This window comes from Vulpes lagopus, chromosome 2, assembly GCF_018345385.1.
Source record: "Vulpes lagopus strain Blue_001 chromosome 2, ASM1834538v1, whole genome shotgun sequence".
Lineage (NCBI taxonomy): Eukaryota > Metazoa > Chordata > Mammalia > Carnivora > Canidae > Vulpes > Vulpes lagopus.
In genome coordinates this window covers 92,268,082-92,471,700 of record NC_054825.1, presented here as the reverse complement: position 1 = coordinate 92,471,700, position 203,619 = coordinate 92,268,082, and the positions used below count along the sequence as shown (strand labels likewise).

Here is a 203,619-nt window from a genome sequence, read left to right as displayed (position 1 = left end):
CACACCCTTAACCATTACAATATAACCCATCTCAAAAAGCCAACACATATGGTGAGCTAACATGTGTTTGAGCCTGTTCTGAATGTTTTATATATATTAACTCATTTAATATGTGTTGAATACAGTCTCTAGAACAATGCATTCATTAAAATGGTGTATATATACAAAACCCTGGCTCGTCTTAACATAGAAAAACATTTCCTATAATTAAAATCACCCATAACTGGAATATTATAGTAATGATAATTAATTGAAACCATACTTCTAGAATATTATTAGTATGTTCTAATAAATGGCATCCATTTCAAAATGATTAAACAGAATTTTAATAAATTCGTTTTAATTAAGTTGATTTTAATTCCCGATTTAGTCTAGGCTTTGAACATTTTTGTATTTTCCGTGTGAAATGAATTTGCCTTTTGAAACCATGTTTACCATCTTAGCACCATTTATATCATATTCAGCAGTGGTTCTCCATCAGTATTGCTCAAGGACCCCCAGACCAGGAAACCAATGTACACAAAAGTGGAGTAAACTTGCTTAAATATAGCCAAGCTAACTAGACACTAAAGCAGTAACTCTAGAAATTATAAATTATATGCTTGACAATATTAATAGAGCTTATGGAGCTAGTTAATTTATAAAAAGGGAAAGAGCATCAAGATGGATGTAGCAGGATGTTCAATAGAGAATAATAAAGCAATTAAAATTCCACTAGTAAGGGATTAGTTGAAAAAAAATTTATACCGTGGTCTATTGCGAAGTTGTTCTAAGGAAGAGGCAGTTTGACACACACACACACAGTCCCTTAGCCAGAAAAAGAAAGCAGACCATAGAACACCGTGAAAATGGCATTATTTTGTTAGTAATTATAAATAGAAAAACATTTTACAAAGAAATATCCTAGTGCAAGCACTGGAAAATACCAGTCAACTATGCACCAAAATGCCCATAGCAATTTTCCATGAGGAGTAGAGACAATAGGAGCTTTAGATGTCCATTATGTACAATTGTAAACAATGGAAAAATATACAGCTATTTACATTGTTTTATATATTTTATTGTTTATATGTTTTTAGTGAGGATTTAAAAAATTTTACATTTGGTATCTAAAAAAAGTAAAGATACTTAAAAACCAAAATGTGTGCACCTGGCTGGCTTAGTCTATAGAGCATGAGTCTCTTGATCTCTGGATTGTGAGTTCGAACCAGCCATGTGGAGTGTAGAGATTAAAATAAAATCTTAAAAGACACCAAAAATAAAAACAAAGATGGGACAGATTAGATACTAATATCAGTTCAATACATATGGTTAAAGGATAATTTTTAAATGATAAATCTATGACTCCCATATATATGCACAAACTGAGCACATATAAAGATTTTATTTAAAACATCATTAACGAGGGTTACATAGCATGTTACTATTAGCTCAGAGGACCATCTAAAGAAGAGAAACATTTACAGAGAAGGAATATTGAGAAGAATGTGCAAATGGAGACAAAACTGGCTCCTTTCCCAGTGACCCAGGGAAGACAGTTGAACCTTTACTAGACAGAAATGTATGTGTCTGGAGACAAGAATTATTCGACATTACTGTCAGCTTTCTACACCTTACAAAGTTGTAAAATAGCTCAAAGGCAAGGAAAGGTGCATGGTCCTCATAAATCCAGAATTAGAAGGGTGTACTTGTCTGAAAATGAATCATTTTCCAATGAAACACAAATTTCCCCCTCTAATATTAAACAACAGCAGTAGTATGCTTGGTACACTAACCAAAATCAGACGGTGGTTTGTTCCACTTTCATGGTGTAACCTGAGGCAAATGGACTTCCACTTACCAGAATGTAAACTGGGAATGATAATATTATGAATGCTGACCTTTTAGGAATTATTGTTGGATTCAATAGACAATATGTTTTAAATGCTGGGACCTGTGCCTGGCCTGTGTTTGTGCTCAGGGAAGGTTAGCTGTTGTCCACTTCCCAGGTAAGTGTAAGTATTGACCTAATTTCTTTGTTGCCTCAGGTTGGCCATCTCCTGAAACTAGGGCTCCCAGCACCTGGGGTTTGTCAGAGAATATGTGCTTTGGTTCAGATCAGCTTCACATCATGGAATCTGTTAGCTTGCATTTTGACCCAATTTGTCAGCTTCTTCAATCTTAATCCTTCTGCTTTCCCTCAAATCCTGGTACCCTTTAGGTCCTTTATGTTACATACTTAGATTATTTTACTAGCTTCTGCTCCCTGGTAATTGTACATTCTTTAAAGTTCCTTTTAGCAGCACAAACTCTTCATATTGCCGGGCCTTTTGTTTACTAACTCCTGTTCTTTGAGTCAAAAGTACATACATTTCATTGGTGAATACGCTTTGGAAATGTTAATCCAAATTATTTTTTTACTGTGCCTTTCTAGTTAAAACATGAATTTTGAGTTTTCTTTGGTATGTTTCAGTCATGCTCATTCTAGCTTTGGGCTATTAAAAGCTCACAAGTCATTATTAGTCTCCTTTCTTTTGAGTGACAATGACACTATTGAAACCGTTGACAACTTTGGTAATTAGATCGTGATGAATTTAACTCTATGCTTTCAGTTACATGAGAAATGAGACTAACACCATTATATTTTTTTAAGGTTTTATTTATTTGAAAGAGAGAAAGAGAGAGCATATGGGGTAGAGAGGGTCAGAGGGAGAGGGAGAATCTCAAGCAGACTGCCACCCCCACCTCGACCCCGAGTGTGGAGCCTTTGGCAGGGCTAAATCTTACAACCCTGAGATTGTGACCCTGAGATCATGACCTGAGATGAAATCAAGAGTCAGATGCTGAACTGACTGAACCACCCAGGCACCCCAAATTATCACTATTACTACTGAGTGATTATCCCTGCCATTCCATCAATGAAGTCATACTGGAAACGTGGGTGAGACATGGACCTCTAATTCCTCCATTACTGTGTTCCCTATGCTTGTGGTATGAGCATCTCATTGTGCTGAGTATAAGTCTTATGCTTAAAGGTTAAGTTTTCTTTTCTTTTGTTTTGTTTTTTAACACCGCATAGCACTTAAATGTAAACTAACTTCTTCATCCATGGCTGAATTAAAGAACCAGCCACATATTTCACTGTTGAAGTAAAAGTAGGTATTTGAGGCAATATATTTTCAAACATAATTTTTGCTTTACAACTTAAACCTCTAAATGAAGCACTACTCCATTTTACTTAACATTGCTCCAGTAAAACCTAGTTAAATTAAAAAATATATACATCTTTCAAAGCACTCAGATGATGTGCAAGTGAAATGATTTTACAGTCTTAAAGACAAAGTAAAGAAAAAATAGTTTATTAAATTTTCATTGTAGTAATTAATTTAGTCATAATCTACATTATCTGTTGGGAGGTTTATTCATTTCCACAGCTTGTTACCTGTGCTAATGATCCTCAACTTCCTCTGTGTAGGCCAGACCTTTTACCTGACCTTTAGACTCATATATCCAACTGAATACTATACATCTGTCTACATGTGGATGTCCCAACAAGCAGGCAACTCAAACCGAATTTCAAAATTAAATGCCTCACGTCTCCATACCTCTTACCTTCTCCTTCCTGGGATCCCTGCCTCCCACCCCCCCAATCCTAAAACCTCACCTTCCTTCTTTCTATTTCAGTACATGGCATTGCCAACACCCACCAAGTTGCCTAAGTGAAAAGCAAAGATATAGTCTTTACTTTTCCATAGCCCTCATTTCCCATATGCAACAATCACTTTTGCCCTTCAGCTGCCCCTTGAATTTGTTGTTTCTTCATTCCCATAGTTAAATACCTTGGTTGAGGTCACCATTATCTTCTAAAGAGATTATGGTAAAAGTGATGGTCTTCACACTTTGAATACTGCCTCTTCCAATCCAGTCTTGACATTGTGGCCAACGTAATTAGGGCAAATCTGAGGATGTTCCCCCTGCACATAAAATACTCTTAAGGATAAATTACAACTCCTGTAGAAAGTTTACAAGGACCTTCAACTTTAGCCATTGTTAAGTTCCCTAGTCTTCCATCCCTTTATCTTCTACTATCAGCTCAGTTTTCAGACTTAATTGGACCATCCTCAGCACAGAGCTCTGGCCTTAGGGACAAACAGGACCAGATATATGTATGGGATAAGTACAGAATCTAATTGGGTATTATTTAAATGAGTTGCGTCTAGTCAAAGTCAAAGAATGAAAAAAAATGCAAAATTTCAATAAGCCAGTGCTCGTTGAAGAGAGCTAACTGCAACTCAGGACTTCCTTCTACCTATCAGACAGAGAACTGTTTAGGATGTAGCTCAAATCTGTTTGAATAAGACAATCCTCTCTGAAGACTGGATTTGGAAACTCCTAAAGTTATGGGAGTGAAAAGTGGTTCTAGACATGTCTCTGTGGTTCAAGTAGATTTTTCTCAGAAGTAAGAAGCCCATACGATGCCTTTCTCAGTCATGGATTTGTGGCCATTAAGCAAATGGTGAATCATCAATCCAGTAATTTCAGTTTATCTATGGTTTTAAAATCTGCTTTTCTCTGTGTCTAAATGTTTTTACAAGCTTGGCAAGGCTTAGAATTAAAGTTGGAAATTAGATGAAAGGCAAAAATATTTTTATGTTACATATAGGTTTTGTGACTATTGGGACAATCTATATATAATTGGTATTAAATTATTTATAATTTTTGGGATGCCAGGGTGGCTTAGTGGTTAAGCATCTGCCTTAGGCTCAGGGCATGATCCTGGAGTCCTGGGATTGAGTCCCACAGTTGGGCTCCCTGCATGGAGCCTGCTTCTCCCTCTGCCTATGTCTCTGCCTTTCTCTCTCTGTGTCTTTCATGAATAAATAAATAAAATCTTTAATTTTTAAAAATCGGAATATTGTAGAATCTGATCAATTAGCCACGCAATTCCGACTGAAACTATATAACTAATTTTAGACTTGTAAAACTGAAAAGCATAAGACTATTTTTACATCTATAAATAATATTGAAATGTTTAAGAAAAATTTACTACATTTATAATGTATTCACCTTAAAAGTGTTGTTAAAGTGCCTGTTATAGTGACATTTGGGCCTTTGAGGTTCTAATAAAAGGAATCAAATCTGTTGAATTTATTTATGATGTTGAACACTTGAGAGAAACTATAATATAATAGCTGGAGAAGATATTGGAACCATTCCTAAAAGGATGTTAATTCACATAGGAGAATTCTAGCTGGAGGGAACGGCATAAACAAAGCTATAACATTGGGAGAGTGTGTAAAGTATATGGAGAACAAGGAGTTTCATTCGATTTAGCCTAAATGAGGAATAAAAGGAGAGTAATCTGGAACTTTGGTCTGTGGTGAAGCTGCAGAAGATCTTGAGGGTGAGATTGAAGCACATTTAAGGTATTTATTCAGTAGGGGACTCACTAGAAAGTTCTAAGAAGGGATAATATGAGGGTTATCTTTTAGGAAGAATAATGTGGTAGCAGGATTAAGAACAAATCCACTGGGGGAAGACTCAGAGAGGCAATGACCAAGATTTCAGAGGTAATCAAGGGACTGAATGTAAAGGGGTAACAAACTTAAATTGGCCATAGAAAAGATGACTTACAACTTAAGGCTGCTGAGTACGCCTACATGATAATTAGTGACAAATTTTTCCCAATGTCGAGTGCTTCCTATTCTAGGCTGTTGGACCTTGGCCAATTGAAGTCAAAAGTCCATCCAGAAACAAATCCTTGGGTCAAAAAGCATTGAAGTGCTAGTTCTGTCTGCCTTAGGGTGTTTATCTAACTATAAAGTTAGTATCTATAGCTTTTCTCCCCTAAAAACGTTAGAAATAGTACCCGTTTTTGGCAAAAGAGCAAAAAAACCCTTACACAAACTTTAGGTTCTTAGCTTTCTCTAGAGTTTCATGTGTTCTACTATCAGCGACCACCTGTTAGAGAGCAAAGAGTTCAAAACTCATCAACTGAGCAAGGACTTGGTTTGTGTGTGGACAGCAGCATGGTAACAACCACTCCATACAGATGCCTGAGTTGAGGTCTAGCAATGAATTCAATCACAATAGTCTTATGTAAATGGATGCCATCAAAGTGTTATGTAAAATGGGAAAAAAAATTTGTCTGTTTCTTACCTCTACTCGGTTTTAGAAATTAATGTTTCAATGCAGAACCTAGTTTAGTGTGAGCAAAAATGGAAAGCAGTTGTTGAACTATGACACTTACCTTGGGGATGTACAGCTAATTTTTAATAGCATACTGAGGTCAATTTTTCAAATCTACTTTTAAAATTTGTGGTTCCAATCCTCTCTATTATATGTCTTTTATCTAAGATAATGGTACACAAATTGCTTTTCATACCTTTCTCTCATACCTTTGCCCTTGTCTCAGAGTTGAGGGAGGCTAATAAGTTACAATTTGTAACTGCTGTTGAAAAAATGAAAAGTATATTCCAATTTCTTTTCTGGCCAAAATATGCTCCCCACCTCTCTTTGCTTATGATACATTAAATATTAAGAATAATGAGGAACTTTATTATTTTCTGTATTATAAATTCTAAAGGGACTAGCTTTTATTTTTACACAGTATAATGTCAATAAAAACATCAACATCAAATATCCTCAGATATTAAAAAAGCAGGTTTTTAAAATATACTGTAAATTGCTGTTTAAAGCAGTAATTCTTAGATATTTTAAATAAAAATTACAAATCACAAAGCCTTACATACAAAAAATTTTAAATTAGGGTGCAATTGAAATCATAGACAATTAGAAAATCTGTCTTATTTTTGCTTTACAGGGGAGGACTCAGAGAGCTTTTAATTTAAAAATACCAAGCACTGTCTCAATACAATAGAATTGGAAGAAACTAAAGTTGGGGATTTCCCAATAATTTTATTGAGGTAACTTTTCCCAATTTTATACATATATGCATTTATATATACTTAAGAAAGCTAAACAATATTCTAAGGCACTTGGAATTGTGCACAGCAAAGTATCCTATAATATACAACTAAATAGAGCATAATTTTGCTTTTTAAATAACACAAACACCAGTAAGGAATAAAAAAAGATAATACATAGTCTGTCTTTCAGGTTACAATAGTGGAATACATATACATATCTGTGTATACTTGTAGGTATTTATACCCACATACTATAATACAGTACAGATCAATAATAACAAAAAAAGAGAAACTGTCATGTTAATCAGTGTACAGTTCCAGTTATTTACACCCACAGATATTGTACCTGTGTAATATGTAGAATTAGATCACTTACTGGAAATCAGGAATCATTCAGTCAGTCTGATAATGATCACAGCTTACCATTCTTAACCATTTTAACCAAAGTGAAATAACAAAAGAATACATATAGTTCCTTAAAAATCACTGTTACATAGAAAAAAATGACAAGGTTGAGTTTTTGCTAGGTACTAAATCTCGTGAAATTGGTGCAGAATGTTTTGAACACATTGGCACATTTCTAAGCCACAGAAGAAATATTAAAAAAATAAAAATAAAAATAAAAATTCGTGCCTATATTTTAAGTAATGAAAGTGGTTTGACCCTAGGTTTATTCAGATTTTTTTTTTTTTCAAATGCTAGTTAGCACTGCAAAGGTGACATCTTTTTGTGGAATCTCTCTAAGCAATGTAATGATACAAACTGTTACAAAAGCATCCAGTAAGGGAAAAGTCCCCTAAATTGGCAAGTGGCACAAATATTATTGGCATTTTTAGTATACCATGAAATTGACCTGAGGGTGGAGTGGCATTTGCTTCATTTACTCCCTTTAATTTATTCTTAAAAAGAAAAAAAAATACTGGTATTTAACAAGGTAAGAATTCTTAAGCACCATCTAAAAGTTCACAATATAACTTCCTTTATCAACTCCAAGTTGCTCTGTCTCGAAAAACAGATCTAGAAATTTTAGTATTTTGAAAAATTATAGTGGCTAAACTCTTCCATTCTATGAGCCACAATTCATCCAAATCATTTCAATACATAATTGTCATTCAATTTTGGTGATAAAAAGCAACAGAGAATAAGTATGCATATGTACAGTTAGCATAGTTCAATCATGTTTCAAGTAGGAAAAAAATCATCTTGTTATGACCATCATTGAAGTATGAACAATATGCATGCAATCCAGTTATCCATGCTTCCTTCAGTGTTCACAAATTTTAGCAAAGTTGAACTGTGTGACTAGAGTTATACAGGAAGAATTCAAGCATTTGCATGTGGGTTAAATGTTTCTTTAATAGGATAAATAGGTGATTGCTTTGTAATTTAAGGGATGTACCTTACAAGTTGAAATCTAACAGTGATTTTCATGGACCACTGGTTTTGTTTATGTGGATTGTTAGTTGTATTTGGGGTTAAGCCATGCAATAATCCTCATGACACTGACAAAGATTGTGACAAACCAGTGTAGTTCTTAGGTAAAACTGTGAGGTCAAAATAGGAAAAAGAAAGTTTGCTTCATTTGAAATTTCTCCTGTAAGTACATACAGGGACTAGCCAAGTGACTACGCCCATTGAAACTGCCAAGGCTGCCCAGCAACGTCCTCTCTGAAGACCTGGCAAATTAAAGCTTCACTGAAGCAGAAGGCTTGAAAAATAAAGGGGGGAAGAAACTATTCAGGGCACAGAGTAATGCAAGGCAGTAGTGACCATGTTTTAAAATAGGTACTTTACCCTGTGTGTTCTCAAATTGCAGTAGACAGTAGAACTCAAGGGAGGTGGTACTGCCTTAGAAGGGCCTTTGAACATGAAGGAGTGGTTCTGACTTTTGGGTTTTACAGTGACTGGGCATGCTACTGGCATTTAGTCAGCAGGGGCTTAAGATATAAAACATCTTGCAATGCATGGAACATTTCTGTAAACAAAGAATTGCCCAGCTCCAAATGCCAATGGCACTCCCACTGAGAAACACTGATCAACAGTGATCAACTGCTCATAGGTACAGTATGTGTCAGCAATGTGACAAGTTAAATGATATTCTTCGTGTAGGAAATCCTAGCATGGTTAAAAATGACTCCTGCCTATAAGGTTGGCTTTCAGTGAGAATAGCTGCCACAGTATTCTCTTTATTTTATTTTTGCCAGAAATCTTACAGGGATTTCTTAATTTGGAATGACCTTGTGAACTATGCTTCCACTGTTTTCTAGATAATGTTAATGGTTGTTCCCATTTTCTATAGAGCTTAAGCTTAATTATTACCAAAAAGTAAAGGGAAAGTGAAAATGAGAATTGTTTTGGGAGTATTTCTACCTTTCTCCCCACCACCCTTTGGTCACCGTCAAATTATAGTAGTTCCTTGTGCTCCTCTTTGAGACTTGGGTTTGAACTACTTAAAGATGAGCTTTCTCTCAGAAAGATGATCTTATTAATTTGATGATAACTTTTGCCCTTGTATTCCCCTGTAGGACATATTTCAGTTCCAGAAGTTCATTCTGCTCTGCCAAGCAAAACAATGTGATACATTCTGCCAATAAGAAGACAGTAAATACTCAATAGTGGAATATAACCTATTTCAAGAGGTCAAGGGACAACTCTGTAAATAAATTACATCTTAGTGGTTCCTTACTGCTCACATCATACTCTAACGATGTGAAAAAATTAGTTCTTGTCTCAAATTATATACTCGCACTAGTAAGGGTAGGGTTAATAACATGACTGGAATTTGGGAATGTTTCAGTTACTGTACTGATAAAATGACATAAATGTACATATTTTCCACCTCACCTATTTTGAGGAAGATTTCTGTGTTTAATGTGCTGCTAGGACCTTTTAAAAAATAGTAAACTGAAGAAATTTTTGAGCAATGTGGCACGGAATTATTGCAGGATGTAACCTAAATTATGGGTTTTAAGAAATCATCTCTCATTTTCAATATCTGATGATTTTTGAAGGGTATATTCAATTCCTTTACTGTCTTAAACAGATTTTCACTTACATTTCAAAACTTTCTAACTATATAGTTACTAACATTAGAGAAAGATAAGTGACTACAGTCAATATATTAATAAAGGACATGAAAATGGAACCAGAAAGTCTGTTTTCCTGGGGAAATCAGAGAGACAGATTAGTTTGCTTTTTCCTCCATTTAAAACAGTTATTCAAATACAACAAATGGTTCTCTGAATATAATAGATTTAGCTTAAATAATTTAAGGAATTAACATAAAGGCTAATTATACCAAATATAAAAAATGCAAGACATTTCACATACACAGGGAATTATCAGGCAGGGCTGCCTTAAATTAATGCTGATCACCAGAGGACTAATTTTGTCAGACCACAAAGATGCTGATAAAGCCCACGGCATCTTCTTACTAATGTCAATGTTCTTTTGCTTCATTTTAAAAAAGACAGAAATGGCCACTTTGTGTTTTACAGTCTGTCTGGTTCCTTCCTGCCTGGGATCTTCCAGGATATGGTTTGTTTTCTTCCCTAATCATATCTTGGGGACTCAGGAAAATTCACTCACTGCCTCTATGTCAGCCTAATGTCTCACTTTGTAAAAGGGGAAAGCCTGGTTTGTGTTGCAACAGCCCAATTCACACACATTTATTTTTTTCAAAGAACTGTAGCTTATTGGTTGGATAACAGAAATGCTGGCATTGAGCAGAGGGTGGTCCACATCTTTGTATTCTTTTAGGGTTGCCAAGCAAGAGATCTCTGGATGGGATGCTGGGTGAATATGCAGTGTTTCTGCCTTTAAAATGAGTTACTAACACCAAGCCTTATTCTGAAAAATACAGTTTAGCTCATCATCCTTCGATTCTTTCCATAGATTTTATTTAAAGAATCATTCTAATGTTATAACTGTTGGTTACAATCCCAAAATATTAGATTAGCAGAGGTAATGTTTTTGACTTTTTAATTTTGCTCTAACTTTTAAACTTTTCTCTAAATGTGTCAGTTGGTATGAAGAAAAGTGTGGGTAGTTCATAAGTCTGACATATCATACAAGCAAAACAATATATTGAGAGACTGGAATCTTTGTACTGGTTATGTCTCATTGTAGGGAAGAAGAAACTGCATCATAGGCACCATGAATGGGAAAATATTGTTCCTTTTATCAACGAAGTAGAGACTTTCTATGACTTGTATCTTGAGTGCTAAAAAAGTGTTAATGTCTTATGTTTACCATTTTATAGTTGTCTTGTGATTAGAAATTATGACAACACTTAAAGATTTTAAGTATAGAAAATTAAAATAACATTAAATTTCTTGGAATTTTTCCCAAGACACAAAAATGATAATATAATAACATTACAAGGAAAAGGATGACTTCGGCAAAAAATTAGAACAAAGTTAATGTCCATGGTTGGATTGAAACACTATGAAAGGAACAAAACCTTTCAGCCAGAGAAAGTAACTTGGGCAGAATATTTTTCTCAAGAACAAAAATACATCTTATACTAGTAATGAAGTGACACAAGAGCAGAATATGGGTTTATTATGCATGTAGCTGAGTGCAGCAAGAGGTGTAACAATGCTGCTTACTTAGATTTAAAATGGCCCTGGCTTTCTCTAACAGGCCAATTGGGGCTAAAACTTTTTAATTTTAAGCAAAATCATCCAATTTCAAGTGGTTCTACAAAATATAAATGAATGAAAGGATCCAAATTTATCTACCAGATTAAATGTTTGCTCTTTTGGTTGAAATCACAAATTACAGTCTTCCATATCATGAACCAGAAGCATTTCAGAAAATTCTAGCCCAAGCTCCGAGAATAAAATAAAGTCTACTAGGTCTTGTCTTGTTATTATGTCTCATGTGTTTTTAATAAAAGGAGCACAAAACAATCATGAAAGAACAATTGAATGCAAGGTAGTATTTACATCTGATCATATGTACTTGGAAGCAGAAGCCATGCTGTGCCTGCGACTCCACAGAAAATAGCAAGATGGCAATTGAGGGTTTCTTAATGTAAACAATACTGACTGTAGGCTCACAGGGAAGCCTTCCATGACTTTAATCTCACTGATTCTTTTGCATTGCAAGTCAATGCTATATTTATGGATGCAATCTGCAGACTCTTAAAATACAAAATGAGGTTCTCCTCATTTGCAATTTAGCAGAGATTTTCTGTGTTTTTGTAAGCCTTCGGGTGAGTATTTTGATGCATTTACTTAATTTTTTGATAGCAGCAATCCAACTTAATGCAGCCCTGAAAATAAGTAGTCCTTTCCACGCCCACTCGGAACTAACTGTCGGCAGAACACCTGCATTTGCTTAAGTTTTAACTTTGGACTCGGATTTTTTTTTTTTAAAGGTGTTGTGATTGTCAATATATTATCTTCCTTAGATCAGGTATGGTTGCTTCGACTTTGACGATAATCAAGCTAGGGAAAGACCACAGATTTATTTCTAAAGCTTCCTACAGATTTATAGGATCACATTCATCTGACTTTATTCCCAGTCCTGTTATCCTTGTAGAAGTTTGGTACATTAGATAAGGAGTATTAAAAAAAAAAGTGTGTACAGGTAGGCTACTTAAAACATGCAACAAAATTTGGGCAGGCATGCTTGTTAAGAGTCAATAAAAAGTCTCTTGCATTTAAGAAAAAGATGCATGAAAACACGCAGACTTATTTCTGGCAATTGGATTCACTGGCACAACATAAAATAATGGTACTATACTGCACCAACATAACGGTGAAACAAGAATATTCTTCTAGGATCAGGTCTTTAAGGAATCCACATTAGGTGATTAGATCCCCAAATCCCTTAATAAGTTCTCAGCTACCAAAAGGCTACTTCAAAAATATTTATGCTTCCATTTTCTCTTTTCTTCATTAACATAATGAAATATTTCTCTTTTTTTTTCTGATTTTCAATCCCCACCCCTTTTTAGTGCCCAGAAATTCCAGGCCCCATTTCTCTTTAACCTGTACTCTACAATTTGGCTTTCTGGTAATAGGGAGCCAGTGATTGTCTTCTGCTCATCTTCTTTGATTAAAACTCCTGATTTACCCCTCCATACACATTCAGGACAGCAGAGTCACTGTACCCCTCCCTTTGCTTCTTGGCCCCATCTGAGCCATGCAGGTGGGGAGCACTTTCCATACACTTCCTTCACCAGTTAACAGGAAACACACACATTCTAATCCCAGTGCAATATCAGGTTTTCAGGAAGAGAGGCATCCCCAATGGATGATCAGTCTGTGTTTCCAAAGAGTCTCACACTTCGTTAGGGACGGTGAAACCTGACACAAGAAACAGAAATTCTGTTAGAGAAGCACAGTGGCAATTAGTAAACCAAACAACGTAATGTTTATAAATAAAGGCAGCTCTAGACATCCCCCAACTGAACTACTGTTATAAATTACTGTCACAACAGAATACTGTGACAAAGGTTAGGCTGGAAAGCAGAGACAGTCCCTATACAAAATGTTCTGGTTATATTATCCAGGATACAGAGCAACCAATACACAAAACGTCACTAATCTTGAGGGTCATGTCTGACCTGTACTGAGCAGAATGGGATGTTTTCATAAAGGATTTGGTTACACCTGGTTTGTAGTTTTAAATATTTTATTTATTTATTCATGAGAGACAGAAAGAGAGAGAGGCAGAGACATAGGCAGAGGAAGAAGCAGGCTCCTTGTGGGAAGCCTAACATGGGACTCGATCCCAGAACCCCAAGAATCATGACCTTCGCCGAAGGCAGATGCTCAACCACCAAGCCACCCAGGTGCCCCTGGTTTGTAGTTTTCAAGGAAACCATCAACAAATAGTCCTTATTGGTTTAGCTTCAGCCTCTCACTGCTTCCCAATAAAGACTCCAAATCTACCTTTTTTGCCTGGATTTCCAAATGCCTGCCAAGCATATTCAAGCATATTCATCAAAATGTTCCACTAAGCATGTCCACAACTATACAAATTATCTTTTCTTGTAAATATGCCTTTGCACTTTCTATCTTGTTAAACAATCTATCTTCTAAAAGACTTTTAGTCTAGGACTCTCAGATTTGCAACTCTGTTCTCTCCTTCACCCTCCAGATCCCACTAGACACTAAGTCTTGCCTTGATTACCTATCTTCGGTTCCATTAAAGTTTTCCCATCTTTTGCTAGTGCTATTTGAACAGCATGCTAACTAGCTAGCTGGTTTCACACCCCTCCATGGGAGTTATTGAACATTCCTGTGTTTTTGGAGCTTTGTGCTTTGTGTACAAGCTATGTTTTGTAATATTGCAATCCCCTCCCTTCATTTCCCATCTATGTTTTCATATTCAAGATCAAGGCTAAAAGTCATCTCCATAAAGCCTTATGTGATCTACTTCTTCAGCCTATTTCTGTGATTCCACATCTACGCAACTCTTTAGTATTTCATTTGTCTTGTATAATCTAATGTTCATTTGGCCTAATAAACCAGTCTAATTCATTTCCCTGTCCCAGGCTCAGAGATTTGTAGATCAAATCTATGCCCCACATTGTCACTAGCAGTGTCATCATAAGCACTCATCTGATCATTCCAGTTTTTTTTTTTTAAGATTTTATTTATTTATTTGAGAGAGAGAGAGAGTCAGAACACACACACAAGGGGAGCAGCAGAGGGAGAGGGAGAAGCAGGCTCCACACTGAGCAGGGAGCTCAATGTGGGGATCAATCCCAGAACCCTGGGATCATGATCTGAGCCAAGGGCAGATATTTAACCAACTGAGCCACCCAGGCACTCCTCAGTTGTTGTAATATCATTGTATTATTCTCCTTTCCCTATGAAGTAAAATTTATATTTCTTAGAGTAGTGATAAGGCCTTTCAGAATGTGGCCCAAACCATGTTTCTCTGCATTACTACTCCCAAAATACCCTCAGTTCCAATCATTTACCCCCAAATGCTATCCACTTTTGTGCTCTGTCTTTATCTTATCTTTCTTCCATCTCCACCTCCTTCAATCTCACTCTGAGTTCTCCAAACTCCCCTTCCTCTGTTCCGATAAGACTTGGTTTATCACAGTTATTTATCACAGTATATGACCTTTGTAGGTATGTCTACTCAGATAGGCACTGAGGAAAAACCTGCTTTTAATCAGTTTCATATACTCACAAAATACAGTATCTGGCACATTGGACAACTTAAAAAATTCTGCCATGTGGAATCAAAGCATTAAAAAACGAAAAATTAAAGATATAAGAACAGCTGAAGAGTTAAAAAATGAAAAATTAAAGATATAAGAACAGCTGAAGCATATGGGCTATAATTTGATCATTGGATAAGCAGCATGATAGATGCATGGGGCTTGTTATACTACTTTTACATGTTTGACTTTCCAAAACTCAAAATAAAAATAAGACATACCAACCTTACCAAAACTTGAAAATATGTTGTGACCAAAAGTAGGGATGTATCCGGATGTATCTCCTTTGGGTTCAACTTCTAAGGTTTAGCCCTAACCACAACCTTGGGAGGTAGGTAAATTTCCATAATCTTACATGTGCTAAATGGAGACAATGTTCCTGTTACAGTCACTTGGGTATTGTCCTCTGACTATGTAAAATCCTTACTCAACTCAGGGCCTTTGTACTAGCTCTTTCCTCTAAATGGGCTGGCCCCCTCTCGGAGGTGGAATGTTTTTCTCTCCTCCAACAGCACTGATAGCTTCCTCTTGTCATTTAAATCACAGAATAGGTTGTATTTCCCTAAGAGACCCATTTCCTCGCCACCCTAACTATATCCACCCTTGTCCCTTCCATTGCATCCAGTTATATTTTCTTGATAGTATTTAGCACAATTTGAAATTATGTCATGTTTATTTATTTGTTCACTTGCTAATGGTTTGTCTCCCTCACTAGAACATAACCATGTGAGAGTGAGGACTTTATCTGACACGTTCTAAATTCCCAGGGTCCAGAACAGAGTCTGACTCACTCTATGTGCTCAATCAATACTTGCTGAATGCATAAACAACGGAATACATACATACTAGGGCACTTAGAAAGTTATTTCATAACTTTCTATGAGTAATTCTTGTAACTGAAGAGTCTAATCATGAGACACCTCCACCATATTAACTACAATAGAATTTATACTAATCTGTGATACCCCCATGATAGGATAGTCCATCAGGCTTTCTAGAAAGAGCCAACCATAATCTGAAGAAATATATATAAATTCTATAAAGATATTTTAAAATAGTAATTTAAACCTCTTAAATCAATCTTTTTATATAAAATATGAGAGGCAGATAATGACAGCTGAAATTACTAATGTTTACTACGTGCCCAGCACAAGTATTACCTTATTACCTAGTTTATCCTCAAAACAATCCTATGTATGTATTCGTGTAACCCTCTGTACAGATGCAGAAACAGACACAGGGATGCTAAGTCATGTGCCCAAGGCACAGAGCTAGTAAGGGGAGGTGCCAGGCTCCAGACTCTATTCCTAACCTATACCAGACTATGAGACCAAAACATGTCTTCAATTATACTTTCATTCAAAGAGTTTTCTTGGTGCCCTCTTGGTAGAATGCAAAGGAAAAGGTAATCAGTTAGATTTCTAAATCCGTAGTTAGTTTTGATGAATTTTGACCATAGAAAAGTCCTGTTCCACATCCTAGGCTACACTTCTCTTTTTTTATAAAGATTTTATTTATTTATTTTAGAGAGAGCTAGAGAGAGACATGAACAGGGAGAGGGGCAGAGGGAGAGGAAGAGAGAGAATCCCAAGCAGACTTTGCACTGAGGGGGCCTTGAGATCATGACCTGAACTGAAATCAAGAGTCTGATGCTTAACCTACTGAGCCACCCATGTGACCCCTGGGCTATACTTTGATAGCTATAGTTCTCTCAAAAACATCTGCCTTTTGCCACAAAAGGAACTAGATGAGAATGGGCTCACACAAACTTTTTGCAATTACTAGAAAAGGCAAGTCCAGTGATGTCCTTGCAGTTGAAATGAGCACTATCCTTTCTCTCCGTTCGAGGACACACAAGCACTATCCACACCATGTAAAGGAAGCAGGAGCCTTGGGGGCCCTGACAATACAGGCACATATACTGCACCTGCAGGGTCCTCACACTATGAGCTATCAAGGTCCCTCTTTGTTAGGTTCAGCTTTTCTAGGAATTAAATACTAACTCATCTAATTTAGCAATTATTTTAGCCCTCTCCTATTTTGCTGGGCTTTGTACACCAAACACTCCACAATGCCCTGATCTTCATCTGGTTCTGCATTCAAAGGACAAGCATGGGGAAACATGACATGACAGGTTTGATCTTCCCACCTAATGTTCTAATGTCTGTGGGATGAAGAAGGTAAATTACTGAGTTGAGATCAAAGTGAGTAGTCAGTGGACCAGAAGAGGTTTAAAACGTTCTAAAGCTCAGCATTTTCCTGGAAAGCGTCCTGCTTTTAATTTCCCAAAATTAGCAGGAGGACATGATAAAGTTTTTTGTTTTTCCCGCAGGCACTATTTGCCCACGGATCCCATTAGAGAACAAATTCCACATGTGGATTGCTGGAAGGTCATAGGTCATCGGCATAGCTCCTAGGGCCCTGTTAGAGAGGGTGATCAACCGATAGTGTGAATGCAACAATATGCTGACAAAGCTAGGGTCAGAAATGTACCCTCTTTTCATATGGACTGTCAGATCTGGTTTTAAAAAAACAAAAACCAAAAACCAAACAAAAAAAAGAACCCACAAAACAAACCTCATATATTTTCTTACTATCATATCAGAAAAGGATGTTTATATTCTGTTTAAATCAGGCATCTTTTCTTCAAATTCAGCTCCAAATTTTATGGTTAGAGGTACTGAAAATGTAAATTGTTCTTACATTTGTTACTACTCAATGGTATGTACTCATTTTGAAATATGAGAAGTTCAGCTTTACCTCCTAAGAAGTTTGCCTATCTGACAGAATGACAGTTTGGCTTTAGGCTTCCAGTTGAAGCCCTAAGGATACTGAAGCTTTTGTCCACTCTTTTTCAGAACTCTCCGGAGGCTTAAATTTGAAGTTACCTATATTTTCTTATTATTAAAACTGGAATACATATCTCTTATTTTTCATACTGTTAAGAGGAAGTGAATGGGGAAGGAGAACTATTTTTAAGTCATAGAATTCAGGTAAAGATCATGCTTTTCCATAAAGATGAGTCCTCCACAAATTAATATATAAATACTTACCTTCTTGAAAATCATTCAGGTAATAGAAAATAGAAAATTACTCACAAATGTAAAATGTTACTTTCCTATACTTTAGACCTGTTTGATAGATACAGAAATCCTGAATAATTCATTTCTCCTTTATTTAAAAGGGTTTCATTGTCAAGGCAAATACATGTTAAACAAACAAGCAGGTTCTCTTAAATCACAGCTCCTAAATCTACCTGAGGAGTCAGACCATATGCTGGACGGGCTTTTATGATTCCAAACACTCAGCTATATGCTTTCAACTCTGGTGGTTAAAGCAGCATTTTGCAACTTTTTAAAGTTTCTGTCTGGATACATGCAGCACCCATGGAAGAGAACATCACTACAGAAAAAGCTTCATCATTCCCCTGTGAAGCACCCCTTATTTTGATTGAAGTCCCACACATAACTGCTCCTACGTCACATTTTGATAAGCATATCTATTAGCTGAAAAGCAGTTTAGCTGTAAATCTATGTGAGAGTCATCACTCAAGATGGTATAGAACAAGATAATTACTTTAAATATACATGCCCACACCCACACACCTATTTCAACATAGTCACATTAAAAGAGTTGGAAAAGTAAAGAAAAAAGCCCCCCCAAACTATAACTCCATTTAATAAGAAACTATTAAGAGCTTATGGATGTTATTTCCTATTTTTTCTATGCATCTGAATTTTATTTATTTTTATTTATTTATTTTAAAGATCATATTTATTTATTCATGAGACACAGAGAGAGAGAGAGAGAGAGGCAGAGACACAGGCAGAGGGAGAAGCAGGCTCCATGCAGGGAGCCTGATGTGGGACTCGATCCTCGGGACCCCAGGATCATGCCCTGAGCCAAAGGCAGGCGCTAAACTGCTGACCCACCCAGGGATCCCTGTATCTGAATTTTAAATAAAACATACCATTGCTATTTACAGCTTTACCAGTATCCTGATTTTTCCCCTTAACAATATGCCAGTGATCTCTGGAGACCCACTTTGATTCTAAGAGTGTCAATTCAATGATTCTTTGCTTAACATAACAAATAAATAATTTATAAGCTAAAAGAATTATAAACATGAAAGTCCTACACTTCACACTCTAAAAAATACTCTTACTTAAGAATTCAAGTTTGCTTTTATAAAAGTGGTATTCTCTCTTGATTATAAATCTAGTCCATGTGGACACTTAAAAAAAATTCTGGAAAACAGAGAATATCCTAAAGATTACAACTATGCATAATCTTACCACTTAGTTATAACCATTTTAAAATTTAGTTTTTAAGTAAAATTTGACCTTTCATACAATTTATCTTTATAGTTTAGTGAATTATTTTAAATTGTAAAAATGTCATTTACTATGGAAAGGAAAGTGGCATTACTTTGCTATGGTGATCTCCTTCTAGAATGCAATAATCCTATTAAATAATACATTGCCTGTCAAATGGCCTTTTGAGTTTTGAACAGTGGGCTGGGTGACCCAGGCAGCTATTGGTGGCAGAAAACACTGGATGTGGCCAGATGAGCAGGGAGTGTTCTAAGAAGCCAAGGTTAGAACTTGGTACCTCTCAGGCCACAGGATAAAGTCTCATGGGAACCACTAGGCCTCACCCTTGTTTCATGGCCCCAGAATGCATTACAATGCCAGAGAGCCATCTAAAAAATACTAGGAGAAACTAGGGGAATTAGATGAAAGGGTGGATCACTCTAATTCTTCACTGCTGCAGATCAAAGATGTCAGTTAATTTTAGTGCTAGCACATTATTAAAAAAAAGCTACTATGATGGAATCTTCATTTACAGAAAGAGAACTTAGGGAATGGATCCTTTATTTTTCTTTTAAATATTTGTTTTTGATAGTAAACGCTCGTATTCCAAAAATTCATAGTGAAAAACCTCCTTCTCCTGCCTTCCCCTATTTACCAATTCTCCTCCCCAGAGGCAACCAATGTTATCAGCTTTTTGTGAGTCTCTCCAAAACTCTTTGATTCTTCCAGTGCTGACTTAGATACAACACTGTGTGAAAGATTATCTCTGGATAAAGAGATGCCTCGGCAGAGAGACCAGGGCTGCCTCAACCACTTTATTAACCACTCTAAATCTGCAGATAGTTAATAGATTTAGGTTTTGAATGGCAGGCTTACTTGATATAAGGAGATAATGTCTGGCACTAATAAGAAGAGCTAATAAGTAAGCTGCTCTGTATCTAGATTGCATTTAAAGGGATAGGTAATGATCCACAGCCTGTATATTCCTTCCAAGGGTAGCTGGTGCTAAGAGCAGCACTATCTTCTACATAAGCAATTTTCTAAATGTAAAAACATCATATTTTGGTATTATTTTGATTAGACTCAGTAGTGTTTACCAAACCATCTTCCTCTTAAAAGAAATACTGAAAACAATTTGAAAATTGTAAGCATGATTTTTTAAGTCTTAGAGCCAAAGATTTCTCTGCTGGAATGCAACTCTAATGATGTAATACAAATTAGTGGAAAAAAAGCAGCAGATGTTGGCTTTGTTGCCAGGTTTTAAGGAGTACTTAAGCAAGGCATATTTATCTTAGGGATATGAATATTTAATTTTTCCTTATCTGTATAGACATTTTAAAGAGTGCTAATCAATATATTTTTTGGAAAACTTTTAAATCTTACCCTTGTTACAAAAAAAAAAGCCTATAATTTTCTCTTGAAATTCAGCTCATCCCTATTTACATCTATTAATATTTACTTAAACAATAAAGATATCGATAGACTTTTGTACTATACAAGTACTCTAAATTTCTGTAGATGAGTAAATACAGAAAAATAGCCAATGGAATTGTGAAGGTGAAAGAATACCCTACCAGATATATAAACGGACTACAAATCTACTCTAATTAAACAGTGTGACATAGTGTATAGATACGCAACAGATCACTAGAGCATAATAAAGAATCCAGGAACTGATTCATGTGTATATGAGAAGAAGAATTTCACATCAAGGGAGAAATAAATGGGGCAATGGATTACTGATCTATTTATTTATTTTTGTTTCAAGTTTTTATTTAAATTCTAGTTAACATATAGTGTGTTGTTGGTCTCAGGAGTAGAATTTAGTGATTCATCACTTGCATACAACACCCGGTGCTCATCACAACACATGCCCTTCTTAATGACATCACCCATTTAGGTCATCACCCTACCACCTCCCTCAACTCTCCATTTGTTCTCCATAATTAAGACTTTCTTATGGTTTGCCTCCATCTTTTTTTTTCTACCTTCCCCTATGTTCATCCATTTTGTTTCTTAAATTCCATGTAAGAGTGAAATCATATAGCATTTGTCTTTCTTTGACTTGTTTCACTCAGCATAATACATTCTAGCTCCATCTACATGGTTACAATGTCAAGATTTCATTCTTTTTGATGACTGAATAATATTCCATCATATATATACATGCTACACCTTCTTTATCCATCCATCCTGATTACTGAGTCAGAACAAAGTAAAGTTAGTTTACTCTCTTGAATCACACAAATAAATGCCCAATGGATGAAAAGTCCAAGTGTAAAAAAAAAAGCATATGTAAAAATTGAAGATAATAGACTTATACTCTATAATCTTCACAAGACATAAGAAGTAAAAGTACAATGAAGACACAAGACAATGAAGTAGAAGTAACAATATAGACACATTTGAATGTGCAAAAATTTAAACAAAAGACCTAGGAAAAAAGTTAAAACATGAACAACAAATTGAGGAAAAGTATGGTGACATATATAATAAAGAATCAATATTCACAATATCTAAGGAGTTTTTACTAATCCACATGAAAAAGATAACCCAAAAGAAAGCTCACCAAAGTAAATAAAAAATAAAAAATAAATGGTCGATAAAGATATATAAAAATACCCAACCTTATAGAAATAAACAAAATAAAATATTGCTGTTTATTCTTTAGACTATATACCCCTTGCCACCACCACCACCATTGTCCTATCCCACCAGTGCTGATGAGGGTGATACACTAGGACTGCTCATAAACTGCAGGTCACATAGCAGCATCTTTCAAAATGTAAAAAATACATATCCAGTGACTTAGCAAATCCACCCATGGTACTAGTACAAAAATATTGGCAATGTATGCACAAAGATATACTTACAAAGAAAGTCAAGTCACTGTTTTACTAATGAAACACTGAAAATTCCATAACATCTACCACTAGAATAATTATTTGATAACTAATGGTATATTATTTATAAAATGCCATAAAGTCATTCAAATGAATAAGATATACTAACATGGACAGCTTTTTTAGATGCTCCGAGGATGTACATAAAGGCATGTGTACATATACGCAGATCATACATATTCAGCTACATGTTTATAAATGCAGAAAAATGTCTAGAAGGATCTAAAACAAACTTTTACCAGTGATTAGCTATGAGAACAGAAGTGAAGTTGAGGAAGAAGGGAGTGAAGAGTGTTTTCATTTTTATTTGAAGGATTTTTATACTGTTTGAAGCTTTATTAGAATATATCGTTCGTGCCCATAACAAATATAGATGCAATGATGACCTTTATTCTCCTTGTAACCTTTTTTTACCTGTTCATAGCATACAATAGAAGAGAAAGAACCTCTTTCAGTGTAAATGTATATTTTTTCATAAAACTGAGAACTTCCAGAGAAATGCATTTTAAAAATTTTATTATTTTCTATTTTAGTTTATTCTTCATATAATTATATCAAATGAAAATGAGGTAATAAGATACTATGATTTCTAGGAAAACTATGCAGAAGTCAAACTATCCTGAATGACATAGAGTATGTTGAGTGCAGTCACTATATCTCAGGGGTCAGGACTCAAAAGCACAAACACGTGCGCATGCTATTTTTTCAGTTACCGGGAGGTCCCAGCCAACTCGATGTCACCATAAATATTCAGCCACCTTATTATGATCAACTTTACTGGAGTAGTATGACCACAGGAGTCAAATATCAGTATGAACTTTCACTGACCCCACACAAGTGGAAGGGAGAAAAGGCAGAGACAATAGGTCTGGCTTGATATGGGTATGTCACTGGTCTAAGAGTTGATTGGGATAGGATGCAGCCCTCAAATAGAGAAAAATCCTATAAATTCAGATGGCTAACAGCCCTGGATGCATTTATAAAAAAACATGATATAGGAGGAACAAAAACAAATAGAACTCCCCTAAAAGAAAGGGGAGTTTCTTCTGCATACCAGACATTATCATAGGAGTAATAGCATTGGAGCAAGGAGGCCCCTACCAACTTTAGGGAAGGGGTTTGCTATTAAATTATGAAGCTATACCATTATTATTATTTTTTTTAATGGGACATGCTCTCAGCATGGAATACCACTACCAACAGGAATCACTGTGGATAGAGTGGCACTATAATGTACGCCTGTCTTGCACAGGCTGTTTTGAGCCTAGGGAATCAGTATTTGCTTTCCAAAAAGACCTACTGTGATCTTCTTCAAGTAATCATCTGTCCTGTTATGTATTCTAACAATTCAATTCTTAAAGATTTAATTGACATGCAAATTTTTTTGGAATATACATGTTACAGGAAAGCAAAGCACATACACGTTAGAGAGAAATAAACAGAACACCTGTGAAGGCGGGCTGGGAACGGGGGGGACCGGTGCGGGCGGTCAGACTGTATGATTACTCAGGTCCCTTCTGGTTTTCGCAGAGGAATAAACTGAAACCAAAGGGTACTGGGAGAAGAAAGGGTAGGATGATTGTAATCTTCTGCAGCAGCAGTAAAAATTAGATTCCTAGTCTAATTTAGGTCTTTTGAAAACGGAGTTTCTATCTACTCTAAGTTATGTCTACTGTGAGCCCCAAACAGACACACAGGTGCCCATAGTGGCTCTCTCATCTTTTCTGGGCATAAAACTTCAACTGAGTCTCTTTAAGAACAGAATAAATGATTCTAAGGCTTGTCTCCTGGCCCAGAAAATAAGACTAAGAAAGAAACCAGCACATAGCCCTTTGGAATGATTCAGACTTCTGTGAAAGAAAAAAAGAAGACTTAATTTTAGAAATGTTCATTAGATGGTGTTATGTTCATCTGTATTTAAAAAAAAGTTAACTGTGGTAAAACAGACAGAACATAAAATATGCTGAACTGCATTTTGCTCACCTACCTTGTAAACTGTCGACTCTCTTCGTGAACTTCCATTTCTGTGCTTTTAAATTCATTTAGTTCTTTCCTTATTGCTGCCTAAATAGGAAAAAAAAATAGATAAACAGAACTGTTACTAAGGTCACATAAATCCCCAGCATATACGCATTAACAAAGCAGACATTCTTTTAAGAAGTGTCTTGTAAAAAAAGATCCTCATTTCTACTAGGTAAAGGTAAGACAATATCCTGCTATAGCCAAACTAAAACCAGGGCAGATTTCCTTCAAGTGTCATTGACAAGGAGGAGATGAAGAAGGCCTTTGCTAAACTCATCCTGGGGTCTGGTCTGAGTCACATATATCCCCCACCTTCAATGGCCACAAGGATAGAAAATCATAAGATTTTCTGAGAAACAATGTCATTTTCCTATGAAACTTCTGCATTTCATACCACTCACAGCCACTTGGCTTTGACTAGCTGCCATAGACCTACTGAAAAAGCAGCTGCTATTTATTCTTGCATATTGAAAGTTCAATCAGAATGAAAAATTTCAGCACAACACTTAAAGACACTCAAAGAAAATGTATAATTGGATGTGATTACTATCACCACTTAACAGACACATAACCCATGTCATGTAGATGTCAGGATTTGAAGAGATGCTTACATCCTTCAAGCTGAAAAGCTGAGGGAATCATCAAAATGTTAACATCAGTTATCTATTAATAATAGTGCCCGGATCATGGATGGTTTTTGGTTTCTACTTTGTATTTTTCTTTATTTCCTGATTTCTCTACAAATAATTTATCTGTCATGTAAAGAAAAAATATTAATAAAAACATCCCCATAACCTAACCTCTATGAGAAACAGACTCTGCAGTCCAAACAGAGAATACTACAAACCACAGAGAATGACTTCACTGAGATATATGAAAATCTAGTTTGTGGTTGGAAAACAACGAATTTTAGAAAAAGGGAAAAGACAGAGGGAAGCCCTGAGCCTCTGAGGCCCCTCTCTGGCCTCCTCCCATCACTGACTGTCACTCTGCAATATACAAGTTTTCCCCAACATGCTTGTTAGTGTTCTATTTAAATCCTGCAGTCACAGATCGTCTCATCTCCTTACATGTATTCCTCAGCCACTGCAGTTTCTATGAGGAACCTGTGGCTGGGAACTAGGGCAATAATTCTTGCTACTGAGTTCTGAAAGAGACAAAGCAAGCAGAGAGATACTTGTGGGCCTGAGTCCCTTGTGGTTAAGACCATCCATTTTGTCTCACAAGGGAGATCAACAGTGAGGATACTTTGTCATACTCATTGTAAATACTGATACCTAATCTAGGAGCTGAAACAAGGAACGCACCCTATACTAATGCCAGTTAACATCTATCAGAAAGCCTTACTTGAAAAGAAGTTATTTTAATATGGGTAGTGGCAGAGAATTCTATTTCCATGTTCACTTTAAATTTCTCCTCTGAATTTAAGATTTCAATAGAGGAAGTAGAAAGTACTCTTGGTGTCAGAAGTCATGTGTTGTTGTCCTATCTATGCATTCAATAGTAATGTGACCCTCTGTGAATTATTTTGCTCCAAAACCTGCTTTCCCCTCTGAAAACAGGGATGAGAATTCCTCACAGTATTATAAGGTTTAATTAAGAGCATATATGAAAGAGCTTTCCTTGTACATTGTAAGTATTTAATAGAATGTTGTTACTATGAAACCTCTGAAAGATAATTAAATTTTATTGTGTTTTTTAAAAAAGTTTTTATTTATTTGACACAAAGTGCACACGAGAGAGAAAGAGAGATAGAGAGAGAGAGAGCAAGCACAAGAAGAGGGAGCAGCAGAGGGAGAGTGAGAAAACGAGCAGGGAGGCCAATGCAGGGCTCGATCCCGGGCCTCTGGGATGATGACCTGAGCCGAAGGCAGATGCTTAGCTGACTGAGCCACTCAGGTGCCCCAAGATGAATTAAATTTTAGTTTAAGATTGTGATGAACAATTCTTTCATTGCTATTTAAAGAGTCTACTATGTGCAAGAAGATAATGTCACTAAAAGAGATTCAAAGACAAATAAGGCAAAGTCCTTATTCTCAGTAGTAGGTTGGCTACCAATCTAAGAGTCTGGCAAAAGTCAATGAAAGCATTTGTTTAGAATCAATTGAGATATAGAATCTACAAAAAAGAGTACCCTATAGTTTACTTTTAATTGTAAATTGTGTACTACACATCCCTTACATTAGTAACATCTACAATTCATTTATGACTGTATACATAAGTATTTTTCTTGAGAAAGTCAGTTCAAGAATTTTGGACATATCTCACATGCTCATCTGCAATGTGACTATAATTCTATCATCAAGAAGTGGAGTCTAACTCTCCAGCCTTGAATCTGGATGAATTTTCCCACCGTTTTAAACAACAGAACACAGTAGAGGTGAGGGTGTGCCAGTCTGGGATTTAGGCCTTAAGTAGCCTGCATCTTTTGTTTCCTCTTCTTGGAAGTTAGCTGCTGTGTAAAAAATGTGACTACTCTCAGGAAACCACATTGTGAGAAAGCCAAGGTACAGAAAGAGGCCTGGGAGGATGAGATGCCATGGGGTTGGAGAGAGAGGCCAAGGAGCAAGAGGCACAGATGTGAGAATGAAGGAGCCATCTCAGAAGTGTCGAGCAAAAGAAGATGGTTGAGTCACTAAGGAGTTGATAACCTGAACACCATATCATCTTACAAATAATAAAATCAGGCTTTGAGAGACTGACTGACTTGCTAGAAATCAAATGGGCGCTAAGGGACAAAGATGGGGCTCATACATAGGCCTTCATACTTCAAGTCCCACAGTCTTTCCATTGAAATGAGCTTCAGGACCTAAGTCATCCAGATAATTGCCTCAGATCTCCATGCTGTGTATGCTGGTTTGTAATTAGGAATAATGAGTCAGTTTTAGGCAATGAATGCAATGTGAAATTATAGGGACTGGTAGTTTGAAAATACACATCAGCAAGATGTGACTATACGCAATTAAAGAAATGCAATACTCGTTTAAAAAATTCACTTCAGAACTACCACAATTTTATTCCAAGAGTTGCTTCCTCTTACTATTTAAAGAGCAGGTTTCCTGACAGGGTTATGAGAGGAAAGGAGTAATTAAAGACCCTTTATGTTCAGAAAATATAGATACTATAACCTTAATTCCCTTCTATGCAAATAAGACTAGAGTGCATAAGGACTCTTCCCATAAATGTAAATGGGACTGATTCTGTAGAAAGATACAGGATAGAAAGAGCTAGGCTGCTTTAGTGAGAATGGAGCCTGAACAGTGCTGAACTGGGCCAACACTGTAAGTCACTGAGCAAAAACCAGGTTTTTTTTTTTTTTTTAAGAGTTACTTACTTATTTTAGAGAGAGAGTCAGAGCCTGTATGCAAGAGTGGGGGAGGGGCAGAGGGTGATGGAGAATCTCAAGCAGACTCCCTCCTGGATGTGGAGCCCAACGCAGGGCTTCATCTCATGGCCCTGAGATCATAACCTGAGCCAAAAAGAGTTGCATGCTTAAGTGACTGAGCCACCTAGGCACCCTAGGAACCAGGTATTTCTAAGATTGAAACAAAACAACACCCCTGAGACCAAATACACTGTATTTTTTGATACCATGAGAATTACAGAGAGGAAAAAGGAAAGAAAAATGACTGAAACTAAGTTTAAAATTGACTAGTGATAACTAGTGTTAGAAGGTCTCTTTAATCTCTTCCAGTCTGCTCAAGGGCCACCTGGCCAGAAGCAACAGGTGATTTGTTGAAAAATGGACCCTGCTGCCTTCTCAAATAACATGAGTTAACTTGTGAGACCAGGATTAACTAGAGATCCCATCATTTGATATTTTTTTTGCTTCTTTCTTTGATAAAAATCTGATATGGAACAAGGTGGCAATTTCTTGACTACTTATCAAGCTCAATGCCATGTGTAGGTAAGTGTACTCTTCTTTGCTGCAGGACAACCAGGAACAGGCCAAGAATATTTCTGCATAGAATTAAAATCTCAGTCTTTCCTGTGACCTGTTTAGACAGTGCATTCCTGGAAGGGTACTATGTTCATCTTTATGTACTCAGTATCTAAGACAGTTATTAATATATTATAAGGTTTTAATAAATAATTACTGAATAACTTCTTGGACAAACCCATCTATCAACTGAATTTTCAATTTTCTTTCACTAGATAATTTTAGACTAGATTGTAAACTGAGCCTTCAGTGCACAGTGAAAACGTCACCAATGGGGAACAAAGCTTAGGTTATCAAGCCTACCCTGAATGTAACACTGGTAAGCACTATTACTTATCGATGAGCTGGAACTTTATGGATATACTACCTGATTCCCAAGATGGATGTAAGTGGCTCTACTAGCGAGGAAACCAAAGTCAAATGACTTGGCAAAAATCAAACATCTTCCAAGTGGCCAAATCAGAAATCAAACCCTTAAGTGCCCAGCTCCAAAACCTGCCCTCCCATCTCTACCATGGATGGAGCTCCCATAACCTACCCAGGAAGGTGGCCTTCTCTGGCTCTGCCTGTCCTGTCATCTTAGGGGTCATTTATCTACTTGAGCACAGATACTGATAGACACTATCTCTTACTGTATGTGTGTATGTTTCTAGTGTTCTACTCAAATACAAGAATTCTAAAATTAAAAATGGTATCTTAAAAGGTGAATTAAGCTCAATCAAATTTACAATTAATAAGGGAGGGGACAAAAAAATTCACAATTAATAAGGCATTTCTCCCACCACTTCTCTTTCCCAATTTGAGCAATTTAATAAGACTAGCATATATATGAGATTCTCTACAGTGTTTTCATAGAAAGGGCATTGATTGTTTATTGACTGCTTCTTGATCCCTTCTCTTTATACTTGAACTTCAAAGATTTTTTAATAATGCAAAGTAATACCTTAGTGGGGCTAAGACATAGTACTATTGTTTATTGACTGCTTCTTGATCCCTTCTCTTTATACTTGAACTTCAAAGATTTTTTAATAATGCAAAGTAATACCTTAGTGGGGCTAAGACATAGTACTAAGAGAGAGAAGGGATAGATCCTTTGGGAGGCAGGAAGTTGAGTGTTTATTTTGGGAGCAGAGGTAGAAATACTGCGTTCCAACAGTTTTTTTTTCCCCTCTAAATGGGATATACAGTTCAAAAGTAATAAAAAGTAAAACATGAAAGATAAGTTATAGATTTTTATACCTAATTGGTATAAAATATATTACTTACAGAATAAAATATATACTCATCGAATAAAATACACTATCTTTAACCTGATCATTATGCTTTAGGAAGTGTTTTACAGTAAAAAGCAACAGAAATCCAGCAATACTTGTTATAATAATGATGATTAGCATGTATTATTTTCATTCTAAAATAAAAAAATACATTAAGACCATTAATAGTTTTAGTATCTCTGGGCAATAACTAACATTTTATTATATTCCTAACATCTAGAGAAAACAAATAACTTTATTTTTTTTCAGTGTTAGGTAGAAAATAATATGCCTTGATGTACATTATAATTGTTATTTCTTTTTATATTTTTGAATATTCCAATTTTTGCCAACAAACATGAATCACTTATGTATGCATAATGTAATTACATTACTGACATTTTAAATTGTTGCATTTTTTCTACCTATCTTTAAAAAGACATTTTTTATCTAAAAGAATTACTCTCATTTTTAACACTGTTTTAGTCTAAAAGAAATGATTCTAAATATTTTTTATTCTAAAAGAAATTATTATTTTTGTTGAGAAAAAATATTTACAATATAAATCCAGTTAAAAAATGCTGCCCTTTAGATTTTCACAGTGTAAGGAGAAATAGGAGCGACAATGTCACAGGGTAAAAAATCGGCCTCATATGTGAGGAGGGAGGGGTTCTCTGACTGTGCTCTGGGGCTCAAGGTTTGCTCTGCAGGGGAGATGCCAGTCATGTGTCTTTAAAGTACTCGTGAACAGACGCTCGGCCTGCAATAGAAAAACTGACCAAATACATCTTCCCGTGCAGCTTAGAAGTCCAGCACAAAAATCTATTTTTGTTTCAGCACAAAGTTAAAAAGAAAAATCGTCTCCATTATAACTAGAGACGAATGAGTTTAACCTTTCAATAACAGATATGAATTAGAAACTATTTCTAGGATATGGAAAATTTAATCATTGAGACTCTCACTGCTTGCATACTTTACACCTGCTGTGATCTTTACTCATTTTCCTGGTCACCCCCTACTTGTCTTTGTGAAGTTAAGCATTTGAATATCAAGCTAGCTGGGAATGGTGGATGTGGCAATTATATTTATAAAAGATGGCGGTGTCACACCTCCAGCTCACACGTTCATCTGCAATATGACCTTGCCAAAATCCCCCATTGAGAGGCAGAGCTAATTCCCCTTGCCCTGAAGCAAGGCTGATCTTATTATGGCCTACTTGTAACTAACAGAATGTGGTAGAGTAAGGCTGGGTGTCTTCTAAAGTGGGGTCAGATAAGGCCATATAGCTTTCACCTTGATCTTCTAGGACACTTGCTCTGGGGAAAGCCAGCTACCATTTAAGAAGTCTGACCACTCTGAGGCCACAATGCTGAAAGGCCAAATGTAGGTGCTTTGGTGGACAGCCTCAACCGAGCCCAGCTTCTGAGCCATCCTCTCTGACACCAGACATGTAAAGAAGCATCTGGAACCCTCCAGAGCAACCAGAGTAACACCGAGTGACCAGAGCCAACCTCACGAAAAGCAGAAGAATTGCCCAGCTGAGTCCTGACTAAATCTCTAACCCACAAAAATGTATAAGATTGAATAAAATAGTTGTCGTTCTCAGCCACTGAGTTTTGAGAAGTTCACTGTACAGAAATGGTGACTGGAACAAGAACAAGGTCAATAAGGAATCACTAAATGAGAGGTGAGTAACCAAAAGCCCACAGCTAGGGGAGGAGAATGGAAGAAAACTTGTATAATGGTCTACACCATTTCTTTTTTTTTTTTTTTAAGATTTTTTTTTTTTAAGTTTATTTTTAAAGATAATCTCTACAACCAACATGGGGCTTGAGCTCATGACCCTGAGATCAGGAGTTGCCTCAAGGCAGTTCCAACTGAGCCAGCCAGGCTCCCCTACACTATTCCTTACAAAACAAACACATCAGGTGCCTTGACTAGCCCTTCTATTGAAAAACAACTAAAATGCTAAATATAACATTTTAAAATTATTCTAAATGTACTGATTAGCCAGTAAGAAAGCAAAAAATACTTTGAGGGAAAAGAATAAATGAAGACGAAGCCCAGAGAAATGAAGTAAGCAGAGTACTGAAATTCGTTTTGACCTTGAGGACATTTGCTATGTTAAATGTGGTGACTGCAGGAGGTCATTTTCATAGGTTGGTGAGATACTGAAGACCAGGGATGAAACCTGCCCTAGATAGAAAGTCTAATAAATGATCCTTTTGTTGTAGAGAGGGGCCCTTATAGCATAGCCTCAGTGAAGGGTGCCTAGAATGTCTGATCCCCAGAGGACAGTACACAAAATATCATACTGGTGCTTATCAGGTAAGGCAGAATGAAATCAATCCTGAGAATATAAATCTGTAAGTTGCCCTCACATGGATTTATAGCCTGAATTCATAGCACTAAGGTGGTCTAAAATAACTCACCTTTATATTAAAATAATATTTGATAAAACAGTTTTTATTACAGAAAGCATTTCTTGAACAGAGTCTCATAATAAAGGCTTCATCAGGAGAATGTAATTATTCTACACTTAGATACATCTATTGACACAACCACAGAATATAGGAAGCAAAATGGAATTTTAGAGAGAAGGAAAGATCCATATATGTAGTAGTGAGAGAGGTAACATATCCCTCTCTTGGGACACCTGGGTGGCTCAGTTAGTTAAGTGTCTGCCTTCAGCTCAGGTCATGGTCCCAGGGTCCTGAGATGGAGCCCCAGGTCGGGCTCCCTGCTCGGCAAGGAGCCTGCTTCTCCCTCTCCCTCTGACGCTCCCCCCCTGCTTGTGTGTTCTTTCTCTCTCTCTTTCACACTCTCTCTCAAATAAATAAATAAAATCTTAAAAAAAAAAACAACCAAAAACCAACACTCCCCCCACCCCATATTGGTTTCTTGGTATGGGACCAAGTGGACAAAAAATAAGATAAGATTAAATAAATAAAATAAAATAAAATAAAATAAAATAAAATTAAATTAAATTAAAAAAAGGAAGGGTAAAAAACTCTGAATGAGACTCACAAGCTTAAGTTTCAGACATTTTTAAAACACCATATCCCAGAACTATAGAACATATGCTGTTTTTAAGAATATACATAACTTTTATCATTACTGACCACATACTTTTAAAATCCCAATATTTAAAGTCATACCAGAGTCCATGTAAATCAGGATCTTTAGGGGTGGGACCCAGACCCAGGCATTATCATTTTTTAAAAAAAAATTTAATTAAATTAATTTATTTTTAAAGATTTTATTTATTTATTCATGAGAGACACAGAGAGAGAGGCAGAGACATAGGCAGAGGGAGAAGTGGGCAACCTGCGGGAAGCCCGATGTGGGAACTGGATCCCAAGACCCCAGGATCACACCCCACCCAGAACTGAAGGCAGATGCTCAATCACTGAGCCACCCAGGTCCCCACAGGCATCACCATTCTCAAAGGGCTCCCACCCGGCCCCATGATAGTAATATACAGCTAAGGTTGGAAAAAAAACTGACATCAGAATCAATTATAGCCTTCAGTGGTTGTATCAGAAAAAAAGAAAGGAAGAAGGTTAATGATTTATTTCTTTTTAAAGATTTTATTTATTCATTTGAGAGAGCAAGTGAGCACGAGTGGGGGGCATGAGCTGGGGGGGAAGGGCAGAGGGAGAGGGAGAAGCTGACTTCCTGCTGAGGGGGGAGCCTGACACGGAACTCCATCCCAGGATCCTGAACCCTAGTCAGATGCTCAACTGCCTGAGCCACCCAGGTGCTCCAGAAGGTTAATGGTTTAGAGAGCCCACCTTAAGTTAGAAAAGAATGGCCAAATAAAGCCAAGAAAATTAGGCAAAAGAAGATTAGAGAGCAAATAGCAACCAGAAAACATATTAGAGATGATCCACAGAGTTCAAGGCATATCTTATATTTTCTAAAAACATGAATTCTAGGTAAATTAACAACTTAAATGTGAAAAGCAAAACTATAAATGTTTCAGAAAACAGTATAGCAGAACACCTTAGTGGTTTTGGTATGGAAGAATTTTTTAAAAGAAACAAAATCACAAGCCATAAAGAAAAGGTAGATAAATGCACTGCATTAAATTTAATAAATCTCTTTGTGTCAAAAGATAATCATAAAGAGGATGAAATGTCATAAACTGGGATATATATATATATATATGTATTTGCAATATATATAACTGGAATATATAAAGAGCTATGAATCAACAAGAAATTGACAATGCAAAAGAAAATAGACAAAAGACAAGCACAGAAGTGGAACCTGAATGCCCAAGAGGTATGAAAATATGCTCAATCTCATTAATAAATAATTAGAGCCAAAGTATAAGTACAATGAGATGTTATTTCATAACCACTAGGTTGTCAAGTAAAAAAACAATAAAAACAAACAAAACAAAAAGACTGACCATCATATATTGGCAAGAATATGGGACTATGAGAACTTTTAACCTTCGCTGTGTAAGGGTAAACCAGAGCCATCATTTTGGAAAGCTGTTGACACTGCCTAATTTAGCTGAACATCCCTACATTCTAGGACCCAGCAATTCCATCACAAGGAATATATGCTAGAAAAAGTCTTGGGTCGGTGAACTTGAAGATGATACAGCAATCTTCCTAGAATATAGCCTATACATTTAAAATCTGGAAACCAACTAAATAATTAACAATTGAATAGACAATTACTTTGTGACTTATACATTTAAAGAAGTATTATACTCCAGTGAAAAAGAATAACTATCGCCTATGCATCAACTCAGATTTTTTTGTTGGTTGAATGATGCAACACTCAGAAGTATGGGTGGCTGTACTCTTTCAATCACTTAGACTCCAGAACTGGCAAAATTAAGAAACACATATGAATTGTTTAGGGGCATACATAAGGTGGTTAAACTCCTAAAAAGAAAGGGAATGATTAACACAAAAGTTGTGGTGGTTATTCCTTATGGAAGAGAGGGAAAAGCAATTGAGGGTGTGTGTGTGTGTCTTTTTTTTTTTTAAAGGATTTTATTTATTTATTCATGAGAGACACTGAGGGAGGCAGAGACACAGGCAGAGAGAGAAACAGGCTCCATGCGGGAAGCCTGATGTGAGACTTGATCCCAGGACTCCAGGATCACACCCTGAGCTGAAGGCAGACGCTTAACCACTGAGCCACCCAGGCATCCCAGGCTGTCTTCTTTTTATCATTTAAATGGTACATTTGTTTCATACATTCTCTGTCATGTGATATAATTCACAACTAAAAATTAAAATGCCAGAAGAATGTTTAAGACCTGAGATAGGGTTAGGGTTGAGAAAGAAATGTTATCCATTTTTTAAAAGATTTTATTTATTTGCGAGAGAGAGAGAGAGAGAAAGGGAGAGAGAGAGAGAACACAAGCAGGGGGAGCGAGAAGGAGAACTAGGCCTCCTACCAAGTGGGGACCCCCATGTGGGGCTCAATTCCAGGCTGGGATCATGACCTGAGCTGAAGGCAGACACTTAACCAACTGAGCCACCCAGGCGCCAGAGAAAGAGATGTCATCCATTGTTAACATTAAAGACTGCATCTAACCTAAAGCCTCCTATTTCTTTGTGGGCATCAGACACCACATGAGGACATAAGTGAAGTCTATTGCTGCTGAATAGTGAGGAGAAAGTGCAAGAAGGAAGGCAGATAAAGCAGTGGAAACCACTCAGAATTAAGTGGGAGCACAAAAGGGAAGAGCAGAGGGCTGCTGGTTGAGGGCTGTGATCAGGATAAAAGATACTCAGTGGTGTTACCTGTGCTTCACATCTGTCCGAGCGGGCTCCCAAGGGATACATGTTTTTCACACCCCATGGCAACTTGTTGGACACCTGGACGTGAGGGGTGGGCAGCAGGCAAACAGTAGCTCCCTCTGTCCACACCGTGCTTCACAAGATACCTTCAAGGGTCACCTCAAGGCTGGGAGGGCTTGCCCCCCAATTCCCCCACCTTCCCCCTCAAGCTCCCTCATGCTCCATGAACTCTGTCACTCACTGCACTTGTGTCCATGAGTATACCCTCTGAGTAGAACACAAGGCTCTCAAGGCCAGGCACTCTTCTTGGTCACCTAGGAAACAGCATGGGGCTGGACTTTACATAGGGAGCTAGAGGGGTGAGGGCAACAAACCACACTAAGTAGTTTACACAATTCCTGGTAACTCATAAACTTGACATTTCCTTCAGGAAACGAGGTACCGACTGGCGGTGAGCTTGACACATGGCCTGAGTATCGATATTCTTCATCCCTCGGAGGCTGCCCTCAACCTGAGTGATTTTACCTGCCTTGCAGAAGTCTCCTGCATCAGGACACATTCCTCAGTCTGTGCTCTCCCTCCCAGCCTCTAGGGTCTCTTCCTCACTTTTCTACATACACATGTTTTCCTGCTGCTCCATTGATTATGCCCTACTGTATCACTTACCAACCTTTCTAATATATAGTCAACTGTTCCCTTTCTTTTAGTTCCTTCTTTGTGGGATAAAAGATGGCTCGGTACTTCTTTTATATATAGAAGCTTACAGCCTCCATAATCATGACCCCTCAGGTGACTTCCTCCTCCTATCACTTGTCCATCACAGCCAAGACTGTTGAGGTTGTATTTTATACTTCTTGTCTCCACTAGTCAAACTTCCAGCCACCAGACTACTAAAATCCCTCCTTTTGCCATGTGACTTAACCACTTGTGACCTGACCTTCTTCTCTTTCATAGGCTGTTGGGCTACGTCTTATTCTCCTTTCCCACCTCACAGACATTTCTCTTCCATGTTCTACCACCTTTTGTCAACGTTGGGTCCCTTGGGTGCTGTTCCCAGCCTCCTTCCCTCTATTCTCATTCCAAACATCCTTCCTTTGTGATTTTTTTCCTCTCTGGTTTTCATTTATTCTTATGAGGAAATGATTTTTTCTTTTTTTTTTAATAATTTTTCCATTTGAGAGATAGGGAGATGGGGAGAGAGAGAGAGCAAGAGAGCAGAGGGAGGGGCAGAGGGAGAGGGAGAGAGAATCTCAAGTAAACTCCCTACTGAGCATAGAGCCAGACACAAGGCTCGATCTCACAACCCCAAGATTACAACCTGAGCCAAAATCAAGAGTCAGTTCTTTTTTTTTTTTTCCAAATCTTATTTTTTTTATTGGAGTTCAATTTGCCAACATATAGCATAACACCCAGTGCTCATCCCATCAAGTGCGCACCCCCCCAGTGCCCGTCACCCAGTCACCCCCACCCCCCACCCATCTCCCTTTCCACCACCCCTTGTTTGTTTCCCAGAGTTAGGAGTCTCTCATGTTCTGTCTCCCTCTCTGCTATTTCCCACAAGAGTCAGATCTTAACTGACTGAGCCATCCAGGCACCCCTGAAACAAATGATTTCTGATCTATATCTCCAATATGTGCTTTACAGTGTGAAACCTCCTACTAAAAAGCACAGCATATAATTAAATAGCTAGCTCTAGCATTAAGAATGGATGTGGCATGAAGTTGAGCTGAGCTGAGCTGTTGCAACAAAGACTGCATGGATAGCCCACAAAGCCTAAGATATTTTCTCTGATCGTTTATAGAAAAAGTGTGCTGGCCTTGATATAGATCAATATCTTTTTCACTGTTAACATATCCCCTTATTTTATCTTATCATTTAAATTTTTTTTTTTTTATTTTAAACAGGCTCCAGGCCCAACATGGGGCTTGAACTCATAACCCTGTGATCAAGAGTCACATGCTCTACCAACTCAGTGAGCCAGGCACTCTTTTACGTATCTGTTTAAAATGATAACTTGTATAAATTACATTTTCTAAGGGTAAGGATAAACTATGGCTGTGGGATTAGCCTACCTTCCATCCAGGTAAGAATGCAGACAGGTTACATGTAACTAAGAACTGATTTTTCTGAGACTTAGCTGAAAGAACCTCATTGATATTACTAAATATATCATGTAAGTAGCTTAAGTAACCAAAGGCAGAAGATTGTTAAGCTCTCTGGTTATATCTAGCCTCCTAGGATGCCTGTGTGTGTTGGAGGAGGGGGTAGTGGATACTGAAGCTTCAAGAAGACATTATAATCATAAACAAATAAGGGATGCCTGAGTGGCTCAGTGGTTGAGATCTGCCTTTGGCTCAGGTTGGGATCCCGGGGTCCCAAGATCAAGTCCCACATCGGGCTCCCTGAGGGGAGCCTGCTTCTCCCCCTGCCTGTCTCCTATCTCTCTCTCTCTCTCTCTCTCTCTCTGTGTGTGTGTGTGTGTATGTGTGTGTGTGTCTCATGAATAAATTAATTAAAAAATCTTAAAAAAAAAACAATAAATAAAATCATGGCTAAAACCACGAGGGTCCTTGCCTTGTCTGCAGGTGTTAACCTGGCCCAGGGCTTATCTGCTCGGCGATCGTAGTCGGGAGAATCCGTGACTTCCACATACTCATTAAACCGCAGGATCCTTCGAGCCTGTAGCTCTGCCACTGTGGGTCTCAGGCTTAGCTGCAGGGGGACAGGGAGAAAAGGACAAGTTCAGGAAACCATTGACAGCCTCACGGTGGCAAGGTTTCTATAGAAAACTTCAAAGTTATGGTTAAATAAGGTCACTTGCAGATATCCAAAAGGAAAAAAAGAAGTCAGTAGCATCTTGGGAGTTTCTAATGAGAACCAGAAAGCAGCGTGCCCTAATTCTGAGACTATAAAAATCATCATTGTTAGATAGGTCACAGGCTTTGGCAGCCATCTGCGTTATGCTGTTTCCCCCCACTTGCCTGGCATTGTCATAAAGGCACCTGTCATCCCTGACACAAGCAGCATGAAGCAACACAGACACAATAGCAATCCAGATATAGGATGGCTAGTTTGGAGACTGAATTGTCCAGACAAAAGCACTGTTAACTTCTAGAAATGAGAGATCCATTCCTATTGTATTAAACCTCTTTTCAGAAATGCATGAAGTTATGACCAAGAAACGGTCCAGTGAAGGGTGTGCCTAAACCCTCCTTCTTCTGTGAGAGACTAGGGACCAATGCTCAGGTTTGACATTACCCTAGCTGCAAAAGCTGTTCTGCAGAAATTCACAGGGGCATGGAGGAGTTCATTCAGTGGGCCACAATGGCTTAAAATAGGCTGAGACGATTAAGACACTGCTAATAACTTGGATTCCTCTTATGGTCTTTGTCAAATTCAAATTTATAGTTATATTTAATCCACTCGGCCCTGTGTATTTGCTCTCCTTTGCCAAGCCCGAGATTAAGAAACATGGTTCTGAGAGACTAAAGAGTCCTGGCCCCTGGCTGACAGGCATCATCTACTCTCTGCTCCTGAGGTTCATGCTTTTGTGGCCTCTCTCATTTTGGGGATATCACAGGTTCAGGTCTCTGCTTTACCCATGGGGTCCATTTCCTTTTCTATCCATCTATGCCCTGTACATATAGCCGGATCATCCACTGTCTAACTAGTCCTCTTTGGAGCGGTTCCTCATTTGCACAAATTCAATTTTTTTTTAAAAGAAGCACTATGACACACAAAAACGATGTTTTTGTGGTATATATATATATATATCTCCTCTTCCCTGAGCCTCAGTCTCCTCTTGAGTAAAATCGGAAGCTGAACTAGGTCAATACTCTAACATTCAAGTCTGTCAAGGACTCTTACAAGGCCTGGGTCTACACATTGAGTTCACTTGAGCTGGGGTATGGCAACTATGGCTCCTTCTAACTTCATAGAGCCCTGGAAGGCAATGGGCTAAGGGAAGAACGATCTAAGTGATTCTCTTCTGCTTTTAGTTGTTGTCCAATCTCTATTGCTAGCTTCTTACTGCCTCTCTGGGGCAGGTGGGGCTAAGGAGGTAGAGAAACCATTGCCTCTGGGGAGTGCCCAAAAGGCAAGTGACCAAAGACCATATGGGTCAAAAATTCTTCACCCAGTCTTGCCCTTTAGGATTGCACTACTAGTGCTATGGAACATCCCGCATCTATGACAGAGAGCTCTGTAGAGTGGAGGCAAGTGGGAATCAGGGATCAGGGATCAGGGAAGGCTCTGTTGCCTCCTGGAGGGGCCCAACTGGATGGAGAAAATATTATTACGTATGGCAGGGTTGAGCCTGGAACATTGAGGAGGGGCTATTGCTTATCTGTAGCTAGTAACTTAATAGCCACCGAATGTTAGGGGAACCCTCTCTAGCAATTACTTTACAAAATCTTTTTCAGCTTGATCCTAACTTGACAGTTAGGATCTTTGAAAAAAAAAAAAAAAGAGGTTGATGAATGAAGGATCTTTTTCTCTAAAAATCAAAACCCAAAACTCTCAAAACACAGTCTCCAACTTCTCCATGGGAATGGAGAGTTTCTTCTACCTGCCTTAGAATGCTTTTGCTGTGGACTCCCCCAGCCAGCCCAGATAAATGTGGGTCAGGTCACACACTTCACTATAGATGTCATATTTTACTCATCCTGGCTCATCCAGGTGTGAAGATAGATCTGAAGAATTACTGAATAAAGACTTATCATTAAATATAATGAAATGTAAACTCTTATAGTGCTTAATTTTCACAAAGACTATTGTTATTTCAACACAGAAAATAGTGATGGACCTGGTATCAGATTTATATTTTGACGAATGTGTGGAAATGATGGTCTGAGTCTTGGAGGTAAGCCACTTGTCAATGTGGATATAGCACTGCAGCAGGCAGGTTGGGTGATCAAGTTCACTTAAAAATTACCCAGCTCACATGGAATAGTGGCAGATCTTCAATTTCATATTTATTTAATATTTCTAAGACTGCACAGAAAATGTGAGCATTTCTGCAAACTATATATTGAAATGTCAGTAATGGTTATCTCTGAAGAAAAGCCATTTGTGTGATTTTCTTTTCTGCTCCTTTCTGCATTTAAAAAATTTTTCACGTAGATTTTATGTTATTTTCGTAAGTAGTAAATATAATTTAAGATTTCCGATTGTTAACTTTTCAAAATTAGCATAGCATGCAATTGTAAATATAAACATAATTCATATCATATGCATTACATTGATTTTCATGTCTATGACTGGTTAGTAGACTAATAGGAATAATTATTCCTCAATGTCAGATTTAAAGGTAGAGAGCTGATTTGAACTTAAAAAGGTAGAGATCTCAAAACACACATGCTCATTAACAGTTTCATTACCTTTCTGCTGAGTCTGCGCTTAAGTTCCATTTTTGCTTCTTGTTCTTCTTCTTCATTCTTTTCTGTTTATTAATGGGGGTGAGAGAGGAAAGGTATGAAGACGTAGTTACTATAAATGATTTTACAATCAGAAAAGCATATCGGGCCACAATCATTTGACTTAGACAGTGATCAAACACTCCAACATCTTTAAAAAGTGGTCAAAAGATTTTACAGAAAGATTGAGCATTAATTTATTACTTTTTCTCCTTTATAGGATTGGTTTCTTTACAAATTGTAAACTTTTTAGTGTCCTGACTTCATACACTATTCTGAAAAAAACTTACAGGACTGCCTACACTCTGATGAAAACCTTTCATTGCTGAACATCTTTAGGGCTTATAAGCGCAATTTATCAGAATTCAGATAAAAATTTACTTCTGAATCTAGCCTTCACATGAAAATCTGAGACATATCAAAAGAGCAAATTAGAACCATCTGATGCATGTCTGAGTTGATTTCCATTCAAATCCAACCAAAATACTTGATTTGTCTGCTTTGGTTTCCACAGAAGCAAAATGCAGTCATTTCTTTGGACTCTGCTTTCAAACCAGAATGTTCTGAATGGGGTTATTATGGTGTATGGTTGTTGGAGATGATTTATTTTCTTGTGACTTTGACTTTCCAAAGTCTTCTGTTTCTCTAGTACTTCACCAAATGGTACAGTTTAATGAATGCTGTCCAATGGATGGGATTAAGAGAAAAATTACCAGAAATGTTAAAGAAATGAACACCCCTTCAGGCTTTAATGGTTGCTTATTTCATGAACGTCTCTCTATTGCTTCCAGGAGCTCATTATCTGTTCAATAAGTCCGCAAAGATTTTACTTCTCGGACACCAATGCTTACAAAAGGTTACCTTTTAGAAGATGTTGTTTTGAAGTCTATTGAAGGAACATCACATGATACAAAGGCTCAACCGAAAGGTTGAAAAAAGGAAAGTCTCTTCTATGAAAAGATAAATTTATTTTTAAAATTCAAATAGACTTCTTAGCACTAAGGTTGTTTTCATCACAAATGAAGTATCAATATTCAATATTTGTACCAACTGTATTTGTTAGCTGAACATGCTAAATTCTCTATTACTTTTACTTATCTGGATAAGGAAAAGTTTCAACACTCTTCCAAGACATTAATTTTAATTCATAAGAAAGAGGATGATCTGTCTGGCTATTTAGACAAAGAGTAAGCATAAACTGAAATCACCCTGCAAGATAAGAAACAACCAGTTAGTACGTTTCAGTAAGTGCCTGCGTGTCAAACAAATTTTGTTATGATTCAGGTTTATTCCTATGAAAACATAGTAAGTTTTTCTAATTGCTTCACAAAATATATATCCTTTGGTATTCTTAAAATACATCCTTAGGGTCAAATATTTACTTTATATGACTTGGATAAGGCATGTAGGTTATAAATTATACATAAGAGATGAGAGCCAAACTTGTGGTTCAAGTGATTCAAACTAAGGCTTTACAAGGTCAGCCTATGATGATATTACTAATAAAAAGGAAAATATAATCCTCAAAGCATTTTAGTCAATTCCTCCTATCATATCAAATATGACTCAAAGCCAACAAATACTTTAATTTTTTAAAAATATTTTATTTTTTCTTTTCTTTTTTTTTTAAGATTTTATTTATTCATGAGACAGAGAGAGAGAGAGAGAGAGAGAGAGAGAGGTAGAGACACAGGCAGAGGGAGAAGCAGGCTCCACGCAGGAAGCCTGATGTGGGACTTGATACCTGGTCTCCAGGATCATGCCCTGGGCTGAAGGCAGATGCTAAACTGCTGAACCACCCAGGGATTCCCCTATTTATTTTTTCATGAGGGACACAGGGAGAGAGAGGCAGAGACACAGGCAGAGGATAAAGCAGGCTCCCTGAAGGGAAGCCTGATGCAGGACTCGATTCCAGGACCCTGGGATCACGACCTGAGCCAAAGGTAGATGCTCAACCACTCGGCCACCCAGGTGCCCTGATAATTTCATCTTATTAAGTACCATGTACACCTAGGTGACAGCACATTACCTCTTCAAAAAAAGCAAGGCCAACTGCAATTGAGGAAGTAAAATAAACAGGATTTTACAACTTGGGAATTCTTTTTTAACATCAGAAGCTGACTTATGTATTTCCATATTTGAAATTGTGCTTTTAAAGAAGTTCAAAAAGGTGAGAAGTGGAGAGAAGTCAACATGGCTTGTTATTCTGCATTTCTTTAAATACTTGTAGAATCTCTTACAAAGAATCCAGGTTAAATCTTAACTTAGTTTAAAAAATTCACTGAATTTTTTTTTTTAATGTTTCCTTTGTTCGTTTGCTTAGTAGAGGGCCAATTATAAAGCAGGACATAAACCTTTCTGGTCCCTTTAAACAGACTGGAGGGATATTCATGTAGGAAGTGACATGGCTCATTGGAAAATCTTGCCTTCCTGTAACTCAAGAGAGCCGGACTTGGCGGGGAGGGGTATTTTAAAACAGCCACAGGAAGTGTTTGCCATAAACACACAAACAATACATGTGGTTTAACAGCCCTGGGCACTACAGGAAACCCCCAGGTTAGCAAGTGTTGCCCAGAACATTTTACAGATGAGCTAAAAGGAGAAGAAAGAAAAGCACCAAAACATCAGCACCTGGAATATTATATCTTGAGTCATCGATTTGGAAAACTAGGTTAAAAAAGTCAAATATTTTTTGTGGATTTGTTTCTCTTTTTGCTGATTTACATATTTTTCTCTAACGGTGTTTTTAACAAAAGAAAATGCATTTATAAACCTACTTTGAAATGCATCAAAAAATAACATGGCTCAATGGAAAGACAGATATATGATAAAGCAAGGTGTAATAAAATGTTAAAAAAAATAGGGGCACTTGACGGGATGAGCACTGGGTGTTATTCTGTATGTTGGCAAATTGAACACCAATAAAAAATAAATTTATAAAAAAATATGTGATACGATGTTAATGGTAGAATATAAACAGTACACCTATGGTTTTTACTGTAAAATGCTTTCAACTTTTCTCTATATTAAAAAAAATTCAAAAAAAATTCTGTGCTGTGAGGAAAAATACAGACAGCACTCAATGGCTTGATACGTCTTTTTCTCTATAGAATATATAGCTGGAGGGGCATCTGGGTGGCTCATTGGTTGAGTGTCTGCCTTTGGATCAGTTGTGACCCTGGGGTCCTAGAATTGAGTCCTGCACCGGGCTCCCCTACAGGGAGTCTGCTTCTCTCTCTGCCTATGTCTGCTTCTCTCTGTGACTCTCATGAATAAACAAAATCTTAAAAAAAAAAAAAGAATATAGAGCTGGAATTACAGTCACAGCTAAATAGATCTGTAACTTCTATCCTTATCCTATAAGAGGTGTTCCACGAACATCTCTTTACTTCATAGGCAAACGCTGACCTTTCAAGCACCAAAACTTACTTTCTACTTTTAACAATATCAAGGAATTGGTTCTAAAATGTACAACTAAATGTAACTATATGTTCTTTTAAGAAGCCTAGGTTCCGTAAAATAGGAAAGTGATGGATTAAGGTGTATACTGGGAATGAAATACTAAGAAATAAAATGTGTGCTGTGGTCTCCAATGAAAGTGATCGGCAGTGACTGCCACCTGACTCATGTTTATTAAACTAATGGTAAGCTTGGATTTGACAACTCCTGAATGAGTTTGTGCTGTGAATGAGTTCCCTGGACTGTCAAGAAAAGATGACCTCGTTAAAATAAGTGTCCTTAAAAAAAACCACACCATGTCACACACAGACTTTCCTTTAAATAGTCAGTCATAATTGCTTTTGAACAAAAGCTGGAGATGAAATAAACACAAAAATGAGCAATTGGTGTGGAAGAACCCAGAGGCAAAAAGGGGCTGAATAAAGTATTGTAATCTATGCTGTACAGTTCCCTGGGACTGCTCAGTAGAATGCTCTGGATGACCTCCACCAGTTCTCTTTTCTGCTTCCCTTGGCCATACAATATTATGTCAGGAGATCATAAGCCAGTTATCAACCTCTCCAGACTGGAAATGGGTCTTTTGTTTCCAGAATAAGCATGGTTAGATAAACTAAGAAGGAAGTAAGAAAAAAGCTGGAGTCAAATCTGAAGTTGACTTTGGCGTTTCCCTCTTCCCTGTACCTCCAGGAAAATGGGGTATAGAAGCCAAGACAGCACTTAAGATCAATGTGTGATATATTTCTACATCTATGAAACAGTTCCTCAAATAACTAAACACCAGTGTGGCTTGGCACTAGTTGTCTCACCGAAGAAGGAAAGAATTACCCAGAATTTGCTCTTCCTTATTTTCTAGGTATTGCATCAGGCATCCAACAAGACACAATCTTTATGTTTTGGGTGCTTACGGTCTGCACTTGAGTTTACCTAAAATTTAATTCAATAAATATTTTCCAGAAATCTATTATAAAAAACCATGAGCTTAAAAAAAATGAGCTTTTCTTGGTTTTGTGTTGTCAAAATTTGATATTGCTTTCATCTGTTCTCAGAAAGCTAAAACACAATATTCTTTTCTTTTCTCATCATGAGTTTTTCCATCTCCATACTAGCTCTTTTACACACTGATGGTCACTTGAGTCCTTCTTTGGGTTCTCTTCCAGTTTTTGGTCACAAACAGCCAGAACAAAACATTCCAAGGAAAGAATCCCATAGACTGGCAGTTTCCCTCACTGTTCAGTCCTCAGTGTTGGGCTTAGTAAGAGCAACTATAGTATAAAGATGCCATTAAAATCTTTCATTCCTTTGGGAAAGAAAACGACTCAGATTGAAGAATGGGGAAGATCCAGACAAGCCAACTTGACTCTAAAACACTGATTGAGAAAGATTTCCCACATGCCACTGGCTCATTACTATTGTAGTACTATCCGGGGTTCTGTCCATCCCTGCTCTTTGATATTTGACGCAATTAAAAAAGCTCCTTTGAAACTGTGTAAATAATCTTTAAAACTGAAGCTAGGCTCAATTTAAAAATATCCATTACTTAACTCACTGTGGTTGGTAACCACATTGATACACTATATAATGTCAAACTGCTTCTATTAGTTTTATAGCTTTAACATACGAACTCCAATGAAGTTCTACTGGACTAGTGAGTAAGAAGTGAAGTCAAAGAAAACAGGGGAAAATAGAATAGGAAAATAAAGTAGGAAAATGAATGGAGAACTCCTTAAGGGTTGAGAAATTATAAATAACTCAAGAGGGAAACAGTTATCATAACAAAGGAAAACGAAAAGGACTAAAAAATTTCTTTTACCATAATTCTGTTTTAAATTGAGTCATTTGTTAAACCTGGCAACAAACTGTATTATTAATAATAATATAGGAATGTTTGATTTATTTCCTGGTGGATTCTTTGGCCTTTTCTTTGACATTTATTTGCAAGCAGACTAGAGCATTTTCTTCGATTTAATATTTGGGTAAAAGAATACAAGAATATATTTCATCTCTCTTAAAAACAACTGTCACAATCATGACTCTGGTCTGGGGGATATCACGCTCAAAGCCATGAAACAAAATACGAACTTCAAGAAATTGTTTTTTAAATTATATAAAAAAGTGATCTAACTGGGCCATTTCAATCATTTGTGAGTAATAAGTATATTAAGGTCTCCTACAGATAAATGGATTGCCCTACTGATAAATGGATTGTTCTAAAGGGAGCTTGTTAATGGTTACATGAGGAATGACTGTAAAATATAAGATACTCACGTTTTAGGATATTTCTTTGCTCTAATTCTTCAGTTGTGGGCCTCTGGCTAAGTCTCCTACAATGACAAAAAGGATATACTGCAGGTTACAAACAAGGCCTCCTTGGTGGGAGATGCAAAATAAAATACTAAAGACACAAACCTTTATTTTTTTCTCTCGCTTTGAGAAACACAAATCCATTTTAAACCTACAAAATAGATTACCATCCTTTCTGTTTGGAGACTAAAGATTGTGGCTGAGACTGCTACCTATTCCCCATTATCCATTCTTCCTTCTTCCTTTTAGATATAGAACTTCCTGAGATAGAGTTGTGGCATCCTCTACCCCCAAACCACAGACTTCTGCCTCCCTAGCAGCAAATTGTGGCCATGTGACTGAGTTCTTATAATGGGATGTGAACAGAGTGGTATTTATAACTTTTACCTTTACCCTTAAAATGACTGGGTGTCTATTCCCTTTTCTCTTTCCCTCTTCCACAGGCTAGAACTTAAACCTGGTCATGTGAGTCAGCTTGGATCATGCAGATGAGAAGATCCATGGAGCAATAGGACAGAATCTGGGTGCCCAGATGACTGCATGGGCAGTGCTCCCCACCTACCTTGGACAGCCCACTACCTCTGGACCATTATGTGAAAGGGAAATAAGCATGTGAAAGTGTCTCCCATTGACCACTGCACTTTTTGGTCTTTGTTAGAATAGCTTAGTCTATCCTCTAATTAATACACAGAACATTAAAATCTAAAAAAGTTTTCTACTTAAGAGTTGATATTAACTCAAAAGATGCTCAATGTACACTGCACAGAGTCTCAAGTGAAATACTGCTTTTGTGACCTCAAATGAATTTATAATACACGTAGAGTTATCTTGAGATATATGGGCCCTTTCCATTTGCCTTCAAGAAAAACCAGGCTCATTTATGATTAGTGGCTAACTATCTGTACACAAAAGCTGAACGACCTAACAACCCTATATAACTTTGATCTTGATCTGGTTTATATTGTTAATTTGTTGTAAAATTGCTTTTGGATGTAGGATGAGTTGGTGCAAAGTAAACTAATATATATGAAGATAATAGAAGATACTATCAATTCTAAATGTTACGGCTGTGGCAGAAAGGATGTGAGGAACCGAAATCCAGAAATCCAAGAAATCCTTGATGAAGCATCCAGAAAACCACTGCTCTATGCTTAGTTCATGGTGTCAACTTGTCCCAATGTCCATCAGCAGTCCCGTTTTCAAGCATTTGGTTTGTTTTGTCACTGCTAAAAATAGCCTTGAAATAAACATCTTTGTAAAGTATAGGGGTTTTGCTTCCCTTTTGGATTGTTTCCTTTTTGTATCATCTCTCAAATGGAATCACCATGTAAAGCAAAAATTGCTTTATGATTCCTTTTTTTCTTCAGAATTATTGAACAAAGGTGCCAATATTGGGTTTAATTTTTAAAAATGTTTTACATTTTTACATATACAAGTGATATATAATTATTTAAATTAATAATAAAAATATATAGTTGTATTAACTGCTTGCTATGATCTAGGCACTTGGGTGACTTCAGTGTAGCATCTCATTTACCCACCACAAGCCACTGCTTGGCTCCATCTGTCAAATAGATAAGAGCCTCCAAACACCTGCATGCCAACCCTGCAGGTCTGACACAGTCACAGAAGTCTTCCACTTCCAAGACAGGAGAGGTATTTCTTCTACCTCCAAATCCTGCCCTGGGATCCCAGACTGCTCCTTTCTCCCAACTGACGCACTCTATTGTTTACACAGAGTGAGAGAAGTCAACAGAATAGCAAATACTATAAATATGCTTAAGTTGTTCATCAAACATTGGCACTCACTTCAATCACAACTGCCAGTTGAATGGACTTCCAAAGTCACTGGTGGCCAAAGTAGAAACCCTACAATGGCTGGAGGCAGAATGTGAAATCAGAAAATCATTTATCTGAAGTTAAAAGGGGGAAGTTGTGATGGAGGGGCTGTAGTTCCTGACTTGGATGGAGCTAGCCATTGAAGCTAACTAGTATTTCCATAGTCTCAAGGCCCACAGGACAGGACCTCATGGTAATCACAGGAATGCCAGTGAGTCCATGGATTAGGCCAGGAGCTGGGCAAACTATGGCCTATAGGCCAAATCTGGCCTTCTGCCTATTTTGGTGAATAAAGTTTTATTGGAACACAACCACATCCATTTGTCTATGTATTGTTCATGGCTGCTTTCACACTATACCACCACAGTTGAGTAGCTGCGACAGAGACCTCCTGGCCAGCAAAACCTGACATATTTCCTAACTGGTCCTTAATAGAAAAAGTTTTTTGACACTTGGCTAAGGCTTTGGTGACCCCCAAACCATTGACTGGCTGGACCAAAGGGCAAGTTCTTTGAGTGGTTCACCATCCAGGACCAACTTTAGAAAACCACATAGGCTAGTTGTGCCTTTACCCAAGTAATTCACAATGATCTCAGCTGGGTAGGAAACCACAGGTGGGAGACAATTATAATTTGGTCCGTGTGTAGTAAAATTTCAGCCATTACCTGACGAGCTTGGTTCCAATTTGCTGTCGGATTTCCTGCCTTTCCTCTTCAGATGTGCGCTGCAGTATGTTTTTGTCCTCTAGTTCCTTCTTTGATGGTCTGTTGCCAAGTTTGATAGCAAGAGTATCCCTTCGTCGTATTTTACTTGCCAAAGCACCTGAGGATTGGAAAAGGCAGAAATGCAGAGAAAGAGGCTTTAAGCAAGCAGCATTCGGGTTATATGTGACATGGGCTTTAAACAAAGTCCAGACAAAATTCTTTATCCACATGCAAGAGTGGAATTTTAATTAACCTCAGGGGAGAATAAAAAAAGTTTTGAATTGGATGTAGTTCATTTTGAAAAACTGAAGAACTATTTTTAAAAATGTTCTGAAAAATGTTTGGGTGCCATGAAAGAACTTGCAAATATCACCTCATCATTTGAAAAGTGATATTTGAAGGTTAGTTTGCTGAGACGGCAGATCATGGAAACTACTGATTGTGAAAGTCTTAAAAATGTAGCTCCTTTATTTATTTATACCATTCAGTTAATTCATGTCTTCGCCTTTCCTCTACTCAGAAATCACGCTGGAAAAAATTTATCTATGTTAGCAATGTTTTAATCCTTAATTACCCAAGTATCCCTTAATTACCAAGAATCCTCAACAGAGGATAGTTAATACCAGGTAGATGATAACAATTTCCTTGTTGTTGTTCAGTACAAACTAAAGGAATTTGACAAATTGATGTTTCATCATTAATAACATTTCACAATGAATAAATTCAATTCCATAGTGAATTCCTCCTAAGTCATGATGCTTAGAAGTTAAAACAAACAAACAAACAAACAATACAAAACTTTCCGGTTCCCTAAGTTATATATAAATAGTTGGCATAATCCACTGTACTATATCATTCCTTCCAAAAAGGTATCCTATTTCACCTATTGCAGAAGAATGATTGTTTATGATTCTTCAAAGATATTTGTCACTCTTGACTCATTCTTATCTCTCTTCGCTTTAAAGCCTAGTATAAAAGTAAGCATAAGTTTCAAACACCTTTAATAAGTAACCCAATGAATCCGTGTTTATGCTCTTTATTCAAGAAAGATTTCAAGGTGGAAAGGCCATCTCTGACCAATCTGAAAACACCTCTGTCATTAGAAAGCTTTGATTCCTTGTACAAATACAAATGTGCGTATCTTCCTCAGAGACAAAGGCCTGACCCCCTGGGCCCTGTAGAACCATCTTCTGGAAAGGCCTGTCATCAAAACCTAAACCTTAGAACATGCACATTTCTGATCTAAGAAAAGAATATGAGAAAGAAAACATCAGATGTCTGATTGCCGATGGCTTCTGTAATTTACAAAATGCACCTGCTTCTGTCCACCATCCATTTTCCTCCCCACCTCTTGAAAAAAAGTCTTACTTTCTCCACTGCCATCCTCATCCTCATCCTCTTCATCATCGTCATCATCAGTGTACAGGACAGGCCCATCAGAGTCTGAGTCATTGGCCTGGTACTCCCTTTGGCCTTCGTCCTCCAGGGCACTGAAGGATCCTGAAGATTCTCCCATAAGCTGAGGAGGCAGGAGCTGAGATGCTACCTTCCCCGGCTCATCTTTGGTTGTCAGACTGTTAAAGGCACAATAACACAGGGGTGGTGTGAAGTTCAGAGAGACAGCAAACATGACGAGAAGGAGCTCTAGTTCCATGAGCATCTTTCAAGTTGGTGAAAGGAGAAAGCAGACATAGGCAGCTAAGGACAGTGAAATGGAAAAGTAGTACTGTATGACAGTAGTACTGTATGACTTTATTCTCAAGGTTTTAGATTCTTCACCTATAAAATAGAAAGGAGGGATCCCTGGGTGGCGCAGTGGTTTAGCGCCTGCCTTTGGCCCAGGGCGTGATCTTGGAGACCCGGGATCGAATCCCACGTTGGGCTCCCGGTGCATGGAGCCTGCTTCTCCCTCTGCCTGTGTCTCTGCCTCTCTCTCTCTCTGTGTGACTATCATAAATAAACAAAAATAAAAAAAAAATCATGTATCCTCTCTGAGTTTCAGTTTCTCCATTTGTAAAACTGCCTCTCACAGGAATATATTAGTAATGTAAAATGGAAAAGGTGGAAGTTAAATGCACTCTATACAAGAAAGGTGATGTGTACAGATGCAATAATTTTCTACTAATTAGTTTGCTTAGAGTCTCTGGTTTAAAGTCACTATAAATATATTAAGCCTGCCAGTTTTCACAGACTAGAATAAGAAAAAATGCTTTACATTGAAAACATATCATATCAAAAACAATGTGAGCTTCATTTTAAGATTCAGAAAATCCCCAAATTGCCTTCTGATATAAATAGAAGAATCCAAATTTGGATGTCACGCTTCTGAAAGACCGTTTTGTGCAAAACATGTGCTTGCTGTTTTCATTAACTTAAAAAAAAACAACAACAGTTCTTTGAGTAATAAAAACAGGTAAACTTTGTCAGAATCTGAGGTGTTGAAAATTGTGCTTTGTGGTTATTAGCCTAAGGACTCTAAAATATTCTCTATTTTTCACTTATTAGAAAAATCCAACAGCCAAAATTCTTGTTTTCAAAGGGGAAACTATGCACAGCATATTTTATTTATTTTTATTGAGTAAAGTATGCACACATAAAACTTGCCTTTTTAACCATTTTAAAGTACACAGTCGAGTGGTAGCTAGGACATTTACACTATTATACAGGCAATACCACCATCCACCTCCAGAACCTTCTCATCTTCCCAAACTGAAACCGTCCCATTAAGTAATAACGGGACCCCTAGTCTTAAACCCTAGTCCCTGGAAACCACCATTTTACTTTCTGTAAAGAATTTTGATATTTTAGGTGCCTTTTTTTTTAAGATTTATTTATTTATTTATGAGAGAGAGAGAGAGAGAGAGAGAGAGAGAGAGAGGCAGAAACACAGGCAGAGGGAGAAGCAGACTTCATGCCGGGAGCCCGATGTGGGACTCGATCCTGGGACTCTAGGATTGCACCCTGGGCCAAAGGCAGGGGCCAAACCGCTGAGCCACCCAGGGATCCCCTAGGTGCTTTTTATAAGCGAAATTATGCAACAGCTGTCCTTTTGTGCCTGACTTACTTAGCAGGTCTTTCAGGTTCATCCATGCTTTAGCATATGCCAGAATTTCTTTTAAGACTTAATAATATTCCATTGCATAGATATGCAACGTTTTGTTTATCAATTCATCAGTCGATGAACATATGGGGTGCTTCTACCTTTTTTTTTTTAAGATTTTATTTCTTTATTCATGAGAGACACACAGAGAGAGGCAGAGACATAAGCAGAGGGAGAAGCAGGTTCCCTGCAGGGAGCCTGATGTGGGACTTGATCCCAGGACCCCAGGATCATGACCCAGGCCGAAGGCAGATGCTTAACCAGTGACCCACCAGATGCTTCTACTTTTTGGTTGTTACGATAACGCTGCTAAGGGCACTGGTGTACACATTATCTATTCAAGTACCTACTCTTAATATTTTTGGCTACATACACAGAAGTATAATTGCTCGATCACATGGTAATTCTAGGTTAAATTTTTTTGACGAATCATCATACTGTTTCCACAGTGTGAAATCTCATTTTAAATATGAGAAAACTGTTCCACAGTCTGGATTTCTATTTGATTGCCACTGGAGGCCATCCTTGTTTGAATAGCCTGCCATTGTGGGTGACCACAGCACATTTAGTAGACGTGTCAATTAATAACACATTCTGAAGAGCAGAACAAAAGATACTTCAGGGCTAAGCCCTAGTGTTCGTTTCTATCATTGCTCGCTAATTTATTATGACATCTATCATTATTTTAATGTCATCATTTATATTTCATAATGAGTTCTGCATACATTTACAACTTACATCTGTTCTACAGAATAAGGGGACAGATAAGCTATAGTTCATGAAACCTGAGAAGGCCATGAGTGCATTGCTCAAAACAAAGTATCAAGTCCAATCTAAAATCCAGACTTACGACTCTTAATCTGCCTATTAAATGTTATATTTTATTTTATACTTGATATTGTAAGTTACAGTCATATTGTATTATGTAGGTTATAATTAACTAAATATTAAATTATTATACTCCCAATTTGTGTTAATCAACTCATGACTTGCCTCTAATTTTCCCCCTAAGTATCTTGGACACACTGAACAAAACAATGAACTCACTAAGTTTCATGGAAATGGACTAAACACAGTCAAGTCCCCCTTGGATACAGGCTCCAGATAGGCTGCTTAGTATCTGCCTTAAATTGTCCCAGACCTAGATGATACTAATGAAGCTGACAATAAATAGAAATCTACTGCATGGTTACTACCCTGCAATATGTGAATAGAGGAAGATATTTTTACATAGCTACTTATCTTCTTTAAAGTTTTGATATTTGTATTCCAAACAGAAGCCTCCTCATGAGATGACAGGATTTTCACACATTCGTTCACTAAACATAACTGAGGGAAAGTTCTAAGTAAAGCAAGTGACTAAGAGCTAGAAATTCTAACTAAAATATCTATTTAAAAACGGAAGAAAGAAAAAAAAAAGAAGGATTTGGGGGAAAAAAATTGAGAGACTACTTATTCCAAGGCTCATTAACTCAAGAGCAAACAAACCACTCCTGCAGAATGAACTGTAATTTAAATTTTTAACTTTGAAGAACAGACAGGAAGAATATCTCAATGTCCTCTTCTAGGAAAGGATTATAGTTATCCAGAGTGACAGGAAAATCTCTATATAAATACCTTGATGTCTAATGATGTCCTAAACTTGCTCTCTGATCATAGTTCCAGTGGAAATAGTGACCAGCAGCTCTTCTGTCTGACGTCCTCTCCATACTTGGGCTGAAGACTGACATTAAACCCCCCTCCTTGTGCAGAACAGTGCTTAGCATGATACAGTGCCTTCAATAAATGTCTGAGGAAGTGGACTGGACAGTCAAGTCACCTTGGGATATGGGGTCTCTCACTGCCTAAGACTATCTAAAGAATCACCTTGTTCTACCTTGTTCTTTAATATACTGACTGACTAATAAACCCATATATTCATTCTATTCAGACCTGTCTTAAAAATTTGTACTTCCTGAACATGCTGGACATTATTTTGGTAAAAACCAATTTTAAATATAATGTCTTTCTGACTTTTGCATTCTTGGTGCTGAGTACACTGCTTAGCACATAGATGGCAAGCAGGAAATATATGCTAAAAGATTGATTTTTGAGTTCTAAAGGCTGGAGTTCATTGCAATGCTGGAAAACACACATTATAATTAAATGAAGACCTCTGCTATGTGGTGGAAGAGTTAAGGACATTATAGCCATTCCTTTCAATGTCTTCTCCCATATTGTTTATTAATGTGTCAAACAAGATAATTTGTAATTTAACACTTGTTTATCTTTCCTTCAAACCATGGTGCTCAAAAGGATAAAAACAAAAACAAAAAACAAGAAACAAATACAAAAGAAATTGCAGAAGTAGAAGTAACTGCTTTGGAAATGTATACAATTTCTAAGAGCATGGAATTTGACATGCAGCTCTGAGTATGAATCCTGACTTTGCAACTTATTAAGTGGGGAATCTAGGGCAGACTATATTACCTCTCTCAGTGCCAGTTTTCTCATCTATTAAACACAGATATTTCAGGAAAGACTAATATGAATTAATGATAACTGACAGTTTCTTGACATTAAATAACTATCCAATAAATGAAGGTGATTATTATCAGCAACTGAATAATTAACAATGATAGTCTCTTGATCCAAATCAGCTTAATTAAGGTACTAATTTTCTTAAGTCTAGAATGACAAAGTTTTCTTTGAAAGAGAAAATATTAAAAGATCACAAGAGTGAATTTTGGTTTTATTCTTAGAAATAGGAGAGGAGAGGTTGGATTTAAGAGCTCTAAGACTTCCCTAGAGAGAATTGGTTATGATGTCTACTATACTCTGACAGCCCTCCCTTCTTCATACCCGTGTGACAGGAAGGCTAATGCGGGTTTTTTTTTGTTTTGTTTTGTTTTTGCCTTTATATATAGGACTTTGTAAGGGATTAAATGCAGGGCATGAAGAAGAATGAGAACCCTTGGGATGAATCCCAGGTTGCTGACTTTTGCTGACTTGGGCAACTGGATGATGTCATGTCTGTGGCATACCAGATTCTGTACTGTTGCTGGGGACATAGGGGCAAGCAGATATGTTGCTTAGCTCTGTCCCATGGGTAGGAAAAAAGGGTTACCAGAGTAGAGCAGATGCAACAACTGATTCTGTCTGGATGAGTGCTGAAATGCGCCAGAGAGGTTGGGATGGGAATTGAGGAAGCAAGAAAGGAGGCCCCTCTGAGGCTAGAGGAAAAAGAGATGGAATCTGAGAGAGTTCTTTCCTAATGGTCTTTATTTTCTTCAAGATAGAGAAGGTTAAATGGCTTGTTGTAATGAAGGTAGGCAGGAATGGGTGAGCAATCTGGACACAGATTACTCACTTTAAGTGAATAATCTCACTTACTTACTTACTTTAAGTAGTAAAGACTTAAAATAACCACTGTAAAGAAAGGAAAGGGAAGTGTCCGGGGAAAGAAAAGGGACTGCTGAACAGTAATGAAGCAGCCTCTACATCTACTTGAAAGCCACAGATCTGAAGTGGTACCTGTCAGAAAGATTGATGTCATCTTCCCTAGTAGCCTATGACATTCCTGGGGCAGGGCTATGAAAAACCAAAGGGTGGATGATATGTGTGTTTACCTTACAGTCACTAGATGAAATTGCAAAAGAAAACCGAGTAGATTCCTTCATTTCCAATAGAGTGGTTTAGTGATTTTTGGTATTCAGCTTTATAGGTGATATGGATGGAATATGGGGTTTATGCCCCAACTCACCATTTTGCATTTTCTCGGCTCACACTTAAGCCAGTGCCTGAGAGGACAGTGGTTCTGTTGGTTGGCTCTTCGGTCCAGAGAAGCTGACTGGGGTCTAAGGCAGGGACAGGCAAGTCAGCTCCATTGCTGACCAGGACAACAGGAGAGTCTGAGGCAACAGTGCTCTGCTCCTCATGAGGCAGAGGAGGGGAGGGGGGGCGAGGGGGTGGGGCCACAGGAGGTGGAGGGACTGCAGACTTAGATTTGCCTGTGGTCTGCTCATCGGTCCCAGAGACAGTCTGCTCAGATTTGAGACTTTCCACCCTTGTCTCAGAAGATTCTCCTTTCAGGTCAGGCGTGCCAGAGGTGGTTGCATCTGAGGATGATCGAGAGGTTGGCTGCTTGCCGGTTTTTTTCTTGCCCTTTGTGATTCCTACTGTCCCTGTTTTGCTAGAGAGTGTCTCCTTCGAAGCTCTAGGACGAGATGAGGTGGAGGAAGTAGATGGTGAAGCTGATGATTTGGACCCAGTTGCTTTTTTTGAATGAGAGGAACCAGCTAAAATAGAGAGATTTTGCATTAAAAGTCAAAGAAGCCTTATAAATAAACAAATGAGATGCAATGGTCAACAACGATGTTCCCTTTAAAATGGTAACATTTGTCAAATAAAAGGAAATAGGATAATAATGATAATGGTTTTATTTCCTGCCCCCTCCCTACTCCCAATCTAAGAGGGAGCCAATGATGCTGAAGGTAGAAGCATAAGGGACAAGAGTCCTCTCCTAAGGAGACTAAGGAGTCCCTCTAGCTTTTTTAGCTGAGCCAGCCAAAGGGAAATCCTCAGCTCCTTGTCTTATCGGTCCACTGAATGAGTCCCTACATGCTCCAAAGAAGGGACATCACAGTGCATAAAGGACAGACAGACAGCAGCTGTCTGGGTAGAGCATAAGGTTGGGCTCATCACAAATTATGCATGTGCTATGACGTCTTTTTGGGAATGGAGTGGCCCACATTCAGAAAGCCTAGGATATATCCCTCTGGCTCCTTTCTGGACCAAAAGCAAATGTACTCAACTCCAAACCAGTTATCCCCATGGTTCTAGAGAGAGAAGTTGGCCATGCCAGCTCACACCTCCATCTGCTCCGGTGATAGGGTACAGTGAAAACACATGGCCACATAGGAAAGACAAGTCATTTTCAAAATATCAAAAGGCAACTGGGTGATGGGTAGTAAGGAGGGCACCTGAAGTTATTTATGAGCACTGCGTATTATAAGCAACTGATGAATCACTAAATTACCTCTGAATCACTAAATTACCTCTGAAACTAAGAATACACTATATGTTAATTAAATGGAATTTAAAAAATCTCTCAAGCCTCACAAAATATCAAAGGGCAGAAATTTTTTTTTTTTTTTTTTACAAAAAATGTCTAAATGGGTAGCATTGGAATAATTTGAAGGGAAACAGTGTCATTCTCAGATCTTGTGACAAATACCCTTGCAAAGCCAATCTTTTTTTTTTTTAAGATTTTATTTTTTTATTCATGAGAGACAGAGAGAGAGAGAGAGAGAGAGAGAGGGGTAGAGACACAGGCAGAGGGAGAAGTAGGCTCCATGCAAGGAGCCTGACGTGGGACTCGATCCTGGGTCTCCAGGATCACAGCCTGGGCTGCAGGCGGCGCTAAAGCACTGCCCCACCAGGGCTGCCCAAAGCCAATCTTTCTTACCACTTATGTTCCTAGAAGGTCTTCATCAGAGGATGGTTGTGGCCACTAGAAGGTATTTGCCTACTTTTGGAATGGTGGAAGGGGAGGAGGGCGGGGAGTGGGGGTGAATGGGTGACAGGCACTGAGGGGGGCACTTGACGGGATGAGCACTGGGTGTCATTCTGTATGTTGGCAAATTGAACACCAATAAAAAATAAATTTATTATTTAAAAAAAAGGATTGCCTTCAATCAAACCATCTTAAAAAAAAAAAAAAACTTAACTCTCCTTTTCTTTATATTATTTTGGGAAACACATTTAAACTCCTACCAGAATAGTCTTTTGTCTCATGACCTGTATGATCTATAAATTTCTCCTAATTGCCTCTTCTGTTGTAATGTTATATGTTTCTTTTTCATGAGGGGTTAAACTATTTTCCACAGAACTATTAGAAAATATCTTGTTAGTATTGTGGAGCCAATCCATGACAGATATTACAGTAACTTACCTTTATTGAAGTCAGTTGGGGGAGGGTCAAGGGATGAAAAACAAAGGAATAGACAATGAGATATAAGACTTCACAACTCTGATATACTAAAAAAGATTGAGTCTCACTTGGTGAAAAGATCCAGACTTAAAAGATATCTTTATAGCTTGGGTCTTTATTATTTTAGGTACACACAACTAGAATTCACACTACCCCCTGCTCATACTACTACTTTAAAATTAACAATCTTCACTTGCTAATAGGTAATAAGACAAAGGTATTAAGCATACTTCTCCAATCTAAATTCATCCTAAATTTATTTTTCACAATGACAATCTAAGGATTTGAAGTCTAAACATGTTCAATTATCTTTGCAGGTAAATTGAACAGAATCCCTTTCACATACCAATATATTCCAATGTGTATTTTATATATATATATATTTTTTAAAGAATATTCTTTCTTTCCTAACAGCTTTCCTAAAGTTAACTTTAGCTTGATTTAAGGAAAAAGACAATTTTTTCAATGTTGGGGTGCAATGTCAAGTCATAGTATCTTCTAAAATGACAAGACTTCGCTGAAATTAACCATGTTCCTTAAGCTACCTTGAATTAAGGCCGTAATTAAAAAAGTAAAACCACCTCTCCTCAGTTAAATACTTCTATCGTTAACACAATGTGTAACAATGAGAAAGGAAAAAAAAAAAACAATATAGGAGATTTGACCTTACTTCACTCACAAAGCAGCTGAATGTGATAAGCCAATATCTGGTTATCTGGAGGTCTATACTAACAGGAATTGAAGAATCTTGATAGCTCTTACAAGAATTGAAAAATCTGACTAAAAATCAAGAGTTGCATCTGAAAGAACTTTTCTAGAAGGACATGATTCAAATAAAACAAAGTTACCATGTAGAATCTAAATGGTTACAAATGGAATATCAGTTGGATTTTGAAGGAGTATTATCAATATTTGATAAAAGGATTCTTGCACAACAGTCTTGTTGGTATAGTTCAATGAAACTCCTTTTTCTCTGGGACTGACTGGGAAGAGCAACACTGTTATTCATACTTTGGGCCAGTGGAGCCTCTCAATACAATGGACAATAGCATGACTGTGTTATTCTCCTAGGAACATCACGAGTCCATAAACAAACCTTCAAGTAAAATATCTGGATATAACTAAAAATCTCTGATGAAAGCTGTCCCCTGCCCTGGCATTAATCACCAGCTTTCTTCTGAGAGAAATGAGAGAGCCCAAGCCAAGTCAACAGTGTGCCACTACCGTAAGGGGCAGGAGGAAGTGAGAAAGTTTGTATAATTCCCAAGCATGGGGAGTTGCGGCTTTTCTTTAAGAAGTGGGTCACCACCTGCCTCACTTCAAGCACTGCTCCTCAGGTTTGCTAGGCAGTCTGGGAAACACAGCAATGCCAAGAAGAATGGATGCATGGCAGTTGGTGCCTGAGGAAATGGCCTGGAGGCACTTTGCTCAGGCACTAACGAAGCACAACATTCTGAGACATTTCATTTCAGAGCTTATTAGTAGACAACCAGACACTCAAGGTCAAGAGCCAAAGAGAGGAGCACAGTAGAGAAACATCTATTGGTATTTGGAGGGCTGCTCTACTGTCCAGGAGGCCATTCTCTGAGCAGTATGAGTATAAATGATGGAGGGGAAAAAGATTAATATGAAGGCATAGCCTGGTAGCCAATCTGTAAGAAAGTTACCGATTTTGAGGAAAATAAGGTTTGCTACAACACAGCAGAATGTTCATGCATGTTTTAATAGAAAAATCCATTCAGCATATATACTTTGATCACTGTCCCTTTTTACAGCTGGATGACATGGTAGGTGTCTTATGCCACTTGACTAGAAGACTGGGAGCTCTATTTTGCATTAAATATATCTGATTTGAAAGGAAAGCTGGACAGACATTACATGGTGTTTGTAAGTGGCTCAAACCACACCTGTTGATGTGTAATAGTGACTTGTAACTACCCTAGTAGGATGCTATTCCTCATAATACATGGAAATCTCAGGATGGGGGTGGACAGTGAACACTGAGCATGTGACATGACTTTCAACTTGGATGAAACAACTGTGATTCCAGTAGAGAGGGGTGGAGTGGAGCTGGACCGAGTGATATGAACCCTCTGTCCATTTGTCAGTAGAGAAACGACTATGTATGCTGAAAGATTTAAGATACTAAGATCTGGCAAAAATGTCAAAGATGTAAGTATCATATTCTTATATGCAACTTAAGATATCTTGAAGGAAAAACCAAGCCAAAAAGCCAGTCATAAACTCAAATAGGCAGAAGGCCAGGTGATGTGCAAATAATGTGATATCAGATCACTGCTATTCATCAGGCACACTACACCTTGAATCCTTCTATTGGTTCCTACACAGATAGTAGATACTTGGGATGAAAAAGGTCTAATCACCCAAAAACTAATGAGATCAACTAATCAATTGGTTGACTTTCCTTTGGTAGAGACAATAACAAAGGAATCTCCTGGGTATTCTCTAGGTCAAAGCAAAATCCACTGGTGTTACATTCTAAGACACCAGATACCAAAAAGGCCACCATTCCTAGAAAAAGTAATGAGCCCCACCCCAGAGCCAAATACCCTAGACTCCAGCCCACAGGGGGCATACTCACCAGCCTCTCGGGTCGTGTTTCGGCTTGTTGGCTTGGGTGGAGGGATGGGGGCCTGCTTACCAGGAGCCTTGGTAATTTTTTTAATAGGAGGCACTTCGTCAGCCTTGGGGCTTGCCCCAGCAGCAGCCCCTTTTGGAGGCACAGGTGTTTTTTTGGGCTTAGGTTTGGGTTTAGGCTTAGGAAGAGCTGGAGGAGATGGAACAGGAGCTGCCGGTGTTTCAGAGTGGTTTTCAGTGTTCTCTACAAATGAGAAAGTGAACAGAAGCAGACTGATACAGACACACACCATATAAATAGAAGGAGCAAGACATATGGCGACAGTGATACAAACACATGGCTGCTGGGCCTTTGGGAACCAGTGGGGTTGTTTACACCAGGGACAGAACAGTCAGGGGTAAAGAGGATCAAAGGTGCAAAGGCTGAAAGCCAAACTGGGGTGCACTGTCTGGGTACATTAATCATTCCCGTGATAAAACAGGGTTGCATAAGTTACTCTGATGAAGTTATGTTCAGGATGAGTGTTGATGTCCATGGTCAGGGGCCAACACTGGCCATGAACTGGTGGCTGCTGAATGAGGATATGGGTGTGAGTGCTAAACTTAAACTGAACAGAACTGGGCAGCCCGGGTGGCTCAGCGGTTTAGCGCTGCTTTCAGCCCAGGGCCTGATCCTGGAGACCTGGGATTGAGTCCCAGGTCAGGCTCCCTGCATGGAGCCTGCTTCTCCCTCTGCCTGTGTCTCTGCCTCTCTCTCTCTGTGCCTCTCATGAATAAATAAATAAAATCTTAAAAAATAAAAAAAACTGAACAGAACTGAAGGGCACCGAGAGTGGCAGATCAGTGCACTGCACATAATGCCATGAAAACTGACAGCAAGGCAGTGCCTAGATTACTTGACCTTCATGTCCTCTGTGCAGGGCCTTTCTCTCAGGAGAACTCAAGCCCCACCAACCAGAAAGTGATTTGAGCTTTGTCTCAAATTATGGTCAAAAATCAATCATTTTCTACGCTAAAGAAGGCTCTGTAGCATTTTTTCTAGGAAGCATAATGCACTGATGAATAAACTATTTTTTTTTAACTATTAAAATTTTCTTAAGCTCTCGCAGCGCACAAAGGCAGCTTCCTGCTTTCCAGTAACTTCCTCTGTCCTTTTCAAATAGTGTCACAACTACAGGTACAGAGGATGCAGAATCCCCCAAAATATCAAATTTGTTTTTGTTGTAAACACAAGTAACAACGTTGGAAAGACAAGGGTTGAAATTCATTAAAAAGAAAAAAAAAAAAAAAGTCGTACCTAAGGACAGAAGCCTCTCACAAGATTTTGCCTAACTGGAGGAGAAACAGTCTGAGTCTCTCATTATGGAAAGTGAAGGCTCTGAATGTTTATTCATGTACTCGCATCTGTATTGTTTCTAATGGTGGCTGATCAAAATTAAAATAAATTAAAACACAGTTCTGGTCCAAAGAGCTAAGCAGTATTTCTTGAAAAATGAAGCACAATAAAACAAACAAACAAAAAAACCCATAAGACAGTGTTAAGACAAGACTAATAAGTAAACCTTTACTGAATATATCCTTCCATTATCGAATGACCAGAAAGGTTTTAATATCAAAATGCATTGCATTTTATTATTATTTCTTTTGTTTAATTTCTCATTCTAGTGAATGTAAAGTGAGACTGTCATTTTTTTCACTACTTTCCCTCAGTCCATGTAGATAACTACCATAAGAATGATTCAAGTTATAATAGGTAATCAATAAAGCTTTTCTTTTATCTTCCCTCAGCCATGAAACCTACCATAGTCCCCTCCTGCCCCTGAACTTACTGGTATTTATGGTCTGAGCTACTTGTTCAATATTTTCCAGAGGCTACTTTGTATGTGTGCCTTTCTACTCATATAGTGTGTCTTTTTAACTAAGTAGTGACTCTCCTAACCTAACTGGTCTGAACCAGAAGGCCACTTAGTCACCAACGTCAGTTAGAGTTGAGAACAATACAAGTTGATGCCACACATAAATCACTTCATTTTAACATAAAATATATAAATCTATGTTGACTTGCCATGTCTTTTGACATAGGGCATGGGCCTACCCTTTAAATACCTTTTGATTTGACTCTGTAAGATTAGACAGTTGCATAATGCACAGAGATCAAGCCTGATGATACTCTCCATAGTGAGAGCCCATCAGATTCATCTGCAGCACTGGCGATCTCAATTCTCTTTCATGCTACAAACCTTCGCAGGTTTTAGCCTGTCCTCTCAGGCCTATCACTGAGATCTTTCTTTTTTCTAAGGTTTCAAACTCTAAAACTGCACCCCAAAGAATACAGTTTCTGGGTTTGGGAGGGAGGAGATGTTCACTCTATGACAGTTGGGAGTGACAATCCCAACCAGGTTAAAAGTGAACATGCTGCATGCAAGCTCTTGGCATTTGTGGACAAGCACCATCCATACCTCTGTCCTCTATGAACTCTACCAATGCTGTGTGCATGTTTGCTATATAGCCAGTATTTATGTATACTCTGTGGAGAACACTAAGGGGTGTGTGTGTCCCTGTATGCAAACAGTATGCTCTTCTGACTAAACTATGAATTCCGTTTGTCTAAAATGTCATAACCCATTAAACAAAATGCTTTAAACATGAGGTTTATTCAATGAATATGACTGGCTGATAGTTATTACCACCACGTTAGTAGAAAAAAACTCTTTGCTTGTATCTGAGAGGTAATTAATGAAGTCATTATATTTTTTATTATTACCATATGACCTGATGACATGACATAAACTAACGGTGTATGAGTATTATCTTTTCCAGAGGTGGTTAAGGAAGGGGTGCCTATTCGCTCTGGGTTGATACAGATACTATGTTCTAAAACAATGTGTCTGGAGGATAGCTATTTATTGTACTATGGCTCCTTCCATCATATGGAATGTTCAGGTCAACACTCAGGAACAAACCTGAGAATAGCACATGACCCTCCCTTTGCCAAGAAAGCACCTCTGCCCCAATTCCTTTCCTTCACCTGACTACCTCCTTGTCTCCTTCAGATCTCAGTTTGGAAATATCTGCTTCTAAGAACCAAATTTGATCCCCATTGCAAGCTCCCCTGGCTGCATGTACTCAGGCATTCCAGAGTACTTTGTATCTTGTATGGCGATTGCCAGTTTGCATGTTGGTCTCCTATAGCCTAGGATCTGCTCAAAGCCAAAGACTATTTTTGACTTGCCACTCCTTTCCTGGCCCCAGCAAAGCCTTACCATGTTAGATCTTCATTATTATTTGTGGAACAAATGTAAGTAAGTCACTTTTACTTCCTTGAAAGCTCTCTATAATACCTCAATAGATCTGATACCAAATAATTCTCAGATTTCTTATATTTAATACCAATATATGTATAACAAATTGAAGATCAGTTTTTCTTGTATATTTAAAGGCACTTACTGAGAAAGAATAATGGGAGACTAAAAGCCCTGAAGGTTTTAAGGGAAAAGTCTCCAGTGTTAGGTATAGGAAGTCCAAGATCACTGTACCAACTCTGGATTCCAATGCCGTCTGGAGCCCCAGAAAAACCTAAGGGTCCTTGGTGGAACCTACACACAATGCAGTGTATAGGGCATTTGTCACTTGTTTTGTTTTCATTGACACTGATGTGGCAATTATTAAAGTACTGATATATTATCTTAAAAAGGTATACAAGCATTTGGGAGTTTAAAGGCATGTAATATGGTTTTGCAAATATGATCAACTAATAGATGAAATAGCATTCTTGGATAAATTGGCTTAATGTGAAAGGAAAGGGATCATTTCACCCCCCACAAAGGAAATTAAGAACACCTAAAGGATGAATTAAGAATATGGAATTGTGGATTTGCATGCTAGTGAGACCATGAAAGGACCAGAAGTAAAAGTGAATCTTGGGTTGTTTTTTGGAATTAAACACTGTCTTTCCAGAGAAATCAATGGTTATCTTTGTTTATGAGGCACTTTTTACTTAACAAAATACAATGTAATGTGAATTATGAGTGACATTCTTTTTATTCTCAGGAAATGGCTTTCCATACCAAATGCCTTCCCTCACTCTCAGTGTGGCTCTGGCAGGCACGCCATCCACACAGTGAGGGGGAGGCCTTGTTGCCTTACTGGTGGTGTGACAGCATGTCCAGCATTCCATCTCTTTCTGTACAGACCAGCCAAGCAAGATGCTATCTTAGATCTCGTTTGACCAAAAAGAACTGAACGTACTAATTCTAAGTAAATTAAACAAAAACACTTCTCATGTATCCATGGACCTATGACTATGAGGTCTGCCATCTTTTTAGAACACCAAGACCTGCTGGTTTAATTAATATAAAACTATCAACAACTTTTTATTAAGTTGATAAGGAAACATTTCCTTTGAAGTTTGGCCAGTCCACTGACTGACATCCCACATAGACCAGGTAAGCACCAATGATGGTTCTATTACATAATGAAGGGTGTGATTCTTGAATGTGAAAAAGCCATACCAGGGACAAACCACAGATGGCTTTGAAATTTAACAGTTTGGTGAGACAGGACAGTTGGACTTAAAAAAAAATCGCTACTTGCATGAATACTTTCAAATTAATACCACTGAAATTTGTTTAGGCCTATTTTCTCTTTATGTTCCAGGAATATGATCATTAAAAACATTAGTTAACTTCTTGTAATCAGTATTTGTAAATTTAACCAGAGTCTTTCAATAGAACAGGACTAAGTAAAGCCCCATGAATACTATTCTTAATACTGAATAAATAAAGCAAAATAATAACAGATTGTTCATAGAGGCTTCCAAAGTTTTTACAGGCTAATTTATATGCAAATAAAAAGCTATGGACTTCAAGAGAAGATGATTTTAAGTTACAACGTCTGTCAAATGCTCTTTCGTTTTCTTTGTCTTTAGAGGATTTGGATCAAGAACAGAGGAAGAGAATGCTTTCAGCAGTTTCTAAGAATTCTCAAAATGCCTACAGGACCTAAGCTAGGTCTGAGAAATTTTTGCCATCCAACTCAGAAGGAGACATTATAGAACAGGAAATAGTCTGTTTCCTGAGGATTCATTTCTATGCTGCATGGAATCATTTAGAATCTCCCAACAAATCCGTACATTGTAGGAGTTTCAGTTCAGGTTTCATTAAGTACAAGGCCTGCACATGATAGCAGTCGCAGGGAGAGGTAATCAATCAGGCAGTGATGAGGAACTTGTGAAATGTTTTGAGGGATCCTTGATAGACACAGATTTTGCTGGTGCCCTAATTGACTATAGTATATTCACTCTAGAAACCAAGGTCTTTAAAGAAGCCTTCAGGAATGGTATAATTGCCCCTGGCATATTGTGAAATTTCCAGTTGCACAGACAAATCATGAAGCTGAGACTGTGGTCAATATAGCAACCAAAGTCCCCAGCATCTCTGTGAACTACAGTCTTGGGTCTTTCTCAAAAATGTCTAGAACCTGGACTAGAACCTATAATATTGAATGTATGGATGCCATCAACCAAGCTCCCACTTTTGGAGGGACAATGCTGGGCTGAAAGGGTCATCTTGGTTTTGACATTCTTCCATTCCTCCATATTGACATGCTCACACAGGTCAGTTTTAACTGGGAGAAAGAAATATTCAGACTGATGGCATTTTTTTCTAAAAATAAGACTAAATACTGAAGGAAAACTCCCGAAAAAAGGATAATATTCCCAGATATCTCTAATGATTGAAGAGGCTATCCCTTCTGATTAATAATGTTAACTAATGCTTTTAAATAAAAAATTAAATTATGTGCTTACAAAATGGATGCATGTGGCTGAGAAAACCATCCTATTTCTCTTCACTCGTTGAAATTTCTCTCTTCTTTGTGTTTGCAAACCTGTTCTCTAACTGGTCTTAAGAGTCACTACTTGGACACTAAGACCTGATTCTCAACGTTGAGCTGTATTGAAGTAAAAGAAGATGGAGTTTCTCTTGATTTTACCTTTCTTATCTTCTGCCTTTTCTTCCAGAGGTGGTGCTTTTTCAGCTACAGAGCCATTACCTTCTTCAGATTTTACTACATTTTCCTCTCGGGTAGATTCCTCTCCGATGGGTATCATGTGCCCGTTTGAATTTTCAAAGTTAACTGTTACATCTCCATCTAAAATGGGGAAAGAAACACCTAGATGTCTAATTTGATGGCTTTCTTAAAACCCAGTTTTCCAGTTACTAGGACTGTAGGGTTTGGGTTCATGTTTCACACCCTGGGAACCAAATACATCCTGCATAGTTTCACCATGTTTTACTAAATAATTCATTCAAATGAAAGAGCTAGAAAATCCTTAGTCTTGGGGGAAAGTAGCAATGGAGGGGATGTCCACATGCCCTTTCAGGACAGTAGAAGTTATTATCCTAATTTTACAATATCCCGGGGCAACAGAGCCCTTCTCTTCTTGTGCTGAGGCTTTGTTGAAATCAGTACTTAGGAGTTTCTTTGTCATTCACAAACTGAATGGTAATAGGAGAAATCTGAAAAATGGAATAAACATTTTAACAAGCACTGAAAACAAAAAGTGAATATAAATACACAAATAACACGAAATGTAATTACACATAAAAATGATTAGAGGCGAATATGAAAATACACAACCACCGCTCTCAGATGATTGCATCTGTGATATGTTAACTTTACATAGGAATAAAATTGCCACTCTGTATTCAGGGAAAGATGGTAGCGAGGCTAATTTTATTTTCATTTTCTTATTTGGTGGAGATATTAAAATGTACTCAGGTAATTGTTACAAATAACTGACCAAAAGCCTTTAGTGTGGATTAATGATAATTTGAAAACACTAGGGAAAGAAAATGTGGAAAAAAGTAATTATAGAGGAACTTTTAAAAAATCACAACTGAAAATAAAATTTTTAATATGTTATCTAAACCAGAAATACCTAATATTAATTAATCCCTGAACTTTCATAATTTCTAGAAGTTTCTAATGTGAATGACATTTTGCATAAACTCTTAATTCAGTGATGCTTGAAAAGATGAACCCTAGATCATATTTAGAACATTTTAAGAGGCTTTGCTACCACTAGTAAAAAAAAAAAAAAAAGTTTTGACTTTGCAAACTTGAAGAAATGCATGATTAGAGTTATTTTTATGCAGTCTTTGATTAATCTTACTTTGGCAATGATTATAAAAACAGAGATCATCTCTCAAATTTTCATTAAGTATAATTGAACTGGTTTGGCTCAACAATAAAATCCATTGGCCTTCTTCATAAAAATAGGCATGACATTTTAATAATAAAAATACATATCATGGAATTATGTCATGCTCAAAATGAAAAAGCAATCGTTACTGAACCACATAACTTCCAAGTACCTACAATCTGATTCCTGTATAAAAAAGTAAAATAGATGATAATTGAAGGCAATGCCATTGTAAATAAATCTTAACTATTTCAATAAAATTAGGGTAATACTTTTCAAGGAGTATAGGTCAAGCCAAAGGGAAACTAAAAGATTCTTAATTCTTATTATTAGATTCCAAGGAATTCACTATTAAAAACAAGGGAGAGGAGACACAATGTAACATTAACATCCAGATATTAGACACAGGAAAACTAAAAACTAATGTAAGAATGGAAAATCCCAAATAAAACAGAAAACCATCTCTTTATACAAAACTCTTAATTTTTAGGTAACTCAAATATAAATTTATCTTTGATTACTTTGGCTTTAGTATTTCAACAAAAATATGTTAAAGTCATGTTAATGAAAACTTAATTACATTTTAACTCTTATTATGCTAAAATTCTTTATTATTAGGTTAAATAACTGATTTTAAAATCTAGAACAAAAAAAGCCAGAGAGAAAATTACATTGTCATGGTGCAACAAGAAATTGGATTTTCACATAATATTCAGAGTCAACAATGTGGAAAGATACTTACTTTGAGGTCTGAAAATAAAGCTAGCACGTATGAAAACAATGGTAGAGAAAGGAGACCTAGATGTGATAAATATAAATTCAAGAATAAAGCAGAGAACTGAAGTTATTAGTAATTGATTTGTGTGTGTACACTGAAAAAGTTTTCTAGTTTTGTGCACTATTGTAGAGTGAAAACAAGTTGAATCTTTGATATAGTGTATGTAAGTCATTAGAATGCACGCAAACATGCCAGCAAAGGAGAGCTGAGAAAGATGCCGTGGTTATAAGTGATAGGAGCACTTGTGTGCAAAGGAAAAAGCCAACTCAGGAAAGGTTGTAAACTTCAAGTGAATGAGAGAGAAAGCACCCACAGACATCAGTGGTGAGACAAGTAGCAGGAGAGTGTTTGGGGGCCTTCCCTCTCTTTGGTCAAACAAGTGTCTCTGGGATATAGTTAACAGAGAAACAGAGATGAGTAGAAAGTTATTTGTGACCAAACAGTGAGCAATTCACTCATCAGAAGGTTAAAAAGTACACCACGGGGGGAGAGAGAAAGGAGGCTGCACAGCAGGAAGCAATATCTCCATGCTCTCATGCTAAAGCTTAGAGAAAGGATGGAAGGAAAGAGCCAGAAAATAAGGAATGAACTTGGACTAGACCTAGGAATTCTCAGGAGAGAAGACCAATTGTTGAACTTTGAGATGGAAGTTAGATGTTAGTGTAAAAAAGATCATCTAAAAAGGAATAATAATAATAGCTGGGAGTGAGGGTATGGGGTGGTATGGCATGAGGTCAAACCCAGGGTAGCTGGAGGGATTCAAAGAGTCTATCCAGCTCCCCGATTAAAGGGCATAATTGACAATAACTGTTAAGAGCTCATGCAAGGTCAAGAAGATCAAGGAAAAAAATGACTCTTCACTGGCAGAAGACAGGAGGTTGTCACCAAGCACAGCAGCTTCCAGTCTCTGGCTAGGGCTGAAAGCAGACCGAAATTTTCAACATAATTGTTTTTGGAAAAACGACAGAAAACTATTTTCTCCAGTCCTTGGCTGAAAAGGGGAAAGACTCTATTTACAATCGGCATCACCAGGAACTTTCAAGGATTAGGTCATTTTTTTTTTGTTTCGTATAGGGACCATAAAAAAGGCAGAAAGTAAAATTCAGCAATTTATGACTTCCCAAGCATTAAACCTATTACATTATGTTTAGGTGAAAAATTGTTTTGTTCTTTGATGTTTTAAAACTTTTAATATTCAGTCTGCAGAAGTGACAAAAAGGTCAACTAGTGTCAGATTTCTGGGAAATAAGTATAGGAAATTGTAACCCATCAAGTGCATAGTTTAACAGATGAGGCAGTACAAAAGCCAATCAATACTACTATTTCTTTAATTTGACCAATGTCACTCGTTTTTAGAAAAAGTCAACTCTTTTCTAGGTATAATTTTTAATCAGAACAAAGGGAGTCTTTATATCTGTCTTTCATACTCATTAACAGTTTCAATCATTTTCCCATTTTTTCTTTAAAAAATTTCCAAATAAATGACACCAAACAATCACATTAGCCCACCCCAGAAAGGTAATCGCTCAGTGGATCTGTAATTTCTCTCCTACCCCTGGAGAAATTAGAGGGGAGACAAATTTGGAGACTGCAAGCCCACTTTCAACAAACAAAAAATTAGGGATGTGTTTTTTATTTTTAGAAGTCTCAGATAGGAAATAAATAGCTTCGTGATAATAGAAAATCAGAGAAAACATAAAGTTCATTCATAAAACAGAATGATTAAAGTATAATAAGAGCAGAGATTGAAACAAAATGCCTAAATTATGAGGGCTCAAGGGCATTATTCACTCTAGACTTCCCAATATTCTTTGAAGCAGGAGTGAAATAGTGAAGCATTTCCTAGCTCCACTCTGGAATTATTCAGATGTTGGAAAAAGTGTGTCACATGGATTTATAAATAGTGAATTCCAAAAGATGTTCTTTGCAAGGAACATTTATCAGGAAAAGAATTCTGTGATTTTAATTCTAAATTAATAGCACTTTATTTATTCCCATAAAAGTATAGTAATAGTACTTTATCCCAGCTAATGTCCAGGGGGTGGGGGAAGGGAAGGCATGAGGTAAATCAACAATTTTGCAACAAAAATTTCCTTTAGTTTTAAGAGTAGTGGCAATGATGAAATTTATTTGGTATTGCTTATTTGGAGAAATAACCAATCTTGGTGTCTTCTTCCTGGGAGTCTATTTGGGTTTCTATCTAAGCCTTGTCTTTTTTTTTTTTTTTTTTAAGATTTTATTTATTTATTCATGAGAATACAGAGAGGGGAGAGAGAAAGAGAGAGAGAGAGAGAGAGAGAGAGATATAGAGAGAGGCAGAGACACAGGCAGAGGGAGAAGCAGGCTCCATGCAGGGAGCCCAACGTGGGACTCTACCCTGGGTCTCCAGGATCACACCCTGGGCTGAAGGCGGTGCTAAACCGCTGAGCCACCTGGGCTGCCCTAAGCCTTGTCTTTTTGAGCAAGATTCTACCTTGGGAGGATAGAGAAGAAAGGGAAAGATAATTAGGGGTAGGGCAAACAAAATACTTGGATATAATAATTGTTAGTGAAAAGGTGAAAGACAATTAGATTCAAAGAAATGAAAAGAGAGCAATACTAGGAAAATTACATGAGAGAATGCATAAAGCAGATTAATTTAACTTGTTCATTCGTGCCTTATTCATTGTACATTTGATTGTATTATAGAGTATAAAGAACAAAAGATACATTTACTACTTCTTTTCCCTCCCTTTGCTTTTACTGGTAGGCGTAGGAAACCATAAGGCAGGACGCAATAGCTCTGCATCTACTCAAACAACCGAGTTAACTTGTATAGAAGGAATGAAGCTCAAGAACAGAAGAGAAGTCATGTAAGCATTTGTATCTTATCTGTATCTTCAGCCCACATACCTTTGTAGAGCTTTAGGGTTAGTGACATATGGTGAAGGACTAGCCAAAAAGGTCATTGAATTTCTTTTCTAGAATACCTTAGATTTTCTGCAGCCCAAAAAGGCATTCGGAATTAAAGCAAGATTCCCAGAGTGCCATACTCACTTCTTTATCTCCCCAAGACCATGATCATCTTAAATTTCAAAAGAAAATGAAAGACCAAAGAATAAAGGATCAGGTTACTTTAAATGTATGATTAATTTCCTCACCTTGATCAGGCAACTCCTTAAGAACGCCCCTTCTTATCAGCTCCTCTCTACTTTGTCTTGTGGATATCTTCCTTTCTAATACTTTTAAAAAGAATAAGCATAAGTAAGAATCAAGTCATTGCTTAAAATAATTATGAGACACATTCCAAGTAGAATTGAGCACATTTATTCTGTTCATCTGGGGACTCAAACTCCAGTTTTTCTAGTGGTCTACCAAAACATGTGGTTGAAGTCAATATAATTAATTAGGACAAGAGCAAAGGACTGTAGCCCGTGCTCTGAAACCCAGCCACTGTGCCTGGTCCTTCAAATGATGATGTCTGGCCAAGAATCCAGAAACATTATTTCACATCAGTTATAGAGCATTTCTATACTAATACTAATCTACTTCTCATTTTGAAATTTTCCTTTTCTTTAGGCATTCTAAAACAGAGGCTTCCATGAATATGCAATATATACAAAGAATACATTATGCTTACATTAAAACCAAACAAACAAACATTCAGTAAATATTCAGGTAACTCCTTTGAATCCCAGAGAAAAAGAACTACTTTTGCAGTGTTTTCTCACACCCTCTATCACAAAAGTCCAACACATCAGATCTCTGTAACTCTTTTCCTTGCCATACTCAAAAGGTCTAGCATGTTCTGGTATATCCCCTGACAAATCCCAAGTCAGGACAATGGAGTCAAGTCATGTTTTCACAGGCATGTCAAGGGATGGGAATCTCAACACTGCCTCTTCCTTGTTCTGGAAGAATTTAAATTCCTGTTACAACTTCAGAACGGGTCTTAGGAACTAAGGGTAAGATTTTGATAGTATTCACCTTATGTGTATATAACATTCTGGAACCCTGCATGGCTAACTCCACTCCCCACTTCGAGGGGCCAAGATGCTGTATAAAATTAATATAATCTACTAATTATCTGAGCCAATATTGTCCGAAGTGTGTTCTAGAGAACTCTCTTCCTTCTAGATGACCTGTTTGAAAAAGCACCTTGACACAGCAAAAAGGGGCCACAGAAAGGGCCTAGGGCTCTTTAGAGAGAAGGAAAGGTACATTGGTGGAGACTGGGTAGCCACAGCAGAACTGGATTCTGATTTTCCCGAAAATTCCTATTCCGGGCCTCAGAATTTGCAAATCCTAGAGCCACATGAACAACATGATTTCAAGACCAAAACTAAACTCCATTACCCCAAGCCCTGCCCTGACACATAGAAACAGGGCTCATAATAACACTAAGGATGTGTTTTTTGAGGGTGCTCCTGGTGATCTGTCAGGGACACTCTGAAGATACAGAAGGGAGAAGGGGGTGTGTCCTGGGCTGACAGTTTTGTATGAAGCACTTGAAAGTCTTCAGTAATGACATGAGCCCCAGAGTACCAAAACTTAGTCTCTCTTGAAGAAATTGAAATATTTTTTTTTCCTTTTTTGATAACCAGTAATTGTGTATTTCCCTTTTGTCCTGGTTGCCAGAAAGGTCAGAGTAACATTTGATATTAACACAGATTTCATATGACAATTCATGGATGAAATCTGTTTCCTTCTGCTTAGAGACCTGACTTCATTTGTATGTTATTTCTAGTATCTGTGCCCGTTGTTCTCGGTTTTGTCAACATGTTTTTGGATAGAATCAGAAAGTAAACAAATCAGAAAATGAACAAATGAATGAGTGAATGAAAAAATGGTCAAAAGAATGATAATGAACACCTCATGGATTCAAATGGACACATACACGGAACCTTCCCCTCTTCCTTTAGTTTGCAACCCACCCCTCACTCTACCCTCCCTCCAGAAGCATGTAACAACAGCTCATTTAAATGCCAGTGAGTTCTTTTTTTTTTTTTTTTAAGATTTTTATTTATTTATTCATGAGAGACACAGAGAGAGGAAGAGACACAGGCAGAGGGAGAAGGAGGCTCCCACGGGGAACCTGATGCGGGACTTAAATGCAGGACCCAGGATCAGGGCCTGAGCCAAAGGCAGATGCTCAACCACTGAGCCACCCAGGGGTCCCTAATTGCTGGTGAGTTCAATGAACAAAGTTAACTGGGTGTAGGGGGCCAGATGGAGCTGTCTTTTTATGTAAAACAAGAGCTGTTTACTACAGGAGAGCTTCAATTTGTTCAAGCTTCTGTCAAAGAGAAGAGAACTCACCTCCTGTCAGCACAAGGATCCAAACAATACCCCTGATGACACTATGGGGCACTAACACTGTGCAGGTGGTTCAGAGGAACCCTGACCACTGGATTCAAGGATTGCTGAAAGATACCTCATCCAGCTCCAATGCTGTATGATCCTGTATCATTCATTAATCAAGGCCATTCTGTAATTTCTGCCTTGGCATCTTTAAAAGTTTTCACTCTTGCACTAAAAAAATACTCTGAGAGCCCAGAACATATCCCATTTTTGTTTCTGTCTTTCTAGTATGGATCCCAGAGAATGCTTCAGTTTTAGTTTCAAGCTTTCTGTTGCTTTAATTCTAACTTAATCTCAGTTGAAAAATCCCTCCTCTTTCTTCCTTGTAAAATTCTGGAGCTTTGAAGCAGCAGCCTGGCTTCCTGCCAGGAATCAAAACCCACAGCTTTGTTCTTTGCTCTACCTCTTATACACCGGCCCTGATAGGAAAAGGCCCTGATAGGAAAAGGCCCTGATTTGTTTGGTCTTTGGCTGAGCATGTTTTTAACACATACAACAGATAACTGTGTATGGAGCCAAAGGGAACAAAGTGCAGGGACTGTGCAGAGAAAGTATGTTGCTAAGGCACAAAGTTTCAACCACTGCTCTCCCAGAAGAACAAGTATCACACTCTTCATCTTTTAAAATATTTGCCTCATGTTTACATAGTGTCTGTATGTTTGCAGAGCACATTCACTGGACACTGTTTCACAGGCTTGGAAGTGCTCTGCATTGGAATGAGTCTGAGAGGTCATTCTCGTCCAACAGGGCCGCACAAAGCAGGAGTCATTTCAGGAACATTCCGGAGATGTGTTCACCTGCTTGAAAACATTCAGAGGCTGGACAGCCTCCTCTGGATATCTGTCACCGTCAGTCTTAGGAATGTATTCCTCCTAAGGAGTCAGAACCATACTCCTTGTAACTTTAGCATGTTAATCCAGCTCATCCAGGGTCCCTACAGCTCTAGAGTAAAGTAAGTCATTTGTGACGGGTGAACAGCATGAGTTAGCTCTGTGTTCCCTGAGAGCAAAGCGGGTTATTGAAGCCTCTGAATCTGAGGTCGAGCATCCAGCCAGCTGCTCTTTGACTCTGAAGTTCACCCTAATCAGTGCAACAGCAGCAATGATGTCAGGATGTCTGCCTCACAAACACTGCTGGGGAAGAGACTTCGCAGGGCACAGATCACTGGAGGCAGTAGCTAGGTCTCTCCATGAAAAGTATTGTTACCAGTTGAGTAAATAGCTCATGGTTACTCACTTTTATCCCCCATCAGAAAGAGCCTGTGTGGTTTTTACAGGAAGATCAAGCAAACCCCTGAGTTCTGTTTTGCTCCCTGGACTGGGTGAGTTAAAGTTCCGACAGTTCAATTGTGATTACAACAGCACACACGTTTTTCGAAGCAGTGAAGGATGCATTGTGCTCCCATTTTCCTGACTTCATGCTTTTACTCCAGCTTTTCAAATATTTGAAAAGGACAGAGCTTTCAAAAGCATCCAATGGCTGTCCATCTGACTTTGAACACTCTCTCTGCTCCTCGACATGGTCTTCACAAAGCTCCCCAGAGGCTGACCCCCCATAGGATGTCCTCTCCCAAACGTGGGATCCTTCCTTAATCGCTCCCTCCCGGCTCCCTCTGCTCCAGCCCCTCCGGCCCTGCTGCTTGTCCGCTGACACAAGCAGCAAGCCCCTGCATGGTGGCCTCTGTCATTACCAGGATGGGACTTCCCCAGACCCCTCAAGCTCATTCCATCACTTCCTTCAAGTCTTTGCCCAGAGGCCACCTTATTGGAAATCCCTTCCTCACACACCCAGTGTGGACTAGCTTGTTCCTCTTCTCACCTTTATCCATCGTATCCTGCAAAATACATCACCCCTTCTGAACTGGGACCTACTCTGTAAGCACAGACTCGACAAGAACCAAAATTCTTGTTTCTGTTACTGCTGTTTTCCCGACAGCGCCTTGCAGGCTGGTGGAACTCAGAAAATATGTGCATTTGTGGCATAAATGAATAAAAGAAGACAGGCCAATAATGCTAACGGTCTTGTTTGCTGCCCCTTGCCCACCTCCAGCCTAGGAGGGAGCAAGCAAGGCCTGTGGCAGAGCTCTATGAACAGGAGGCTTCTGTTTTCTGCCCCTTCTACTTCTTGGCTGGGCTCGCCAAAGGGAAAATCCTGAGCTCTCTGTCCTATGGCTCATCTGAAAAAGTCTCTGTGCTCTGAAGAAGGAAGGCTATAGTGTGTAGAGGACAGACGGCGGCCAACTAACAGGGTGTAGCACACGACTGGGCTCATCATAAATTTTAAATGATTTACGATGTCCTTCTGGGCACGGAGCCTGCACTCGGGAGCGGAGGCCGGGGCATATGCCACCAGCGTCTCGCTGTGGACGCGCCGCCAGGATTTTACACTACTCTGGGAGTATCTGTGAGAGTAAATCTTGCAGTCAACAAGCCACTTGTGTTTTCTTTTGGCGAGGAAAGAGAGTCCTAATTCTCAATTCTAACGCTGTTTAATGACAGAACAAAACAGAAGAGCAATTAGACTATTGAATACGAGTCCGTGTTATCTTTTTGGTTGTGAGTGCTGAATGGCTCACTGTGAGACTGTGACAGGAACAGGGAACTGCTTGTCTTGTGTTCAAGTGTTCATAAGAGCCCGGCTTGGCTTTGCCTCACCTCAACAGCAGTTACAGAAAACAGAATGTCAAAAAACAAAACAAAACAAAACAAAAAACAAAAACAAAACAAAACAAAACAAAAAACAGGCTCCTTTTTTAAAAGGCCCTTCACTACAGCGCAGCGAAGTCCTTTAAAGAAGCCACCACTACAATGCCACCCAACGGGCCATTTGTAAAGACTTTCCAAAACATCTCAAGAACATAAGGCAGTGAAATAAAGCCAACATCCCCCCCCACCCCACGAAAAATGCTCAGGGGGCTGGCTATTTTCATTTCTATCCATGTCTCTCCCCTGCTTACAAATCCGACAGACTAGGGAATAAGCCGAGCCCCTCCAGGCCGCAGCCAGGCTTTATAGCTGGTCCCAGGGGACCATCCTTGTCCTCCCTCTTGTTCATCCTTTTCCACAAGCCCATTGTTAAAGCGTAACCTTACTCTTACTTTTTGCCATTTCCTAAACATTCCCTGTACCTCCTCAGCCCCATTCCTGTGCTGTTTCTAGAATCAGACCCTTGGCCTCTCCCTCTGGTGAGATCTTCCTACAATCCTAAAAACCTCTTCAGACAGCGCCCCCTGCAGGGCGCCATCACCATTCTGGCTGACAAGAGGCAATAATCACTGTTCTAAAGCACTTTAAAGTGACTTGTCTGAGGGCACCCAGGTGACTCAGTCGGTTGGGTGTCTGCCTTCCACTCAGGTCATGATCCTGGGGTCCTGGGATCGAGCCCCACATTGGACTCCTTGCTCAGTGGGGAGCTTGGTTCTCCCTCTGCCCCCCTGTGCTCTCTCTTGCTATCTCTGTCTCTCTCTCAAATGAATAAATAAAATCTTAAAAAAAAAAAGTAACTTGTCTATATCTCAGCTTTTTCATCTACAAAATGGGAGAACAGCTGCTACCTTTTCTGGTTCTTCTGGCAATAAATGAGTTAAAAAGCTCAAGTGCTTAGATGAGTACCTAGAAACCAGAGAGCCCCAAATGTTAGCTATTACTATTATTTCTGTTATAGCACTTCTTTTTCATTGCAACACATGGACATAGTTGCATATTCACATGACTCCAATCCCTATGAGGGATGTCTTGTTTATCATTTCATCCCCACCACGCCCAAAATGATGTATTGCACTAAGTTTTTGGTTTTGTTTTTTGAAGGAGGGAGGAAAGGTATGTCTAGCACTCTTTTCTAATCCTTTCTACTCATCTTTTTAAAGATTTTATGTATGTTTGTATGTATGTATGTGTTTATTTATTTATTTGAGGGAGTGAGAACACACATATAAGCAGGGGGAAGGGGCAAAGGGAGAGGGAGAAGCAGATTTCTCGTTGAGCAGGGAACCAGATGAGAGGACTCAATCTTAGGACTCTAGATCATGACCTGAGCCGAAGGCAGAGGATTAACTGACTGACCCACTCAGGTGCCCACCTTTTCTACTATTTTATAAATAGCCCTCCTGATAGCCTTTGAGGAACCACCTTCCTCCTCATTCAGTCCATGCGATTTGTGTAAAGCTACCCCCAATCCTGGGCTCTAGGGCACCCAGGCTTATCCAATCAGGGCCTGATATCTTCCTTCATTGGTGACTGATTCAGAGAGGGGCTGTGCCTAAGTTGTACCAATGACATCCAGTCTAAGAATTTCTGGAACAGGAAAAGAGGGCTCTCTCTTCTTCCGTATCTGTTAAAACTACCTGCAGATGAGCCTAGAGCTGTAAGTAGTCATTTTGCCTCCATAAAAGTCTAATTTAAAATAAGAAAAGTTAAAAAAAAAAAAGAAAAAAAAAAAAAGAAAAGTCCATACTGAGGAACATAGGCTTAAAGGAGACAGATTCCTTTTTTTTTTTTTTTAATTTTATTTATTCATGAGAGACACAGAGAGATACAGAAACAGGCAGAGGGAGGGGCAGGCTCCATGCAGGGAGCCCTACATGGGACTCGATCCTAGGTCTCCAGGATCAGGCCCTGGGGTGAAGATGGCGCTAAACCACTGAGCCACCCGGGATGCCCAGGAGACAGCTTTCTAATCTTAGCTTTTAAGCATCTGGATCCAACCAAATTTATAAGCTGTTTGCCCCTGAGCTTTTCATTTGCAGGAACCAATAAGTTCCCCATTTGCTTAACTCTATTATTATTCATCAGCAGTAAAGAGCTTTTACTCTTGAAGAATCAAAAAAAGGTGCTACATAGATGCTTCTATAAAGTGAATTTTCTTCCAGCAGAGGCCAAAGATTCTTTAGATTTGCAGGGCAGAAATATGAAAGAAGTACACCAGACTCTTTTATACAAGAGTCTGAAACTTGACCAGAGCTTATAAAGAGGAAGATGGTGAGATCTATATCCCCTCCTCCTCTTGGGAAATCAATGTCACAACTTCCTCCAGAAATCTGATAGTAATCATCCATTTATTTGATGTTTAGGTAGCATATTTATATTTATTTTCTCATCACGCTTCCCAGTATTCCTGAAAGACAGGCTAAGCAATTCCTTTTAGTTCCCTCAAACAGATAAGGATATCAAGACTCACAGAGGCGAAACCATTTGCCAATCACAAGATCAGAATCTGGTTGAACCCAAATGTGTCTAACCAAAAACCTACTGCTTGCATTCTCCAAACTAAATTGATAATTACAAAGATTTCAACTTTCCCACAACAGATGTAATGTAATGTTTTCCAATTTCCCTTCAAGACATTAAGGTAAAAAAAACCTTTTAAAGTTAATTTTAAATGAGCAATTTTTAGATAGCAGTACATCTTCATAGTTCAAATTATAAAGGATACAGTGAAAACTCTCACTTTCACCCTGTCCCCCACCTATTCAAATTGAACTCCACCTATATTCTACAAGCAAATAACTACTTTTATTAGTATCCCATGGCCCCTTCCATACTTTCTTAGGCAAATCCAGATATTCATTTTAATTATTCTTTTTTTACATTCAAGGTACACTGTTTTACAAACTGTTCAGCACTATGCTTTTTCATTGAACATTGTATGTAATACTTTTAAAATTTCAGGTGATGGAGTAACAGACAAAGGTCAGGCTGGGGAGAGAAGAGATGATGATTTTTGCCTTGTGCAAACAGCAGCAGCTGAAATCACTGCCATTTCCAGGGAGGGCAAGCTGGGAATAGTCATGGCAAGTCAACTCAAAGAACACGGGGATTTTATTCCCAAGGGAAAAGGTTTAGGACTAGAACAATGAGCAAGTCCCCAATCCCAGATGGGCCAGGAAGTACAAGTAATCTCAGGAGAGTAATCAGAGGCCAGGATCTGTGAGCTACGTGAAACACTGCTTGTCTTTCTTCCAGTGTGACTCTCAAAAACACATGACAAACACAAATGTTCAAGACAGGTGCTTTTGGATTCATCTTGTGTTTCCATTTCTTGTTTCTTTACATTAAAAGATAGTAAACCCCAAACAGGGTAAGACCACAAAAAGTACAGAAATTTAAAATTAAGATAATGAGGATCATCCTCAGAGCAATTAATTCTAACTTCACACTAAGAACAAGCTAGAGACTTGATATAAAAATGCATCTCAGCTCTAAGTGGTAAAGAGGTTTTGCAAATGAGGGCATCATAAACAGTACTCGTTAGAGAAGAAGTTCTTAGAGAGCCTGACCTTCTGAATCTGAGGCCCTTCTCCTTGATTTGCTTCAAGACAGTCTTAAACATTTCAGGGACTCAGCAATGTTGATTGAGATGAGATCCTATCTCATATCACTGCTGACCAGATATTCAAAAGGCAGGCAAGAGTTGCTGTGAAACAGACCTTAGTGATACTGAACTATCCTAAATTAAGACCTTCTCACTTGTTCAAACATCAAATTCAACTGCACAGGATTAAAGGCATCTGAAATTATTCATACCTTACGCTCAAATTTTTTGAAGGCATTAACGTGTAATCTTTAAAAGCCTGTTTATATTTAATGAACCTAGAAACTACATAAAAAACATTACCAACTCAAACCAATAGATGTGAATAACCCATCAGAGTTAGTAAGAAGATTGAGTAGGCATTTCTGCAATCCATGTTTATTTACTACTTCATTTACACATCTAATCAGACTAGGTTTCTTAAAGTGATTAAAATTTTGTTTTTCTTGGGGATCCCTGGGTGGCTCAGCGGTTTGGCGCCTGCCTTTGGCCCAGGGCGCGATCCTGGAGTCCCGGGATCAAGTCCCACGTCGGGCTCCCGGCATGGAGCCTGCTTCTCCCTCTGCCTGTGTCTCTGCCTCTCTCTCTCTCTGTCTATGATAAATAAATAAATAAATCTTTAAAAAAAAATTTGTTTTTCTTAAAAAATTATTTATTTATTTGAGAGAGAGAGAGAGAAAGAGAGATCGTGGGTGCTCACATGAGTGGAGGGAGGGACAGATGGAGAGGGAGAAGCAGACTCCCCACTGAGCAGGGAGCCCAACGTGGGGCTCCATCCCAGGACCCTGAGATAATGATCATGACCTGAGCTGAGTGAAGGCAGATGCTTAACCGACTGAGCCACCCAGGGACCCCAGATTACAACCATTTAAAATAGCATCTAGCACACAGTAAAAATTCAACAGGGTTAGTTATTATAATTAATACCCATATATCTTCCTCCTACTTTAATTGTAATCCCAAATAAAATTGCAAATGAGAAACAGAAATCAAAGTTTGTCTACTTTTTATTTTTTTAACACTTTACTTCATATGTTGCAGATGTAGCAAATTATGTAAATTATTCAAAGGGAACTTTTGCAAATCTCATAGAGTAGTAACTAAATTCAACTTTTAGCACTGAATTGTGAAAGTAGCAAAAAGAAAGGACTACATAATACTAGCAATATGCCAACATCAGATTTAAATAGGCGATTAAATTTTAGTTGGTATCCCTAGTGTTTCACACTTGATTCACCTAAGGTTTTCTTTAAAAACAAATTACAAGAGGTGGGAGGGAGACGAAAGGAGGAATTTTTGTTTAATGGTAGACAGTGTAGATTTTGCAAGATGAACAAGTTCTGGAGATCTGTTGATTAAAAATGTAAATATACTTGACACCATTGAATTGTATACTTAAAAATGGTTATTAGGACAGTAAAATTTATGTGTTTTCCATTAGATAGAGAGAGAAAGAAAGATCATGAGCAGGAGAGGCAGGGGGAGGGAGAAGCAGACTCCCCGCAGAGCAGGGAACCCACTGTTGGGCTCAAACTCAGGACCCTGGGATCACCTCAGCCGAAAGCAGATGCTTAACCGATTGAGCCACCCAGGTGCCCCTCCACCACAATTTTTAAAATAAATTAAATTGGAATACATTTTTTGAACTATGTTAATGCTGAGCCACTTATCAAATATGAAAAATAGATTAGAAGGTATTTTCAAAGAATTTTAGCCACATTGATATTTACTGTGTTCACCAACTATTCTCCAGGATCCAGTCTTCTTGCTAGCCCTGCTTTTTATTCTCTTATATTTCTCACATAGTCTCTCCTGCCCTGCCTTTTAATAGGTACTAATTAAACACTTAGAGTTTGGAATAAAGAAAACCTTAAGAGCATCTGTCTCAAAACCTGGAGAGTCTGGGTTTGGGAAAGTAGGTGAAAAAAAAAACTTAGCACAAAAATGTTATAAGCCTCGATGAGCAAACTCTTTTCATTTAACAAAAAGAAGAAAGAATTAAGGCTGCAATTTGTACTCCAAGTGGGAAACAAATCAGAAAATACAGAACCCAAAAAACAGTCACTTTCCAGGATTTAGCCCTTAGTGATAAAGACCGGATTCGTACCACAGGATGAAAAAAATCAAAACAAAACCACAAAGGGAAATAATATGCAAAGGAAACAAAATAATGGACTTTCCTGACACAATTCTCTGACCTAGGACAGAAAGAGTTCTGTAGCACCTTTAAAAAGTATTTTACCAGTGGCACTACTCCAAAGGAAAATGAAATTAGGAAATTATCCACCCAAGTAAGGTTTATAAACAATCAGATCATCTCTTAAAGCAATTCAAACTATGTCTCATCCCAGTGGAAGCCTTTTTTATCAAGATGTCAATGGGAACATTGTTCCTCTCCTCTACATCCCCCTCAGCAATTAAATGTGCCAAAAAAAAAAAAGGAACAAAGAAATGCAAGTTAATAATTCTATATTCCATTCTAGTGGGTGTGATTCTTAAAAAAAAAAAAGTGTAATTTATAATCAGAAACCAGTAAAATCTGTAGTGTCTATAGCTCACTTGAGAAGGTTTGCATAGAATGGTCAGTGAAAATGCCTTGCGTAAAAAAAAAAGAAAGAAAGAAAGAAAGAAAGAAAGAAAGAAAGAAAATGCCTTGCGTATCTGAGCTCACTTATCCCAGGAAAGCCTAACTCTCCCCTAGGAAAGGCTACAGGCCTGAGATCTTAGTCTGCTCTATGGCTCAACAAATTTAAAACTAGAGCTCAGCTTAGATTAAACAAACAATATCACATTTTCTAGAATGGACAGGAAGCAAGGGAGTCTCCTCAACTCCATTTAGAAATAAGATTTTCTGTTTCTATTTATCTAAAGAAGGTGGGTCCTAATGGTTTGGCCATTCATTGTGCAGCTGGCTAATTTAAACCCATGATGGAAGGTTTTCCTATTTATGAAACCACTAACTTCTATTATGAAAAATATACAAAAAGTTAGCACTCACATTACTCTTTCCCATAAATGGGTTTCATCCCTAGAATAGATCTATAATGAATAATAAATGCTCCATAAATAAAAAGATGGGGCCTTAATGATTCTTTCCATCCATCTAAATGTAGGAAGATTGAAACAAGAAAAAAATTCATTCTACTGGGGAAAAAAAAGACAAAGAGGAATATTTACTCTCCTTCATTTTTAATGCATAGAGAGGAAATTTGTTTTAATTTGTATGTCTTCAGGAAAACAGAATAAAAGAATTTCAGAAAAAGTTATATTCTTTCTCTTATCCACTAATTTTTTACACTCACTTGGTCTAATTAGGTTCACTTATAAAATTTACAGGTACACAAATGGTGAACTAAAACACAACCCAGGCATCCTTTTTGTGTCAATAATGCCCTCACACTGACCTTTTAAACGCTGTTGCCATACAGAACAGACAGTAACAGTTACTTAAGTTCATTATCCATTCATGAGGGAATAGGCCCCCAACCTGTCCATTAAATTTGGTGAAATATTAATTTTGTCTATTTTGGCTTCTCAATTCCTTAGGCTCTTAAACAGCTCTCAATGATATGAACACTAAGAAAGAATTGAAAACTGGTATAGTTGTCCCTCCCCCATTCCAGCACTTACCAAATCACATTCACTTGCAAACACCACAAATATGCAATAGGTAAGGACTATCAAGAGCTCCTCATTAATTAATTTATTCAACAAACATTGACTAAATACTTTAACATAAGCCAGACACTATTCTAATTGCTCTTGAATTTTATCAAAGAAGAAAACAAAAATCCCAATTCTCATGCAATTTATAATCTAGGGGGAAGGGAAGCCAGTTAATAAACAACACAGATAATTTATAAACATTAGAAGGCTTGATGTGAGGGCGCCTGGGTGGCACAGTAGGTTAAGCATCCAACTCTTGGTTTCAGCTCAGATCATGATCTTAGGGTCTTGAGATAGAGCCCCAAGTCAGGCTCTACACTGAGCACCAAGTCTGCTAAAATTTCTCCCTCCCCATCACACTCTCTCTCTCTCTCTCTCTCTCAAATAAAAAAATAAATCTTAAAAAAAAGAAAAAGAAGGTAAGATGTGCTGCGGAAAGAAGAAGGTAGGGCAGAAAAAGAAGAACCTACCTTACACCCACAAGGATGGCAATAATAAAATAAATAATAACAAATGCTGTCCAGCCTATGGATAAATTAGAACCCTCATACACTGCTGATGGGAATGTAAAATGGTGCAGCTGCTTCAGAAAACAGTCTTGGCAGTTCCTCAAAATGTTAAACATTGAATTCCCATATGACTCAGCAATTCCATTTCTAGATGTATAACTAAGAGAAGTGAAAATATGTGTCTGCACAAAAACTTGTATACAAGTATTCATAGCAGCATTATTCACAACAGTGAAAATAGAAACAACCAAATACATGTCCATCAACTGATGATGGATGGATAAATAAAATGTGATATATTCCTACAATGGAATATTATTTGACAATAAAAAGAAATTAAATATTGATGCATGTTACAATGTGGATGAACCTTGAAAACTTTACACTAAGTGAAGGAAGCCAGTCACAAATGGCTATATATTTATTGTATGATTCCATTTATAGGAAACATGAAGAATAGGTCAACCTATCAAGGTAGAAAACAGGGGTGGGTGGGGGAGGGGAAGGAAAATGACTGCTAGATTGGGTCTCTTTTTTAGGGTGATGAAATGTTTAAAATAGTTGCAGTTGGTAAATATTACTAAAAACCACTGAATTACACATGTAAAATGGGTGAATTGTATGGTATATGAATTATATCTCAAAAAAGCTGTTAAAGAGTGCTGGGAGAGAAGGGAGATTCAGTATAGAGATTGAATGAAGGCAGACCTCACTGAGAAGCTAGCAATGAAATACGGACTACATTGAAGGAGATGAAGTAGTTGGTTAACCATAAAGAAATCTGGAGGAAGAGCCTTCTTTCAAAGCACCAGAGATGCTAACAAAACTCACCCATAATAAAAGAGATAACCTGTACCTGTTAAAGAAATTGAATTTTCTGTTTAAAATCTTAAAAAAAAAAAAATCTTTAGGCCCAGATTGTTTCACTGGTAAATTCTATCAAACATTTAAAGAAGAAATAATACCAATTCTGCACAATCTTTTCAAGTCATTTTATGAGGTCAGCATCACTCAGATACGAAAACCAAAAATAGTATAAAAAAAGAAAACTATAGACGAATATCACAAATCCTCCACAAAATATTATTAAGTAAAATCCAGCAACAAAGGAAAAGAATAATACAGTACAACTCAATGGGGTTTTACCCTAGGGAGGCAAAACTGATTCAATATTCAAAAATCTATCAATGTAATCTATTATAATAATGGTCCAAAGAAGAAAAATCACATGGTCATATCAATTGATAAAAAAAGAGCATCTGAGATATTCAACATCCGTTCGTAACAAATACTCCCAGAAAATCAGGAATAAAAGGGAACCTGCTCAATTTGAGAAAGTGCATCTGCAAAAAGCCTTCAGCTAACCACCATACTTAATGAAAGCTCCTTCTAAGAATGGATGTCCCATTTACCATACCTATTTACTATAATATTGGAAGTCCTAGCCAGGCAAGAAAAGATATAAAAGACATACAAATTGAAAGGCAGAAATACAACCATGCCTAATCACAGACGATATAACTGTCTACAGAGAAAATCCTAAGGAATCTTCACTAGCACTAGTAAGTTTAACAAAGTAGCATGATACAATGTATTTCTGTAAACTAGAAATGAAAAAATTTGAAACAGAATTTTAAAAAATATATGTTTATAATAGTTTTTAAAATTTTTAAAAAAGATTTTATTTGAGAGTGAGAGCATGAGTGGGGGGAGGGGCAGAGGGTGAGAGAGAAGCAGGGCTGGATCCCAGGACCCTGGGATCATGACCTGAGCCCAAAGCAGACATTTAACTGGCTGAGCCACCCAGGCACTTGATATATTTAGAATAGTTTTTTTTTAAATTTTTATTTATTTATGATAGTCACAGAGAGAGAGAGAGAGAGAGAGAGAGAGAGAGAGAGGCAGAGACATAGGCAGAGGGAGAAGCAGGCTCCATGCACCTGGAGCCCGACATGGGATTCGATCCCGGATCTCCAGGATCGCGCCCTGGGCCAAAGGCAGGCGCCAAACCGCTGCGCCACCCAGGGATCCCTAGAATAGTTTTTTTTTTTAAAAGAAAGAAAAGAAATACTTAGGTATAAATTTAATACTGTTTTCTACACATTTCAAAATGCTAATGAAAGAAGTAAAAGAGCTAATTAAATAGAAAGAGCAGTTCATATATTGGGAAAGTTAACATAGTAAAGATACCAATTCTATATAAGTTGCAATACAGATTTAATGTAATTCCAATAAAAATCCTAGCAGGAAATTTTTGAGAATATAAACAATTTGATACCAAAATTTGTGTGAAAAGGCAAAGAAACTAGTTAAAAACAATTTTGAAAATGAAGAATGAAGTTAGAAATATTACAGGATCTCATTTTAAGACTTATAAAGTTACAATAATCAAGAAAGCATGATATTGGTGAAGAAATAGACACACAGATTAAGAGAAAAGAATAGTGAGTCTAGAAATAAACTTACACAAATGTGAATCTTAATTCTGGACAAAGAACATGTGGCCAATTAATTTTTGGCAAAGACACAAAGGCAATTCAATGGATAAAGGACAGTCTTTTCAACAAATTCTCTTGAAAGTTCTTACAAAAGACACCAAAAACACGATCCTGAAAAAAAAAGTAATAAATTGTATTTCATCAAAATTAAGACCTTTGCTCTGAAACAGACACTGTTAAAGAATGAAAAGACAAATTACAGTCTGGCAAGAACTATCTCTAATAACATATCTGATAAACGACATTATATCTAGACTACGTAAAGTACTCTTGAAACTCAAGATTAAGAAGAGAATAGCTCCTTAAAAATTGGCCCGAAGACTTGATATTTATCAAGACAAGATATTTATCAAAGAGAAGTATATGGAAGAAAAATATGCTTATTGATTTTTAAAATAATACAAAGCTGATTGAATGGGGAAAGGACAGTCTTTTTAACAAATGGTATTAAAATACCTGGGCATTTATATGCAAAAGACAAATCTTGACCTAGATTTAGGTCAGCAGCAGAGATTAAGAGAATTAAAAGACAAGCTACAGACTCAGAGAAAATATTTGCAATCACATATCCAACAAAGAACTTATATCCAACATATAAAGAACTCTCAAAACTCAGTTGTAAGAAAACAAGAAACAAGAAAACAACAATTACAAAATAGGTGAAAGATCTTTACCAAAGAGGATATACAGATGGCAGAAATGTTCATGAAAAATAATTGAACATCATTAGCCATTACGGAAACCCAAATTAAAACTATGACAAAATACTACCACATACCTACTAGAATGGCTAAAATAAACAATAATGACAGCACATCCATGTTCATAGGAGCACTATTCACAACAACCAGGAGATAGAAGCAACTTAAATGTCCACTGACAGATGAACGGATAAACAAAATGTGGTATATACACACAATAAAATACTATACAATCATAAAAAGAAAGGAATGGTGACACATGCTTCAATATGAATGAAACATGAGGATACTTTATGCTGAGTGAAATAAACCAGTCATAGTAGGATAACTACTGTATGATCCCATTTATATGAAATACACTAACGTAGTTATCTTCACACATATAGAAAGTAGATTGGTGATTACCGGGAGGTGGGGAAGGGGGAGTAGAAAGTTTTTCAATAGGTATAGAGTCTCATTTCTGCAAGATGAAAAAGTTCTGGAGATCTGTTTTATAACAATGTGAATATACTTTACATTTCTGAACTGTAATTTTAAAAATGGTTTAGAGAGTACATTTTATGATATATCTTTTTACCACAATAAAAAAAATAATAATGACAATACCAAGTGCTGACAAGGATATGAAGCAATTGGAACTTTCTTATGTTGCTGGTAGGAATGCAAACCTCTGGAAAATAGTCTGTGGCAGTTATAAAGTTAAACATATATCTAACAATGTGTGACTAAACAATCTCACTCCTACATATTTTCCCTAGAGAAATGAAGACTTTCATGCACACAAAAACTTTTATGTATTTATAGCAGCTCTACTCATAAGCACCCAGAATTGGAAACAACTTATGTCCTTCAACAGGTGAATGCACAAACAGGGTATATCCATAGCACAGAATACTACCCAACAATCAGAAAGAGTGACTCATACATGCAGCATCCCAGATGACTCTCAAAGGTGAAACGGCAAGTGAAGGAAAGCAGTCTCAAAACATTTCATGCTGAATGATTTCAATGTCGATGACATTCTTGCAACAACAAAATGATAGCGAAGAACAGAGCAGTGGTTGTCAGCAGTTAGGAGCTGGGGGAGGAGACGGAGAAGAGGTAAGATATGACCGTAAAAGGGTAGGGCAGGAGGATTGGGGAGCAATGGAACTGTAACATATCCTGATAATGGTGGTAGTTAAACAAAACATATGTATATTAAAATTCTCAGAACTGCACACACACACACACACACACACACACACACTCACCCCAAAGTAAAAAATACCAGAGTACTGAATGACCAAGAAATGACCTCTTCTGAGAAAGTCATGATCACAAATGCAGTAACAGTGAACTACTTAGTAGCTCCTTTGTATATCTGCCTCCAACCTAAGCCAAACATGACTACTTCCAAGAAAATCTCAGGAGTCCAGCGTCAGAGCTGTCAGGAAAGGCAGCTACATTTTCCCGTGGACTATAGGCTCACTGGCCAACAGCCATGGTCAAAAAGAGAGGCAAGGCAGAGAGAAGTTTCGGAAAAATCAAAAACCTATTTGTGTCTTCTGAAAGGACGAAAGGTTTGACATAGCAAGTACAAACCAGTGTTCAGTGAAAAGCTTCATTCTTAGGGCCCCAGTTTGCCTGGAGGAAGTTCACAGGAAATGTTTCCAAAGGGGCTGCCAAAAACAGCCATAGGTAACGTGGAGGCTATGAGGTCTGGACTCTGCAAAAACCATTCCCATGATCTTTCGGCTGTGACCTTTACTTTTCTTTAGAGAGGAGCCACCAATAGGCAAGCTATAAATATACACCAGTTTTCCCCCTCAAAGTGAAGGTAAAAGGAGTTGAGGAATAACGCTCTTGGCTCTGATCTGCAAAAAGTACAAGATATCTAGAAGGATGGGCGGCCCGGGTGGCTTGGCGGTTTGACGCCACCTTTGGCCCAGGGCGTGATCCTGGAGACCCGGGATCAAGTCCTGCGTCGGGCTCCCTGCGTGGAGCCTGCTTCTCCCTCTGCCTGTGTCTCTGCCTCTTTCTCTGTCTCTGTGTCTCTCATGAATAAATAAATAAAATCTTTTTTAAAAAAAGATATCTACAAGGAATGGAAAAATAGCAGAGTTAAGGAAGGCACAAAGAGAAATGTTTTGAGAAAGAAAAGAGGTATCAAAACTCTAGTTAAGAGGTTGACAAGAGATAAACGGGTAACACAGAGAGGGGAGGGGGAAAGCTGATGTGCTATGTGGATCTGGAACCAGGCAGCAGGAAAGACACATCTGAGAAGCATGGGACCCACAAGACACCAAAGGACAAGGTTCACAAGCCCTGAAACTTCCCCCTTTGTTAACTGCTATATCCCTGGAGCACAGAAGAGCATCTAGGCCCACGGTAGGAGGCCAGTAAAAATGTGCTGTGTGAAAGAATAAGGAGGGCTCAGCAGGGTGGTCAGGAAGAGTCAACCAGTGGTCACAGAAGAGCTCTCACTGATGTGTGTGCTCAAAAACAACGCCTCACACAGACCTGGGTGGCTCATCAGAAGGAACAGTTTTCTCATAACATCTCTCTTAGGACACAAAGGAGGCCTTACTTACTGAGACTCCTCAAACCCCACTCTACTGATTTTTAACAAGGGGCATAATTATCTTTCCCAGAAACAACTGGATAGCCCATGCAGTCAGAAGTCTGTTTCCTGAGGAGGAAACAGAAAGGTGTGGAAGGCCAGGTATGGTTTTCTAACTTCCTGGCTGAAATCATGATATACCAAGACTGGACATCCAAAGTGAGTAGCTGTTGGAACTGATGGTGTCAAATCAAGGTCTGGTTTTCTGGACCATAACATTTGTATAGTACTGCTAGGCCTGTGAGGCCCATTCCATGGAAAAAGAGGTGATATACTGGGTGGAGACTGGATTGGCCTAGTGAAGAGAATCTTAAAGCTAAATTAGAGAGGGAAGAAAACACCCACACAATGGTCTCCAGTCAGGTCCCATGGAAGACAACAGCTAGGATAGAAGACACAGCAGCAGCAGGGATTTCTGGTGCCTTCAGAGAAAACAGCATCCCAGAAGTGTGGACACAACATGAACGGGTACAGAGACAGAAGAGTAGATCTCCTAAAAGAGATCTGAGGTGTCAACCCAGGAAAGTAACTCTTCAACACGTGGTGAGACAGGAATCCTAATAACTTGAAAGAGACAGATCTGATCCAAGGAGATCCAATGTCAGGAGGGAGCACACCCAGCTGGACACAGCGAAATACACAGAATTGAGGGAGACATACACTGGAAAATACGTAGAAGTGGGTATACAGAAAGGACATATAGCACATTGTTATAAGGGGTAAAATGGATCACCCAGCTTGGAGGATTTGTCTGTTTTTCTATATGTAGAACATTAAGTGAGCAAAAGATATTCCATTCCTACAGATAAATTCTTAAAATTTTAATAACAAGATGAATTCCTATTCTGGATGCAATTCTAAATATATTTAAAAAAAACGTGGTTGGTGAAGTGCAATCATAAAAAATTGGGGGAACTCATGGTACTATCTTGGCATTAAAATGGTTAAGAAAGGGAACATGAAGTCTGGTACCCTGTGGACTCTGTGAGAGCAGGGACCTTGTCAGGGTTGTTCATTGCTGTGTCCTTAGAACACACTGTCTTGGGGCTGGTACTCAACAAAAATGTACTGAATAATCTAGACAGTTTAGTATGGCCCCATGGTGAAAATCTCTGAATTGAAAACACATTGAGGGTATGAAAAGGACTTTACAAAAAAGATGGAAGGACCATCAAGTAACACTGTGATCAGAAAATAGATATAAATATATTTATTAGTGCCAGGGATAACTAGAAAAATTGGAGAGAATTTGTTTCAGGTCAGTGTAAAAGAAAATTTCCCCAACAACCAGAGCGAGGAATCAGGAGTTCAGAAGTTGAACGACAATATGTCAGGTTCGTTGGAGATAATGGACATTCCTGCCTTGACCCAGGTGACTAGTAAGGTGCTCTACAGCCCTAAAATTGTAAATTTCTTTTTTTTAAAGATTTTATTTATTTATTCATGAGAGACATACAGAGAGAGGCAGAAACACAGGCGGAGGTCCCTGTGGAGAAACACAGGCAGGCTCCCTGTGGAAAGCCCAATGCAGGACTCGATCCCAGGACCCCAGGATCACGCCCTAAGCCAAAGGCAGATGCTCAACCACTGAGCCACCCAGGCATCTCAAAATTCTCAGTTTCAATTGAACATTCAGAAGGTATTTTCCTAGAGATTCAGGAAGTAGTGTTTGTCTGTATTAAAACTGAACACGTTTTAATAATACCCGACCTCAGGTAAATTGCAGATCAAACTGAATTTTATAAGTTAATTTGGGAACATACTTGTCATTCCAAATAATCTAAAAAATCAGTAACACAGATACCACTAGCATGTAAGTTGGGGACTATTTATCCACAGAGGCAATCATACATGATTGTTTCAATTTATAAAGGAATTCTCTGCAGGACTTGATACCCAGATCCACCAAAAAACATCAACATATGAGGGATTCTAAAATTGGACTCCATGAAGTTGGATTTCTGATCTCCTGTCAAAATCTGGCTCCTAAATTCTAACTTCAGAAAGGAAGATGTAACAAAACATTTATATTACAGAGTTAAATTCCTTTCCTAAATTCTTGCTTCTCTTCTAGAATTGTATAGAGTGAAATTACATGATCTGTTTGGAGCCATGGTGCCGGCAAAAGCCATAAAGATTAACAACCATAAAGTTCATGAATGTGAGATATTTTAATCATTAAGAGATTGGATAAAGTTTATAATGAATTACATTCAGTGTATTGACACCCATTGCTAGATAAAAGGAAGTGCATGCTCTAACACATGATTACTTAATAGGATCTCCCTGGGTGCTCTTCTTTCCCTCCCGCATGTATTTGCTCAAATGTTGTTGTCCTAGTAAAGTTTCTCTGACCACCACATCTTAAATTGTAACTTAGCTCCTACATTCCCCATTCCTTGCTCTGTTTTTTCTTCTCATTTTCTAACTTTGGTGGTTAACTTTCTGCCTCCTATCCTTACGAGAATATAAGCCCCATAGGGGAAGGCAGTATTGCCTCTTTTGTTCCCTGCTATATCACTAGAGTCTGTAACAGTGCCTGACATATGGTAGATGTGGATGCTCAATAAATATTTGTTGAGAAGACAAATGAGTGCTGTCCAATGTATAAGCGAGGAGCCCTATGTGGACCTGGTTGTGCTATGTGGTCTATGGCTGATTATGTAACTTCCTTCTGCTACAGTAAATTGGGAAAGGGAGAGATTCTCTTCTCTTCCTCCAACATGGTGTTAGGGTGAATGATACACAAAAGTACTTCCATATTCTTAGTAGAACAAGATAGATGAAATAAAAATGGTGTCATTTATTAATGCAATCAGACCAGTCTTTAACAAATATCACCCTTATGCATATCTTCTAAGTTTGCCCTATTTTCTAGATATAGAAAATAATCCCAAGCTGCAACGTTATTCCTATATGGTTACAGACAACACTATCTTTAATAGGACCAAACATAATTTTGACCCTTGTCAACCATGTTTATATGCATAAAATTTAGGCAGGTAAGTAGAACCAAAATTATTCTTCAGACCAAATCCTTTTCATAGCAAAACTCTAGTGTATGAAGCAAACTCTCATAATAGGTTTACCGTTCAGTGATTAATCCTTACTGATCTGGGTATGAAGCTATCTTTTAGAAATACAACATAGCATAATGGTCAAAAGTACTGGCAGTGGCACCACATTGACTGGATTCAGATATTGCCTTTGCCTACTGCCAGCTATGCCTCCTCAGGCAAGTCATTTGAATTTTCTGGCCTTAGTGTCCTCATCAGTAAAACTAGGATAATAATAGCACTGAAACTTCATAAGCATTTAATGATTAAATGATTTAATATGAGTAAAGTTCTTAGAGCAGAACCTGGCATATGATATCATTCAATAAAAGTTAGACATTATTATTATTAGGGAATGCAGAGTACCAGTAAATTAAAGTTTCTACCAGATGACTCTCTACAAATCACTCTGATTCTTAGAATGCTGATAACTTGGAACAATGTTATTTAAAAATCGAAACAGGCATTCCTTCTACCTTACTAACAACACAAAAAACGTCATGATTATAATGAAGATTAATTTCTTCCTATTTAGAAGTATAACTTACTTTTAAAATAAGGGCACAAGATAGGAAAAAGAAATTTTCCCTAATTATTTTATGGGCTTCTTGATAATTGTACATGATTGCAATTGTGAGTACATGTTTTTTGGTTAGTATTTTAATTTACTGTCTTTCTCTTTTCCATTATGATTTTTCAATCTTTAATTTCTTTTACAAAGTCTTAAAGCATCCCGTGCTGTATTTTTAGTTATAGTGAATATTCAGTAAATAAGCAATTCAAAGCACATCTAAGAGTATTTACTAGGGGGACGCCTGGGTGGCTCTGTTGCTGAAACATCTGACTCTTGATTTTGGCTCAGATCTTGATCTTGGGGGCAGCCTGGGTGGCTCAGTGGTTTACCGCTGCAGTCTTTAGCCCAGGGCCTGATCTTGGAGACCCGGGATAGAGTCCCACGTCAGGCTCCCTGCATGGAGCCTGCTTCTCCCTCTGCCTGTGTCTCTGCCTCTCTCTCTCTCTGTCTCTCATGAATAAATAAATAAAATCTTAAAAAAAAAAAAAAAAAGATCTTGATCTCTGGGTTGTGAGACAGAGCCCTGCACTGGGCTCTTTGCTGCGCGTGGAGTCTGCTTAGGAGTCTGTCTTACCCTCTCCCTCTGCTGCTCCCCATGCTCGTGCTCACAATCTCTCTCTCTCTCTCTCTTAAAAAAAAGAGACTACATACCAGGTATAAATCATAAAGCACCTGAACGAGACAGTCTCTGATCGAAATATTTTACATTGCAAATAGAGGCAGACACATAAACTAGAAAAGTCAAAATATTCATATTTTAACAGGATTATAAACAAAGGAGGGGAGGTTCCTACTTGGCTGATACAGAATCAAGGCTAAGAATATCTTCAGGGAAGGGGTGCCTAGGGACCTCCATCAGCTGAATGTCTGACTATTGACCTCAGCTCAGATCTTTTAAAAACTTTTTTTTTAAGATCTTTTAAAGATTTTATTTATGTATTTGAGAGAGAGAGAGAGAACAAGCAGTAGGGAGGGGAAAGGGAGAGAGAGAAAGACAGAGAGAGAGAGAGAGAGAGAGAAGCAGGCTCCTGGCTGAGCAGGAAGCCTGATGCAGGGCTCAACCCCAGGACCTAGAGATCATGACCTAAGCCAAAGGCAGACATACTTAGCTTAATCGACTGAGCCACCCAGTGCCCCTCAGCTCAGGTCTTGATCTCAGGATCATGAGTTCAAGCCCCACACTGGGCTCCAGGCTGGGCATGGAGCCTACTTAAAAAAGAATACCTTCAGGAAAGAAGAGACATGTCACACCTCACACCCCTTGCATGACATAGGATTTTCCTAGGTGTAGCTGTGAGAAGAAGGTCCTCAGTGCAGGAAGAAAGAAGAAAGGCAGAAAGACTTGGGGACAAGAAGGCCTAGGGGCGTGCTCATTAAGTGACTCTGTGTGACTGAAATGCAATGTAACTGACTGAGAAAAATGACAGGAAAGGTCAATTCGGGTTACAGTGAGGAGAGCTAAAGAGTCTGGAATTCACTTAGTAAACAATGTAGGGTCAAGTCATACTTTTTTAAGCAAGAACTGACAGGACTGAAGTTCCACCTGAGGAGATTCTCTCATGGTGGTATCCAAGACGAGCTAGAGGAGAAAGGGTAGAAATGGGTAGTTTGCCTATCAATTCCCCCAAATTCCCAATAATCCTTATTCTTTCCAGTCACCTAGCTGTTGGGCTGTACCATTCTAACAAAAGAGTTTTAGCACCTGAGGTTTGTGGTTTGAGGGAATCAGTCCCCAAAACCCCATCCTCTATGTTCTACTTTATACAGTAATTTCTGTCCTGAATCCTTTGGTAACTTCCTGTCCTAGTTGCTAACTCTGTTCCCCGGTTCCTTTAAAAAAAAAAAAAAAAAAAAAGGATGAGGACTCTGAATCTTTCTGATTCCTATACCAGGTACCATCTGCCCATGAGTACTACTACCTAAGTAACTTAAAACACTCTGGTTACTAAGGTTTACCTGGACTTCCCACTCCCACTCACCTGGATGCTCTGATATTCTATCTACCTTATTGGGTGGAACGCATGCCATTTTGGAGTGTAATACCTATCATTCTTTTTGCCTGGCCTGAGACTTGGAAAGTTGTCATCTTGGTTATTCTGGTGTTCCTGACAGCTCCTGGCATCCTGAACCTTCTCTGTCAGCCTCACCAGCTGGGTCAGGTTCCACTGTGGGCAGATTTACTACCAGAACCTTGCCTCTCCCTATCTTCTCTAGAATTCTATAGCTTTCTATAGTTGGTACAGCTAATACCTAAACATAACAAAGAGGCTACCTGCAATAATAGAGTGATAAGGACCAGATAATGGGGATAGAGAGGAAAGGCTAATGTTAGAGACCTTGCACCAGGAGAAAACACATGAAAGGTTTTAGGAACTAATGGAATGTAGAAGATGGTATGAGAGAAGGAAGAGTCAAAGGATTCCACGGTTCAAAGTCTGGATGCCAAAGCAAGCCATGTCTGCAACAGCACAGATAGCTGGGATTGGCAAGGGATCTGTTTTGCTTTGGAATAGATTTTTTACATAGTATTTTTCCACTTCCACTTCTCTCACTCTGTACTCATTCATAGCATCTATGTCTCTAGAATCAAAGCTCCAGGAGGGCAGGAACCTTGCTCGCCCATTCGCTCCAGAATCCCCAGCTCCAAAACAGTACTTGCATGCGTCATATTTTCAGTGCAGATATATGTCGATGTTAGGAATGGATTTAATATGCATTCTCAGGCATTGCTAGCCATCAAATGCATGGGTAGATGTGCCTAGGTCTTGGATGGAGACTTAGTTTGAGAGATATGGGTACTGAGAAGAGATGGCATGATGAGGAAGAGCACAGTCAAAGAAAGGGGAGGGCTAAGACATGTAGCAAACTCCCTCAAAGGTTTAGGGGAGAGGAGAAGGGGGAGAGAGGAAGCAAAAGGCAAAAAGAAAAGTCAAAGACAACCAAGATAATGACATCTTTTGCAAATGAAGGGAAGATTAACCAGCGATGGCAAATGCTACAGAGGTTAGGATGGATGAAAATGAGAGAGTGACACTGAATTTCCTGATTGGGAGGCTTAGAGTGTCATTAGTGGAGTGCTGGATGCAGGGCCAGATGGCAGAGGGAAAGGAATGATAGTGTGGAGAGGAAGTAGAAGCAGTGATACAGGCTGAATTTTCAAGACGTTTGGTCTTAATGGCAACACCAACAGAATCCGTAGCAGTTAGAAGAACGTGTGTTTAGACAGGGGATTTGTTTGTATTCTTAGCTTTGGGGAGATGGAAGCATATTTAAAGATCCAGAGAGAGGAGCCTCAGCCACTACATGCACACCATCCCCTAAAAAGAAAGGAAAAAAAAAAGGAAGAAATAATTATGTAGGAAAAGAGGTGTAAATGACATTTTGAGTTCTAAAGATACGGAAGGGATATAACAAGAGCAAAGGTGGGACCAGGGAAGGGTCTTGTTGCTCAGGAGATGAAAAGTAAAGAAAAGGGGCAGTGAGGGAAAGTAGATGGAAAGAAGATGCTCTCCTGCCCTAGAACCCAACAGCCTGTGGACCAGCCTATACAGAGTTGAAGAGACAGGTAACTTTCCGCTTTAAAACAAGGCCAGAGAACTTGAAGTCGGGGCCTAGGTTCATCCTGCCTTATAGGACAAGATGGCCTTCCAAAATATAGTTGACTCAAGGACCACCAAAGCAGGCAGAGGACAGGACACTTCTCTCTCTCTCTCTCTCTCTCTCGTTTTAGATTTTTGTTTTTAAGTAATCTCTATATTTATGTGGGGCTCAAATTCACACCTCGAGATCAAGAGTCACATGTTGCAACCACCGACTAGGACCCTGCTTAACTACAACTATCATGGTAAATATATGATTACAATAGCATTTATTATAATGGCATTAATAAATCAGTGTTGTATCCTATCTGTTACCAATAAAAACTCATAAAACATAAATCCAGACTAGGAGAAGCAGTATTAATCACTATGTAGTGGAACATAGTAAGATTCATATCCATGTGACTATAATGCCAGGAGTTTAGGAGAAGGAAAAACAGAAGATTTATTTCTCTTGGAAGAAATGCATCTTCTTTCAGATCCTAACATATTGTGGGACGTGTCTAAGGTGTACTTTATAGTTTGCCAGACAGCACATGGCTTTGGTCATAACCAGACAACAAGAGTTCACTGTATGAGACAATTTATTAAGTAAGAAAACACCTTTCTCTTAGTTATTTCCAAATGCATCTGTTTTCCTCTAGATGAGACATCTTTCCTCAATGCGATTAAACATTTCTTATTCCATTTTGTGCCTTCCTTTATTTTAGGCCTTACTGATACACTTCATAAATCTCAGCAGAAATTTAAGCCTTAAAATAAGCATACAGATAAGGTAACAACAAAATACTTTATAATGGAAACCTTGATAACATCTTATGAAGTTCATTAATATGGGTTTTAGAAAGAAATGACACAAATGCAGCAGATAAATACACAAAGAATTGTTAACATATCTACTTGGTTTGTTTTTATTCTGTTACATCACAATTTTGATGCAAAGAAAACAAATATCTAATAGATTTTTCAGGTTTTTAATGTAGTTGGGTTTTAAGGTTTTAATGTAGTCTTTAGGAACTAGGAATATAGTCATCTACAAATAACTCCTGAAACTAAACTTTATATAAAATCCTGTGTGAATCTGAAAAGAAAACAGAATAAAAAGATGGCCAGGCTTTCCTCAACAAATATGAGATAACATGAAATAACACTTACTGCTGTTAAAAATGACTTTTCTTAAATATTCAGGGTTACAGGAAAGCCAAGCTTTCCTCAACAAATATGAGATAACATGAAATAACACTTACTGCTGTTAAAAATGACTTTTCTTAAATATTCAGGGTTACAACCTCCCTACTGTTAAAATTAAAAAGAGATGACAAGGAAAAGTGAAGGAGAATTTCTTTGTGGCTGTCTTGTCTACATTAGGGAGAGAGAAATTAGTCGCCTAGATTCAAGCAAAGGAGCTAGACAAATGAAGGGACTTCCATCCTCCCTTCTCAATACCTTCTAACTGGCACTATCTGAGCCCTTCTCCCATCTTGGGTAGTCATGGTAACCCGAAGGGCCAGATTCTCTCAATGTGTAGGGAAACACAGAGGGGGACACTTAAGAAGACCAGTGTGGTTCTGTTTACAACTGAAGACCAAGGAAGAACAAGATGCTCAACCAGGGATTAGAAGAAGTCAAGAATCTGGAACTGAAAGCACCTTAGAATTCAACTCACTGAACTCTGATCTGACTTGCTCAGGGTGACATGGCACCTGAGTAGCAAGGACACTACCAGAACACCGATGTACTCACTCAGCTCAGCACTCTGTCCACTTCCCACTGCTTCCTACTCCAAGAAGCCAATTACATTACAGTAAATGTAATAATCAAGCTATTGATATTTCCCCTTAAGCCAAGTCTCTTTTACCCCCCTATCCTTTCATTATAGAAATTTTCCAATACTTCCACGTAGAGAGATGAGAATAATAAATCCTATGTGCCCATCGCCAAGCTTAAGCAATTACCAACTTGTGGCCTATCTTCTTTCATCTACGCTTGCCCTGCCTCCAGGATTTTGAAACAAATTCCCAATATAGTATCATTATTTCTTTTTTTTATTATTATTTCTTTTATAAATATAAATGCTCAAAGAAGTCATATAGCTGCAAATGCATCAGAGGCAATTTCGTTAGGAAGCTTTGGTGTTCCTATTCCACACCTTTGTGCTATTTGAGGTATTTTCTATTTTATTCCACAGCTTTAGAACTAAAGGCCAGCTCTTATGTCAGCACAGACCAGTAAGAAATGCTCTCTGACCCTGCACATATACTGATAATATTAACCTTGGTGCAATGAGGAAATCTGACGCAACAATTGTATTAGACAATAAGAATGGAGAATATTGAACTTATATCAAGAGATAAATGCTTTTCTACCTTAAAGGTAACACCACTGATAGCAGACACTTGTTTAAATTGGGCTTAATTCTGGCCTGAGATTTAAAGCCAATTTCTTCCATGAGTAATATGAAAGGTACTAAATAACTAAATAATGTAATCCTTTAAGTTGAACAAGTCCACAAAATAATAATAAAAAATTTTCACACCAATAGTGTTATGATTCCCTTAGGACAGAAATTATTTATTTGTCCAAAGGCATGATGGAAATTTTAAATTTAACCATAAAACATAGCAATACTTTTCTTTCGAACAGTCATTTATGTTTTGCCCACAGAACAAACACATTCAAAAAAGACATTAAATTTTTTTTAAAATTAACAAATAGCATTGTGCTACTAGAACTAAGTAGATAGGTAGATAATAGTGTGTGTGTGTGTGTGTGTGTGTGTGTAAATGGATATTTCAGCTACAATGTTGACAAATAACATTTCCCCTTCTAATTTTCTATTTCAATTTCCTTCACCTTCCTCGTCCTCCACATTAGTTTTCTGTATGAATTTACAACTATGTATTTAAAAACAAGAATATTTTAGAAAGTCAGTGAGTGGAAAAGGAGGCAAATCAGAACTCTAAGTTGTTTTATCCTGAAATTAACTAATTTCATTTCAAATATGGACTTTTTTTCTGAGAAAGAAAAAAATACCCTACAAGGCACAATTTTTTATTTTCTAAAAATTTTAACAACTTATCTTCTAGCAAAGTTATGATATTCATACCTGCTGAGGTTTCTCTAAATTTGTCACTGGTCTTCTTTTTCCTCCATTTCCAAGGCTTAAAGATTTTACCGATGGTAGAGAGTTTCCCCTTCCTCTTGAAGGGAGGTGTCTGGGATCCTGCTGTTGGGCCATCCGAATTTGCTATAGAAGCTTTGTCCAGTCCATCAACTGTATGAAGAAAAATAAAGTCAGAGAAAAGCTGTAATAAAAAGTTTGAAACAACTTCATCTGTTTCTTCCTGCACTTGAATAGCAAGCACGACCACTTTAATTGGAATCTCACATAAAGTTTCTTTGTCCCACTTCCCAGGTGGTAGAGCTCCCCTAGTATCAATCAGTAAATCAATCAATCAGAAATTACAGTCCCCTTAGATAGTCATTTTGGGAGAATAGAAAAGAAGCAAAAGACTTACATAATAGGTAGGGCCAGACAAATAAGGGTCTGAGAAACACAGCTGAATCCATTTGCAGCAACTACCTCAGTATTTTGTGAAGGAATAGAGTACTCTAAATATTCCTGAAATAGGATGTTCCTCCAGAGGCTAGTATGGCATTCTCAGTAATGAATATTACAGTTATGGTATAGTTAAAGCCATGGTTTCTCCATCACAAAATAAACTCTAGTGCCAAGAAGTTAAATTCTAATTTTTACAATGCTAAAACTATCTTTTGCTTCTATTGCAAAAACAAAAAAACAAAAAAACAACCTTTTGGCTTCCAATAAACTGATAATTTTTGCTAACAATAAGAAAGGCATAGAAAATGTAGGTACTGTGTATGACAGAACATCTTTAGTGCCTTAATCATTTTATTAATCAGAGAAAGGCCCCAAACCCTAAGTTGCCTCACACTATGTTCCAAACAGATGGTAGACAATTTTGACTTGTTATTCCTACTATTAAATGGGGATGGCAAAAAACTGTAAGCAGCCTGGAATGGATAAACTCTGGTGTTGTTCATGCAATGAAATAACACTCAGCAAATAATAACAATGATAAAATCCTGCTAATACATACAGCAACATGAACGTATCTCAAAAACATTGTGATGAAAGAAAAAAAAAAAAAAAAAAAAAGGTGGGCAGCCCGGGTGGCCCAGCGGTTTAGCGCCACCCTCGGCCTGGGGTATGATCCTGGAGACCGGGGATCGAGTCCCACGTCGGGCTCCTTGCATGGAGCCTGCCTCTCCCTCTGCCTGTGTCTCTGCCTCTCTCTCTTTCCTCTCTCTCTCTTTCTCTCTGTGTGTGTGTCTGTCATGAATAAATAAATAAAATCGTAAAAAAAAAAAAAAAAGCCAAGCACAATGGAATACATACTATGTGGTTCTATTTACACACAAGTTCTAAAGGAGCCAAGATGAATTGAAAATCAGAACAGTAGTTGCTTCTTGAAATGAGATGGAAGTAAAACTTAACTGATAAGGGGCTTACAGGGAACTTACTGGGGTGACAAGTTATCTCAGTAAGGGATAGATCTTTCAAAACTCATCAAATGGTTATAATATCATGTATTTTACTTTATATCAAATTTACCTTTACAAAACATAAATAAATAGTGAAGTCCAATGAATGATATGCATGCTGATGCTCTTTTTTTTTTTTTTTTGCATGCTGATGCTCTTAGGATAAAGTGTACTGATGTCCATCAAAAATAATTAATGGACAGATAGATAGAATGGGCAGAGAGATAAATACAGTAAAGTAAAATATAGCAAAATGTTAAGTGTTGAATCTGTGGGTGGACACCTGGTGATTAACTGTATAATCCTTCCATCTTCAAAATTTTCATAAGAAAATATTGGGAAAAACAAAACAAAAGAAAAATTGAATGGCAAGGACTTTTGCTTACAGGAAGATGGAGTGGACTTACGTTTTCCTATTCTTCCTGCTAAGTAGAACTTAAGAATCTTGGATTTTATATATAAATGAAGCATAAGAAGACTCTACAAAGTGAAAAGAAAGCAGACTACCCGGAGAGACTTTAGGACCCAGGAAACAACATGAAGGTGAGATCCCTGAGTTTTCTTTTTTGTCTTATTCATACTAGACTTGTAGCTGAGGCAGTCACCGACCTGGAAACACCATTAGACACAGACCAAAAAAAGCCTCAACAAAAGTCTGCTCTCTAGTCAAAAGAGCAAGAAAAGGACAGCCTAGCAAGATGGAAAACTTTTAGACAAATAACTGCTCTAGTCTAGTAAGACACCACAAAAGAAACTACAACCATCAATGCCAGCAAAGGCTGAGTGGGGAGACTAGATGTCTACCCTCATGAAGCTGTAACAAGAAGCCCCAACTCCCCTGTCAGAGATGTCAGGGCAAACCAAGCAGGGGGTTGGGACCTTCATGCCTACCAGCTGGTAATGAATCATCCTCTACCACAGTGTCAGTAGAGAACATGTGGGAGCCTGGATTTCCATTCCTACCTAGCAGTAATGAGGTATCTCTCCTCCTCTCTCCCCATAAATATTGGGGTGGTATCAAACCACTGCCCAGTGGAAACAAGACCATCTCTATCCTGTGGTATCAGTGGAGACCAGGAAATACCTGGTGGAAATACCACCACGCCCAAGAGTAATGAGGAGCATTCCCCACCCCCATTTCCACCATAAGGTATCAACAGAGAAGTGGGGAACCTGGATTTTTACTTCTACCTGGCAGTAATGAGAAGGTACCCCTCCTTCCAATTCCAGAGATACAGTAGACAGAGCCAGTTAAAAAAACGGATACAAAAAGATTTTGAGTCCCATCGCATACTATAAAAATGTCTATATCTCAATCAAAAATCACTTGACATAACAGAACCAGAAAAATCTTAAACTGAATGAAAAAAGACAATCAATATACACTAATACCTAAGTTCTTATGAGCTCCTTCCAAACAAGAATGATAAATTCTGTTCTTCCCTCTATCTATTTTAGTTTCAGATAGAAATGCAAATCCTGCAGTGACTGTTGCTTCCATATATGGTTCCCTACTTTACTCTGCCCATATTGACCAAAGTACAATAGGCAGAGAGAAATTTAGGACAGATTGATTTTGAAACTAAGCCAGAATTAAAATGTAAAATCTTTATTTGCTTCACTTCCACTCTTATCCAACTACCTTCTGCAAACAAGAGGCAAATCTAATGAGGAACTGAATATATAATGTTTCTTCTTTTTTGGGATTTTTATGCTGAAGGGCTTAATTTTGAACAATTTAAATGTTGTGAAAGATATATAGGGCTGACTATTACAGATACAGGAATGAGAATTTCCATCTCAAATTCATCTCTGTGGCCATACTCATCTACTACTCATTTTCTTTCAAGCCACATATCCAGTTCCTTGACACTCCATAAAAATTCTGCTTTTGATCCAAACCACTGAAGAAGAAGAATAATATACTTGTTCCCCTGAAAACAAAAATAAACAAAACAAAAAGTAATTCTCTAGGTGACAGATAGGGAGATTGAGTGAGTGACGAATTAAAGCCTTAATGTTAAATTCATAGCTGCATAAGAAATTAACTGCCATTACCTTTCTTTATTATGCATTTATGATTCTAGTCTTTATCTCTACCCTGGAAAGGGCCTGGACCAGTGTCAATGACCATATATATCTTTTTTTCTGGCTGAAAAAATAAATAAATTCATCTGTAATTTTGAGTTGGGTTAGTAGAGCAACCCAACTCTACTAACCCAACTCTACTGTTGAGTTGGGTTAGTAGAGCAAACTACACTTGGAATTAGGAACTATACATTGGCACAGTTGGCCACACTGCCATTGTACTTCTTTTTTTTTCTTAAGATTTTACTTATTTACTTATTCATGAGAGACAGAGAGAGGCAGAGACAAAGGCAGAGGGAGAAGCAGGCTCCCTCTGAGTAACCCGATCCAGGACTTGATCCTGGGACCCCAGGATCACATCCTGAGCCAAAGGCAGACGCTCAATCACTGAGCCACCCAGGCATCCTCATTGTATTTCTCTCAAACCATGAATATGTAGGGGATTTTCATCTGCTTTTGAGTAATATGAACAGAAATATAAAATTTCTTCCCTCTTCCAAACACCAAGGATACTGTCAGTTCCTGAAACTTCTATAATTTTTCTTTTGAACCAATTTACCATTAAAATCAGTTTGAAACTTACCAAAAAAAAATTTTCAACAAGTCTCCTAAATCTTGCGTACTTACATGTAGATGAGAACAAATTGCTAGGTAAATCACAGATGAAAGTCTAAATTTCCTGTTTTAAAGGTTAATTTTGATTGACTTTCATGTTTTGAAAGTAACCTGTCCTTCATCAGAAGTTTTACAGAGAGAGTGTGCACAAGTGGGGGGAGAGGCAGAGGGAGAGGATCTTTAAGCAGACTCCTGGCTGAGCATGGAGCCAGATACAGGGCTCAATCCATGACCCATGAGATCATGACCTGAACTGTAACCAAGAGCTGGATGCTTAATCAACTGAATCACCCAGGTGCCCCTAAAATATTTTAGATCTTTAAATATTTTAGTATTTTGAAATACAGTCATTAGCTTTTCTCTTTTTTAAGATTTATTTATTTATTTGAAACAGAGAGAGAGAATGTGCACATGCATGAGTGGGGGGGGAGGGTATAGGAATAAGAAGAGAGTATCCTAAAGCAGATTCCTTGTTGAGTGCAGAGCCTGATGTGGGACTTGATACCAGGACCATGAGATCATGACTTAAGCTGAAATCAAGAGCCACCCCAGCATCCTATGAGCTTTTCTAATGTGACATTTTAAATGATACAGCTCAGTCTGCCTTCCCACCAAAACAAGCTCACACCTGACAGAACTTCCCCACACCACCAACTGGTAAGAATATATGCATGTTTTATTATTTACTTAAACAAAAATTTATCAATTAAGCAGTCCCAGTGCAAATGCGACGATAGAAGCTAAAAATGAGGCTAGATAATTATCATATAAAATAAATTATAGGTTTGGATGGTCTTCCTTTTGAGATCTGAGAACTAAATGACAAAGATACTTAGAAAAATTAAATCTCCTTAATATGAAAGGTTATAGTATTTTTTTATAATAATAAGTAGTTATGTGATATTTTGAATCTTTTTTCACACATAATTATTTTGGTCACTGTGTGGCAGAGAATTCTGCCTCACAAATTTTTAAGAAGAAAGATCATTTAAAAAAGACCCTCAATTAAAGAACTCCTGGTACTGATTCTATGCAAACTAATAGCTACTCTGTCAAAAAAAGTAGGTGGCAAGGGTAGTTTCAACTTTCCTCTAAATATCCTTAAATATCCAAAGATTAACCAGAATGCCCAGTTATAACAAGAGCAATTAAAGACAAATGATTTTATGATAATACTGTCATTCTGAATATATGTTTACAGTATTACTCAGAGTGATTTTACTCTACCAAAGCTTATACCCATTAAAAGGGTACTAGACAAAACATCTATATCTAAATATCAAAAACTTATGAGAAAGTAAAAAACAAACAAGCTAACTAATCTTTATTTCCTTAAAATATGGCTTCTAGGCTATTTTCTTTGTGCTTCTGTAATTTATTACACTTACATCATATTATCATTATATTTTTAAATTTCTATTATAGTTTTTAGGTTTCCATTATAAGTCTGCCACTTTCCCCTTTATTTTTTTAAAAGATTTTATTTATTTATTCATGAGAGAGAGAGAGAGAGAGAGGCAAAGACACAGACAGAGGGAGAAGTAGGCTCCATGCAGGGAGCCCGACGTGGGACTCGATCCCGGGTCTCCAGGATCACGCCCCAGGCTGAAGGCGGCACTAAACTGCTGAGCCACCCAGGCTGCCCCACTTTCCCCTTTAAAAGCCACAGAGCTTTAGAACAGCATTTAGGGAAGCTGTGACTTTATTTCGTATACTTACATGAGACCCCCCCCCCCACTGAAACAATGTCTTCATATATGTGCTACCACATACAGGGACATACATACAATTTCTGGACACAGAACCAAGTAGACAACAAGATCAGAAAAAACTCATGCTATGAACCATCACAGATGAGGTTGGATAATGCTTTCCAATTGGCTGTCCTTGTCTTGAGTTTCCAATTGGCTGTCCTTGTCTTGAGTTCACTAGTGGAGATCCTTACTTTCTTGCTAATCAGAGTTTTCTGTGGGTTGTGTCAAATCTAATTCTTTTTGGGGGTAAGATGAATGATCACTGACAGGAAGAGAAAAGGAACAGAAAAATCAAGGTGTAGGGCATTACATGAGAGTATGAGTTAACAATTCTGAAAATGCTATACATGTATGCTGGGATAGAATAAATAAGTAAATGGACAGTTGATGTTGGGAGCCAGGTTTCTTACTGCTGGAAAGGGAGCTTATCGATAAGCAAGGGGATAGCCAGAATAATCCATATGGCACCATATTAGAGTTGGAAATGTCATAACGGACTATATTTGGTCAAACAGATAAAGATAGATAGATGAAAGATAGATATGTGTGTACAGGGATCCCTGGGTGGCGCAGCAGTTTAGCGCCTGCCTTTGGCCCAGGGCACGATCCTGGAGGCCCGGGATCAAGTCCCACGTTGGGCTCCCGGTGCATGGAGCCTGCCTCTCCCTCTGCCTATGTCTCTGCCTCTCTCTCTCTCTGTGTGACTATCATAAATAAATTAATTAATTAATAAAAAAAGATATGTGTGTACATACAGCTCAGTATACACATATGTATTTCCTAGTTCTGTTTGTTCAGAAAGCCTAGAAGCAACAATGCTCCAGTTGAGCATGCTGGCACTCAGCTCTTGGTTTCTAATAGTGCTCTTCAAAGAAAAGAATCCGATCTCTACTGAAATGGCTGCTTCCAGGGCCAGGGCAAGGAAAATACTCTATGAGCCTGAGCATATTACAGTGCCAGAAAGTAAGCAAGTCCTCAAAAAACATACTTATGGGAATATGTCAGTCACACAGCAGTCAACTGAAAGAGTCCCAACAGCCAAAGCTGGAACAATTTGAGCAGCAAAATAAATAATGTAGTATTAGATGATAATCTGAAATATAAAATAAATACACACAATATTGATAGAGATAAATATTGAATACTGATATAGACAATATCACACTGATATAAACACTGAATGATTAAAATATACTAACATATTGAATAATTAAATAAATATGGGGGAAACAGACAAATTTGTACAGAAGAATTACAAATAATTTATATAAACTCTCCATCTTGAAGATGAAGTGGAGCTGAACTCTCCATTCTTTATTTATTTATTTATGACAGTTATTTATTTATTTATGATATTATGATAGTTACACAAAAATTAATTTAAATTATATGACTGAAGGCAGGCGCCAAACCGCTGCGCCACCCAGGGATCCCTCTCCATTCTTTAAATGTGGATTACATATTGTGACTTCCTTCCAGAGACTACAACATAATGAGGAGGAGGAGCTGACTTTGCAGAGGAGAAAATTGACAAACACTACCTCAGCTAAGTGATCTTGACTAATTTCATCAGTAGTAAGTCATGTTGATAACATGTACCCTTGATATGATGGATGAGAATCATACTTCAAAACCGATAAACCGGGCAGCCCAGATAGCTCAGCGGTTTAGCGCCGCCTTCAGCCCAGGGTGTGACCCTGGAGACCCCGGATCGAGTCCCACATCGGGCTCCCTGCATGGAGCCTGCTTCTCCCTCTGCCTGTGTCTCTGCCTCTCTCTCTCTCTCTCTCATGATTAAATAAATAAAATCTCAAAAAAAAAAAAAAAACCGATAACCCCCACTATAGTCATGAGAAAAACATCAGACTAGACCAAATTAAGGGACATTTATAAATTTCTTGACCAATGTACCTCAAAACTGTCAAGGTAATTAAAAACAAGGAAAGTCTAAGAAACCAACAGAGACCAGAGAAGGCTAAGGAGATAAATAAATGCAATGTGGTATTCTGAATGGAATCCTGAAACAACAAAGAAAAAGGGCATTTGAAAAAAATGAGTGAAATCTTAAAAAAAAAAAAATGAAATTTGGTTAACAGTAATGCACCAGTGCTCTGTTCCTTGATTGTAACAAATTTATTAAATTTACACTGGAGATGAACAACAGGAGAAACCAAGTAGGGGGTATATAAGAACTTTCTGTACTGTCTTTGCAACTTTTCTACAAATCTATAACTATTTTATTTTTTTGTGTAAAACTATTTTAAAACAAAGTTCATTTGTACAAATGTGGCATTAGCTAGCATGGAGGTGCATGAGGATGAGGACTTAAGAGATTATTAGGGGTGAGGATATCAGCTGTAGGGAGACCTTAGGGGGTACCGCTTTTACCAACAGTAAAAATTTCTGCTCATAGAAGTTTTGGGAAGTTAATAGGCTTCAGAATTGTCCAACTTTCTCTCTCAAAAGTCTTTTTATCAATATTTTCAATTCCTAGTATTTTATCACTAAGAGATACTTATAGGTCATCAAATTGCTATTTCAGCACTTTTTAGCACATGATAGACCCAAATAAGGTAATCAATGTTGAACATCTCTCCAAAAGGTAGATAAAAGGCCTAGAAAAATGGTGTCAGGAAATATTCATTCACAGTTACTGCAAGGCCATACAGAGAGGGTTGATCCAAACATACCCCCAATACTCTCTCTCTCTCTCTCTCTCTCTCTCTCACCATGACAGGATTAGTATCATGTACTGCTGTCATAGCATGACAAATCTAGAGAAAAAAAAAGTTTCCTTGTTCTTTATTTTTAAATCACTGAAGCTGAACTGTTTTTAATAATAGAATTTTATTTGAGAATCAAAGTAAATTTAAAGGACTGAAACTTATTTCATGACAATTGAGGATGTACTTTTTATCTCATCCATTCCCCCCCTGCACTCATGGGGATGGAACAGTGAATGGCACACTTCAGGAACAGAAATCCTATAGCTCATGCTGGCATGAAAGGTCTGATGAACAGTACCCAGCAATGAACTAGCTGTTGACCCACCTTGGGTTTCATTGTTTCCTGAAAGTGGGGATTAGCAAGGACTTTATTAACTGATAATCACTGATATTTATTGAGTGGGTACTGTATGCCAAGCACTGTGTCAAGTGTCTCACCTGCCTTGGCTCATGCTAATTCTCACAACAACTCTGACATATATATTATTATTAGTCCCATTTTGGAGATGAGAAAAGATTCACAGAGACTAAATATCTAGCTCAACATTTGGCAATGCGGGTGTGTGTGTGTGTGTGTATGTGTGTGTGTGTGTTCATATAGAGAAAGATTAAATAAAGATTTATTGACTAAATTATACGACTGATAATGAATAAATAATTATCTTCCCCAAGTGACACACTGTGTAGGTGGGAGAGCTTGCATTCCAAGTCAAGAGTGGCTCTCCTTACCACTGCACAGAAAGGACTGCTTAATTTCAGTGCTATGAGCTTACCATATAAGGTCCTGGGAGATGACAGACAGTAAGACAGGATTCTCACCCTCATGGAGCTTGCAGGATGGCTGGGGAAGCAGATGTGGTGCTTCCCAGTGCTTGGTGATGCCAGCCAGGGGGGGAGGCACTGAAGCAAAGTTGGAAACAGAACCCAAAGATGGAAGTCCATAGAGGGGAGCAGTCAACGGGGACTCAGGTGACTGGGGGCTGTTTCACTGGGAATGAGAGATTTGGCAGGGAACTGAATAGATGAGTAGACTTTTTGATGGAAATCAAGGAAAGAATGGCCTGAAAGTGATCAAATCAAGGATGGCTGACCTTTTAAAGTAAAGCCAAGAAAAACATTCTCATTGCCATTCTGCTGTGCTCAAAATAGACACATGATACAGATTTATGGGAAAAAATGAAAGCCAGGGCAGCCCGGTGGCTCAGCGGTTTAGCGCCGCCTTCAGCCCAGGGTGCGATCCTGGAGACTCAGGATTGAGTCCCACATCGGGCCCCCTGCATGGAGCCTGCCTCTCCCTCTGCCTGTGTCTCTGCCTCTCTCTCTCTCTCTCTCTCTCTCTCTCTCTCTCTCTCTCTCTGTCTCTATGAATGAATAAATAAAAATCTTTAAAAAAATAAAAAATAAAAATCTGAGACTAATACCGTTTTAGAGTTAGAAAAGATCTTGGTTGATGCAGGAAAAAAAACTGCTTTTCATCAGCTGACTCTCCAAAGAATAATCAACATTAAGGTAATAATAGCTAAAAATATATTTTTAAAAATTATGTAGCCATCATCTTTTAAAATCCAGTAAGAGTAAAAAAGACAGAATGTAAACAAGAAATTAAATTTGAAGAAAAAGAACAGAATGTGAAAAACGTTGCTATCATAAAGTAAAATGATATTTTAGTCCCCCCTGGAGGAAGATTACTCTCATAACTTGACTTCATATCTGCCAATTTCCAGTCCTCTGTCACTTGAAAGAAGCTATAAAGTTATCTAAAGGGACCTGGGATAAGATCAGTCATTCAAATTGATACTATGGAGCTTTTTCAAAATTATTTTTGGGTATACATAGAGACAGTAAATGATCTTATACATGCAATCACCATCTGGATCAAAGTCTAGAATCATTTCCAGACCCAGAGAGCTTCTTGTGCTTCTTCCCAGTCAATACTCACTCTCTCCCATCCATTTCCCTAAATGACTTCTGTTTCAAACCCTATTACCACTGATTTATGTTACCTATTCTTGAACTTCAATTTTGTGGAATTATACAGCATACGACTTTATGTCTGTCCTTTTTCACTGAGCTTTATGTCTGTAAGAGTCATCTAAACACATGAGCATTCCAAAGCAAAGCTACCTAGTTACAAAACGGAAATATGCTGTCTTAGCAAGACTTCAGATGATAGAGTACTTGACAATGATAAGCTTTATGCAAGTTCTTCTATTTAAAAAGGACATTATTACTAATTATTTATCTGAAAAATGCAAATAACATCTTCTTTCCCTTACTAGATTTCTGGAAAAGCTAATCTATCTTTCTATTATCTTTTGACATTGGCCTGAAACTGTGCTAAATTGGCAGTTCACCTATGCAAGACTAAAGGTGGAGAAGCAGTTTATTTTCCATAAATAATGACAACTTTTTGTTCATTCTCACCCTGCATCTTAGAGCAGGCAGCAGTTCTGAGCTACACAATTCACAGAAACATGGAGTACAATATTATCCACGATGGGAACAATAACTGTGTTTAACACAGGAGTTCTACAGTTTCCTATATATATTAAAAACCTGTATGTGGAGAAACTGAGACCCAAGAAGACTATGTGGCTTCCCAAGTCATTAACTAATGGCAGAGACATAATCTAGGTCATGTGATTCCTGATCCAGGCTTTTTTTCCCCCCACTCCAGGAGTCTGTCCTAATTGGAATATGACAGTTAAACTCTTGGTGAACCAGTAGCACCTCCTGGTAGCTCTGAAAGAGCACTGCGACTCTTGTAGAGCCAAAAGCAAAGAAGATATTGCACAATCAGGACAGGCAATAAATCTCAGTTACTGTTCTGGGTTTTAACCATCTAATTGGAATGGTTAACTGTAAGCCAAGAAGAGAGCTTAGTCCCATACCCGACTCTGCGTTTCAACCAGCCTTGTGACCTTCAGCAAGGACCCCAATATTTCATTGCTGAAATTAGGAGACTAGGTTACATGATCCCTAGGCTCCGCTCCAAATTTAAAAATTCTGATTCTCATACTGATTTGTGCTGAATATATCAATCTTATAGGCCACATGAAGACCTCTTCTAAGTGCTTTATGAAAGTTGCCTCATTAATTGTCAACACAGCTAGGTAAAGTAGGTGCTGTCAGCATTCCCACTTGATAAATGAGGAAGGTGAAGTCCAGAGAGAATCAAGTAATTTGCCCAAGGTCACAAAGCTGGTTAAGTGCGATTTAAAGTCAATAGTTAGCCTTCAGGATGTCCTTTGTACAAATGGGTCAGAGGGATATAGGTAGGAATAGAGCTCTATTTCAAGAGAAGGTGAGACACAAACCCTAATGAATAATAACTCAGTTTACCTCCAACCTCTTCCTTGGACTAATCCAAAGAATTACAGCAGGTACTGTTTTCCTCTCTAAAACAATGCTGCCCAGTGTCTTCATAATTTAGTTCATGCTAGTTGCAGGCAGAGTGTGTTCTTTGCTTATATTAACTACAGTCCTTTGATTGCACATAATCCTTATTTACCATAGTATTAATTTTAGGAATTTGATATCACCAGTTTTTTAACTTGTTTTTCTAATGGAAGCAGCCATTATTTTTAAACCCCCAAAGGGAAAAGCTACTAAAGACTTCCATCTGTCTGCAAGCACTGACAAAGAATTTCAGAGTTTAAACTTGTGGCCGATAGGCCTGCAGAATGAGTATGTTTGTGCAGCTGTATGACATCCTGATGCTCTGACATGCACAACATCCCCTAGACTTGCTACAGGATATTTAACAGATTAAATAATATCACTTGTATTTTGGGTTTAAAGAAACTCTGATTGAGTAGAAAAAAGGATTGCTTTGCAAATGGAAAATTAATTTTGTTGTTACATAAAAGCATTTTAAGTTTTGAATACCACTGTGATCACAATAAGCAAAGGGTTCTATGGACAGCTTTGATGGCTCTATTTGGAAATATCAAGAACTTTGCTACAGAAGTAAAAAATAAGAAAGGAAGCATCCAATTTTCTACCTTCCTTCCCTTACTAACCATCTCCCATAATTCCCCAAGTCTGGTATGGGGAGTTGGTCATGGTGTGTTGCGGTTGTATGGTGTTTGTAAAAAGGAAGAAGAGGTCCACACATCTCCAGCAGGCAAACTACCAACTGAGAGAATTTTATATCCTCTTTGTTAGAATAACAAACACTTGTTTGCTGAGCATGGGCACAGGAAAGAAACTTTAGGGGAGAAACTGGCAGATATTATATATAAGTTGTAAATAAAGTTAAATGAAATTTTTAAGTAAGTGGCTAAATCCTGCTAAATTACATATACAATTATGAGAAAATTCCCATTGTGGATGAATGTAACAGAAGTATTAATAAAATAACACATTACATTTGGACTAATATCTTTAGGTCAAAAAGCTGATGGATAAATAAGAGCCTTGAGGGGCACCTGGGTGGCTCAGTGGTTGAGCATCTGCCTTTGGCTCAGGTCATGATCCTGGGGTCCTGGGACTGAGTCACGCATCAGGCTCCCTGCAGGGAACCTGCTGCTCCCTCTGCCTATGTCTCTGCCTTTCTCTCTGTGTCTCTCATTTTAAATAAATAAAATCTTTAAAAAAAAATAAGAGTCTTGAGAATCTATATCTGTCGTGCTACCTCTATAGTCCACTAGTACCCTGGCAGTCACGTCAAGTCACCAAGGCTGATATCTGTGAAGAGAATGGTGGCCGTGTGCAGAATTCTGGACTATTGCCCAAGGCAGAAATGAAACCTACAGGCTTATACAGTGTTAGGCAGGATGTTGGGAGGAGAATTTATGTCATAAAGAATTCCCCAGGGTCCCCAGATTTATATCCTCATAGTTCAGTCAAGAGGTGACTGCAATAACCAGGCATTTGAACTTGGACAGTAGTGAAAATGAATTAGAAATGATGAATGGATCCAAGGGACACTGAGAAACAGTGAGGAGATGGGGAACTGTCTAGAGAAATCATGAAGAATTCTATGGCTTGAACCTCTCTGAGGTGCGGTGGAATGTCAAGACAGAACTTGGAGAAAGACCTATGGCTTATGTTCAGGCACCATGAACTTTAGGTATTGGCAGAACATTCAGGGGAAGATGTCCAGCAGACAGTCAGAAATACATTATTGGCACAGTAACAGGAAGTTAATGTTGAAGCTATCTGGGGGAGTCTTCCAAACAAAAGCAGCAGTTGAGGGCCAGAGGTAAACTCTTAGAAAATGATTACATTTAGAAGGCAGTAGGCCGTACATAAGAAAGAACCTTGGACTTCTCTTATACTGAGAATCATCAGGTACAAGAAAAACTTTAGTTTATTTATTTTAAAGTCACAAAGTGTAGGGGATACTTGGGCATGTTTATGGACTGAGAGGAGAGCCTGAAAGGAGAGAGGACTGACTAGACACATGGGGATGGACTTCTCCCAGGATAACAGTGAGACTCTGAGTGGAGAAGGAGAGGCTGACCTCATTTGATGAATGTGAGGTGAGGAAGTGAGCAGGAAGTCAGGGGATGACAGCACCAGAGTTGTGAAAGGGAACACAGCAGGATGGTATGTACTTCAAGTGAGAATACACACACTATGGGAAGCAAAGCAAGCAGGCATGGCAGTCGGAGGGCGGGGGGGGGGGGGGGGGATCAAATGTCAATGGCGAGGGGCTGGGCATAGCAGAAACTCCATAACAGAGTTACCAGGGAAGCACTGCCAAGGAGAGGTGGGTTCCAGACAAAATAAGACAAGGAGGAAGGGGGGTCCACAAAAAGATGAAGCTGTAGAGAAATCTGCGTACTGTGAACCGGTATCATTCACTCAATAATTAATGTATTGAGCAACTATTATAGACAAGGCAATGCACAGAGGCTGTAATGGTGAGCAAAAATGGACTGGATCTCTGCCTTCAGGAAGCTTACAGCCTATGAGAGGCCTGACACTATTCAAGTAACCATTATTCCAATACAGAAACATGGCACACCTTGAGAGCACAGGGGAGGTAAGTGACTAGAGGGGATCACACTGGCAGTTGAGCATTAGCTCTTGTGACAGGTATGGCATGACACACTATTCAAGATCTGTGTTAAAATTCAGGGCAAAGCTATCACAATTTAGTCTGGTTTCATAACATTGCTTAAAAGGTAGACATACCCTGTCCAAATTAGGCAGGAAACCATTTAAAAGTCACTGAAAAGCAAAGGATTAACATTCCTTAGTTTGTACACCTAATTCTCTAGAGACAAAGAAAGGGGGAGAGAGAGAGAGAGAGAGAGAGAGAGAGAGAGAGGCAGAAAGGCATGGGGGTGGGGAGGGAACAGAATTCCATTAGTTGTTTTTTTTAAAAATAATTTTACTCTAATGATGCCTTTAAGGTTGATTTTAATTTTTTTCTCCAATATAGTCACTAAGGATATTCCACTTACAAGATGTTCTATTTTGGTTTCTTTCTTTTATAACGACATGTGTGTCAAGCAAGCATTCCAGAGAACGAGTTGTACCAGCAGGACTTGGGTATAACACCACAAGCAAAGCCTCTGAATCCAATTAGGGCACCATCAAGCCAAACAGCTTATTCCAAAATTCTTTTCTGATATAATTTTTTTATTAAGATTTTCTATACTCGCCTAAAGGAATGTTGACTATGTATTACAATGATGGAAGCTTCAAAAGTAGCTAGTTGTAATTCATCAACTTTTCCAGAACCCATAAAAATAATTGTCATTGTTATTAAGCAAGTAGAAAAAAAAAAAAAGACTGCCTCTTTAAGGAGTAAGCATATGAAGAAAAAAGTAATGGTGCTCCCTACTAGATTAGGAATCCCATGAGGAAGACAGGCACCAAAAGGGTTTTATTCTGGGGGGGGGGGGGGTGCCCCCACCCTGTCTGTACCCAGGCCACAGAAAGTACTTAATAAATATTTACAAAATGGATAACTAAATCATGGACAAATGTTTGGCAATAATGAACATACAAGGTCTACCCTCACTAGGCTAGGATTTATTTTAGCAGGTCTCTAGATTTTTCACATAGAGGAAATTGTTTTCAACGGTGCCTTCCTGCAGAACTCCAAATATTTTGAAAGATAACATAACCAACACTAGAGTTTGAAATTGAGAAAATAGCAAAGCCAGCAGGAAGGATGATTAACACTCATAAGAATGGTACAGACATTGGCGACAAATTTTTCAGGTGAACAAAGACTTACGTGCTGCTTATTGTGCCCTTTTAGAAAGACAATCCATCAAAGACAAACAACAGAAGAAAACAGCTGGCATAATTTACTTTTGAAATAATCTTTTAAGAAGTCTGTATTTTTACATAGCAAAGAGTGGTGAAAATTAACATTTTTGGGAGCCACCCCTCCACCCCTCCATGAACATTTCCCTCTTCCTTCTCTAAATATATTAGGCAACTGAGACTTTTCTTCAGTCTTTCTTCATCTTCTTTCTCCTAACTGGGGGACTCAGAAAGGCAATTTAGTTTCAGTCAAGAAACTGGAAAGGCAAATTATCCGACTAAAATGAAACTAAATCCCAATTGCCTTTATTTTTCCATTGTTTTTAAGCTTCACGTGCGAGAGATTGATCTAAATAAAACATAAAACCACATGGAGTACTATACAATCATATTTTTAAACTGAGATCAAATTTGTCATATCTAACATTGTGAATGTTAGGCTCTGTATCGACACTTTAGACTTTTGATTCACTAAATACATCCAGTAGAAACTGGTAGGACTACAAGGCCCTCTATATAGCAGCCCAGTGTTGTGGTGGCAAATATCTGACTATATAGTATATAACATGCTCAATGACTAGGAACCATTCTTTAAGACTGGCAGCTAGCAGCAAGTCCTTGTTCCACTCTAAAAGAAAATACCACCTCTCTTATCTCACCTTTCAGCTGAGAATCAAATATCTCCTGTTATACCAGTATCTTACAGGGAGCAAACACAAATGGAGAAATGATCGATTTTACTGTGCTCTATATTAAAGCTTCCTGAGAAGTAAGAGAATGTTTTGTTTTATCCTTTAGCTTATTTGGCACCCTGGTGACAATTAGTATGTCCTGAGAGAGAGGGGGGAAGGAAGGAACGAACGAAGGACTCAATGAAGGAAGGAAAGAAGGAGTGGGGGGGAGAAAGGAAGAAAGTCATTTTAAATAAAAACACAGAGTTGTAAATTCCATTGAGAGAAAACACGAGCCTTGGGGCCAGAAAGACTTGGATTTAATAATCTGTTCCTCCACTTCCTAGCTGGTAATCTTGGGCAAGTCATTCAACTTTTCAGAGTGTCTTTCTATTCATAGAATGGGATAATACAATTTACCATTTGGGTTGTTGTTAGAGTTAATAGAAATAACATATGTAAAGGGTCATACTGCATCACCAATATTCAAGAAACGTCAATGCCTTCTACTACTTCTTTTCCTACTCCTACACGAGTGGAAAGGGGGCTATTAAAAGGTTTTGAGGGGAATAAATTCTAGAAAGCAGGTTATTTATGATCTAGATCAACTGGGACAGTGAAATTTCTTTGAAAGCTATTTCCCTGGTCTTCTGCAGGATTCCAGAAAAGCAAAAATAACTTGTTGAAAATAAACTCCTGCACAGAGCCACCTGTGTTGTCCACTGGTCTCAGGATAATTGCTGAGAGCAGCAGAGACCAATGAGCACTCAAGGAAAATGACCATTATTCTACAACAGAAATGCCCTGAGGAAAGTAACCAAGCAAGAGGGTTGACATCACCTACAAGAATGGGAGAGAACAGCTAGAACTGAATTTGGCTCTATTTCCCACCAGCTGGGAAGTTGCAGTTTATTTTTACACTTGTACTTGCAAAAAAATAAAAAAGTACAGTAAAAAAAAAAAACCCTATTTTATTCAAAAGACTTGTTGCATAGTTGGTGAATTCTTACTGAACCATGTTGAAAATTCAGTTATCAAACCGTCTACATCTTGTTGAGCTACCAGTTGTTGCTTTTAGTTTTGTGAAAAGCCTGAGCTAGACAAGATGTGTCGCTATAGCAGCCAAACACAGGAAGTTGCATTTTACTCCTGTTTCCAAATATGCCTAGTGTCAAAATCTGAGGAGAAAAAGAAGTTCCGTTTCATGATTCTATTAACTTCAGATTCTTTACGGTCAAGGCCAGTAAATTTAATGGCCTTTAATTTCAACATAGATACCTAAGTCCTAAAGGACTCATACTTACTGAAAATCATCATCTACTGGAGTGGCTAAGAAATTATTACCAAGGGGCTGTGTTTATTCTGTGCCATTCCCTTTTTGAGATCCAACAGGAACCTTGTGCTCTTTCTTTTTGCCCCCAGGACTAGAAACCCAGCAATAAAAATAACCATAAGTACTTATTAATTAAATCCTTATCAGTTATTTCCAGTGTGCATAGTAAAACTTCATCTTTAAGTCTTGGGATGCTGAATCCAAAATATCAGGGTCAAACCCAAGCGAAATGTTCTCACTTGGAAGAACACCAATGTTCTGTGACCATTAATGGTCCTTAGGGTCAGTGTTTAGCCAATTTTAATCTGCTCAATGCCTCAAAAGACTAAAGTGACAGGGTCACAACTAATGGGTGTGGAGCTTGGCTGAAAATTCCTGTACACCCCCGAACTCCCACTCTACTTTGGATTCAGATCAGGGTCCAAAAAAAATGGGTTTTCCATGGAGCTTTTTAGGAATGTCTTGTATCTCAGCCATCCCAAGATCTGACTTACTTCCAGGGAATTCCTGGTCCAAAAGATGCCAAAAAATTAAATAATCTTTTAGGTGACTGGAGTTTTAAACCCTCTCGAGGGAGATCTAGGATTGCTCAATTCTGATGCACTCATCTTACTTGTGGGCTTAATGGCTTGAGGACCTGTTCCATTTATATTAAAGAATTTGAACTTCACAGAGGTGGGTGTATTTCTGAAGCACTATCTTCATGCCTTGTCACAAGATGGACAAGTCTACCCAATCTGTCCTTCCCAGTGAAGAGTTTAACAAGAGATAGGAAGCCATTACCAAAAGCCTGCTAGGTATTTTGCAGTGTGCATGGGACATAATACAAATGTGTTTAGTCACACATGAATCATCTTTGAATTACCAACCCGACTCAATGGGGCTGCTGCATTTTCTGGCAAGAACATTCTTGTTCTGACTTTACTCTGACAGGTGTTTTAACACTACCTTTCTTTAGCATGCCTATTCATTCTATTTCTTATTTTAGCAGCTTTTTGTGAAGAAACATGTCACTCTGCTGCATATCAAACACATCTAAGATAATAAAAGCATACGGAGTAAGAAAAAATCAAACACAGAAAAGAACGAATATATATGTAGTGACATTTGGGAATAAAGCACTTCTCTAAATAGTGTGCCTCACATTTGGGGACCTCAAAGAAGATTATAAAACTAGTCAGGTGGTACTTACATAGTTGCCGACCACACAGGGATTAGCATCCTCATAAGCATTGTTTTTCTCAGCATTTACCCAATCATGAGGTAATTATTTCTGACACAAATATGACAGAAACGGTGTTCACATAGACTATTTTTCATTCTACTCCACATATACTCTTTACATGCCATACCTCATCTCTTAAGTGGCACTGCCTAATGACATTGATTGGTTCCGATTGCTAAAAACACCTTAAGTGCCTCCTGTTCCTCAATCATATCTACTGAATATGTGGCACTGTTGCAGGTGAGTGGGGAAGAAGCTATAATCTGTTAAGAAGTGGAATTGAAGAAACCAGAAAAAAGGCAATGGATCCAATGTATCTATGGGCCATTGTGAATGGATCTCAGTTTGTAAACCTGTCTTCAGGGCATTGTTAATGGCTGGATTTTGTCCCCCAAATTCATATGTTGAAGTCTTAACCCCAAGTACCTCAGAATGTGACTATATTTGGATATAAGGTCTTTAAAAAGGTATTTAAGGTAAGATGTCATATGAGTGGGCCATAATCCAATTACTGGTGTGCTGGTAAGACAATAAAGATTGAATAGATCTGTACGTTCATAGGCCATATGAGGGCACAGGGAGAAAGTGGCAAGGAGACAGCCTCAGAAGAACCCAACCTTGATCTTGGACTTCCAAGTTCTAAGCACTAGGTTCTTAGATTCCAGAACTGTAAGAAATTGAATTTTATTGTTTGAGCCAACCCAGTCTGTAGTAATTTGTTATGGCAGCCCTAACAAACTAATACAGACTTTTATAATTGTCCGTGAAGCTGTTTATTCATATATTCAAGACAGAGTGAAAATGTCACACAGCTTCATTTCTACTCTACCCCACCTAACAGAGGGGAAAAGAAACGTTGTTTAAAGTCTTCTGCTATGATCACTTTATAATGGCTTTATAAATTAAAACACCATCATTTAAAAAACGAGGTATTCGTGTGTTCTGACATTCCATGGTCTGATGACTCAAGGGGATTCAGTCTTTTTAAAAGTGTACAGTTCTAGATTGTTTTTAAGATCTCCAGTTTGAGATTTTTATTCTTTCCGTGTTTTCTTTAAAAAATTGGCAGCCAAGTACTTTCCAAGCGACAGAACACTAGTTGCACACATATGTATATAATTCCGTTTTAGTAGACTTTAGGAAAATGAAACACTGCTCTGTTAGGCACACAGGAACGTTCAACACGAGCTCAGTTAACTCGTTCTGGCTTATTCCAAGTTTCCATCCTCAGCCGGCTCCTGCACAGACAGCCTGGCCAGTCAGGACACATTAACTTTACAGATGTAGAAGAAATTTTGAAAAACACAGAATCCCTTTAAATAGATGAAATCGGCAAAATAAATAAATAAATAAATAAATAGATGAAATCGGCAATTGCAATCCTGAATCATTCTGTCAGGTTGCCCTTCTCAGTCCTGTGGCTACCCAGCTGTGGTCAGAAACATTTTTATTCTCGAAGGAAGGTCCAAGGCGATACCCAGCTGGCCCTCTTCAGAGCACCTTCGACAAACAACAACGGCCTTTCCTCGGGGAGGCTGAGAAACCCTTTAGAAAAAGCTTTTAAGAGACCCCAATTAAGACTAGAATTTACTTCACACTGGGCAATGTGCTGCAAAATAGGCACATCACTGAAAGGAAAGACCCCTGAAGTACAAACAGAGGCAAAAATAAAAAGCCAAATATTTCCAAGAGGAACATATGAAAAGAATTTTCAAATAAATGATTGCTTCCTTGTGACGTTTTCAGAATTTGCTGCCCACATTTCTAAAAGAGGCTCAGCCTCCTTTTTAGAAAATATATTTTACTAAAATCTTTCTTAACAGTCCCTCCCACGCGTTATTAAACACCTGTTTTCATCCAGCCCCATGCTCTGCCACTTTGGTACCTCCAGAAGTAATTAGCATGCAGCCACCTCAGATGAAGTTCACGGGGGTCTTCCTAAAAAGGCAATAGAATCCAAATTCTGTGTCCTTTCCTTAAACAGCAATTGCCATTCTGCAGATAACTTCATTCCCTTCGAATGTAACTACATTTACTTCAAACCTATTGGGGGAAATGAATTGTTTCGCAGTTTTTAATATTAGCAAAATGTACGTAAGAGCAAAAACATTTCTGGCAACGAGATTTTGCCAAAATTGTACTTGACAATCAGAATACTTGCTCAGGAACAAGACATATTAATGACCAAATTTATTGAGACACTGGGTACAGAACATCAGTGTTTTTATTTATTTATTTATTTATTTTTAAAGATTTATTTATTTACGGTAGACATAGACAGAGAGAGAGAGGCAGACACAGGAGGAGGGAGAAGCAGGCTCCATGCCGGGAGCCCGACGTGGGACTCGATCCCGGACTCCAGGATCGCGCCCTGCACCAAAGGCAGGCGCTCAACCACTGAGCCACCCAGGGATCCCCATCAGTGTTTTTAAACTAGACATTTTATAAATTCTCCCTCACTTCAAGAGAAGATACACACTGTTAATGAGAAATTTTCATCTGAAGCCACTTCTTAAACACTGCTTATCTCCAGGGGATGTTCCTCATGTTAAGAAACTTCTGGAATATTTGCTGAAAATACAGATTTGGAGATCCCTCTCCAAAAGATGGATTTGGCTGCTGCCCAGTAGTATTTTTCCCCAGCCATACTAGGTGATTCTCACCATCAGGCAAGTCTGTAAAATACCATTATTATCACAGTACACAGGTTTTAAAGTTAGTCCATTCATCTTTAAAACATTAAACTTTCATAAAATATTTTTTTAGACTGTAACAACAAGAGTAGGTCAAAGTTGAGTTCTCATGTGACAATCATTTGATAAAGTCTTTTGAAATTAATTAAAAGCTTTTTGCTAATGAGAAAATCTTCTACATAAAAATATTAATTGTGATTAATTATAAGTGGGTATTTTTACATATCACAGCAAGTTTGCTTTGCTACCTTATGATCCAGCCAAGCTATCAGCCAAGTAGAGAGCCAGAATAAAGATGCTTTCTTATAGTAGGTCTCAAAAAAACTAAGCTCCACATGAGCTTTTCTCAAGAAGCTACCTGTGTGCTCTGTCCAAATAAGGAAATAGACCCAGAAAACATAAGACACTGATCTGGCAATCTGGAGATCCAATACAAGAGGGAAGTGGAAGGACTCCCCAGGATGATATGAAGAGAGATCCAGGGCAAGAGCCGGGCAGCAAGCTTAGAGGAAATCCAGTCCAATTTGGATTCACTTCTTAAGGGTGAACTTGACAGAATAAAAAAAGTGTCTGAAATACTGAGAAGGGATTTACATGATTGGGGGAAAGATTTGGAGATGAGTATGCAAGACCTTCGCAAGCAAACAAAAACACCAGTAAGGAAAGCAGAAGCCATGCAGGAAAGAAAAAGTAATCATGGTTTACCACAAGGCTTAGCTATCATCAGCTTTTACGTAGTTATACAGAATACTAATCAAAAGTACAATAATATAAGAATGCTGGGAAGAGGAGAACCTGGGAGGGCAGGAAATACATGATGGGGCAGTAAGGGTGTGGGGAGAGACAGGGTCAGAGTAGATATGAAAAACAAAACTGCATCTTCAATTTCCATACTGTGAGGTCAGGAATAATGTGTCAAGATGAACAATCAATAATTAGCAATGTAAGCATGCTACTTAGAGACTGGAGGTAAATACTAAAGAATTAGTTTAAACAACTGTACACTTCTTGGACACTACTTAACTTTCCACTCAGTTCCTCGCACTCTATTAATATCCAATCTGGCCAGACCAAGCTGTTCAGTTATTCAACAAACAGCTGTGTCAGGCATAGATCTCAGAATAAGAAAGCAGACTGAGGAACAAGATAAGATCCCTTAGCTCCCAGAGTTTAGCTTCTAGTGAAGGGAGACGATGACAAACAGGATAATCTGAGAAATCTGTGCAATGAAGGAGCTGAAGAACTTAGACTGAGGGGTGGGTGGACAGGCTCCTCTGAAGAGGGATGGACGGTGAAGGTGTTTATGAAGCTGATCATGCTAGAGTGAAGACAAGGAGTCAACTTTGTAAAGAGCTAGTGGAAGAGCATCCCTTATGTCCCACATAGAGAGAGCGGCAACTGCCAAGGTGACAGGTTAAGAATGAGACGTGTTTGCCGGATGATTGAAACCAAGAGTAAAGCTGTAGGACAAAGGGGTGTGCTGGATGGGGGAGGGGCAGGGACCGAGGATCATAGAGGATCATGTGTGGCCTTGAAGCCAGAGTCCAAAATCTAGATTCCATTCTAAATGCAATGGGAAGACACATGATTTAGGTTTTAAAGCATGACTTGTGCTGTTGCGCGGAACATGAATTGCAGAAGTCTGAGAACAGAAGCAGGAGATTAGCCAAGAGTCACTACAACTGTCCACACCATGAGTGGTCAGGGCTTGGATGGTGGCAGTAATGATAGAAGCGAGGGGCCTGGAGATACATTTTGAAGGGAAAACGTGCAGGACTCGTGGATGGTTTGGTGTGAACGGGAAGGGGAAACTCAAGGACTCCTCGACTTCTGGCGAGGATGAGTAGCTGGCGGGATCATTTGGTGACATGTAGAAAGTTGAAGGAAGAAGGGGTGTGGATGGTCAACTCAAGCCTTCTGTTCATACATTTTACCTGCAAGATGCCCATGAGAGACCCAAGCAGACCAGCCCTACACACAGTTGCATATCTGAGCCTGGAAGCACAAGGTGAGGGCGGAGTTACAGATGCAGACATGAGCATCACCCCACTTGCATTTCTCCAGCCTCTCCCTCAACCCGGGGTCAGGCATGCACATCTGCCTGTTGGGTTATCACAGCCAACCTCCTGGTCCTGCCTTCGGGTCTCTCCCAGGAAATCAATGCTGCCCGTGGCTGGCTGATTCATCCCCCGGGGGCAAAGCTCTAATCATTTCTCATTTGATAAAAAAAACCTTCAGTGGCTCCTACCACCTTTGTCCTTCTTGCCTTCCAGAGCCAGAATTCTTGTCCCCCCACTTCCTACACTTTTGGCCTTCCTGACTTGTCCCCACAGCTCTCCAGGGTCCCTTTCCTTCCACCTTCCTTTCTGCCCATGTGGGTGAACCTTGTAGGCACAGACCCTTGTAGGCAGTGTATGATTTCCCTTTGAATATCCCCTCACGGCCCAGCACAGAACCTTCCGTGTAATTACTTCAACTGGATGAAGGTGCCACTCTTTTTCCTCTTAAAATCGCTTCACAAACCAAGCTCATGTGCGGGAATATATCCACCCAGCACATATCAACACAGGTTAGCAGGTTCTTCTTAAGCAGACCACTCCACTCCTTCCTTCATCAACCCAAATTCCCTTAGTGTTATACTTGCCAGGTTTATATGAATAAAAACATCTAGACCCTTGAAACAAAAATAAACAAAGGAGTAGTAAGCAAATATAAATAACAGACCAAACTTTTAAAAGTAACATTACTTTTATTCCCTTCTGGAGAACAAAAACCGTTGTTTTTGCTTTGGGTTCCCCACCTTTGCTTTTGTTTCTTTCCCCAGTGGAATAGAGGGTGGATCAGGAGTGTTTATTTTCTTAAGACTATTTCTACCTTAAGAACACTTTTACAGAAGTTGAGTCTTCACTAAATATGTATCTTTACTCCCAGGAAAAGAGACTCGCAAGAATAGGCAGTTAGCCTCATTACACTGAAGTCCCTCAAGACAAGAAAACGTTGGAATTCTCTATTCAAATTAAGGAGGCTTAATTAGAGGATCAACAACCCAGAGTCCTTGTCTCCCTCCCTACTACATCAAGTAGGCAAAAGGTGAAGTGTCACTCCCCCACTGATTGTTATCCTCTTGGATTTCTTTTTCTTCTTTTGTTATGTTTTTTATTTTTTTATTGGAGTTCGATTTGCCAACATATAACACCTAGTGCTCATCCTGTCCAGTGCCCCCCTCAGTGCCCGTCACCCAGTCACCCCATACCCCTGCCCACCTCCCTTCCCAGTAGCCCTTGTTTCCCAGAGTTAGGAGTCTCTCATGTTTTGTCACCCTCTCTGTTATTTCCCACGTATTTTCTCTCCTTTCCCCTTTAATCCCTTTCACTATTTTTTATAGTCCCCAAATGAATGAGACTATATAATGTTTGTCCTTCTCTGATTGACTTACTTCACTAAGCATCATACCCTCCAGTTCTATTCACGCTGAAGCAAATGGTGGGTATTTGTCGTTTATAATGGCTGAGTAATATTCCATTGCATACATATACCACAGCTTCTTTATCCATTCATCTTTCGATGGACACCGTCCTCTCAGATTTCTGAAGATAAAATACATGTAAGCTAAAAATATCTGTGATAGAGGTGCCTGGGTGGTTCAGCTGGTTAAGCATCTGCCTTCAGCTCAGGTCATGATCTCAGGGTCCTAGGACTGAGTCCCTCATTGGACTCCCTGCTCAGTGGGGAGTCTGCTTCTCCCTCTCCCTCAGCCCCTCTGTCCCTCTGCCTCTCCCTGCTTGTGCATGCTCTCTCTCTATCTCTCTCTCTCAAGTATATAAACAAAATCTTTAAAAAATATATCTGGGATATTACTCATCCACAAGACCTGATGAGCTATAGATCAAAGAGAAGTAAATGAAGTTCAAACGTTCCCTCATTTTCTTTCTCTCCAAGTGAGTGACATTTGCATTATGATCAAACAGACTAAGAAAAAAACTAAACCCAAGAAGAAGATGGCTATAGTAGGACCTATATTTTTGTATTCATCATGGAATTCACAAGAAAAAAAAGTGCATGAAAAACAGCCAATGAACTTAAAACCGAGTCCAATGACAGCTAGAGAAAAGCTAATAATATATGTACAGGTCAGCAAATGGCTTTAATTCCAGTGGAGGTCCAGGTGGACACAGGATGTGGAAGCCCTGGCTATGATCATGTCCAAAGCAGAGGAAAGCTGGGACTGTCACACTACCTCTTCATAAACGAAAATCCATTCTCTCTTTTCCTCCCTCCATATAGATTTCTCTTTATGCACATATTTAAAAACAGAATCTTTATTTTATACCTGCCTTTTAATATTGTTATTTATTGTAAAAATCACTTTTCAAAATTCTTTTTTACAACATTTCTTTACAAGATTTATTTATTTGAGAGAGAATACATGCACGGGAGCAGGGGGTGGGGCAGAGGGAGAGAGAATCCTCAAGCAGACTCCCAACTAAATGCAGAGCCCACACAGGCTCCATCCCAGGACCCTGAGATCATGACCTGAACTGAAATCAAGAATCAGCTGCTTAAGGGGCACCTGAGTGTATAGTTGGTTGAATGTTGTACTCTTGGTTTCCGCCGAGGTTGGGATCTCAGGATCCTGGGATAGAGCCCTGTACTCAATGAGGAGCCTGCTTGGGACTCTCTCTCCCTCTGCCCATCTTCCCCCTGAACCCCCACTCCTCGCATATGTTCTCTTTCTCTCTGTCTTTAATAAATAAATCTTAAAACACACACACACACACACACACATACACACACACACACACACACACACACTGGCCACTTAACCAACTGAGCCACCCAGATACCCCATATTTTACATCATTTTTAAATGGTTTATTCCATGATATGACTGTATCCCAATTAATTTTAAGACTTTCTTGGTGTTCAACTGCTATTTCCATTTTTTGGCTTTTAATAAACCTTGTCCCAATGAGCAAGTAATTATTTCCTTTTCAAGATGCTTCTGAAAGTGGAACTGCTGGGTCTGAGTATATGCACATTTTAAGGTTTTACATATGTATCATCAAGATGCTCTTCTGATAGGTTGTGCCAATTTTAACTACCATAAGACAATCATCTGAGAATCATTCTTTTAAATCCTTGCCCAATTCATAGGTGATCAATGGCATCTTTTTTTTTTCCCATTAAATTGCTGAAACTATTTCATATACCAATCGGTAAATTATGTTTCCTCTTTGGTTAAGTAATGTGGGCAAGTTAACTCTTCAGCTTTCGTTTTCCCCATCTGTAAAATGGGGATATTAATAGTAATTACCCTATAGGGATGTTGTAAGGATTAAAAAGTTAATTTAAGCAAGGCACTTACTTACAGCGAGTTCACAGTTATAGCCACCAGATACTTTGAAAAATGCCTGTTCATGTTCTTTACTTGTTTTCCTATTTGAGCCTTTATTTTTTTTCTTATTGATATTTTTTCTTACTGGTTCTTAAAGGTCTTAGAATATTAAGATATTAATCAGTTTCCATACACGATGCAAATATTTTGACAACCTTATGATTTCCTTTTTCAATTTGCTAATGATGTTTTTTTTTTTTTGCCATACATAAGTTTAAAAACTAGTATCATTAAATCATTCACGTTAAGTCAGAACAAGTTACAGAGATCCAATATTCAAATAGGATAAAGACAGCAAAGGAACAGATGATTCTTAACTCTAGTTTGTAAGACAGAATTGATAAATATGTGAAAAGTTTTACATGAAAAAAATAAAGAAATTTAAGAAGAAAAACACAAAAATGTTTACAATACATAAGCATAAGGCTGATCTCTTTAACACAAAAATCTGTAAGATTTGTTACAAGTAATTCAGAGAAAAAAAAAATACAAATACTACACTTCATTCATAACCAAAGTGGGATATCCCTTTTTTCATAAACATTAACAGGGGTTTTTTCAAATTAATTATGCATAACATTGTGGTCATGTATTAGTTGTGCAGAGTGCTCACTGCACAAGGGCATCTAGACAAGGCAATGAACTGGGACTGAATTTCTGCTAATGTTCCACTTGTTAAATCATGTGCCTGCAGGGTTGCCTCACCTGGAGGGAGTCACTTCAGTTTCTCACAAAGCACTATATGGTCTAAGAGAGATCTTGATATGCATGCATTGTTGGTGAGAGTTCAGAAAAAGGAATTCTCAAATACTGAGAAGATATACTGACATACAGCCTCCTTGAGAGTAATTTGGCAAAGTCTATTAAAATAAAATACACAAATCTCTTGACTTGAAAATTCTATTGCTAGGATTTTACTGGTCCACGTAGTTCAAGATGTTTAGGTAAAGATGTTCATTTCAGTATTTTTCGTAATAGCACGCACACAAAAGAACCCTGATATAATATAAAAATACAAATGTGGGGCACCTGGGTGCCAGGTCATGATCTCAGGGTCATGGGATTGACCCCCGTGTGGGGCTCTGTGCTCAGTAGGGAGTCTGCTTGAGGTTTTCTCTCTCTCTCCCTCTCTGCCCTCCTGCTTCTTTCTATAGATAGATAGATGATAGATGATAGATGATAGATAGATAGATAGATAGATAGATACATACATACATACATACATAGGGGTGCCTGGGTGGCTCAGTCAGTTAAGCATCTGCCTTCGACTCCAGTCATGATCCTGGAGTCCTGGGATCGAGCCCCACACTAGGCTCCCTGCTCAGCAGGTAGCCTGCTGCCCCCTCTGCCCCTCACCCAGCTGTGCTCTCTCTCTCAAATAAATAAATGAAATATTTTTAAAAAATACAAACATAAAATATAAGAATAGAGTTCTTCTAAAAATTATACCTATATATTATAGAACTGCTTATAGGATTAAAAATATCAATAAAGATATTTGTAAAAAAAAAAAAAAAAAAAAAGATATTTGTAGTTATAGTACACAAAAAACTTAAACACCAGAGCAATAAGTATATAAAATGTCTTGCTGGTGTTTTGATAAAGATACATACTTGAATGAAAACTTTCTGAAATGAAAACAAAAAAAGTTGCTCATTCTGGGTTATAACTGGGAAGAGACTGGGGTTCTGGGAGGGAGAAAAACTTACTTTTAGCCTGAATTGTCTTCTAAAGTTTTACTTCTGATGATGTGCATGTTATTTTCATAAAGGAAAATAAACTCTATATATTTTTGCTTTCATGATTTCTTCTTATACCAGGTTTACATAGAAATGGATAAATATTCTAGGCAGGACCTGGGCCCTGACCAAAATATGAAAACCCAACAACATGGATAGACAGACGTTCTATCATGGCCTCGGTGTGATGCTGAATACTTTATTCACTTATTCACTTGTTCCTTCATTTTCTAAAAATTAAAGAGTGGCTTTCTCTGCTCTTTTAACTCCAGGGCTGAGGCGAAGCTGCCAAGAGCTGGTCTGTGTGACACAGTGGGGGAGATGGTACTGAAGAAGACAGAAGAAATAGTTACTAGACTTAGATACCACCCTTAAGACAACAAAGCCAGAGTAACAATTCTTGAGGTAAAAAACAAATATAACTCTCATTCATATGGTCATTGGCTTAAAGTGATCAGGCTGTTCATTGAGAATATTTGGTGATTCATTGATATATTCAACAAATTTTTTTAAAAAAAGATTTTTTTATTTTTTCATGAGAGACAGAGAGAGAGAGAGGCAGACACGCCAGAGGGAGTGGTAGGCTCCCCGCTGGGAGCTTGATGCAGGACTCAATCCCAGGATTCTGGGAGCCCCCCAGAATCCAACTAAGCCAACTGCTGAGCCCCCCAGGCACCCCTCAACAACATTTGTGTCCAATCTGCCATGCCTCGTAGTAGTTGGCAAGGGGAATACTGAAGTCTCAATGCTTCTATGGTATGAGGCCAGAGGGTACCAAAGCCACCCTATTTAGAGACATATCTGTTGAGCCTGCACTTAGAAATAATGGATCTAATACTGGCAAACCAAATACAGCAACACTTATAAAGAATTATACACCATACCCACATGAGCTTTATCCCAGGAATGCAAACTTGGTTTAACATCTAAAAATCAATTAATGTACTATGCCATATTAATAGAATGAAGGACAAAAAGGCATATGAGTATCTCAACAGAGGGGGAAAAAGCCTTTGACTCTTGAATGATAAAGATGCTCACAAACTAGGAACAGAAGGGAACTTTTTGATAAACAGCATCACTGCAAAACCCACAGCTAATATGACAGTAAATGGTAAAAACTGATTGCTTTCCCCCTTCTCAGGGAGAAGCCAAGAACATTCACTCTTGGGCTCTGTCATGGCAGCTTTGCTGAAGAAGACCACCAGCCTTGTGGGTCTGGCTGTTATGTGAGTCACATAAGAGGCTAAGAATACTGTACACAAAGATTCTTAATGTTCTTGAGCAAATTCCTGAAAATGCAGCATAGAGAAAGTATACAGAATAGATTACAAATGAGAAGCCGAATATGGCTAAAGCAGAACCAGATGTTAAGAAATTAGAAGACCAACTTTGGGGTGGCCAACTAGAAGAGGTGATTCTTCAGGCTGAAGTCTGGCAAGAAAAATGATACAGTGGAAATCATGGGAGCTTTTAGTAGAAGAGCCCCCTGCTCACCAATGGAAATGGCCAACATAATCATCATTAAATGACTAGTGTGTTGATAGGAAACTGATGTAATTAAATGTTCTGTTACATTTTTTTAAAAAAAGTTCACTCTTGCTACTTCCATTCAGCATAATAGTGTATAATGGGTGAAGGCAATTAGGCAAGGAAAAGAGATAAAAGACATTCAGACTGGAAAACAAGAAGCAAAATTATATCTATTTGCACCTGACTTTGTATATAGATCTTGTATGTAGAAATCCTAAGGAATACACTGAAAAGCTATTGGGACTAAAAAAAATGAATTCCACAAGTTTTCAGGTATAAGATCAACACACAAAAGTTTATTTTTGTATATCTATATGCCGGCAAGTAACATTCTGAAAATGAAATAAGAATATAATTTCATTTATTATAGCATCAAAAATAATAAAATATATATGGATAAATTTAACAAAGAAATACCAATACTTATACATTGAAAACTACAAAATACTGTGGAAAGAAATCATAGACGATCTAAACAAATGTAAAAGCATTAGTGTTTACAGATTGAAAGACTTCATATTGTTTTTAAGACTTCATATTGTTAAGAGAACAGTGTTTTTCAACACAATCCCTACCAAGTTCCAGCTGGCTTTTTTGCAGAAACTGACAAGACAACTGATTCATTCAAAATCCAAGGGGACTAGAATAGCAAACAGAATCTGGCAAAAGAAGAACAAAGTCAGGGCAGTTGGCTGGCTCAGTTGGTAGAGTACACAACTCTTGATCTCAGGGTTGTGAGTTCGAGCCCCATGTTCAGTGTAGAGTTTACTTCAAAATAAAGTCTTTAAAAAACAAAAAAAAAATTTTTTAAAGAATAAAGAAGACATACTCTTTGGTTTCAAGACTTACTACAAAGCTACAGTAATCTATACAATGTGGCATATTAATAAACATATAGATCAACGTGACAGAAGTGTTCAGAAATAAGCCCTTACTACGTATACCGTCAATTGATTTTTGACAAGGTGCCAACACAAATAAATAGGGAAAGAATAATCTTTTTCAAAAAAATGGTGCAGGACAACTAGATAGCCGCATGGAAAAGAATGAAATTGGAACCCTACAACACACCACACACAAAAATTAACTTGACATGTATCATAGCCCTAAATGTAAGAGCTAAAATTATAAAACTCTTAGAAGAAAACTCAGGTGTAAACCTTCTTGACATTGGTTAGGCAATGGTTTCTCATACACAACTCCAAAAATACGAAAAAAAAAAAAAAAAGGAAATAATCAAAATTTCAAAATTCTGAATTGCAAACCATATCAAGAAAGTGAAAAGACAACCAGAATGGGAGAAAGTATTTGTAAATCACATATCTGGTAATGACTTATCTCTAGTACATAAAGAATTCTTTTATTCCAATAACAGAAAGTCAAATTATCCAGTTAAAATTGGGCAAAGGATCCAAATTGACATTTTTCCAAAGAAGACATACAGATGGCCAACATGTACAGGAAAAGATGTTTAATGTCATTAGTAATTAGGAAAATGCAAATCAAAACCACAATGAGATACAACTTCACATTTACCAGGATGGCTATAATCACAAAGATAAATAACAAGTATTGGCAAGGACATGGAGAAATTGGAACCTTCATACATTGCTGAAGAGAATGTAAACTGGTATAGCTGCTTTGGAAAACTACTTGGCGCTTCCTTAAAACACAACATAAACATATAGTTACCATGTGACCCAGCAATTCCACCCCTAGAAATATGCCAAAGAGAAATGAAAACATATGTTCACCAATAACTTGTACACGAAGCTCATGGCAGCACTATTCACAGAACCAAAACATAGGTAAAATGTGGTACATCCATACAGTGGAGTGCTAGCTGGCAATGAAAAGAAATGAAGTATTCATACATGGATGACCCTTGATAAGATTACGCCACGTGAAAGAAGTCAATCACAAAAGGGCATTTGGTAATTCCACTCATACAAAACATTCAGAATAAGCAAATCTACAGAGACAGAAAGTAGATTAGTGGTTCATTAGGGCTGAGTAAGCTGGGAAAAGAGATTGATGGTGGTACAACACTGTGAATACACTAACAAATAACGAATTGTACATTTTCAGTGAGCAGAATTTCATGGTATGTTAATCATATGTCAATTGTTCAAAAAAAAAAAAACAGAAATAATGGCTCTAACTGCATGTTTTCAGAAATAATGATTAATAGTATTCCTAAAACCTGGAGAAATAGATACAGCCCTAAGCTGAAAAGTTCAAAAGAGCCTAAAATCAAGAGAGTGAAAAGCAAGTTAACTTGCGGCCTATAATGATTATTTTACAAAAGCCCAAATCAAATATCTTTTATGGTTAAGCATAACTTTTTGTTTAAGTTACCTTTTGTATAAATCAGCTGCACAATATCTCAACATGATTAGTCATTTTATTGGGAATTATAGCAACCTGGGTATTTTTTGCTGTACTGGGTAACGGCTAGGACAGTCATATGGGAAGAGTCTGCTCCGCTTCTTAGTGATCATCTATGTGATAATATTCCTTGCTTTCCGTAAAGGCAAAAATTCACCTTTCTAATATTAACCCTAACAATAGTTTGCAGCAAAAGAACTAAGTTCAGGGCAGTACTTTATAACTGTTGTATTCAAGTACTGATTTAACTCTACGCTTTACTAGTGCAGAAATTTAAAATATTAACTCTTCCTTAAAACGAAAAAAGTCACTCTGCTTTAAACTAAGACAAAGGGAAAAAATAAATAAATAAACTAAGACAAAGGAAACTAAGCTTCACTTGCACAAGAGAGTCTACTAAAGTCATCTTCCCCCGCCCCCCATCCCATCCCCGAAAGCCATCAATATGAAGTCTCTGATGTTCTGGGGGCACTGTACAACCCTGTCATTAACAGGCAGGGAAGGTGTGACCTTATTTGGGATTTTGATTTTTCCTCTTCATAGGTTTTTCTTTTGTGGGCATTAACATAAGCCCCAGCAAAGCTTATGCATGATTTCTTTAGGGTGTGAAGCCAGCTCTGCAGCATAAACAAACCCATGTGGGGGGAAGCTGGAATGATAGAAGGGAGACATCCCTATCTGGTCGGGAGACATCCTGGAGCTGATTTAAAAAAAAAAATCAGTAAAAAAAATTCATCTGTGCCCTGTCACTTCCTTTCAGCAAGATCCTGCTAATGTTTACACAATTTAAAAAAGTGCATCAGACATCTCAAGGAATAACGTAAATGGCCCCTTTGAGGCTTGGGTGTGTGTGTGTGTGTGTGTTTGCTTTTTTTAAAGGTTGATGGAAAAATAGCAAAATAGGGCCTTTTAGATTCGTTTCATCACCCAATCACAAGGAACGCCACCAAAAAGTTGTTTATCCCTCCCCCGCTGGAGAAATGCCAGGCGTACCTTCCTTCCCCTTTCTTAAAGAAAATGGGGGAAAAACAAACAAACAAACTTTTAAGACGGAGGCTGCAACTCAGACACGTCACGCACGATTCCACGACGCGGATTTCAGCCCCGGAGGCCGGCGCGGGCGGGGGACGCCCCCCGCAGCCCGGGAGCGCCCGCGCGCAGCCCAAATTCCCCTGCGAAACGATCAAGCCCTACAAAAGTCAGTTACTGAGTATTCGGGCTTCGGCCGGGCTCAGAGGGAGCCATCAGCACTTCCACTCCGAAAACAAACCGTAAATCAGCTGACGAGCCTCAAAGAATTCAGCTCTAGCCTGTCCGGAGGCCAAAAGCGTAAACACAGAAAAACCTGTTGGCACGTTTATCCCGCCAAGTTTCCGCGTCTCCGAGGCCCCGCAAGACGCACACGGCGTTTCCCGTAACTTTCAGGCTCGGAGAAAATCCACAGAAAACACCCGGGGCGAGGCACCTCGCGCGGGAAAATGGAGCCTGTGCCTTTAAGGTAAAGTCGGGGGGTCCCGGGCGCGCCCCGCTGCTCCGGCGCAGAGTCCGGGGCGGCGCGACCTCTCGGCTTTGTCCCGGGCCCCGCGGCTCGGCTCGGGCCGGGCCCCCCGCGCCCCGCGAGCCCGCCGCAGCCCCGCGGCCGCAGGCCCGGCGGCCCCGAGCAAGCCCGGCGGCCCCGAGCAAGCCCGCGCGGCGGGGGCGCCCCGTGCGCCCCGGACTCACCGCTGCTGGGCTGCGGGGACAGCGTGGACACCGAGGTCTGGCCCATGGCCCGGGCCTCGGGGCCAGGTCTGGCGATCACGCGGCTCCGCTGGTCCTTCGGGCATCGGTCCGCGCGCAGGCAGGTTTCCAGGCGCTCATTTCCCGGGCTGCGCCGAGCGGCCCGCCCGGTTCCCTCACCTTCTCCCCGGCGCGGGTCTCCCAGCCCGGCCGGCCGCGGCCGGCGAGGCGGATCCCGCCCGGCGGATGCCTGTCATTCCTCTATGCAGATTAGCTGGGGTCAAGGGTCACGGGGGAGGAGGGGGGGAGGGCGAGGGCGAGGGGAAGGGACGGGAGGGGAGGGGAGGGGAGGCCGGGGATGGGGGCAGGGGTCTGAGTGGTGCGCAGGGGAGAGGCCCAGCGGGCCCGCGGCACCCCCCCCCCCCCACCACCCAGGGTAGTAGAGAGTTCAGGCGACTCCCGCTCAACTTAAAAGGTTCAATGTCAAATGATCCTTTAGGGCTCCAAGAAAAGGAATTAAAGCACTTAGTCACGGTACTTAATTTAACAAAATGTGTTCTTTAAAGTTGATTTCTTCCTCACGTTCTGTTGGCAGTGCTGCAGCACTTGAAGCTCTCTGTGGGCTGTGGGGCTTTCCTCGTTTGAAAAATTATCTTCCTTTTAACAAACAGTAAAAAAAAAAAAAAAAAAAAAAAAGTTAGGGTCCTCAGGTATGTTGAACAGTAAATCTGAAAAAGATGGATCAGCAGAGGACAGGCCTTGCGCTCCACCACCTAAACTCCAGGAAAGCTCACTGCTCCTGTGTTTAAAAAGAATCACTGTGAAATCTCTGAAACCTTGTGGTAAGGTGTCTAAAATATACAAAAAGGTGAGAACAAAAACAATCGGTAATTTGTTCTAGAAGCGAACATTCCCCAGAAGTTGAAGTAAATCCTCCCATAAGCAAATCTCAACCCCAGACTTATTAAAAACATGTATACAGATAAATAGTCTTGGTATTTACAATTGATGAGTAATCTATACGTATATGTAGTGCACTATGTCTATCCATAGTGCATAAGACTGGGTAGTAGTCACATAAATGTGTTCACTTTAGGAAATTTCACTGAGCTCTACACTATGATTTGTGCATTTTTCTGAATGTATATATTTCATTAAAAAGTAAAGAAAATAATGACCGCAATATATTTAGGTCACTTGCCACAGCTTTCACTTTTTAGATTATCCTAGACATTCCACTCTAAACTACATAATACATATAACATTACATGTATTTTATAATACATTTATAACGTTATATGTATTACAAAATAATAAAGTTATTTAATACCCTAAGCATGAAAATTTTTTCTGTAATATTAAGATCATACACAGTCTTGCCTTAGTTTTTGAAAGACATATGCGTGTCTGTTTCATCATAATTATGTAAGTTGCCCTATTTTGTTCACACCCAAATAGTCTACCATCTATTGTGAAGACTTTTTCCCCCTAGAATAGTGTGATCAGTTATCTACTTCCCTTTGCCTAATTCATTTTTTTTTTTTGCCTAATTCATTTTTAAGAAACCTGAGTTTTTTTTTTTTTATGAAATTGAAAATTGACCAAGATGTGAGTTCTAATTAGGGCAACAAAATCAGTCAACTACGTTTCTTTTATAAAGGGCAAACCTGTTGTATTTTGGGAACACATCCCACCTTGGGACTCATCAGTGAGAGTAAGCAATTATAATGGCTCTTTCTTTATGCTAATGAATTTTCCCTGAAAACAACAACAAAAATGCAAGTTAAGTGTTTTCTCAACTTAAATTCAGAGGAGAGAACTTCACATTCTTCCTTCCATTGATCAAGCCTAACTGATAAGGGGGGTCATTCATCATAAGAAACATACAGTAAATTTTGCATATTAAAAACACATTAATGTCCAGGTGCCTGGGTGACTCAGTCAGATAAGCGTGGGACTCTTGGTTTTGTGATCTGAGGGTGGTGAGATCCAGCCCTGCACTGGGCTTCGCGCTCACACGGAGTGGGCTTCAAATTCTCTCTCTCTCTCCTTCTGCCCCACCTGTGCTTGTGCTCACTCTCACATAAATAAATAAATAAATCTTCAAAAGATATGTAAATGTAATGATTTTTTTTTCATTGACAAAGGTTAAACTTGAGGCTATTTTTGCTATCATTACTTCTTTTCCTTGAGAAATTATAATGTATTTCTATTCTACAAATTCTTATTTGAAACATCAAAGGGGTACTCTGTAGTTCTGTTCCTTCAGGATTTGCTAAATCCATCTATATTTACCTTATTCAAAACCTTTCAGGATTTGCTAGTTAATATAATCTGAGCCTCATCTGAGATTCCTGTAATCCCCCGATCAGGTTACACACTTTTCTCTAAAACTTTTCCAGTTCCATTACATTATCCTTGAAACATGTCCACCAAAACTGTAATAAGTGTACATCCAGATTTCTTTATAAGGGTGCGACAGTTATGCTACTTTGTTGTCTATTTATCATGGCTAACAAATTATACTAATGAACATTGAAAAAAAATCTACAGAAATCCATGAATGTCATTTATAGTCATCATGTAAAGGTTAGAATTTATCATCTGACGAGTATTTTAAGATAATTTCCCCCCAAGTTGCCTTTTCCTTTCCTTACAGAGATAATCTATTATTCAGCCAATTTACAATATTAGTAAGGGCTCTGGGTGTTAATCCTACAGTTTATAGTTTAACTGTGGGAACATTTAATGTCATCGGAAAAACACGGACATTTCTCTGCATATTGCCTCTTTCCAGGGAGGTTTTGTTTTGTTTTGTTTTGTTTTTTTAAGATTACATGTATTTATTTGAGAGAGAGAGAGAGCACTCAAGAACAGTGGAAAGGGCAGAGGGAGGAGAAGCTGACTCCCCACTGAGCAGAGAGCCAGATATGGGGCTTGATCCCAGGACCCTGGGATCATGACTTAAACTGAGAGAGATGCTTAACCGACTGAGCCACCCAGGCATCCCTCCAGGGAGTTTATAAAAATGCTAAATAAGGTTAGTGCCAACATCTAACTCTGAAAAAGCCGTCTATTTATAATTCCTCAGCATTTACCCCATTGGTCCTGCTCTTTGGTCTGTATTTCTAAACCAAACTCTTATCCAGTGGTATCCTAGTAAATACTCAACACTGGGGTTTGTCTAGGGGTGGGAAACAAGACTGATTTGTGACTTGTACGTAGTATTTGCCAATTTCCTAAGATAAATACTCCTACAATGGCCAATTCAACAAGCAGTCTACTGGCTTGCAAAATTTATGTCAACTGGTTTGCAAAATTCCTGGAAATTTAACAACTGGCTTATATGAGCTGCCTTCAGCATACCACTACTTTCATCCTTTATAATATGCTGTCATCAGATCGTACCATGACTGAAATTGAGGAATAGTCTATGTTAAGCTTTCCTAAAAATATAGAAGGATGCCATCTACTGATTTTTCCACCCTACAGTCTTAAATATCTTTCAGTTCCTGAAAGATTTGTGTATTCCCAGAAAGAAGTTAAACTGAGTGCATGAGTTAAATAGAATTTCCCCTTACTGAATCTGGTTTGCCTTTTGACAAAGAGGTTATATGCCCATATTGAGGTTTTCAAGCATCTTACCTTATCACACAGATTTCACTGGTCTGTCTGATTTGGAGTTATGAAGCTCTCCTACCTGCGGTACCCAAAGTTATACTTGCAGCCCTGGTGGATGAAGATCACTAGATCTACTAGATAAAATAAAAGTAATCTAAACTTTAGCCATCCATTTGTGGAAAAGTCTGTACCTACTAGGTCAAAGTCCAAATTGTAGACACATAATTTGGTGGCTAGAGAAGATGCTGTATAATTAGAAGAGTCACCGCTACCAAATCCTATCCTTTAGGTGACTGCCAGGTTTTTCTAAGTGGCCATATCTAAGCTTGGAGCAGGAGAAAGAGTGAGGTCTTTCTCCCTCAGAGCACAAGTGCCATGAGTACACATCCTGGGGGCGGGGGGGGGGGGGGGGGTTCTGCTTTGGCCAGATGCTGCAAGACTCATTTTGAGACACCAGCAGTTGAATAGGAAGAAGAGGTAGGCAGACTCCCAGCAGAAGAGATGGCTGGTCAGAACAGCGGTGGCCCAGGAAGCAATGTGGCTGGTGGTGGCCAGGAACAGGTAAATGAAGATTCTCTTAATTGGCACCTTTATTCCTGGATTTGGCCGTGGAAATTCGGTGAATCACAGACATTTCCCTGACCAAGGGGAATTACAGTCAAAGAAAAAACCCTTTCTTAGAGGGAAGGAAATGAAACTTAGTGATTAAAACTGAGTAATTTCCCAAATAGGATTTTTGTTTCCAATGTATTAGTTTGTTTTCTAGATACAATGGTTAGAAGAAATAACAGAAATTCACAGGTCATCTAAAACCATTATTTTAGCCAATTACTCTAGTTACCATTGTCAAATTTATTAAAAACTGAAAACTGTCTTCTCCGTTCTGCTGATGGAGGTGCTAGAGGGCAATATTTTTTATTTTTATTTTTTTGGTATATATACCTCCGAGACAAGCACACTAGAGGGCAATTTTTAAAGTTAGAAGGCAATTTTAACACAAGAGGTTCTAAAAACCATGTAAAAGAATACATAACTAAAAAAAAAATACATAACTCAGAAACTAAAAGCTAATACATTAGCAAACATTTTAAAATACTAAAGTACTTTTTTAGTGTAATATCTGCCAGGTTTTTAAAAACTTTGTACTACTCCAAAACCTGGCTACATTTTGTGAAATGAAGCTTATTTAGAAAAATATAATTACTAAAATGCAAATACGAGTTTTACTGGATCTTATAATTTCAGTTGAAATTCCATATATGTAACTACTGGTTACTTTTTAAAAATGTTATTCTATAGCATTGCAACCAAATGCTCCCTATGCCTTTTATTTGGACACTTCTGAGAGACTGTAGTTTTACCATGATAGTATAAACAGACGAAGGAGAATTTTGGTTAAGAAAAGAATTACAACTTTGGGCATTCTAGTTATATGAAACATCAGTAGGAGAGAAAAACACATTCCCCAAGTATTAGAACAGGAAACAAACCTGTAAAACAGGATTTTCTTTCCTATTGTTCTCATATTTTATATTATTTATATCCTGAGTTTTCCTTCTACTTCTTGCTCAAGCTAAGATTATCAAAATACCTTGCCCCTGCCTTGCCCTGAGAGAGTCTCTGCAGAGGGCGTGGTGTATCTCACGTATGCTTACTTAGTGATTGAGTTGGACAGTTGGAAGATTTATCCAGGAAAATAAGACCTTATGGGATGGTGCTGGAATTTCCTTTCCCCCAAATTTTCTCCACTCCAGGAGAAATAGTGTGTAATTCATTGCACTTCATTCCGCAAGAAAGATAAATTACTCATCTGCAGCGTCTATGACTCTGACTACTGCTATAAAATTAATAATCTTTAATTACTGATCAAAATCTACAGAGACCAATCCTTAAAAGACATCTTTAATAGTTGCTACCCAATTTACAGAAAATAATTGCTTAAAGTAAGGTCCAAATCACTGGTGTTGTTGTTGTTGTTTACAAGATTTTATTTTTCTGAGAGAAAGAGAGAGAGAGAGCAGACACCAGCACAAGCAGTGAGGATGGACAGAGGGAGAGGAAAAGGGAGAAGCAGACTCCCCATTGAGCAGGGAGCCTGACACTGGGCTTGATCCCAGGATGCTAAGATCATGACCTGAGCCAAAGGCAGACACTTAACCTACAGAGCCACCCAGGAGCCCCCAAATCATTGTTTTATTAACCATCATGTCCATCCCTAGCACCTACCAAAATATCTGGCACATAGATGGCATTCAATGCATATGTGATGAATAAAAGAATAAGCATTTATATTACCTTTGTAATTATAGCAATTTAAAGTATGGATAAAAAAATTCATCTAGAATTATATGTATGATTTTTGATATAGTATACAGACTCCATAGCAAAATAATATCAAGTCTGTCAGTTACTGTAAATTTTACCTTTATATGCCATGCTACGAATAATTATCTTGTTCAATTACATTTACTGAGCACCTCCCGTAAGCCCAGTATCTGTAGTGTATGGGACATGAGTAAGTGAGGTGCAGATCCTGTTCTGGCAGGAGTTCATGGTGTGGATTATATATATATATATATATATATATATATATATATATATATATGGTCTAATATAGGTGGAGGGTAGGTATTGTGACTTACAAGTAAATGTAAATGATTATAACAGCAGGCACTATGATAGAGATTTATTCCACCAAGAGTTAAGGATGAATAACAGGCTGCTACAGAGAAGGCTCTGAACTTTATTAATTAACAAATCTGCTTGTTTCCAACACAGAATCAGCAATTCATTCTGAAGATGTCTCCAGATTGTGGCATGCTTCCTAAATCAAAGAAAGATTAAATTTTGATAATAAGTGGATAGTCTAAACTGCATTTATTTGTTTGTTTATTGCTTACAGCTTTTTGAGGAATAATTTACAAACTCTAAAATCTACTCATTTTATGTAAACAGTTCAATGAGTTTTAGTAAAAATATAGTGTAACTACCACCACAGTAAAGTTTTAGAAACCTTTGAGAGCCCTCAAGAGTTCTATCTTGTCCTGCTGACCTGCTTTCTATCCCTATTGTTTTGACTTTTCTAAAACTTCATATAAATGGGATAACACCATATGTAGCTTTTTTAATAACTGGCTTCTTTCACTTAATGTTTTTGATATTCATAATGTTGTATGTAACACTGTTTTGTTCTTTTTTGTTGAGTAGTGTTCCATTGTACGGCTATAGTAAAGTTTGTTTAACCATTTACCAATTACTTGGCATTTGGGTTGTAACTTTATCTTATTGTATTCCTATGCTGTGAAAATACATAAGACCTATATTATGTATATGGTAGTTCTGTATAAATAAGAATTATTTATTGGTTCACCATTCACCCAGAAAATATTTATTATGCTTCTCCTTTGTACCAGGCCCTGTTCTAAATATTTGATACTAGATTAAACACAAAGTAAAAATATCTGTACTCATAGAACTTATATTTACTGAAAGTACAGAAAATAAGCAACGAACACAATAAATCAGTAAATTTGATAGCAGTTTAGAGATGAAAAATGCTATGAAATAGAGAATAGGAGATTGGATTAGCATGGGACTATCAGAGTAGTTCTCACTGTAAAGGTGCTATTTGAACACAGACTTAAAGGAGGTGATGGAGTTAGCCATGTGGCTATCTGGAGGAAAAACATTCCAAGCACAAAGGCCAGTTAATACAAAGATAAGAGCATGCCATATGTTCAAGGAACATTAAGGGGCCAGTGTGGCTGGAGTACTAAAGGAAAGGCAGATGAGAAGGGGATTATAAGCCTTGTAATACCTTGTATTTGACCATGGAGTTTGGCTTTACCATGAGTGAGAAGGGGAAGCAATAACAGTTTTGACACCCCTCCCCCCAAATATGACATGATCTGACATATTTTAAGATCACTATGGCTTCTAACTAGAGGACAGGGGAGACAAGGTTGGAAGCAGAGAGAACAGGAGAGCTACTACAGGAATAATCCAGAAAGGAAATGACAGCAACTTAGACCAGTTTGGCAGCAGTGGGAATGGGGAGATGTACCTGGATTCTGGATCCATTTTAAGGTAGAGCTAAATTTCTTCATGGGTTGATTGAATGTGGGGCATGAGAGAAAAGAGATGAAGCAAGGATGACTTCAAAATTTTTATGAATAACTGGAAAGACCAAATTACCATTAATCAAAATGAGACAACAATGAGTAGAGTGAATTTAGAGTGGAAAATTATAAGATCAATTAGGAGATGTTCACTAGACATCCACGGGGAGGATGAAAACAATCCTAGGTGTCACCAAGAAAAAAAATATAGACACATTCTAGTAAAGTCAAGAATGCAGAAAAAAATTTGAAAGTAGTAAGTAGACAAGACAGATGCCAAATTAAAGAATCCCAGTAAATCAAAGAAAGTCAACAGAATTATATTTTCTTGATGTTACAAAGAAATAACTGTCAACTTAGAATTCTATACCCAGATAAACATTCACTAAGTCAAATAATCACTCGCTAAAAGTGCTTAATCACTAAAGATACTTCTACAGAATATTCCTCAACAAGAAAGAAATTGAGCCTGGATTAAGGGTGAGATGCAAAAAACAATGGTGGATTCAGAAATGGATAAAATTATGGTGAACTTAATGAAATATTGGGTATGCAACATGGAGAGGTAGTCAGTAAATTTTTAATATATGTTAAGGTCCTGATTTTGACCAGAAAGAGGACAAATTGAATAATTTTAAATTTTGTTAGAAAATGTATTTTTCCAAGTAATAAGAAAAATACAATAATAAGGTTCCAAGTCAGTAAATAAAAGAAAGGGAAAATAGAAGTTTTGCTGACCCAAATAATGAGATGCTAAAATGAAAGAAACAAAATTGAAATACAGCATGGTAAAAAAGATGATACAAATTAAGATGGTCAAGGCAAGACCAAATCAGTAATTGGAATAAATGTGAAAGGAATATCCTTATCTAACTACAGACACTAAAAGATTGAAAGAAGCAGAAATATTAGTTCTTTTTCTCTCTCTCTCTCTCTCTTCCAACTTTAGGATATACACTTAAAATAGCAAAAGCTGAACATAAAAGTATGAAAAATGCATACCAACCAAATACCAAAGGAAAATTAGTATATCAATATTAATGATAGGGGTGCCTGGGTGGCTTAGTTGGTTAAGCATCTGACTCTTGATTTCAGCTCAGATTATGATCTCAGGGTCCTAGGATTGAGCCCACCCATGTTGGGCTCCATACACAGTGGGGACTCTTCTTGAGGATTCTCTCTCTCCCTCTCCCTTTGCCTCTCCCCTGCCACACCTGCTCTTTCTCCAAAATAAATAAATCTTTTTAAAAATAGATGAATTAAAAAAAAAAAAACAAAAACAAAAAAACAAAAAAAAAATAAAAATAAAAATAGATGAATTAATATTGAAGTCAAAATAATAAATAGAATAGATGGATCTATTATATAAGGATAAAAATAGCAGCAAGAAGATACATGTACAAATTATTAACTGGTATACCACCCTATGCTCAGAACCTTGAAATATGAAAAGCAAAACTAATAGAATTGCAAGGATAAATTGACAAACCTGCAATAATATGGAGGGATTTTAACATATCATCAAAAAGTATTAAGATTGGGCAGGCAAAGTATTTTAGGGTTGTGGATTTGAACAATCCAATTGACAAGCTTGACTGTAGATGTATGTAGAGACCTGTACTCAAGAAATAGCAACTATACACTGAGTTAATACTGGATCATACACAAAATCCCAATATACTTTGAAGACTTCATATTAAACAATCCACAACCTCTGACCATAATTAGATGTATTTATTTCATAGAAATCAATAAGAAAAATAGTTAAAAACAGAAACAAAAATGTCTCCCATGTATTTTTGGAAATTAAAAAAAATGTACTCCTAAGAAAAACAAGGAAATCCAGTTGTAACTTATAAAATGTTTAGAACTACACAACAATGAAAGTATCACAGAATATGTGGGATGATGTTAATGTGGTCATTAGAGGTATATTTAAAACCCTAACTGCATTTATTTTAAAGGAAGGAAGGAAGGAAGGGATGGAGGGAGGGAGGCAGGCTGGCAGGCTGGCAGGCTGGCAGGCAGGAAGATTGCTTTAAGGATATATTCACACATTAAAGTAAGTATTAAACTGATGAGGGTGAAAAAAAAGAAAAAGAAAAGAGAAGAAGGGGAATAAAAAAGGGGGTGCAAACAAAAGAACTAAAAATCAAGAGAGGTGATTCACTGCTTTGGTATATTCAATACCTCCATTCATCCATGTGAAAAGCAGGGACTGACTCAATGAGAGAATGAATGCTCTACACTTTTGAATGGAAAAAGTAATTGGAATGTAGGTAAAGACAATTCAAAATGAAAAACAGAGCCACCTGGAAGTTAGAAGAGCTGAAGAAATTTACTAGTAGAAAGGTGAATTTACTTTTTTTTTGAGAGGGAGGGAGAGTGCATGCAGGTGAGAGAGAGAGAGAGAGAGAGAGAGAGAGAGAACATGCAAGCGGGGCTGAGGGCAAAGAGAAAGGGAGTGAGAGAATCCCAAGCAGACTCCAGTGAGGAGCCAGATGCTGGAGGAGCTGCTCCATCCTATGACCCTGAGTTTATGACTGCGCAGAAATCAAGAATCAGACTCTTAACCAACTGAGCCACTCAGGGGCCCTATGGAGAGGTGAGTTTAAAACTTACTATTTTGCATTTAGGGAAAAATTCAGATTCATTTTTAGTGTTATTTAAAGCACTTCCATTATTAAATAGCTCAGCATCCTAGAACTAAAACCAGATGAACTCCTATCTTATGCTTATTTTTGTTTCCTTTAGAGTAAAATTATTTACTGTAATATTTTGTTATTTGTAGTACAGTGGTATCTTTAAAACTCCAAATAGCAACTTAAGGGAATCACAAAATAGTTTCTCATATTCAATAGGCTTAACTCAGCTGCTCCTTACTTTCATGCTTCTGGTATTTTATTTTATTTTATTTTTTTGGAAAGATTTATTTATTTATTTTGAGAGAGAGAGAGTGAGTGCATGAGTGGGGAGGGGGTAAAGGGAGAAGCAGACTCCCTGCTCAGCAGGGAGCCCCATGTGAGCTAGATCCCAGAATACTGAGATCATGACCTCAGCCTAAACCAGATGCTTAATGGACTAAGCCATGGAGGCACCCCACTTCTGGTATTTTAAAACAGAAAAAAAAATCTGTACGATTGGTTCCTAAAAACATATTTAATTTGATTACAACTTATATCTAAATCTAAGAAATGCCTCCAAGTAACACAACTTTCTAGGGAAAGTTGTACATATTGAAGAGGCTTTATAATATAAAATGGATTTTATTAACTGCAAATTACTTCTCAATTAAGGAAAGTTGACACATCCTACAAACAGGTGATAAAGATGGAAGCTGAGAGGTGAGGGGTAGGGGTGGGGTGGGAGAGGCACCTTGCAGGTGTTCAGAATCTCTTGCAGGTGTTTTAATCTTTTATCAAAACAAGATTTATTCAGGGAGAAATCATATAATCACACAATTAATAAATAGACATATAAAATGGGCCTGGAATATTGCCATTTTAAACCTACACACCCTTCTCCCAAGCAATAAGGCTTTTTTATTGAAGCAGTTTTATTCCCCAACTTCTTATGAGAATGCACAAGGGAAATTTCTGCAGGGGAGGGGAGAGCCCAATATACAAGATAGAAGCAAATTTTACCTGATTATTTTATTGTTGTATTTAAAAGACAAATATGTAACAGGAGAAAATGCTGTGAATTTTGTTTTGCTGTAAAGTATTCCAAAACCCATATGAAGCCTGCAGGATTTCACTATTCCTTCTTGGTAGGTGTGTATATACAGTACATAGTATTATTTTGTGAACCAATGAGACATATGTGATATATTTCTTTGAACCACTGCTGAATACAATATTCAGCTACATTTATTAATAAAACAGTCAACATTACTATACATTTCCCATTTGAGTCTGTGACTTTATTTGATAATTCTTGCTTTGTTTACAAGTTAAATATTACCCTATTTCATCTAGACTTTTTCATTTTTATGCAAAAGCACTATGAATATTTAGTTGTATTCCATTATTTATGGCAATATAGAAATACCTGCTACTATACTCTGAAAACTGATATCACTATCTGCAGAATGAGACTTTTCTTTCATAGCTTGACAACACTGCAGTTACTAAAAATTCATAGCTTATTTTAATCCCATATTCTATCTAACTTACTGAAAGCCTTGATTCTCAAATCTATGTGTGTCTCCCTCTTTTATTACTATCTCGAGGGGTCATTCTCCCTTGGTTTTTATTTCCTATGTCGACATAGGTTGATTGATTCTTGAAATTTGGCCTCCAGTTCTCCAGTATTTTATATTCTAGAAGGCATTTTGGCTTAGATGTTAAATCCTCTGGGACCTTAATCTATATATTTCTATAGCAACTTCACCCATGGAATTTATTTCAAGGCTCTCTCCTCATCTGTCTACTACACTGGACTGAATGTCATTTGGAGGCCATGTCTTATTAATACCAGCACAGAGTAAGCATATGGGTAAGTGCTCAGGAGCTATGTATTTTATATATGAAAAAAGAAAGGAAGAAAGGAAGGGAAGGTGGAAGGAAGGAAAGAAGGAGAGAGGGAGGATGGAAGAGAGGGAGGGAGGGAGGGAGGGAGGGAGATAATCTCTACCAATGAATTATTTAGTTCTGTGGGTACCCAGGGAACTAGGAAAAGGAAATTGAAGATGTAATAAAAGTACTGTGGGCTTTACTGTCAGGCCTAGTGATAAGCAATTGTGTCAATAGAATATTTACAGATGAGTCCTTATGTTTTTTTAATTCACTAAGAAAACACAGAATCTGAAAACTATCATAATCATATTAATATGCATCTACTAAATACATACATTTATGTTTTTGATGTCCCTGGTTAAAACTGCAATTTATCCTTTGAGATTACTGGCTTATATATATTTGTTAAAAATTGATTTGGTTGAAAAACAGCAGTGCTAAAGCTAAACAGAAATATCCATTAACTCACAAATCACTTCACATAGATTAACAAACTGGAGGGAGAGTTCTAATTTACTCTGCCTCTGTAGGAATAAAACATCTGACTAACTGAGGTAATGCAAGAAATATTTCTTAATGGGGTGCCCAGGTGGCTCAGTCTGTAGAATGTCTGACTCTTGGCTTCAGTTTAGGTCATGATCTCAGGGCTGTGAGACTGAGCCTTGCAAGGAGCTCTGTGCTCAGCATGGAGTCTGCTTGCTCTGCTCTCCTCCTTGCCCCTCCCCCTGCTTGCATGCACTCTCTCTCTCTCCCAAGTAAATAAATAAATCTTAAAAAAAAAAAGAAAAGAAAAGTTTCTTTTTTTTAAAATTTTTTAAAAAATTTATGATAGAGAGAGAGAGAGAGAGAGAGGCAGAGACACAGGCAGAGGGAGAAGCAGGCTCCATGCACCGGGAGCCCGACGAGGGATTCGATCCCGAGTCTTCAGGATCGCACCCTGGGCCAAAGGAAGGAGCTAAACTGCTGTGCCACCCAGGGATCCCAAAAGAAAAGTCTCTTAACACTGTGCGTGTAGTGGAGAGATACTAAGGTAGCCCTCTGATTGATATTCACAACACTGTGTAAGCCCCTTTCCTTGAGAATGAATGGGATCTGTGACTTGCTTCTAATCAATAGACTATGGCAAGGATGTATGGGATTATGTTTGTGTTATGTAAGATTATAAGGTCTGCCTTGTGAGAAGACCCTCTCTTCCTGGCTTTGAAGAAGGGAATGTCATGTTGTGTGCTGCCATTCAGAGAGTGTTGAGAGGCAAGAAGCAAAAGGCAACTTCCAGCCCAAGGCCAGCAACAAACTGATGCTCCCAGTCTGGCATTCTGCAAGGAGTAGAATGCTGCCAGCAGCCTCACTGGGCTTGGAAGCATAGCCTTCCTCAGTCAAGCCTCAGATGAGACCACAACCCTGGATGACACTTGCTTGCAGTTTGTGAGGTCCTGAGACTCTAAGCAGAGGACTCCACTGAGTTGTGCCCTAACTCCTGACCACAAAAACTAAGATAATATGTATTAAGTTGATAAATTTGTTGGAATATTGTTATTCCACAAGAGATACATAATGCAGGTGGGAATACAACTACTTGAAAGAAATATCTATTCAGTAAAAATGGACAACCAGAGAAAGGAGAGTATATGTGAAGTTTACTTTGAATTGAGGGAGAGGCATAGCAGATCAGGAAGAGACCTTAGCAGCTGAGGAAGGAAACCAGATGGTTAAGCTAACTAACACTTTCATTTTTGATGAGTTCAGAGTGAGCCAGAGCCAGAAAAATACACTTTTTTTTTCAAAACAAACAAACAAACAAACAAACAAACCCAAGAAATGTAGTTTATATATCAAAATATATGGCCTTTATAAACCTATATCATAAATAATTCAAAAATATTACAGTGGAGGGGTACCAGGCTGGCCTAGTTGGTGGAGCATGTGACTCTTGATCTTGAAGTCATGAGTTCAAGCCCCACATTGGGCATTGAGATTACTTTAAAAAATTATTATACTGGCAAAGCTAAATTGTCCACTTCTACCAAGCATACCCTAACTATAGAAACAATTCTTAGGAAATCACTTAAATCAGTGACAGCCCAAAGTGAGTATAAGCCCTAAGGACTGTGACCTGTGATCCATTCTTGACCCTCAAACGAGTATCTGGACCCATTATCTGCAACTTTTAGACATCCAGTTCTGGATGCCTATTGTGTTGTGTAATGTAGAATAGTATAATAACATAGAATAATGTAAGTTGTATACATTATGTCATTCTGTGTTTCTAATTACTATCCCAAGTAACAAATATGGACTGAAAACCCAAGAGTGAAATTGTTTACACTATCTATCCACCTCTTCTACTATTAGAATACAAGCTCCATGAAGAAAGACTTTTTTGTTTAGTCTTCTCTCCTTACATATGGGTGGCAATCAATAAATATTTGTTGAATGGATGAAGCAGCTCCATATTTCCCTGTCATTTCCTCATTTGTAAATGGAGGTGATAATAATAGTATCTATCTGAATCAATTGTAAGAATTAACTGATGTAATACATGTGAATTGATTAGAACATAGCCTTGTATGTTAGTAACTGAACGGTAAAAATTAGCTACATTAAAGTACATTATCTAAATGTATTTTATTGAAGGAACCTGTTAGGAAAAAAACTGTGCACCATAATTCATTTTCAAATACAGGAGAACCTCACCATTAAGGGGGTTTAACTTGACGTTAGGTCTTAAGTTCAACTTGAACTTTAAGAATTTAAAATAATTTTGAAATAAATTTGGATATAGAAGTACACCTCCAAAATAACAGAGGAGTGGAAATCAACAGCTTAAATGTGACTTTTTGCTATGGAAGTTTATATGAAATTGTGTCTTTTGTATATCATAAATTCAGAATTTTTCCAGTCCAAACTCTAACCCAAGCAGAAATCCCTTCTGACATTTCCATCCAAATGATCAGGAAACTTTTCAAGTCTTTCCTAAAATTACAAAGACTGCCCATACCAGTTGGGGAGAATATATAGCAACTAGATTTTCATACATTGTTGGCTGGAGTATAAAATGATAATTTGGAATTTGGAAATTTGGTCTGGCAGTTTCTTTCTTTCTTTTTTTTTTTTTTTTGGCAGTTTCTATAAAGTTAAACATACACCTATCCTATGACTCAGAAATTCTCCTTGCAGGCATTTATCCAGGAGAAGTGAAAACACATATCCATTAAAAGAACTGTTCAAGAATGTTCATAGAAGCTTTATTCATAATAACCAAAAACTGGAACAAATGTTCATCAATAGGAGAAGGGGGAAAATATATTTGGTATATCCATCAGTGGAAAACTACTCAACAAGAAAACATTTTAATGTGCTGCACAGAACCCCCCTCAGTGATAAAGAACTTATTTCCCCATCTGCTAGGAGCACTGCTAGAAGACAGCCCTAAGCAGTCAGCCGTTTTGGGAGGGAAAGGGGCAGAACTTTGTTGGCTGAAACAGCCTTGTCCAAAACACCACCTTCTTCCTGAGAGGCAGTTCATGTCCAATGTCTGATCGACACAGGGTTGGGCAGAATGTGCCCCAATTTAAGATCACTCTGAAAGGCCATCTGGCTCCAGAGGTTCCATTGCGAGGCAAGAATTTTACCACTGAACCACCTATGCACCCAGGGAGGCCATCACAGGGAGCTCCCCTGGGGATTAGCTGAGGCTGGTGTGAAGGCTGCTTCACAGCTTCACTCCTCCCTCTGCTCATTTCTGCTTCCTTCCCTTCCCTGCCAGAGCTGTAGATCCCAAGAGGCATCCTTAATCAATGCCCTGCTTGCGAATCTTTGTGTCTTTCTGGGGAATCCAATCTGTGAGAAACTACTGATAAACCCCACAAAATGGGTGACCCTCAAAACCATTTTACTGAGTGAAAGAAACCAGACACAAAAGAGTATATATGGTATGATTGCATTAATAGAGTTCAAAGACTGAAAAAAAAAAAAGAATGGATAGTGAAAGAAATCAGAACCCTGTTTGCTTCTGAGAGGGAACTAAAAGGAATGAAGCACGAAGCATCTTATTTTGGTGGTGGGAATAATTTATGTCTTGATGGGGGTCTGGGTTGCATGGATGTATGCATCTGTCAAAACTTATTGAATCTGCGCAATTCACTGTATATAAACTATATCCCAGTACAAAAAAAAATGTAAAAAAGAAAAGTAACCACATCAAATTTGGTTCAAATTGAACTATGGCCATACAACATTCAAAATATTCAAAGTTTCACTATGGTCAATCAAGCCTCTGTTCATTTGGAATCTGGTGGTTAATTTTTTGAACCAAAGTTTGGGAATTGGCATGTTTATTGTGTTCATCTTTTTTTTATTTTTTTGTGTTCTCATCGTTTTTGTGGATTGCAAAATTAACAGATATGATATTTCTGTTTGAACCATTAATTTAAAATGCTGCACTAATCAGTGATAGCTACAGAAGCCTGTTGAAACCATGAAATTACTTCTTCCATGATGACATTTATTCACAAATCAAAACATTCAATATAATACTAATTCAACTAGAAATTCATCTACCTGAATGTTCACTTAACATTGATCTCTCAAAGAATTCTAGATCAGTTTATGTAATCATAAAATCAAAGACCTTTTGGGCTGGGAAAGACTTAAGATCCCTCCATTTGCAGACAAGGAAGCTTAGGCTCACGGGAGATAACTGAGTTGCCAAGGTCAGTTGCCCTGGTCTAGCTGGGAGTAGGCTGACATCCCAGGACTCATCTCGCCAGGCCCCCCTGCCACAGTCGCTGTGCCCTTGCTGTCTTCCGTAGCTGGGCTTGGAGAGGAAAACAAAGAATGGGTTTTTCTCCAGTGATTTCCTCTCTCCTCCACTGATGTTTCTTGCTTTACAACAGTAGCCCCTGTAATCAGCTTAGGATAACAAGTGCCATTGGTGGAATAAAGGACTCTTTGATCTTGCTAGAGATACAATTTTTGCCAGAAAGTAGGGGAAAACAGCACATCTGCTGTCTCCCTGCTTCCTTCTACCTCTTATATGGCCACTTGCTGGAAGCAAGCTTGGTGAAAAGTAAGCTACATTTGATTCTCAGTAGGCAAGTGTGACCAAGAAACTGAGGACATTTTATTAAAAATTCCAAAGACCTGCCATCTCTAAGGAAAGATAGCTGGTACAAGGTAACAGGTGCACAGTCAAGAACAAAGTCTGAAACATGAACAACAGGTAAATCATGAATGTAAATCCTGTGTTGCCATCATTTCTTTCTCTCTAGATTTTTCTCACAAATTTTATGGCTTCCAATGAGTTATAGATCTTTGCTTCAGACATTTTCGAAGAAACACCCAGGAAAGCAGATAAAGGCCAAGGGAAGAGAAAGAAAAATACAGAGAAAGCCTACAATTAATGACATGTTCCATCCTCTCTACCCATCTATTTTTTATGATTGTTTTATTATAACACCTTAATTGAGATCTAATTCCCACAATATATAATTTACCCATTTGAAGTATACAATTGAATGGTTTTTAGTGTATTCCTAGAGTGGTGTGGCCATGACTACAATCAGTTTTAGAGTATTTTCATCAACAAGAAATTCTGTACCCATTAGCATCCCTCCCTATCCCACAATCCCCCTACGCAACCACTAATGTACTTTCTGGCTCTAAGAATTTGTCTATTCTGGACATTTCACATAAATGGAATCATGCAATATGTGGCCTTCTTTCACTAAGTATAATGTTTTCAAGGGCCATCCATGTGTTAGCATGCATTAATGCTTCATTTCTTTTTATTGCCAAATATATACACTACATTTTATCAATCCATTCATCAGTTTGATGGACACTTGAGTTTGCACTTTTGGGCTATTATGAATAATGCTGCTAAGAAACTCATGGACAAGGTTTTGGTGAACATATGTTTTTATTTCTCTTGTGTATAAACCTAGGAATGGAATTGCTAGTCATATCATAATTCTATGATTAATTGTTTGAGAAACTGCCAGACTGTCTTCCAAAGTGCCTGTACTATTTTACATTCCCACCAACAGTATGAGGGTTCTCATTTCTCTACATCCTTACCAACACCATTATCTGTGTCTTTGGTTATAGCCATTCTACATATGGTATCTTATTTTGGCTTTGATTAGCATTTTTCTGATGTCTAATTATGTTCAGCATCTTTTCATGTGTTAGTTGGAAATTTGTATATCTTATTTGGAGAAATATCTATTAAGATCCTTAGTTCATTTTTAGTTGGGTTTGGTCCTTTTTTTTATTTTTAAATTTTTAAAAAGATTTATTTGAGAGAGAGCAAGCAAGCATGTTTGTGAGCAGGGAGAGGGGCAGAAGGAGAGGGAGAATCCTCAAGCAGACTCCCTGCTAAGCATAGAGCTGGAGGGACATGGGGCTCAATCCCAGGACTCTAAGATCATGACCTGAGCAGAAATCAAGAGTCAGACGCTTAACCAACTAAGCCACCCTGGCACCCCTGGGTTGTCTTTTTATTATTATAATGAAATAGTTCTTTATATATTCTACATACAAGTCCATGATCAGATAAATGATTTTCAAAAATTTTCTCCTATTCTCTGGTTTGTCTTTTCTCCTATTCTTTTCTTCATGGTGTCCTTTGAAGCACAAAAGTTTTTAGATTAAAACAAACTTTTTAGTTTAATAATGTCCAAATTATCTATTTTTTTCCTTTCGTTTCTTATTCTCTGGGTGTCATATGTAAGAAGCCATTTCCTAATTCAAGATCTTGAAGACTTACACCTATGTTTTCTTGTAACAGTATTATAGTTTTTGCAATGACATTTAGAAATTTGGTCAATTTTGAGTTAATTGTTTTGCATATGGTGTGAATTTGGATTCCCTGTTCATTCTTTTGCAGGTAGATACCCACCTGCCCTAGCACTATTTGTTGAAAAGGTAGTTCTTTCCCCCATTGAATCGTTGTGGGAATCAATTTATCCTTGTTGAAAAATCAATTTTCCATAAATGTCAGGGTTCATTTCCAGGCTCTCAATATTCTTCTGTTTGTTCCATATATAAACTACTGCCCCCTAAATAAACTTGTCCTACAGAAAGCTGCATTAATTCTTTCAGGCTATTAGTAAATGATGTCTTCAAAGCACCACAACAAATAGCCTAGAGATTTTACCTTCACCATTCTACCTCTTACCTTCATAGTCTACTAAGGTAAGGGGTTTAGCAATAGCAAAGCAGAAACATCCCATTGTCCTAGTTCCAGACAAGAAGGTGGAGTTCACATACAGGAATCAGGGAAGATTTCATGCTATGAAGGTGGAAAGACCAACTGACTTTGTAACAGCTTTACCAAAGTCCAGAGTGAAACCTCAAAGCAGCCATAGTTTCTAAGCAGGAGTCAACTTCCTGATGTGTCCCATGACTGGCCTTGTCTCCAAAGGGCCAACGTTTAATTATATGAGACACCTCTTAGACAGCTGGGTCTGGAGGCATCTAGGATAAATACTTTTGTTGTGAGGTAACTGTAACACCACGCACAACTAAGAGGGCCTCTTCTGCTTTGGGAAGTTTGCCAATCTCAACTTTTGTTGGGAGGAGAAGGGAGAAGAAGACTGCTGTTGAGGACACCTGGTGCTTTTCTATTGTTTGCCAGGAGCTTCCGGCCTAACTCTGGCCGGAAATAACATGGATGTTCCTGAGACAAGGCTGGGTGCTATGCCTGCCCAGGGTTCATGAATCATCCTACTTACATTGGCTGCTGAAAAGTAACAGAATTTCACAGTGCTGGGAGACTATTATAACACACACACACACACACACACACACACACACACACACACACACACACACACACACACACACTCTGTCTGCCAGAGCAATGAGTCCACGTGTGGCAGCTAAGGTTTAGCTCCAGGTGGGCATCAGCTTAAATCCGCCCCTGGCTGTGAATGCGGCTGTTTCTGGTAAAACCGCCCCCAGCTCTGTTTACCTCCCAGGTTTTTCAGGAGCTTGAAGGCTGCTCACCTTCCACAACAGGAATTAGCAGCACAGTTGGATTCCCCAAACTCGAAGCTTTGTAACAAGAACTGAAAACTGACCCAGCTTAGAGGGAATCTATCTGATGGGAAAACAAAAGCAATGCACACACGTGTAGTCACGGTATCGACAGGTAATTCGTTCGTCCCACAGGGAGGAACATGGCCTGAGTCACTTTGAAGAGATTTTCGTCAGAGAAATGCTGGCTCAAATGTCCTTCAGCTAAAATAATCCAGCAGATACAGGAAAAGAAACAGGTGCTCTGGTATCGTTGTTTAGCTCAAGGCTGCTACCTGATGCAGTTAGCTAAAGGTTCTTTTCCTTGGAAGAACTTTAAAAAAAATTTTTTTTTAACTGGGTTTTAAAATTTAATCACAAAAAAACACAACAAACTTATTTATGTTTAAAAAAATACATTTTGAGGGGCGCCTGGGTGACTCAGTCCATTAAGCATTTGACTTTTTTTTTAAAGATTTTATTTATTTATTTATGAGAGACACAGAGAGGCAGAGGGAGAAGCAGGCTCCCTGCGGGGAGCACCATGTGGGACTCGATCCCAGGACTCCGGGATCACAGCTTGAGCCAAAGGCAGATGCTCAACCACTGAGCAACCAGGCACCTCCCTGTCTGACTCTTGCTTTCTGCTCGGGTCATGGTCTCAGGGTCCTGAGATGGGGCCCTGTGTCAATCAGCTCTGTGCTCAGTGTGGAGTCCGCTTGAGGTTCTTTCTCTCCTGCTCCCTCTGCTCCTCCCCCCTGTGCACATGAAGGCTCTCTCTTTCTCTCTCCAAAATAAATAATTACATCTTTCTAAAAAAAAGTACATTTTAAGACATGAGCACATCAGGTAGTGGCTTTCAGTTTTTTTTTTATCAAACATCTGAGGTTCTCTAGTAAACTCTGGACTTCCCTGCTCCACCCACGTGTACACACACACACACACACACATACACACACAAGTATGAATGTGAATCAAAAAAGTTTGCCAACATTTTAAAGCCCAGGCAAAAACCTCATTCTTACACTTCTGAAATTTTCCTTGATTCGGGTCCATTTTGTAGTCTCCTCCCGGCCCTCTGTCCCCACATGCTGGGCTTAATGTCATTGTTTAGGAAGACACACAAAAAGAAGGGAGAAAAGGAAGGAAAAGCTGCTGAGTCTGAATGGTGGTTGGTGGAGCACAGGCAGTTGGGAAGCTAGGAGGGGAGGCAAGATCTCCTCGGCTTTATGTAGCTGATACCTGCACACAGAGGCAAGCGTGCACACACCTGCTCACGTGCACGTATTCGGGGCAAAGGAATGAAGAGTGGATCCCAGTCTCCCTGCCTCAGGCAAATGAGTAGTTAGGTTGCTTCTTCTACTGTGCTAACATGCATCCTCTTCTGGGCACTTAAACAATCCACTGGCTGATTCCTTCCTTGGGCTACAACCCCAGTGAGTGAGTTCAGGTTTCCTTCCTACTCTGCACTTCTTGTCTCCCCTTACTCACTCCATTGATCATAGCATTCCCTGAAAATCAGCCCTGCCTCACTTTTCCTGCACCTCCCCTTCTGTCTTCCTCCCACTCTTCCCAATTTACACAGAGATCCATTTACTATGCTTTTAAGTTTTAAATTTAATTTGTTTGAGAAACCTATGTAGAATCACGATAAACTCTTACCGATAAGGCAAATGAATGACTACATGAGCTCTAGGGGAAATTCAAGTGAGGGTCCAATAACCTTCTCCCAATCTCAAAATACCCACCATTGTCACCAGGTCCACTTGCCCCAAACAATAGGCGGAGAAACCGATCAATTTGCAGCTCACAATACAGACCCTAATGGGACATTGTCTTTATTGTTTCACTCTTCTGAGTTTTTGTTCTTTTCCCCAGCTGGATGTACCCCCCACCCCCCGCCCAAATTCTCGAACAATCTCATATGCAATCCCTCACCAGTCCCCTCACTGCTGCCACTCTCTGTAAGCCACACTTCTCTCTGGGGGCCCAGCAGCATCCTCTCAACTGCACTCCGATTTCAGCTATGGCCCCTACCGTTCATTCTCCATGCAGCCAGGGCCAATAAGCCCTGCTTTCTCCCCTAAGGTCAACTTTTTATTGGTTTCCTATTACACATTAAAAAATAATAATAATGGGAAATCCTTACCGTGGTTTACAAAGCTGGCCTGACATGGCCCTGGCTGTTTCATGCTCTCTCTCACCCTCCCCTCTCCAACTATATTGCCTCCCGTTGTTCCTCTGACACAAGCACATTCCCAGCCCATGGCCTTTGCACCTGCTCTTCCTTCTGTGTGGAATGCTCTTGTCCTTGAATATCTGCATGGCTTCCTTCTTTCTCAATTCATCCAAGGTCTCTCTTCAGCTAACAAATTTTCTCAGAGGCCTTCCCTGCTCCTACATAAAATCGTACCTCCCATGACTCTCAGTTCTCTCTATTTTGCTTTATTTCCTCCCCCATTATGAATTAACTGATATTAAGTATTTATCTGTTTCACTGGAATGCATGCCCACAAGGTCAGGGTCCTCCTCTATCTTCACCACTGTATCCCTAGAGTCTAGACTAGGGCCTATAGCACGAGTGAGATGTGAATGAATGTAAGATTCATGTTAGATTGCTTCCATTTAGAAGGAATTTGAGAAGATAAAAGGTCAGTGGTTAATAGTAGGGTTTGGAGTCAGGTTGTTCTGGGTTTGAATCTTGCTGTTACTTATTAGCTATGTGACCTTAGCAAATTTTTTAACTTCTTTGAATCTTATCTGTAAAATGGAGATAGTGTCACTTAGGTGACAGAAAAGGATGTAACATGCATATTACAACAGATATCACTTAGTACTGATTCATAAGTTATAATTCCCAATATCAGTTATCAGCAACCAGTCACCACAGAATGTTCTACATTTTAATGGGGACCAAGAATAATTCTATGTTCTTTGTTTTGTACCCCTCAGAAAAAAATGTAACTGCTGAACAAGCATAGTAAAAACTCAATCTTTATAGTCTTGCTAAAATACATTTAAAAATCCTTTAGAAGCAAGCCTCACCCTACTGTAGGTACTTAAGAAACATTGACTATAGAGTTCAAGAAAAATAATCACAGGACTGTTATTTTAGCACAAACATTACAATGAATGGGAAAATTTTGTTCTTTGCTGTTCTGAAACTAAGCTGTGGTGTTATAGTTAGCATGCTGAGCATAACTTCATGTCAGGAGAGAATAAGACTTTTCTTGCATATTTTTTCAGCCTATTCAGATATTAGTGCTTGGGGGAAATTCCTTGAGAAGCGTGTTGAACAGCTTCAAATCCTCCCATGTTCTTGGTTAAATTTAAAGCCGAGGTCAGAGTGCCTCTGCCCTTCTTGACATTTCAAGAAAAGTGGAATTCTAATTATCTTCCCTACTTGTTCCATGAACACAGGAAGGGGAGCTGTAGTTCAATGATAAATCATGCAAAGTGGGACACCTTTTCAGTTGTATTGGAAAGATTAGGTTATGTCTAAGGAGTGATTGTATTATATCAAGATGCTTGTTATGTGTGTTTGCATGTGTCTGTAAAATAAAGCTAATTAGATCTTAAAGGTCTGTCACTCATTATACTATAAATACCTGGGAGCTAGTTAATTATTTTAAAAAGTCAATAATCTTTAAGGAGCTATGTTATATTGTTAGGTAATGCTTGTTCTATTTAGAGGTCTTAAAGTATAGTTTTAGGATTTAAAAATAATCATTAAAAAATTAAAAAATAAAATAAATAAAAAATAAAATAAAAATAATCATTTACTGACCTAAACACTCTAACAAAATGGAAAGAAAAGTAGATTTGGGGCTCTTCAAAGGACTCTTTCTGAGTCTAATCTGCATCTTTCTTGCACCTAGACTATGACTTCAGACATATTAGATGTTCATTTAAACACCTGTTAGGGACACCTGGGTGGCTCAGTGGTTGACTGCTGTTAGCTCAGTTCGTGTTCCCAGGGTGCTGGGATCAAGTCCCACATTGGGCTCCCTGCAGGGAGCCTGCTTCTCCCTCTGCCTTTGTCTCTACCTCTCTGTCTCTCATGAATAAATAAGTAAAATCTAAAAAACAAAAAACAAAACAACCTGTTAAAGGACTAAAGACTACATATTTTAATATAAAAGGTTTAAAAATGTATGTATGCCACTGTTTCTGACATGTTTATCTCTACATAAATATTTTTTCCCAAGTTTTTAAAAACTTACATTTTCTTATAGAGAACTTGCTTACATGTTTAAGTTTACAAACCCTTCAATCATTTCTTTAATGGTTTTGGGTATAAGTGTTGTATTTAAGGAATGACTTTCATACTCTAATGATATGAAATTACAATTTTTAGAGGACGCCTGGGGTGGCTCAGTCAGTCGAGACTCCAACTCTTGGTTTCAGCTCAGGTCATGATCTCATGGGTTGTGATATAGAGCCCTGTGTTGGGCTCCTCAGTAGGGCGTCTGCTTGAGATTCTCTGCCTCTGTGCCTTGCCCCCAACCCCACGCCCACTTGTGCACATGCTCCTGCACTCTCTCTTTCTCTCTAAAATAAATACATCTTTCTTTTTTTAAAAAAAGGAAATTACACTTTTTCATATTTTCTTCTGGTAATTTTTAGTTTTTAGATGTAAATCTTTAATTCATCTGTGTTTTATTTTCATATATTGTGTGAGGCAGGATATGTATAGTCTCCTCCAAATTGTTAATTAATAATGCCAAGCAGAACTTATTATAATTTATTTGTCCTCCATTGATTTAAAGGACATAGCCATACAACAAAAGTTATATTATATGGCATATATTTTTATTCTCAAGAATGGAAAAGATGAATAATTTTCAATGCCAGCACATTCTTAATATATTCACCAGAAGTGTGTCCCTTCCAATGAGAAATTTACCCCTCAGTAATACAACTTTGCCAAACACTTTCACTATATTCACACCTTTCCTTTAGCTTAGGGATGCTGGACCCGTAATATAAAATTAGAAACAGCACTTTCCAACATGAAATTTAACTTAAAATAAATAATCCATACCTTGTATTATGAAAAAAGAAGCCTCAAGTACTCAATAGTCCACATAAATCAATGTCATTCAAAGTCACTTGAGTCAAAACATGATATAATAATAAAACAGATTGACAAGTGTAGCACTATGCAAAATTTCAGTGTATTTTCAGAATTGTCCAGCAAATAAATTTAAAAAGTGTGAATGTTTAATAGCTTGAAGTATCAGCTATTTAGTTTAAGGAACATTAGTTCCTTAAAATTGCATTTTATTTAGAATTATGTTAAGTTCTTTAATGAGAAAAAAATTGTAATTTGAAAACTCTGGGGTAGGCAGATGTTTATTCTTTCATCTGAAATCACATTGCTTCTAATCTCCTTTGCTATCCAGCAAGCAACATGACATGAGGTGTGTATTGGGGCTTGCACAAAGCAGAAACAAATTGTAATAGATTACTTCTTTCCAGTGCTTTATTTAATAGCAATATATCACGGAAACAGAACACTAAATTGCTGCTTGTAAGTTAAATGTGCATTTCAAGTAAAACATTTAACATTCTGAAGAGCTAGATTAAAGATACCTAGGGGTCTGACTTAAAGTGGTAAACAAAGGTGGAAATTAAATATCATTATCAGATTTGAACATTTATAAGCTCCATGCATAGTAAGCTCTATACTTTTACCTCTGTTTTTCTCTAGTCATATCACTGCTTTGTGGAACTAAATTTTGAGATTCATGGAAAGTACATTATCTAGGAGTTAGATACAGATGAATATACAATTTATTATAATCAATTGACAGAACATTGTTATCATCAATAACCTGACTCCATATTATCAAACATCACTAAATACCAAATTGAGCTAAAGCCAAATGTTAATTATTTTTGGAATATCAATCAACCAGTTTTTGTAAGGAGCCTTTTCACAGTTGACATGACCTGTTGATTTTTTAAAACTGCTTCTGAATTGGGCCACCAGAGCATCCTCCAAATACAAGTGATGTTAAATTTGGTTTGAGATTATATCTATTCCAATACAATTCTGAAGCCAATCAAGGAGTCAGTGGGCAAATTATTTATGAAATATTGGCCCTAAAAAAAGATGTGTTTGAGCAGAAATTTCTGTAAATTGCTTAGAGAAATGTCTGTAAAATAATGATGTATTCAATTCATTATTATATATGCAATATATAATATTGTTAATGTTAATTCTAAAATAATTTAGAATGAAATCACCTGAAATATAAGTTGAGTCTTTTCTATTGTCATAAGCCATCTTGATGCCCCTGAAAAATTCTCAAGTGAATCCATAGGGCGCAAACTGTATTAGTTTGCTAGGGCCGCTGTAACAAAGTGCCACAAACTGGGTGACCTAAACAATATAAATCCATCTCACAGTTCTGCAGGCTGGAAGGCTAAGCCCAAAGGGTCTGAGGACAGAGGATCTGTTTCATTTCTCTCTCCTAGCTTCTGCCAGTTTGCTGGCAATCTTTGGCATTCCTTCAGGTACAGAAGTATCACTTCATCTTTGCCTTCATCTTTGCAAGTTCTCCACGTGCATTTCTGTGTCCAAATTGGTCCTTTTTATAAGGACATCAGTCATGGTGGATTAGGGTTCTCCCCAATGATCTCATCTTACCTAACTGCATCTTCAATAACCCTATTCCAAATAAGGACATTCTGAAGTGCTAGAAAGTTAAGATTTCAACCTGGGAACAGGGGAGGGACACAAATCATTCCATAACACTGTCAATTAAACAAGGCATGCCCAAACCAGAACCTCAGATTGCAATTTCGTTTGTTTGTTTTTAAGATTTTATTCATTCATTCATGAGAGACACACCGAGGCAGAGACATAGGCAGAGGGAGAAGCAGGCTCCTTGTGGGTAGCCTAATGTGGGACTCCAACCAGGACCCCAGGATCATGACCTGAGCCAAAGGCAGACACTCAACCACTGAGCCACCCAGGTGCCCTCAGATTGCAGTTCTAATAAGCATTGTGAAGAAGGTTCAAATCCTTGACTCAAATGAAATATTTGTTTTATTTGTGTATTTTATTCATTTGTGTTGACATAGTTATTCTGAGGGTTAGGTCGTGGATATATATTTTGGGGGAATCACTACAAAATTAGCCAACAATATCCTTTGTATTTTGAAAATATTTCTAATATTTTTCAAATTAAGTAGTGAGTGGTAGATTAATATATTAGAAGTAGTATATTTTTTTAAAAAAAGAAGTAGTGTATTTGTTGACAGAAAACAGAAAAAGGAAGTATTCATTCTGGTGCTAAATTAGGAGGGATACAAAATCCATTAAACTTTTATAGGCTTCAGCCAGTTATACTAGGTAACTATTACCTTCCAGCTTCATCTCCTGGGCTCATCTCTTTTCCATTTCTTCACTTTAGCTAAATAGCAAGTTGCTCTCCTTTTGTCTCTCATCTGGGCTTTAGCCTAAAGATCTTATTCTATTCTATTCTGACTCTCCTGGTTACCTTCACTCATCTGTCCATTCTTGAGGTTTTAGCTCAAGAGCCATGTTTGTAGGACGTGTTCTGACCCAGCAAATCTGTGTTAGATGTCTTTTCTATGGGAATTCATGGCACCATGTACTAGCAGATCCACATAGGCAAATATAAAATTAGAATCAATGGAACAAAATGAGGATATTAATAATAAGTTGTCATCCTGTCTAGGAACCAGACTACCTTATCATTGTAGCCATGTTGACTTTTAAGCTAACTGTGTTGTAGTGGAAGGATGTTTATTGATTCAAAGCAATCTTCTAAAGTTCTGAACATTTCTTTTGTGACTTAATAAACAGTCAAGTTTGGATATGTTCCATGTGTGCTTAAAATGAATATATATACATATATATAAAAATATGTACATACATATATTTGATCAATTAGATGAAGCTTGTTCAATTATGTTACCCAAGTCAATTAAATGAAGCCTGTCAATCATGTTATTCATGTTGGAATATTCTGCATCCATTACCAGCTGGAGATTTAGTAACTTCTCTCACTATGATTCATCTTTTATCACCCCAAAACTCAAACACTTTTTCCCCACAATAATCAGTTTTTTAAATGGGGCCAAATATCATTTAGATATCAAAAGTGAAAATAAATGATCTGCATGAGCATAAAACAAAGTTAAATTTAAGATAATTCTCTTTTCCTTGTATTTCTTATAAAGTAGCACTGAATACATTTTTACTTAGTAGTTTTTTAGATGTTTTGAGCAATGCTAACATTGTTGGTATAAAAATATAGGTCCCAATGTGATAAAACTAAATATTAAAGTTCTCTTGATTATATAAAGTTCTATTATGTTTGTTTGAGAATGTAATATTACTATAGGCACATCTCATCCATTAATTTGTTTCAGAAAGACAGATGGTGCTTCAGAGTACTTTGCAGCAATAGTTGTATGATTAGGCATATCACTGATGGCTCATAAAAGCAGAAAGGTATAATGATTCAAAAATTATTTAGTTAAACAGTGGACAGTGTTTAAAAAGCCACTCATTATTATGTAGACTCAACAGACTGTTTCAAGTCTTGGCTGAGGCTTTTGGTGCTACACAGAATAATTTTACTTCTTTACACCTAGGCAATGAGAAAATTATAATAAAAGAGATAATACCATTTGTAATTGTTGGGGAAGCTACAAACTCTCTAAATTACAATTTTGGAACAGAATAAATGATGTAGCCACTGATTATTAAGAACAAATATGAAATCGAACTAGAAAATGGACAGGTAGAACAAAGAGATTTATTGGTGTAACTATCTTAATCATAGTTTTACTTCTAGCCTTTGAGATATGGACAGAAGTATCATATACGTATATACATCTCAGATGCACTGGTGCATATTCCTTTCGTTGTGTGTAAGAATCTATTATAAATGTACACTATAATCTGGGAGTCCTTTTAAAATTTCTATCACTTATTATTGTCAGCCCTCTTACAGAAACACCTCATCAAAACCTTGCAATGACTTTCCATTCTATGCAGAGTAAAAGCCAAAGACTGCCCATTGACCTACAAAGCCTTATATGAACCCCCAACCCTCCTCCATCTTTTATTCTCATCCCCAGATCTCTGCTCCAGCATCAAAAGCCTCTTTCCTATTCCTCAAAGAATGCATTCTTCATTCAGAGACTTTCCATTTGCTATGTCCTCTATTTGGAATGCTCTTTGAATTGACAAATCACCATGATTATCCTCATTGTCCTTATTGACAACAATGATCTTTTTACCAATTTTCACCTTGGTCAGTATAGCTAGATTGAAATATTTGAGCAATTGGTCAAGTTACACATTCAATAGTTTTCTTAATTTCTGATTCTACTTGGTTTGCAAACCCAAGCTCACAAATATTAGTCACTGGGAATGACAGCAAGTCTTTCATGGCTCTGCCAGGTGGCAATAAATATTAAAAACAAGGATAGACACAGGAATTTTGAGATTTCAACCTCTCCACCAAAGCACTTGTCATTTGACAATTTTGATAAAGGATTTTTAAAATACTTCTTTCTGCTTCTCATATTTTACAAGGTAAATGTGCATTATTTCTTTAATGGGCTTTTTTACAGCACCAACCTTGTGCAAATCATTATTTCTAGAATTTTTTCCTTCTTCTTTGTAAGCCATAACAGTGATTACTGAATTTGTGACTGGCTATCAAGCTCTCAGAAATATTGTAACTATGTCTTCTTTTGCTATGAGGAAGGCTTCCATACTTGTATATTTTTCTCCATCTTTACTGAAATAATTCGTCAATTATACACTAAAAATATTATTTTGACCTTGTTCTGGAAACACTTGATTGTTTTACTAGAAATGCCATTGTCTTTGTTTGCAATTGACATGAAAGTTTTGCTGGCCTTGCACCACTTGTGGCAGATAGGTACTAAGCAGGTCCTCATGATGGCTGCCTCTTAGTATTCAATAATACTAATCCCCTTCATAATCCTCTCCCTTGAGTATGAGTGGAATCAGAGACTTGCTTCTAATGAATAGAAAATGGCAAAGATGACTGGATACTACTCCCATGACTATGTTATCCTTTGGCAGAGGAGATGGAGTATTTCTCCTGTGATTATGTTATATTGTATAGGACTTTGGCCTTGACAGCAGATTTGCTTTAGACTCTTGCTTTCCTTGATGGCTTTGAAGAAGGAAGCTGCCATGGGTCCCACAGCTGCAAAGATATGAATTTTGCCAACAACCAGGGTGAAATTGAAGCAGACTCTTTCCCAATTGGGTCTCCACATGCAAACCAGCCCTGGCTGATGACACCTTGATTGCAGCCCTATAGAGGACCCAAGTTGTGCCTGGACTCCACATGCGTGAAAACTGTGAGATAATTAATGTGTGTTGTTTTAATACACTATATATTCGTTGTGTAAAAATGTATCACTGAGAACATATTAAAGATGAGAAATAGATGGACTATCAGCCCAAGAAAATCTAAACATTGTTATGTTCCCTACTATGGTTGCAAACAACAAAGACGGTTAACTTAACCAGAAAAGTTATTTTTAAAAAGATTTTATTTATTTATTCATGGGAGATACACACACACACACAGAGAGAGAGAGAGAGAGGCAGGCAGAGACACAGGCAGAGGGAGAAGCAGGCTCCATGCAGGGAGCCCAACATGGGATTCGATCCTGGGACTCCAGGATCACACCCTGGGCCAAAGGCAGGCACTAAACCACTGAGCCACCCAGGAATCCCCACCAGAAAAGTAATTAATTGGAAGGATATGGGGCAGGAATTTTCAAGGTTAGGGCAAGAATAAAGGAATAAGGCACAGTAAAGATCCCCCAGAGGAACCACCTGCTTAGGACAATGCCCCTTGCATTGCCACCACAGGATACTGCACTGGTCTTTCATGCTGCTAAACCTTGCAGCCTCTGGACCCTCCCTACCCATAACTGGATGCTCAACTGTCCCACCCACCATGAAAAAAATCTCTAACAAATCTTTGCCTTATGGATACCCCCAGGGTTAAAAATCTGGAGCAAGTGTATCTGATAGTGATAACTAGGCCACATGCCAACTGCCGACTACCAGAGAATGGGAATAACTGATCCACAGTCAGCTAGAATTTAGTTCTCCCAAATAAGAAAGTCACTAAGATATGAAACAGCCCAAAGGACTTGAATTTATACTTTAATGAATTATTCTGGAGCCATTCATCTATTTTTGTGAACTGAGTAAGTACATATCACAACCCAAAGGTATAAGATGCAAATTTCGTAATGAAAACAATAATTCAGAAATGACCTGCAAATTCATTGTCTATGACAAAATACAAGCATACCTCATTTTATTGTGCTTTGATTTATTGCACTTCACAGATAATTGTGTTTTTTACAATTTCAAGGTTTGTGGCAACCCTGCTTTGAGCAAGTCTATCAGCATCATTTTTCCAACAGTATTTGCTCTTTTCATGGCTCTGTGTCACATTTTGGTAATTCCTGCAACATTTCATACTATTTCCTTATTATTATATTTGTTATAGTAATCTGTGATCAGTGATCTTTGATTTTACTATTGTCATTGTTTTGGAGAGCCATGAAGTGTGCCCACATAAGACAGTGAACTTAATAAATGTTGTGTGTACTCTGGTTGCTTCACCAACTAGCCATTGCCCCATCACTCATCACTTTCCCTCTTCTCGGGTCTCCCTACTCCCTGAAACACAACAATACTGAAATTAGGCCAGTTCATAACTCTACAATGGCCTCTAAGTGTTTAAGTGATAGGAAGTGTTGTGTGGCTCTCACTTTAAATCAAAAGCTAGAAATGATTAAGCTTAGTGAAGAAGGTTGACAGTTGAGACAGGCCAAAATCTAGGCATCTAAACAGTTAGCCAAGTTGTGACTGCAAAGGAAATGTTCTTCAAGGAGATTAAAAGTGCTACTCCCGTGAGCATTCAAATAATAAGAGAACAAACAGCCTTATCGCTAACAGAAAGTTTTAATGATCTAGGAAGATCAAACCAGCTGCAACATTCCCTTAAACCGACGTCTAATCCAGAGGAAGGCTCTAACTCTTCAATTCTATGAAGACTAGAAGAAGTAAGGAGACTACAGAAGACAAGTTGGAAGCTAGCAGAGGTTGGTTCATGAGGTTTAAGGAAAGAAGTCATCTCCATAATGTAAAAGTGCAAGGTGAAGCAGCAAGTGCTAATGTAGAAGCTGCAGCAAGTTATCCAGGAGATCTAGCTAAGATACGAAGGTGGCTACACTAAACAACAGATTTTCAATGTGAACAGAACAGCCTTATTGTGGAAGAAGATTCATAACTAGAGAGGCAAAGTAAACGTCTGGCTTCAAAGCTTCAAAGGACAGACTAACTTTCTTGATAGGGACTAATGTGGCTGGTGACTTTAAGTTGAAGTCAATGCTCATTTACCATTCTGAAAAATCCACTGGTCCTTAAGAATTATGCTACATCTACTTTGTCTGTACTCTATAAATGAAACAGCAAAGCCTAGATAATAGCACATCTGTTTACAACATGGCTTACTGAATATTTTAAGTTCACTGTTAAGACCTATTGCTTAGAAAAAAAGATTTCTTTCAAAATATTATTGCTCATTGGCAATGTACCTGGTCACCCAAGAGCTCTGTTGGAGGTGTACAATGAGATTTATGTTGTTTTCACGCGTGCTAACACAACATCTATTCTGCAGCCTATGGACCAAGGAGTAATTTTAAATCTTACTATTTACAAAATATATTTTATAAGGCTGTAGTTGCCATGGATAGTGATTCCTCTGATAGAATCTGGGCAAAGTAAATTGAAAACCTTCTAGAAAGAATTCACCCTTCTAGATGCCATTAAAAACATTTGTGGGGGATCCCTGGGTGGCTCAGCAGTTTAGCGCCTGCCTTTGGCCTGGGGTATAATCCTGGAGTCCTGGGATCAAGTCCTGAATCGGGCTCCCTGTATGGAACCACTTCTCCCTCTGCCTGTGTCTCTGCCTCTCTCTCTCTCTTTCTCTCTCTCTCTGTCTCTCATTGATAAATAAATAAAATCTTTAAAAAATTTTGTGATTCATGGAAAGAGGTCAAAATAGCAACATTATCAAGGGTGTGGAAGAAGCTGATCCCAACCCTCATGGATGACTTTGAGGGGTTCAGGACTTCAGTGGAGAAAGAACCACAGATATGGTAGAAATAGCAGGAGAACTGGAATTAGAAGTGGATCCTGAATATGTGACCTAATTGCTATAATTTCATGAAAAAACTTGGAATGTATGAGCTTGCTTCTTATGGATGAGCAAAGAAAGTGGTTTCTTGATGTGGAATCTACTCATGGTGAAGATGCCATGAAGACTGTTGAAATGACAACAAATGATCTAGAATACTACATAAACTTAGTGGATAAAGTTTGAGGGGACTGATGCCAATTTTGAAAGAAGTTCTGTGAGTAAAATTCTATTAAATAGCATTGCATGCTGGAGAGAAATTGTTTGTGAAAGAGTCAATCGATGCAGCAAACTTCACTGTTGTCTTATTTTAAGAAATTGACATAGCCATGCCAACCTTCAGCAACCACATCTTGACCAGTCAGCACCCATCAACATCAAGGTAAGATCCTCCACCAGCAAAAAGATTATAACTAGCTCAGAGCTCAGATGATGGCTAGCAGTTTTTAGCAATAAAGTATTTTTAATTTTAAGGTATATACATTGTTTTTTTTATACATAATGCTATTGTATACTTAATAGACTACAATATAATGTAAATATAGCTTTTATAAGCACTGGGGAAACAAAAAAATTCAGTTGAGTTGCTTTATTGCAATACTCACTCTATTGCATAGTCTGGAATCAAACCTACAATATCTCTGAGGTATGCCTGTATACTATGCTAAACATATGTTAGCTGAGATGGAGTAACACATGAGCAATAATTAAAGATATGACAATTGGGGCACCTGGCTGGCTAAGTTGGTAGAGCACGTAACTCTTGATCTCAGGGTTGTGAGTTCTAGCCTCACATTGTGTGTGGAGCCCACCTAAAAATAATAATAAATAAAGATATGACAATCATTAAGAAACAAATGAGATTTCTGTAAAAATCATAATTAATCTTATTTTTTAAATTGGTGAATCAAATGGTATAATCACACTTTTCTTGAAAAACAACAGCCTACACACTGTCTGATGGACGATAGATGACCTTAAGTTATATGCTGATGGTCTTTGAGAAACACTGACATAAAGCATTCAGAAATAGGTTGCAATATATATGGTAAGTAATATATAGTAAAGGTAATAGTTCAAATGAATCATAAAATTAATAAATGGAGTGAAGAAATACATTGGTAAAGAAAATAAATGAGGATCCTTACGTCACTTCCTACATACAAATGCATTTCATATATATATCAAAATGCATATAACATTTCATATATAAAGCAAAATATATCTAAGATTTCATATATATAACAAAAGAGGAATCATAAAAGCAATAGAGAAAAGCATGATTCAATTTTTTAAAAATAAATTTGGAATGGGACCACTTTTCTAAATGAGGGACAAAAACCCAGAAGACTTTAAAAGCTTAATAAAGGTTATTAGAGAAATAAAAAAGTTCTGCATTTGTATCATTAATGAAAAGGCATAACACCTTTAATAAAAAGAGCCATCATAAATCAAGAAGAAAACCCTGATGTAAAATGGATGAATGTCATGAAGAATGAAGAAATGGGTCACAGAAAAGAAGTGCGTGTGACCAGGACTAAAAAAAAAACAAATTAAAACAATAATTAGAAATTATTTTTGCCTTTTAGATTGCCAAGAAATTAAAAATCTGATAATATTAATTGTTTCTGCAGGTGGAGGAAAAGGCACTCTCATATATTGTTTGTGATAGTATAAATTAATAGAAAGCTTTAAAAGACAACTTGGCAGTATCTGTCAAAATTTAAAAACGTACATTTTGATCTCAAAATTCCAAATTCTTTGAAGAATTTGTCCTGTAGACGTATTTAAGTCAACAAGGATTTCTGAACATGTGTGTTTTGTGTGGTATTTTTGTAATAGAACACAAACATATACACACAAACATGTGTTTGTGCCCCCAACAAAAATTAACTGGTTAAATACATTTGCGAATGTCCCAGTAATGGAACAGTATTTAAAATATCCATATACCTAGTTATAAAATAAGTCAGTCATGGAGATGAAAAGTACAGCATAGGAAATATAGTCAATAATGTTGTAATAACTTTGTATGGTGACAGATGGTAACTATGTTTATTGTGGTGAGCATTGCATAATGTATAGAATTGTTGAGTCACTATGTTCTGTTCCTGAAACTAATATAACATTGCATGTCAACTATAGTTCAATGACAAAAATAATTTAAAAGCCCAAACATATCAAAATAGATAGATAGCCAACGGATGTTTTTAAGTTAAAAATTGTTACATAAGGGGCCCCTGGCTGGCTCAGTTGGAAGCAAATGAAATTCTTGATCTTGGGGTTGTGAGTTTGAGTACCACATTCAATGTAGAGATTACTTACAAATAAAATCTTTTAAAAAATTATTGTTTCATAACCATATGTATAATTCAATTTGGGCTTAAAAAAGACAATATATACTATAGGTAAGTGAATAATCTTGCTATCTGCAAATAACAAGAAAGTAGAGAGGATAAAGATCCTATATTTGAATGTATAAGGGCTGTGTCCACCATCTTAATGGTAACAGTAAACCAAAAAAAGGATCAATTTCCTTTATAGCAGATAAATGTTCTGTGCATAAAAAATTACTTTGATTTCTAGGATTATCTAAATTACTTTGTTCTTCCTTTAAAAAATAAGAGAAAAGATTTAAAATCCTAGTACATTAAATTTATAATGACCTGTTAATTTATGACTATAAGATCCCATGGGGACAAGACCATGTTTTATATCTGCTGCAATATCCGTTTTCTTTGCCAGCCAGATCCAATAAGCAAATATTTGTGGCATGCAAATCACCTAGGATTTGCCTGCAGCAAATCTGCACATACCCAGCTGCACACTCATCAGCTTGACACCTTATAACACAGATGCTGTTGGCCTTTATCATCTTTGGCATGAAGCCAAGGCTCATTCTCCAATGGATTAGACGAGATAAATCATTGAACTGGCTCAGCCTCACTATCATCAGACTCCTTTGTTGTGAACACTTCTCATACAGTGAACACAAACTGATCAGCAGCATGAGTCACAGCTGGTCCGAGGACCTCAATTTAAAAATCCAACCAGCTCTTCTTCAATAGCCTCTGAGTATATAAGTACCATCTTCAAATATACAGACTATTATATATCAAAATGAAAAAATGCAAGCTTCATTTTCAGCGAAGTGCACTCTCATCAAATGAACAGGACTAAGTGTTCTCATTCTAGCAAGATCAGAGAGCAGAATATATTTGTTTAATTATAGTCTTTGAAGAGAATGGTGCATTCTTAGGTGACGAATTTCTAGAAGAGAACTTAAAACATTAAGATGCTCCTTGAAAGGGGTTCTAATTCAATAATTATAATGTTATTATTGGGTTATTTGCAAGGAAAAAAGAAATCCCGTTCCTAAAATTATACACAGAATAAGGTGAACATGAGACTCGGAATTTAGAATTTTCTAGATGAGATTATCTTACTTTCCCAGTGAAGACCTGTTGTAGTACAGTAAATAATAGGATCTATAGACACATTTGTGCTCACTAATGTTTTCTAAAAGTAGAATTAAATACAATATAGTTATTTCATTATATTGCCTTGATAGGTAAAATATATGTTTCTAAACCAAGACTGTTTCTACTTCAATCTCAAACCTATATTTCATCTTTAAAAGAACAACTGGGGATGCCTGGGATATCAGGGCTTAAACCTCAAAAATCATAAAGTAAAAAGAAATAGGCTATCAAGTCATGAAAAGATATGGAAGAAACTTAAATGCACATTACTAATTTAAAGAAGCCACTCTGAAAATAAGACATTCTGGAAAAGAACAAACTATGGACACAATATAAAGACTTGTGGTTGGTAGGGTCAAAGGGGAGGAAGGATGAATAGGCAGCACACAGAGGTGCGCTGAGGGCAGTGAAACTATTCTGTATGACACTGCAATGATGAATACATGTCACTATGTATTTGTCAAATCATCACCAAGAGTGAATTTCAATGTAAACTATAGATTTCAGGTGATAATGATGTGTTAATGTAGATTCGTCGATTGCAACAATGTACCACTCTGGTGGGAGATGTCACAGCAGGGACAGTTGTACAGATGTGGACACAGGGGCATATGGGAACTCTAGGTACTGTATGCTCAATTTTGCTATGAACATAAAACCAAAAATAGACTATAAATGTTGAGAAGTCAAACATTCAGAGTTCTTTATTTGCCAATATTTATAGATTCTAGCTAAACTTTTAGTAAGTTGGATAGAGGTCTAAGTTTTTTTTTTTAATATAACATAAACACTTAAGGTGAGTAGTTCATCTGTAGTAGATACCCAGAATAAGTTATAAGAACATACTTATTGTCCCCTAAATAGAAGCTCTCTAAAGAACAATATTATGCAGACCTCAAAAAAAGCAGACTTTTCTAGGTGAGTTTTAGTCAGAGCTTAAGATGGGGAAAGGAAACATTTTTAATTTCTCCTTTTGGTGGTTAGTATACTTTTGCTTCTCCAATTCTAGAAAAATGAGCATTGAGCATTGGCTTAGCATCAGGTCAAGGGAGGGTCAGGGTGAGGTGGTTTTGGGGGTGGGGCCAGGCCTAGGAAGTGAGTCATCTCAGTCCCTTTCTCAGGCTTCAAAGGCCAATCTGTGCCAATGTATTTCTGGCTTACTTCCATCACTACTTATTTTCACATATTAGTTTCAACTTTCCAGAACAAATGGCATTGTATCATAACAGAGATGGATTCATCACCCTAGAAATGGAAGAGAGTTGATTTAAAAAAAAAAAAAAAAAAGGCACTGCAGGGGTTCCTGGCTGGCTCAGTCTGTAGAACACATGACTCTTGATCTGAGGGTTGTAAGTTCGAGCCCCAGGTGCGGTGTAAAGATTACTTAAAAATAAGATCTTTAAAAAAAAATAGCACCGCAGAATAAAGACTCTCAGGGCTTCCATTATTTCTGTCCTTATCTACTCACTGTTTCTTAAAAATGCTTTGTAGAGTTCATGCCCATTATGAGAAACTTAACATTTCTAAGATGTACAAAGTGTTCCAAGGACCAGGCTACAAACGTGACTTTGTTGATGAGACCCAGTTTGTGGGACCTGGAAATGAAACTGGACAACATAGGTCAAGAGCCCAGCTAGATTCGTGGCTTTGTCTTTTCCCAATTACAATGAGAAACTCTTTATTTCTACTTAGTACATACTGAATAGGTTCACCATTGGCACAACACCACTGCAGGTGGTGTCAACGGAGACAGAAAGGGAAAGAGACCCATTTTCCTTGTGGAAGATTTAATCTCCTTGAAGTGATGCCATGCATGGAGAGTTAGGTAATGCATAAACCCCCCTTTATTAAAGCCTAACATGGGTGTTCAATTTTTGTGTGAAGAACTTTAACTTCTTATGACTTTCAACAAGGAAGGCTGATACAGAGGGAGAAAAGAAAGGATTTGTACATATTGCTATAGCTTGTTAGCTTGTCTTGCTTAAGCTACCATTGAAAACATCATTTGCATGGGGCATTGGTTATGAAGAAGACCTTTGAGTAACTTGTGGGTGAGATGTAGGGTTGAAAGGATCCCTCCACAGCCTCCCAAAGTGATTAAGTATGAGTAAGTTTCAATTCAACAAAGGAATTTACTTTGACTTATCAAGACTTTGTATAAGTGGAATTCATTCTTATGGTCTTCATTTATTTTAAAAATAATGGGTCAGAATGGGGCTTTACAAATATTAAGTCGTGTAACTTATGTAACAACCCCATTATGGATTAATGATAGTTGCTTACAGAATCTCTAATGGTTACCAAAAGATTTTTAACTTACTTTGAGTCATAATTAGGGAATAAGTGTTTCAGATTAGTAATAAAATTAAAACTGGATATACACGATTTACAGAGATCCTTAATTTACATATGGCGCCAAATCGAAAATTTTGTCTATTAATGTATTATTTCTTAAATTTCCCCCTAAAAGTAGACAGAGTTAATATGCCTGAGTGTGGCTTCCTCGACATACCTCATTTTCTCAATGTTTACATCCATATAAAGCAAGAAAAGTTTTTAAATGATAGTAAATTAAGACTTTAATTATTTAATTTAAATAAAGAATATTTGTAAATACTCATCTTAACATCATATGAAAGTCTCAAATCCCATTATGGAGGTACCCAAGACTGCATCTTCCCTTTGCCACAGAGATTACCTTAACAGAAAATGCAAACCGCAAGAAGGTAGAAATATGCCAGCAGAAATTCTGTCGACTGCTTTTCAGAGGTCAGCTCAGATCATGCTGTCTGCTTACTCTCAAGGCCTATGATGCCACATATTACAGATGGCACATTTTACAGGTTGTTCCCAGCAATGAGTAACACACTACAGAGAACACTCTAGATGAATCTGAGCAGCAGCCTGAACGCTCCTTTAATTTGAATTTCATTATCTCAGGGCTGAGAATTCTTGTCCTGGAAGAGCACACCACTCTGTTTTGGGCTCCCTTTCAATAAGTGTCTCCTTGGAGGTTTCTCTTCCTCCTGGCAGCACACTCAACAAGTAAACACCACCACAGTACTTATGTGCAGTGACACAACACTTCACGCTAACGGCCACCTACACAAGGGAGCCTACTCAAGCCCTAGAAAGTGACTAGTAAAATCTCCAGCCTCCTCATACCCACAGGTCTCACTAATCTGGATCACCTTCCATGCCAATACTCAAGGACGTTCTATGGAGGCACCATTAGGATGCCAGGCTGTATTTCTCCATCGCAGAGAGGTACTGGTTACTTTGGAATAAAGCCCAAATTACTTAATTTAATATTTAGCAGATTCCTTGCCAAAAGTGGGGCTTGATGTAAATTCAAATGCTGAAATTTCACTTGTTTTTAAAAATACAACTGGAAGGAAAATTTAGACGAGTATCGGAAATATGTTCTGCTCTTTCTGAAATGTTAAGATTCTGTCCCTCTTAGCAGAACTGGATGGTCACTTCCTAAGTCCTACCCCCCCTCCGGAGATGTCTGGGGAAAGGATGTATGATCAATGCGATTTTCATATAATAGACCAATATTCATACATGGAATTAGAGAATCTTATTATTCTATAGGCTTCCTTAAGAACACTATACAATTACACCTCCTTCATTTATAGTGTAGCCATCACCACCTTGTATATTGACTGAGCAGGTGCTTTGACCTCTATTAAGCACTGGGGATAAAGAGACGAATGAGGTCATCTTTGCCCTCAAGGATTTGCAGTCCAACAAAACTTTTACCTCCTTTCCTATCGGCCAGGAAGTGAAAAGAAAAAACCCGAATAACCCAAATACAGCCCGGTGGGGGCTGACATTAGCACTGCTAAAGAAATCAGACCAATCCAGCAAGAAAGACCACTCTGATAGGCTGAATAATCAATTCCCTCCACTCCCAGATACATATTCTAATCCCTAGAACCTGTAAATAATGTACACGGAAGAAGACACTTTACAGATGTGACTAAGGATCTTGAGATGAGATAATCCTGGATTATCTGGGTGGGCCCAATCTAATCACAAGAGTCCTTGTAGGAGGGAGGCAAGAAGGTCAGACATGGAGGGAGAAGAGGCAGGGACAGGAGCAGATGTTGGGGATGAGAACATGCTATATGCTGCTGGCTTTCAAGATGGAGAGAGGAACCACGTGCCAAGGGATGTGAGTGGCCTCTACATGCCAGTTTTAAAGGAAAGGAATGGATTCTCCCCTAGAACTTCCCAAGGAATGTAGCGCTGCCCACACATTTAGACTTCTAAATGTGATTTCCAGAACCATAAGATAATAAGTTTATGTTGCCTTAAGCCACTAAATTTGTAGCAATTTGTTATAACAACAATAGGAAAGTAATATAGACATGCTATGGACCCAGAAGCTAAATCTGGTTCCTGGCACAAGGGACAGATAAACTTGATCCTTACAATTCTTTTTTTTTTTTTTTTAAGATTTATTTATTTATTCACGGGGGAGGGACAAAGGGAGAAGGACAGGGAAGCAGACCCCTGCTGAGGGTTGAGCCCCATGTGAAACCAAGAGTCAGACGCTTAACCAACTGAATAACCCAGGTGCCCCACTAAGATTGGTCTTTAAACAATTCTGTGATAACTTACAGACAAATGAATCTTGTCTGCCTAAAATCAGTCCTATTGTGAGGTGCTTCACTTATTGCTCACAACATTTTTCTAACTTGAAATTGCCATCAAAGACGAGGAAAAGAAGATCTACAAATAGCCATGAAGCATAAGAAAGAAAGCTCAACATCAATAGTCATAAGGAAATACAAACCCAAACTGGAATGAAATAATATTTCACATTCACTGGGATGGCTATTACTTAAAAAACAGAAAGTACCAAGTGTTGGTGAGGATGTGTACAAATTAGAATCCTCATATATTGCTGGTGGGAATGCAAAACGGTACAGCCACTGTGGAAAACAGTTTGTCAGTTCCTCAAAAAGCCAAACAGAGTAATGACGTGACCCAGCAATTCTACTTCTAGGTATATCCAAAGAAATGAAAATCAACTCAACAAATACACATACGTAAGTGTTCCTAGTAGCACTATTCACAACAGTTAAGTGGTGGAAACAACCCAGAGTCTATCACAAAATGTGGTATATTCATACAATGGAATATTATTCATCCATAAAAAGAAATGGAGTACTAACACATGCTGCAATGTGGATGAACCTCAAAAACACTACATTAGATAAAAGAAATAAAAGGTCATGTATTGTCTGATTCCGTTTATGTGAAGTATCCAGAATCGCTAAACCCATAGAGACAAAAAGCAGATTGGTATTTGCAGGCCTGGGGGTGAGGAGGTAGAGATAAAGAATGACTGCATAATGGTTGCAGAGTTTTCTTTTGCATTATGAAAAGATTTTGGAACTAGATAGAGGTGGTTGTTATACAGCATTGTGAATGTACTAAATACCACTGAATTGTACACTTTTTTTAAATGTAGGCCCCACATGGGGCTTGCACTCACAGCCCTGAGATCATGACCTGAGCTGAGATCAAGAGCCGGCTGCCTAACTGACTGAACTATCCAGTCGCCTCCTGAATTATACACTTTAAAATGGTTAATTTTATGTGAATTTCACCTCAATTAAGAAAGGTTTTTGTTTTTTTTTTTTAAGATGAGGAAAGCCTGTCTTGAATTCTCCAAGGCATCTGCACAGTGGCACAGCAGGCTGCCTGTGGCTAGGTGCTCGATAAATATTTATGAAATTGAATGGTAGAAAATATTCATGTCCCGCAAGTAAATTTATTTCTTGGAATTAGTCAAGATCATTCTAGGCCAAGTCAGCTGAATAAGTTGGGTTATCAAATGGGATCATGCCATCTTAGTTTTAAAAAGAATAAAGTAAAACTGCTAAGTAAAAGACTGCTGTCAGAAACATGTTACCCTCCACTCACATTTCCCTCCACCTCGCAAGCATGAGCCTGGTCTCCAAACACTCCAGCCTACATGTCTCCTCCCCTTGGAGCTTCCCCGACCTTGCCAAGTGGAGCTTACCTCCTGGGCCTCTCACCTTAAACAGTTCATAGCTACCCAAGCACTTCCAGCTCTATAACTTCTCTGTCTCCCCATAACGGTGTCAGCTCGATGGAAAGCAATGGCTCTAATTTATTGACATACACTTAACAAGAAGCCCCATGTTGGCAGAGAGAAGGCTTCGCAAATGTTTGTCCAACGACAGAATGAATGAACTAATGAAAAACTGAATGAATAAAGTTTTGTTCTGGCTTGTGAACTGGCTCCAAAGACAATTCTAAAATTAGAATCCCAAATTTTGTTTTCAGTAATATCAACATTCTGAAATGAATGCGATTCTTGAAAGAAACTCTCTTTGGCTATTTAAATTCTAATGTCTTTGCTAAAATCCAGCCGGTCCATCCGTCTTTAATTGACACGCCTTCGACATTCTCCCCAGAGTGGCTGGGGTGCATGGCAGATGCTCTTAAGGCCAAAGTCTTTTAGAACAAACATCTGCTAACTTGTTCTCTATAAGGGTAAACAACAGGTCTTTGTCATTAAGGAAGAAATGTTTTAATATTTTTGTAATCAAGCTGCCACCACAATTCTGCCAGCCTTTCCTTATCTCATGGGAACATCCTCTGATAACAATGCAGTTTTGTGCTAAATTTCAAACAAATCTGGGCCACGGCAGGTTTGTCAGGGGTGGGGACAGTCATGTAATTATGTGCCTTCATTCTGTTGTCACACAAAACAAGATGAAATTCTTCGCGTTTTTCTTTGACCTTGGACCACTTCTTGAAACTTGAAACGGCACAAAACTTAAAGAATTCAAGCAGATTGAAATAAGAAAAAGTAGTGTTCACCCGAAACTACATCAAACTAATAAACGATTTTAAGAAGCTGTTCTTACAAATCTTCCAGGCTCTGTAACCCAGTCCTGTTCAGAGAGCCAATGAGCAGGATGAAATTCACATTACCCAGAACAACATGCCATCAGCCCGCTCGGTCACTCTGTTTTACTTTTCCTCACTGCTGGGCCTTATGCCAGATTTTTGTTTATCTGTTTATTTTCTGTCAGCCCCAACAGAATGGGAACCCCATGGTATCATGGACTTGCTATGTCCTACCATTGCTGTGTGCTCTGCAGCCAGAAGAGTGCCCAACACAGAAGGTACTCAATTCATATTTGTTGAATATGTCTTTCATTTCAGTTATATTTTTAAATTGTGATCATACACACCCTCTGCTCCTAAGGTACTTCCCTTAGGAAGTACCTCACCTGATCCAGTGCACCCGTGAGGTCTTACCTTCTGGCCTGGAGACCCACAGGGCGCTTTGAACATAAGGCCCCCACCCAGCAGACACAAGGTATTTATTCATCTGAACACACACACATATCATGAAAATAAGATGCTTCTTACAACATTAAAAATGACTGGAGATGTATTCCAAAATTGCTTATTTTACCCATAAACCTCAAGTCTACTCTCAACATAGAAGATAGAAGAAAATCTAATTAAAATGTTCTCATTGTGGTAATATATGCAAGTTAATCACTATGAGTCTTGGTCATAAGAATTAACAAGATTTTGCTGATTAATAAAAGAACAAGTTCAACAATAGCATGTGTTGGGGCAAGGTAGGGAATAGGTAGCGAGGCTGGGCCTTCAAATCATTCATCCTAAATTACTTTGGGTTTGGGACCTTTGTCATTAGCATCAAAGGCACACCCTGGATACAATGTATCCCACATGCTAATGCAGAGTATGTACTGGCTTCCAGTTAACTGATCAAAACATAATTATTAGGGGCGCCTGGGTGGCTCAGTGGTTGAGCATTTGCCTTTGGCTCAGGGCATGATCCTGGGTCATGAGGTCAAGTCCCACATCAGGCTCCTCGCAGGGAGCCTGCTTCTCCCTCTGCCTATGCCTTGCCTCTGACTTTCTCTCTGTGCCTGTCATGAATAAATAAATAAAAATCTTTAAAAATATATATAATTATTGGCTTTTAAACATTTCTAAAAGCAGTATATCTTATTGTAAAAGGAAAACCAAAAAATAAAAAAATAAAAACTCAAACAAAATAGAAAAATACGAAGTAAAATATAAAATTTCCTCTTTCATTTCCCAGGGATTAAGAACTGCTAATAGTTTGGGCTATATTCTTTTCAGGTATTGTTCATGCGCACACAAACTGATTTTATACATTTAATAAGTTTTACATGCCATAATCACACTTATTCTCAACAACAGTTCAGAACTATTTCCCTCTCCTCTGGGTATTATTACTAAGTCACACACACACACACACACACACACATACACACACACACACCCAATATTAAGAACAAGGTATAATATAAAGATGCTGATATGTTGGGGCACCTGGGTGGCTCAGTCAGGTAAGCATCTGACTCTTGATTTCAGCTCAGGTTACGATCTCAGGGTTGTGAGATTGAGCCCCGCGTGGGGCTTCACACTCAGCAGAGAGTCTGCTTCAGCTTCTCTCTCACCCTCTCCTTCTGCCCCTCACCCCTCGCTCGCTCTCTTTAAAATAAAAATAAATAATTTTTTTTTAAAAAAGAATACGATATATTCTAGGTATTTTGAAAAAGAATTTCTCTTTGTAGAGAAGGTAATTAGAAATGTTCAAGGAGGGCAGCCCCGGTGGCACAGCGGTTTAGCACCGTCTGCAGCCCAGGGCTTGATCCTGGAGACGCTGGATCAAGTCCCACGTCGGGCTCTCTGATGCCTGCTTCTCCCTCTGCCTGTGTTTCTGCCTCTCTCTCTCTCTCTCTCTCTCTCTCTCTGAATAAATAAAATCTTTTAAAAAAGAAAGAAATGTTCAAGGAGGGATGCCTGGGTGACTTAGTTGGTTAAGCAACTGCCTTTGGCTCAGGTCATGATCTCGGGGTCCTGGGATCAAGCCCCAAATCAGGCTTCCTACTCAGCAGAGAGCCTGCTTCTCCCTCTCCTGCTCCATGTGCTTGTGTTCTCTCTTTGTGTCAAATAAATCAATCAAATCTTTAAAAAAAAGAAAGAAATGTTCAAGGAAAATGGATAAAAGGTATTGCTAGGCCGAGCCTCTTTCAGATTGAAGGCTACTTTCTTTTTATTCCCCACTATGACCAAATTTCAAATGCCTCATTCCTTTGTTATAATCAAATCCTCCTTGGGCAAAAAAATTCTCTTCTAAATCTATGGTACTTCCTTCTTCATGAGATGTCAAAGTCAAGGTACTTGTTACTATAATTCTTATATGTTCTATCTTCCCCTGCAAGGAATCCCTGCAAAAATATACATTTTTAAAATTCTAAATTTGGCTTAATGGCAATCAAACAAACAAACAAAAAATCAAGATTCCCAAGAACTATTTCTGGATGTATCAGGATCTTACCAACATCATCAAGCAGGTGGCTGTGTTCTGCATTTTTGTATTCAACTGCTTTCCCTTCAGACTATCCTTTTCTCCTTAAACTTTTAAAAATGTATATAATGAAACTGATAAATTATCAAATGCTACATCTGAAACTAGGGATGTACTATATGTTGGCTAACTGAATTTAAATTTTAGAAAAGTGTATATAATGAAAATGTACAAACACACCAGTGTGCTACATAGAATGTTTTGCAGCTTGGTGACAACAGCTCGAGCAGGGAGCCAGCCAGCAAGTATTTAGTACCTAGTGTGTGCCCCCTAGTGTGTGAGACCTTAAGGAAATGAAGGTAATGGTGCCCTTAAGCAGATCCCTGGCTGGTGGAGAGAGCTCAGGGAGTAGCTAACCCTGCAGTGGGGTGCAGAAAGATTTCCACATAGTGATTGATGAAGGAGCCACATGTCCTGAAAGACAAACAAGAGTTCTGCATGTGAAGAATGGGGAAGGAAGAGAGGAGAAGATGAGCATGTAGTGGAGCAGAGAAGTAAGAACACACAGCATTGGAGTTGAGATGAGGAGTCTGGGATGCCAGGACCAGAGCGTGTGACTAGGGGCCAGTGGGAATGTTGGTGGCACAGGTGGGGGCCAGGCAGGCAAGGGCTCTTTGTGTGAGATCTTGACCTTTCATTTTAACCTGAGGGCACAGGCTGGATCATTGAAGATTTTGTCCAGGATTAGGAAAGAAACTGAACTGCCACTTAGTCCAAGTAAATATAAAAAACTTCACGACCTCCAGACTCTCCAACATGAATCACAGGAAAACCACTCAGGCCCTCACTGGGGCGGGCGGCAGCGGCGGCGGTCTGCGTACCATGATCGTGGACAAAAGAACAATCTCGATTATCTGGTTTCCCAGGCCACAAAAGATAAGAAAACAGACACGTAAACTCCTTTGTAGCTATAGAGCACGATGGATGTGAACTAACGTGACAGTGGCCATCATTTCACAACGAACAGAAGTCGAGTCATGATGCTGCACACTTTAAGCTCACACAGTGCTGTGTTTCCGTTCTGCAGCCAAGGAAAAGAGAGGAAACAGCACGGGAAAGGGAAGGGAAGTAGAAGCTGCCAGAAGCAAATGCCCGGACCCCAGTAAACAAGGGACAGCTGAGATGGAAGACACACAGGAATCCGGGGGGAGCCAGCCAGGGCGGGCTGAGGTCAGCCGCCCCTCAGGTGGGTGTGAGAATTCCCCTCGTGTTGGTAACAACTTCAAATGCACATTTATGTGTGAGCCCGGTTTGTTGTGATGTTATTGTACCGGAGCTGGGTATAAGTCAACTTTATACTTGGATGAGGAAAGTGGGGCCTGTGAGTCAGCCCAAGGCCCCGCGCCAGCCAGTGGAAGGGGCTCAGCCAGGAACATCTCCTCCTTTTCCGACTGAGTCTAGTTTCCTTGCACTATTCCAAATGTTAGAGTATGTTCAATTTGAAAAAGCAGGGAACTGTGACAAAATATAAGCAAGAGTTGCAATTTAAGAAAGATTCTCACTCAAAATGTAAAGTCACATGTTGGTGGTGAAAGGGTGAGCTTCCTCACAGCTGCTGGCCGCCCGTGCCGTTCCAGAGAGAGGCGCCAGAACTATGCACCAAGCTGCCCTTCTGTGTTCAGGGGGTCTGAGAAGGCTCGTGGTACCCCAGAGCTCATTGCTAGTCTCCTGAGTTTTCTCTGTTGCCAACTCACACCAAATTGAATAAACCAGAATAAAATTCGTGCAGTCAACCCCTGCAAAATCAAAAGTCAAAAATCTTCTGTCAACCCCTTTCATAAACTAGAATCTACCTCGGTCCGTCTGTCTTAATTTGTCCAAATCCCCTATCTGATACTCCAGTCCCCACTCTGGAACTGGACCTCCACACTCTATCTCTGTGAGAAAATGCCAGGGCTCCTCTCATCCTCCTACTCTTGTCACTTCCCTGGGGTTTGTACTGTCCCTCCATCTGCTCCCCACCTGCCATATAAACATATGTCCTTTGTACGCTTGGTCCCCTAATTAATGAGCCTCTACTGGAATTTCCAGCTGATTTCCAGCCCCTGATCACCTGATTGCATATCCTAGTACATACAGCTTCAAGATAATGGATTGGGACAGTTGCATTTCATGGAGACTGTGACCAAAGCCATTTGGCTGTCCTCCCCAGAGACAGTCTTTGTGGCCAGAACAAATATAACACATTCCCCTGAAAAACAATATCGCATACAACCCAAAGGGTAAATTGTGTTTGGCTTTCCTTCTGTGCAAAAGTCAATGGGAATCAGATTTGGCATGGGCCATGCCTCATGTGTTGGCAAATGGCCAACCATACACTCAGCCCGATGTGCTTTTATATGTCAATGCAACATTTTCCATTTGCAGTTAAGCTGTCCATGGGGCTACTCTCTGATAATAAATAAATACATTCACTTTTTTTTTTTTACCTTAGTTTCCTATCTGTAAAAGCAGAACTGATCATTTGAAATGTTTACATAATTCACTGGCATACTGTGAGAAATGAACTATATTTGTAAGCAGTTTTGAAGAATTTTGAAGATGAAAGGGATAGTTTCAAGCTTTGAGGTATGGACAGCATTCTAAAAAAATAATAAATCACTTATCTCTAGTCCTGCATTTTGAACATAGTTTTGTGGAAGTTGATTTTGTGTTAAAATAACCCAGGCACCCAAAAGTCCATTAGAAGTTTTTACAGTTTTGAGTCTTCGTAAAAACCTTCGCTGGAATTGCTAGTATAAGAGACACCTTTGTTTATAGAACCTTAGGGTTGTGACAAAAACTGACACAAGCCAGGAAATTTAAAAGTTAACGGTGGTACTTTGTGCGAAATGTATGCTACGGGGCTGCTGGTTTTCCACAAAGTCTGGGTTTTAAGGACAAGGTTGGCTTTAATTTCCAACTCTCTGTTTTTTTTCACTGAGAGTCACAGTCGCACAGTTATTTAAACAAATGTCTTTGAACTTCCTTAATTTAGAGAAGTGACCCTGAGGTTAATGAATGTAAAATGCTTGTTGTTTGAGCAAATGAGTTAGCTCCACCTACTGACGTCTGGTCTGTAAGTGCTACAGACTGGAGCCATAGCTTCTGTGAAGACTAAAGTTTTACTCTCACAAGAAACCCAGATATTTTCACTCTTACACCACGCTGATTGTTCTCTAAGGTCAGGACTAATGCCCTAAATTAAGTTGCTTGTAAAGAAAATGATGGTTGCCAAATTTCCCTTACTGGGCAAATAACTCCCAAGTATATGAAATGCAGAGAGAGGCATCCAGCAGGTGATAAATTAAAGGCAAGTTGGGAGGATGAAGTTTTAAGCAGCTCCTGGTCAACGCTGGGGAACCTAGCTGGGTGCCTCTTCACAGTAAGTGGATGAATGCCGCATCCACAGAATTCACCACCACTCCCAGGGAACAGCCTCACTGAGATGCTTTGTTTATAGGTCAACGCAGGCCTCCAGGAGGACAGACAGGGCATTTTTGTAAATGGTACAAGATCTTTATGGTTCTAATAATAATGTACTTTCATATCACAACAATCAATTCTCTTACTAACACACAAAGCAGAGGAGTAGCTTCTTTCTATCTCCCTTAGACAATGGGTCTGAACAGGGTATGCAGTGGAATCCTCCGTGAAACCTTTTTTTTTGTTTTGTTTTAATTTAGCTATCCCTTTTTCCCATGGGAGATTCTAGTTAGTTGGTGTGATGTGGGGCTGGGATGGTGATTGATTGATAGATAAACATACAGGAAGAGAGCCAGATGATAGGTAGGTAGATAGACAGACAAATATATATAAACAGATAGGTAGGTAAATAAATAGACAAGCTTTAATTCTACAAGTGATTTTGATGGGCTCTCCACTGCTCCTCTTAAGTGGTATATGGCCACATCATTCAACAGCCAATAAAAATTAATTCATGCTTTCCATGTAAGTACTAGCACACAATAAAAGATACGCCTTGGGCTTTATTTTGGCCAGTTTTTGAAAATGTATCTCCTGCCAGATGCTGCGTCAGGTGATGAGTTCACGAGGAAGACATGTTTCTGTCCTTGAGGAGCATGTGGCCTAGTCAAAAAGGCAGACACATAAAGTAACATTACAGTTTATCTGATAACGTACTATAATTGGGTAGGAGAGCGCTCTGTGGCAGTAGAGGAAAGAGAACACTAATTCTATACAGAAGAATTACAGAAGATTTCACAGAGGGAGGGACACCTAAGCTGGGTCTTATGGAGAAGGTTTTTCAAGGTAGCAGTAGGGGATGCAGAGAACCAGAGACTTCCACAGAGAAGGATCAACATGTTTAAATTATGTGTGTTTCTAGGGTGTATTGAGAAGTGCAGAACAGCCAGTCCCCAGTATATGTGAGTGAGGGGGGTGGGGGGAAGGGCAGTTAGGGTGGGGATATGAGGCACAGCACCTGTGTAGGGGTGCTGCTGCTGGCAAACCAAGATGAGGGCTGGTCCCTTGGAAGTCTCCTTTGACATTCTGGGGGAGAGGGGAGGGTCCACCCAATACCTGATGCTTCATTTGTAAAAACATTTAGAGTTAAAAACCCTCTGTTATTTTTTCTTTTATATATATAATTTAAATTCAATTTGCCAACATATAGTAAACACCCAGTGCTCATCTCATTATATGCCCTCCTTAATGCTGGTCACCCAGTTACCCTATCCCCCCCCCCCCCACCTTCCCTTCTATAACCCTTTGTTAGTTTCCCAGAGTTAGGAGTCTCTCACGGTTTTTCTTCCTAATTTTTCCCCACTCAGTTTCCCACGGTTCCCTTATGGTCCCTTTCACTATTTCTTATAGTCCACATAAGAGTAAGACCATATCTCTGTCACTTTTTCAAGTGATCCCCACAACCACATGACATAGTTAAGTGAAATATTATAAAAGGTTGTTTTATTGAATGTTATTGTTCTTGTTAAAAGGTATGCATTAAGCCTAGTATAAGAAGCACCATTTCTTAACCAAAATACTCAGAAAACAAGCTAGTAGATTATACCTTTGTTTTAATATTTAAGGTCAGTTCAAAATTATCTTAAACTCATTCTGAGGTGTGTGTGTGCATGTGTGTGCATGTGTGTGTGTGTGTGTGTGTGTGTGTGTGTGTGTGTAGGAGAGAAGTATAAGGTGGAACAGGACCTATTTCTCTATCACTAAAAAGCAGGACGCCTGTGGTGAGTCACATGATATAGCAAATATAGCATCGGTGTCTAATAGTGGCTCTGACCCAGCCAGTCGGCACAGATACACAGTTAGTGATGATTAAATCATAGCAGTGCTATTTGGGGTCTAATAATGTACCTCTTTTGTTATATAAAACCTGACAAGGGATGTTTAACATCTCTTACTAGTTAAAACTCACATGTAAAATCTCACTAGGTAATAGTTTTTGCCACCGTGGTGAATCTTCATTTAATATTTAATTTGCTTGGGAGACAGTGGAGGAGAAAACACACTTCTTGATTAGGAAGTAGGTGATTAAGTCTCTCCAGAACTGCCTTCTTTGATCAGGTCCACATACACCAAAATGATGGATTAGAGAAAGCTTAGATTCCATTTACTTTGTTCCTATCCTGATATGTCATCCAGAAGTATCCTCTTGCCTCTGCTTTTCTCTTTCAGCTGTATCCTTGGAGATTTCACTCACTCTCACAGCTTCTTGTCCCACCTGCAAGCAGAGAAGTCCCCAGCACAAATCCTCATCTAGATTGGCCTACTCAGGTAGAGGGGGAAGGGGCAGAAAAGCTGGCTTCTTACTCCTACTTAACGCAGGTATTTCTGAGGGTCTATAATGGTGATTCTCACCCTGGTTATCCATTTGAATATTCTGGGGGAACTTTCAAACAAATATAATGTCCTGAACCCACTCCAGGAACTTTGATCTAATTTGTCCACGGTGAGGCCTAGAGACTGCTATATTTTAAAAGCTCCAGGTAATTCTAAAGGGTAGCCAATTGAGAAGAACCACTCAAAATCTTTGGAGGACACAACAGATGGCTCTGATATGCCAACTGGCCTCAAGACACCTACAATCTGGTTGGGGGAAAAAGTCTCAGAGAATATCTCAGACTACCATGAAGTACAAAACTGTGTGGTGAGTTCTTTTAGTGCCCTGAGAAAAGACAGGTCTCCAAGACCAGTCAGGAAGATGTCATGAGAATGGGGTGTGTGCTGGGCCTTGAAACGGGGCTGAAATTTTCTTAAGTTCCCTCTTCCCATCCCCACTGCCACTACCCTAAACAAGCACCTTCTAAGAGCATTTCATTCTTGGGAGCTTCCATCTTGGCTCTCTCCTCTCTGTTCTTCCCATGTTTATTCCTTGAAATCATCAGTCCCACCAGGTCATGCTTCTGCCTAAAACCCTTCAGGTGCCCCTGAGAGCTCACAGAACTATGCCAGATCTCAGACTTTCCATGATAAGCCTGTGCTCTTTCTCATTACCACTCCCTAGCAGGACAGTCTTCCTTTTGTTCCTCAATGCTCCCAATCCCTTTCCTGCATTGGGGCTTCTGCATCTGCTGGTCACTCTGCTTGGGATACTTTTTCCCTGGCTCTCAAGGAATTGATTCCTCTTTATATACCCCAGGTCTTAGGCTGCATGTCACCTTCTCAGGGAGGCTGTCCTTGACCAGCCAGTCTAGAGCAGCCCTCCACCCCAACCTCATTCTCTGTCAACATGTTGGTTTATGAGCTTAACAGCACTAATCACAACCCAAGTATTTTATCTATTCAGTATTAACTTTTGCTCTCTCTGCTAGAAGGAACTTCTATAATGACAAGCTCTGACTCCTTTCTTGGTATCTATGCTCACCAACACAGTGCCTGGCACAGAGTTAGTGATAAAGAAACATCTGATATATGGATAAAAGAATGAATGGCAAGGAGGGGAGGGTGTTCTGGGTGGGAAGAACTGCAAGTACAAAGAGAAGGAAGGAGAACATGTTCTGTCTGTGTGTCTGTCTGTCTGGAACACACAAAGGACTGGATCCAGGGAAGTAGAAGACACGTGGTAGGGAAGTAGAAGACACGTGGGATATAGCTGAGTTAGTGATAAAGAAACATCTGATATATGGATAAAAGAATGAATGGCAAGGAGGGGAGGGTGTTCTGGGTGGGAAGAACTGCAAGTACAAAGAGAAGGAAGGAGAACATGTTCTGTCTGTGTGTCTGTCTGTCCGGAACACACAAAGGACTGGATCCAGGGAAGTAGAAGACACGTGGGATATAGCTGAGTTAGTGATAAAGAAACATCTGATATATGGATAAAAGAATGAATGGCAAGGAGGGGAGGGTGTTCTGGGTGGGAAGAACTGCAAGTACAAAGAGAAGGAAGGAGAACATGTTCTGTCTGTGTGTCTGTCTGTCCGGAACACACAAAGGACTGGATCCAGGGAAGTAGAAGACACGTGGGATATAGCTGAAGATAAGGGTGAGCAAGTCATGTACAGTTATTAATAGCTGTTACTAATGAAAGTCAGAATTTGAATTTCACATCTGTTAAGGTGTAAAAAACTGCATTAGGACTGAATGATTCAGGTCTAAGAAAGGAAATCATGTTTATGAAACCCAAAAAGCAATGGAGCATAATTTTAGCCACTATACATGATTAGAAGATTAAATATTTGTAAACAATTGATTTATGTAAGGAAATTCAAAGTGTAATTTGGGGGGATAAATAGTTGGGTGTTAGGGATCCATCTTCTGTAAAAGAATTATTCAGAGCTACTTATGGAAAATGTCTGCATATATTTTATGCCAGACAGTAGGAAAGCCTATTAACCTATCTTTGAAACCATGGCTTCTCTTGACATATGTATCAAAATTTGAATAAATGAGAATATTATTTCATAGCATGTTTTCCAATCTTGTCATGGCTCAGAGTCACAGAGAGTCTGAAAAGAGGTAATGTTAGCATTACTGGGGAAGGATCTAGCCATGCACAGGTGTGGTGAAAAAATCCCCACTGCTCTGTGATCTTCCCTCTAACCATGATCTCTCTGAAAGAAAATCAGAGAAAGAATAAATTTCTTCCATATCCCAGAAAAATTTGTCTAAATATTTAACTATCACTTCAAAATTCTTCTATGCCTCTTTTCATAATTTCTGTTAATGATTCTAACATTAAAATATCTGTCGAATGAATTTTTTAAAGATTTATTTTTATTTTAGAGAGAGAGAGAGCATGCAGGGGAATAAGGTGCAGAGGGAGAGAGAAAATTAAGCAGACTCTGCTCTGAGTGTGGTGCCCAAGGCAGGGCTGGATCCTAGGACCCTGAGATCAGATATAAGCTGAACCAAGAGCTGGAGGTTTAACTGACTGTGCCACCTAAGCACCAACCCCCTTCAAATGAAATTTTTAAATAACTTTTTATTGCAGTAACAAATCTCGTAGGCAGACTCTATCAAAAAATATTCTGTTATATAAAATGTATGAACGTCTGTGAGAGGACATTTCAAAACTACATTTTTTCTTACCTGTGTACTGATCTCTATCTAATAAACTATTCAGATATGTGATAATACCATGTTTGACACTGATATTTAAAAATGAATTTCCTGGGGAGGTGGGGGAAAAAAGAAAAATAAAAATGAATTTCCTTTTGAAAAAAATTGCCCTGAATTAATGAAATGACATATTTAATTTTAAAACATTTCTTACATGCTTACTACATCCTGGGCACTGGACTCAATGCTATGGAAGACACAAAGATGAGGAATCTCTACTCTCTAAGCAATATGACAACACAAAAAATGCTGGGTTGAATTCTACTAACTCAAAAGATCTGAATTTGAGTCTATAAATTATTTATTAATTTATAAGATTTTATTTATTTATTTGAGAGAGAGCACAAGACAGAGAGAGAGAGAGAGAGATCACAAGCAGGGGGGAGTGGTAGAGGGAGAAGCAGACTCCATGCTGAGCAGACAGCCTAATGCAGAATTGGATCCCAGGACCCTGGGATCATGACCTGAGCCAAAGGCAGATGCTTAACTGACCGAGCCACCCAGGTGTCCCCATCCACATGTCTGTTGAGTGAGTTTATATTTAGTTTCCCCATGTTTGATTTAGGGAAAATTATCTTTACTTAGCGAATGATTACAAGTATATAAAAAAAGAATGATTGCGAGTATTAATGATATAACATGTGTAAAATACTTAAGTTGATGCCTGGAACATAATAGGGATTCAAAAAGGTAAGCATTCTTCCCTCCAAGACCTTTAATATTCAGTTAAATATGACTTGCTTTTGTGTGCCTGACTTCTAAAGTAGGACTTCAAAGTTAACTTTTTAGATATAAAATCTAGCACCTATTTTTAACAATTCATATGAAATATTAGTTTGGATCAATAAAATCTGCACATTACTCCTAATTTCATAGATGCAATTGAATTCCATTCATTTCCAAAGCTAAGTCTAGCTGCCTCTCCTTTACTGCAGCTGATGGTGATGCTAATGAGCAATGAAATGCCCCAAAGCTTAGAAACAAGGAAGGAGAAATCCTGGACATAGATGACACAGATATTTAATTTCAAAATAAGCAAGCTCTGATATTTATACAAGTGAATGGTTTGCTGGTTTTCCCAAAATGGCTTCTATATGAGGAAACAGGAAATGCAGAAGAATTCAAGAGAGGAAGAATATGATGAAAATGAAAAGCAAAAATGAAAACGAAGGGATTGCAACAATGATTCCCAAATCTGAGTTCTACACCTTGTTACTGGGCATCCCCCAGAGACCCTGCAGCTAAAATGACCGAGAAATGTTGCGTTCTATAATCCATCTTGGGAATTCACAACAAATATTAGCATAGGCAAGGAATTATGTGCTAATTCTATTAGCATGTTAAGAAGAAACCTGTCTAACAGTCAAACTCAGCAATTCCCAAAATTGCCTGAACACTGAATCCTCTGTGTGTTTGTGAAAAGGAAGTGAAATTTAACCAATGTCTTATGGCATTCATGTGCAGTGACATATAATTTAGAAACCATTGTTACTTATTCCCTTCTCTGCTACTGAATACTTTTTTTGCTGACTCTCCATATCTCTTCCACTGTTTCTTCTTGACCTGAGTAAGCCATCGGACCAATAATTCCTATTTTGTCTTATGAAGATAGAAAAATTCATTTTGCCTTTGGAAAGATGAGTGGTTGCAAAAAAATGAACAACAAAAAAGAAAACCACTCAGAACTAATTCTAATGATTGGGGGTAAAAACCCCAAAACCTAAAACTTTGTTTTAGAAACAATGACTTTGTCCTCCTTCTCCACGTTCTCAAGCCAGAACTGTTGGTTTATTCTCAGGTGGTTAAAGTCTCCCTCCAAAATTAGACTAATAACTCAGAATCAGACCTATAAACAAATGGTTGCAGAGGGGAGGGGATTGGGGAATGGGCAAATGCGTGGAGGGGAATCGGAGATGCAGGCTTCCAGTTAAGGAATGAAGAAATCATGGGAATAAAAGGTAAAGCACAGGGACTACATCGACAATATTGTAATAGTGTTGTATGTTGACAGATGGAGGCTACGCTCTGGTGAACATAGCATAGTGCATAAACTTGGGAAATCACTACGTTGTACACCTGAAACTAATGTTGTATTTTTATCAACTACACTGAAAAACAAAACAAAACAAAACAAAACAAAACAAAAAAACTAAGAAAATTTAGTGCCACTTTGCAAGTACTTTTATGTACACTTTTATGTACTACATTTCCTTGGACATTTTTGTCTTAAAGACAGTGATTTCTGTAATAATTATGGCACTTTGAAAATAGATATTCTAAAAAAAAAAAAAAAAGAAAATAGATATTCTGAAAAGCAGATTCTTTATTAAACTTTAATCCCTCCCTGAGAAAAATATCTTTATATGAATCTAGGATGCTCTTAGAAATAGTTATTTGATGAACTATAAAATGCTACAACAGCACAATGGGTGTCACAATAAACGCAAAGAAAAGTACTGTTATTACTTGTTTTATGGCAAATAAAATCCTCAATAATAGACATTTTTATGACGTAAGAGGCATTTCAGAAAATAGGAATCAATTCCTTTTTTTAATTAAAAGGAAAATCTTAAAAAAATAAAAAAATAAAAGGAAAATCTTCTCTAGATTCTTATTAAGTTTTTCAGAAGAGCTAGCAACATTATATTCCCCTACATTGAAGCTTTTAATCCCCAACTGAAAAATGCACAAACAAGTACATATATAAAATTCATTACATGCATGCAAATGTATGCATATGTGTGTATGTGTGTATATAACATTATTATATTTCTAAAATGTGTCACAGTTTACAAAATTATAGCTACTAAAACCAAGATACCATGAAAGTAGGGAATTAGAGAAAAAAAATTTAAATTGCACCAAATATAGTTTTTAAACATAGTCAAATGTCCTAGAAAGCATTCATTTCCAAAACAAATTAATTCACATAGGAAAGTCAGCTCCATTAGGTAACCCTTCTCCTGAATCACCATCTGTAGTTGTTTGGGAACTTGGCGATGACAGCCTGAGCTGCCAAGGTAGATTCTCCTAGGAAAGTTTTTTGAACCAGTTTGAAATAAAATGTGTTTGTGCTTACATTTTCTTACATAACAGCTTATTCTTTACCAATATTATTTCAGTGCTTAGGGGCATGTTTCTCTGGACCTGGTCTTATCTTTGTGTTAAAAGGACTGTCAAGAAGCATTTGAAAGTCTCTTTTCTCTACATCACCTATAGGATCCGTCTGGCAGGCAGGGCTCAAGGAAGCAGTAACTGCTGTTGGGTCTACTGGGATGAACTAAACAAAGCAGATTAAAGTAGGAAAGATTTTAAATTGGGGGTAAAAAACAACCCTGCATCATCCCGAATCCATGGTTAGTAAGGAATTTTGTGTGTGCATGTGTGCCTCTGTGATGTGTGTGTGTGTGTGTGTGTGTGTGTTTGTATAAGTTATCACTGAATGGCTATTAAGGCTAGCGGGTAACACAGAAGTATTTCAAATTCAACAAGTCTTAAAACAGAACTCATTGTTGTCTTCCCTTTAAAACTCCCCTGGTATTCCATAGTATAGAAATATTATTATTATCTTAGATTCTCACTAGAAACCTCGAAAGTCGGCTTTGATTGGTCTCTTTTCCCCTTCCTTCTCATCCACTCATCATGCTTCAACTGATGCAATGCACCACTCAATCGTGTTCACATTTCACCACCCACCTCGATTTCCAATTACGCTGTTGGTACAGCCACCTGACTAGCATCTGATTCTAAGTGCTTACTTTCTACACCAACATCACGCTGCCAGGGCCATCCTGCTAGAGTGTATATTTATTCATAAAGCAACCCTGCTTCAATTTTTGGATGGTTCTTTAAACAGCCAACATGCATTGAGAAGTACCATATTGTACCAAATTTTACATGTAGTGTCTTATTTTCTCTTCATAACAATCCTATAAGATGGATACAATTATTGTTGGCGCTCACAAATGAAAAAATAAACCCAGGTTTTAGATAACTTGCTCATGGTCACTGGGATGGCAGGTGGCAGAGCCGGTGTTCATCTCAGATTATCAGGTGCTCTTGATCATTCTCTTATAAACTTTCCCTCAATCTGATTCCCAAATAACTCTCCAGTCTTTTTTACAAGGAGCTAGAAGACTGTGAATTTCTCAAATTCAACTATTGTACATCAAGGGTCGAAAGCCTGTAAAGCCACGAGGCTAGAATGTAAGGTGAGGGCACAGTGACTCACATTTGTCAGCTCCTTTCCAAACGAGTGTGCCTCTTATAACCTGTACACAGCGATGGAAATATCCTGATCCCAACCAATGAAAAATTTTCCCCACCAATGCTGGGGAAATTCTTTATAATACTCTTTATAATACTCTGCCCCCTGTACAATACGGAATAACATTTCAAAAACATTGTTTTTCAGACATCAATCACACACTACTAATCAACTTTGCTGTAACATCTCTTTCATGACTCACGCATGAGAACCACTTGAGGAGGGGTAGGGTGAGGAGCAGTGAGGGGTCTCGAAAGCAGGGATAGAATAACTTGTAATCACAGACTTGTTTTTGTAAAAGACCATCATGTGAACCATCACAGAATTTATAAGAAGAAACAGTCATATAAAAAAAGAAGAAGAAGAAAAGGTTAGATATTGCTAAAACTGCCCTGACATATTCCACATGCACTATTTGATAAATATTTTATTGTTATTCCAGGAAAAGCTTTTAAAGGAATACATAAGCCAGCAATTATGGGGAAGGGATGTCTCCTTCTCAGAGATAGTAGGAATGCCAAAGACAGCTCTTTGCTGCTAAGGACAGGGTGGACAGACTCACAATGGCATGTTTGCTGAAATGTGCACAGATACACATACAGAGCCAGAGTCCCAGGCAGCAACTCTTCCTTATGTATTAACAACAGGAAACACACAAATATCTCCAATGCAGTGTTCTGTGTGATGTGAATACATTGGAGGCACTTAGCTTGTGAGTGTGTGTCTCTATGTGTGTGTACTCATAGTTGTGTTTCTGCTTGACAATTATCCAAAGCCTGACACAGAAAGCCCTGCTGGAAGGAAGCCTTGATCCTGATGGTTTAATGGTTAGAACTATGCCCAGCTCTAAACTGCTAGCCTCTGAAATACAAGGCCTGAGCCCATTTCTGGCTGGAACAATTTAGGCAGGTATTCAACATCATTATCTTGTTTAAATTAAATGGGAGAAACTGCAATGCTCCAAGTTAACTGGGTGTCTTGGTATCATGCTAAAAGCATTTCCAGGGATTTTGTTTTCTTTTTTTGGGGGGGTGGGGGGTGGCCACTTACCAGTACTATCTTAAATGCCTTCCTATAGTCAATACAATTTATTGAAGTGTATGTATGTGATGGATGTTTACATTTCCCTGCTGTAAGAGGGGCTATTTATGTCATCAACAAATTACCATGAAAAGTGATCACTGACAGTCAACTGGCCATTATAAGAAAGATGTTATCTCTGAAATATTCAAACAATGCCATTTAAAAGCCTGTTATTCCACTCAAAGGTAGACATACCTATACTGGAGTTTTCACCAAAAATTTGAAATGATGTAGAAATTGCTGCTTTAAAAGCCACTTGACAAAGTGCATAAATATTCTTAAGTGTGTCAGAGGCAGAGGTATTTTATTAATGGCATTTAAAAAGCATAAATAAATATAAGTACAAATAGAGAAAACACGTATTTCCCTAAGCTATAGTTGGCCAAAAAGTAAATCATGACCCTCAGCACTTTTTATACCTATAAAGAGGCTGCTTTAGCAGTTTCTTTCCTTTTCTTAAATGGCCTTTAAATAAATATATGAGTCAGTTAAGAAAGGCATTTACTTGAATTAAAGTGATAATTCTTCCAGGACATCAGTATAATTAATTGTGGGTGGAAGAAGTTTTAAATGAGGCTAAATCAGGGATTCTAGTTTATTTATTTTTTACTCACTCTACCTCTATAATTAGAGAAGTTTTTGGTGGCTCCTGAAATTGTGCCTTGTCATGGAATATCACACCTACCTATGCACATATACATCATATACACATACATCAATCCAGCCTCTTTCCTACTACTACTATTGCTACTACACGCAGGCGCGCGCGCGCACACACACACACACACACACACACACACACACACACACAAACACACTCGCCCAGCACTTGTTTTGGTTCTTCCACAACCCTGAAATTCTCATCCCTAATATTTCATTGTTCCAATTCATTTCACTGCCTTCAATGTCAAATACAAAATTATGTTAGTCACAGAGGTTTGTTCCTGGTGAACTATTTCATAAAAGAGCTCAAAACACCCTGCCTTCAAGATTTCTGCTTACCTATGCTACCTGCACCAAGGACTGAAATAGCCAGATGCCATAAACAAGTATGTTTTACTAAAAACGGGTAGTCTGACTGCGTAGGACGTGTTTTAAACGATGCACCCCCTCAAAAAAAAATAAAAATAAAAATAAAAAAAACCAATGCACCCCATCAGCAGAGCTGCCCGTGTCTCAAGACGCTGTAGGGCATTGCTGTAAGACTGACAGAGGCTGAGAAACTGAGCTAATGAGTTTCAGGAGACAGAGAACCCAGAACACATTTGGGAGAATTCTGCACTTAGTGTCAATGACACTGACATGAGGAGCGTATACCTTTTCAAAAGTTCAATACAGCAAAGAAAACAAAAAGTTCTACTTGAGAAATAATCGTATGCTAATGATTTAATTGGCACTAGAATATTTCAATAGTTACATCTGTCTAGCTGGCAAGATCTTACAAACAAATACGTCTTTAAAAGGTACATGCATGATTGGCCACTAATGTCCATACTCTGAAATTAAAATCTCTGAGGATATTGAGACATTTTCTACATTTCATCCTAATGTGCAGACGAAACCTAAGACCCGAGAACTCGTCTCCTGTTACCCTGGGCACACGGTATCGCTGAAAAAAGAAATTATGTTTAAGTTATTAACTCTATCTACCTTTTGCCACCCCTTTGTAATAGTTTTTTCATTAACTGTAGGCATTTTTTCACCCCCTGTTCTGAGCACAAAAGGATCCAACAGCACCGTTCCTGCAGCCTAAAGAAAATAACCATGCAGTCTCAGAAAAGGTGGACGTGGAATTGCGAGCTGCATTCCCAATTGCCGAACTTCAAAGCAAACACTGACCGCCTTGTGGACAATGCAGCAGGGGTAGCACATTCCATGTCTCCCGGTCTTGAACGTTTAAGTGCAGAACGAGACCAACACATCAGCAAACCTCCTGCAGCAAAGGATGCAGGCTGCAAACGAGCCTAGGGGCTGGGAAGAATCCACGCTTGCTTTACCTACCGGCATTGTCCATGTCTCAGGAGTGGCGAGGCGAGTTCTGTAGCCTGGCAGCCGGGGAGCCCCAGCTCCTCTCCTGGCTAACGAAGCACCCTGCCCTTCTGCAGATTATCAGTCCTTGCTGGCACACAGAGCATACTTCATGCACTGTCTGCAGGAGACACCGCCAGGAAATTTATATCTCCAAGGATGACAAACAGCCATTAGCTCCATTACAGGCTGATTAAGAGACACTGAGCCTATCAAGTGGATACTCGAATCCACTGGGGTTTTCACCTCTGTTCCAAGCAAAGGAGAGAAAAAAAAATCACTGCAATGTTGAGTATACTGCACATTTCCGAAAAGAAGTGCACATGCTATGCAGAACACAGTGCTTTTCCAAAAGATGCCAGAGCAAATGTGAGCAGTAAAAGGCACAGATAATTAAAAGGTGAAAAGGAATCTTTAAAACTATAATAAATGAGCCTTTCTTGGGGGTTGATCTAAATGTAGTTCAGCTTTTATCACTGACATCACTGAATGACTGGGCAACTTTTCAATTTACAATTTTAAAGTTTGTGGTGGTGGTTGTCACTGTCACTGGGGGTGAGCAAGGAATAGCAGAAAAACCATTTTAAAGTAAAGGCTATCTTTCATATTTCTGCACTAAATACATGCTAAGAAGCTGAGTATTGTCATCCCATTTTGGTTGTGTTTTCATCATGATGAGTGTCCCTATTTCTGGTCAAAATTCTGCCCACCTATCCTAACAGAGAAATTCAGAGGAATTTCACTAACCATCACCAATCACACTAGAAATAATTGTCAAAAGATATCAGGAGACTCTACCGTCTGTCACAGTCTGTAGCCACCCAAGTAACAGAAAGCTGAGGATCAAGAAAAATACATTTACTAACACAGGAGAGTACATTTCTTTTCTTAAATCTGGCCGTGCAAGATGCAAAGTCACCTAAAACTACTTACGATATCAAGGCCTAAGGATGGGCAGAGTGCCGAAGAAATTATGTGCCATAGCCTATCTGTGGCTGTTGTGACATTAGATTCTGGGGACAGCACAACTCTGTTTTCTGCATTTTCTCAGATATAGTAAAAAAAAAATTACAATACCCTTATTTAACTATGATACAATGAATGCACAGTACAGTAAGGCTCTAGAGCCTTTCTATTTGACAAGATTTAAAAAAAAAAGTTGTGGTATTATCATACCCTCAGGGTTGCTCAATTGGAAGAGCAATTCATTTATTTATTTAGCACTTCTGTATGTCATTGGAATTCCTGGTGACAAACCACTTGCAATTTATTTATAATCTTATCTTCCATTTCAACAGCTTCGAAGTATTTGTTTTTAACATAACTTTCGTTTTTCCTACAGATTTGAGGTTCCTTCATTGTTTACACAAAATACTCCATTTATGATATCAGTACTAGCACAAAAATATTTGCTTCGAAGAAAAGTTGAATCTCTCAGTGATTTTGCACTGAGACATTTTCCACATTATTTCAAATCTGCCACAATTTTAAAGATATATCACTCTATTAATTTCAAAAAAAGTATTCTTCACATAGTTTTTAAATGCCTGGATCCCATAAGACTGAAATCACTGTGGCTTCCATACCTCATCTACTTGCCCTGATTAAGGCTGCCAAGCACCCAGACTGAGTGTCATCAGGAGAAATCTAGGGCAAGCTAACTAGGAGTTAACAGGGAAATATGAATGACAAAAGGAAGAGAAACTATTTTATGAAGTCTGAGATTCTGGTAAGGAGTAGCTAAGAAGTATCATGTCCTGACAGTGCATATTGACTAATATGAATATGTTAGCTCTGTATGCGGTTCAAAATGAGACTCATGATTATTTTCACTAATACTATTAGTCGCCAAATTATAAATGAATTATATGCCAAATATTTGTTTTGTTGGTCATTTGAAAAACACTTGTTCCCATAAACAGCGGTTAGGTTCCAAAGACAAACCATTAAATACTGCTTAACTCATGATGTGATTTATATAATAATCGTAATCTCTCATACACAATTTCAAAATCCAGAAAAGCTTAATGTTCTTTCTTTTTTTAAAGTTGTGCTCCAAAATACCATGGTGCCACAACATGACTTGAAGTGATGGGAAGCTATTTAAGATCTTTGGTTATCTCATTTTGAGTAAATCACATGTTTTAAAACAAGAGTTTTAATGTCATTACTATGAGAATCTGTTTGGACCCTGCTGGGGATGATATGTAGTATTTTGTGTATGCATTATTTTACCTTCCTAAAATGCAAAAATTCTAAATTCTGAAACACACCTGACACCAACAGTTTCAGATGAGGGACTATGATCCTCCAGTACCTCTTGGCAATTTAAAAGAGTAGAAAATAATCCCTTATACTGTTTTGCCACAGGCTCCCTTACCTTATTAGGAATGCTCTAGCTCCCTTCCTCACCTGATGAGGCCCCTACCCAGACCTCTCCAGCTGCTTTGGAAGATGTAAGAGATAAACAAGGGATGAACAACAAAGAAAGATGTCTAGGTATTGTGAAACTAAAACTGAGTGGCTATTAGGAATGAGGCTGTTTACAAACAGCATAAATTGCCATGGACACATCTGCTCTGGATCCCTCTGCATTCTCCACCAGCCCACCACTGCCCGTCTTCTGCTCCTATCTGGCATCACAAGATGGCACTGTAACAATGGAAAAGCGCGAGTGGTACATTTTCCTCAAGCTCTGCGAGAATCTACTCCTTCACTTGATTTAATTCAGACTTATAGTTAACATGCCCTAGTTGGGAATGCCTGCATATAAAATGTTTACCAGGCCCTTTCTAATTGTCCCAGAGATGCCGTGTGGTCCAGTAGGAGCATCAATAAATCTAAAATTCTAGAGTATGTTTCAAAGGTAAGCTTAATTCCTTTTTTTTATTAGCCTTTTCATATGTATACTCCGTAGCTCTCTTTGGATCAGACTAATATGTTTGAGGCGAGAACCTGCATTCAAAATAACCTCCATGCTATCCTACCTACAGAAAGAAGGCAACAACCTGTCACCATGGGGGTTTTAAAAGGGTAGTTGGCCTGAGGTTGGTTGCAAGACATTTGTGATTCCAGGCCTGATCTGCTAACGTAGCAATAGCATGGGCATCTAGCACCTTCAAATGTCACCAAGCACCTGCTGATAACCTGGCCATTTATTACCACTTTCTTCAAAAAGCTCTATTAGTTACTCTCTCTCTCTCTCTCAATTTCAAAGAAGACAATGTTGTGGCTTCCTAGAACAGTTCTGCTTATCTCATATTATTTCTTAACTTTCCTATGAGATGCTTTCATGTGCTGGGGCCACAGAAGGTTGCTGGTGGCGATCAGGCTCTCCCTTTTCTGACTGTAGTCTAGTGTGATCCAAGCCCAGGTAGACCAACAGCAGTCCAAATGGATACTGCGGAGAACAAGATGCAGACACGGTTTTCCAAGAGGTGTAGCAAATCGAGAATCAGAGGCTAAAAATATAGTTTGGCTTTCAGGGGACCAACTGGGATACTTCTGGGCAAAGTTAGACTTTGCTCCTTAGAATGGAAAAATTAAGATAATGAATTGTCCATATAATCATATTGCTTAACCTGGCAGATCCCGGGGACACCCAGATCAGCCTATGAGACTGTCTTGATCTTCTCACTTTCTGATTCACCCGAAGAAATAAAGAAGTGCTAAGATATTGACTACCAATTAGGAAGTAGTCAGGCTTGCTCTCAGTACCTTGGGGAATAGATTCTACTGGAAATCTGTTCTGAAAAGATTTCAGATACTGCTTTTATAAGAACAGCTACTGTATATTGATAGGACAATGAGCAAAGTGCTTGGATTAATAACTCTCCTAAGTACTAAACCAAATCCCTGAACTATTTTTAAAAAGTTTACAAGAGGAAGTATTGCAACAGATAGTATTTCCAGGAAAATCAGGGCAAAAAAATTAGACATTTATCTAATGTTCTATTATCTGGACTTTAGGACAATACTTACTTGACATACCTATGTCATCCATTATTCCTAGCCATTCTCCTCTGAGATTTCTCTTCCAGTGTAAAGTGCCTCCTGAACTACTTATTAATATTTGTTTCTCTTCCCTTGTACGCAGTCCTTACAAAAAGCCTTCCATTTACATAGACTTAAATAACACCTTCACATGAAGCCATGACACTTTCCAGTGTCATGGAACTTGGAACTTTTCTTGGTGTCTAGACCTTAATGAAGCTACAACTTCATTATTGTATGACACGGACATTTTATGGCACGGTCATCTGACACGTGTGGACTGTTGATTAAGGTGGTTTGGTGAGTCTACACTTACACACTACCCTTCTGTTCCAAACATACAGCAATGATAGATAAAATATTAAGTAGGTTAGTCATAGCGAGGCTTACAAAGCAAACGACTTCCATGAGTCAGAAAGGAGCCAAAAGCTCAAAGCAGAAAAAAGGCTTCTGCTGAGGTTGACGTGCTCAAGGTGGAAAAGAGAGGCTGGGGGCAAAGCCATGGCACCTATGTGGTGACAGGTTTCAAAGAGCTCCACAGGAGAAAGGCAGGGTGAGAGCCAGGTTTTGCTTCAATGAGGCCCCCTGAATTAAGAAAAGAAGTTGCAGAAAAAATGGCTGTTGATCCAGTTCTAGAAGCCATGACTTTATAAAGCCTAGATGGGCATAGGGAGGATAAATCCTTAAAACCAAGAACAAAATCAGCTTCTTGATGGGTCCCTCAATGCTAGATCACCAAAATCCTACTCAAAATCATGCAGGAGCCCCAGGATGTCATTGATAGACCTGACTCTAGAATGGAAGACCACAGAGCAAGGTGGAGGCAACTCGAAACCACAGAACTATGAAAAGAGGAGGTGCAAAAAAAGAGTCAAAGCCAACCAAAAATGCAAAAAACCAGAACAAAACCTTCCACTCAATCTGAATGTGCAAAAGAATTTCAAATTGTTTAAGATTGCTAATATTTCAAAACCAAGTAAGTAGAATAATCAATAAAACATGATTTCAATCTCAATGATTTTGATGTTATGGAAGAGTCTTATAAAGATTTTTTAATAACTGTACATATCAAAGAGATAAATGAAAGCATGACATCAAAAAGAAATAGAAAAAAAGAAACAAAAATACAAGAATCTGGAAGATAACTCATGGGAAGTCTTGGAAACGAAAGAGAGAGTTAGAACACTGAGACCAACATAGACTCCTCATTAGCAATCACTGATGCCAGCAGGCAAGATGCTGACAGTAACTGTCAACCTTGAATTTCACATTAGGCTATACTCCCATTCATGAGCAGAACATTGGCACTCTCCTAGACACAAAGAGACTAAAAATCACCAAAGGATGCACTTTAGCAAGATGAGAAATAAATCCAGAGAGAAGGCACGAGATGAAAAACGAGTAAAAAGCTGATAACATGTATTAGTATATTTAAATAGCTATTGATTGTGAAACAGGCATTTCAAAATTAATGAAAAAACGGGCAAAAAGAGGTCAAACTGGAAAACCATAACAAAACATGAGGTGGATGTTCAATGAGAATTCCAAGTGTGAAAGGAGAAGAGAAACACTGAATATTTTTAGATTTAGATTCAGACGTAATGAATAATTTTAGATTTTAAATTGGAAGATATAGAGGTATGTGGGTGGCTCAGTAATTGAGTATCTGCCTTTGGCTCACGGCGTGATCCCCTAGGATTGAGTTCCACAAGAGACTCCCCGTGGGGAGCCTGCTTCTCCCTCTGACTATGTCTTTCTGATCTCTCATGAATAAATAAAATAAAATCTTTAAAAATAAATAAATAATGTATATAATGTATTGTATGTATATGTATAATTATGTATTATATATATGTGTGTGTGTATATATATATATATATAAACATATCAACCATTAAAAGAACAGAAGTAGTTTGGTTACTTATACTAATTGTCTCTCCAATGGACTGAATAGTACACCAAGGAAGGTGCAAAGTGATCCACTGTTGTGAGGAGATAAATTATTAGAACTTCTATTAATATTTACATTTATATAAGAGATAAATTATTAAGCTATAATAATACTTAAAATACAATGTTTCATGGCACCTTCA

General features: G+C 38.3%; 1 protein-coding gene, 1 long non-coding RNA gene and 1 pseudogene across 4 annotated transcripts; 2 read left to right on the top strand and 1 right to left on the bottom strand.

Annotated features, from left to right (window-relative positions):
• Positions 1 to 10,715: 10,715 nt before the first annotated feature.
• On the bottom strand, positions 10,716 to 135,450 carry PHACTR2 (phosphatase and actin regulator 2). Of its 3 annotated transcripts, XM_041736597.1 has the most exons (13): positions 135,202 to 135,450; positions 100,630 to 100,797; positions 71,810 to 71,890; positions 66,679 to 66,837; positions 60,692 to 60,931; positions 55,861 to 56,395; positions 50,387 to 50,592; positions 48,980 to 49,136; positions 46,440 to 46,495; positions 40,680 to 40,741; positions 37,876 to 38,013; positions 24,303 to 24,379; positions 10,716 to 13,225 (listed from the first exon to the last, which is right to left on the bottom strand). In XM_041736597.1, exons 1-13 carry the CDS (start codon positions 135,245 to 135,247, stop codon positions 13,210 to 13,212), a joined length of 1,941 nt encoding a protein of 646 aa, XP_041592531.1. In that variant the 5' UTR covers positions 135,248 to 135,450; the 3' UTR covers positions 10,716 to 13,209. The 3 variants fall into 3 exon arrangements, with proteins under 3 accessions (XP_041592531.1, XP_041592537.1, XP_041592542.1); XM_041736603.1 differs by lacking the exon at positions 60,692 to 60,931 and having other exon boundaries at positions 135,202 to 135,448; XM_041736608.1 differs by lacking the exons at positions 60,692 to 60,931; positions 66,679 to 66,837 and having other exon boundaries at positions 135,202 to 135,449.
• LOC121484636 lies at positions 130,738 to 131,076 on the top strand (annotated as a pseudogene).
• On the top strand, positions 131,481 to 203,144 carry LOC121480235. The gene is made up of 3 exons (XR_005984918.1): positions 131,481 to 134,977; positions 182,666 to 182,824; positions 197,197 to 203,144. It is a non-coding gene; the product is annotated as an uncharacterized LOC121480235 (long non-coding RNA).
• The last annotated feature ends 475 nt before the right edge of the window (positions 203,145 to 203,619 follow it).

Excerpts from the sequence above, each read along its gene's own strand:
- PHACTR2 (XM_041736597.1), bottom strand. The coding sequence starts at position 135,247 with ATGGGCCAGACCTCGGTGTCCACGCTGTCCCCGCAGCCCAGCAGCG. Across the intron at positions 71,891-100,629 it reads ATTTAGAGAAACCTCAGCAG|TATTAGAAAGGAAGATATCC; the intron begins GTATGAATATCA and ends TCTTTTTAAAAG. Across the intron at positions 46,496-48,979 it reads ATTGGAACCAAGCTCGTCAG|GAGACTTAGCCAGAGGCCCA; the intron begins GTAATGGCTGAA and ends TTGTCATTGTAG.